Source organism: Pleurodeles waltl, chromosome 7 (assembly GCF_031143425.1).
Source record: "Pleurodeles waltl isolate 20211129_DDA chromosome 7, aPleWal1.hap1.20221129, whole genome shotgun sequence".
NCBI lineage: Eukaryota > Metazoa > Chordata > Amphibia > Caudata > Salamandridae > Pleurodeles > Pleurodeles waltl.
Window position 1 is genome coordinate 100,939,441 of NC_090446.1, and position 288,358 is coordinate 101,227,798.

The following is a 288,358-nucleotide window of genomic DNA, read 5'->3' on the forward strand; positions in this document are numbered from 1 at the left end:
AAAAACAATCGAAGATGGAGTCGACGCCCATGCGCAATGGAGACAAAAGGAGGAGTCACTCGGTCCCGTGACTCGAAAGACTTCTTCGAAGAAAAACAACTTGTAACACTCCGGCCCAACACCAGATGGCGAGCTATTGCAGAACATGCGTATCTACAGCGACAGATGCCATCGAACACCTATTTACTGCTCACATCTGGATTGTGTTGCTGTTTTAGATCTAGATACTTCTCAGAGTTTCTACAGTATGACTATAGTCTACCACATTTGTATTTTAATTTCACTTTGTTTTCCCCAAGGTGCATGAGTTTATATGTATCAAAGGTGAACCTCAGCCCCTTTACACCAAGAAAGCTTTAATCTCCTTAGATCTGTTTGCATTTCCCCTGCACTCTGAAAAGGTTTTCTTTATTTCTGTTTCTGTTCCATTCTCTAGATCATTAATAAATAAGTTAAATATTATCAGCTCCAGTATTGCCACCTGTGTCCCCCACCCACGATCTTCTTCCAGACTCAAAGTGCTCCATTTACTACCGGCTCGGACAATGGTCATTTAGTTAATTGTGAATGCATAACCACTTCCAGGGCAGTTTTTAGTAAATTCCTTCCTGTGTTTGACAATGCCCATTGTTTTGCTAAAGTCATATTACTCCAAGACAATAAAAACCTCCTTAATGAACATAATTTCACATGTCTGGAGCTTTCCGAGCTACGATGATGTGTCTAGCCAGTAGTGCATTTCACCCGAGGAGAAATATTGTCATAGGTTTATAGATCCTTTTTTGATTTCCCAGTAGGAAGCTACGTCATCAAACATGTCAAACATCAAATGAGGTCAAAGCATTACTTCCACCCTGATAGTCGCATTAAGCAGACTACCTGAATAACATTACAAACTTTGTGAATAATGGACTCTGGTTGCAACTACATATTGTCAATAAGATCCTCTATTCAATGTCCAACATGCGCCACTGATGTGGGGCATTATATTCACATACTGATGATGCAGAGGGTTTCAGAAGATAATATGTGGGTTTAAGTCGCTTGTGTCAGATTACACAATGGGCACTACATGTTTGCCTTAGTGGGTGAGATAGGCTTGTTTTTTACATAGATTAAATAAATGCTTGTCTTCTTCTTTTAAGCATGTGGATCAGTACATTTGTAATGAACTGGACTCCTTGTATAGTTCTCCAGCTGTCATGAAGGGTTGACTGAGGTGTCCGACTATGGCAGTATGAGAATTGAGTTAGTCAACTTGAGCCTTCTCGGGTCCCAAGCCATGTGTGTGACTCTTTGATTCCAGTCCTAGGAGTTGTGTCTCTCCCTGTTTAGCCTGCCTGGCATGGGCAAGTCGTGTTAGACTCCAATCACAAGTCACCCTGATGATGCGAAGTCTTTCACTGACCCAGTGGTTGTCATGTGACCATTGCAGGGTGGACAGCTATGTGCCTCCAAATACATCATTGCTAGAAGATGTGCTGTTGTCCATCTCCTCTGTTGCTGGCTGTGACTGTAAATCTTTGCCTTTCTTTCGTCCTTTCGTGAATCTCCGATGGGCTGATGAAAAAAAGAAATGAGGTTGCAAATTAGTGCTTGAGCATCCTGGCTCCTGTCACAGGGCAAAGCCTACAGATAAGTCAACAGATTTCCTGGTAGACCTGCATCTTAGCTGGTGAAAGAGCGTTTGCATGTAAAACCAGACACATGTACAAATATCGGTGAGAAAGAGAGGAGGGAGTATCACAAAAACAGACACTTCTGACCCAAAGCACACGGACACATTCTAAATATCGCCCTTTCAAACATTTCTTCTTTTAGTCCCTTTTCTGTATTGACAGCTGCTAGCAGCCCAGCTAGAGGCCTGTCAGTGACATTGTAGGGTTTTCATCAAAATTAGAAAAAAGCCGCTAGGAAGAAGGACATAGGTAACGGGCGCTCACAGTAAGTCCATGCAGTCGAGTTCACAGATTATTTATGTCATGGTGCTCATGACAGGAGGATCTTCCTAACTCCTCCAATGTTTCAAAGGAAACTGACAGTAACAACAAACAGCTGTCAGAGCACTCACAAGAGTAAAGTTTTAAGAGTATGGTGATGTAATAAATCCTCTGTGTGAAAGGCAATCACGCCAGGCTCTGGTTCAGGATAAATTTATTTCTTGAAGTAGTTCAATCATAATAGGGAAATGTCCTTGAAATCATGTACAATTAGCCTCCACAGCCAACACGTGTTTCGTCCAATGAGAGATCCCTCTCACGGACTTCATCAGGGCTGAAAGTTGACTCCTAGCCTGGGAGACAACAAGCCAAGCGGTGGAGGCTGAACTCAGCCCTGCACTTGTATACGGGGGAACACTGGTAGGCCTAGGCTCGAGCAGAGGGAATCCTGGTGATCTGGAACAGACCAGTGTTCCCCCGTATACAAGTGCAGGGCTGAGTTCAGCCTCCACCGCTCTCGCTAGGACGGCGCCCCTTCTGCTTCAGAGGCCGGCCCAGCGCCGACGTCGGGATCACAACCAGTGGGGCTGCCAACACAAAAGCTGCATCAAAACTTCCCTGACAGACTACGGCACCATACACCAAGGCATCAGACTTTTGTTTTCAGATAACTCTTACTTGGCTTGTTGTCTCCCAGGCTAGGAGTCAACTTTCAGCCCTGATGAAGTCCGTGAGAGGGATCTCTCATTGGACGAAACACGTGTTGGCTGTGGAGGCTAATTGTACATGATTTCAAGGACATTTCCCTATTATGATTGAACTACTTCAAGAAATAAATTTATCCTGAACCAGAGCCTGGCGTGATTGCCTTTCACACAGAGGATTTATTACATCACCATACTCTTAAAACTTTACTCTTGTGAGTGCTCTGACAGCTGTTTAGGGTTTTCATCAAAGACTGTGGCTGAATTATCAAAATGGTTGCAGTAATAAATAAAAATAGTACCATCTCCAGCACACCTCCTAACTCTCAGGGTTATCTTAGTATGTAAAGTTTCACATATGATGATCAATTATTATCTTAACATTTGAGGACTTTTTAATCAGAACCTCCATGCACTAGAATGGTTATGACCGCTTATTTTTATTACCTGGAGTCCATTACAATGTTATAACACAGATTAACAGAATTCTAATATTATATATTTATATATGTATCTATCTATCTATATATATATATATATATAAAACATATATATATATATATATATATATATATATATATATATATTTTTTTTTTTTTATTATTACAAATCAGTGTAAAATTATTTTTATTTAAAAAAAAAAAAATTCTTGTAAATATGCTTAAACAAAAAAATATGGAGGACTCTGAGTGCTTAAAAACATACTCTACTCTATATGCTTTACATGTGTATGGTGTATGTGTGTGGTTGGAGGTTTATTTTCTGCGTAATATCCAGTTTTTGCTATATCTAGCTCATTTAATTTCATCACACAAAGTCCCCCATTGTCTGGTTGATGTGTTTTGCCTGCAATGTTATTGAACTGGCACCTTCAGGGCAAGATAGACTTGAACAAATGTAATCCTCACTCGGTCATTGCTTTCAATGTCATCATTTCTCAGACTGTGCAAGTGCGTCGTCTCTTTTGACAGATGGATTGCTTTATTGTACAATATATTCTTGTCATGTTATTTGGCTTAAAGATGCTTAGGGCGAGTAAACTATCTCTTTGGCAGTAGAAGCCTTACCACCGCACTTACAGTTTCAATGGCTTATCTCTATTTTAATAAAGCAGTAACTAGGTGCCTTCCTGTTGAGATGTTTGCCTTTTCTTTATATAAATAACTCTGCACGTGTTTTTTTTGCTTGGCAATATGTGCATGGCACATTCCCGAACAGGTGAAGGAATGAGATTCCTATTTGTTTCAGCTGCTTACATTACTTATTTTTCAAAGTAATGTTTCCCTCCCTTCTTACTTGTGTATGGTCAAAAGTAGGTGTCAACCACATGAAAGTCAATTCACCAAAGTGCCAGGGGTAGCGGAAGTGACGTCACATACCTATTTTTACGTTCAATTCCAGTCACACACACACACACACACACACACGCTTACGCATACACACATTCACACTTAAACACACATTCGCTCATCTAAACAGACACACCCTCAAGCACGCACACAACATACATGTAAAATCTTTATTTTGTTTACCTCGGCTGTGAGGGAGGGTCTAACCCAGCTAACTGTGCTACATTTTGTAAATTACACTAATAGTGAATAATTTAATATTTTTCACAATTAGTGTAATAGAAAAAATGAGAGAAAACAAAGAGAAAGGAGCCCCAAATAACCTCCATAAGAAAGAGCAGCCACTGTGCTTCTAGCACTGCTTTTGCCACCGCTGATGCCTGGGGTCGCAAAGGCAGTGCCAGGGGTCGCAAGGGGCAAGCCAGGGGTCGCAGTTGCGACCCCTGGCGACCCCAAAATGATGCCCATAGTCAACCAGTGTTACAACTCTATGGCATAACTGTGCCGTGGATACCAGAGGATTAAAACAAGCAGCTGCAAGCATACTAGGAGAGAAACGTTGTGATGGACCCTATGATTGAAAATAATAATTAATCTCTGTTCAGGAATCTTTGAGCATCACTTATATGCTCTTTATTCCCCAAGGGCTACAGAGGCCCCCTACTCAAGAGAACTTTATAATTTACTACTTGCAGTTGTGTGATAAAAGTTGGTGCTCAGCTGCCAGGCTTTGCTACTTTGCAAGACACCCCATCCCTTCAATCTGCTTGCAGCCACCCTGATTGGGACCTTCAAGGTCCACGTAAGGGTCAATTGCGGAGACAGAGACATGCTCCACTTGCCAAACCCCACTGACCATGCGGTAGCATTTCTTGGTGTCAGTCAAGTTTGCACAGATGCTTCCCATGGCATATTTGCTCCTGATGTGAATGAAGTTTGAAATGTTGCTGCCCAATGTGTACCTGTTCTCTGTGTGAGGAGAGTTTGGTTTGCACTGTTATCTTTTCAGTACCTGTTCTGTATGTGATCCAGTCCTGCACTGTGCTGATCTCTGGGATATTTCTAACTGTGAGGAGCATAAAAACTCTTCAATAACCCGGTCAGCAGACGTTCTAACACCACATAGTTACCAGCAGGGTGTATGTTTGAAAAAGGAGGATGTTAATACAGCTTCTTCTTCCAATTACTGGACTCTAACTTTGACTAGGGCCATTGCCTTGTTTTACTAAATCTCATCTGGGCATATTTAATGTTCTATCTCCTATCGTAGACTCTTTGGGTGCCAGTTTGTGGCAATGGTGAGTTCTCCTGATGGTCTATGTTCAGATTTCAAACTTTTTTCAACTTTTATGCTTTCTTATGAAATGTTTTTGAACTAATGTTTTTTCTAAGCAAATGTTTCCAACTTTTATCCTACTACTGGTTGTGACATGGAGAAGAAGTCACAGGTGGTGTGTTTCACTGCCACTATACAATGGGAGCTGACACATCTTTCGCTCACAGGCACTGGGAAGGAATTAGCACCAGTAAATTGTAGGTGCCCTCCTGGCATTATCTTTCCACTCCATCCTTCTGCATGAATAACTGATTGTGAGGGAATTCCAGTGGTGGCAGAATGGTGTGTGATGAGGGACAGACAGTCGCTGTCTCCCCATGGTTGTTCTTTGAGGACCAAAGTCACTTACCCCTTGTCCAGGGGTCATGCCCTCTTTTCCTTTTCTTTGCGGTCCCTTGCGCCTTGTCCTTCACGCAGAAGTACTTCCCTTCTTCGACTTGGGTTTGACATTTTCTTTCGGTGTCATATTGAATGTTCATCTGTAAAGAAGATAAAGTCATCAGAAGCTCTCACAGGGTTAAAGAAAGTGTGATCAACACTGAGAGTCCTTTACTTTCAAAACAAAAACCTGATCTGATGTACAAGTTGCACACAACTCAGCTCACACATTGCGATTGTACACAACAATAGCACACTCTTCTAACTCGGCTAACTTGGTGCTGTAACTGCACACCAGCAATACGCAATGTGATAAGTGATAATTAGCAGATGAATAAGTATTACACTATGGAATGAGACAACATCCAACTTGTGCTATTTCTCCCCTGTTTCAAGTTGCACAAACAGAAATGTTTGCTATGCGCCCATATGAATCCTGCCAGGATTTAAATGTGGAAAATTGTGTGGCCCAAAACCTGTGGGTTGTAGAATTGGCACACAATTCACAATTTGGATTGAGAAGTAAATTGTTTGGAATTAGTGCCCAAGCTGGAATGAGGGAGCTGAGCAAATCAATCGAGGTAAACGGGCCTGTGGCACATATGGGATATACTGATAGGCTCTTGCAGCTGAAAGGCTGGTTGGGCTTGGAATGGTCAGTCACAGCTCATGAACTCTTGTGGCATTAACCGTGAAATTAGAGAACGGGACAATATGGAAAAAAGGGTCATTCACTCATAGTGGGTGTCCCATGAAGGCAAGGAAGTCTCCATCTCAAAGAAATACAGAGACCAAAGATGGCTGCCAACGAAGCATGCAAAAAAACCTTCTGGAGCATTGAAGCTCGAAGAGGGAACTCATGGTGTTTTCTGTGGAAGGAGATGGCTGTGAAACATCTGGTAACCTGATAAACACAGTGAAACCCAACCACTTTAGGCTATCACGTCTGCATCATATCCTCTCAAGGGAAGGCAGTATCCATGCTATGGAGCAAGAGGCTAAGAACAAAGGTACCTCTATAGGAAGCTTGGGCTCAACCTTCATGGAAGTGGTGGGGCTTGGATTGGGGCTCATATTTCCAACAAAGTGAAGAAAATATACAAGACCTCATTGTCGGAGGACTCTGACTCATCGGATTCCCCTTTTGGAAGCTCTGCATCTTCTTCATCTGGGAAGACAAAACCAGAACCTGCAATTACGGTATATTACCACTCAACAACACACATGGATGTGCTGGCAATAATGCGGGCGTATGTGCATGAATGTGCAAGTACATGCCAATATAGTGTGCATACATGTTAGTGTGTGAGCACTGCATGGCTGTGAGGTGGAAGATGTTGAAAGGAATACAAATAGTGTTGCCGATTTGGCGAGGCTGCTGCAAGTGACACCAGACCCATGGGTTTGTACAAAGATGGAGATATAGGCCCTGATTATAACTTTGGCGGAGGGGGTTAATCCGTCCCAAATGCGACAGATATCCCGCCCGCCATATTACGAGTCCATTATATTCTATGGAACTCGTAATACGGCGGGCGGGATATCCGTCACATTTGGGACGGATTAATCCCTTCCGCCAAAGTTGTAATCAGGCCCATAATCTCATGGTTTTAGGGAGTTGTTTGGGTACCTATGTTTGGCAACTCTGCAATCTGGCTGTTGAGACTAAACCAATGTGTGTCCCTCCCTTTATTGATGGTTAAAAATTCAGGATTGAGTATATGGATCTGTTGGTTGGCTGTGTTGGTTTAGCATTTCAATACTTACAGAGAGGTGGGTGTCTCCAATGAATAGTTGTTATCCTTATCTGTCATTTTAATGAGACTTGAAGGAGCATGTCTTTACCTGGTTCTAAGTCAGGGTTTTGTCTTCTCACTGAAAATGTCATCCTAATGCCTGAAGTCTCGTCTCGGGTACATGAGGCAACTTGTCTGGTGTCGTTTCCTTGCGGCAAAGATTTCCAGTCCTGTTGAATAGCATTCAAAAGAGGTGACACTTGTTTAATAAAGGGAGCTTGAGTCAGGGCAATCACAGAGTATCTCTTGGGTGTTATGTTTAAGTTTCTATGATCTATTTCAAGTTCCCAAAGGAACTCCACTATTCAATTTCAAATACCACAAATGACATCTTACAGCCACATTTCTCATAAATGTTCCTGTACTGGAGAATTACTTTTGTGATTTTTCAGATTTTCTTATGTGAAGTGTTGTGTGGCAGGGTGACAGTCTTTCTATTTGCAGAAATCAGGGCTTCAAGGTATCTGATTGGCTGGTTCAGAGAGTGCTTGTGATGTCATTCGATAGTTCAACCAATAGTGAGCTAATCCAATCAGGTATTAGTGATGTCATGTATGACACTAAACTCACATAGGATATTGCTGTCTGCAGATGCGTAAATTCTGAATTATTACTGTACACATGTAACAAAAATGAATGAATTTCACCTTTACTATTATTTGTCTACGTTATGCAGGTTTTGTCTATCAAATTATCTAGCTTATTTTTAAACTTCTTGGTAATTGCTTTTTTTTACAATGGTTGAACTCCATTTTGTAACCTGCCTTCAACTCCTAAAAGAGGAAATGTCACTACAACAAGACAGGTGCTCACTTGCTATTCATGAAAACAGCGTCTTTAAAGTAATACTTTAAATTTAAATATTGTAGAAAATCAAAGAAAACTCAACATTTTTACTTTTTGAACTTTTATTGTTGTATAAGATATGACACCACCCTGACTTGTCTCCTCTGATATAATTTCTTGTTTCATTGGATGAAGGCAATTCACAAAACCGAGGACAGCCTAAATAAGAAAATTGTTTACATAAAAAGATTGGCAAAGAGATACCTGTAAAGGTTATTGTTGTGTACATCTGACTAGTTTTGCAGTAATAATAGTAAGAAACAATGTTTTGTTTTTATTTCAAAAAAAGTATGGTCCTTATTTGCAGTTGCAATGATGCGAAAAAATTCCCAAAAGTGGTAGATATCCTGTTAACTGTCTTAAGAATGTATTCATATAAATGCCACTTTTTGGCAGGAGTCCTTCTCTGACAAACTCCAAATACGTACCTATCTCCCTTTAATTAAAAATTACAGTTAACAATTTTATTAGGGTAGGAGATTAAACAAGCATTGGGAAAGCCTAGTAAGAGCTATTGGCTGTGCCAATATACTATAACCATTGCAAAGCAGCATGACTGAAAGTTAGGAAAAAAGCACTATGACGTGGCCAGTACTGGTTGCATCGTATCACTTATTTCTGGTGGGATGGGAGGGGGCAGCAACAACATGGGAGGAAGCACGGAAAATGTGGGAGGGACTTTCAGGGGGTAAGCAATTAGGCGGGAGTAGGGTGGGAGGGACAGGACAAGCAACAACATGGGAGGTGCGCAGGAGAGACAGGAGCAAGCCACACTGCTCTGTTGCCAGAAGGTCGAGCAAGCAAAAACGTAAGAGGTGGGTGGGCAGGATGGGACAAACAGTAATGTGGGAGGGGCAGGAGGGATAGGGCAAGCAACAAAGTGGGAGGTAGTGGGAGGGACAGAGCAAGCAACAATCCAGGAGGGAGCAGGAGGGACAGGTCACGCAATAATTTGATAGAGTGGCAGGAGGGTCAGGCCAAGCAACATGGGAGCAGAATGGAAGGGATGGGGCCAGCAACAACACAGGAGTTGGTTGGTCAAGCAACAACGGGGCAAACAACAATGACAGGGCAAGCAACAATGACGAGGCAAGCAGTGACGATGGTGCAAGCAATGTAGAAAGGACAGGTGGATAGGGCGAGTAACAACATCAGAGCGGGCGGGACAGATGGGTAAGCAACAATGTGGAAGGAGGCGGGAGGGATGGGGCCCAACATAGCGGGAGGGGGATATGATGGAAGGCGCAAGCAACAACGCAGCAGAGGGCAGGCAATAAAGTGGAGTGGGATGGAAGAGGGAGACAGTATGCAAACACATCTACTCTTATAGAGTGCTGTAACTAAAAGAAAAAAGCAGCTCCAAAAGTGCAAGCAGTGGAAGGACAGCGAGCAAGGAAGCAGCAATACTTGGGTCAAGCTTCAGGAGAGGGACAAATACACAAAGAGGAAGTGAAGGCGACAAGCACTGACCAAACAAATTCAAGGAAAAGAGAGTGACGATAGAGCCAACCAATGGTAAGCAATGGGCAGACTCTAACCCCGCCTTAAGTAAACAAAATGTCTCATAAGTGACAGTGCATGGACTGTCCGAGGCAAAACCTTAGAAGAACGATTCTTAAGCAACAGTCCTTGAATTGAGACCATTCATGACCTTGATCAGGTCAAATAACAACATGCATACAGACTAGTGTGCACAATGTATAAGAATCAAGGGGTCAGCTTCTTACCAGAGAGGACTCACAGTCTCTGTCCTCTGCCATAACCTGGCTTGTATCATTTTCTCTTTGATAATGGTTATCGGACATCATGGAAAGGGGGATGCGAGAGCACTGGCTACCAACATTATTGTCCAGCTTGTTGAGGGGACTTGTCACAGTCTCCAGTGGAGAGGAACCCTCTTTGCATGCTGGGCTCTGGCGGCTTGGCTCTGGCTGGCACAGTTTGGGCCAGCTGTTCTCCGGTGACCCCTGGCTATCTCTACCTCTGCCATAATCAGACAGATCCAAGGGTTTGTCCGGCGGGGCACTGACTGATGCCCAAGTAGTCTCAGGCTTTTTAGAGTTTCTAAGATGCTGGTTCCTGTCCTGTTGGTCACAAGTGTCTGGAGATCTGAGCTCCTCATTCTTAGGGTCTCTGCATTGCACTCGTTCCGCTCCCATGACCTGCTGGTTGTGAGATGGCTGAGGTAATCCTGAATCCTTTGGGGACTCCATCCTGGCCCACTGGAGTTGTTGTTGCTTCCTGACCCGAAAGTACTGAAGACGCTCTTGCTGCTCAAGAATGGAAAGCCGCCCCTTTAAATCCTGTTCGCTGAGGTACACTACTCGTCCAACTACTGGGCTCCTTTCATCCCAATCATCCTGAGAATGCTTGCGGACTGGCTCTGCTTCTCTGGACTTTGGTACGTGGCTTGAGAGCCTGGCAATGCTGTCCATGGTTATAGCGTGGCTGCGCATAGCAGTCCGATGGCGGGCTAAGTGCTGGTTAAAGCGATAGAAATGATCATCACGGCTGCTCTGCTTCAGTGATTCATAGTGAGACCTTCTCTCCCAGGACTCTCGGCAATGTCTAGAGAAGATGAAGAGAGGACAGGGATGCATGTTAAGAAGTGATTTCAGAAGAATATCTTGCAATACAGAACTTTGAACTTCTACCTTGTGTTATTTTTCTCTGTGCATTTCAGCTTTTTTATTTTCTCTGCAAGAAGTACAGTTAGAAGAATTTTCAGTACTCAAAGTCAAACAGTATTTTTGAAAAGTTCCCTGCCCTGTAATACAACAAGCATTGATAAAGCCAAAAGGGTCTGGCATTGGCTGCCAGCATTTGTCTTCTGCAGTTCTTATTTTGATATCTCTTGGTGTTTGGAAAACTTTATTGTTGGAGAGCTGTCGTCAATTAACAAAAAAAAAAAAATTGGCTATGGCCAAAACTGTTTTTGTTCTACAAAAAAACACTCTACCACGAAAGTTGCTGGCACTGAAGGGAACTACTTTGTGTTTGGGTGTGATCTTTGTGAAAAGGTGGCATGCTATAACTCACAATAAAGTCAGCTGTTTGCTTAAGTGGCTGAGCAACTGCCCCATGAAGCAGTGGGTGGAGGAAATGTGAATTATACAACAACAGCCTAATGTATGAACTCCTGCTGAGAGCCCATATAACTATTTTTTACACATAGGCCCAGGTTTACTAAAATGTTGCTTATTGGTTGGGCTGGTGTTTTGGCAAAGAAGTGACTCAAAATGCTAGTCGTGATTTACAGAGCCATTCTAGGGTCGATTTGGATCGCATTGTGTGGCTTTTCTAGAAAAAAAGGAATACAACTGCTTGCAATGTGTTGCGTTACACTGCGTCTGGCAAGTGTTACATTGGTCGAGCATAGGCATTCCCTTGCATCCACCAATGTATTTTAATGCACACCCAGCTTTACTAAGGACAGTGAACCTAAGTTTGTGCCAAAATGGTGTGTCAAGGGAGGTGTAACAAGGAGAAAAATCTCCTTTTCTGTTTGTTACTTCCTATTTCCACGTGTGCGGCATTTTGCAGCAGACATGAAAAGAAGACTATGACTCTAAGCATTGTTTTGTGCAGGAAGGGTTCCTTTCCTCCATAAAAACAATCCTACCAAACCCCCAGCACCCTTTTGCAGTGGAGCAAAGGTGCTACGTTGGTGCTAGGCAGCCACAAGTGTGCCAGCGCAGGGAGAGAGTTGATTTTTGTAAATATAGTGCTGTTCAGCTCTCTCGCGCCTTCCTGCGCTGCATGAACATTTAGTAACTCTGCTGCATACATTTAGTAAAATATAAATGTCCTTGCTAAAACCAAACCTAAAAGAGCCAATCGGTTTGGCGTTGCTTGCCAAAGTCTTTCCTTTGCTAGTTTTTTGTAATGTTTTTGTAAATCTTCATTAAAAATAGATAGAGAAGGTTTTAAATATAGGAAGAGAGGCTTACAGAACCAGTTAGATAGAAATATTTGTAAAGACAGATAGATAGACAGATAGATAGGTAGATAGGTAGATAGATAGATAGATAGATTATTTTTGATTTTGGACTAGTAAATTACACCAAAAAAATTTTTTCTTTCAATTCATCCAAAGCCCCAAGCAAACTGCAATGTGCATGAAAAACAAACATTTTCCCAATGAGCAGGGATCACCCTCTTGGAACGAGCAGCAATCTTTCTGCGCTAAATTTTTTCTAAAATCTCGTAAATGGCAATTTAATAACTACAGTATCTTTATTCTGAGATTGTAGTAAACACTGGGATGCTACGTCGAACTGTCCTCAGTGACTCTGGGAAATGCAATCCTCTTTGGCCCGATCAGTTGAACTTATTTTTGTACATATACAAATCAACTAGGCGCTTCACCCGCTCCAGCATGCGCTAGGTTTCTGGATGCCAATCGAGCAGTCTGTAGCAGTCTGCTTTGAGTTGCCAGGCACTCTCATAAAAACAAAGAAATGTAAAAAACGTTAATGAAGAAAAGCTTTGCCCCTAAATAGGGGCACTACAGCTCATACCTAATGTATTGATAAACACATTGTGCACAGGAAAGATGGCTTCACTCACATCAGCGGGAGAAGGGTGGATTTGGAAGAAACAGCGGACAGATAGAAGATTGAGACTGTACAGTTCCCTGCACTCTTATAGAGTGCGTGGGAAAAACAATGTACCTGGAGCAGCGCACAGCCAGTGGAAGGGCACTGGTTGCAAACAGGAAGCTGTGATAGGTCCATGCCTTATGGCAGGACAGAAGCGCCAGGAAGAATTCAGGAGGAGGTGAGCAGCCATCAGAAAGCAGGAGACGTGACCAGTAAGCAGCAAGGAAATGAGAGTGATGCGGAAGCCAACCAATGGTTAGTATTGGTAAATAATGGGCAGGCTCTAAGCTGTTTTTAAAGCTTTTTTTAGAATAATTGCTTTCACAGGCTGCGCAGGTGCTCTGTAGGTGCAACCTAATCATGTGAATGACATTACAGCAGACCAATGACTGAAAGCCCCTTCTATGTATATATGTATATTATGGGATTTTTGGGGGGAAAAAATAAAAAGGTTTTAGCTAACGCCAGACCGAAAATGGAAAATGTGCCTCCTCTTTCTTTTAAACTGGCTTCATCTATTGGTATTGGCCAGTCACAGCTGCATAACCTCAGAGCAGGACTTTTTTTGTTCAATATGTAAATTAGGGGTGGGCAGAACCTGCATAATTTGCTGTAGCGTAAATACATGACATTAAAGCACAATTAACGGGATTGTGTGGAATTATGTGAAGAGCATAATCTTCTACTTACTAAAGGTATTCTTGTGTCCAAAATTAACCCGAGGATGCGTTCTGTGCTAAGAAATTAGCTGTCAAGGCAACAGACCAGGAAACCTACACCCAGTAGTCACTCTTGCTCTGTTCCCATCTTCCTGGTTAGGCATTTTTGCACAAATTACTCCAAATTACAATAACAGGCATAATTTTGTAATTTTCAGTAAAACGTATCATGCAATTACCGAAATTACTCCAGTGTAATTACAATTTCACCAAGGCCTAATATAAATGTGTTTATTAATTTTTTAGATATTTGCTTTACAAAGAGCAGTCAAATGGTTGTTCGAAGGGTGAAAACAATTATATTTCTTTATTGGCAATTCAAAAACCATACTTTGGAAAAAAAAGTAGCTCCGATGAACAAGGGATCATATTTTCCCATTGTCCAGTGGTTGATCCGAAGAGCTTCAGAGATTCTGCAAACCTGGATTCATTGAATGGCTGGCAGAAAATGAATTTATTTGTCATTGCGGCCATTAAAAGGGTCAGGGACGAAAGTCTGCGTCCTGGAAAAAGGTGTTGGCTGTATACATGGATAATGGGGCATCACTTAAACCACAGAGGATTTGAAGGAATCTCATAGGTGCAGTTGCTGCCCCTTAAAAGCCTCCCATTTCATTCAACATTTTTTTAAATATATAATTGTTATTTTTAATCTTGAAAAGACATGAAAAAAGGAAATTCACAGTGGCATGTGAGCAGTGAGCACTGTGACCTGGAGGCTGGATCAGAACCAGTCATCGGTCAGGATCATTGCCTAAAGCCTGCTGCACATGGCTAAATGTAATTTGACATCCATCTGGCAGCAAGAGAAGCTGGTGCAGCCCAGCTCCTGTGCATATAGAAAGCTATGCATGGCCAGAGGCCAGGAGTCGTTCTTTGGATGCCATAAATGCTTGGTATGGGCTGATACCCTAGGGTGGTATAATTGACAGTATAGATCAAAGAAAGTAGCCACCTTCTCAGATACTTCTGGAAAACGGGCTGTCTTACAAAAAAAGATTGCTTTATTTAAAAGCAATCAAAGACATGGTAGTCCACTGACCCCAGCAGGCCACCATCCCTGTGATTGTAGTCATTTACAGTGGGTCGCAAATATTGATGAGGCAGGTCCATTTGCGACCCACTGCAAATCACTAAGGCCATCATTTTAACATCGGCGGTAAAAACTACCTACCGCCGCGGTGACGTCTGCCAAAAGACCGTCGCCACGCCTACCACCCGTTCGCCATATTATGGCCACAGACGGATTTACGCCACAAGAAGGGTGGAAAACCATGCCGGAGGATGGCGGTAAGGTAGCACTGCTGCACCAGCAGCGCCACACCAGTAGACCGCCGCCTGCTGTATTATGACCAATAATACGGCTTGGCGGTATTCTGCTGGTGGGCGCTGCTGGGGGTAGCAGTGCCCTGTCCTGTGTCCTGCCGGAGGACCCCCTGGATCCAGGTAAGTCGGGTCTCCAACAGGGGATGGGGTGGGGGGTGTTGTGTGTGTGGGGGGGTGTATGAATGTATGTGTGTGCTTGAATGTGGGTGTGTGTTGTGTGTTGAATGCATGGCCATATCTCCAGCCCAGTGGCTGTTACCGTCATGGCGGTCGGATTGGTACATTGGCGGGTTGGCTTCAGCCAACCCGCCAATGTCATAATATGGCGGTATGTACTGCCACCCTGTTGGTGGTACTTACTGCCATGTTAACGACAACCGCCGGGTCGTAATGACCCCCTTAGTGTCAAACACACTGTCATACATCATAGTTTACGATTTCCTGATAGCGAATCACTAAGTTATTTCAAGGTAAAGAAAATATAGAAATTAGTAATAGATCAGGGCTGAAAGTTAAATCAACCGTTTCTCTTTCCCTCTCTAAAAAGTGGAACGTTTTGAGATGATGAAGGAAAGAGAGGTGTAGGAACTCTTTAAGAACCCACAGACAGTTTGGGTCATTAATGTATCTAAAAGACTGGCTCTGAAAAGTCATAGTGAAGATATGAATTTAACCATCAAGCCTGCTGATAAGGGAGGGGGAAATTGTAGTTATGGATTTAGCAGATTATGAGATACAGATATGGAAACTGATGAATGCAAATGAAGATTACTCAGCAGTGGGCTGGAGTGGACTGATCTGAAAAAAAATGGAATAATTCTGGATAAGGGGAAAGAAGATAATTGAATATGTGAAAAAGGAATATTCATTCCTTTTGAACCTGAATCCAAGTATACCAGCTATTTATGACCTGCTGTAGGTACATAACAATATGTTGCCCTGCCCCCCCCAAATGAGACCAATTGTGTCTAGCTTGAATTCCATTACAAAACCTCTGAGATAATATGTGGACCATTTTCCCAAAGGACTGGTGTACAAACAGAAATCTTGTGAGAAAAATACTACCAATATGATAGCAGAGGGAGACATTTCAGTTGTGACACTGCAGTAAATTATTGGTAACCTTAGAGACTGAAGCACAGTATACAAATATCCCTCTGAATGATACTGTTCAGGTGAGAGAGGGGGTCTCTCAGGAAGGCAATGTTGAGATACTGAATACGAGTTTTCTGTTTGATTGTACAGGGATCATCATTAAAATATATATTTTTTGTAAATTAAGGAAGGACTTTACATTCAATTAAAAGGGACCAGTATGGGAGACACATGTGGTCCGAGTCTGGCTTCTTTGTATTTTGGGAACTTTGAGGAGAAGCACATTTTTAATTAATTAGCCCTCTTTTATGAGAATATTAGGTGTTAGCTACAGTATATAGATAATGCTTTTTTCATTTGGGCTGGGACTGAGGGTTTACATGCTGAATTCCTAGAATGGTTAGGCTTAGGTGACCCTAATCTGAAATGTACTGGTTCCTGGGGTACAAATAAGTGTGTGTTCTTGGATCTAGTAATTACAGAAGGAAGAGGAGACCTAGAAGTGGAACTATATAGGAAACCCTCAGACGGGAATACCCTTTTAATTTATCAGAGTTACTACTGTAAGAACCAACAGGAGAACATCCCCTTTGGACAATTCCTGCAGAGAAATTGAGATGCAGGGTGGGTTTTGAGACCCGCGTTGAGATTCGTAGGCAGAAACTGATGAATAGAAGATACCCCTGAAGATTAATTAGGTGTGCATGTAAAAGAGCTAAAAATTATGACAGAAATAGTTTCTTTCAGGCCAAGGTAAGTTAGATAGGTTTGTATGTGTCACCAATTTGTCTAACATCAGTAACCAGTTAAATAACTTGACCAAAGGAAATTGGCAACTTTTAAATAGCGAGGGGAAAGAAATTATGCACAACCCTGTATTTGCTTTCAAGAGGAATAGGATTGTAAAAAATAGCTTAATATGTTTAGAGAAAGCAATAACAAGAAAGTCCGGTTAAGTGTGTCGGGTATGTCCAAAGTTGTTGCCAATTTCAAATGTGGAGCATGACGTGCCTTCAAGTTCAGTAATGGCGGCATATGTACTGAGTGTCATGGCAAGAAGCATTGCACTAAATTTGTGGCCAATTGTAGAAGTAAAAATGCCATCTGTTTATTGATTTGGCCCTGTGGGAAGGAGTATGTAAGTGAGACTGGCTGGGAATATAGAAATAGGTTTTGTGAATACACCATACACACTAGGACAAGGTTCTGCAAAGTCGGTCCTGGAGAGCTGGGTCCATGCCAGATTTTTAGCATATCCACATTTAGAAAAATGTAGATTCCTGAAACATCTTTTTTCTAAATGTGGATATGCTAAAAACCTGGCGTGGACCCGGCTCTCCAGGACCGACTTTGCAGAACCCTGCACTAGGAAATGGGGAGCCCCCTTAGTTGAGCGTTATGTAAGAATGAACCACAATGAGAAATAAATGAAGTTGTTCATTGGGAGGAAGTTATTGCTACCCCTGAAAGGGGGTTGACATGGTAGGGAAAAGAAAACTGAAGTAACAGTTCTTTATGACCTTTTTTATGACATATAAATTAGGGCTAAGCAATAAGGAAGAATGGGATGGCTATATGAGGTAACATCTGCAACAATGGCATTAATACCATCTTGAGAGCTTCAGCCTGTTTTCTGGTTTCTAATCCTCTTAAAAGTTCTTCTTTGTTCTCAGTTTTAATCAATTTAGATCTGTACATAAATATATTGATAGAGCCTAAGACATATTTGTAGAGACATATGTATTACGATGACAGAGGATCCCTGTGTTCATGCTTACCAAGTATTTTCAGACACTTCCAAGACGGCGGCCATTTTTTAGGAAAGTCTGGACATGCAAATCTTTGGTTGCACCGAGGGCCCTTGTTTTTTGCCCACTTTTTCACCCCCGGTTATTTCTGGGATTATTTATATTTACTGTATTTTGTATGGATCGACTGGCCTAATATTAGTGATCTATGTTATTCTTCTCAAATTTTTGATACGGCACAACTATTTAAAGATAGTGCTTGTGTAGACTGAGGAAAAATTATGAGAACACCCATTTTGTGGTCGCTCATTTTACGCAATGCCCATAAAGTTGGAGATCACCGCTGTTTTGGGTCAGGGACAGCTAAGCACTAAGAATTAGCAATGCAGAGTACTTGTATATATATGAGCTTCTCACACAAATGGTTTTCAACGTATTCTCCTGGTACTGAATGGTAGCACAGCAGCACATGGGCCTCTATCTGTGAGGTGCAAAGACTTTTTGATTGGGCTTAGGCGGTATTTCTCGAAATATACGATGGATGATCAGGACGACTAGAGGATGTTTACAGATGCGTCCTTTTGGTGTATTGTAGGTAATGCTATTCTAAATCGATCCATGTGACCCACATTTAGGTGAGCTGACAATTTGTATAATTTTGTAGGTGGATATGCCCTTGTGAGAATTTATATTTGTCCTATAGAGGACGTTATGAGCCTCCTTTCTGATATACACTGGCATTTGGAGGTCCTGAATAAGCAGGTACAATTATGCTCTGGTCCTTAGGACATGAATAATTAACCTACGGGTATTGGCCTGCCTAATGAGTTGACCAGGTGTCCTATGGCTATGAAAGGTGAGTTTTTTTGGATCATATTTTGGCACCGCCATGCTGATCATGACTTACCTTTCTGCCACCCTTTTCATGGCGGGACCTGCCCTGAAAAGGCCGGCGGAAAAGCAGAGATGGGGCCAGAAGTGGGCTCCTGCACCGCCCATGTCGTGGGCAGCGCAGAGGCCCTGCCGTCAGCACACTTGGAATGCCCACTGTCTGCCTTGGCAAACATGGGCATACCAAGTGTCCTGGTGGCACCGATAGTGTGGTGGCATTGGCCTCGGCTCTCCCTGAAAGCTGAAGCCAATGCCACTGCACTGTTTTTGCCATCCGGGCCGGCTGGAACTTCATAATACAGCAGTGGGGAGACCACAGCTTGTTGGTGTCCTCCCCACTGCTGTATTGGCGGCCGGACCATCTAAATCATAGCCATGCCCTAGGTCTTATTATTGGTAATATTTTTATGGTGAACATGGTGCTTTCTGTACAAAAATCATGTAATTTGTAAATGTTTTAATGTTTCAAAAATTATGTTGTGTAATGTGTATTTGTTTATTTGTTTCTAAGAGAATTTATGTTTTTACAACTCTATTGAATTTTTTATTCAAGATTAAAATACATATGTTAAGTGTTGTGAAAAATGTGGTTTCCATTAAAGTTAATCCATCAAAACAAGTCAAAAGGCATAACAAGGCTCATTTCTAGTCACAACTGGTTTTAGAGATCTTCCATGTATGGATTGAATATACAATCATGTTTGTAAGAAAGTGCCGATACATGTATTTTCATTACAAAGTATTTTTCTTGTATATCAATGGAGTCCCTTTGTTTGTGCTTCATATATATATATATATATGAAAGAAAAGATGTCCTGATCTGCGTGTTACGGCGCACTTAATTCTCCGGTGGTGCTGGTTTGAGGCAGGACAACCATATTTTCAAAGAACAAGATTCTCTTTCTGTTTTAGCAAGAGAAAACCGCACTCTGTCGTTGTGCCAAAAATACCTTAACTTTTAATACATTAGTGAGATCATAAACAAACAAACAGGAATCCCCTGACGCGTTTCGGTATCACCAGACCTTGTTCACAGGTGTTTCCTGTGTGCTAATTTCGGCGCTTAAAATAAAGTACTCCAAAGTAACAGAAAAAATACTCAAGTTACACCACTTATGAAGAGTTACTCCATAACATCACTAAATATATATACTTTAACAAAGAAAAATTAAACGTTTTTCTATATACATATTTACCAAATTGTAACAGTGTTTTGACTACAATCCAAGGTGTTTTTCACTGAGTTCCACATTGCATTCTGGTATATGTAGTTTATAGCATTTCATTAAATCAAATTATTTTTAAATATATGTCATAAAATCTTGTTTCAGCGACTAATGGAGACTTCAAAACAATTTCTGAGGTGTGTTAACAAAATATAGGGGCCCTCATTAGTTTTTAATTTATATTCACATTGGATTCATATTCATGTATTGCATGTTACCTACAATAGCACAATCCCCAAAGTTTCTTTTAAACAAGGCCCTCGCTAAATCCTGCACCTCTGATGGAAGAAAATTAATGTTACTTGAGTATTTTTTCTGTTACTTTGGAGTACTTTATTTTAAGCGCCGAAATTAGCACACAGGAAACACCTGTGAACAAGGTCTGGTGAGACCGAAACGCGTCAGGGGATTCCTGTTTGTTTGTTTATGATCTCACTAATGTATTAAAAGTTAAGGTATTTTTGGCACAACGACAGAGTGCGGTTTTCTCTTGCTAAAACAGAAAGAGAATCTTGTTCTTTGAATATATATATATATATATACATATATATATATATATATATATATGTGAAATATAATTTTGTATGTCTGTTGTTTGAGTGTTGTTTTGCACAGTCAGTAGTTTGTCCTGATTTTGTCATGGGGATCTTTATTACCTTTTATTGTCTAACTGTAGGTCAGGCAATGCTCACATAGTTTGATTGGGATGTCCACTTCTGTATGAAATGGGTTAGGTGGCATCAAACTGAAAGGACATATTCACAGCACGTTATATCAACATGGAATTTGGATGCAGCTTATCATACATACTTCAACATTTAAAAAAAAAAAAAATTGCTAAAAATAGGTTTAGTGAATGTTGCTTATAAGAGATCTGTGCTGACAGTGCCCACGTTCTGCTACCTACCTTGGGACTGTGAATTTGTGGGACAGGCAGGAGAAATCAGGTGAGACCATCAACTGCAATTCCAGTGCTCGGGTCCCTGGGGGTATTTGGAGGGGGGGGGCTTCCTCTTTCCAGTAGTGGACAAATGTCAGTCGCCTCATCAGTATGAAATGAGATATGAGTTTGCCAATCGGAGTTTATAGTGGGTAGATTTGGTCCTTGCCAAGGTCACCTGGAAGTACCAGCATACCTAACAGCAAATTTGCTTTTAAAAGGCTTAGGAATTCTGCATAGTAGGCTTTAACTCATAGGATATGACCACCAGATATGTAGCAGTGTTTCTCTCTGTGTTGGAATTCTGTCCAACATTGATCAGAACCCCAAAACATGGCCCCTAGCTGAACTGCAGTCAAAGAGCAACAGGTTAAAATTTTATAGGAGTTCGTTATATATTTGGAGCAGATTGAACATATTGATTTTACACATGTGTCAACAGTGAAATGGTACATACGTGTCAGCATCGGTGTGGTAGTTTGGTGTTGTTGCTTTGCACTGCATCTGTGTTAGACCCTCTGAGCTTCTTTCATTCTGGCAGGGCCTGGAACCAGGCCGCACAACTGCAATTGTTCCATGAAGTTGATTGGATATCCGCTGCGGGTTCTCGATATAGAGGGACAAAAGTTAGAAGTTGTGACCTTAAAAGATCTTGCCTTGACCCCTTGACCTGCTGTCTATCCTTTGATCCCAACTATTAGCTGATGTTACATTCAAAAGCTTCCCTGTGACCAGTTATCTGAGTGTATAGAAATGACGTATGACACTACTTTCAAATATTATTGTCCAGCTGACTTGTCCTACAGGATGACTGCCAAAATAGGTCAATTTCAAAGATTTTGGAGGCCGGGCCTCCTATGTGTCTGACTGCTTCCCACCCCCCAATAGTTATATATAAGGGGTCTGATATGTCAGAAAGCGTGGCAGGTCCCCTACAGGTTTAGCTGCACAAGTAGACAAGATGGTGGTAAGTTCCATTAACTTACCAGTTCATATAAACGTCTATCGGATGTCGCCATTACTGCAGGTGATGCTCTGGGTCCGGGAGAAAGTCTTGGCACTGATTTTTCTAAAATACAACCACAACCTATCATCGTATGGCCATTTTCCTTAATGAGAGGCTTACCTACAAAATATACTTGAATTCTTTAAAGGTGGGCTGGTGCTAAGGGGGGCTTTCAGGGGCAGCCTGATGTTGTTCAGCAACAAGTTCAGGTCACTTGGTTCCAACTATACCTAGTTCTGAACAAATAGACTGAAAAACAGTGAGAAAAGCAAAAGTTGGCGATAAGGTAAGCTCAAAGAAAGTTATACAGGGTTGATGATCTGGTAAGTGGTTATAGTTAGACTTTGGGAGAAAATCAAAGTTAGGTTTAGTAAGGGCTAGGACTAAGGTGACGGATAAGGTTGCAGTGTGAATATGGCTTAGAGTTAGTGATAGGTTGAGGGCAAAAGTCATTGCTAGGGGCAAGGATAGGTTTACAGGATAGGTTAGGGTTAAACTAGGGTTAGGGAGGCGAATGGAGTTAGGGTTAGAATTAGAATTGAAATTACGGTACGGGTATAGGTTTGTGTTAAAATTGGGTCTAAGGGTATGGGAAATAAAAAATTAAGACAAATGTAAATGCAAAGTCAATGATTCAAAGATGCCAATAGTAGCAGGAATATTTAAACCATTTGCAAAAGAACCCTTTGATTGGAACAAGATATGTTTTTTGTCTTGATTCTTTCAAAGTCTTCACAAAGAATAAATCTAAGAGCTGGGTGGCTCTTCCTCAGGTTCACCAGCCAGGTGGAGACAGTAGCCTTGGACGAGTCTACATGGTGTATAATCAGATGCCGGTTTCTCTCCTCTTTGGATTGTGCTGTAATCTGTGTTTACCTTTCACTCGCTGCCTCATATAGGTCCCTTCTCTGTGATTTAACCGGGCCAGGCTATTCAAGTGCTTGCTCAGAAGTGCTGGTCACTTTGTGCAGAATGGTCTAATACGGCTCTGGGTACTTGTGGGAGGATTAAACACAGAGTTCCTGGGCACTAGGAGAGACAGTATGTTTAGACCTCCTGGTAACTGATGGAGACCGCAAGTACTGAGTACACGGTCAATGGAACAAGCCTGTATGTTATCAGTCTGTAAGTACTGAGTTCATTGCTACTGGGATAGGCTGTAATTACAGAGTGCCTGGTCACCATGAGAGGAGTCAAAGGCAGAGCTTGTGGTCACTGGGAGAGGTAGTAAGTACATATGTCTTAATCAGTGGAGGAGTCTTGTCCACTGTGATTCAGACTCTAATTACTGACATCTTGGTTACTGGAAAATACCATATATGTACAAAGCTCCTGCTCACTGGGAGAGGCAGTGAGTACACACAGTTGGTCACTGGAAGAGGCTGTGTGCACGTAGCTCACTGTCAGTGGGGCAGACTGGGCCAGTGTGATTCAGGTTGTAAGTCTTGAGCTACTTGGCACTGGGAGAGACCTTATATATACAGAGCTCCTAGTCAACCGGAGAGAGAGTTACATCAGAGCTCTTGGTCAGTGGAAAAGGCTTTCTATATATAAAACTTCTGGTCACTAGAAGAGGCAGTGAGTACACACATTTGGCCGCTGAGAGAGACAGTAAGTACATATTTCATGATCAGTGAAAGAGTCTACTCCACTGTGATTCAGACTGTGAGTACTGAGCTCCTACTCACTGGAAGAGACCGTATAGGCACAGAGCTCCCGGTCACTGGGGATCTTGAAGGTATAGAGCTCCTGGTCACTGAGATAGTCTGTAAGTACAGAACTCGAGGTCTATGTGGCAATTTGGAAGTACAAAGTATTTGGTCCCTAAGAAAAGATGTAAGTTCATGGCTAACAGCAAGTTCAACAGGCTTGTCCAGTGCAATGTGGCGCAAAGGGTACAAAGTGGGGCGCAATGCATGCATTGTTCCACTTTGTAGATCTGGTGCGGCGATTTTGGCCTCATTGGGCCACATTAGCGTAAAAAAAATTATGCTAATGTGGAGCAAGGAGGGGCTAGGGGCCCTTAAATATGCCCCTATATGCACAGACCTGACGGTCAGTGGAGCAGCCATGTTCATTGTTAGCCAGTCTGTATGTATAGAAATTCTGTTCACAATCTGAGGGTAGATGTGCCATAGACAAGCAAATCCTAAGTGTGACCTGGCCCTTGGTGGTCCCTAAAGGACACCCGAGATGTGTGACAGCACAGGTAAAACCCACCTTCTGCCAGATTTGGACATGGTCCGTCCTCTCGCTCCTCGCATTCCTTGCTAGGGCTCTTCTCAAGGCTTTTCTTCAGGGTCCCTGGGGAAGCCAGAGGTAAGGGCGAGTTTGGAGTAGATGGAGTTTCAGGCAGGACAACTGGTTGGGTCTTTGTTCTGTCACTAGGAGATTGAAAATTACACCATGAATGATGAAATAACATTTACTAATGACTAAATCATTTCATTACATAGAACGCTAGATGCTTACAAACCCCATGTTCAAAACAACGAGACTGGGGACGCACACAGTGATGGCTCAGATGCTTTACAACATCTCTTAAAGGGTGAAGCAGTTTATTGTAGGAAGTGCAGAATGTTAGAATTGAGGAGCAAATGCAGACCTGACTATAGACATTGATACAGAATTAGTACTGTGGCAAGTCTTGATTTCTTCAAGGGTGAGACAGATGCCAACCAGGTAGAAAAAAGTATTTTCTTTTATTTTCATGCTATTCCTTTGGGTACAGGGTCAAGTATGGAGCTCTAGTCAGGGCTTCACAGCCTACCATCTGCAACTATCTCTAGGGATTCACTCCCACCAAACACAAAAACACACATCAAAATGCTATTAAAGCATCATTCACTCTCAGCATTCCAAACCCCTAAGCTCAGAAATACAAGAATTGGGCTCGCCACATACTACACACCTCCTTTTCTTAACAATAAACTGAAAACAGTCATTTAATTCTACATATATGGAGGGAACCGCCAGAAGACCGTACCGCGATCAAAAGACCGCGGCGGTCATTCTGGGTTTCCCACTGGGCTGGCGGGCGACCGCCAAAAGGCCGCCCGCCAGCCCAGTGGGAAACAGCCCTCCATGAGGATGCCGGCTCCGAATGGAGCCGGCGGAGTGGAGGATGTGCGACGGGTGCAGTGGCACCCGTCGCGTATTTCAGTGTCTGCAATGCAGACACTGAAATACAAAGTGGGGCCCTCTTACGGGGGCCCCTGCAGTGCCCATGCCATTGGCATGGGCACTGCAGGGGCCCCCAGGGGCCCCACGACACCCCTCACCGCCATCCTGTTCCTGGTGGGCGGAACCGGCAGGAACAGGATGGCGGTGAGGGGGTCGGAATCCCCCATGGCGGCGCAGCAAGCTGCGCCGCCATGGGGGATTCCCAGGGCAGCGGAAAACCGGCGGGAGACCGCCGGTTTTCCTGTTCTGACCGCGGCCGAACTTTTACACAGTCTCCATATGGACATTACATCTAACACCACCTTCACAAACTCGTGTAAATCTGGACAGACTACATCAGTCCCACTAGTTGGGATTCATGCACAAGTTACAAAATGTCCTTCCAACCTGCTATATACATCTGAATATGTGCAGATCTCATGGATGACATCAGAAAATTAACAAATGGGTCAGAACTTTTTCTCACAACAAAACATTCAGCAAAATAAACTATTTTCAAGTAAAACTGTGCAGCACACATCTAATCATTTTTCATTAAAAAAAGTGTCTCTTATAACCTGAGCACCAACAAAATTACAGACCCCCAATGCAGCTGCACCCCAAAAAGTAATCCACCCTTCTCTTTACATTGATAACTTACACCCTTCGGATCAAGCGTGCTTGTTTTCTTTAAAACGTACCACTGTTTATGGGACTACTACCCATTAGGCTGATAGAATAGCTTTGCATTTCATCTGCTGTGTAAATAGACAGCATCCAGTTTCAGGACCACACCGCCCTTTCTCTTTCATCAGCAGCAGAAGGTACAAAGATATGCTTACTAAAGTGCTTTTTACTTACAATTACTGGACTGTTTCAGTTCTACCTTACAAGTGGCTCCATTTTCCTCTTTCACTCACCAAAAGAGTCTCAAACTAGGAATTCCTCGGTTGTTGCAGATGAGTAGCCTAACATGTTGCACAGTCAGGACTGCCAAGTGCCAATACATTAATATAAGCTTCCAAATACTCTGATTGGTGGTGGCACACACCTCAGACCCTGGGAATGATCACTCTTGTCATCCTGCCCATGGCCACATGCAGTGCCTTGCACTCCAAACATCTGTGAGGCAGGTGGCAGCTTTGCTTTCATCAGAGGATGCAGATGGCTGTCCAAAACTAGCCAAAGACAAATAGTTGCTGCTCACTCAGCACTCTGTGCAAAGTTTTCAAAAGTCAGTTTTACCAGTAACTAGTAGTGATACTCGAAGACGTGCCTCAACTTAAAAAATGTGGAAAAGAGCCCACACCCACATCGCCTTAAGGAGAGGAGACTGACCAGATGCTACGGAGCAGTACATTCAACACCGTCAATCACTTATTCACTGGAAACATGAACAACATTAGACCTACATGGACAACACCAAACAGGCAACCACATTGTATCTAATCCCTCACTGCTCCATCTCCGGTTGAGTAGATTTAGACCTCTTCTTGCACACTGAACTCAGTGTCCCCAAGACCACCACCCTTGAAGATGACATTCTTCCATCCTCGATTGTGAGGTCCCCATAGGTAGACGCTCTCATTCCCCTGCTCAATAATGTCACATAATCCCAGTTGCTCCCAAATCAAGATAGATTCTCCACTAAGTCTACCTGGTCAGACACGAATAACTAACTACTTCCCCATGACCAACCTCAACAGAAATATTATTGAGGGAGCAGTTTCTGTGAACCACAAGACCTGATCAGTAACACTAACCCAGTACAGAGCTACTAATCTGATTTCAGACCATCTAGTAGCATATACTGCCAACGTCCAGAAGCTGAAAACACCCACCTCACACTGACAGCCTCCAATCACTAATGTGAACACTAGGAATATAGACTGACTCTAAGGCACAGTCCACCCACAGTTAATTCCTGTTTCACTCACTACCACCAACTAAACTAGATGGATGACTCATAACACCAGAAACATAATCTTCTGCTTGAAATCCCTGGAGCCCTAGTCACAACTAGCAGGTCCAAGTTCCATCAATATGCTGATGCCAAACACAGCTAGCTGAAATTCTAAATGGCTCATCACATTCAGCGACTTAAAACCTGCTTCAACCTTTTCCAGAACTAAATGTAAAATGTTCACCTTTGATTCAAACCAACCAAGACACAACTCCGCCTGCTTGTCAACAACTCCAAAACTACTGATTCAAGGCTCACTATTCAAAATAAACCTAGATTATTTAATTGCCAGCTAATAGCTAACGGCAAACCAGTTAGTTTCTCCCTCGACTCAGCCCTCTGCTTCAAATAATACATCGCGAAGAAAGCCAATATAGCATGGTTCCCAAATCTGTGCTGTAAAAAGTTTCCTACCAGAATAATAGCCTAAGCATTATTCTTCTCTCACCTGATGGAGGCAAACTTCACTCAATATGCTCTATGACACCGTAATGTCAAACTGGAAGGTATACTACATGTTGCAACTGGACTCATTAAAGGCATGAACAATTATGACTACATAATCCTTACATTTATGGAACAACATTGGCTCCCCTCCAACTCCTCATCACCTCCAGACCATCTGCTTCATCACTGAAACCATCTAAAACAAAACCCTTAGCTACTTCCTTGACAAATTAATCACCTCGGTTGGACAGCACCTCTCCAGAAGCCAGTATATTACCAGGTTAAAAGCAAAGAACTGCAAATAAAATAACAAGAAGGCTGGCCTTTTCCATAGGCACCCCAGAATCTAAAACCGTGTTCCATCAACATCAGGAGTGGTCATAGCCACCTGCAACACATAAAGAGCATAAAGTCACACTTCCTGAGAGTGAATACTACCTTCATGTACCATAAGAACTAACCCCTCAGCCAACCCCAAAATCTCCCTCATTGTAAATTCTCACAAATCCTGTCTCCAATCTTAAGCAATCTTTTCAATACTCACCTGCTCTCTAGCTTGGCCACACTCTACAAAAAGATTACATACATGTATGAAGCTTACTCTGGGTTCTTGAGCATATTCAGCTCTTCCATAAGGGTCTTGTTTTCTTCTTTGAGTCCATTAATTTCGTTTGCTAGAAAAAGGAACGAGAAAAGATATCATAATTGAGCAGTCATAGTGAGGTTCGCATATGCCACAGGTTTATGCAGATCTTGAGAATTTTAGTAGTTTCAACCCTTCCATCTCACCTGTAATGCCTTCTGCTCTGTGGTCCATCCTGTGCATTGTACTGTGTCTCACGCTCTCCACAAGTTTCCTGATAAGCTGTCCCACCCTCTCCTAGACAGTGGCTATCCTCACATTCTGCTTCCCACCACATGCCACAACTATGTCATACAGTTTGTTTAGCCCCAGCCAAACCTGAGAACTAACCATGTCATGGATCAGATTTCTAGAAATTCCACATCTTTCCCTGATTCCAAATGAGTGCTTGTGCAGGTAATGCAACTCAGTCTAATCATATCAACCTTGATTTGCAGCCTTTTTATTGGATGGGTAAGACTCACAGTTTTAGTGGATAGTATATTTTTGTTTCATAGTACGCTACATATCTCTTCCCGAGCCCACAGAGTTTACTGACAGTACATTGTTAACAGAAATATTGTGTGCGCAAAATATTGTGTCAAATAATACTGAGGACCAAAATATCGAGACGGTAAGCACACATAGGTAAGTTTCGATTTGCTATTCCTAACTCCACATCAACGTACCTAGAGGATATTTATATTGTCAAGATACATATATTTGGAGTTATACATATGTTAACACTTTGCTTACCCAAAGAAACTTGCATTCATGATATTTTTTTCCTCGATATTCTTGACACAATATTTTTTCCACTCAATACGTTTTCCGGTGTGTTGTCTAAACACAACCCATAGACGTCTCAACCTCTTCAGTTGCTAAGGCACCTTGTAATACTCTCCAGTTATTGGGAATATTGGCCCAAGAGTGAGGTTTTGCCAAAGCAGACCTGATAAATCCTCTTTATATTGCTTGAGTTGTCTTGGAAAACCCAGAAATCACTTTTGTCAAGGGACCTAATGAGAAAGATTTGTGTTATTAAACATGGAAAAGACTAGGCCTAGGCAAATTTTGTATTATGCTGGTGTTATTTGCATCATTTTGTGTTACTCTTGTTGCTTAAAATTCCTGAAATTATGCTGTAACACAAATGTGCAATTTGCTGTAAAGATTTACCCTTAGCATACAGGAACAATGTGAACAACAGAGTGTGACCGGCTGTTGTTTAAGGTGATTTGGTTGTTTTTGCACTTTTTTTTAACACAAAATGCAACCTCACATCCAAAGTGGAAGCGATGATGCATTTCCTGCTAAAATAAACACAAAATGCCAGTTTTGCCTTTTAAGTAATTACGTATCATTTTGAATAATTATGCTGAAGTCACACAGAATTATGTAAAAGCAATTTAAGGAAATGTTTAATGCGCTCCAGACCTCACAAATGGAAAAATCGAACTGCAGATTTTGTGTCTGAGATTTTGTCAGTCATCACCATGCTGTTCTGCTTCTTAGGGCAGATCCCTAGTTTTTTTTTACATCTAACCAAACTCTATACTATTACTGATGCAGAAAGAAAAAACAACTCCTTTGAGGCCAATACTGACCTAAATTCTCAGCAAAACACCAATGAAAATATCTTGTTGATACGTATACTGAAAATGGTGTTTGGACAAAATATTGAGTTATAAATTTGAAAATTGAGTTATAAAGAAACAGAAATATCAGAGAAAAAACATATCGTGATAGAAAAATATCATGATGCAAAAAAATCATAGTCAAGAATATCATTTTGTTAGGTAACTAATATAGTTTCAAGAATATTGTTGTTTTTGTTATTATTTTCATTAATATAGTTGTAAAAAATATTGTTTTTATAAATTAATTTTATGCTTTAGTTCATATATTAACATTATGTGTCACATTTTTTGTATAATTCTTATTACTTTTCATAAATGTAGTTTGTAATTTTAGGTACTTTAGTATTTCTATTTAATTGTTAATAGTAATTTATAGTGTCATAGCAGGTTGTTGGGTTTGTAGGGGGATAGAGTGGGAAGTTACTTAAGCAATAATTAATTATTCATCAATTAATAATTAGAATTATGGCATTGATATGCAAATTATGTAATACTTATATATTTTTGTTATATTTTATGTAAGCGTTGCTGGGTTAGTAGGGTATGGGGTAGGGAAGTAATTAAGATATAATTAACTACTTCCTATTTGATAACTAATTGTTAATTAATCATTACCTTTGTAAATTGTTGAATTGTTTTTTTTAATGTTTTAATACCATATGTATAGTTTTCATGTTAATAATGTTTATATTGAGTTTAATCTGTTTTCTAAATGTATAGGGTTATTCGAATGTTCAATCTGCTTGAAGTGAAGTACTTTCCCTACTGTTGCTTGAACTGGAGTGGGAATAGTAAATTTAACCTCTCCAAAGTACAGCGCTTTCCCTACTGTTGCTTAGACTCAATTGGAATAGTAAATTTAACCCTTTCGAAGTCCAAAGCTTTCCTTGCTGGACTGGAGTGAGAATAGTAGATATTATCACTCTGAAATCCAACACTTTCCTTACTGTTGCTCTGACTGGGATTAGAATAGTAAATGTAACCCCTCCAAAGTCCAACACTTTCCCTACTATTGAACTGTTTGCAGTAAGAATTGTAAATTTAGCCCCTCTCAAGTCCAACACTTTCTCTACTATTGCACTGTTGGGAGTGGGAATAGTTAATTTACCCTTCCAGTGTCCAACACTTTCCCCACTGTTGTGCTGTTTGGAATGGGAACAGTAAATGTAACCTCTCCAAAGCCCAACACTTTCCCTACCTTGAAGCTTACTGCAGTAGGAATAGTAGGACTGCAGTAGGAATAGTACTCTAAAGTCCAACCCTTTCTCTACTGTTAAGCAGACTGGAGTAGGAATAGTAAATCTAACTCCTCCAAAGTCCTACATTTTCCATACTGTTGCATTGAATGGAGTAGAAATATGAACTCTAAACCCTCTGAAGTCTAACACTTTCCCTACTGTTTTGTTGTTTGGGGTGGGAATGGTCAATTTAACCCTTCCGAAGTCCAATACTTTCCCTACTGATGCAGTGTTTGGAGTGGTAATAGTGTTTGGAGTGGGAATAGTAGATTTAGCCCCCTTGAAGTCATACACTGCCCCTACTATTGCATAAATTGGAATGGGAATAGTATATCTAATATTCGAAGACTTCAATACTCGTCCTAATATTGGACAAATATATTTTTATTATTCGTTCTTAAAATGTTTTTATTATTTATGTACATTTTTTGTGCTATAATATTTTTGTAAATGTGTTTTTGTTTTTTTTACATTTTCATATTTTATTTGGTTTTAATATTTTGTAATTGAATTGTTAATATTTGTTATGTTTTATTTGATTTTTATGTAGATAGATAAATAGATGAATAGATATATGTGTGTTTGTGTGTGTGTGAATATATATATGCTTTTGACCTTAGCAAATTTGAAAAATAAAAAAATAAATTTGTAATACAATACAATATGTATATATATTTTAATTGTGTTACACACTCTATCCCTCTCTCGCTCTCTCTCGCTCTCTCTCTCTCTATATATATGCATATATATCTCTATATATGTATATATAACATGCAAACACATACAAATATGTGAGTGTTCGTATATATGTGTGTGTACATAACTATATATATATATATATATATATATATATATATATATATATATATATATATATAGTTATGTACATACATACACATGGTATTACATATTCATGGAATTTATTTAATTTACATTATATTAATGTTCTACATTAAAATATTTACAATTTATTACTTGTAAACTATAAAAAAATTGCTATTTGTATCAAATAACATTGGTTACCTCAACATTGTGTCAATGATCCCTGAAAATAGTAAAATAGAAGACCGGAAAAGGACCAGGTAGGGATTCATGCCTAAGCTTTTGCCTTGGTGCAGGAATCACTGAGTTAAAAAATGACCTCATAGCCCAATAATATACATAGATATATATATAAATATATATATATATATATATATATATATATATATATATATCCCATGTAAGTAACAATGTAAATTGCCTGTATAGATAATATGTGTCTGGAATGTCTGTGCTCGTGTGTTATTTAATCGTATATCCTCCACTAAGCAAATCATCTTATATCACCATACTGTTACTATAAAGTAACCACCCTATCTAGAAAGGTTCTTGTTTATATATTTCTTATGCTTTAATTATTTATTTGTTTTTCATTGAAACATAGAAACAAAGCAAGGAAGGGAAAATACAAATAAAATGAAAAAGCATCATGAAAGAGTCCCAACTCTAGATGTCCACAGTGACAAGACCAATGGAATTTTACGTTAACCAAACCTAGTACAAAGCAGTCTGTAAAATGTTTTTGTTTATCTAATTGTTTGGTAAGGATCCAGTTGTTACATATTGCCTCTTTGACACACTGATTAAAATGATGAGACAGTTTTTGAGATAGTCAAGTACCTTCTTGGGTGAAGGGCTGTATCCGCAGTGGACCACAAATTTCATGATGAGTGTCCAACGCCGAGTCTTGATGAACATCTGAGTATTTTGACAGGGTAAGGGGCGATGACAGGGGTAGGCCACTAAAGCCCTTATTACAAATCACCCTTAGTGGTATCCCTTGAGGTATACTGCTCCAAGCAAATACACGTCTTCTTGTGTCTCTCAAATTATTAGATCTTCATACTTGACCCAATAATGCTGAAGAAACTTGACCTAGACACTTGTGAGGAGCTGCAGGAGCTACAGGCCGCTGTTGTGCCAGGCGCACCCTCATACTTCAGCATGGGTAGAGAAGAAAAAGATTCCTGCTCGTGTAAAATAAAAGAAACTCTGTCCTTTTGCCACTCCAGTCTCTTTCACAGCCAAAAGTGAAGATAAAAAGATCAAGAAACAATTGCCATCTACTCCAATCTGCTAGTAAATGTGTGCAGGTTTGGGCCAGTTAAATTACCCCAGAAGAGGGGAAAGGGAAAAAACATGCAAAATTTGACTGACTAAGCCCGGGGAAATATGGTATTCGCCAGTCTTTGAGGAATAACTTGTAATCTGATCCGAGAGATCTCATTTATCTTACTCCATCTCTGGTTGTAAGTGGGTGTATAGTTTGGAATTAATACTTTTTATGTATTTATGTCTGAGACCAACATGTGTTTTAAAAATGGTGCAGAGTAATTGGAAACCACTGGATGCCCTGTACACCACTTAGAATTGAAGGACTTCCAACTTACAATAAATACGAATACAACATCAAATGATCAATATAATAAAGTATGTATTGACTTCTTAATGTATCATTTCAATATCTCCACGAGGACCGTAGTTATAAATTCCCTTGAAGATGGCATGTCCAATCAGTTAAAAAATGAACCAGTATAACCCTTTTCAGGAAATGCTTTTTCCTTTAAGGTCATCTTTTTTATATTGTTAATTCAGGACTCTTTCTATCTTTTTTTGAGCTCATGAATGTGGATGGTAAAATTGTTTCCATAATTTATCTGTTATATGTGTTAAGGAGAGGGTGCTGAAAATAAGGTAATACAAATGTAAGATACTTGCTGACAGCATGGAACTGGTAGACTTGTTTTCAGCATCTACCATTGTGGTGGTTGCATCCTAGAACCAATAACCTTATTCTATTCTTTGATTCTAAGGGAGGCACGGGAGATGAGTACATTTAGAAGCTTACCCTAACATCTAGGGTCTAGGCAATAAACTGTGCAGAGTTCTACTACTGGCTGTCATCAGCTTTCCACCAATGTATTCCTAAAATCTCCCAGTATTCATGGCTAGATTTTATAATTCCATTGTATTTCCTTAATTTTGCTGACCTGGGATTGATATTAGGGATCTGTTACCTGCACCATTGCCCGTGATCTCTTGTTTCATCAGTGCTACCACTGCATCCTTAGAAGGATAAAAATTCAGCACTTCTTAGAAAAACTGGTTTCTCCAAATGCCTCTTGCTGCAAATATCTTGTATTGTCTACCCAGTCATTACCATCATTTCATTGGTCTATCTGGTTTGGACAAAGTACCTCTAATACACAGCTATAACAATTATTTATGGGATAATGCACCCCCCAAATGTATGTTTTAAGGATATTCCAAGTCATTGAGGAGTATTATGGCCTTTTAAAAGCATGATGTCACTGGCTGAGTGCCTTTATATGCTGCCATTTGGCTCGGCTGAACTGAAAAATATAATGGTAATGAAATCTCTTTACTACTGATTTATTTTTCATGCTTGCTACACTGTCAACGGGGTTGGGGGTGACGAACCTCCTCACTAACGGAGGAACTGCCGCTGCTCGGTACTCCAAGGTAAGTTGCAATACACTTTTACTTAGGGTTATACTTTTTAACATAGAATATTGACCCCCTATGGCGGATTGTGCTTATAGCAGACCTGGCAAAAGTATGGATGCTGTGTGTGACAATTTTAACCATTACTGGAGGTGTAGAGCAGTGGTTCCCAACCTGTGGTCCGGGGGTTTGCGAAGCCTCCTCAAGGGGTCCGTGACTGCTTAGAAAATTAAATAATATTAACAGATTATGTCCCCAGCTTTCAGGAATGATTCAGTGGGGGGACGCTGATTCCAATAACGATTCAGTGGGGGTCCCCGGGTTCCAGTAATGATAAAGTTGGGGTCCACAGAAGTCGAAAGGTTGGGAACCACTGGCCTAAAGTACATATCTTAAGCAGCAGAAAAATGGCTGCTACATAAATGCCTGATGCACACTGCCTGCTTTCTCACCAACCTACACAACTGTTTTATTGCGGCATGCCCCAAAATGGAGGTGAGTGGACAAGTATGGGTCTCATTTGCAGGTACTCATAAGGTATAATTTTGGTTGCTCCTGTGCTATAATTTTTACCCTGCAGGCAGAAGGAGGAGGGCACAAGCAATCTCATTATAATTCCTTGGAAAGGTAGGCAGGTAGACTGGTGCGGGCCTTTTTCTCTTGTTTCTGGCAGTCTCAGCCTAATCTGTACTGATTTCATCTCAGTAAGCAGGGAGAAAGAATAGTGTGTCAGGTCTGTCCACTGCTGTAGGTAGCCCCTCCTAGCTTCAGATATCTTCCCTATCTGTCAGCCTTCAGTCCTGTCAGTGCTGATACAGCAGCATCATTAGTCACTTGCACTAAGTTTGTCTTATCACATCCACATTCTGATATCGCAATGAGCCTGTAATTGGCATGTTTTATGTGGAGATTACTGTGTCCCTTAAATGTTAAAAGTATTACGGACCATCCAAAAATGATGGACTATGTATTTTCATTGTGATCAAAAATGTTCATTTCGAAATTATAGTCTGAATATCCTTGATTTGCTACAGCAACACCATCATTCATCCCCTCTAAACTTGATTATGCTAACAGGCTATACCCTGGCATTCCAGTCTCAACCACGAGAAAGCTTCAAAGAATCCAGAATTCAGTAAGACTACTACTAAATGTAAATGTATGAACCAACATCTCTTCAGCCCTGCAGGATTTACACTGGCTTCCAATTGCAAGAACATCCTCTTTCAGGCTAGTATGCACCACTCAAAGAGAAATAAAATGGAAAAGGACCAAACATTCCCAAGTGAGGAACTTACTCTCAAGGCTTTCACCATGTTTAATAATTTCTGCTTACAGGAAGAACACCATTGGTAGCACTATCATCACCATTCAAGCTGACAAACGATGGGATTCCTTATTGACAAACATTAGATTCACAGAGAATCACTTTCAGTCCAAAAGAATGGCCAAGACCTGGTTATTCCCAACAAGATACATCAGAGAAACTATATGATCCAGTGCTTAATCTGTGCTTGTGGTTTCCGGTGCTGAGCACCGGCACTTATTTTTGAGGGCCGGCGCTTAGCCTTCTGCCTCAAGCATTTGCTGCGGGCAAAAAACATGTTTGGGAGAGACAGAGGAAGAGAAAATTTAAAAAGCGTCACAATGAGAGAAAGCAGAAAGCTGCAGGTGTGAGCTGAAGGGGCAGGGAGTGGCTTTAAATGGATTGAAGAGGCCCGAGATGGTTTCAGGATTAGCTGCCTCAGTATTCAGTGCGCGAAGTTTGAATTGAAGCAGCCGCGTGTTTAAGAAGAGGGCTTTGGGCACAGGCACCTTTTTATTGACAAATTAAGCACTCATATGATCTCATTCACAAAAGCGAGTATTTTCACAAATTTGGTATCCCGCCTACAGACAGATCCCCGTGGAGAGTCCTATAAGATCAATGGATAACCAAACTTGCTCTATCCCTTACAAATTATGCAAATCCCAGAGTTGGTCCATTCTTCCAAATCTTACCTTTCAATCATAAAGAACCAGCTATGCTGACATACGACATAACACAGTACCTCATGTTAGAATGAGCCATTTACAAAGCTGAATTGAATCAAATTATTTCTCTCTTTTAATGTAACTCACCAAAGAACAAACTTTTCAACACCATCAACAGCCAAGTGGAACAACCAAATATGTGACAACATATAGCACCTGCCCACCAATACAGCCATCACCCCTTCTTTCTACACTTTCAGCATTCTCGCATTGTGTGACCTAAAAAAGCTGCCTGCCCCACCATATCCCTCAACTCTGCATGTATATTATCCATCCACTATTTATATTGATTATTTTCTCTCCTTCTTTTATAAATATATATATATATATATATATATATATATTTCAGTTTTATATAGAGCAAACTTGACCTGAAGGTATCAGAGTGCTTTGAGCATGAGCATCAGTTACATTACACAAGGACACATTTGTATTTTGTAGGCACGGGGCGATTAAGGGGGTCATTCTGACCCTGGCGGTCTTGGACCGCCAGGGCAAGAATGACGGAAGCACCGCCAACAGGCTGGCGGTGCTTCAACTCCCATTCTGACCGCGGCGGTAAAGCCGCGGTCGCACCGCCGGGGCCGGCGGTGCCCCGCCGATTTTCCCCCGGCGGTGATAATCCGCCAGGGCAGCGCTGCAAGCAGCGCTGCCCTGGGGATTATGACCCCCCTTACCGCCAGCCTATTTCTGGCGGTTTACACTGCCAGGAAGAGGCTGGCGGTAAGGGGTGTCCTGGGGCCCCTGGGGGCCCCTGCACTGCCCATGCCACTGGCATGGGCAGCGCAGGGGCCCCCTAACAGGGCCCCGGCCTGCTTTTCACTGTCTGCATGGCAGACAGTGAAAAGCGCGCCAGGTGCAACTGCACCCGTCGCACGTCCGCAACACCGCCGGCTCCATTTGGAGCCGGCTCCTGTGTTGCGGCCTCATTCCCGCTGGGCCTGCGGGCGCTAACATGGTTAGCGCCCGCCGGCCCAGCGGGAATGTTGGAATGTGGGCCGCGTTATTGTGGCCGCATGGCGGCCGCCTGGCGGGCAGCGGTAGCCGCCCGCCAAGGTCAGAATGACCGCCTAAGTAATTTGTCCAGAATTGCAGGATGTTGAGCCAAGGTCGAGACACAAACCTGGTTCCCCAGCTCCAAAGTCAGCAGCTCGGGTCATTACGGCACATCCTATCCCTATGAAATGATTCTCTGCTCCCCCCCCCATCTTCTGCATGACATATTGGGGGTTATTCTAACTTTGGAGGAGTGTTAATCCGTCCCAAAAGTGACGGTAAAGTGACGGATATACCACCAGCCGTATTACGAGTTCCATAGGATATAATGGACTCGTAATACGGCTGGTGGTAAATCCGTCACTTTTCCGTCACTTTTGGGACGGATTAACACCTCCTCCAAAGTTAGAATAACCCCCATTATCTTTGAGTGTATCTAACTGTTCTGCATACATGCCCACCTCACTCTCTACTGTATGTCTGCACACTGGCCATATCTCTCCCCATAAATCACAAACTCTTCTTATATGTTACCATTCGTTGCAATCTAACCATATCTAACCTTCTCTAGACTACCTATTCATCACACCTCCCACTTGCATGTTTTTGTAGCCAGTTTATAGCTCCTGGATACTATGTATAACAAAAGAAAGATGCTTGAACCACAGCATCAAGTTCTGGGATGTACTTTCTTAAAAACTCCAAGCACATACTAATGTTAATGCCCTACAATCAAAGCTTGCCCTACTGGATTATTGGACTAAACTTCAACCTCTTCTCTCTCCAGTTTCAACATCCTCATATTAGGCGCCTCAGGTAAGGCCGGCCTAACTTTTATGAATTTGCCCCTAAAGTGACGCAATAACATATTGCAGCTCCATAGTGCATATTTCCTACATTTTCTCTAAAATGATTTTATTCCAACACACATCTACTGTTACCTACCCTATTACTAAGCTTACCCCATAACACATGCAATTTCCAGATACACGTATTATAATCCTGCGTTGTACACTGACGATTTCTCAATGATATACCCCATCGCCACTTTACGTACTGAGTGAGGAGATGTGCTGGAGGCTCTGGAAGTGAGTACTCTCAAACTCATGCTGTTTTTTCTTGGCCATTTCTTGAGTAACTGTGCACCTGTCACATAGGCCAGCTCGCAACCTGGAGAAAAAAAAAGAAAGACAAAGGCTTTATTGAGCCTATGAGCCATTAGTTGCCATTAGTTGCAGTGAGTTTTGGGATGGGAGGAACCTGTAAGAAGATTCAAGCATTGGCAACCCTGTGTAGATCTGCTATACACAACTTGTTGTGATATGGAATGGTGCTATGAGTACCGTATTTGAGTTTTACCTGTGTATTTTATATTGTTTCACAACAAACTTACTCACTTCATGTGATATAAAACCTGTACATTTTTAATGTCATTCACATCCTTTATATTTTCATCTTGTATGCCTATTTCTTTTCTTTTCAACTATCTTGACCTAAAACTCTTTATATTGTTCACGCCAAATAACTTCTCTGTACAGTTTTATCCAGACTTCATCAGAGCCCTCCTCAAATGACTCCTCACGCAACTATTTTTTAATCAATTCACCTCTCCCATGCATATCACTCTTCCTATGGAATTCTGCATTCTTCATGGCTACTTCCCCATAGTATAGAAAATCTGGGTTATGTAGGATTGCTATAATGTAATCCAAATTACGTGGGAAGTTACACTGTGGGCTAGTGGAGATGGAGAATAAGAATTTCTATCACAAGAGTAGTACTGATCAATAACATTTGCAAAAGGAAGTATAATTCCAGAGGAAGAATGGGAATAATAAATATGGAAAACATACAATTTCCCTAAGGAAGTGAAGTTTTCTTTAGAAACATTTGTTAGCAGGAATTCGATAAGGAGATGGGCATAAGAGAGGTTAATTCTGAAAATAACTGAGTGGGACACTGATGAGCTCTGGATGATACTGCATTGAGGAGTTATTTGAAGGAGTAATATACAGACTTTTTAAGCAACATAATTTGAAAGGAATGGAATATGTTTATAAGATTAAATATGAAGGACTTGAACAAAAATTTTAAATAAACACGTTTATATAACAAGAAGTGATTAAGGGCCTCATTCTAAGTCTGGCGGGCGGTGGAGGCCGCCCGCCAGACTTCCTCCCTCCAGAATACCGCACCGCGGTCGGAAGACCGCTGCGGCTATTCTTAGTTTTACACTGGGCTGGCGGGCGACCGCCAAAAGGCCGCCCGCCAGCCCAGTATAAAACTCCCTTCCCACGAGGACGCCGGCTCAGAATTGAGCCGGCGGAGTGGGAAGGTGCGACGGGTGCAGTTGTACCCGTCGCAAATTTCACTGTATGCAATGCAGACAGTGAAATTCTTTGTGGGGCCCTCTTACGGGGGCCCCTGCAGTGCCCATGCCATTGCCATGGGCACTGCAGGGGCCCCCAGGGGCCCCACGACAACCCATACCGCCATCCTGTTCCTGGTGGGAGAACCGCCAGGAACAGGATGGCGGCATGGGTTGTCAGAATCCCCATGGCGGCGCAGCGAGCTGCGCCGCCATGGAGGATTCTGATGGGCAGCGGAAAACCGGCGGGAGACCGCCGGTTTTCCACTTCTGACCGCGGCAAAACCGCCGTGGTCAGAATGCCCTGCGGGGCACCGCCAGCCTGTTGGCGGTGCTCCCGCCGACCCTGGCCCCGGCGGTAAGGAACCGCCGAGGTCAGAATCAGGCCCAAAGTTTGCTTGTGAAATAATATAACATACACAGGCAAAACCCATCAAATACTGCGTTAACAAGATCCAAAGGATGAAAGGTGCTGGGTAATTGTCAACTGAAGAACTTTGTAAAAACAAAGAATATTTTAAGCACTCTTTTGGTGAAGTGGACAGCGCACCCTTCCGGGTACATCGTGTTCCTAAACTCTGTGTAAAAGAGCAAATCTCTAAATGAATGACTCAACGAGCAGACAAACAAATACAGACAAAAATAACTTGCTTTCTCAGAAGATGATTCTGGAGAAGTCAGTTTTCCAACTCCTGGTGGATATCCTTTGCCAAGAAAAATGATTCACATAACAAAAATGAGAAACAATTTCCAGGAATAACTAACCCACCTCTTATGATGTAAAGTTATGGTGCATCATGAAAAGGATCTTGGGTGTAACAGCTTGCATCATGAAGAGTCACTCAAGCATAATGTGTGGCTATGAACCTAACTTCTCTGATGCACGGGTGCTCCTTCTTTTTTTATGGAAGCTGTCAAGTCTCACTCTGCATTAGGAGTAAACTTGTAACTGTTGGATGGCAATACTTAGAAATTACTTGGGCTGTTCACACTCATTGTGGCACCTGTATGAGAAAAAGCTGCAAAGAAGCTGTCTGTGCATACTCTGGTATTAGGATTCAAAATTAACAAAAATAAATGGAGGTTTGTACTTGTTGTTTTACAGTATGCTAAAAATGCACATGGGTCTCATCCTACGCCAGGCAAACAGGAGCACAACGTCATCACACGTAAATGAACATACTGAAAAAAACAATTTTTCACAAACATTCATAATAAAGATGATATAGAGTGCGATACTTGAATGAAAGGGACTGGGGTGGGGCCATCAAGAAAGCGCATTTACAAAAACATATTTTTTCAAGAAACATTTCTTCATAATAGTTATTTAAATTGATGTGGAACACATCAAATGCCCCTCACAGTCTGCCAGAGGCAAATCAGATGGTCAGCTAGACAGAGGCGGCTCCTCCGCTACGGTGGAGGAGCGTCGCCGCACTGGATTGGGGGGAAATGAAAAATAAAATGATAATAACGCAATTTTATTATCATTTTATTTTTCCTGGGTGTTAAGGGGCGGGGCAGGACTGGGCTGGAGGGAAGGGGGCCGGAGGAAGGCTTTTGCTGCACAAAGTGCGCATGTCTGTTTGGCCGACCGTGTTGGGCTGGCCAAACAGACATATGCACTTTGCACAGCCGAGTGGAGAACATGCCCAGGTTCCCACTCCCAGTCAGAGCAGCGAAGCCGCCCACTCAGACCAATCACTACGCTGCTGTCATGCTGGTGACAGCAGCGTCGTGATTGGCTGGCAGCCTGTGTGAGCCAAGCGGAGGAAGAGGACGAGGACAGAGGGGAGACGAATGTGTTTCCCCCAAGGTAAGCCTTTTAAAAATGTTTTTATTCCCCCCTCCCCTGGCCCACCCTGCCACCCCCGTTTAGTGGCAGCCACCACTGCAACTAGAGCACCCAGTTGAGTGGGGCCAATGAAATGAGGAATAATATCATATGAAGGCAGCAATGGGCACCAATGGCTCGGCTCACGTAGATCCTCGCTTGCTGCTTAGATAATCTAGGGCTGTCCTTGAGTGTTCCACAGGGTAATTCTACACTGATAATTGCCTGCATGTATATTTTGCAGTTGTAGATTTGTGTTCACCAAACTCAGTACTCATAGAAACAGAAGAAAGATTCTGACCTAGTGCCGGCTTGGCAGAACATCCCAAAACCATTTAATCTTTCCCATTTTATATCAGTGCTTCATTAAAATTGTTTTACGAGCTATTGTTACCAATTATTTAAATGACCTATAAAGTGAACTTCGCCTTCCCAGATAAATATTTCTCTATCACGATATGCTTGATGTATCATTCCACCTTCTAGGGAGTGATTACATTGGAATGCATGGGGAACTGCTTTACATCTAAAAAGGACACATTCATCACATTGTTTGCCACATTCGGTTGTTTATCTACAATATGCTATTTATGCACAAAGCAATCCTTTTCCTACGTTTCTCCCAGTACAGGCCAAGCCAATACATCTGGCTTTATAATGCTAAATAGCATTTGTGCATGCAGTGCCTGGAACAGCACTTGTGCATGCCTGTTTTTGCATACATTATATCATGAAACCCAATGACAGTTTTTGAAAGTGGCAATGCATGCCCACTGGTAAGGGGAGAGGAATGGTATACTGAAGCTGGCACAAGAAGACCAGTACTAGGTGAGATGTCAATGCATGGAGCTTGGTTGTACGGTACTTGTATGGTACTGGTATGTGTGAGGTGTGGATGTGTGGATTTTGGTTGCCAGCTGCTTGTGCTAGGTGATGTGTGGATCCATGCAGGTTGGCGATGGAGGACTAGTACTGGGAGGGAAATCATTGATTTTGGTGTTGGGGGTCTGGATATTGGGGGAGCAGTGAAAGAGTGATTGTTGCTAGTGTGGACTTAAATGGGAGGTGAAGATGTACAGAGGATGGTAATAGAGGGCTGGCAGTTTGGATGTTAATGTATACATTGAGGCAGACAGAGGAGTATAACGACTGAGGGTTTGGAAAGGTGAGTGGATACAAATCAAATCAAATCATTAACATTTATAAAGCGCGCTACTCACCCGTGCGGGTCTCAAGGCGCTAGGGGAAAAAGGGGGGGGGTTATTGCTGTTCGAACAGCCAGGTCTTTAGGAGTCTCCGGAAAGCGGAGTGGTCCTGGGTGGTCCTGAGGCTGGTGGGGAGGGAGTTCCAGGTCTTGGCCGCCAGGAAGGAGAAAGATCTCCCACCCGCCGTGGAGCGGCGGATGCGAGGGACAGCAGCGAGTGCGAGGCCAGAGGAGCGGAGGAGGCGGGTGGGGACGTAGAAGCTGAGGCGTCTGTTGAGGTATTCCGGTCCCTTGTCGTAGAGGGCTTTGTGTGCGTGGGTGAGAAGTCGGAAGGTGATCCTTTTGCTGACAGGGAGCCAATGCAGGTGTCTCAGGTGTGCAGAGATGTGGCTGCTGCGGGGTATGTCGAGGATGAGGTGGGCCGAGGCGTTTTGAATGCGTTGCAGGCGATTTTGGAGTTTGGCTGTGGTCCCGGCGTAGAGGGTGTTGCCGTAGTCCAGGCGGCTCGTGACGAGGGCGTGGGTCACGGTTTTTCTGGTGTCGGCGGGGATCCAGCTGAAGATCTTGCGGAGCATGCGGAGGGTGAGGAAGCAGGCGGAGGACACGGCGTTGACTTGCTTGGTCATGGTGAGAAGAGGGTCCAAGATGAAGCCGAGGTTGCGGGCGTGGTCTGTGGGGGTCGGTGCGGTGCTGAGGGCCGTGGGCCACCAGGAGTCGCCCCAGGCGGACGGGGTGTTGCCGAGGATGAGGACTTCCGTTTTTTCAGAGTTCAGCTTTAGGCGGCTGAGCCTCATCCAATCTGCGACGTCCTTCATACCCTCTTGTTGGTCTTGGCGCTGGCGGGGTCCTTGGTGAGGGAGAGTATAAGTTGGGTGTCGTCGGCGTAGGAGGTGATGATGATGTCGTGCTTGCGTACGATGTTGGCGAGGGGGCTCATGTAGACATTGAAGAGTGTCGGGCTGAGTGATGAGCCTTGGGGTACGCCGCAGATGATCTCGGTGGGTTCTGAGCGAAACGGAGGGAGGTAAACTCTTTGGGAACGGTTTGAGAGGAAGGAGGCGATCCAGTCCAGGGCCTGGCCTTGGATCCCGGTGGAGCGGAGGCGGGTGATTAGGGTGCGGTGACAGACGGTGTCAAAGGCAGCCGAGAGGTCGAGCAGAATGAGGGCGACTGTTTCACCGTTGTCCATCAGGGTTCTGATGTCGTCAGTGACTGAGATGAGGGCGGTTTCAGTGCTGTGGTTGGTTCGGAATCCGGTTTGTGAGGGGTCGAGCAGGTTGTTGTCTTCCAGGAAGGTGGTCAGCTGTTTGTTGACGGTCTTCTCTATTACTTTGGCTGGGAAAGGCAGAAGAGAGATGGGGCGGAAGTTTTTTAGGTCGCTCGGGTCAGCCGTAGATTTCTTTAGTAGGGCGTTGACTTCGGCGTGTTTCCAGCATTCGGGGAAGGTAGCAGAACAAAAAGAAGAGTTGATGACGGTCTGGAGGTGCGGGGCGATGATGTCGTCGGCTTTGTTAAAGATGAAGTGCGGGCAGGGGTCCGAAGGGGCGCCGGAGTGGATAGAGTTCATGATGGATTTGGTTTCTTCCGTGTTGATGTGGGACCAGTTGTTGAGGGTGATGGCTGTGGATGCCGGTTCGGTGGTGTATGGTTGGGTCTGGTGTCCGAAGCTGTCGTGGAGGTCGCTAATCTTGCGATGGAAGAAAGTGGCGAGGGATTCGCACAGATCCTGTGAGGGCGTGACGGCGTTGGCGCTGGGGTTGGAGAACTCCTTGACGATGCTGAAGAGTTCTCTGCTGTTGTGTCTGTTTTTGTCCAGTCTGTCGGTGAAAAAGTTCCTTTTGGCAGCGCGGATCAGGTGGTGGTGTTCGCGGGTAGCGTTCTTGAGGGCGGTCATGTTGTCAGCGGTGCGGTCCTTGCGCCAGGCTTTCTCAAGGGCGCGACAAGTTTTCTTTGATTCTTTGAGGGTGTCAGAGAACCAGAGAGGTTTTTTGGTGTTGGTCTGTCGATGCGTGCGTTTGAGGGGAGCAAGGATGTCTGCGCAGTTGGAGATCCAGTTTGTGAGGTTGAGGGCTGCGTCGTTGGGGTCGGTGGTGAGGGTGGGTTGGTTGGAGGCGAGTGCGGAGAACAGTTGCTCTTCGGGGATCTTGTTCCACTGTCGACGAGGGATGGGTTGGGTGCGGAGGTGGCGGGTCTCGCGTCGGAATGTGAAGTGGATGCAGCTGTGGTCGGTCCAGTGTAGGGCGGAGGCGTGGCTGATGAAGACGTGTTTGCTGGCGGAGAAGATGGGGTCAAGCGTGTGTCCGGCGATGTGGGTGGCGGTGTTCACCAGTTGTTTTAGGCCGAGGTTGGCGAGGTTGTCAAGCAGGGTGGTGGTGTTGGGGTCGTTGTTTTGTCCCAGATGGAAGTTGAGGTCACCTAGGAGGGTGTAGTCCGGCGAGGCGAGGGCGTGCGGGGAGATGAAGTCGGCGATGGCGTCGCTGAAAGGGGCGCGTGGGCCGGGAGGACGGTAGACGAGGGATCCTCTGAGGGTGGTCCTCGGATCGGTGCGAATCTGAAAATGCAGGTGTTCAGCGGCGAGAGGGGTGTCTTCGGTGGAGGTGTTGATGCTGATGGAGTCTTTGAAGACGATGGCGATACCTCCTCCTACCTGGTTGGTGCGGTCTTTTCTGGAGATCTTGTAGCCTTCGGGGATGGCAGTGGCGATGTCAGGGGCCGAGGAGGCGTTCATCCAGGTCTCCGTGATGAAGGCGACGTCCGGTGCTATGGAGTCCAGGAGGTCCCAGAGTTCAATGGCGTGTTTGTGGACGGAGCGAGCGTTGACTAGGATGCACTTGAGGTGGTTGATGGCGCGTGGGCTTGTGGTCGTGGTTGTTGCGTGGTGGAAGGTGCGTTTGCAGGAGTTGCAGGCGCAGGGTCCATGGGTGCGTTTGGGGTGAGCTTGGAAGCAGGTGTTGGAGCGTCCTGGGTTGAGGGCGTGGAGGGTGGTGGGGTCGTAGCGGGTCAGCGGGGCTTTGGAGAGCTGGGGACCAGGGGTCGTGGCGCTGGGCGCGGGCCAGGCGCGGACGGGCGCAGACGGGCTTGCCTCCGGCGCGCCAGTGGCGCGCCCGCTGAGCGCGCCCGCTGCACACTCGCGCAGCGGCCGACATATGAGGTAGGGGGGGAGGGGTCAGGTGGGGGCGAATGGGAGCTGGGGGGCGGGGGCGTGCAGGAGGTCGCGGCGGGAAAGCGCGAGGGAGGGGGGGACAGGTAGAGTGAGAAGAGCTGGGGGAGGGGGGTTTAAGGGTGGAGGGGGGTGAGTGTTAGGAGGTTTAGGAGATAAGGGAGAAAGATAGGAGTAGGGTTGAGAAGATAGGGGAGGGGGGGTTGTAGAGGTGGGTGAGGGTGAGAGGTAGAGTGAGAGGATAGGAAGATAGGTAATAGAGGGGGTGAGGGAGGGGGGGAGAGATAGAGAAATAGATAGAGAAAATAGATAGGGAAATCGATAGATAGGGAAATAGATAGAGAGATAGGAAGATAGGAGGAGGTGGAGAGTGAGGGAGTTAGATAGTGGGATGAGAGATAGAGAGATAGGTAGATAGGAGGAGTGAGGGAGGTAGATAGTGAACGGGTTAGATAGGAGAGATAGAGAGGGGGATGCGAGTGGGGGAGGGGGATGAGGCAGGAGCAGGAGGGCAGGCGCGGGGAGAAGAGGACGGAGGAGGCAGAAGAGCCGAAGACAAGAAGAACAGAAGACAAGAAGAACAGAAGAACAGAAGAACAGAAGACCGGAAGGAGAGAAGAAAGGAAGGTCAGAAGACCGGAAGGAGAGAAGAAAGGAAGACCGGAAGAACACAGAAGAACATAGAAGAACACAGAAGAACACAGAAGAACACAGAAGAAGATACAGAAAAACGAAGAACAGAGGGCAGAAGACCACAGAAGAAGATGAGGAAGAAGAGAAGGAGAGTGAAGACGGGGGAAAGAAGAGTACAGAAGAAGATTACAGACGAGGAGCGAGGAGGAAGAACAGAAGAACAGAGAAGAAGAAAAGAAGAAAAGAAGCAGGAGCAGGAGAGAGGGTGAGTAGCGCGGGGCAGAGCGGGGGGCTGGGAGGGGGGGGTACTTACTGTGAGGTGGGTCTCAGGAACTCAGGAACCTGGAGGAGCTGCAGCGGCAGGGGGAGCGACCTACCCTTGGGTCAGGGGTCGCTACCACTGTCGCGCAGCGGCCGCCATATGAGGTAGGAGGGGGGGGGAGGGTCAGGTGGGGGCGAATGGGAGCTGGGGGGCAGGGCGTGCAGGAGGTCGCGGCGGGAAAGCGCGAGGGAGGGGGGACAGGTAGAGTGAGAAGAGCTGGGGGAGGGGGGTTTAAGGGTGGAGGGGGGTGAGTGTTAGGAGGTTTAGGAGATAAGGGAGAAAGATAGGAGTAGGGTTGAGAAGATAGGGGAGGGGGGGTTGTAGAGGTGGGTGAGGGTGAGAGGTAGAGTGAGAGGATAGGAAGATAGGTAATAGAGGGGGTGAGGGAGGGGGGGGGAGAGATAGAGAAATAGATAGAGAAAATAGATAGGGAAATCGATAGATAGGGAAATAGATAGAGAGATAGGAAGATAGGAGGAGGTGGAGAGTGAGGGAGTTAGATAGTGGGATAGAGAGATAGAGAGATAGGTAGATAGGAGGAGTGAGGGAGGTAGATAGTGAACGGGTTAGATAGGAGAGATAGAGAGGGGGATGCGAGTGGGGGAGGGGGATGAGGCAAGAGCAGGAGGGCAGGCGCGGGGAGAAGAGGACGGAGGAGGCAGAAGAGCCGAAGACAAGAAGAACAGAAGACAAGAAGAACAGAAGACCGGAAGGAGAGAAGAAAGGAAGATCAGAAGACCGGAAGTTGAGAAGAAAGGAAGACCGGAAGAACACAGAAGAACATAGAAGAACACAGAAGAACACAGAAGAAGATACAGAAAAACGAAGAACAGAGGGCAGAAGACCACAGAAGAAGATGAGGAAGAAGAGAAGAAGAGTGAAGACGGGGGAAAGAAGAGTACAGAAGAAGATTACAGACGAGGAGCGAGGAGGAAGAACAGAAGAACAGAGAAGAAGAAAAGAAGAAAAGAAGCAGGAGCAGGAGAGAGGGTGAGTAGCGCGGGGCAGAGCGGGGGGCTGGGAGGGGGGGGTACTTACTGTGAGGTGGGTCTCAGGAACTCAGGAACCTGGAGGAGCTGCAGCGGCAGGGGGAGCGACCTACCCTTGGGTCAGGGGTCGCTACCACTGTCGCGCAGCGGCCGCCATGTGAGGTAGGAGGGGGGGGAGGGGTCAGGTGGGGGCGAATGGGAGCTGGGGGGCGGGGGCGTGCAGGAGGTCGCGGCGGGAAAGAAGAACAGAAGACCGGAAGGAGAGAAGAAAGGAAGATCAGAAGACCAGAAGGAGAGAAGAAAGGAAGACCGGAAGAACACAGAAGAACATAGAAGAACACAGAAGAACACAGAAGAACACAGAAGAAGATACAGAAAAACGAAGAACAGAGGGCAGAAGACCACAGAAGAAGATGAGGAAGAAGAGAAGAAGAGTGAAGACGGGGGAAGAAGAGTACAGAAGAAGATTACAGACGAGGAGCGAGGAGGAAGAACAGAACAGAGAAGAAGAAAAGAAGAAAAGAAGCAGGAGCAGGAGAGAGGGTGAGTATCAGTACAATTGATCATACTTTGGTAGTAGGCACAGATTGGGTTTCCACCCGCCTGCATTGTGATGCCACTAGTGGTGGTGGGATGTAGATGGATGAAATCACTTCATTTCCCTCTCACAACATCCCTTATCCTCTGCCGCTCAACTCTGTTCCTCTTTTTCAATTTACCTTACCTGACAGCTTAGTTTTCCTATCCTTGTCCAAGATTTGAAGTTGCCCTATGTCAACTGCTGACCTGTGCATTTTAGGGCCATATTTAAAAGACCAATGGCACAGGGCCACACAGCCACTGCCTCGGTGCGCCACACTGCGCCATCGAGAAAGGGCACAAATGCCCGTATCTACAAGATGCAGTGCATTTCTGTCCTCTCCCCCTGCGCTGGGACACACATTGCTGCCATGCGCCAACGCAGGCACCCTTGCACTGTGGTGGGGGTGACTTTTTTATGCAGGAAGCAACACTTTACTTCACCAAAATAATCGATGGCAGCGATTTACTCCTTCTATGTGTGCTGCTGAATGCAACACACATAGAAAGAGGAAAAATGTGGAGAAATAAAGATATTTCTCCCTGCTGCATCACTCTTACGCCACTCCTGGGGTGGCGTAGGCTTTTGATGCATTCCCAGGTTTACAAAACCTTGTAAAACTGGGAAAGTGTCAAAATCCATGGATGTTGCGTGGGAACACCAACGCGACATCCGTAAAAACGCCTTCCTGGTGCAAAGTAAGGCAACACAGCGGCTTGCGCTGCATTGTTTACTCCATATCTTCAAGGCCATGTAAAGCCAAGCAAAGTGGCTTTGCTTGGCCTTGTAGATATGAGTGTGCATCCTGCCCCGCAGGTGCGTCACAAAAAGTGACGCATCGGCAGCACAGGCCGCTTGTAAATCTAGGCCTTAGTTCTTTCCTTCCCATCTTAGTGCTTGAATGCCTGTATCCTTTATGTTAATGCACATTTATGTATGCCAGAATGCAGGGAAAAAAACAAACAGGATTCACTCTTCACTTTTGACTTCAGGCAATTTACCTCTGTCTCCCTCCGTTCTTTCATCCCATCTACAGTAGTTTCCATCTTCCTCTTAGCCAGCCCTAGCATACCTCCCTCACTCCTCAGGTCTACCTCCTTTTCACTTACTCCATGTCCTCTCTCTTCCTGCATATTTCTTTTTCCCTGCTGTCTCCAAGACATCTGCTTCCAACCTCTTCTCCATCCCAAACTGCCTTCCATCCCGCTGCTACATTAGTCACTTTCCCTCTGTCTTCCCTCCAGACCGCCTACTGCCTTCCTCTTCTCACTCTCGGTTCACCCCCTCCTGACTTCTTTCTTCCATCAGAAATTTTAAGTGAGCCCATGTCATGCTCTCCCCTCCTGTTTTATTCTTGCATTTTGGCACTTGTCAGTTTTTTGCAGAGGACAAAGGAAAACCAGCCACTCTTCCACCTGACTTGGGATCATTTTATACCTCTTAATTTGTCATCCGGTCTCTCCCTCCACCTCGCTTTTTTCTAGTGGCACAGCTAAGGTGGCACACACCCTGACTCAAAGAAAATGCCCCAAAATGCTATCAGGGTAGCAAAGGGAGCCAGAATGGAGGGGGCGGTGCACGCCCCCACACCGCTCAGACCTGGTGGACTCCACGTGCTGCAATAATGAGAGCTCCCCCCAGTTTACCTTCTTTTTTCCTTAGTTCTCTTTGGCTTTTCCCTCTTGCTCCCTTCTGTTTTTTTCTCATGAAAACCACCTTTATCTGTCCCTCCAGTCATTTTCCATGTCTCCTGTTACCTACTTTTCTATCTCTGTCATTGCGCCAGGGGTGGAGACAGATTGTAAGGAAACTCCCTGGATGAGAGACTGGCTTGCTAAAACCTTCTGGGACCTTCTGCTCCAGCAGCCAGCACAGTGCATTTCATGGGCCCAAAGGGCGACGTGTGAAGGACCACTCTCCATGCGGGTTAACCCTGAAATGTGGTAAAGAAAAGTTGTACACCATAGATAGCGAAGTGGACAACTGCCACAATAGACAGCTAGAGGTCCTAGAGACATGCATCCGAGCAGGTACACACTGGAAAACCGGATTGAGAAATTATTGGTGACAGCAGCCTCAGGCTTCATGTCGGCTGCAGCTGAGCTCCAGCACAGTTAAACCGACCTAGCTCCTAGCACCATACCCACTGGTTTCTGTGAGGAATCCCGAGGTCACCTCCAGTGTCTTAGCACGAACAACAAGGCCTTCCTAGAGAATATACTTGACTAAACAACAGTATAAAAACAACTTTAAAGTTAAGAAATAAGCTAAAATTCCCCAAAGATTTAGCAAACAAAATGTAATGCGTATAAAGATTTCACAAAGACAACAACTGGTTAAGAGCGTAGGAGTTATGAAGTTTTAAAGACTTAGTGAAACAGTGAGAAGACCATGAATCAATGTTATTCTCTGGGCATCAGGTGGCAATGAGAAAGTGTACTCATCCTTTAATGTGCTTTACTCCTAATGCTCATTATAACTTGCTAATGTCGTTATACCCTCATATATATGAATATATTCGATGTCGAATTGCAATATCATTCTTATATTAGACTAAGGGCCCGATTTGGAGTTTGGCAAAATGTCTGCCAAACTGGCAGTGTGCCCACCTCATACAGAGTGGGCGGTCTTTGAGTGTACCTTGACTGACCCCCTGTTTGGTCCATCGACGGATTACCTCCTCCGACGGCCCAAAGGAGCAGGAGCCGTTGAAGACAGCACATAACACAGCCCGCCCCATTCGTGGTGGACAGCGGTATTTGTTTTTTCCTATTCCTTACCATCAAGTAAACCATTTACCTGGAGGTGAGGGACAGGAAAAAAAATAATGAATCTCACACCCTGGGAGAGCTCTCCCTTGGTGTGGGGGGGCGGGCATTACTTTTTATTTAAAAAAATATACTCTTGCTTTGGGATTTTGTTTTTGAAAAAATGAAAACTTTGGAAGGGTTTGATTGCTGGCATTAATGCCTGGCAGTCCCGTTTGTCAACCTGTTCCTATATTGAACAGAACCGCCATGATGGGATGCTTGTCAGGGTGGTGGAGTAAAGCACTCTGTCGCCCTGACAGACATTAAACCGCTCCCAAATTCTAAATCAGGCATTAAAATATATATTAGGCTTAACATGTCTACTAAGTTATGTGAAATTCTGAGGCCCTGCGGGCAATTTATTTGATGTTTTAACAGGTGGTGCCCTGTGCGACAGTCTTTTTTGGCACCCCCACCCCATGACCACCTCCTCGGATTCACCCACTACCACCTGACAAATGTGTCCCTCGTCTCTCCATAGTCCCCCTCTCACATACATTCATTTCTTTTAAAGCACTTGTAAAGGCTGGCTTTACTAATCCACTCAGCTAGCCACATAAAATATAGTTCTGTTCTTTGAAGCAGGAATATTAACCCTCTGTGCTACTTTATGTCGAGTCAAAGCTGCGCTAGACAAAACTCCCATCTCGCTCCCTAGCAGGAACATTAATCACAAGCGGTATCTTGACATTTTAATTGTTTCCTGAAGGCTGGACGCACAAGGAACTTTTCAGCAGGTGCTTTTAAATCGCAAGTTTCATAAGTTATTGCTAAACACAGCGCCCCCCTGAGGTCAGCGCCCCCCAAACCAGGTCAGCACCCGGTGCAGCAGCACCGCTCGACCACCCTAAAGCTGGCCCTGGTTGTACATGCATATTTTCTGCACTGTGCAGTAAGCGTAGCTTTCTTATGAGGATCGGCAACCAGAAGCGTGGTTTCCAGAAAGTAGTGAAATCATCCATTGTTAATGTAGTTTTATCTTCTTTTAAGGCCTTCTTTCTTGTTAGAAGATCCCGCCTCCTGCTCATTAGTTAGTTTTGTGGCAGTAACAGTTTCCATCACATGTCCATGCTTCCACTGACTTGTATTGAGTGAAAAATGTATAAACTGGTTCCATAAGAGAATAGATTTCAGTATTTAGATGCTTAAACCGGATTGGGCAGATGTTCTGGTCTTTCGGAACCACAATTATCGGTAATTGTTTCGCTGGCTTATTCCTATTTTAGCATTAAACACGTTAGATTTTTGCCTTCCCGAATAGTTGTGTTTATGTTACAATAATAATTAACGATGCAAAGGGAGCAGAGAAAGAAAGATAGATAATGTTGTTAATCTGACAAAACTGAAGGTCATAAAAAGAGTGTGAATAAAAAGATTAGAAAATCTAATGTAAGCTGTAAGCAATAATTTTGAGAAACCCTAAGAAGGTATGTGCTTCGTGTGATATACGAACAGTATTTTCAGTTTTCTCTGATGAGAGGTTTAATTCTTTCTAGTTGTTTTGCAGTTTCTGTTCTTATAATCGACCTCATTAGCACCGTATTTGCATCCCTCGTCTTTATTTTAAATGTACACCTCCGTGTTGCCCTGTGGATTGGCTTTTGCTATATAAATACCATTAAAAAATAAGAATTGAAAACAAGACACAGGATTAGATTTCATTGGGTTTCCTGTCACTCCTGCTGCACAGTAGGCTTTCCTATTAGGACTGAAGCATTGTTTTTCTGTATCAGAATCTACTTTAATATCCCACTTACATGTCTACAAACTATTTAGATTAATGTGCACAATATTCAATAGAGGGTCTTCTTAACTCTTCTACAGAGATACTATCCACCTGGACATCCAGGGAACCACCCACCTGACTGTGTGTCACAGAAAACCTAAGGCTAATTACTCCCCCCCCAGGGACTTGCTGTATATTCCCCATAAACCTCAAGAACACAACCAACACCATTGCCCACACACATGACCCACAAAAAAAACTAAAAGTGTGTCAAAAGAATGCAAGGTCTACTGTTTTATGGAGAAGTCCCTAAGTAAACCCACAAATAGTAGATGAGATCCATGAGAAGTGAGCATTGAGATGGACTTGGCAAAAGGCCAGAGACTCATAGACACCACGACTCTAAGTCAGTCATAGGTAAATCAAGACCCACAATGTGAGTGAACTGGTGGGCAAGGACACACACACACATCAGTTTGGTGAGATTTCAGAAGACCAAACCCTCATCAGGTACACCTTCTTCTGAGTGAAACAAACACAAGAAAGGGCCCTGCAGCAGGAGAACATGCCCCATAGTACTCCTCGGTCTGAAAATGCCTCGTAAGGTAGGATAATGGGAGTAATACAGGTGTATCACAAACCACAGCAATCAAACATGAGTATTTGTTGGCGCCAACCTACCTATTTTCCAGCACTTTCACGTTCTCGTTCAGGACCTTCTGCTGTTCTCTCAGGAGATGGTTTTTTGCAAACAGCTCTTCAATCCTTTGAGTGTCCCTGGAGTTGGAAAGAGGTTGATGTAGACTAGAGTTACTTTGCTGTCTACACTTCAGAGTAAAATAGTTTTTGTAAATCATGTACAATTTGTCCCGCTGCAGAAAACAAGTCAATGTGTATTGGCTGCTTGCAATAAAAGGTGTGCTTCTTTTATTCTGTGTAGCTCTGCTTTGTTTTATTTGAAACTTGTCTTGAGTTGGTTTTAATCTGTGTTTACCTGTCTACATCCTTAGGAAGCACCTATTTTCGATAAGCAAAAGCACTGCTAAACACTATTGTACACAACATACTTATTATGTAGGTGCTTCACTTCAAACTCAATATAGACTATCTTAATACTATTAGAATATTTAGGATTTTTCTAATTCTGCATGTGTTTTTGATGTGAATACTGCTCGTGGACACTGATGTAAACCTGGATTCACTTGAATAATGGAACAACACCTTTTAATGAGAAATAAGGGATTCTCCTTTCCACCCATCTTAAATTACATTTATATATGTAGTAGTAGTAATAGTGGTTTATTGTACAGATAATAAAATCCAATACAAATAAGCAGAGCAAAAAACAATCAAAAATAGTAAAATACTCTCAGAAACTGAGTTCAGACTAAAAGCACACCATAAATTACACATGCAACATATTAAAAAAGCATTTCTCCCAAAAACAACACACAAAAAAAGAATAGAAATATATATGTAGGGTTCATGTTTCCTATGCCAGACATAAGTCTTATTTGTAAGGGGTCAATTAGGGATATTAACACTATCAGAGGCCTTAATAATTCTATGTATAGGTACAGGATTAACTCAGGTACTCCTTGTACAACATTTTAGTAATGTTTGCTCTATCTAAGGTGGACATTTTTTTAAACCTGCAAATTATGCAGAAGATGGTGGCTCACGTGGCAAAATGCAGTGAATCCATAACATGTTGAAAACTCTGTTGTAGCTGAATTTGATTATTTTCAGTTTCTCTCAGACTCACCGACACTTCTCCATCGTCAGCTCTGCCAGCTTTGCTTGCAGCCCTGAAAAAATTAGGGACAATTAGAAACCTGGGGGAAGAAGTAAAACTGAACTTCTAGCACAAACATGATTGGGACCCAGGGAACGAGTGACGGGTAACCTGTGGGCTGTGCCCTGCACATTCATGATTGCCCTGGAATTAAATAAAGTCATCTGCAGCTGTGGACAATTTGGGAAAATAATGGAAATGGAAAAATACCACTGATTGGTCTGAAGGAAAGTTTCAAGTATGGAGGTTGGCAGAATCCTGCAGATTTAGGTAGATTTCGTTGAAGGCAGGCCATGGTGCAGGCAGATCATAGTCTATTTGGAGCTAAAAGAAAGACTGGTAGAACATGGGACAACATTGGCGAGTGGGAGAATTTTTTAGGTGGAGTGGCAATAGGGGTAATCTAATGCTTAAATGCAGGACCTGCAGAAAATTAACTCTAATATAGGAAATAAAAGAACAGATTTAGAAAATTTGTAGATAAATTCGGATTCCGATATGGTTTGAAGGAGATTAGGGAAAGTTCTGAAACATACAGATGTGTTTGAGGGGTGCTCAAGAACTAATATCATGGTTAAGGTTAGAAGGTGGGGAAGCTTAAACTTGAGGAATGAGCAGTTTGGTCCTTAAGAGCCTGCCATGGGAGTATTTTTTTAGTAAAAACTATTTTGAAGCACCTCCCAAATCTAAAGGCTTCATAGCTCTGTACAAAAGATACTTTTAAGAGTAGGCTGTTATTATCTATCAGTAATTTAGTTTGCACAAACTCTCACTACCTTCAGTATTTTTTTTCTCATGGCCCAGTTGTAGTGAAGCCTCAGAAATGAAGCCCAAACTAGTCAAAATAGAGCTGTCATAAATCAGATGGGTTATTGAGCTGAGAGATCAAAGTTGCCGATCCGTTTTCTTCGCCCCACCCAATTGACCCAAAGGGAAACATTTCAAACATTCTGCATTCTTGCTTGGTCATGAACAAGCTTGCCTGCAACGGTGTAACAAACCCAGGCTCAACTAAAGGTGGGCGAGCTTTTAAAAACTAGAGCCTGGCTTGAGCCAAATGTGCTCTCGGCTCTGGTCCTCATTGACCCTCGAGCCCAACGCCACCCGACCCCAGACCCTCCCCTGAGTCAAGCAACACAAAGACTGATGCATTGCATGTTGCCATCTTTTACCAATAGACAATGCACCGGTGTTAGTGTTTTTTAATTTGTAACAAAATGTTGGTAATCACAGGCTGTGAAAAGCTGCATTGGGCTAAAACCCTTAAAATAGCTACCACGAGAATGAAGGCCCTGCCTTGTAGCACATCCTCACAGACCCCCCCTCCGGGCCAATACCACAAGAGGAGGGCTGTGTGAATCGCTTTATAATCAGCCTGCCCTGCTCATTCTCCAGTTTTCACAGGGCTGGAAGCTGTAAGTTCCATTTTCATAGTTACCATGCAATTTTTATGGTCAAGCCTGTGAGTGCGTGCGCTTGTGCATGTGTCTTGTATGCGAGACTCTGTTGTGTCCAGTACAGGGCTTGGAGCCCGCCTGTTGCTCACCATTAGTTGGTTTGCGTGGCACTCTTCTTTACAACCTCGTAATTCGTCAAGGCACGCCTGGCATCACTCGCCTTTCTCTGTGTAGAGCAGGGATCAAGCACTAATTGATGCAACTTAATTAGTGCTCGTCCGCTGCTCCCGACGTGATCGAGGTACTATTTGTTGTTTTTAACTTTGAGTGCCCCTCAAACAGAAGGCTTGTGACTGGCAAAAACGTGCTTAGCGGCCGCAAAATTGCAAATTTGTATTTCTTAAAGCTAACTTTCTGTTATTTTGCCAAGTCGTCATTTCTCAGTTTCTTCTCATTTTTTCAACCCTTTCACTGCTCATAGGGGTGTAGGTTGAGTGTCATAATGTTCTCTTGAAGACTTCAACTATAAGTGATAGGTTCTCAATGCGCACTACAGAAAATTGTGAAAGTCAACTCAGAAAGCAATAGGAGTGACCTTAATGGCCCAGCACCCTCAATCCAACGTGAAATTCACTCACTAGTATCTCACTTGTACCTAGATGTGCATCGGTAAGCGCTATAAAAGTAACATTTCTAACATATGGGAGACCCTTATAGCACAGCTCCCTTGAATAATTCGGATTTGCTCATGTAGACACCGTCCGATCACCACGAGTGTCCTGCTTTTATGTGAAATATCACTGCCCTCAAGACATAGTACAAACCCACCCAAGAGTGAGCGGAACAGACCGAGGCAGGGTTATTGCACATCTTGTGGCACTTCCAAAAAACCTGGGGTGCAATACCCACAGGGAATCCTGCTGCATGTCCAAGTACCAGCTTCCTTCTCTAGTTAATGGAGGGTGCAGGTCTGGAGCAGGCAGAACTGGAGATTGCAGGACTGGGACAGTAAAACATCAGTAGGGCTGCAGTCGACACAGTCACATATCAGGCACAAAGACCTGGAGACTCTGCCTTTTCATTCTCAGACTTGCCTGCTGGCAATGTTCTGGCTTCCAGCGTGGCCCTTCAGTACTAATATGTGCTAATAATTGGACTTGGGCCATGTTTTGCCTCAGAAGTGGGCATTGCTTTCTTAAAACTTTAGAACTATTATGAAAGGAGCATGCACTTCTTCAACTCCAGAACGGAAGAGAGCAGAGTGGGTAAGAGCAGGCCAGAACTGCACCCACCCTTCCTGTTATACTATGAGAACAGGAAGTCCAGGGTCGGAAGGGGAGGGGTTTTGAAGCAGCCATGATGGACTGGTCTCAGTCCAACTCTCACGTTATAGGGAAGCTACCATGTTGAGAAACAATGCCAGTCGACAACAGATGGAAGAATGAAGGCCAAGAATGGTATCCCCCGTTTTGTGTGCTAATGCACCTCCTGCCAGAAATCCCACAACCACCATGAGGAAGAGGGACCAGCATGACTAACACCCTGTGGTAAGCAGGCAAGCGCTATGAGTAGGAGCGAGCAGGGATGTTTGGTTGGGCAGAGGTACGAAAGTGTGCCAAGCAAGCCACTGGTTGGGCAGAAGCATTAGTAAGCAGAGAGCGAGATCCTGGTTGCTTAGAGGTGTAACTATGTGCAGAACGAGTCCCTGGTTCTGCTGAAGCATAAATGAATGCAGAAGTGAGAGTCAATGCGGGGTGAGTTCTTGGTCTGATGAAGTGTGAATAAGAGCAGAACACGTTCTTGGTTGCGTTGATCAGTGAGTAAGCACAGAGCAAGTTCCTGGGCTTACCCTTCAAAAATGATTTGTTATCATTGGTAAATGCTTTACTTTTGCCCCTCCTGGGGGTGGTTTGGTTACCGCCTTAAACATCGTCCCTGGTACACAGTTAATTGCACTTTTGCCGGTACGTTTGACTGCAAGCGGACTTCTTTTTCCCTTTGTGTCTCTCCGTAGGGCTGATGCTCATGGTGGCCCTGGTGCTTTGAATCGGCTTGCTTATGTCAACTGTTCTACTTTTCATTTTCATGTAGCAAGAAAAGTCTGGTTAGAAGTTTACAACGCTAATAGATCTAACTAGAGCAAATGCGAGACCCATTGCATTGCAAATGCTTGTTTGTTTTACTGCTAACGTCACTTGTAAGTTCAAATAAAGAGAATGATGAAAGTGTGTAAATACAAAAATAAATTTAAATACATAGTGTCACTCCTCAAATACCTGCAGTTTTAAATAACATGAAATTGGCGCAGAGACATGGAAGTCCTTTACATGAACACCTGATAGCATTACAGAAGGTCAGAGTCAGTTTTTTTTGGCTCAAGTAGATTAATTGATTTACCCAGAATCACAGGATGTTGAGCTGATGCTGGGACTCAAATCCGGTTTCCCAGTTTCAAAGTGGGCCTAGGCCACACTCTCTCTCTCCTTGTTGGCTGCAGTAATTGATTTAGGGCAAGCAACGGAGAACTGCAGAGACTGAATTATCTCTGCTTGTTCCAATCAGGTAGGGGAGACAAAATTACTGAAGAGCCCCTTTACAGGCCTTCACCAAGCCCCGCACAACCTGCTCCAGTCCTCACCCCTGCCCCAACCCCCTGCAAACAAGTGCTAATGGCTTCCCATCAGCAGGTCCTTGAGGCCTCTGTCACACCCGGAAGGAGTCAGGATGCAGGGACACCTCATGCGGTGACAGCCGGAGCAGCCCATTGTCAAAATGTCATTTTGCCTCTGACAACGCGGCAGCCTGAACTTAACGTGCATCAGGTCAGGCTTATATGTATGCAAAGGCTTTAACTACAGCCTTTGATGTTGTGCCCTTGTGGTGGCAACTAAAACAGGCACAAAAAACCATCCCATCAATGGGCCTCAACCACAGACCATTGGCCTGTGGCCCATTGCCCGCCTTGCCAATCCGAAGTTTCACCCGACCTCAGGTCTGTAGAACCCAGGGAAACAACGACCATCTAGTGAAACAGATTCCACCACTCACTCCTGAGCTGCAGCAAAACAACATGACTTCCATATTGTGACTTCTACTCCAGGCACACCAAAACTCATAAGTGCAACATGACTTAAAAATGTACAGCTGGAGGATGTGAGTAATGGAGTTTTGTATTTGCAGGAAATAAGATGCCCAATTTTGCAAACTGCCTTTGCCAACCGAAAGCTAGTGCCTCAGGCACAGAAACCTGGCGCTGCCGTCTTTTTAAGAATTCCCCCAGGACTAGCAAATTGACATTTCGTTTTGTCTCTTCAAGCACCACAGCAGATTAGACACTAAAGCGGCCCACACTGTCCAGGTACTACAAACAGAGACACCTTACTTTGAGAAAAGCTGCTCTCGCACCAGCATGACAGGCCCTCAGTGGCTGAGTTAATGGGCTTAATGCAGGGCCTCAAAGGATGTTCTCTGGGGATGGCAGGTCGGTGTGCAGAAGTAAAGGAACACACCTTTTAGTAAACGACAAACATCAGGTTGAGGAAAGTATAGACCAGAAAAGTATCACAAATACAAATCAAGAAGGCACAATTTGTTATTTTTCACTTACAAGTTTGTGCAGCTTCAAAGGAAATCAGTGGTCAAATCAAAAGTGACCCTGAGTGTGTCTACATAGGAGTATCTTTTATAACTGGGGAGAAGCTGCAAGCTGTGGAGTTCCTTGTCAGGGGGCAGGCTGAGGATGTGATAATACCTCAATATCTTGTTTTTATGGAGCACTGACCAAGCACACCGTAGAGTTGTAAAGATACAGCTATGAGGCCCCGCCCCCTTGTACCATGCACCTGCAATATGACACGGCTGCAGCAGCCGCGTCACCTTGCTTAATTATTTGTATTTTATCATTCTGAGATGTTTCAATAGATTAGAAAAATATACGATTGTAACTTGAACACTTGGTCGGTGGGTGGTTAAAGCAGGGTACGGGGGAGAGAAGTACATAGATTAGACGAGGAATTCGGAGAGCTGCGGTAGGTGCTGGTAAGGACATAAAAGAAAGAGAGCAATATGGGTACTGATAAGGGAGACGGAAACACATGGGTGAAACTGTAAGTCAGAGCCGGGGTTAGAGAGCGGGTGTGCATATAGGCACATGGTGCTTGAGAGCAACATGGAGTGCGGGTGTGTGTGACGGAGGAGCATACAAGGGAGACAGCTGGAAAACACTTGCACGCACATGGAGCACTTCTCGAAAAAGAAAAAAGAGTTCCCAAAAAGAGAACATTCTTGGAAGAATAGAAAGAACAAGTCAAAGAGGCGGTAAAGAGGCTATGCCAGTGGTTCCCAACCTTTTGACTTCTGTGGACCCCCATTTTATCAATACTGGAGCCCGTGGACCCCCACTGACTCATTATTGGAATCCGGGGACCCCCACTGAGTCATTACTGATAGTTGGAACCTAATATTATTACATTTTCTAAGCAGTCCTGGACCCCCTGAGGAGTCTTCGCGGACCCCCAGGGGTCCCCGGCCCACAGGTTGGGAACCACTGGGCTATGCTCTTTGGGAGGGACAAAGGTACAATAGACGGGCTAAAACAAATAAGGCCAGCAAATAGAAAGCAAGCAAATGTGAGTGACAAAGCTAATGGCTATGGTCAGAATGCATTTCTAGTTAAGCTTTATGCCCCAATATTTTCAATCTGGTAGACTTCAACCTAAAAACTACTAGCTCCAGGGTTCGCTGAAGTATATTCTGCCTGCCTGCCGAGGCTCAGCCTGATAGCTCTTATGTTTTGACTTAGACTCTAAATCTACATGTGGACATACAAATGTCACACCAGCCGAATGGACCAATATCATGGAATAATTTGTTAGAAAGAGCAGAGGAAGGGGAGCCCAGGTCTTGGCCTGGCCTGACTCAAATCCACCAACGGGAAGAAAAGCAGTGGCTCTCCCGTTTTGAGGCACCGCAGAGTCTGAGGGACCCCCCCGTGTTTCTGGCGCCACTGCTCTATTGCGCATGGTTGACGTGCCATTGCATGTGCATGCCACTCACTATTAAAATGCTGCTGCGGTAGCCACAGTTTTGTATATCCGGACAACTCTTTGGCCGCTGCAGTCATTGTAATCCTGAATGAAAGCACCTGAGTGAACTCATAGCTCTCTAAACTGAGTTCCAGTGTTGAATCCTGCAAAATACACTCTCAAATTAAGCACCGTGCATGTCCACGGCAGTGATACTAGGTAGAGAGTGTGTATCTGCGATTTCTCAAAAAGCAATGTTGTGTACTCAGTTTAAAAGTATGATGTGTCCACGAGGGGACATGAAGAGCGGAGTGCAAGAGGAAGTTGTGAAGTGGTATTCTGAAAATTAGCCAACATAACAATGTTCTCAGTGCCACGGCTGTAAGAACCATGAAGCGTTTTTAATTGCAATGCATGTTGCAATACTTATCTGGTGAGATGATCACTTTACAATTTAAGTCCATTGAAGAGATTTTCAACAAACAGATATATAGTACTTTGCACCCGGAATCGATACCCATGATTGAGACAATCACAGAGCTCTTCCTTTTCTCCTAAGAGCTCTGACCTTGGACATCCATCTTGCCCTGTCATTCTTGTCTATCACACCAGTGAATTTCTAAAACACTCCCCTCAGCTAAGCCAATAGTATGATACCATGTGCGCATCCCATGTGATCAATCCACATGCAATATAAAGCACTCACACTCATAATTATATATATAACAAAATTGAATATATATAAATGTGTATGTGCATCTCTCTCTCTCTCTCTCTCTCTCTCTCTCTCTCTCTCTCTATATATATATATATATATATATATATATATATATATATACACATATATACATATATATATATATATATATATAACAATGAGGACCACATAGGATATTCCAAATACATCACAAGCACAATCTACGGTGCAACAGAGGTCCTTCCATGTTATTTTTGAACTTCATGGCTACGGAGTGACATAAAAAGTAGAGGTGCGTGTATTAAGAGATGAACTGTCTTGTGTCTGCAATATCTCTCTTGGTTCTTATTGTCATTTTTATACATATGTGTTCTTTATATTTATGCATAGGTGTCCTTTATATTTTGTGTGTTTTAATGACTGTTGTTGATGATATAATCAGAAGACAGCTATACATGCTTTGAAACGTGTTTGTGTTATACAGTTATGTTTATCTATGATGATGTGTGTGTGTCTATATTGACTGTGGATTGACCACAAGGGATGTGCGAATAGTATCATATCTTTGGTTTCACTGAGGGTTCAGACTTGCACCATGGCTGCTCTGCCATAAGGTAGACATCCTTGTGGCTCTGACAAAGAATTGCTCTCATGACATCACATATTGGCCACTCCACTACTCAGACATCGAGAGAGTTCACAGAGTGCAGCTCTCTGCTATCCTGCGCCGTGACCTGCTATCCAGGAACAGCTCTGGCAATGCCCCTGTGCTCTGGCCTGTCGTGCACTTTTTCCTAATACTCAGATAGTCACAGAGCTCCATGTAATGGATCAGACATCAAGGCCCTGATTTATACTTTTTTTGCGACACATTTGCATAGTTTCTTTGATGCAAAAGCCCCGCAAACTTACAAAATATAATTGTATTTTGTACGTTTGCGCCGCTTTTGCGTCAAAAAATGACGCAAATGCGGCGCAAAAAAAGTATGTCAGGGCCCAAGTTCTCATAATGCACCTCTTCCATGACCGCCCATTTGCATTGGTTCCCCAGCGCTTACACATCCATGGAGCTGTAGCAATCATGTGGCTGTTACCCCCACTAATTCCCCAGTATTGAGGCATTTCCAAAGCCTGAGATACCCCTTAGTTCTGAGCTGCACCTTGTGCAGATACCCCAGCACTGAGGTATTCACAGGTTCTCACAATGCACCACAATACTGCCATGCACCACACGCTACTATACTGCCACAGAAGCATCAAGAGAGCTTTCCAAGTACCTCTCTGACATGGATGTACCTTCCAGTGATACCCCAGTATTGAGACACTGACAGAGCTCTGACTTGCACCGTGAATTAAGTGCTGAGACATTATCAGAGGTCTAGAGAGAAAGCTCTGTCCCATACACTCATACTCGAGCCTTGAGGCTTTCTGAGTGCTCTGATGAAGCACCTCTATCCTGATGCTCCCCTTGTCCCACTGCCCCACTACAGGGACAGCAGCAGAGCTCTCTCAGTAGCTCTCTATTTCGCCTCATACAAAGCGGGCATCCAAAGTTTTGCAAAGCTCACGTTATGCACATCTATTATACCACGATGATATGGTTTTGCAGCCTAACTGGAATATATGGCACAATTTTAGGTATCCAAAACCCTCTGGGAGGTGTAGGCGCATCCATCCTTCAACCTGAGCCTGGAATTCTGACGGATGTAACCCACAAACCCCATATGCATTACTTGAGGATGCTCCTTCTAGGGCAAGTATCATCCCTGAGAGATAACAGGATTATTAATGAGTTTTGAAGCCTCTTTGTTAAACACACACAAGAAATTCACACTATATATTTTAAAAGGCTTTAATAAAAATCAACACCCAAATCTTGTGCAGAGTATGTGACCGGAAGTTACTAAAAATCAAACATAATGGAAGTCAACAGAAAGGCGATTAAGAGTATATTAAAAAGAATCACAACATATTTGATGGGTTTTAAAAGGCATTTGCCAAACCAAAGCAATAAATGATGGAAGCAGTGTTTAGTAACAATCCAACCCCCCTCCCCTTTCTACCTCCTAGCGAAATCTTATTACCGCCAAAGTGCCCGTCTGTGTTTCCCAGGTGACCTTCAACCTGCATACCTTTGCTGAATAACAGAGTAATTTCCAATCAGCTCTGGTACTTTAAGAAGGTCAAAGTCTACTTCTGTCATGCATTCCTGCCCTGAACAATATGCAGATAAAAACTGTATGAGACAGCATATGGCTTTCACAGAAGATGCTTGCAGTACACAACTCAAAAGAAGCTCTCAGGGAAAGCTGAAGAGTTTTCTCTCCAAAGATGTGTCTCTATCAGACTTAAACACAATGTTCTGATTATTATGAAAAAGCCAGACCTTGTGATGAATGATGCAAATTGTAAGAACTAGCATATAAATTCTGTTACACATTTACTAAAACATACTACACATTAATCATTATAAATCACATTAATAAATATAATGAGAGAAGTTAATGTGCTATCAATTTAATAATAAAGCACGTTATATGATAACCATGTGAAACTAACACTAAATGATCTACAAATTTAAAAGTGGGAAATGAACACTCAAATAATCAGTATATGAAATGTATTGGGAGCATGTTCGCAGAAAACAGAAAGCATGCCTCACAGCAGCACAAAAAGCCATTCCTGAGCATCACATGACTCAATGCACTTCAATCCTGACATGCTTCATGAACTAGTATACCAGAGCGGAGGTATATGCAAAGCTCCCACAGTACACCTCTCCTACATTGCATCCACGCCATACACAGGTTTCTCAATAATAATTTCATTTTAAGTGTTGCAGTGATATTATCAAAGATGTCATGGAAGTTATGAGGAGTGATGTAATATGTGGGGTAGTTAGCAGTGCATGGCAAGGGCGTGAGTTATAGTTACCTTAGGGCATAAGTTAGAGTTACTAGAGATTAACTATAATTGATTAATTTCAGTTTTTTTTTGTTGTTTAAAACATTACTTTGTCACATAAAGCCAATCCCTGATGCGCACACCCTACAGCCAGTGGCCAGGCCCTGCTTCCAACCCACACGGGCAGTGAGCCCCACATTGCACATTCCATTTGGGCATGCGCACTGTAGGGTTGGCCACAGGACCTGGCCACAACCCAACTCATTGGCACGTCCCCCTTCCCAAGCCACTTCAGTGCCTGGGGACCCCATCCCTGGGGTGTTTTTCCTTAGGGGAGGGAGGAACTTGTGGCTCCCTCTCAGAGTCACACAGGGCCCCAGGGACCTCAACTCTCAGGACCATTTCCTTTTATTAAGGGCAGAGGGGTGCACAGCCCCTCTCCCTGAGCCACTAAGTGCCAGGGGACCATAGCCCTGGAGCCTTTGTTTATTAAGAGGAGGGGTGTGCGTGGCACCTCTCCCTGAGCCACTAAGGGGCTGATGACTCCATTATCTGGGGCCCTTTTTATTTTTAAATTAAGGGGAAAGGGGCACACACCCACCCTCCCTGAGCCAATACCGGCTCCTGCGACCCCCATCCACTGGGGCCAGATTTATTTGTAAAGGGGAGGAGGCCACATGAGCCCCCTCCATGAGCCAAAATTGTCCCCTGGACCCCGTCCCCCAGGGTCTTTTAAGGGATGGAGGCAAATACCCCTCTGGCCATTATGTGCCCCAGGAAACCCACCTCCCGTGGCCTCCATGTCTTTTTATAAAGGGGAGGTGGGCGCATGACCCTTCTCCGAGCCCTAATAGTGCCGGGGGACCCCATCCCTTGTGGCCGAATTGCATACAAAAGGGGAGGGGGGCATTTGGCCCCCTCCCTGAGCCTTAAGAGGCCTTGGGGACCCCATCTTGCAGGGCTGCACTTAACTTGTAGGGGATTGGGGTGCTCAGCCCCCCTTTCACAGTCTTAATTGGCCCAGGGGTCCCATCCATTAGGGCCTGTGGACCTTAAGGGTAGGTGTTCTTGTGCCCACCTGGGTAAAACAAGATGATGGACGGAGTGCTGAAACTTTTCAAACGCTCAACCCCAATCATAGATCTGGGTTTAATAAATCGTTCTTTTGGTCACCATGACACCCCAGTTTGGACTCAGCCATATACAAATCAATCCTGACCTTGTTCCTCATGGGAACAGTCCAGCCCGAGCTGCCAGGCCGGGTCCTCCCTGGACCAGAAATAATCATCCTGGGACCAGTTTCAGAGTATCACCCTTCATGAGCCAGGCTAGCTTGAATCCAGTGACAGAGTGAGAACGGGACAAACGTTGGGGCATACCCTTCCCACTTAGGGTGACTTAAGCAACACAAAGGGATGATGGACGGAGTGTTGAAACTTTTAAAACACTCACCCCCAGTCATAGATCTGGATTTAATCCATCATTCTTTTGCTCACTATGCAACCCCAGTTTGCACCCAGCCATATGCAAATCAGTCTTGATGTTGTTCCCCATGGGAACAGTCCAGCCCAAACAGCCAGGGCGGGTCCTCGCTAGACCGGAAACAAGCATCCTGGGACCGGTTTCAGGATATCACCCCTCATCAGCCAGGCTAGCTTGAATCCAGTGGCACAGTGAGCACAGAGAGCACAGGAGCACCCACTAGCCAATACATTGGGCCCACATGGGGAGCCACAGGGTCTCCACCGCCCAGCCAGCTTCCTGCAGGCACACATAGTGGGTGCTGCAGGAGCCAGCATTGCTCCAATACAGCAGGAGCACATGTTGTATTTCCTCCAGCCAGCCAAAAGCACTGTGTGTTTCTCTGCCTGCAAGAGTGCAGACTGGGAAAGAAAAGTCTGTTCCCACCCAGCGTAAGCAATTTTAACGCTCCTGCCAAGTGCAAGCAGAGATGCGTTCCCTGCCCAGACTTTAAAAATGTTCCCGCCAGGTGGAAGCAGACATATGATTACCTGCCCAGCAGGGAAACTACACAGTAACTGAGCCGGCCCTGAGGGATGGAATCCCCAGGGCCTTTAAAGCTCACTGAGGAGAGGTGCACCCCTCCGCTTCTATATTATATTTTAGATTGACCTAGGGTATGGGGTTCCTAGGGCCCATTTTTGGCTCTGGGAGGGAGAGCTGTGCCACCTGCCATCCCCTAGTTAATTGTTTGGCCCCAGGGGGATAGAGTCACCGGGTTCTATCCAGGCTCGGGGAGGGGGGCACTCTCCCACCTCCATTTATAATCAAATTGGCCTTGGGATGGGTCCCCAGGGCGAATTAGTGCCTTTGCAGAGGTGCCACATACCACCCTACATTTTATTGAACATTTGGCCTCAGAGGATGGAATGGATCAGGGAGGGGGGCACACACACTCCCCCCTCCCCATAAATATAGCATTGTTGACCCCTGGCCCACCACAGGTGTCATATCTATTAAATAAAAAACAGCAGCAGCTGTTTTTTTTTTTTTTAAGTTGCACATTTTTTTGTAAACAAATTGGCCCAGCAGGGGACCCTCGGGACCCCCTTACCCTACAAGGGCTAGGGAAGCAGAGTATCCCTACCCTACCCCCTAATTTGTTTTCCCTCTAATCGCTTGCACATGCGTCTCGCATGCAAGACACTCTTGTGTCCCGTACAGGGCTTGGGGCCGGCCTGTCGCTCACTATTTGTTGGTTTGCGTGGCGCTCTTCCTTAAAGCCTCGTAATCCATCAAGGCGCGTCTGGCATCATTTCCGCTCATAAAGCACTAATGGATTTCAACTTAATTAGTGCCTGTATTCCGCTCCCGACGTGATCGAGGTACCGTTTGTTGTTTTTAACTTTGAGTGCTCCGCAAACAGAAGGCTTGTGACTGGCAAAAATGTGCCCAGCAGGACACAAAAAATTGCAAAGTTTTATTTTTTAAAGCTAACTTTATTTTATTTTGTTAAGTCGTCTTTTCTCCGTTTTTGATCACTTGTTGGACCTGGCTTTTTGACAGGGACATCCCCAAACTTTTTGCCTCCTTCCTCCTATTTTTTCTGACCTGTTGTTTTTGGCTTTTGACCTCTGAGCACTTTACCACTGCTAACCAGTGCTAAAGTGCATATGCTCTCTGTGTTAATTGTACTATTGATTGGTTTATCCATGATTGACTATTTAATTTACCTGTAAGTCCCTATTAGAGTGCACTACATGTGCCTAGGGCATGTAGATTAAATGCTACTAGTGGGCCTGCAGCACTGGTTGTGCCACCCACCTCAGTAGCCCCTTAACCTTGTCTCAGGCCTGCCATTGCCAGGCCTGTGTGTGCAGTTTCACTGCCACTTCGACTTGGCATTTAAAAGTACTTGCCAAGCCTAGAACTCCCCTTTTTCTACATATAAGTCATCCCTAATGTGTGCCCTAGGTAACCCCTAGAGCAGGGTGCTGTGTAAGTAAAAGGCAGGACATGTACCTGTGTAGTTATATGTCCTGGTAGTGTAAAACTCCTAAATTCGTTTTTACACTACTGTGAGGCCTGCTCCCTTCATAGGCTAACATTGGGGCTGCCCTCATACACTGTTGAAGTGGCAGCTGCTGATCTGAGAGGAGCAGGAAGGTCATATTTGGTATGGCCAGAATGGTAATATAAAATCCTGCTGACTGGTGAAGTCGGATTTAATATTACTATTCTAGAAATGCCACTTTTAGAAAGTGAGCATTTCTTTGCACTAAAAACTTGTTGTGCCCTTCAATCCACGTCTGGCTAGGTTTAGTTGACAGCTCCTTGTGCATTCACTCAGACACACCCCAAACACAGGGTACTCAGCCTCACTTGCATACATCTGCATTTTGAATGGGTCTTCCTGGGCTGGGAGGGTGGAGGGCCTGCCCTCACACAAAGGACTGCCACACCCCCTACTGAGACTCTGGCAGACAGGATTGAACTGAAAGGGAACTTGGTGCATTTCTTAGAGACTCTTTGAAGTCACCCCCACTTCAAAGGCACAACTTAGTATAAAACAGGGCCTCTGCCCTACCTCATCAGACACTTGCTGGAGAAGAAACCTGAACCAGAAACTACATCCTGCCAAGAAGAACTGCCTGGCTGCTCAAAGGACTCACCTGTCTGCTTTCTCCAAAGGACTGCTGTCTTGCTGTTGCCCTGCTGCCTTGCTGAACTCTTGTCTGGCTGTGAAAGTGCTCTCCAAGGGCTTGGATAGAGCTTGCCTCCTGTTCCTTGAAGTCTCAGGACCAAAAAGACTTCTTCCTTTCACGTGGACGCTCCGTGCGCCGAAAATTTCGACGCACAGCTTGTTTCGCGGCGAGAAAAACGCCGCACACCGACGCTGATCAACGCAACGCCCTCGGGACGATCGAGACTTCGACGCACAACCTCGCAAGGACAAAGCCGCCCGACTTCCAAGGAGAAATCGACGCGACGCCTACCGTGAGTGCGAAACTTTGACGCACGGCCTCGCAAGGACAACGCCGCCCGACTTCCAAGGAGAAATCGACGCGACGCCTGCCGTGAGACCAAAATTTCGACGCACGGCCTCGCAAGGTCAACGCCGCCCGACTTCCAAGGAGAAATCGACGCGACGCCTACCGTGAGATCGAAACTTCGACGCGCAGCCCCGCAGAACGACGCGCAGCCGGAAAATAAGCAGGAGAATCCACGCACAGACCCGGGACATCTGGTAATCCTCGCGATCCACAAAAAGAGACTGTCTGCGCGCCGGAAAACGACGCCCGACTTCCCCGCGTGGAAAAGAACGACGCAAGTCTGTGTGTGCTGAGCGGAAAACGACGCACCCACCCCTTTTTCCACGCATCTCTTCTCCTGTGGCCCTCTGAGGAGATTGCCCACCAGAAACCAGGTACCCTGTGCTTGAAAGACACTTTATTGCTTTTTAAAGACTTAAAGACTCTTAATATCACTTTTCAGTGATATCTTTACAAATTCGTATTGCAACTTTGATCGTTTTGACCTACAATTACCCAGATAAATATTCTATATTTTTCTAAACACTGTGTGGTGTATTTTTGTGGTGTTATACTATGGTGTTGTATGATTTATTGCACAAATGCTTTACACATTGCCTTCTAAGTTAAGCCTGACTGCTCGTGCCAAGCTACCGGAGGGTGAGCACAGGCTGATTTTGGATTGTGTGTGACTTACCCTGACTAGAGTGAGGGTTCTTGCTTGGACAGAGGGCAACCTGACTGCCAACCAAAAACCCCATTTCTAACATTGGTGATCAGCGGTGAGGATAGGACTTGTGTTTGTGCAGTGACATACAGTAGCTAAGTATTTCACTACCTACCCACAGTTGAAGGTCAACTTGATTTTTTATCTCTTTTTTGACTTTTGGTCTCTGATGTCCTCCTGGATATACTATTGATATTTTGGACTTTGGATTTTGGGTTTTGCTGGTAAGATCCTATCAGAATGGGATCGCTTACCTACTTATTCTTTTTGCCTACTGACCACCTCACTAAGGCTGACCTAAGGAAGCTTTGCAGAGAATGTGGCCTTCCTGTAGCAAAGAGATCTACTAAAGCAGAGATGCTACATGCCTACATAGTCTGGGAGGAAGACAGATGGGCAGAGAGAGAGGCAGCAAGAAACCAAATGACTAAGTACCCCTCAGAGGAGGAGGAGGACGACTCAGATGAGGAAAGAGACCCAGTGAAAAAAGAATGGCTCATGGCTCAAGCACGGTGGATGGAAGAGCTAGATGAGTTTATTGAAAGGGCTGAGGCAGCAAGTCTCTTAGCCCTGGAAGAAGAAAAGATTGCAGCTCAAGAGCTGAGCTGTAAAGAGCTGAAACTGGAGGCCGGAAGGGCTGAGTCCAGTTCAGATGGTGGCAGCAAAAATCTTGCATCTAGTACTGCTGAAGAAGGGCACAAGCCCAGAGATGTGGTGCCCAACTTGAAGAAGGGAGTTGACACACCCCAGGCAGTTCAAGGGTATGAAGTAGTTCCCGTTATGCACAGGGTCCCTGAGAAAAATTGGGGAACTGGCACAGGGAGTCATATTCCTACTGGGGGGAGGGACACTTTACTGACTCTAGCAGAGAGTGACAGAGAAAAGGGTTCCCCCCTGGTGGACGTCCTGGATATAGAGTGTAGAGACATCCCAGAAGAGTTTGGGTTGAGTGTCAGGGACAGACAGAAACTGTCTCACCAGTCTCAAGAGGGTGATGTAGAGTGCTTTTCCAAGGCTGAGTTACTAGGTGGTTGGGTGAAGGGTACTGTGGTTAATACATGTGAAGGGCAGAGTGATGTAATTGCTGGAGAGCCTATGTCTGGTCCTTATTTTCCAGAGCTACGCCAACACCAGGTGGAGTGTGAGTTCTCTGACCCCAGGGAACTTACAGTGGAGGCAGACTTTTGGGTGAGTACCAGAGAGTCTGAAGAGGCATTTGGGGGTGCTCCTGAAGGGAGTGGTCTAGGTGGTTCCCGACCAAGTGAGGTGGGAGAGGATTGTAGTGTCCCAGGTAGGTCTCAGAGCCTAACCTGTACCGTAGGACCACCTTTTGAGGGAAGCCCCGCAGTGTCAGAAGAACTTGGGGGGATGACTGTAGACAGCATCCCAACAGTTCTGGTGTCTGGCAGTACCACTCCTAGTGAGGGGGTGCAGAAGTCCAGACATAGGGTTGAGAGGGGGTGGCAGACCCCAGTGGAGGATCTTGAAAGTCAGGGGTCAGCTCTGAGAGCAGAGCCCCCCAGGAATGACCCAGGTGAGACCGTTTCTGGTTTGGGGGAAACCCAGACTCTGCCGGATGGGCAGAGGTCGGGAGACCTGCGCCAACCAGACTCTTGTGTGGCCCTTGGGGACGGCGTGTCCCTTGTGGGGGGTGAGAGTGCCCCCCAGGAAGTCCTGGCATGCCAGGCAAAGATTCAACCTCAGGGTGGTGACTCTGGGTTGGATAACCGGGTTCAGAGGTTAAACTTTGACCTGGTGGGGGGTAGATGTGCCCCCCAGAAAGTCCTGGAATGCCAGGCAATGGCTCAACCTCAGGGTGGTGACTCTGGGTTGGCTTACCAGGTGAAGAGGTCAAACTCTGACCTGGTGGGGGGTAGGTGTGCCCCCCAGAAAGTCCTGGCGTGCCAGGCAGTTGTCCAACCTCAGGGTGTCGACTCTGGGTTGGATGGCCAGGTTCAGAGGTTAAACTCTGACCTGGTGGGAGGTAGGTGTGCCTCCCAGAAAGTCCTGGGGTGCCAGGCAATTGCCCAACCTCAGGGTGGTGACCCTGGGTTGGAGAACCAGGCTCAGAGGTTAAACTCTGACCTGGTGGGAGGTAGGTGTGCCTCCCTGAAAGTCCTGGCCTGCCAGGCAATGGTTCAACCTCAGGGTGGTGACTCTGGGTTGGATATCCAGGTTCCGAGGTTAACCTCTGACCTGGTGGGGGGTAGGTGTGCCCCCCAGAAAGCCCTGGTGTACCAGGCAGTTGTCCAACCTCAGGATGGTGACCCTAGGTTGGAGAACCAGGTTCAGAGGTTAAACTCTGACCTGGTGGAGGGTCAGTGTGCCCTCCAGGAAGTCCTGGCGTGCCAGGCGATTGTTCTACTTCAGGGTGGTAACTCTGAGTTGAATGGCCCAGTTCAGAGGTTAAACTCTGACCTGGTGGAGGGTCAGTGTGCCCTCCAGAAAGGCCTGGCGTGCCAGGCAATTGTTCAACCTCAGAGTGCTGACTCTGGGTTGGATACCCAGGTTCAGAGGTTAAACTCTGACCTGGTGGGAGGTAGGTGTGCCTCCCAAGAAGCCCTGCTGTGCCAGGCAATTGTCCAACCTCAGGGTGTTGACACTGGGTTGGATGACCAGGTTCAGAGGTTAAACTCTGACCTGGTGGGGGGTAGGTGTGCCCCCCAGAAAGTCCTGGCGTGCCAGGCAATTGCCCAACCTCAGGGTGGTGACCCTGGGTTGGGGAACCAGGCTCAGAGGTTAAACTCTGACCTGGTGGGAGGTAGGTGTGCCTCCCAGAAAGTCCTGGTGCGCCAGGCAATTGTTCAACTTCAGGGGGGTGACTCTGAGTTGAATGGTCAGGTGCAGAGGTTAAACTCTGACCTGGTGGAGGGTCAGTGTGCCCTCCAGGAAGTCCTGGCGTGCCAGGCAATTGTTCAACTTCAGGGTGGTGACTCTGAGTTGAATGGGCAGGTGCAGAGGTTAAACTCTGACCTGGTGGGGGGTAGGTGTGCCTCCCAGGAAGTCCTGGTTTGCCAGGCGGTGATCCAGTCTGAGGGTACAGACCCTGGGCTGGAAGACCAGGTTCAGGGTGTCCCCCCGGACCTGGAGGGAGGGGCTACTGATAACAGTGCCCCTACCATGTTGTCTTCTGAGGAGGCCACTCCTAGTTGGAGGGTGCTGGACCCCAGAAGGGAGGGCAGGGGGAGGGAAGCCTCACCCCGGGCCCTAGTCCAACCTGAAGGTACAGACCCCAGGTTGGAGGGCCAGTGGCAGGTTAACAGCCCTGCACTGGTGGAGGAATGGTACAGGGCGACTTCTGTAAGCCCCCTGGCCATGTTGGACTCTGGGGGTACCGCTCCAGGAGGGAGGGTACAAAGCCCCAGAGGGGAGGACCAGGTTCAGGCTGTCATCCCTGACCTGGTGGAAGGGAGAGTGGTTAAAGGGTGCCCAGCACCTGGGGCTACCGCCCCCCACTCTCCACAGCCACAGTGGTTGGAGAGCTTTGAGAGGCCTGGGGCCTGGCTCTCATCCCTGGCAGCTGTCAGTAATCACTGTGGCTTGCTGTCCGGGTGGACAGAGTTATCCCTGGGGAGGGGACAAGTGTCCCACCCCGGGGATAGAATGGGCAACACCACTGTGTTGGTCCTGGTGGTACTATCCTGCTCCTGGGATACATCTGTGAGCAATATAAGGTTAGGTGCTGCACAGATGGGATCCGCAGGAAAGGAGAAAGGTTCCCCATGGATGGGCTTAGTGGGCCCTGAGAGTATGGACAGAGGGATCCAATTGGAGTCAGGAAGGCGAAGAACTGGAGCATGCCCCTGCTGTTGTGGGCCTGGGTACTTGTTCTGTCGCCTCAAACAGGGAAGTACATCAGGATAGTGATTGTTCTCCCCTGGCTTTAGGCTGGTGGGGGGTCATGTTGGACCTGGCTTTTTGACAGGGACATCCCCAAACTTTTTGCCTCCTTCCTCCTATTTTTTCTGACCTGTTGTTGTTGGCTTTTGACCTCTGAGCACTTTACCACTGCTAACCAGTGCTAAAGTGCATATGCTCTCTGTGTAAATTGTACTATTGATTGGTTTATCCATGATTGACTATTTAATTTACCTGTAAGTCCCTATTAGAGTGCACTACATGTGCCTAGGGCATGTAGATTAAATGCTACTAGTGGGCCTGCAGCACTGGTTGTGCCACCCACCTCAGTAGCCCCTTAACCTTGTCTCAGGCCTGCCATTGCCAGGCCTGTGTGTGCAGTTTCACTGCCACTTCGACTTGGCATTTAAAAGTACTTGCCAAGCCTAGAACTCCCCTTTTTCTACATATAAGTCATCCCTAATGTGTGCCCTAGGTAACCCCTAGAGCAGGGTGCTGTGTAGGTAAAAGGCAGGACATGTACCTGTGTAGTTATATGTCCTGGTAGTGTAAAACTCCTAAATTCGTTTTTACACTACTGTGAGGCCTGCTCCCTTCATAGGCTAACATTGGGGCTGCCCTCATACACTGTTGAAGTGGCAGCTGCTGATCTGAGAGGAGCAGGAAGGTCATATTTGGTATGGCCAGAATGGTAATATAAAATCCTGCTGACTGGTGAAGTCGGATTTAATATTACTATTCTAGAAATGCCACTTTTAGAAAGTGAGCATTTCTTTGCACTAAAAACTTGTTGTGCCCTTCAATCCACGTCTGGCTAGGTTTAGTTGACAGCTCCTTGTGCATTCACTCAGACACACCCCAAACACAGGGTACTCAGCCTCACTTGCATACATCTGCATTTTGAATGGGTCTTCCTGGGCTGGGAGGGTGGAGGGCCTGCCCTCACACAAAGGACTGCCACACCCCCTACTGAGACTCTGGCAGACAGGATTGAACTGAAAGGGAACTTGGTGCATTTCTTAGAGACTCTTTGAAGTCACCCCCACTTCAAAGGCACAACTTAGTATAAAACAAGGCCTCTGCCCTACCTCATCAGACACTTGCTGGAGAAGAAACCTGAACCAGAAACTACATCCTGCCAAGAAGAACTGCCTGGCTGCTCAAAGGACTCACCTGTCTGCTTTCTCCAAAGGACTGCTGTCTTGCTGTTGCCCTGCTGCCTTGCTGAACTCTTGTCTGGCTGTGAAAGTGCTCTCCAAGGGCTTGGATAGAGCTTGCCTCCTGTTCCTTGAAGTCTCAGGACCAAAAAGACTTCTTCCTTTCACGTGGACGCTCCGTGCGCCGAAAATTTCGATGCACAGCTTGTTTCGCGGCGAGAAAAACGCCGCACACCGACGCTGATCAACGCAACGCCCTCGGGACGATCGAGACTTCGACGCACAACCTCGCAAGGACAAAGCCGCCCGACTTCCAAGGAGAAATCGACGCGACGCCTACCGTGAGTGCGAAACTTTGACGCACGGCCTCGCAAGGACAACGCCGCCCGACTTCCAAGGAGAAATCGACGCGACGCCTGCCGTGAGACCAAAATTTCGACGCACGGCCTCGCAAGGTCAACGCCGCCCGACTTCCAAGGAGAAATCGACGCGACGCCTACCGTGAGATCGAAACTTCGACGCGCAGCCCCGCAGAACGACGCGCAGCCGGAAAATAAGCAGGAGAATCCACGCACAGACCCGGGACATCTGGTAATCCTCGCGATCCACAAAAAGAGACTGTCTGCGCGCCGGAAAATGACGCCCGACTTCCCCGCGTGGAAAAGAACGACGCAAGTCTGTGTGTGCTGAGCGGAAAACGACGCACCCACCCCTTTTTCCACGCATCTCTTCTCCTGTGGCCCTCTGAGGAGATTGCCCACCAGAAACCAGGTACCCTGTGCTTGAAAGACACTTTATTGCTTTTTAAAGACTTAAAGACTCTTAATATCACTTTTCAGTGATATCTTTACAAATTCGTATTGCAACTTTGATCGTTTTGACCTACAATTACCCAGATAAATATTCTATATTTTTCTAAACACTGTGTGGTGTATTTTTGTGGTGTTATACTATGGTGTTGTATGATTTATTGCACAAATGCTTTACACATTGCCTTCTAAGTTAAGCCTGACTGCTCGTGCCAAGCTACCGGAGGGTGAGCACAGGCTGATTTTGGATTGTGTGTGACTTACCCTGACTAGAGTGAGGGTTCTTGCTTGGACAGAGGGCAACCTGACTGCCAACCAAAAACCCCATTTCTAACATCACTTTTTTTTTTTTTTTTTTGCTCGTGGGCGCTGTTGTCAAAAGATGACAATTAAATTGTTTGAAATATGCGAGACCTATTCCATTGCAAATGCTTGTTTTTTTTAAGGTAGCATGAAGATTCGTCAAAAGGTGCCAAAGTTATAACCAAACCAAACAGCGCTCTTTCTGTGGAAATGCAGACCTAACTGTAACTACCAGTTGGCAACAGCACTGAGTTACTGGGAGTACTTCAGAACTCATAGCTGCATCTGGTGAATGAGAGTCAACCAACGTTCTCATCGCAGGTAGAAATGGAGCATTTTAAAGCACAATCTCAAGGTGGATCGAGGTAAATAATACATTTTAATGGAGTTTGAGTGTAAACACCAGGATGTTAATGGGGGAAATGTCTACAGAGACCATGGCTTCCATACACACAAACAGGACTTCCTTTACAAAGAGTTTCTGAAAATATTTTGAAAATGTGCAATTCGACCTTGACGTTTTTGTAGTCATTTGTAAAAAAAAAATCATTATATACAAGAGTTATATTTCTTTTATGAAACCGTCAGAAAAAAAATAATTGTGTGTCGGGAGCGTTGCTCGAATTTTCTCCACAACGCTTTACAAAATGCTCGGTTTCTCTAATAACGTACTTCGAGTGGTCTGCGGGACGAACATAACAGATCTTCGGGAAAAACAGGGTCACAGCGACACCTAACGGAATATTTTTGGTTGGTGATAATATCAATATTTTGAAACATATTTATAAGAATAACGAGTTTTGATGCAACACGGAGCTGCGCTAACGTTTTCCAAGCTGCAGCTGATAACTAAATGGTTTTATCGACCTCAAAAGAATGAAATGCGTAGTTCCTCCCGCGGGGGTTTACCACCTGTTTTATACATGCCTGAGGATAAGGAGCTGTTTTGTCGGAACAGAGAGGCAACAACACATCGTTTTCCTTCGAGCACGTAAACCACATGGCACACCTTTAACCACAGACCGCACAGCTCCCGACCCACAGGCTGACTCTCTTATCAAACAGCTTCACCTATCCGAGACAGCCCTCCCGCCAGAGACAGTCCCCTGGCATAGATTACAGGCACCAAAATAACCCGAATACCATCCCAAGAGCCACCCCGGACCCGGTAAACAAAAGGGCTGACTCACGAAACATCCCCCGTAACATACACCACCAATATCAAAGCGGCACAATGAAAATTACAAACCCACTCTACAACAGAGGCCAGAACAGTCACTGCAGACCACACCCCATCCCACAGACCACACGTAAAACAATGAACCATAACCACTACCATAACAGAGGCCAGAACAGTCACTGCAGACCTCACCCCACCCCACAGACCACACGTAAAACAATGAACCATAACCACTACCATAACAGAGGCCAGAACAGTCACTGCAGACCACACCCCACCCCACAGACCACACGTAAAACAATGAACCATAACCACTACCATAACAGAGGCCAGAACAGTCACTGCAGACCTCATCCCACCCCACAGACCACACGTAAAGCAAAGAACCAGAGCCCTACCATATACCACCTCACCTGAAGCATCAGACCGGAATCCATAAACCAACATATCACAAAGGCCAGAAATGTTACTGCAGAGCAGAGCACATCCCATCCGGTAGACCACATGTAAAACAATGAACCATAACCACTACCATAACAGAGGCCAGAACAGTCACTGCAGACCTCACCCCATCCCACAGACCACACGCAAAACAAAGAACCAGAGCCCTACCATATACCACCTGATCGGAAGCATCAGGCCGGAATCCATAAACCAACATATCACAAAGGCCAGACATGTTACTGCAGAGCAGACCACATCCCATCCGGTAGACCACATGTAAAAAAAAGAACCATAACCACTACTATATACCATCTAATTCAAAGCATCACACCAAACGCCATAAACCCACAGTAAAAGGCCAGAAAGGTTACTATAGACAACATCCCAATCCCATAGACCACACATGAAACAATGAACCATAACTCACAACATGTATCCCCTAATCCTAAAAATCACACCGAAAACCTTAATCCTATGGCCTAATAAAGACTAGAACTGCTGCTATAGATTGCACCTCATCCTATAGACTACACGTAAAACAATGCAAAATATCTCCTAACACACACCACCTAATCTGAAGCATCAGAAGAAAAGGCAGATTAGCCACAAAAATAAAACACACCCACTGCCACTCCCATTTCTCCTTTCCATCTATTTCTTTTCCTTCTGTGTAGTCTCCTTCGTTCTGCTTTGCTCTCATTCTATTTACATCCCTTCTTTTTATTTGCCATTTATATATTTTTTTGTCGAACCATGTTTACATCCTTTGGCACCTCTTGGCCCCGCCCACCAGCTGTATCATAATATCTTCTTTCATTTCTCTGCCTGTGGTGTGACCAGTGAGTCGCATTTCAAAGCACAGACTTGCCATTAAGATCTATTTAATCCGCCCACTCGCATCTCCTCGTGGTAGCTACTACAGGGGGTGCTTGCTATGCCCTTCTCTATAAACCAACCCTTTACCGAAGGCCAAGCTTTCTGCTGTTGATCGCATCTCATTCTGTAGACAGCATCTCCTCCTCCTACAGGCCATACCTTTCTCCCTAGACCATTCTTTTACCAGCCACCAGACGTCATCCTATAGACAAGATGTCAAACCATAAACCACGCTTGCTTAGATAGGCAGACCAGACGCCATACACTACCAGGGTTACTGGAATTATGCAATTCTGCGGCTGTGGCTTTTTTCCCCATAATTAAGGGTTTGCTGCGTTTGCAACATGAACCATCATCTGCTGCATAATCTGCAGATTTTAGCAGAGGAAAATTCGTTTTTAGCGCAAACAGATCAAAAATGCGGCGATGTGTTTGCACAATTAACTGGTCACCTTCATTTGCCTATTTCCATATATTGTTGTTAAACTGACATTAATGAGGTGAAATCTTTGACCACACAGTATTACCATGAGTGAAAATGACAAAATAATGAATTTGTACTATCAAAAAATGTGTCACATTATGCCACATAATTTGCCTTTTCTTGCTGCATAATTTAGTCCACCCTACTGTATAATTTAGTGTTCCCCTGCTGCTTAATTCCAGTGGTCCTGTACTCTATACGTTTCTATTCTGACCAACCTATTGCTGAAGACCACACCTGGTCTCATGGACTACACTCTATCACAAGGACCACACCTTACATAATAGATCATACCTCCAGTGTCAGACCACTCAAGCTACATAGATCACACCTCCTAGTGCAGTTCTAACTTCTCTCATAGTCTACACTTCCTACTATAGATCACCTCATGTAATAGACCATACACAGTGCTTAATTTGTGCCGGTGTTTGCATGTGGTGGGCACCAGCACTCATGTTTGGGAACCCAGACTAATTTTTCATCCTCTGACATTGATCCAAAGTTAGAGAAATAACAGTAGAAAAAGGTAAAAGAAGGATGACGTAAAAGATAGGAAAACAGTGACAAATAGAGGAAGCAGGGATGAAAAGGTGCCTGCAAGAGTGAGACAGAGGTAGAATGTGTAAGGTGATGGAAGAAAGAGGCATGGGATGGAATCAAAGATAGGCATTTGGCAGTACTGGCAAGGGGATGCCAAGCAGTGCCATCACCACAGGGCGCAGGAAGGACCAGAACCCTTGTAATAAGGTACAATGCACTGTGAAACATTTATTTAATTTTGAAATGATCAGTGAAACTCTGTTCTTGCATGATCATTTATAAAAGTTAACATGAAATGAGGGATAGTCATACCACTTTCTGAGCCAATGTAATGTATGCACTAGTGACATGCACGCTTTACTTGTCAATTCACCTTTTTTGAAGTGGGTCTCTCTCTCTCTAACAAAACCTTATTTCAACACTCTTATTTAACTTTTCCTTCCTAAAATGCTCATCATGTCTGATCCAGTTTTAGATCATCACATTTCTCGTCCATTTTTACCTTTGGAACTCTTCTATCCCCTTGGTGCTTTGAAATGGAATTAAGACAGTCTACATAGTTCATAAGCAGATGAATGATATCCTGTGGGATACTCAGGATAGTAAAGAGATGTGGAGAGAGCCACAATGGCACAAAGAACCAACAACTAAAAAGGAACACACTGTTCCTGGAGCCCCAACAGCGACATGGGGACATTGAAATGTGTATCAGTGACCAAGAAGCCCTGACACAAGGATGCTAACAAGCGGAGCATGACAAAGGGGAACTTGTGAATGGACATTGTCACCACAACACTGACACAGGTAAACCCACCCGGAAGCTAGGACACTGGCATCAGGGCACTGACATTCAGCCCTGTTAGTGATGCAGGAACAGTGGTGTTGGTACTCCACATTTGGCACTAACACCTATGCTGGACAGAGGTGGCTCCTCCACTAGGGCAGAGGAGCGACCCCCCCGCCAGCAGCAGAAGCTGCAAAACCTTTAACAAACGATAATAAACCATGTTTATCATCGTTTCGTTTGTTAAAGAGGTGGGGCCATGGGGGTGAGGGGAGTGCACTGTGCCCTGACCTCAGTGCGCATGTGCATTTGGGGAGCATGTGCCTGCAGCCTGGAGCGACGACAAGGGAAAGAGGAGCGGCGCGGCGGCAACGGAGGAGATAAATATATATTTATTTTTTTCTATTAAGTTTTACCCCTTTACTCCCCCACCTACTGTAGATGATAACTCCAGCAACAAACCACACAGCCTGCTGAAGACAGCCCCACCTACCGTATAACAGTCAACCTACCTTATTAAACACCTCTTCCCTTAAGCCAGACCTCAACCCACAGGCAAAACCTCATATCTTGAAAAACACTTCTGTCATAGAGCACACCTTGTACCACATACCCGGCTTCTTACCATATACAACACTGCCTATCATGGATTAGGTAGTTTCCACCAGACAAGACCAACTACCAGATTTAACACCTCATGTTTTTGCACCACAATTTCTCCCTTAGACCACACATACCACAGATCACCCCCTACCACATGCCACACCAAATGTCATAAACCACATATCCTGCCACAGACCATATTTCCTAGCATAGGATCAGTGTTAAGAGGTTTAGGGTTAAGGGGACGATTGGGTTTGAGGGTTGTGTTAAAGATGGCAAGGACGAGTCAGATTGGAACTAGAGGGGGGTTTATCGTTAAACGTACAGTATGCTGTTGAGAACTCACTATAAACCAATTCCTACTCTGGATTGGTTGCTTCTTTAAGGACGGATTTCTCCCATAAAAGGAAGGCACTCGGAGGTTCCAGGTGTTTCTTCAAACAATTGGGCTTCATACTGCAGGTTCGTGACGGGAGATGGTCATGTAGCGTGAGGAGTCTGTTGTTGTAGGGTAATCTGCTGAAGTTCAAGGGTGGGAGAGGAGATGCTCTGCAAGTTGTCTCGGTTACTGGTCTGTGGGAAGAAGGAGGTTTGGGGGATTTCAGGAAATTAATGTAGCTGGCTTGGATTCTGATACGGTAAAGAAGATTTTCCCAGACACTGGGTGCATGTTCGATGATGGGATCAATGCGGAATGGTAGACTGGCTGAGCAGAACGACCTGTTTGGAAGCTAGGGTAGGGTTATGGTGAAGGTGGGTTAAACTTTGTGAGGCATTTGAAGTTAAGACAGAGGATTTTGATCGGATGATGGGCTGTTTGGTGGCACGTGGACTTTGTGAAGGATGAGGAGAATGTACCCCATCCTTCTTTTACTTCGACCACCATTAAGTCTGATGGTTTCTCTTTCAACCTTCTGATGGTTATTCATCTGACAGGCTGTAGGTTGACCTAGAGGCCAGGTATGTCATTAGTTTTGGTGTTGAGGGTGAGGTTCCCACCCACAGGATTTTGGGTTTGAGATGAGGCTGGAGTAAGTGCTAGGGACTTGGTACTAAAAGGGAGTTTCAGTCTGGGATAGCAGCAAAAGGACACCCCTGAAATGACAAAGCCAACAACCAGTCTTTGCCTCTGCTTGCCCCCCTGGCTCAGTTCAACTTCTGCCTTTGTGCTAGGAATGCGCATGTACATTTGTGACTCTCACCTATGACTTCTTTCTCGTGGAGATCCTTGAGTTTATTCCAGGCTTCTGAGAAGGTCTCCATGACCACCTCGCTGTGTCCTGGCCAGAGGCGCTCCCCCTCGGGCCACTGTGGCTAGTGCTTCAACCATTCGTTTCCTCTGCCAAACCTAAGGGTATAAAAAGGAACTTTTTATGGGTAGCAATTTGAAGCATTCTGAGCATTGCTCAATCAATCAAACAGAACTTGTATTTCACTGACATAGCGCTCCTAATCACCCGATAGGGTATCCAGGCACTTGCTGGACCTATTTGTACTGCCTTTTCAGAAAACAGAGTAGAAAGACATATGCAACATCATAATTTGAATCTGGTGTTTACTTATGTCACAGTCTGCAACATGAACTGTGTCTTCACAGGTTTGCATTATCTTTCGGCATTGACATTCATGGACTACATAGATTGCACAGACGGAATTTCGCAATGCCATTTGGAATGACGTATTGGTGCAAATTATAGTTTTTGCAATGATTTTCTTGGTACAAATGCTGATTTCCACTTGTCAGATGGTGCAATTGTTGGATGTTTGGTGAAGCATTGGTGCGCTCTATGTAATCCAAAAATGTCAGTGCAAAGTCACACCAGCACTAAAGCAATGTATTTCATCTGGGCCTTCGTCAACTCGAAAGGCGGTGGAGCACTGGGCAGTGTCGTAAAATCGTTCCACTTCCTCATATATGGGAAGCTGGCGCTGCCTGGCTCACGAGGAGATTTCAGAACTGGTTCCACAAATTGCTCTGTGAGTTGACTATTTGGCCTTAATTAAGGATGGCTCAAAAAATCCAACTTTCACAGAGGAGTGTCTTTAACTCTTTACTTTGGTGTTTCATTTAGGATCCGGAGACCGCCAGACAGCCCCCACCCCCCACCAGCTATACGCAGACCCCATGTTGGGGGGTGCTTTACCCATAGTGATGCTATAATGCAGTTTTAGAGCAGTTGTGGTATACACTACTTGCCTGAAAAAAAGTTGCACAAGTGCCAACACAAAGAACTGAACAAGGAAGTACTTGCGCTTAGGAAGTCCCTGAGGAACAGGGTGAAAGCAACAAACACTTTTATTGCCGTTACTTATTTTGTAGCACTTCTGGACTGCAGTAGTTAGTCAGAAATACTACTCTTGGAATTCAGGAGTAAGCCAGGAGTACTGTAAGATTGAGTCACACTTACTTATAACAGAGTATTTGTGGATTAGACCCCCTGTTTTCAAAAGAGAAAAATTAAAAATTAAAATGGGACAGATAGGAAAGCTTTTCATACAGGACCAGGTTTATGGTGGTGGTAGTTATGGATTCACAGTCGCACATGCATAACAGGCGACCAGCGGATACAAGAAGAAAATACATTTGAATATTTAACCAATTACATTTGCTAAAAGTAAAGAAGGAGTTATCAAGCAATTAGAACATCTGGCTACCCAAGGATGTAACAAGAAAGAATTAAAACTCAATCACTCATGGTATGGAACAAATCAATGGGCGCATATACGTATTTCAAACGAAGCCAATTGTGCGTAGATTATCCATAGAATTCTGTAATATGTTATCAGTACTTTTATTTTGATGACTTGCTGAATCAAAGTGCACCAAGAAGAACAATATGGTCAACACGTTTCGTCCACAAGACATCTTCAAGGACTATTGGGTGATCGTATGAATGAATGTAAACTGAAATGTAGTTATGCATGAGGTTGCTGTAAGCCATAAACCACCCTCAATAGCTACAGAAAGATTGAATAAATCTGGCCACTGAGTACTGACCACTAGTATATATGTTATTTGTGGATGTTGATATTAATGTTGCTCTAAAACCATATTTTGGACTAGGCTTCAAAGGAGATATCCGGTCTGTGATATACCGGTGGGAAAATTACTTCCCTTATGTTATATCCAGGATGACGCAATAAAGTGCATCCACTTTGTCACGTCAAGCAGCATATAACATAAGGGACCTATTTCTCCCTCTATCTTCTCAGGCACTGCTTGTGATAATTCACTTCTACTTTGGTTTTCTACCTTCTGGCCGTTTACCTTGTGGTGCAGCACATTACCAATCAATGTTAAAAATGTGGTAACTCCATTCTTTTCAATGTTCGTATTGATCCTTTACGTCCAATTAAAGTTATATTTTGTGCTTTTTTCAGGTACGTGAATTTGTACATTTTTCTTTCACTTTATGCAACTCCTATTCTTCAGATCCCTATTTTTCAACTGTGACCATATCACAAAAACGTGGAGCTGGTGCAAAGGACGGGACAGACCCATTTTGCACTATTGTGCTGTGTGTGTAATGTGGAAAGGGCAATTACTCTTTACTGCGGTGCATGCAATAGGAAGGTTTTTACACCAGCACAAAAATTAGTAAATTGATTGGGGAACCCCTGCCTAACAAATATAACGCATAACAGTAGCTTAGAAAACATTAAGTTATCTCTAAGATTTAAGAAACTAATATGAAACATAGTGAATGAAGAGTCCTTTTGTTAAAAAACGGAGCAAACTGATGATGCACAGTTTTTGCTTTTTGTGTAACTAAAAGTGATTTTACCACAGTCTTATCTCTCACATTTGAAATATATAAATTTTATTTCTCCATTTTTTATAGTGTAAACTCAAGTAAAACAATGATAACCAAGTCAGTGCCATGTCTCTTCTTGCAAAGATATAGTTTCCTCCATGTTCAATTGCACAAACAAAAAATATGGGGGGTTATTCTAACTTTGGAGGAGTGTTAATCCGTCCCAAAAGTGACGGTAAAGTGACGGATATACCACCAGCTGTATTACGAGTTCCATAGGATATAATGGACTCGTAATACGGCTGGTGGTAAATCCGTCACTTTACCGTCACTTTTGGGACGGATTAACACCTCCTCCAAAGTTAGAATAACCCCAATGGTCTAAATAGATTCCCTGCGGTGTTTGCAATGGAACAAAGTTTCAGTAATACAGCTCGTGCTGATCCCTCACGTGTTGTTGTAGCTTCGGGGCTCGTGTACGAGTGATTGAGATCTGTGCAGCATTGTTCTACATGCATGGCTAGGGTCTGCAAGAAGAGATGTCTGCGTCATTGGCAGCGAGATGCTGTGTAGGGTTCAGATCTTTGGCATTCTGGGCTAGTGACTAAGATGCTGACCACAAAACCTCAAAACACTCTCAGCAACGTTGTCCCATTATGGTCCTGATGCAAGTGTACGGTGGTGCTGCAACCATCACATTAGAGGTCTCAGCAGGACGGACCCCAAGCTCTTCGTTGAAACCCTAGGGCCCAGGCTTTCCTGATAAGACTTCTAAGGGCCACCCCCTCTGATCCAGGACAAACATGAGCAGGTTAGAAGCAGCATTTTGTCCTGCCATGTGCTTGATAACCCTACAAGGGCCTTCCATTAGGCTTTCTGCTCTGTGAGTGGCAAGATCCTCCCATTTCTCATAGATACTCCTGCTTAACAAACTTACATATTATTAAAACTGGTTGGACGCCATCTTAAATTTCAGTAAATGACTTCACCTACCTACGTTGGCCAGGGATGCTGTGGACATCTACCCATGAAGTTGTTTTCCCCAATGTTTGTGTATAATACTTCTTCTGAGATTCTTTTCCTGGGGTGTCAGTCTTGCTATGGCAGAGCACAGACTGAGCTCTGAGATGCGCGCTGCTCTACACATCAGGAGAGAGATTACAGAAAGTGCCCTGGAGTGCAACTGGCAAGTGAGCCCACTTTGTGATCCCCGGGGACCCTTGTATTACAGACGGGGCCGCAAACACCTGTGTGGCCCCTTCTGTACTACAAGGAGCGCTGGTGCACATGTTGTGCCAGCGCTACCTCAAGAGGGCATTCCCTCATTTGCTTGGCGGCATGACTATGAAAATGAGGGGATGTCTTTATCTCTGCACCCACACCATATTATAGATGTGGGCAAAGGTAAAGAAACTGTCAGTAGGTGCAATGAACGAGTGCCACAAAAAGGTGGCACACTGTCAGTGCGCCCCCTGGAGGCAGCAAACGGGGTCTCGTGGACCTCCCAGCTATCCCCTTGCAGGCGGTGCAGTCACTCACTGAATCTGCCTGCAGAAGGATCTCTGACCCCTCTTTTTGGTGCAGGTGGCTGCCGCCTGCACAGGGAAAAAGCGCAGTGGTTTGAAGCAGTTGCTCCGTATTTCACTTGAATGTGCTACCCTTGGGGCAGCATGAATTTGAAGCTTCCATTGAGGCAGCGGCCTCACTGTACTAGAGTGCACTTTCCTGTTTGCATCACGGCACACCTTTAAAAAGTGCACCCTGTGTGCGATTGGGCCCCAGAAGCGTGTATTGATGGGTCTGAGTACATAGTAAAGAACTGATTCGGACCTTAACTACCCCACTACTCAGAGGATGGCATGCTGTGTTGATGGTGTATTAGATGCCCAGCTGCACCCAGTGCAGGCGGCAGCAGTGTGGGTGTCCCACTGAACCATGAGGGGCATGCAGCGGGAGGTATGTGCTGTCAGTGTACGGCGAGCTGAAGACGCATTTTTTCCTTTCCACGGTGAAGGCATTGGAGAGGATGCTCGTTGTTCATGTTTATATCACATCCCCATTTCTCAAAGAGTCAGAAATTTCAAAAAGTGTCCTCAGAGAGAAAAAGGAAGGAATTCCAAGAGGAAATTCAGACTTTAGAAAAATTCTAAAAGTTTCACTTTTTTAATAATCCAATGTCTTGAATCCTAAACTGTCTCACAGAGAGATTTGACCAGGTAAGGGCTACTTTTTAATGAGTGCTGCTTTGTATAGGTTTTACACAAACCCAGCCTTGAGCAGAGGAAGGACAGGGTACTTTAGATGGCATTTTTGTGCTTTTATGCAAGAAAATCAATAATTGTAGGTGAACAATAGCTTGAATAAGATCTGCTGAATGTGGATTCTATTATTCCTTGAGAAACCTGCACGCTTTCAGAACATTTGAATCTCTTTTGTGTCAATTCGGGCTAGAATGCGAAATTGGCTAGATAATAATGCCACCGAATTTATCGTTAATCAGATAATTTAGAGCATAATTTATATTTTTTATTTGAGATATAGTTAAGTTACCATGCACCTTATTTTTTTATTGCATAATTTATCAGCTAAGGCGCTACAAGGAAATGCGACCGCTCAGCATTGCTCCTCTAGGTGGGTGTGTTTTGTTACAGGTGCCTAAAAACGGACTGAGCCACCGGCCTCCTCGCACACTCGCGCTGATATACCACATGGTGTAGGGGGTGGCCAGGAAAGGGCAGCAATACGAACTCAATAGCATGGATGTCCTGCATCGGTGTGACGTCGCCATTTTTGGGTTGAACAGTAGTGTGTGGAGCTGGCACCAGGGGCTTAACAAAGGCCCCCGCAGCCACTGCTGTGCGGGGAGGGGTGGGGCTCTCGGGGTCCCCCTCAGCACAGCACCTGGCCTGTGTGAGTCCAGGGGGGGGGGGGGGCCTCCGTGTTCTGTGCATTGGGCCCCCCCTTCCAGTTTCGTTACGCCACTGGCTGGCACATCAACACACATGTTTGCCTCATGGGTGTTAGCACACGACCTACTGGTGCATTGCCCCAGCAACACATGGTATCACGGTCGATGTGAATTCGTGTAATAATACTGAAACGCCTTAAATAATAATAATGGTGTGATAATACTAGAATGCCTTAAAGTCATGAAATCATCTGACCGACCTGACTGTCCATTTGTGCCCAGTGGTCCCCAAGCAGTGTGGACATGATATAGCCCGTGGGTGCTATTAGTGCAGCAGGTGCAGTTGCACCGGGGCCCGGGGCCGCGAGTGGCTCATCGTACCAGCTGCTTCGGTTATGGATGGAATCTGAACTCTCGACTTTTGTGCCAACTGGGGAGAAGGAGCCCCATTTTCTAGCTACCTTTAACCACCGTGGAAACATTCCTTCGCCGCGCGCCACTGCTTACACTGACTCCAAGTGATAGGTTTATGAATAATTTTCACAGAGAACCAAGCCTTTGGGTGATGAGGGGCTACGACTGACACAGCAGGTTCAGTGGCACCTGGGCCAGAAGCCTTAAGAGTGCACTGAACCCTGTTTATTGTTGGATTTTGCTAGCCGTCCGGCAGTATGGGCGGCATTTGCCGTCCTTGCACCTGTGTCTGTGGCACTCATGGTACGCCGCCTGGCCTGCCTCACAGTACCGGGGCCAGAGCTCTATCAGGAGGCGTCTCTCCCACCGGCCCCAGGGTCCTCTGCCACTTCAGCCGCATCCCTCACTCTTCGGTCCCTCTTCAAGCCAAGATCCTTTCAGGACGTGCAGGCTGGTGTCTGAGGACGTGCTCGCTACTGCCCCTGTACACCCGCCCTCTCGGGGGCCTGTCCACAGGGTGCAGCCCCCTGTACACCCGCCCACCCAGGGACAGGGTGCAGCCCCCTGTACACCCGCCCTCTCGGGGGCCTCTCCACAGGGTGCAGCCCCCCTGTACACCCGTCCTCTCGGGGGCCTCTCCACAGGGTGCAGCCCCCTGTACACCCGTCCTCTCGGGGGCCTCTCCACAGGGTGCAGCCCCCTGTACACCCGCCCTCTCGGGGGCCTCTCCACAGGGTGCAGCCCCCTGTACACCCGCCCACCCAGGGACAGGGTGCAGCCCCCTGTACACCCGCCCTCTCAGGGACCTCTCCACAGGGTGCAGCCCCCTGTACACCCGCCCTCTCAGGGACCTCTCCACGGGGTGCAGCCCTCTGTACACCAGCCCACCCAGGGACAGGGTGCAGCCCCCTGTACACCCGCCCTCTCAGGGACCTCTCCACAGGGTGCAGCCCCCTGTACACCGCCCACCCAGGGACAGGGTGCAGCCCCCTGTACACCCGCCCTCTCAGGGACCTCTCCACAGGGTGCAGCTCCCCTGTACACCTGCCCTCTCAGGGACATCTTCACAGCCCCCCTGTACACCGCCCTCTCAGGGGCCTCTCTACAGCGGTGCAACTCCCCTGTACACCTGCCCTCTCCGGGACCTCTCCACGGGGTGCAGCCCCCCTGTACACCCGCCCACTCGGGGGCCTCTCCACAGGGTGCAGCCCTCTGTACACCCGCCCACCCAGGGACAGGGTGCAGCCCCCTGTACACCCGTCCTCTCAGGGGCCTGTCCACAGGGTGCAGCCCCCTGTACACCCGCCCACCCAGGGACAGGGTGCAGCCCCCTGTACACCCGCCCTCTCAGGGACCTCTCCACAGGGTGCAGCTCCCCTGTACACCTGCCCTCTCAGGGACATCTTCACAGCCCCCCTGTACACCGCCCTCTCAGGGGCCTCTCTACAGCGGTGCAACTCCCCTGTACACCTGCCCTCTCCGGGACCTCTCCACGGGGTGCAGCCCCCCTGTACACCCGCCCACTCGGGGGCCTCTCCACAGGGTGCAGCCCTCTGTACACCCGCCCACCCAGGGACAGGGTGCAGCCCCCTGTACACCCGCCCTCTCAGGGACCTCTCCACAGGGTGCAACTCCCCTGTACACCGCCCTCTCAGGGACATCTTCACAGCCCCCCTGTACACCGCCCTCTCAGGGGCCTCTCTACAGCGGTGCAACTCCCCTGTACACCGCCCTCTCAGGGACATCTTCACAGCCCCCCTGTACACCGCCCTCTCAGGGGCCTCTCTACAGCGGTGCAACTCCCCTGTACACCCGCCCTGTCAGGGACCTCTCCACAGGGTGCAGCCCTCCTGTACACCCGCCCTCTCAGGGACCTCTCCACAGGGTGCAGCCCCCTGTACACCGCCCTCTCAGGGACATCTTCACAGCCCCCCGTACACCGCCCTCTCGGGGGCCTCTCTACAGCGGTGCAACTCCCCTGTACACCTGCCCTCTCCGGGACCTCTCCATGGTGTGCAGACCCCCTGTACACCGCCCTCTCAGGGACCTCTCCACAGGGTGCAGCCCCCTGTACACCCGCCCTCTCAGGGACCCCTCCATGGTGTGCAGACCCCCTGTACACCGCCCTCTCAGGGACCTCTACATAGGGTGCAGCCCCCTGTACACCCGCCCTCTCAGGGACTTCTCCACAGGGTGCAGCCCCCTGTACACCGCCCTCTCAGGGACCCCTCCATGGTGTGCAGACCCCCTGTACACCGCCCTCTCAGGGACCTCTCCACAGGGTGCAGCCCCCTGTACACCCGCCCTCTCAGGGACCCCTCCATGGTGTGCAGACCCCCTGTACACCGCCCTCTCAGGGACCTCTACATAGGGTGCAGCCCCCTGTACACCCGCCCTCTCAGGGACCCCTCCACGGGGTGCAGACCCCCTGTACACCGCCCTCTCAGGGACCTCTCCATGGGGTGCAGACCCCCTGTACACCCGCCCTCTCAGGGACCTCTCCACAGGGTGCAGCCCCCTGTACACCGCCCTCTCGGAGACCTCTCCACACCGACCTCTCCACACCTGCTGTTGCAGGCAGACCCCCCCTCGTCGTGCAGGTAATTATTAGCGAAAGGTGTGATGGAGCCGCGCTCCCCGAAGAACCCGCCAGACCGGTTCACGGCGCCCGGAGGAGTAAACCGCGCAAACAACCGAGGCCGCGTGTGCAAGGAACCCGAGCTCCCACGGTCACCACCGGCTTCAGGCGACGAACACGGATTATAAAATGCTGCTTCGTGTGAGAATAGTGGCCATTGCCTTACAACCGAGATGAATATAGCACATACAACAAACACTGGCAAAGCCAATAGGTCTTGCCTGTGCAAGAGCTACTGGCTTTGGAAAGTTTTAGCCATTTTCTTCACTAGTGTGGCTACTGTTCGGCATGCGTAAAAGTTAGTGGGGTAAAGGAGAGTTAGTGGAGTGTGGTAAAGTGGGGTAGAGTGGATTGTTGTGGAGCTGCGCGGAGTGCCATAAAGTTGAGTGGAGTGTTTGGAGTGGCGTGGAATGTGGTGGAAAGAGAAGAGAGGCCTAGAGTGGAAGGGCATATAGTGAAGTTGAGTAGAGTTGAGTCGAGTAGCACAGAGTGTTGTAGAATGGTGTAGAACATAGTGGACTGGCCTAGAGGGTCTTGTGTAGAGTGTAGTAGTGTTGTAGAGTGGTGTAGAGCAGTGTAGATTGCTATAAAGTGGAGTGGCATAGAGTGGAGAAGAGTGTTGTAGAGTGGAGTAGAGTGGCGTAGGGTGGAATATGGTGTATAGTGGTGCAGTGTGTCGTACTATAGATTAGAGTAAATTTGCATGGAGTGCTAGTTGCGTAGCGCATCTTAGAGTAGTGTTGTAGAGTGGAGTAGAGTGGCGTAGGGTGGAATGTGGTGTATAGTGGTGCAGTGTGTCGTACTATAGATTAGAGTAAATTGGCATGGAGTGCTAGTTGCGTAGCGCATCTTAGAGTAGTGTTGTAGAGTGGAGTAGAGTGGCGTAGGGTGGAATATGGTGTATAGTGGTGCAGTGTGTCGCACTATAGATTAGAGTAAATTGGCATGGAGTGCTAGTTGCGTAGCGCATCTTAGAGTAGTGTTGTAGAGTGGAGTGGCAGAGAATGGAGTAGGCTGTCATAGAGTGGAGTAGACTTTAATAGAGTAGAACATCATAAAGTGTAGTGTCATAGAGTGGAGTAGAGTGGCCTAGAGTGAAAAGGCATAAAGTACAGTGGTGCAGAGTAGATTGGTGTAGAGTGCAGTGGCGTAAAGTGTATTGGATTTGAGTAAAGTGATGTAGAGTGCACTGGAGAAAAGTGCAAGGACGTGACGTAGAGTAGAGTGGTGTAGAGTGCAGTGGTGTAAAGTAAAGTGGTGCAGAGTAGATTGTAGCGGCAGGGAGTGCAGTGGCATGGAGTAGATTGTTTCAGTGTAGAGTGAAGTGGCGTAGAGTGGAGTGCCACAGATCAGGGTGGTGGAGGGTGGGGTGCAGATGTGTAGGGGAGAGTAGCTAAGAGTGCTGGAGCATAGAGTAGAGTGGTTTAGAGTGCAATGATGTAGAAGAGATTAGAGTGGAGTGGAGTGGTGTAGAGTACATTGGTACAGAGTGCAGTAAAATGGCATAGAGCTGAGTGGTGAAAAGTGGAGCACGGTGGCATTGAGTCCAGTGGTGCATGGTAGAGTAGCGCAGAGTAGAGTGATGCAGGGAGCAATGACATGCAGTATAGTGGGGCAGAGTAGAACAGAATGGTGTTGAATGCACAAAATAGGGTGCAATGGTGTATAGTGGCGTAGAGTGCAGTGGGGCAGAGTAGAGTGGTGTGGAGTCCATTGTCAGAGAGTGCAGTCTTCTAGAGTAGAGTGGCAGAGAGTGGAGTGGCATAGAGTAAAGTGATGCAGAGTAGAGCGCTGCCAAGAGCAGTGGACTAGACTACAGTGGTGCAGAGTAGAATCAAGTGGCTTGGAGTGCAGTGGTGTAGAGCACAATGCTGTAGAGTGGGGTAACATGCAGTGGTGTAGAGTGAAGTGGCATAGAGCATTGGAGAGTAGATTATGGTGGTGTAGAGTGCAGTGACATAGAGTCCATTGGTTTTGAGTAAAGTGGTTTTGAGTGCATTGGCGTAGAGTGCAGTGGTTTAGAGGAGAGTGGCATTTAGAAGAGTGGTGCAGAGCAGTGGCATAGAGTGCAATGGCATGAAGTGGCATAGAATGGAGTGCCATGGAGTGGCGCAGAGTGCAGTAGAGCGGCATAGAGTGCAGTGGCATAGAGTGGATTGTTTCAGAGTTGTAAAGTAGGGTAGAGGAGAGTGGTGCAAGGTACAGTGGAGTGGTGCAGGTTATAGTGAAATGGCATATAGTAGCGGCATAGAGTGCAGTGGTATGTCCACTCCACACCACTACAGTCTACTGTGCAGCACTCCACACTATGCCAATCCACGTCACTCCACAATGCATCACTGCACTCTACTCTGCACCACTCAACTCTATGCCACTTCACTTTGCACCTCTCTACACCACTCTTTGTCAGTGCACTCTGCACCACACTTCTCTACTATGCACCAATCCACTCTTCACCAGTGGTATGTAGTGCAGTGTTACAGGGTAGAGTGGCATAAAGTGGAGTGGCATAGAGTGGAGAAGAGTGGAGGGGCCTAGACTGAAGTGGTGTAGAGTGCAGTAGCAAAGACTGCAGTGGTGCATAGTAGAGTGAGGTAGAGTGCAGTGCATAGAGTAGAGTGGTGCAGAGTAGAGTGAAGTGACCTAGATTGCAGCAGTGCACAGTAGAGTGTAGTGGTGCAGAGCGTAGTGGCACAGAGTGCATTGATGTAGAGTGCATTGGCATAGCATGCATTGATGTAGAGTGCAGTAGAGTGGCAAAGAGTAGAGTCATACAGAGTAGAGTGCAGTGGCATAGAGCACAGTGGCGCAGAGTAGAATGGTGCAGAGTAGAGCGGCATAAAGTTCAGTACAGAGAGTGAAGTGCTACAGAGTAGGGTGTTGTAGAGTTCAGCGGTGTAGAGTAGAGTGGTGTTGGTGTAGAGTGCAATAGTGTATAGTGATGCAGAGTAGAGTGCCATAGAGAGCAATGGTGTAGAGTACAGTGGTGCAAAGTAGAACAGAGTGGTGTAGAGTGCATTGATGTAGAGTACTATCGCAGAGTTCAGTGGTGTATAGTGCAGTGGCGTTAAGTACTGTATAGTGGCGTAGAGTGCACTTATGGAGAGTAGACTGGCATAGAGTGCATTGGTTTTGATTAAAGTGGAATAGAGTGCATTGGCATAGAGTGCAGTGATGCAGAATAGAGTGCAGTGGCGCCAAGTGCAGTGGCAAAGAGTAGATTGTTTCAGAATAGAGTGAAGTGGTGCACAGTAGAGTACAGTTGTGTAGAGTAGAGTGGCATAGAGTGCAGAGTAGATTGGAGTGACAGAGTGCACTGGTGTGGAAAGGAGTGGCAAAGAATAGAGTGCACTGGCATAGAGTGCAGGGTTGCAGAGTAGAGTGGCATAGAATGGAGTGGCACAAACTGAAGTGGTGCAGAGTGCAGTGGTGAAGAGTGGAGTGGTGCATAGTAGAGAAGTGTGGGGCAGAGTGCACTGACAAAGAGTGGTGTAGAGAGGTGCAAAGTGAAGTGGCATAGAGTTGAGTGGTGCAGAGTAGAGTGCAGTGATGCATTGTGGAGTGACGTGGAGTGGCATAGTGTGGAGTGCTGCACAGTAGACTGTAGTGGTGTGGAGTGGCGCAGAGTAGAGTGAATTGGGGTAAAGTGAAGTACTGATGGTGTTGTAGTTCACTGCCATTACAGACAACACATCTTTAGTTGAAATGACCGCTACATTTGCACAGACATACAGTTTTATTGATAAAAGTACAGAGCGCACTAACGATAATGTGCGGAAATGTCATCACCTAGTATATTGATTTGCTTTGATCGTAATAAAATATTTATTTTCACAAACTAAAGCTGGACATATAAAACAAATAGGACCAGTAAATAGAAAGCAAGGAAACGTGGGTTACAAACAACAAATCCATTGGAGAAGCAATGGGCGGAATGGATTTCCAGGGAAGCTTTCCGAATGTCCCCAAGATGTCTTTAGCAAACCAGACAGCTGAGCTGTCTAGTAGGCTTTGACCTAAAAAGGGCTGCTCGTGAGAATGGTACAGTGCCCCACAGCCTTCTAGCAGGAGTGAACACTGCGCACGCTAACACAGCTACTCATGAGATTCATCCAGTGTCCCATGGTCATGCAATAATAGTAGTGAACAAGGCTTGAACTAACATGGCCAGTTAAGAGAACAGTTCTCTGTCCCAGCCTGCTAGGAGGGGTGAACATGGCTTGCACAAACACAGCTACTCATGACACTAGCCAATTGTCCCATGACCTGATAGAAGGAGTGAACACAGCCTACACCAACAAAGGTTCTCATGAGAATAGTGAACTGTCCCATGGCCTGACAGGAGTGAACATGGCTTACACAATTGCAGTCAGTCATGAAAACAGTCTGGTTGCCCCTGGTCCTGACCTTCCAAATGGAGTGAACACATTTTACAGCAGCACAGCTACTCCTGAGAATACTAGAGTGTTCCATCTTCTTGGCCAGCAAGATGGGATGAATTTGACTTGCACAAACACAGCTACACACGAGAACAGTCTGGTGGCCACTAGTCATGGCCTGCTGGAAGGAATGAACAGGGCTTACGTAAACATACCTACGCATGAGAGTAGTCCAGTGTGCCATGGTCATGGTATACCAGTAGGAGTGAACACGTCTCGGACTTACACGGGTACTTATGAGAACAGTCAAGTGTCCCAGACCTGCATAAAGGAGCCAACACGTCTACTCATCAGAGTAGTAGAGCGGCCCACGGCTGCAAGAAGGAGTGAACACGCCTTAGACAAACATGACCACTCATAAGGACAGTCCAGTTTCCAACGACCTGCTACGAGGAGTGAACACGCCCTCCACAAACATAGATACTCTTGAGATTAATCCAGTGTCCCAGGGCCTGCCTAACGGAGTGAACACAGCTCACACTAACACAGCTACTAATGAGAGCAGTACAGTGTCCCACATCCTGCAAGAAGGAGTGAACACACCATAAACATGACCACTCATAAGGACAGTCCAGTTTCCCACGGCCTGCTGGGAGGAGCGAACACAACTCACACAAACGGGAAACAGCCTTAACAACGCAGCTCGAGTCACGTTGTGCCTTTACAACGCAGCCTGAACCACGAATGAGTCTTTATAACGCATTCCTTTACCACTCAAGTAATTACAGCATCTTACCTTAGGGAAAGTGTTGTTGGACTGATGGTGGACTTTAAGTCCAACACTTTCCCTACTGTGGCGGTGACTGGAGTTGGAATAGTAAACTATACTATTCCAAAGTCCAGCGCTTTCCCCAAGGCAAGTTGTTGTAATGACTTACGTGGTAAAAGAATGCGTTGCAGAGATGCATTCGTGGTTTCGCCTGCGTTCTTAAGGCAGGCGTGCTAAAGACCTGCGTTGTTCCGACACACAACCCAAACAAACACGCCTACTCATGAGACTGATACAGTGCCTCAGGTCATGCATAGTAGGAGTGAGCAAGTCTTCAGATAAGAATCCTAAGGCCTGCCAAAAGGAGTGAGCACAGCCAGCACTAACCATGCTGCCCTCAATAATAGTCCAGTGTCCACGGTCAAATGGTGCAGTGTATCATGGTCAACACCCACCAGAAGGAGCGAAGACGACTTATGCTGACATGGCCAAGCGTCAGAATAGACCAGTGTCACATGGTCATTGCCAAACCACGCGGGTTGCACAAACCCGGCTACTTGTGATAATAGTGGAAAGTACCATGGTCATGACCTACCAGAAGGAGCGAAGATGACTTACGCAGACATGGCTAGGGTTCAGAATAGTCCAGTGTCCCGTAGGCAGGACCCAACAGAAGGAGTGATCATAGCACGTAAAACATGCTTCTCATCAGAATAGATCAGTGCCTGTGGTCCTGACCAACAGAATGAGCAAACATGGATCACAAAAGAGGGCTCCTTGCACGACCAATCAAGGGTCCCACACCTGGCCTGCCGGAAAAAAATGACTACGACCCACATAAACACTGCTCCTTGTCACAAAATGTATGATCTCACGATCACAACCTGCTAGAGGTTTTGAACATTGGTTACACAAGTGTGCTTCTTGTGGGAATTGACCAATGTCTGATGGTCATGGCCGCCAGGAGCATTGATGGCTTGCAGCAACCCTGCTCCTGGCACAAGAATCAGGTGTCTCACATCTGGCCTGCCTGAAGGAATGAGCACAATTTAACCAAGCACGGTTTCTCTTGGGTTCAAAGGTCATGATATGGCCGTAGGAATGAACAGAGGTTACACAAACATGACCCCTTTGTTCAAGGAATTATTAGTGCCATGTCAAGACCTCTCTAGATGAATGAACAGTGCTTACAAAAACACATCAGTTTGGGTGAGGAATCAGGTGTCCTTGTTATAGCCGGCTTAGAAGAATGAGCATGAATTACACAAACAAGACCTCTTGTAAGAAGTGTTGTTGTCCCCTAGTCATTGTCCGCCGAGGACATGAACACAGCTTACACGGAGCAGGCTCTTTGGCAGAGGAATCGAGTGTCCAAGGTCACACCCTAGTGCAGGGGATGGAGGTATTTTCCAAAACATGGCTCCTGGTGTGAGGCACTGAATGTGAATAGTGGTCCGAGCGCACTGCAGTGAACAGGAACAGTTTGCACAAATATTGCTCTCGGTGAGAGGCATAACGTGTGCATCGTCGGGACTGCAAGGCCTGGACAAGGCTTACACTGACTTACACCTGGCTGCTTGTGCAAATAATCGAGTGCCACGTGATCATGGGCTTCTGGGAGAAACGAACACAACTTGCACAGCTGATGTTTTTATTCTTCGTTAAGTTCAGACAAAATTAGTTTCCAAAGTGAATTTTAAGGTTTTTTTGAACTTCTAATTTTCTGTCCTCAGTTACTATCTGTGAATCGCACATAGTTCCTCGTTTTCTGCCTCATTTTGAGCTGGGGTGTGTGGAATTCAGGTAATTTGCTTTTAACTAATTATCTTAACTTTTGGCAATTAAATTACCCATAAATACAAGTAATGCAAAACCAGGATTAAGGGCCATGTGTACAAACACATTTTCCCATTGACACAGAATGGGAAAAACCCTTTGCTACATCTGGCCCTTAGTGTTATTTTTTCAGCGCAAAATGGATCCTCGCAATGATTTTGGACTCAATGGCGAATTTTGTGCTAATGGAAGCAGAAAAAACACAAGCGCTGCAAACAGCAGCCAATCACACTCAGCTCGTTTGTGTTGTTCCTGTGCACTTACGCTACATTTTTGCTGCACGTGGTGCATAATTACCTGATGTTATGTAATTGTGTAATTTTGTGAATTTCGTAACGCAAGTGTAACACAAAATTCACAAAATTATGCAGTATTACGCAGGATGTATGGAAATTTCTCCCAGGCCTAATTTATGAGGTTAATTCTGCATCCCTGGAATTATCAAAACAGTTGGTCCTGATAACATCTGGTTGGGGAATTAACTGGATTCTGGACTGAATATCAAAAATCTCCTGGGAAATGAGGAATTACCAACAGAATTAATAATCCCATGTTCAGTTCCTGCTGTAATTCCTCATTTCCCTTGCACTTTCCCCCAGTGATTTAATCTGCTGAAATGGCCGAGGTTAACATGTAAGGTCTATGATATTTCTGCAGACCTCATAATTTCTGATAAGGGCAGTAATAACAGACAGGACAGACAAGAAAACTAAGAATCTCAAACACTTTACTCCTCATCCCGCCTAAAGCCCAAAAAGGAAAAACTCGGACATGCTCCTTTACAAGCAATGCCCCTAAAATCTGGAACTCCATCCCAGTACACATCAGATGAAACCACTCCTACCAGATCTTCAAGAAGCAGCTGAAGGAACTCCCCCTCAACCAACATCTTAGCTAGCGAGTCATCCATCACCCCAAGACCTATTCCCCTCCACCGGGATCTCTCCACCTAACTCCAGTTAACACTCCAATATGTGCGATTATGGGAAGCTATACTTTTATATAATTGATTTGTTTGATAACATGTACTATTGTAAAGCTCTCTGCTACCCTTGGGTCATGCCAGCACTATAAAAAACTCTCTAGATAAAAAATAAAATGATTAAAATAATAGACTGGTCACACTGATCATTACGTGCCTCTCATAGTTGTTATTACTATGTTATGTGATGTCGTTCAGATTTAGAGGGACGCTTTCACCTGAAGGTCTCATGGCACTGAAGCTCGCATATTATTGTTAATAGAAACTCTTACACATTACCATTAAGTGGGAAAAAGTATAGTATTTAGACTTTTCCTAAGCATTGTGAGTGAAGGAATTAATCTAAGGCAGTGGTTCTCAATCTTTTGAGTTCTGTGGACCCCCACTTTATCAATACTGGAACCTGGAGACCCACACTGAGTCATTAGTGGAATCCGGGGACCCCACACTGAGTCACTACTGGAAGCCGAGGACCCCACACTGAGTCACTACTGGAAGCCGAGGACCCGGGCCTAAACAGTGACAGTGATTTAAACCGCAAAATAGTACAAAAAATCCTAAAGAAACAAGCATTCATCAACACATACACAAATGATAATCCATTATATTTAATTTGTAAAGTAATATAAATAAAAAAAATACAATTGATAATTTTAATAGGAGGGTTGAAGCCATACATTGTCCATACTATATTCTGTTTACTGCGCCTGCACTTCTCCCATAATCTGAGGATACTAATTTAATTTTAGCCTCCAATTTCAAAAACCTTGATATCAACAGTACGTTTTACATTTTCAGTTGTAAATTTTGCCACTTTATTTAGATTCACTTTATTAATTTGTTAATATCATTTATTTTTCTAAACAATCGCAGACCCCCCTGAGGAGGCTTTGCAGACCCCCAGGGATCTCTGGGCCACATGTGGGGAAAGATTGATGTAAGGGAAGGTGTAGGCTAATTCTGTTTCTTAGCAGCAAGCACAGAAAAGCATCTCCCACCTAGTCTAGTTCTTTTAAAACGAGGAATAGTAAAGTCTCTGCTTTTTGTCTCCCCTCACAGCTCATTGGTGGTAAATCAAGGACATGCTTCTTGGTATCATGGACATGAAAATACATGGATCTGTTGTTTATTTTGGAAGCACCTTAGAATCTCAGTCGGGCGCTTTAGTAATACTGGATGAAGTCTGGGTACTGCTGAGTGGAAATACAATCCATGTCTACAGACTCTGTGTACAAGCACAATATGATTGGTTTAATATTGACCTCCATTTTTCTACATTTTTAATTATTGCTCATTCTTTGAAAAAGATGAGTGGAAGAAAATATTTATATTTTGCATTCTTAGCCCACTAACCCTAGACACCCACATATCAATAAGCAATGAGGAAGAGGTTAAAAAATAAAAAAATTCTGCATTTGATGGGCTTTCTTTATCCTTTTGTAATTCATAACGTTTCATTGCTATTGTATGACCCAATACATTGCATGTGTTATACGGCATGACGGTAATATTGTATCCACTACATCAATCTAATCACCACATCAAACGGTAAGTGTAGGTAAATTGATTAGGTGTTAATAATAGGAATTACATACCTACCATGACGATGTAGTGGTAGGCTAAATAGTGACTAGAATATTATTTTATGGTAATATTATCCACCTCTATTTATAGCCATACAACCATGAGTAGATTTACCACCGATCACCTACGCTTCCTGTAAATCAATAAGAAGGCATCCCTCCAGCGCCTATTAGTTAAATTATGATCCTCGCTTTTTTCCATTTCCCTGTGGATCTAAATATTTTTGGATCTTCTTGGTTTGGAAGTGCATAAAACCTCAGTTACATAAGAGAAAGTCCTAGGAAAAGAACAGGACATTTTTGGGGAGCTTTAAACCTACATTGGGCCTTTCTAGATTAGGTGACTTTCGGATGCTGGAAGAGCCTTCTAGTATCTTAAAGCTGGAAGCACAAAACCAGGGCTTCTGCTGAAGAATTAGTTAAACTTCAGATAAAAGGAGCTCAAGACCTCCTGCTCACAGAGTTGTTCAACAATGTTCTTAGGAGGAAGCAGATAACTGTTAAAATCTTTTTATCAGTATTAACATACATCTGAAGGTGATGGATGTAAAAGCAACAGGTATTCTTTTGTCAAATATACTTTATTAATTAAAGTTTATTCAAGCTTTTGAAAAAAATCAGTATAAACTAAATAATATTCAATTTATATTATTAAAAAATATTGTAGAAAAGTCCTAAATGAATTAAGAACTATGGGCCAGATGTAGGAAACTCCCAAATTGCGACTTGCAATTTGCGAGTCCCTGCAACTCGCAAATTGCAAGTCGCAATTTGGGATGCAGAAAGGTGTCTCAGACACCTTCTGCGAGTCGCTATGGGGTCGCAAAGACCCACCTCATTAATATTAATGAGGTGGGTCGCAATTTGCGACCCCATAGCGACTCAGGGCACTCACGGGGATGGAGGCCTGCTGGGAACAGCAGACCTCCATGTCCGTGACTGCTTTTAAATAAAGCAGTTTTCTTTCCTTCAAAGTGCAGCCCGTTTTCCTTAAAGGAAAACCAGCTACACTTTGAAAAATAAACCGAAACCTTTTGTTTCGGTATTTTTCAGGGCAGGTAGTGGTCCATTGGACCACTGCCTGCTCTGAAAAATTATTATTAGGTCCAGTCACAAAGGGGAAGGGGTCCCATGGGGACCCCTTCCCGTTTGCGACTGGGTTACCATCCACTTCAAGTGGATGGTAACTGCGAGTCCATTTGCAACCGCTTTTGCGGTCGCAAATGGAATTGCATACCACTGCGACTCGCAAATAGGAAGGGAACACCCCTTCCTATTTGCGACTCGGAAATGCCTTTTGCGAGTCGGTTCCGACTCGCAAAATGCATTTCTACATACCAGATGGGGTTTAGCGACTCGCAAACTGCGTTTTTCGCCGTTTGCGAGTCGCTAAACCTTTCCTACATCTGGCCCTATGTGATTCTTTGAGTTCATAAATAACCCCAACATAGTAGCATTGTTGCATCAAAATGAAAACTACTTGGCAAGTATTAAAGCTAACACATTTCCCAAAAGGTAAGATGGACGGACTTCAGATCAGGTCAACTGATCCCTGTAGCATATGCAATAGCCCAGTATCAAAATTAGAGAGCGGTGATCAGGACGTTGCATTTGAGAGGTCAGCTAGTGGTAGGGAGTGTCAGAGACAAGTCAAACTATGGTCTTCTGTCGTGTTCGCTGGTGGAAAACAACAAGAGAGCACGCAGGCCCAGATGACAGTAAGAAAGGTATGCGCACCGCTTGGTGCTCAAGCTTAAGCCATACTGACTGGAACAACTGGTTTTACCTCATCACGAGATGAAGTGGCTTAGCAAGTGTTCAGTATTTTTCCACTCTGTCGATGCTCTGAGCCCTTGGCAATCCTTGCAGTGAGGCTAAGCCCAAGTGGTGCCACCTAGAGAAGAGCTGGTCATATTCTATCCATAGGGGATGGGATGTCAGGTGATACTAGGGCTAGGGACAGAAACTTTTTCAGAAGGATGCCAGAGACCAAAAATTTAAAGAAAAAAAAAAATCAGTAAGACAGGGAGAGGATGGAGAAAACTATGCAGAATGCCATAATTCACTGAAAACACTAATTCCATCTGCACCAATGGACTGAGGAAGTAATGCACCTCAACTATTTGTTACATAATACACATTTCCATAATCTAACTTCACTATAACATTTTTTTACCATCCATGTGGTCCCTGCTTGCCTGACGTGATTACTGAGTCACATGATATCATTCACGTGTTAAGAGAGCGCTCCCCGGCAACAGCGTTTGGGAATTTCCAGGCATTCCATTGCTAGGCCAACTAGTTGAATATAATTGCACTGTTGCTAGTTTTCTGGCACACCTGTGTCTGAGCCACACATTCCCAAGCACAGTGTGAAGGCCTGTGGTTCACACTGATTCAAACCTTTCCATTTAGCACTTTTGTGCTGTCTAAGTGTAGTCCCTTGCCTCACACAGCAGCCGAATCAGCGCTTAGTCAGTGGCGGCTGCCACTCAACGGGGGTGGCAGGGTCGATTGTGTGGAGGGGATAACATTTTTCTTTAAAAAGATTACCTTCGGGGGAAACACGTTTGTCTCCCCTTCATCCTCATCCTTTTCCTGGCACACACAAGCTCACAGCCAATGACGACGCTGCTGTCACGAGCATGACAGCAGCGTCGTGATTGGTCTGAACGGCCTGCTTCCCCGCTCAGACTGGGAGGGGGAGCCTGGGTATGTTCTCCACTCAGCTGTGCAATACAGCAGGGTAGAGAACATGCAAAGTGCGCATGTCTATTTGGTTGGCCCACCCCAGCCGGCCAAAAAGATATACACGCATTGTGCAGCAAAAGCCCTCCTCTGGCCCCCTCGCTCCAGCCAAGTCCTACCCCGCCCCTTACTCCCAGGAAAAATAAAATGATAATAACATCATGTTATTATCATTTTAATTGTCCTTTCCCCACAAACCAGTGGGATGACGCTCCTCCCACTTAGCGCAGGAGCCGCCCCTGCACTTAGTAAAACGTGTCTCTTCTTTTTCAAAATTCACAATGGGGATTTGAGAAGAACTACCATTTTATTGCCCATTTATTCAGTGATAAAACTACATATCATAATACTGGCATCAAGACCTTGCCACTTGTGACTAACTAGGGCCCACCACAGTTATCTTTTTCTTCCTATGCAATTTTGTTTATGTTGACACCTATAATAGTGGCTACCATGATATACTGTTGACAGCTCCTTAAAGTCCCGTATTCTCTTGACTCTGCTCCCTCGTTGAAGAATGGTTGTCCTTCCTGTCCTTGTACCCCACAGCTCTACTGTGACCAGTTCCTGTTCTGTGTCTGGATACTGGATGGGAACACATTAGTTGGCACTTGGAGTCAGATGTAGCAATAATGTGGTTGCAAAAAGTGGTCACATATTGTGCATGCACTTCTTGAGATCAGTTTTTAATTTTGTGATGCAGCCTATGTGCTAATAGGTTTAAGTTCCAGGGGCTCAAAGAACAACCTTCCAAGTGATTATTAATCAGGCAAGTCGCTATTTAAAACCTTCTGTGATTGGCTGCAAATGCAGGGATGGTTGTCTGCAAGGAACAACAGATTGCTTTCCCAAACAGAAAACTTGTTTTTTAAAGCAACCCATGTTCCTTAAAAGAAAGGAAAAAAATGCTTTTTGGGGAAAACATCAGGGGCAGCAGGACCAGAGCAGGGTCACAAACCATTCATACGTGTCATAGGAACTTGCAATAAGAATGGCTAAAGGCTTTAACGCCCCCTCTAATTTGAAATGCCCATTTTTATGAGTTTGAAAGGCTTTTCCTACTTGCAAAATTGGTTTCGTACAATATTGCGATTCACCGGGTTTAAGACAGCAAAACTGCTTTGTACGCCTGGCACCGAAACGTTTTGTCGATTAGACAATGTGAGTCTCCTTATCCACTATTCGAACGATTCCCTCTTTAATTTCCCTCTCATGCGGCTCTGTTCTCCCTTTCATCTTGGCCAACATCTTCTAGGTTCACCAAAGCTGGGCTCTCCACCTTCACCATACTCTTCCGAATGCTACCAATAACCATCTGTAAATGTTGCCCTCCTCTGCCTCTGCTCTGCCCAGATTCTGGTTAACCCTGACATCCTCAGCCAGGTAGGCAGCTTCAGGCCCCAGCCATAGTTCTCTATCCACATGCACAGTGGTGCATGGCTGGGTTGAGCCCCCCACAGCTCCGAGCCCACCTGCTCACACTCACTTCTTCTCTGTTGTTTCCTTATTGACAAGCTAGTCCTGTTCCAAGTGCTCTCTGCGTCACTCGCATGACACAAGATATATGTAACTTCAGAAGTTCACTAAACTTCGATTGTGCTTGTTTGGCTTTAGCTTGGCACTGCCTCGCTTTATAAAGTGTAGCTAGAATGGGAGCTTGGATAAGCAATACCTTGCAGCCAAGGTCATCCCATGTCCTTGTAGTCTCTAAATGAATGGCTTGATGAATGGATGAATGGGTTGATGAATGGATGGATGAATGAATAGGTGGATGAATGAATGAGTCCCCAATGGTGCAAGTTCTTCCTCAAGCTGCAAGAAATCAAACACTTGCACTCTCGCCTGTTCTACCATTTTGACTCCATTCCTTGGGCCATCCTGCATCAAGGGCAGACCAATGCCATTGTTCTCTAGTACTCTTATGTCAGTATGATCTCTGAAGGCCTCTTGGTGTCACTGTCTCAGACGGACGCGAGCCGGAGTTCACCTCAGGAAACCCTGAGGAATTTGTCAGGTACTTGTTCGGTTTGTTTGCTCATTTGCACACCAGCATGCTTCCTTTTAAGACAATGAGTGAATTATTTATTCCTGCTCTGCTCCTTCGGCAGCAGGATGTGTCTTGAGCAATCCTACAGGTAGGCGTTGCCATAGAGTTTGTCCTACAGTCGCCAGACTGTGTCGCCTGATCTACGGGTAAACTGACTGGTAGCATGAGGCATGACTTGCCACCAAACATATGTCCTGGCGTGAAACCCTGTAAATGCAGTGAGGGGGCCCACCAGCTGCACTCTAAGGCAAACTGCTGAGTGGTCCTTCTGGCCACTCAAGTAAATATTAACTTTTACTCAAGTAATTTTAAAAATGAAAACTGCCAGCTGTGGGCATATGTATGAGGGGAGTTGCGTTGGACGTGCATCACGCAACATGGTGCATGTGTGATGCAAGCCCAAAATGTGACTTATGAAGCCACCTAAGGCCGCCCTGAGTGGCTTCGTAAATCTGGATTAAAGCATTGCAGTGCAAATCACTGCGTTGCGTTACTTTGCCCCGGGGAGGTGTCCCCACCCAACATCCACGGATTTTGAAGAATTCCAGGATTTATCAAAAGTGGTGGACCTGGGAATGCACCAAAATGCTACTCCTTCCCAGGTGAGGTGTAATGAGGAGAAATATCTTTATTTTTCTTTGTTACTACCTTTTTCTATGTGCGCTGCAGACTATAGTGCGGGAGAGGATGTATTGCAGCGGTCAGAACGACCTCCTCGGGAGCTAGAGATCGGGGTTCGATCCTCCGCGACGGAGCTACATTCTGTGATTCTGGGCAAATCACCTAATCTCCCTGTGCCAATGGACAGCGCCTTGAGACCCTCACGGGTGATACGCCGCGCTTTATCAATCTACATTTACATTTATAGTGCACATAAAAAAAAAGGAAAATGCCTCAGGGGATTGTTTTGTGCAGGAAGGTGTCCTTTCCTGCACAAAAACAATCCTTCTTACAATGCAGGCACCCTTGGACCATGCTGAAAGGATGCCTGCGTTGACGGTAGGCAGCCAAAATGGCACCAGCACAGGGTCAAAGACAGGAATGTGGTGTATTCTTTTAAATATGGGGTATTCCTCTCCTCTCCCTTCGACGCAGCGCAGCAAAGTGGATTCCTGCAGTTCTTACCTTTTTATAGGTATGCCCCTGTCTTCTGGGCTAGTTGAGTTTTCTAGAGTGCCCAACCCGGGGTTGAATATATTGACAAAAAATGGAGGCGAAGGTGGGGGAGGACTGTTGATGTGTAGGAGGGGTGATGATGCACAGGGTATCGAACGGGTAAATGGAAAGAATGATTGATTCACCGTGTGGGAACAGTTCTGGCATAAGCTGAAGACGTAGCCTACCACATATATGGGGCCGAAAACTATATTTCTATAAATACTTGGAGTACTGTTGAGAATTCCCTAAATCTGTGAGAACTACAACATGTGCCATGAGGTCCTCACTGTGTTGGTCTATGTGCTACATGTCATTCACACAGTCTCCTCACACTGTTCTTGTGGGTCATGTGACACTAACTCATCTCATAGTCTGTGGGTTACATGCTACTCACTAGCTTTGCATACACTTTAAGCTACTCTCACTGCTCAAGTGCCGCAAGGTCCTCATACCCCAGCCACACGAAAAAGCACTTTACTCTTGTCTCAAAAATCACATTTTTTTAAACAAACTTGTGTTTCCTTACTAAAAGCCAGCCACTTGTAAATCCTTGTTTTAACATACATTTTCCCCCTGTTTTTGTCATTTTCCAAGCCTCTGAGTGCTTCAAGCATTCCCCTGGGTGGTGGTGGTAGTGTGGAGGGGGAAGTGACGTTGTGTGTTTGATGGGTTCTACACCTTCAATAATGCCACCCCCCATATTGCTATGGAAATGCTTTCATCACAGCATGAAGATCGTGATGTTGTTTATTCACGCTTTGCAGGGAAGAAAATGTACCCTCTTCATCAACCAATCACATTTGTCCAACAATTCAAACATGAATTACAGAAGTCATCATTTTCAAAATCGTGATTTTAATCAGCCAAAAATTGCAAAATATTTGACACATAAATCCACTAGCAAAACACATCTTTTTAGGGTCGAGCGCAAAGTGCTCTGTCGCTGGTGTAATCTCTCTGTGGGCTTTTAACCACACCCATGTGAAGTCCATCTGTTTTGTTGGTTTGTGGGCTTGCCTTTTAAAATTAGCTTGATTTAATTAGTGAAAGGCATGCATATGACATGCCTTTTTCGGTGTTTAGCCTGCCTTGAGTGCACCAGCCAACTACTGAAAACATATGAGGCTCCATGTTTTCCATATGGTTTTGGGACTACTTTTTCTCTTTAATTTGCAGGCAGCGCAATCTCGCTGGGCAGTAGTCAAACGCTTTGCATAACATTGAACCTGTTACATGGATATTTGCACTTTTGCTGGTTATATGGATAATTGCACTTTTGCTGGTTATACGGATAATTGCACTTTTGCCAATACGTTTCACTGCGAGCTAACTCCTGTTTCCTTTTGTGTGTTTGCTTTGCGCTCATGGCGGACGTTGGCTCGCTTATGTGAAACTGCTTTACTTTTCATTGTCAGTTTATGTGGCAAGAAAAGTCTGGTTAGGAGTTTACAATGCTAATAGCTTCAACTCGATCAAACGGGAGACCCATTGCATTACAAATGCTTGTTTACCCTTCCTGTTGCCTTTTCTAACCAATGCAGACAACTGCACAAAAATTGCCATGCTAAAGGGCATTATTGCCATAAACAGATTCCAGTGTACACAAAGGGAGAGATTCTCAGAAAAAATAGCAAATCTGTACTCGGGTTCCAACCTGCACAGGTGTGGGTTTAGCCATGTTTGGAATTTGCGACAATTATCCAGGTTACGGTTAGAAAACTTTTTTCAGCTCCAAGTACTTGTGCATATTTCAGATTTCCCAGTTCTAATCCACCACTAATCCTTTAGGGCTCCAGAGTAGTGTGCTACTCACTGAAAAGCGCTTCAGCATCTCGTCAGGGGTCTATATAAATAGAATAACAATTATAATATTTTCTCATGTGAAATTTTACTGCTAAAAATATATTTTTTTCTTTAACACATGATTTCCCCTGTGAATAAACCCCATTCCCTAAGTCCCACTGTTTTTGGGTGAGGGGAAAGGGGGGGGGGGGCTTGGGAATGTCCTTTCTTTTCCCTAAGTTAGAAAGGGGTTTACTCTTGCGTAGAAAGAAGTACACTTTTTTCAGGGTGGGAAGGGATCACTGCTAAATTTATGAATACAAAAAAATATTGGTTTGTGGTTGTTTGCAAAACACACTTCTCTGTCCTAATCCTGTGTGTAGATTTATACAAAAATCTTTATGTGAGTGCATCCCACCACGAGCAACAAAATCACGTTATTGAACGCCAAAGTTGTTTTTCACTTGTTAAAAAGACAAGACCTTTCATGGCTGTCTTTGATTTTCATGGGCCCAGCTGCCTGTTCTATTTGGGCAGGGAAAGACTTGAAGAGGTGCTATTTTCAGCTGCAGTGCTTAATTTGAGCCGGTGGTTGCCGATGCTGGGCACCAGTACTTATTTTTGGCGTCCGGCACTTATTTCTGCCCATCGTAGGAAAACACAAACAAAAGGATAAAACGGAGGAAGAGAAATACAGAAAATGCATCACCAAGGGAGAAGTCAGACACCTGTAAGAGTGAGATAATGGAGCATGGAGTGGCTGCAGTGAATTGAAGAGGCCTGAAGTGGATTCAGGACTGCGCACCCTTGCTATTTGCGCTCTGACATTTTATAGCGCCAGTAGCGGGCGCCTGAGCAGTGCTTTGAGTACAGGCACTTATAATTTTACAAATAAAGCATTGTTCAGCTGATCAATGCGTAGCAAGGGCTTTGAGTGTACAGGGCCCCCCCCAGGCATCAGACCCAGCAGTTATTATAAACAGACCCTGAAATGGGTCCCATTCAGGCCCTCGTGTCCTTAACTGATAAAAGCAATAATAGCATTTCTGAACAATTAATGTAAAGTATGTTAAATTAATCCATGTCTGTGGTTTACTTTCTGAATATGGGTCACATCTTTTCATTTAATCTTGCATTCCCTAAGAGTGTTAGATATTTCCAATATCTTCTGTTTCTGTATTTCTTTATGTGCAGCCTATTACAATTTTATAGTGAGTGAGTTGTTTATCACAGGTCACCACTCAGAGCTCTGGAGTTGAGTTTCTCACAGTGGCAGTCAGTGAGCCAGAAAGGTGTTTCAGAACATATGGACATCCATTTCCTGGCCTCTCTGCAGAGCGCACACAGCAACGGTGACATATTCAAATTGTGATTCTGTGCATGTGATGGATGTACACAGATGTCAACATATGAATAAGGACAAAGTGAAACAAAATGCAGTCCTTGCAGGTAGGTGGGTGCTTTGTGTGTTGAGGGGTGAGGAGAAGGAGATTCAAGGAAGTGCATTCAAGAGGGAGTGAAAAGGGGGTGCCGAAGAGGAAAGAAATGATGTCTGAGATATGAAAATAGAGGAGATGTGGATAAAAAAAGAGCACACGTCTAACAAAGTAAACGTAAAGGGAACGATTGACACTGAAGCCCGCAACCCCGTCCTCAGTCACGTTTAACTCAGTCTCAAAATTTCAGTAAAACATTTTCAAGATTATTTATTTACAACACAATTCATTGCTGTTACTCATTTTTCTCAATCAACTAATAAACACTGAGAAAGCCAATAGTCCGGGCAGTTTGTAGGTGTATCTCCTTTGTCGTGTTATATATCTGGATGCAATAACATGAAAGCTCGACGAGGAACAAAAATTCCGATCAAAAATCACATAAATGCAGCTTAAGTGAACCACGTGCCCTTTAGAGATCCCTGCTTTCCATCCCACTCAAAGCCCTGCTTACGGCGCTCAGCATCGCCATTAGGCTCCTTCTCAGTTCACAGACGAGGCACCGCGAAGCCTGGTCAGGCAGGCGCTAGAGGGTGCGTGACGTGGCAGTAAAGGAGCCTGGCACATAAATACACTCACACACCTGCTGCCCTCCCCGCCCTGCGCCGGCTCCACACGGCTATCCTTGGGCAAGGATAACGCGCCGTAGGGCGGGCACCGCTCTTCTGAGAATTAACAGCGGAGAACAATGCACTGCGGCTTTAGACTTCTCGGAAAACAAAACTGGGAAAATCCATTTCTGTCTGAAAGCAGGGGGTGAGTGCGGAACGATGGAAAACAGCCTCTCGAGCTCTGAAAACGAGCCTTGCTCGCCGTCCCCGCCGGGAGCTCACATGTTCTCAAAATATGTCCATGGTCATATCATGTTGGCTCTAAGAACGTTTTAAGGCGCTACACAACGAAAGTAAGGACACGTGATGACGACGTGGCATACAGGTTTTAATATGTTAGTATAAATTATGGTATTAGGGCTGCGAGGCTATTATAAATGCAGAACGTGCAGCGCCTCAGAAAATAAAATAGAACATTCTGTAATGCTAGGTCCTGGTATTTAGGCTAAATTCTATTGTTTGATTCGTAGGTCTCCAGGGCAGCCTGTTTATAGGCCCGAGCCTTCAATTTGACAACACAATGTATTCTGGGACTTGTAGTCTTGGTTTGCTTCCATTGACGCAATTGGATTACTCACATATCAGCAGTCATTTGTAAGCGAAAAGCCCAGGCCTGAAACTCGCTGGTGTGTGTACAGATGGGCCAGGTGCCACTTTCAGGTGGATCAGGGTGAATATTGTTTTCACCTGCAAATATGTGTAATTCCCATGGGCAGCTGCCTGAAAATTGCACATGGGGTATGACCTTAAATGCAAAAAGGATGCGAGATATTAGCTCAGTGTATTGTCCTTACCGTAAAGTCACGTGCTGTAAGTTGGAAAGCTACCCAGAGTGATTGTCAGTGGTTAGACTTTTTGCAAGTAAACCTCCCATCTCCTTTTGTATAATTGATAAACCTTAGAGTAGGCTTCTCCAACGAGTGGATCGTGAGCTACTGGTTGCACTCCAGTTACCTGTAAGTAGCTCTCCTGGGTGCAAGTGAGACTACTAAATTAGGTGGTTTTGCATGGTTGTATACTAAAATTGAGTGTATTGAAGAATAAAACGTGTGTATTTTCAGAACTTACAAGTGATGCCTGTAAAAAAACAGGTAGATTTCAAAATATATTAAAAGCTGATATTTGAGTAATAAATCATGTGGCATGAGGAGATTTATAGCTAATTCATTAACGTGTTGCCTGGGGCCTTACATGTTTGGCTGCTATGTATTAACCAGCTAAAGGCATTCAAAACTGGCAAAGCCTTTTGTATACTACTGCTGACAACCCTACATGTGCACCAAGATGATTACTGCTGGTAATCTTGTATATGGTGACCAATAATGTAGTCTTGCATGACGGCACTTTTGAAACACCAAAATGTTGAAACATTTGGGTTGAAACACCAAAATGTGAGTAGATCGGGATGATTTTCCTTGAACCTAAGTAGCTCCTATTACTAAAAAGGTTGGAGACCCGTACCTCAGAGATTACAGCACACAAACGTCTGTCTGCCTTATGGAAACACACCAGTGCTTAATTTGTAAATAAAAAGGTGCTGGTGCTCAAAGCTCTCCTCTTAAACACGCGGCTGCTACACTTGAAAGTGAGAGCAGATAATACTGAGGCAGCTAATCCTGAAGCCACCTCGGGCCTCTTCAGTCCATTTACGGCCACTCCTTACCCCTTCAGCTCACTCTTGCAGCTTCCTGCTTTTGCCCTTTCTGACGCTTTTTCGTTTTTCTCTTCCTCCGTCTTTCCCAAGTGTCTTTTGCTCGCAGTAGATGCTTGAGACAGAAAACTAAGTGCCGGCCCTCAGAAATAAGTGCCGGTGCTCTGCACCGGACACAACAAGCACAAATTAAGCACTGAAACACACCAATTCTGCTGCTGCAAAGAAAAGGGACACCTTGCGTGTTTCATGGATATGTCTAAGCATTTCTTGCTTTCTTACAGCCCAGTTCATCTCACTAATTAACAATTCCTTACTGGCCACTCCTACGAACTTTTTTCTTTTGTGTGCCTCCTATTTGCAGCTGAGCGGCTCTAGAAGGGCAAATAGTGAAAATTCGAGAAAGTAAACAGAGCTCCAAATTTCCTTTTTAATTTCTTTGCCAGTTGGTGACTTTGTGATGACCATTGAGATCAGGGGTTGCAAGGGTAGTACAGGGGTCTCAAGGGGCAAGCCAGGGGCAGCAGTGCTAGCCCATTCTATCCCCAATTTACTTCCTGATGAGATAGCCTTCTCTGGGCGAAGTCTTCGTGGTGGTCGCTACCACAAATATTCAGACCTGTGCAAGGTGTGATCCTCTACAGATTCTAAGTGCTGGAGTCCCCTTTGTGCTGGAGAGCCATTTAAAATGTGATGTTTCATTCTTTGTTGTGTTATTCTCTGGTAACGCACACACTACAGACTGAATCATCTCTGGGTGGGGCCCTGAGCAGGAAACCAAATTGGGGATTTGGTGCATTCCGAAGTGGATGGCCTTGAGCTGCTGGTGACACAAAAAAGGGTTGACCTGAGACTTGTTCAACTATAATCAAGACAGATTCACAAAACAAATGTGTCTGTGAATCAAGTTGAACAGTCAATGGGGTTTTTGCACAGAGAGGGGCTCTATCTAGAGCCCAGCTGATTGTTTAAACAGATTTGTGGACTGTTTTCATGCTTGAAGGAAATGTATTCTCTAGCCAGAGTCAATGTACATAAAAGTGTTTTTAATTATTGTAAATGTCCCTGTCTCATTATGCTGCATGTCCCCAACAAAAAGGGAGAATTCACTATGTTCTCATCAGAGTTCTACTGGCACATAGGGTAACCTGGTAGTGCCAGAAGGGCTGGTCTGACAGGTCACTGTGTGGGCCTGATTTTAGGTTATTTTGGGGCCTGTTTGATAATCTAGTGGGGGCATTTTTACTGTTGAATTCCCTGATGTTTCCACAATCATTACCTGTAGCCAGCTCAAATGTACACAGCTTTCCATACCTTGCACAACACCTATACAGAGCCTCTTTACAAGTTGAAAATTGCCCTGGTTTGCAGATTTGGGTCACTTTTTTAACTATGTGATCCAGTAATCAGGGACTTTATTTTGGTGCCTAGGTCTCTTTTCTCTCCCAGTCCGACCCTGGCTCTCACTGCAACTCAAGTTATGAGGTTATTAGTTTGTGAGTATTGCTCTTGGTGTCGAACAAGGAACATGCACTGTAAATACGTACATTTTGTATTGCCATGACTGTGTTAAACAACCACGTCCCGCCAATTCTGTTACGTCTTCTATATGTTCCTGTCCTTGCGGATTGTTGCCTATGTACCTTGCAGTTGCTACAATGGCAGCATATCTTGTCAACATACTTTTTGCTGCAACTTTAATAGATGAACAAATACATCTGTGTAAATCAAGAAAAACAGTAAGACGCACCCACATAGGGTGGAGAAGAGGCTGAGTGGTTCAGTTGCTATCTATGGTAGAGCTAGAAGACCTGACCTCGCTGTCGGATCTTGGATCAGACTTTTCATCTCTGCCAGGACCCGTAAATGGCTCGGGGAGGGAGGCCACAACCCACTCCCCAAAATAAGTAAACTGGCCTCAGGGATGGGGTCCCTGAGGCCTGGAAATGCCACGGCAAGGAGGGAAGTGCAGAACCACCTCCATAATATTAACCAGTGTGCGGTCCCCTCGGACCCTGGCTCTCACTGGAGTGCTTCAAATTAAAAAAAGTGGGAGACTGGCCTCTTTAAGATTCTGGCCCTGGGCGGCCTCTTGAGTGGTTGCTTTCAGACTACTCCACCATGCCTCGAGAGTCAGGATATCCCTACCCTGCCCACCTACATTTTTTAACCTTGTGCAGGACAGGGGATTGAGTTTCCACACCCTAAAATGGTTGCTGCTACATCTTTGTTGATTTGGTGGCATCCAATCAGGTCTTATCTTTAGAACTGTCAGATCTGCAGATCCTCCACAATGTGATATATAAAAATAATTTGAACCTTAATTTCTCAAAAACTACTGAATGGATTTACACCAAATCACAAAAAGTGATCTGGATCAAGATCTAGCTTTCTGCCAAATCTGGTGCGATTCTGCTCAGCCATTTTTGCGGTTTCACTGTTCAGTTTTCCCATGGAAAATAGCATGGAGAAAACAGGCTTTGGAACCCCCACTTTATCCTGACCCTCGCGAGATGGATCACTTTCCCAGAAGAAGGCGAGATGGATGAGACTTCTTTTGGAAAGTTTCCTGAAGATTCGTCAAACGGCGCCAAAGTTATTTGCAAGCCAAAAATTAAATTTCTAATGAAACGGGGTCCTAACTATAACTACTAATTGGCGACTGCCACTGGGTAATATACATATATATTTTGAATTTCATCTTTTTAATGAAAAATTCTGAATTTCCAATGTTCAGTATTTAATTTGTGCCAGTGGTTATATATGGCATGCACCAGTGCTCATTTTTGGGTACTGAGATTTATTTTTCATCATCAGATTTTTACCCAGAGCAAGGGAGCGTAAGGCAGAAGAGGGAGTTAGAAGGAGGAACTGAATGATAGGCAGAGAGTGGGAGGAAGCAGGGATGAGAAAGAGCCAGAAAGAGTGAGATAAAAAGAGGGGAAGTGTAGGGCGGTGAAATCAAAACTAGGCAGCATTAAAAAAAAAAAAAATTAAATAGCACTTGGCAGTGCTGCTAAAGGGATCATAAGAAATATTTGGGCCCTGACACTCACTTTTTTATTTATTAATTTGTTTTTCACAAATTAAGCACTGGCAGTAATATTCTGTCTGCTGTGGCCCAAGGCCTGATGAAGATGTGACTCACATTTAATAACATCTGCAGAAGAGGGGGTGGATACCTGGCACCAAATCCTGTGTCCTTTCCTAGACATCCCTCTGAGACTCCTTATGACTACAAATCCTGTGCATTCCCAGTCCTGACGTCACGTCCGCCTAGGTACTTTAAAACTACTGGTTTCTGTGCTCATCAGTTGATGCTCATACTCCGAAAATGTTACTGCTATGTTAACATAAATTCACAAATCACACTTTGAGTGTCTCAGCTCTAGGTAGAGAAAGGGTCCCATAAGCACCGGCACAGAACACATTAACTGGGATATTTCTTAAAATACTATTATTTTCTGTTTCTTGGGGAACAGAGAGAGATTAGAAGCTGATCTTAGATGAGAAGGAAGGAAATTCAGAATGGTAGAAACGTCGACCCCCAACCCCGCCTGTTTTTATTCGGGAACGAAGAGTTGTTTGTCATCCCCGAACGGAGGTCTACTTGTCTCATGTACACATTAAAGACTGCTAAATGTTTACCGTTATCTTTCTTTAGAAAATTATAGGGGGATCTTAGTAGAAATTAAAAACCTCATTACCCAAACTTTTTAACAACAAATCTTTTCCACATTTTTCATTATATTTATTACGTTTGTTTCTTTTATTTCTATAGAATCCCCTTCCCCTGAGGGTTTCCTATCCCTACACTATCATATTCCAACTTTACTATATATTTTTTCACTTTCTGCAGGGTTGGGCCCTTTGTATTAATTTTTCTAGAATTGTTCTAATAGCTGGACAATGTTGGTACAGAATATGTCACATAATATGTCTTTAATCACACAACACGCTGCAGACGTTGCTTTTTTCATGCCACGTAATTTGTCTTTGCATTCCCACATAATTTCGCAAGTCATGCCACATAATTTAGTCCTCCAGTACGCATACTTGCAATGGGCCAGGCTACATCCAGTAATGCTGCTATGCTAATGTTATGCAAGTCTACAGATGGTAAAGGAGCAACTTGCAGCGCATTAAGAAACAGAACTCACTCTCATGTTCCAATTTGCTTAAATTGCTCACTTTTGCTTGGGAGAGAAATTCTATTTGATGTCAAGGCACAAGGCATGTTCACCCCTTTGGAGGACGATGCATTTAGACTGCACTCATCCCCCAATTGCCTTTACCACATTCGATAGACGACAACAACAGAACCTGCTCATTCTTTGGAGCATCCCTCATTGGCACTGCCAGTCACAGACCAAATGTTCTCAGTAACACAGGAGAGGCTGCTAAACCTGATGGCCTCACAGTCTCCTCTCCATTGGGCAACCCCACAATCTAAACTGAGCCAGATTAATCATGATGTTGCACACACTACTACATATTATGGGGGTGGGCAATGTGTATAATTTGCTTTTGTGTAAATATTCCAAATTTAGGGCATATTATGAGAAATTTCGTATAATTACACAAATACAAAACTGGTATTGGGCACTACTGTATATTTTAGCATGAAATGCATCCTCGTGTGCACTTTGGATGTGAAGGTGCATTTCCCACTAAACAAATAGTGCAAGAATCACAAGCACAGCAACACGTCACAGCCACCCGCGCTCCAGTAGTTTGCGTTGTTCCTGTGCGCGCGCACTAAATTTTTGCAGCGAACATCCACGGCCTGCCAATTCCTTTACCTTTTCTATATGTTCCTATCCTAACTGGCGACTGGTGTGTAATTATATGATATGGCTTAACAGTATAATTTCAGGAATTTCATGTAACAAATGTAAAAATAACTAATTGAAATTAAGTGAGATTAAGCAGGCATAACAGAAATTGCACAACTAAATGTTGCAGTGTGTTCCATGCAATCAGTAAGTTCATAGGACATTCAGCACAATCAGAGCGAATGGAACGTTCTGTCACCAGTTAAAAAAATCCAGAAAGCCAGCAAGAGAGAACTAAAACATTACACAAAGCAATTACACAAAGATTGCATAGAAATCCACCTGTTCAACTTCAAGACGGGACATTTTGCTCAGCTATGTTTGAAAATGTATTTACACCTATGTTCACTAGGTGGACGCGCAGTACACCCATGTTGAATGTTTGGCTCAATGGCTGTTGAGCGCACTGGGGCACTATTATAGGGGCATAAACACTATCTGAGTTCACAATATAAGACATGTATGATGTACATTCTCCTAGTTTGGTAGTTCTACTCCTTGCATCGGAGTTATTATTTAAATACGTGACCACATCCATCAGTCATTACGAACACTGTTTCCAGTCCTGGCATTTTGTGTGATAGCCTAAGGCATTCTGTGCATTGTAGTTTTATTTTCACCATTGAACTAATGAGACTAACACACTTAAATCAATGATTTGTAGGTGAAAAGTTCAGGAATGAAGACAGTGTCCAGTATGACCTGTGGTGAGATGGTCGCCCGGTCCATATGGCATGTAAGTTATAATTCCTTTCCACTGGTTGTGGCTTGTCATTTCGAGCATGCTACTGTTTTGGCATTTCCAAGCATAAGCTAAGCCAAGTTTTCAGGGTAACCACTATTTAAATAATTGTCGCTTCATTTTGTTCTACCTAAATGTGTCTCTTGTGGATATTCTATAAAGCTGGTCTGGCTGCTGCCCTCTGTCAAGGTTTGGATGCTAAGGAGGTCTGTTGAGTCCCCTTCCTGATTACTCAAGGAAAGGGCGACTCCTCTCTTTAGCAACATCAACACCCTGAACTGAACAGCACCTGTGAAAGGTGCCAAATGATGCCTTACCAGTGTCCAATCGTGGAAAAATGCACAAAAGGACAAAAAAAACTTATTGGCAATCTTGAGGCTCTTGCTTGAAGATACAGATAAATACTGAAATTATTAACTAGGCACCAAACTCTTCCTGACATCACGCAAGAAGAACAGAAGGGCAAAAGTGTCCGAAGTAAATCTAGTAGAACTTCCAACCACTAGAAGAACAAATCAGGGACAAAAAATAAAAGGAGCAACAAGTAATAAGGAAACAAATGATACTTGACGCATCCATCATTTGGAATATGACTTCAAACAGTAATTTACATGGCAGGAAATGACTCTACCTCTTCATCTTGTATTGGGAAACTCAGATATTATTCTATGGATAAACCACTATCTTGGAAAGGGCGGTTTATATTGCTTGGCTTTGCCCCTCTCCTGAGACTCATGGAAACACTTGGGCACATGAAGAAGAGGCCCAAACTTGACATCCTTTGCTTAGGATTGAATTCCTCAGTCCCACCCCACCCTCCACGCTGATGCTCTATGTGGGGGGTAGAACACACCTCTAGGTGACTGCGAGTGTGAGACATCAGTGTGGTCTAGCTGGTGAAAATTCTTATCTACGTGCTAACTGCAGTGTCAAGCAACATGCTTACAGAGATTGTGAAGCGAGTCCTTTTTTTCCCACATTTGTTTACACTCTGGTAATCCCTTGGCAGAGCTCCTACTACCAGCACAGTTTTCAGCACAGATGGAACCAGTGGTGGAACCCCCTGATTTAAAATATATCAACTTGCCAAAAAGGTTCTGGGAACACTGTTAATGGAGCCTGCTAGGTCTCAGGCCTTGTCAGCAGTTGAGAAGTTCTTGTCAGCACTAATATTGATTTCGGATTGTGAAGCCTGGATCTGGCAGCAAACTAGGATGTAAAAATATGTATGGAAGCAGGAGGTGACCATACGTACCATTCATGCGCCACTAACTACATGCATGCTTGTACATCAGCTGCCACTAGATGGATAAGGAAGGTTTATAATGTATTTGACTACTACATTGACTCCACTGCCCCTAGCCTACCATGACATCAACTTTTAAAAATTACATTTATTTTAAGTGAGTGAGATTAAATTAATAATGCAAACTTTAACCCTCGCCCTTAATTGTTAAAATGTATTTTATGTTTTAAAAATAATTAACCTTATACGTTTTTTTAAATTAAGTGACCATTACCAGAGTCCATAAATATTTAAATAATTAGTTTCATTAAAAAAAAACCTTAAGCCTTAGTTTTAATTAAATAATTAAATGAAAGCAAAATAAAAAATTATCCCTAATTTAACCCTAATAGTAGTATCTATTTCCCTAATGTAATTTTATTTTACTTAAATTTACCTTATGTAAGGTAACCTTAATTTAACCGAATGACTTCCTTAACTTTAATTTTGTATTAATTCTGATTTTAATCCTAATCATTGATGTATTTAAATTATATATAATAAAAACAAAATTGTTATATTAATCTAACCCTTATGCCAACTGTACTGTACTAAATTTGGCAAATATATATATCTTCATTAAAGTTAATTCATGTGTTTTGGTAGAGTAGCTTTCAATATTGTAGTCACAACAATTGAGTACCATCAGTAAAGGTATTGACGAAGAGGGGCAGCACTATTATAATGTCCCCATGTGCCCCGAGCAAAACTAATGGTTAGATACAGAAGTACTCCTGAGAGAGACAATCAGTAATTATTAGCCTATTTGACAGCTGTCTCAGATTGTGTCTAAATTCTGTGCCACATACAATAGGACATATACTAATAAGATCTTCTAAAAAGGGGAGTTCCAACTCTTTGTGACAAACATAGGCGGAGACACTGTGCAGACCTTCAAGAAACTTCCTTAAACAGGCGTTTCTGCAAGCTGTAATTTCTCTATGTTGGCATAGCCCCAAACACTAGCCTTATACTGAGCCAGAGAGGTACATTTGCATATCTCTTTTGTATATACTATGCAGCTCTTTAGGCGGCCTCCTCCCCAGCCTGGCTGAAAAATCAGTTATGCACAGCAATGGGTGTATTCATCTGCAAGGCTCTGGTTGTAACCAGCTGCATCCAAGAACCCTGAGCATCAAACAGTAGTCCAAGGTAGGAGAAAATGGAAGATAGTGCAAATCAGTATCTCCTACCATGAATCAGTAAAATCTGGTATCCTTTGAACAACATGTCATAATGAATATTTTGACAAATCAATTCTTAAATCTAAATGGGCCATGTATTCCACAAAATGATCTATCAAGGTTCGCAAACCTTTTAGGGGTACGGGCCATAAGTTTTGCGTCTTATGTCTACAATAATATCAGTAAGGGTCTATGTTCAACCTGTAGAATGACATAGCTTTCTTCTTCTAGAATTCTACTCAAGTTGTTAGTAGACACTGTAAGTAGAAATGCCACCAAGATACAGTCCTTCTGTACTGCGCGTATAATATTCAGTTCCTGTACATTCCCCATTAATTCCTAACCTGATTCTGGCCTTGGCATCCAAGTCGATGTTCCTAATAAAATTCACTAAGTTAAGATTGATACCCATCTTAATCATCAGACGACATAACTTGTAATGATATGCACAGTCAAAAGTGCTGGGGCGATCTATAAATGCCAAATAGATATGCCCACTCCTAGCTAATGTGTATTTACCAATAAATAAATTTAAATTGTGAAACTGCTTTATGGTTCCCATCCCCTTTCTGAAGCAGTACTGAGTATCTGCCAAAACTGTATTTTCCTTGGCCCAATTCTCCAGTTTAGAAAGTATTATTCTCCCGGTCACCACCAAAAGTAAATGTAAAAGGGAGATTGGCCGATAACAATTTAGGTCTGGCTTTTCCCCCTTCTAGAACATTGGCACTATCAAAGAGATATACCAATATTTAAACGGGCCAACTCTACAGATCACCCTCAAAATATTAGTGAGTAATGATCACCATACCTTCAGATTGTTTTTTTAAAAGGAAAGTAGGCACCCCATCAGGTTCCCACTACTAGAAAGACTAATAGCATTGAGAACTTCTTCTAATGAAAAAAGTAACAGGAAAATAAGTGTTGTTAACAAGTTTCCAAAAAACACAGCTATCTTTTACCTGCTGGCATTAGTTAATGCTGTCCATGCCTGGGTTTAATTTCCTACTGGCCAATGAAGCCTTATAGGCCTGCCTGCATTTGGCCACTTCATTATTTACCCTGGGTGATCTGTTCAATGCCACCTTCAGTGAGTCTAAGGCTTTCGTATAGCTGGAGTAAAAATGATTCTGATTCCTTCTAGTCTACAGGGTAGTGTGGATAAAACTCGCCTTTTATCTAGCGATCCCTCAGAGGCGTTCTTGATGTACTCATTCTTGGCACTTTCATCATATTGACTAAGGAGTGGTTTTCTTGCAAGTGATTTGAAGGAAAGACTTAAAAAATATATCTACTTCATTTATACAAATACTATTTGAAGTAGCCACTTTTAACTCATCAATGCATTCTGTTCCGCTAGCCTTCAACTCATTATATGGGCATATCATTTTGACACTCTGGCCATTAGGATCACTTAACCATTTAAATGCATCCTAAAATTTATAATTGATAACTTCAATACACTGGTGACTAAAATTAAGTTGATTGTTGATCCGTAATCTCTGCTCATAATAGTGTACTCGAAAAAGGCTTGCGGTACATAGACCTCATTGGCAAAAGGCAGGTCAAAATTAAAAAGTAAATTATTTCGTTTTTCACCATACACATCTTGGTCAAAATGAGATATGCCTTGGTCAGTATGGTCCACATATCCACATACTTCTGGCCAGGCTCATAGGCGAGTGTTAAAGTCTCCTCTCCCCACCACGTAATTATTCACACCTTTCGCAGATCAGAACTCTTCTAAATCCTTTACAATACTGTCAACCACAACAGCTTTCTCTGAGGTAAAGATATTGTATAATAATAAAAACACATAAATGCATGTTTCAGAAATGTTAAAGCCAATCACCTGATAGTACGGGGAATCAATTTTTTTGCTAAACATTTTCCCTGAGATCAAAGTGGAATCATAAGTGACAAGGATCCCCTCTGCACAACCTGCAATGTAAGGCATCACCTGGATATACAATGAGGTATAACCAATTAATATGGGAACTGTCAGTGTCCCATGACTCCTGAAAACACATGATCAGAAACTGTTTTACAAAGGAGAACCAATCTGAGTACTACGTCTTATTCCTAATACAAGATACATTCCAATAAAGGAGATTAGTCGTGCCTACATGATTAGAAATTTCTTTGGGATTATTTTAATCTGACTGGTTTATATTGTATGACCCAGGGGTGGCAGAGACCAAATAGATACTTCTGTGATCCTATGGAACTTTCTATGTTTGGGTTGGAGCTAAAAGACCCAAGATTATTAGTCGCTGAGCTTGTCTTTTCTTCATCCCTAGGGGACGAGGCAGAAAAGCCAATGCCAGTGCACTGATCCATGTCAATCTTTTGCATTCAAATCCCTTAATGTAGCAAAACGAATCATGGTAGGAATATTAAATACATAATCACCACGCTTCCTTTCCTGATCAGACACATACATGTATGTCATTAAGACCTCTTAAATCAGAGGGTGTATAAAAAAGCCCAATGGTTTGGCACTAATCTTTGTATTTAGCATCCATTCCTCTCCCAGGTGATAAACAACCTTCCCAACCAAATTTGGGGATCTAAAATGTATTACCGCACATGCCCCTGCCAGAATCTCTCTTTGGACTCCCACCCACCTCCTTACCCTACAAACCATATTAACCTCATTAAAGTATTGACTGGTAAATCCTGTTCTCCGTCCCATCTAATTGATGAACCCAGGTCTCTGATTGCTTGTGGTCAAGTGGCAGAACGTTCTTAAAAAATAATGACATATTGCGTAGCCTTTGGTGATAGGTCTAATTTGACTTGTTGGGTGGAAAAATGCTGAGTGGCTATAGGAGCAATCAATGGCAATCAATGAAGGTAGTCTTAAGTGGCTCGCTCATATCAGGCCCCCTATAGCTATTATCCTCTGAAAGAAGGCCCCCACCAACAACCAACACTCCTTCCCGTACTTTGAGATTCTCCTCTGCAGTTATTGCACTACATCTGGCTGATTCGTCATTAAGGGTTGTTTTGGTTGTAACAACCTGGCAATCCAACACAGTTTTATCTTCCTGTATCACAGTAAGACATTTACTACCAATGTTTTCGACCTCCTGTAATCTGGAAAGTATTGAACCCAATGAGTTTTTGACCATCTCCTCCAGACCATTTATGGACATCATAAAATTAGTTATATCTCCACTAGAGGTTTTGTGGGCCAGTTGAAGTTTTGTCCTATTCTTATGACTGCTCGCACTTCCGTCCTGCTGCGTATTCCCAACTACTCCAGGCATATTGGACTCTGCTTCATAGCTATTTTCCTCTTCCTCATTGTCGTAGGGGTAGTGTCAGACACAGTTCTAGTAGCTCTATCAATTGTTAGGGCTTCACAGGACAAACAGGGATGTTTTTTAGGTCTTCTCAGTCATCCCCTTCTCACTGCCGGGCCTCTCAAGGCCTCCGCCTCTCACCGTAGGGAGCTGTGGGCGATGATGTCCAGCCTCCAATGAGGCTCTAGGAAATGTTTGTCCCACGCTGCGGGAGCTCCCAGCTGTTTTCATGTGCCTGCTAGGCTCGCTCCAAAGGCCTTCGCCCCCTCAATGTATGGAGTTGTGGATGTTGAAGTTCAGCCTCTAATGAGGCTCAAGGGAATGCGCCTCCCATGCTGTGGGAGCTCCCAGCAGCATCCATTACTCCACCTCTTGGTTCTCTTTGCATATCCCACCACATGTTACTTTTAAGGAGATCCCTCAAGGAGCTACTAAACTTAAGCAAAAAACTCCACCAGAGGTGGAGTAATTTATACTGCTGGATGTTTCACTCAAAATTGGTGCTACCTTGTTTTTGGTCCTGATATTGAACTGGTTTCAAAGTCATTTTTATTGGGGCAAAAACATTGACAAGTATGCTACAGGATTGATTTTAATCAGGATCTTTCACACCATACTCTGATTCTGAGTTGGGTCATTGAATTGTACATTCATGTCAGCCACTAGCTCTGTATACAGGGAGTGCAGAATTATTAGGCAAGTTGTATTTTTGAGGATTAATTTTATTATTGAACAACAACCATGTTCTCAATGAACCCAAAAAACTCATTAATATCAAAGCTGAATATTTTTGGAAGTAGTTTTTAGTTTGTTTTTAGTTTTAGCTATGTTAGGGGGATATCTGTGTGTGCAGGTGATTATTACTGTGCATAATTATTAGGCAACTTAACAAAAAACAAATATATACCCATTTCAATTATTTATTATTACCAGTGAAACCAATATAACATCTCAACATTCACAAATATACATTTCTGACATTCAAAAACAAAACAAAAACAAATCAGTGACCAATATAGCCACCTTTCTTTGCAAGGACACTCAAAAGCCTGCCATCCATGGATTCTGTCAGTGTTTTGATCTGTTCACCATCAACATTGCGTGCAGCAGCAACCACAGCCTCCCAGACACTGTTCAGAGAGGTGTACTGTTTTCCCTCCTTGTAAATCTCACATTTGATGATGGACCACAGGTTCTCAATGGGGTTCAGATCAGGTGAACAAGGAGGCCATGTCATCAGATTTCCTTCTTTTATACCCTTTCTTGCCAGCCACGCTGTGGAGTACTTGGACGCGTGTGATGGAGCATTGTCCTGCATGAAAATCATGTTTTTCTTGAAGGATACAGACTTCTTCCTGTACCACTGCTTGAAGAAGGTGTCTTCCAGGAACTGGCAGTAGGACTGGGAGTTGAGCTTGACTCCATCCTCAACCCGAAAAGGCCCCACAAGCTCATCTTTGATGATACCAGCCCAAACCAGTACTCCACCTCCACCTTGCTGGCGTCTGAGTCGGACTGTAGCTCTCTGCCCTTTACCAATCCAGCCACGGGCCCATCCATCTGGCCCATCAAGACTCACTCTCATTTCATCAGTCCATAAAACCTTAGAAAAATCAGTCTTGAGATATTTCTTGGCCCAGTCTTGACGTTTCAGCTTGTGTGTCTTGTTCAGTGGTGGTCGTCTTTCAGCCTTTCTTACCTTGGCCATGTCTCTGAGTATTGCACACCTTGTGCTTTTGGGCACTCCAGTGATGTTGCAGCTCTGAAATATGGCCAAACTGGTGGCAAGTGGCATCGTGGCAGCTGCACGCTTGACTTTTCTCAGTTCATGGGCAGTTATTTTGCGCCTTGGTTTTTCCACACGCTTCTTGCGACCCTGTTGACTATTTTGAATGAAACGCTTGATTGTTCGATGATCATGCTTCAGAAGCTTTGCAATTTTAAGAGTGCTGCATCCCTCTGCAAGATATCTCACTATTTTTGACTTTTCTGAGCCTGTCAAGTCCTTCTTTTGACCCATTTTGCCAAAGGAAAGGAAGTTGCCTAATAATTATGCACACCTGATATAGGGTGTTGATGTCATTAGACCACACCCCTTCTCATTACAGAGATGCACATCACCTAATATGCTTAATTGGTAGTAGGCTTTCGAGCCTATACAGCTTGGAGTAAGACAATATGCATAAAGAGGATGATGTGGTCAAAATACTCATTTGCCTAATAATTCTGCACTCCCTGTATATGCATTGTATATAGCACTTGTGCACTTTATTTCGCGTATTCACTTTCACTGCATCATTTCTTGGAACAACTTTTTTTATACAATCTTTCTATATATGTCTTTGTATATATTTTACAAAGAACCTCATTGTTGATCATAATAAACTGAATTGATTGATGTCTCCATGACAGGCAATCAGTTGATAGCCTTTTAAAAATTGCCAAGAAAGTAAGGCTTATGCTTCCCCTAATGGGACCATTGTTTTGTTGAATTATTGTCCTGCACAGGTTCTCAGGGTTATAGAGCTGTTATCTTGCATAGTTTATCTAATGAGGGCAGAGGGATTTTGGTAATCAACAGGATTGATAGAGGCCAGTGGTATGAGGAGGTACATAATTGGAATATGCCATATGGTATCCTAGCTCAGTGTCAAAATCAATATCTGTCTGCACATATATCAGATTCTCAATATTGGCGACCAACATACCTTGAAGGAACGTAGGTGTGCATTAAGAACAGTATATCTGTTCGTACTGGCAATAAGAAAGTGTACTATTGACTTTGTATTTTTGAAACTTGAAAAAAACTAATACATTAAAAAGAAAAGGATATCTATTTTTTAATTATAAATAATGAAAAACATATAGCACAGGAAATGTAAAGTACTGGCCCATCAGCCCTGGAACTGAAGGCAGAAATCTGTCATGGTGCAACCGAACCAATGGCTGCAATGGACTGAGCCACTGCCCGATGCTAAGTGGGCGGAGGCAAAATGTGAAAAACAGCTGAACCGACCAATCAGCGGAGAAGGCAGACTTGAAGCCCTGCTAAGTTTGTGTATATGCATTTTTATTTATGCTTTGTATGGATGACAAAACGCTGATGAGACGGCTAAATCTATCTTTACGGCAGGCTTAAAAAAAAAGCTCAGTTTAAGGTGCCAAATTCACATTTTAATGTGGCCACAAGGCTGCATCATAATGGTCCACACAACAGCAACATTGAAAGCAGCATAAATACAACCACAACTGCATCTTAATAATGTATTGTGTCGTGGAAAGTGCTCTGATTTTATTAATGGCCTTCTGTGAATTTAATCCAAGGACAAAAAACTGTTATTGTGCCATTTTCCTTGAAATACTGTTTAAATATTCAGACAGCACAAGAGCCGCCTCGTGCAAAGCACAGCCACTTGGGATGCAGGGGCACCGCACAGCATCACAGCTCGTGCAACCTTACAAAGTGTTTCTGTTTATTATAGCTTTTGATGCACAAGCCAGTCTGTGTCAGCCTCCCTCCCAGGAAGAGCTCCTGGCTAGGTTGTGTTCAGAAATGTTTTGGTTGGGCAGTTGCAGTGCCTTTTACCTACATGCATTTTAAAGAAGTCCTACTTTGGGTGGTGGGGGTGATATTCCTCCGCCATTGCTGCCATCACACATCACTGTAGATCAGAGGTCTCCAAACTATTTAATGCCGCGCCCCCCCAGTTGAAAAATAAAAATCATTGGGCCCCCCTCAGAATTTTTCACAATTATTTTATAAACATGGCAATGTTTAAATATGTCTAAACCTATTTAAACATTGCAGTTAGGTACTGTTACCTTTTTAAAACTGCAATAACATCCTCCTGCTTAAAATAAAGGCCTGTTATCTGTATAATATTTATTTTGGCCAGAATCTGGGGCCCCCCTGGGATCACTTCAGGCCCCCCTAGGGGGGCCCGCCCCCCAGTTTGAAGACCTCTGCTGTAGATCAGCACACTTCGTAAGGCGTGACAGAACGCGAAATATAGAATTTAGAAAAGTAGACGCTTGCCAGATTCGTAATTATACCTGGAGGTGTTAATATCCATCCGTTGAAGCCTGAAAGTGGCCCACACTCCACGCAAAGACTTGCTGCTGCAGACATTCGCGACCTTTTCTCTCTCCCCTCATCTGCACCCTGCTTGGCTATCACTCATTTCCATTTTATAAATTGTCTGTTTTTTTTATTTTAAACATCTTTTTATTTCAAGATGTGCTCAGGATACAAACTTTGCCACAAGCTTTGACCACATAGAAAGCGTATGGTCTAAAATAGCATCATAGAGTTAGAATGCGTTAAGTAGCCCCATTACCATCAAAATCTCATGGGTATATCCCTCTGAGTCAGTATGTACTACCTCCTCCACGCCCCCCTGTAGGACTCTTCCCTCCTTCCCTGACTTATCCCCCCCATGTCTCGATATGCAACCCACTTCGCCCATATTTTCTCAAATTTCTTCTGACATCCCCTGCTTTTATAGATCACCTGCTCAGCCCGCTGGCACGAGTCCAGGTCATGCTCCCAGTCTGCCATCCCGGGGGACCGCCCGCTCCCCACCCCCTTGCTATATTTCACTTGGCGACCCCGGCTGCCAACTGGAACCAAATCTTTGCATATTTGGGACACACCTCTTCTCCCGTAATACACAAGAGAATCTTAAATGTTGTCAACCTCTCCATAGGCTGAGAGAGTTGTAATATGTAAGAATATAATCTACAGAAATATAGCCTGACATAAATATTGTGTCCTAAATATTATTTACATCTATAATTATAGAAGTATAACACTAAATTACATGGATGTTTTGACCGAGGGGTTCTGAGTGACATTAAACAGACAACAAGAGCGTGACTTGTCTATGATGTCACTCAGAACCTTGAGTTGAAAAACATCCCTGTAATTCACTTTTTACCTATCTATAATTTTATGTTCTGTATGGCCCCAAAATCATCTGCCCCTGCTTTGAACTGCTATGCAGGGAGCCATACATACCATGGCCTCTGTTATGTATCCCTGTCCCAAAATTTTAAAAATACTTACCTGCCATCCATGACCATCCCCCACGACCTTTCTTCTCCCTCCTGCAGCTGTGCTTCCTGCGTTCAGTCAAGGCAGGCATGCAGGACTGCGCAGACAGGCTCTCACACAGACCTGCCAGCCTGGCCTGGAAGGCCTTAATGACATCACAACAGTGGGCAACGAGTTTTGATAGTAGCTCTCTTTGAGGGCCATACACAACAAAGATATTGTTCCACTAGGTGTAGATTTTCTATTATTAACTCAAATAGGGCGATATGTTTTGTAAACTTTATTTAGGACACAATATTTATGTCAGACAATATTCTGCCCACTATATTCTGGTATTATACCAAGGAACCATTGTAATCATAGTTGATTACAAAAAGAATAATGACAACAAACCAAAAACAATAGATTTGGGACCAAAATTGCTCAAGCTAACAGGTCTTCATATGTTTCCTAAAATCTGAAAGTGCTGGTGCAAGTCTAAGAGTCTGTGAAAGGGAAATCCAAAGCCTTCGTGGCCAGAATGATGCTCAAACAGGCAGCAGGTTTGCTGAAGGTGTTATAGAGTCATCCAGAGATCTTCAGGTTGGATGCGAGGGAGGAGAGTAGATGTAGGATAAATAAGTTTTTGTTTGTCTTATTATATTAGTAAGACAGGCCAACCGCTGTCAAGGTGTGCTGTTCTACTAATACCTGCAGGGCAGGGGACAGGAGCAATGGTCGACGATGGTAATCGGGTAACAAAGATTTAACATTGCAGAACTATCAAAGCAGAGAACGGAGTAGATACCACAGACAAGGAGTAAGTTGACCTGAACATTTCAAAGGAATCCCTATCTTTTTTGTTTCTTGATTTTTTTCATATATTGTAACACTAAGGATCTCAGTTTGGCGGAAAAGGATGCCCGCCAAACTCCTGCAGGTCATGAGACCACCAGTGTGGTCTCCTTCCCGCTGGCTCTATTATGTGTTTCCTGCTGGGCTAGTGGGCGGAAAAACAGTTTCTGTCTGCTGGCCCAGCGGGAAACACACAACAACATTGACGCCAGCTCATAATAGAGCCGGAGGCAATGCGGTTGTGCATCGGGTGCACCAGCACCTGTCGTGCAAATCACTGTCTGCAAAGCAGACAGTGATTTGCGCGATGGGGCTGGCCAGGGGGGCCCCCGCACTGCTGATGCCAAGTGCATGGCCAGTGCAGGGCCCCCCGTCCCTGCCAGCATTTACATGGCGGAGAGAGGGGTCGAAATCCCCTGGGCAGCGCTGCCCTGGCGGATTCAGACCGCCGGCACCGCCAGGCCGTCTGGCGCCCAAAAACTGGCGGTGTCAGTGGTCCGACCGTGATGCATTTGCCACGGTCATAATGTTGCGGTCAGCCCGCTGCTTTGGCGGCGGTCCGACAGTGACCCTGTCATAATGACGCCCTAAATTTCCAATAAAATTCAAGTTCCACAAAAAGTGATTGAATATTATGATGCTAGACTAAGCGGCTGAGTAATGCCAAACACAACTCTTGGAACTAAGTAATAAAGTACTTTAGTTCACAAAACTGCATTAAACTTTGAATGTTTATTTATTTATTTGTTGAAATACGGTACAGAATGAGAGTTGTACAAAGAAAAGACAGGACATTTTGTCAATGAGTGACACATAGATGTGCAAAAGTGAGAGGACTGCTGGTGTTCCCACCATTTACAGTTAGTGTCACAATTTCTCAGAATCAATGTGGTTTCTGGGCAGCCACCCGTAACAGTAGGAATCATGGGAGAGACACAGCAGGAATACCCAAAGGGGGAGAACAAGTATAGAGGAGGAGATCACAGATCTTACGGTGATCCACCGGACAGGTACATGGACAGAGTAGATGATCTTGGAAGCGGTTGCCTGGATGGAAATTGGCAGCCTTCCTGGGCCTTATTTTCACTCTTAGCAGAAATTAGGTCATATATATTGGGAAGACTGGATGGGTCTAGTGATCTTAGTCTGCAGAAACTAAGTTCAGTAGATGGACAGAGGGACCATTATATGCACGGTGATATAAAGGCTGTTTGGGGTGTGGTCCTTACCTACATTAAAATGTGGGCGTAGCCGTCTCATGGGTCTAGGTCCATATAATCAGCTACATGCCAAAATATAGAGGTTAATAATGTCAACTTGTGCATATATATTTCCCCAAATATTGACTAACAACAATTTTGTCAAGGTAACTATACATGGGGAAGTTTAGATTGTTTATTCTGACTCTTCATCTGCTTACTTCATAATATGTTCTTAGCCAATATTATGGAGTCACTGTAAAAGCAGGTGAATATTTAAAGCTCAATGGGGCATATTTATGAGCCCCTAGCCCCATCTTGCGCCACATTTTCGGCATTTATTTCAACGCAAATGTGGCTTTAAAGTGGCATTTCCCACGCCCCATATTTACAAAGTGGTGCAATGCTTGCATTGTGCCACTTTGTAAACCCTTGTGCCACATTATGTCTGCGCCAGGCATAATGTATGCAAGGGGGGCGTTCCCCCATTAGGAGGGCGCCATTTATTTTGGCACTTTTAACGCCTGCTCAGAGCAGTTAAAAGGGAGCTTCCATTATTCAGAATGGGCCCCTATGTACTCTGCAGGAGTAGTGCCAACATTTTGGGGCTACTCCTGCAGAGTACATCAATAGCGGCACATAGAATGATCCCCCCTACCCAGCGCCATGGTATGCCATATTTTAAATACGGCGCACGCTTGGCGGCAGTAGGGGGTGCTAAAGCTGCCCCAATATTTGGTAGAACACAGTAAAAGCAGGTAGAGGGGCAGACAGGCTGAATCTAGGTCCGTATCTGCTTAGCGTTGCACAGATTGAATAATGTTTGTGCAAGGCCGGCTGGACATAGAGGTCTGTACCTTCAGAGGATGGCAGACCAGGTGAGTCTTTGTCCACAAGTGCAGGTGGATGGACAGACTGGACAACACTGTGTCCATATCTGCTGGGACACAGGCAGACTGGCAAAATCTGTGTTTAACCTTTAAGGGGAAGGGCAGGCTAGTTTGGGCCACTGGAGTCCATGCCTGCCATCAATGCATGCGGCTGCTTTCACCGTAGTTCTCCACATTTGGGTTTTCCAATTCCCCCCATGAAGGGAGAACGGGTCTGTCTGGCGCCAAAAGACGATGCATCTTTTTGCTTTGTGCTCATTTGATTTTTATATCTGAAACCCTTATAGTCCCCTTGGAAAAACACACATAGCACGGTCTTTGAGTCGCTATGGTGCAGCTAACCCTTCAGACTGAAACAGAAGAAAACCTGCTGATGACAACACACATGGTTTTACCAGCTTGCACCTCTGAGTAGTTAAATAGATTAGCACAGCATTTCATTCATGTACATAACAACACCCCAAGTATTACATCCTGGCCTGGAGTCCCAGGCACGATGCAGTGAGCTGCAGAGGGTGTGAATGAGTGATCTGTGCCCAGCAGATGTGGGCAGCTGATATTTCTGGGGAGGCAGCCTATTAACTACTTATGGGGTGCATTCATATTAACTTGTATGTTACTTGCAAGTGTAATAAAGATAATTTAAAAAACAAACTACCTGCTGGTGATCATTACATTGGTGGTAAGAAGATCGTATTCAGGTGCGAGTCTAATCGCCCATCAAAGGACTTTTGAGAGGGGCAAGAGGAAGACCAGCCATGGAGCCATCTTGGAGGTATCAAAGTGTGAACCGTAGGGGGGGTGTCCCAATGAAAAGAAGACCACTGTGGTTAATAAAACGTTGAAATGTGTGACAAGACAGTGCTTACTTTGTGCCCGTGGTTGCTGGTGGTGGGCACTGGCACTCATTTGTGGGAACCAGGGCATATCTTTCATCAGTAGAGCTTGACCCAAATCAGAAGAAAGAATTGGGAAGGGAAAAAAGGAAGTGGGAATGATAAGAAACAGTGTAAAAAGAATGAACCAGGAATAAAAAGGGGCCTGCAAGAGTGGGATACATATAGGAAGCGCATGGGGATGGAAGGAATAGATATGACGTGGAATTAAGCCGAGGCAGCCCTGGTATTCAGGAGCCCCAGTATTCGGCCATTACCTGTGTCAGACTAGAAAGGGAAACTTTCAATGCATGCACTTATATTTTTCCCAAATAAAACACTGGACAAGGTGCTGGGTGGGGTGTGTGTTTTAACAGCGCCCTGTTTATGTCACTGTGTGTTTTGTTATGAGCCCTACTGATGTATGGACTTGATGTGTGAAGTAGTTGTGTCAATTTGTGGCTGTGCAATCTATACTTGTGTGGTTCTATCTATGAGCAGCTTTAGGTCTGGATTGACAGAACTTGGTGTATCATTCCGCCATCTAAAGAGTGCATGTCTTGCAATGCATGAGAGAAGAGTTTACATATTTAAAGTGCACTCAGTCATCACATATTAAAACCATTATCTCACAGATGCATTAAATATAAAGAAAAAACAAACCTTTTTTTTTTTACCTTTTCTGACTGCAGCATGCTTTTTTAATGGATTAGCCAGAACTCAAAATGCGAGTCAGACACAATGGTTTTGCCAGTGCTTGTTATTTAAGATGTGATGTGCTGTATTTTGTGTATTGGTGGTGTAGCTCCTCTAATGTAGTTGTGACTGCCAGGAAGGATGTTTTATGCCACAGTTTATATTGCCAGTGAATGATGATGGCATGACATACAATGTGCTGGGACTGAATGCTCTGTGTATCCTGCAGATGCATTTGGGTGGCAGGTGTTTCAGCAGTAAGGTTGTGTTAGCTCCTCCTGGTCTTTGTGATCACTTATGGATCTGTAACCTGTAACTATGATAGAGAAGTTCCTTTCATATTATTGCCTGCGAGAGCTCTCTTTGTTACACTGCCACCAACCCTAAGGGTGTACAACACACAGCAGTAGCCTCTTAACAATCACAAACCCCTACTGTCAGCCCTCAGCAGCCTTCTGTCAAGCAAAGCACCTGCACCATCCTCTTAGGGTACAACAACACAACATCAAGCGTAAAGCAGAGGTGTGTTAACATGTTTAATATCTCCAGGTTCCACGGTCAACAACTTCACGCAGAGACCGCATGCCAGTCTCGTCAGCATAATCCCTAGATCAGTGGTTCCCAACCTTTTGACTTCTGTGGACCCCCACTTTATAATTGCTGGAACCTGGGGACCCCCGCTGAATCATTATTAGAATCTGGGGACCCCCCACTGAGTCATTATTGAAAGCTGGGGACCTAATATGTTAGATATTATTTAATTTTCTGAGCAGTCGCGGACCCCCTGAGGAGGCTTTGCGGACCCCCAGGGGTCCCTGGCCCACAGGTTGGGAACCACTGCCCTAGATCACACCTCAAGTTCACCACTAGAAAATATCTCCCTGCACTTCTGCCTAACCACAAGATCATAACAGCCTAAGCATGGGACACAACTCAGCTTAACCTCTGGGCTACATCTCATCCCAGTCTATGCCACTAATCAATTTTTCCAATAAAGGACATAACACCATTGAGAATACAACTAAATTGAACCACTCCACCACAGCTCAACCTAACTATTGGACCACATCTCAACTTAATCACTAGTTCACAATCTACCTTAACCATCAAACCACACCTTAATTTAGTCACTGGACAACACCTTAGTTTAACCACTAAACCCCACTTCAGTTTAACCACCAAACCACACCTTAATTTAACAAATGGACCACAGCTCAAATTAATTGCAGAGCAAACTAAATGTAATAGTGGAACACAACTAAGCATCCTCTCGAACAGGGTTGAGCTTCATCACAAAAACCAGATATCAACTTTATTACTGCAACACAGCTTAACTAAAGCTCTACAGTACATTGGAATTTGTATTGAGATTTCAATTTCAATTTCAATAAAGCCTTGAAGATCATCTATGAGAGATCAGGGAAATAGCATTGTTACGAAAAAACACATCAGTGCATTGGTTTGCAGTAGCTATTTTTCTCTTTGTAAGAAGGAGCTCCACTGGCTGAGTATGCGTGTGGAGGCTGCATGCTATGGTGACTCTGTACGCACAAGTGGCCTCTCACATTATCCGGGCATTATCTCTGCATTAATGAACAGTTCGCTGGTACTCACCTCTGAAGTCTGCCTTCTCCCCTTCACGTCCAGTCTTCAAGGTTAACCCCGGGTGGCCGGAGGAAGCCCTCAACGCGCACTTAGGAACAGAATGAGTGAGCGACGAGTGAACTTGTGCGGGCACTGAGCAATATCTGAATATTTTTTTCTCTTTTTCTTCACCCAACCGGCCATTCCAGTTTCTTTTCCTCCAGCCCAGAAGCAGAAACAAGGTGAACCATATTACGAGTTGTCAAACCGGTTGCACCAAGCTGCTCAGAGTGGTGGAACAGGTATGGTTCAAGCACAGGGAGAGGCCCATGCTTGGCAATAGGCCCTTGTTCCTCTGTACCCAGACACAGATGCAGAGGAAGGAAGGGTTCGACCTCAGTGACCTGGGCAGATCAGGAGCCCACACCAAAGAATGAGATATATTTTATCTTCTGCCCTTGCAACCACAACGCAGGTTGGATAAGGCCGCCCTAAGGGCTCAGAAGGTTGACTTTGGAAGTCGACCTGCACCTTGAGCAGTGCATATGGAAGACTGCCTACAAAGGGCAGCATTGCACCGTGGAGACAACCCCTGCATCCTACGCCTCTAGGCGCACACTACCTCGCCTGTGTTTACTCATGCTTTGTATTTCTCTTGCATAGTACTACCTGTGACTGAAAGCAACTACAAAGCGCTTGAGTGCGTAACAGTGCACACAAAGAACATACATAGAGGAGTCTATGTACAGTACCTATTGTAGGATTCAACACGTTTACAGTCTGGTTGGGACGTTTGTGGAGGACAGAGGGACAAGGTTAACTTCAGGTGTGTTTTTTTCTGTAGCTGAAGTTTGAGGGAAGGGGTATTTGTGGCCTGTAGGTCCAGCAAGCATTCTCCAGTAATGCACCCCACTGCAGTGTTCATTCTCCTTCCCTGCACCTCAACTGCTGGTAAGCGGGGGGTTGGGCAGGGCCTGCTCTGGTTGCATTGCTGGCTGGTGCAGTGATTGAAGGAGTGTTGTGTGCGTTCCTTAACCCAGCTCCCACTGTGCCGCCTGAGAAAGCTAACTTTTAGCTCTCCCGGAAGCCAGTGGGCGGTGGCTTCCGGTGCGGTGCTTGTTTGTAGGTCGAAGAATTGTTACTGTACATTAATACAAGTGGGTTCTCCAAAAGTCGCCGAAATGGTCTTGTTTATACATTCGACCTTTAGCCCAAGCTGCGAGGTAGCAGCAACTTGCAAGTGTTGAATAGTAAGGCACTCTTGTTACAGCCACTAAGGGAGAAACATGCTTTAACAGGCAAGAAACCAGACATGACAGGAGCAAAGCCTCCGCTCTGACGGTTCAAACATGAAAGCGGAGGCACCGGCCCCGGGGCATAAAGAACTGGGAGGCCCACGAGCAGAGGGTGATGACGCAGAAATGAAGGTTTTACATTTATTAGCGCATAAAACGTAGTGCTGCAATAATCAAGTGTGACTTTAACCGAACTAATAAAGATTGTACGGGGACAAATGTGCCCTCAGAGTAGCTCGCCAACATTTATAAGCGTGCTTTATATAACGTGATGTATTAGAATTGTACTAATCTGACATAACCGTAAACGTGTGCTATGATTTGCTTGTTTGAAATGTTTTAACTTAGCATAACTTTAGTGGAGGCTTCGGCCTAGTTGCCTTGTCTCACGGTTTAGATGCTCGTGTTTTTCTAATGTGCTAATAAAACGTGTATTCTTGCTTGAAGCTGTACTTTTCCAGTGAGATCGGTTCACATGCTTATCTTTAAGGTTTCGTGCCAGCCTGGCATCTTCTTCTTTGCTCCAAGGTCAATCTGCAGGTGCAGACAATGGAAGCTCTGAAAGTGAGTTAATTGGTAAAATATGTTGCAACTTACGTTCCCGACTCCAAGGATAATGTATGCCTAGGTAGAAGCTTGTGAATTGTTGTTTTTGATTGGACAATTTGAAGCCAACCTATGAACCCTCCAATGGAAGACCCTACTGGATTTGAACTGTTGTTTATTTAAACCTGGTGCACGAGAAGAAAGCAGCCATTAGCCATTAGCCATTAGCCATTACCCATTGCACCCATTGAGGACATTATTGCCCATTGCAGCCATTATGGCCCATCTTGCCGACCTCGTCATTTTGCCATCTTCTACGATGCCAATTGATGTTCGACGCCATTTTGAATGAGACTTTGATGCTTTCTCTAATCGAGAGAAAGAGACTTTAAGTAATTCTCGCCCTAGAGACTTTAACTTTGATTTGCCCCTTTGCATAAAGTAGTAGTTTTGTCCTTTGATCTTGCCGCTGTGAGGCAATTGCCCCGTCCACCCTGCCCCTTTGCCCCCGTCCCATGCTGATCGAAACCGGTACCTGTGAGACGAAGACTTCCTTGAATGCTGATTGAATTTGGTAAATATGAAAGGAAAATGTACAATTGCATTGTGTTTCTTTTTAGGTAACCAACTGCTGATTTTTGATAAGAGCCCTAGTTAGGAGTTTTCCAAATCAATGTTGCTAAATTGTTTTTGCATGAAGTCCCACATGCAGATGCTAATTTGAGGTTAGATGAGGATTCATTTGGTGCACGATGCAATTTGAGACCTTGTTATGCTGACTAATGTATGCAATTAGCCCATTACAGATTATAGTTTTAGTGGTTTGCGTTGCTATCATCGAATGCATTGTTATTCAAATGCTGCATAGATTGCATCTTTTTCGCCGTTATGGACAGCTATTAATGTTCATTTACATATATCATTTGGTGTTGAGACACATTTATATCGTGCTAGCTTTGTTAATATAGGGAAATAAATTCATTAACTTTGAATGAACTGGTGTGGTTATTCATGGCCGAAAGGTCATGGTTTGCCGAAATGTTTTCTGGATTAATTGTGAAGTGTTATGTTGATCAGGGCATTGCTTATGTTCGTTATTGATTATTGATTTGATTAAATTGACTAATCTCGGGTGAAGAGAGCCCCACTTGGTCAAAAGATTCATCGACCCAAGAGCGTCCAAATACAGGTAATTTATTAGGACGGAACGCTCTATCAAGGGCGGCCCTGATCCGCTCCTGGCTTTAAAGGTACCGAAGAGTGACATCAGAGCTGGGGATCTGTCTGCAGCGGTTAGAAGCAGAGGCACAAATCCACCATCAAAGAGCCGATCCTAAACCGTAACATCACCATGCAAATCCAATTTCTGTCCAAAGCCAGGAAAACATTTCCAACAAACAACTGCTCAGACGGTGTTATCGATCCTTCCCCAGGCACGGGCGTCTCGGGACATGTTGGCGCCCTAGGCAGGGCTCATTATTCACAGAGCCCAAGCGGGGAGCTTTAGACACCCGCGAGGCCATGTCCACGTTCAGCAGACTCAAGAGCTGCGCCCCTAGAAGGGGCTGCGATACTTAACAGGCCTGCCTTCCACGAAAGCCAATTCACGAAAATGCCAGGGGTAGCGGAAGTGACTTCACACACCCTTTGACCTTCAGTTTTCTTCACACACACATGCTTACACATATTCACACTTACAGACCCTCTCTCTCCTATTTAAACACACACATATCCGCAAGCATGCACGCAACATATGTGTAATGACATTGTTTTACTTTCCTTAGCTGCAAGGGAAGGAGGTCATATTCATCCCAATTGTACTCCATTTTTTATTACACTAATGCAGGGCCACTGGAATTATGTGGCAGAAAAGGGCCAAATTATGAGGCAGGGTTGAGCAAATTATGCTGCAAGAAAGCCAATTTATACGGCACAATGCAGCACAATTTGTAGCAGTATTACTTCATTAGTTTGTCATTTTTAAACACTGTAACACTGTCTGGGCATTGGTTGCACCTCATTAGTACCAATTTAGCCACATGTAAAAATAAACAACAGGAAAGTGACCAATCCAGCTTTGCAAAGGGCCTTCCACCACGCGAAAACACGTGTCGCTACATTTTTTTGTAACTTTTGAACCGTTTGAGCTATAAATAATTTTTTTTGTAAATATCTGCAGCAGATGACGGATTATGTAGCAAATGCAGCAAATTTCTACTTTTGCGACAATCATCGTGGCCACATAATCGCATAATTCCAGTGGCCCTAATAATGAATAATTAGGCATTTTTTCACTTTTAGTGTAATAAAAAAAAAAAGAGAAAACAAAGAGTGTGGATCCCCAGGCAGACTGAGCTACCACTGTGTTTCTGACACTTATTCTGCCACCTTTGAGGTCAGGGGTCACAAAGGCAGTGCCAGGGGTCACACGGGCAAGCCAGGGGTCTTAGCTGCGACCCCTAAATGTCCACGCTGCTTTCACGATCACCTTGAATGCTTTAAATCAGGAACTCTTATAGGACTCTGGGCCTTCTTCTACCTCCCTGGTCACTACAGTAAGCTATGACCCATGACCACAGATTAAGGAGTCCCCTGCCCATCCCCCCACGCATGCGTACACGGCCTAGGACACTTGTCCCTCCTGTCTCCAGTGCTTAATTTGAGCCGGTGGTTGCCGGTGCAGTGCACCGGCACTTATTTTTGAGGGCACACTTAGTTCATCAAGCATTTACTGCGAGCATAATACACCCGTGGGAAAGAGGGAGGAAGGGAAAAACGAAAAAGCGTCACAAAGGAAGAAAGCGGAAAGCTGCACGAGTGAGCTGAAGGGCAGGGAGGGGCTATAAATGGATCAAAGACGCCCGAGATGGCTTCAGGATTATGCTGCCTCAGTATTCAGTGCTCACACATTTAAATGTCACGTTTCCATTTATAAATTAAGCCCTGCCTGTCTCCCTGAATCTTTCCAACAGTAACGACCCTCTACAGTGCACTGATGTGTTGCCTGTACACCCGCCACTCCACTCCCTCTCAAACTAGCCTGGCACTTCGTAAATGCCCTAACAGTTAAATTAAACAGAAGCCCGGGCTATTAAAGACGACAATTACTAGCAAAGTAGCGCGACCACGTTCAGATATGACCTGTCCGGGAAGATAACACAAAGCCCAGACGTCTTTCTTTGTGTGTGTGCTTTGTAGTTTTAAATAGCCCAAGCGTGGCCAGAGGGCACTGGGGCAGTCTACGAGAGAAGCAGATTAGGTTACAGTTTAGTATGAGTAGATTATAGGTGCACAGAATCACACGATGTTGGAGCGGAGGGCTGGGATTCGAACCTGGCTTCATCCTTTTAAAGGCCGACAAGTTTCTAGTTTCATTGAGACCAGCTCCCAGCACCTGCCTTCTGCATTTGTGTGTGTTGGGTGAGGGGGGGGGGGGAGGGGTCTTGGCTTTTGTACAGTGAAAAGATTTCACAACTGCACTGCACGGGGACAGCTTGGGCATCAGCAGTGCTAGATTTCCTAATACCGAAACAGATATAGGTCACGTGGCAGAAGGAACAGGACAAGGCAACAGGGTAACATACCGAAATATACACGTGCAACATGCACGGATGGATGTTTACATACAACATGGGGGAATGTAATAATTACAGGCATGGTCAGGGTATATCAACACTGGAGGAATACAATAACACAGGCACAGTGGAGCACCCTACATCAGGCAAAACACTAATTCTTATGTATAATGTTGTCCAGTTGAACTTTGTCACCTGACCACAGCCTAACCTAAATATTAATCATCTAAACGTAACCACTAGGTCAGGTGAAGTTGGCGTAGAAAGGAAAACGTCATTATTTTCTCAAGGTCACGAGTCAATGGGTCATAATTCGGGGGGATTGTACTTCCGGGTGGTGGAACAGGACGAGAAGGTTTATTTCCCTTTCTTTGCTCTATTTGTCTTCTGGTTCTCCAATGCCCTCACGTGCGTGCTGCGGTGCGATCTGGGCAGCCAGAGTGGACTCATTTATAGGTCTCCCCCGCAGGCAGCGCGCATTCATTGTCTCCTGGCGATGATCTATTGTTTATATAAAATAAAAGCACTAAAAAGGGGCTTTTAGCTCACCATCCGTTGACATCATTCTCACTCTTGTTTTCTGCGTGTCCCAGGCGTTCCTGCGTCACTTCCTTTTCTTTCTGTGGAGCATGGACCAAGTACAGATTGATTCCCATTAAATAGTCTCTATCCGCTGCTTGCGCTGTGATTCAGGTTCTGTTTCTTTCACTGCCGCCACCTGCCTCCATCTCCTTTATCCTTAACCCGTGCAATATGTGTTGCATGTTATGTGCTAGTTTCATGTGTTATAGTGCTTTGGTAACATGTCAATACTTTTCAACAAACATATTTTTATTGGCTTGTTATTTCAAGTTTGCAGATGCAGAAACACTTTTTAAATGGGATGATTACTGCCTAGTTTCATGTATTTCAAACCCGCTTTACATGAGCACCAGTTACATTACACAAGGTCACTTCACATTAGGATGACCAGACGTCCGGGATTTGCCCAGACATTCCCGGTTTTTCAAGGATCTTCCCTGCATCCAATGCTTTATTGTAGGACAAAACTGTGTCGCGGTTTTTCAGAGGGTTGGGTGGTCAGCACATTATCACAGTGTGGTCCAGGCTCACATCTCCTCTGACATAAGTTGAGCTGTTTAAAAGGCCTCGTGCTTTGTTGCCTCACCTTTGTCAGACAGCACAGCAAGATGTAATGAGGGGCCAATCAGAGTCTCATCACCCCAAGATGATGGGGATGCTCCCGGGTCTAATCACACAAGAGTGAGAGTTAGAGAGAGAATGTGCATCACTTTTTGTGACTGTGATCCGGACCGACCAAAACATAGTCCAATTTCTATCTCACTTTTTCATTACGAAAATCTGGTCGCCATACTTCCCGGTATTTTTTATTTCAGGAACAATGAGATTCATTGATTTGCCCAGAATCACAGAATGTTGAGTGGACGCTGAGACTCGATCCTGGTTCTCCGCTTCCGTAGTCGGTAACATACCAGAGAACACACCCTGATGCGTTGGGGCTTGCGCCGGGATTAGTTTATGTACCAGAATTTGCGACGACACAGCCACCTTTAAAATAATTAATGCACCTTATCAACCTGGTTCCCCAGTGACAAAGGGGCTCTGGCCTTAACCCCGCGCCCTCTCCCCATTAGCTGGAGTCTCAGAGAGAAGCGTTTACTCGCTGAGCCATGCTCTCAGCTGTAACTCACCCGCTTTCCCATCCAGTGCAGAGATTTTGAGTCGCCCTCATACTTTAATAATATATATTTTTAAAATATCTGATTCTTTAATAAAAAATTTTAGCACAGGCAAAACTGACTGTCACGTTATGGTGACTATTTCGTGGTACCCAGCAGTACTAGAGAACGGTAATAAATCAGTCGGATTTTAAAATTAAACTTGCTTGCCCTCGCTGCATTATTCAATGCATTTTAGCTTCGCGCGCTATGTTTTTTGGGGTTCTTCGTCATTGTTGTGTCGGGCGCTTCACATACCAGAGGTCACATCGTGATGCGCGTCAGCTTGTGCAGCGGCTGGTTTTGCCCCCCTTCGTTTGCAGAGGAACAGCCAGGTTGTACATTATCCGTGGGTTTTATCACCAGTTGGGGCGTGCTCTCTGTTGGGACCAGTGCGGATTACATCCTTCCTCAGTTAGTGCGCATTTTATGACGCTGTCATGAACTTAGAACACGGTAAAAAGGAGCCAGACGTTTTTTACATGTTCTCAGTTAGCAAAAAGTTCATAAAATATTCACTAACTGATGGAAAAATGTAATATGCAAATCAGCTCCAATCGCGACAAATGGCAAATCCCGAACAGAAACGCAGAACGGATCAGTGTCCTCCTTTTTTTTATTTTACCAAAATTGTATGTAGCGCTTACTACCCCTGACGAGGTGTTGAAGCACTTTAAGGCAAACACCCCACTCCACTCCACTTCACTCCACTCCACTCCAATCCAGTCCACTCCACTCCACTCCAATCGTCTCCACTCCACGCCGCACAAGGCCACTTCACTCAATGCCACACCACTGCACACCGCACGCTGTCACTCCACTCCACTCCACGCCTCACAGTGGCACTCTACTACACACAATGACACTCCACTTCGTGCTACGCAATGCCAGTGCAAGCCACACAATGGCACTCCATGCCACACAATGAGACTTCATTCAATTCCATTTCACTCCACTCCACTCCACGCTACTCCACTACATATAGTGCCACTCCACGCCACACAAGGCCACTTCACTCGATGCCACACAACATCAGTCTACTCCACTGCATACAATGGCACTCCACTGCACACCGCACGCTGTCACTCCACTCCACGCCTCACAGTGGCACTCCACTACACACAATGGCATTCCACTTCGTGCTACGCAATGCCAGTGCAAGCCACACAATGCAACTCCATGACACACAATGCCACTTCATTCAATTCCATTCCACTCCACGCTACTCCACTCCACATAGTGCCACTTCACGTCGCACAAGGCCACTTCACTCGATGCCACACAGCATCAGTCTACTCCACTGCATACAATGCCACTCCACTGCACACCGCACGCTGTCACTCCACTCCACGCCTCACAGTGGCACTCCACTACACACAATGGCATTCCACTTCATGCCACGTAATGCCAGGGCAAGCCAGACAGTCCACTCCGTGCCACACAATGCCACTTCATTCAATTCCATTCCGCTCCACTCCACTGAATGCTACTCTACTCCATATAGTGCCACTCCACGCCGCACAAGGCCACTTCACTCAATGCCACACCACTGCACACCGCACGCTGTCACTCCACTCCACTCCACGCCTCACAGTGGCACTCCACTACACACAATGACACTCCACTTCGTGCTACGCAATGCCAGTGCAAGCCACACAGTGGCGCTCCATGCCACACAATGCCACTTCATTCAATTCCATTCCACTCCACGCTACTCCACTCCACATAGTGCCACTCCACGCCGCACATGGCCACTTCACTCAATGCCACACAGCATCAGTCTACTCCACTGCATACAATGCCACTCCACTGCACACCGCATGCTGTCCCTCCACTCCACTACACACAATGGCATTCCACTTCATGCCACATAATGCCAGGGCAAGCCACACAGTGCCACTCCATGACACAGTACGCCACTTCACTTCACGTCAATAAAGCCAATAGATCTCACATGGGCAAGACCTATTGGCTTGCCAATGCTTGTTCAGCAAGGTGTTCAGGCTGTTTATTGTGGAAGGCCTTGTAAGTGGTACATAGTGATTTAAATGCCATTTGCAGTGGGAGTGTGAGCATCTCTGGTCCCTTGCGTGTGAAGCTGATGTGGTCACACTTTCCTAGCTGGTGATCGGGTGGTTTGATGCAAGGAAGCCGCATGTGTGCATATTTGTGAATTATATAATACAATCCTAATTACAAAACAACAGAGAACGAGGGTGAGTCCGAGAGGCTGTTGAGCATGGTGTTGGTCCTGTCACTGTGTCTTTCAAATTCATTCATTGATTCATTCACTCATTGTCATTGAAGTTCATTCAACATTCTTTCCAATACCTTGATGCCACAGCTGGGTATTATAATAATAATAATAATAATAATAATAATAATAACAATAATAATACTGATTTTTATATTGTATTTAATACTGAACATATGTTGTTTTATAAGTGCTGTAAGTAATATGTGATACTATTAGTCCATTCAATGGTACTGAATTTTCCCACCTCACAAGGATGAGTTTAACTTGCAGGAGTGAAACTTGTGACCCACGTGTAGTAGCCGGGACTGCACTTAACTCACTGAGAAGTCTTGGTGATCCAGGTAGCGATCCACTGGCAGAAAGAGAGTGAAACCTCCAGGACTTCCACATGTCCTTCTCTGAAGTCCAGGAGCCACCTTCCAACCCTTCGGGCAGCCTGGTTTCCAGTTGACTTTAGGTCGCACTTCTAGAGTTAGTGGATGTTGAGGGTTTTGCTTTGTTTAGAAGTGAGAGAGACCAGCAATTCCCTCACACCATGGCTTCATTCTGTTTCCCTGGGCAAGTGCACCAAGGGTAGGAATGAATAGATGGTGGAATGAACCCTACTTAGATGTGAGTTTATAGGGAAATGAGATTCCTGTATAACTTGCTCCTGGTCTGGAGGGTCCAGGTAGACTTAGCCCACCATACAAAGATCCCTGTTACATAGAAGAAATTGCCCTTATCTGTTTGCCTTGTGATGAGCTGGGTTTTTAATGGACAAGTATGAGTTACTTGGCTCTCCTACACAGTTGCAGTTTTAGTGCTGGTGGCACCTTATGCGACAATCTTTTTTGGTGCCCTCCCATGACCCCCTTCTTAGATTCGATCACTACCACCCGGCAAAAGTGCCACTCATCTCCCCATAGCCCCTCTCTCACATATATTTAACTTGTTTTAAAGCGCTGGAAAAGGTTGGCTTTGCTAATCCACTCAGCTATCCACATAAAATACAGATCTGTTCTTTGCAGCAGGCACTTTAACCCTCGGTGCTACTTTATGGCAGTCACAACTGCCAGTAGACAAAACTCAATTTCTCCCTCTAGTAGGAACATTAATCACAGGTTATCTTGACAAGTTTATTGCTGCCTGAAAGCTGGATGCACAGGAAAATCTGCAGCAGGTGCTTTTAAATAGTAAGTTATTACTAAACACAGCACCCCACCCCATCCCCTGAGGTCAATGGCCCCCCCTCCAGGTAAGTGCCTGATTAGGAGGAGGTGTCACCATTGTACACAAAAATTCAATCCGCCTCACGTCCAGCGTGGATGTACAGACCCCTGTCACCAAACACCTGCACTTTCAGATCCAGACAAATCCAAACAGCACCCTCCGTGGCACCCTTTTCTACAGACCCCCCAGGCCCTGCTCACCCTTCAGCGAAGCCCTGTTCAATCGCTCCCCATGCCCTCACCTCAACAGACAATATACTCCTCGGTGACCTCAACAACCACAGCGACCCAAACGCCTCAACCCTCATGGACAACCTCACCCCCCTCGGACTCAAACAACTGGTCAACCTCCCCACGTACTCAGCAGGACACACCCTTGACTACGTCTTCTCTGCCGGAAACCACATCGCTTTCTCACACACCTCCGAACTCCACTGGACCAATCACCACTTTGCCTTCACCAAGGCAGTTGAACGGCACCACGCACACCGCCCCCCCTCGCAAGAACTAGATCAAGGTCACCAAAACCCAGCTCACCACTGCTCCCAGCCACTCTCCACCATCAGACACCATAGACATCAACTCCTCGCCCCACAACCTCCACCAATGGATCACCGACTGTGCCAACACCCTAGCCCCCCTAAGAAAACCCACCTGCAATCAACACCACAAGGGGCCCAGCTGGTTTTCCCCCGACCTCCGAGAATCCAAGAGTGCATGCAGACAACTTGAGAGGAGATGGAGAAGCAGTAAAAGCCCATCAGACCACAAAGTCTTTAAAGACGCCGACACATCACACCACCAGCTCATTAGAGCAGCTAGAAAATTGGCCATTCAGGACTGAATCAACACCAACGCACACAAGGAACTTTTCACCATAGTCAAGGAATTGACAAAACCCGGCACGGACACCACTGACATCCCGTCCTCCCAAGATCTCTGCAATAACCTTGCCACCTTCTTCCACTGAAAAATACAGAACATCTACGATGGATTCATAAGCAATGGCCCACCCCCCTGCCCACCAACACCACCACGGAATCCAGCCACCAACCAATCGTGGACCACTGGACCCCCATAGACCCAGAAGACACCCTGAAGCTCATGAATACCATCCACTCTCGGGCACCCTCGGACCCATGCCCTCACCAAATCTTTAATCAAGACAGCACCACTATCGCAGCCGAACTATGCTGTACCATCAACTGCTCCACTGAGACCGCTACCTTGCCAGATACCTGGAAACACTCAGAGATAAACCCCATACTGAAGTAGCCCTCCACAGACCCAAGGGAACTAAAAAACTACAGGCTGATCTCACTGCTTCCTTTTCCAGCCAAGGGAATTGAAAAAACGATCAATGCACAGCTCTCCGACGTCATTGAGACAAACCACATCCGACCCCTCCCAATCCAGATTCAGGAGCAACCACAGCACCAAAACTGCACTCCTTGCAGCCATCAATGACATCCGCTTTCTACTGGGCCATGGGGAAACAGCAGCCCACATCCTTCTCTTCAAGTTCAGGCATTTCTCAACCTCTCCACCATCTTCAACACCGTCTCCCACACCACCTTGTGCTCCAGACTACACAACGCCAGCATCCGTGGCAAAGTCCTGGAGTGGATCCCTCCTTCCTCACCCGCTGAATCCAGTGAGTCAGGCTCCTACCTTTCACCTCAAAGCCAACAGAAACCAGATGCAGAGTTCCCCAGAGCTCCTCCCTGATCCCTACACTCCTCAATCTCTACATGACCCCCCTCGCCAAGATTGTCAGACATCACGGGCTCAACATCGTCTCATACGCCAATGACACCCAGCTCATTCTCATCCTCACAGATGATCTATCAACAGACAAAGAGAACTTTCAAATAAGAATGAAGGTAGTCGCCGACTGGATGAGAGACAGCTGCCTCAAGCTCAACTCGGACAAGATGGAGATCCTCATCTTGTGCTCCTCCACTACTGCATGGGACGACATCTGGTGGCCATTGCCCTCGGAACTGCCCCTTCTTCTACTGACTACGCATGCAACCATGGGATCATCATCGACTCGTCAATATCCATGACCAGGCAAGTCAACACCGTCTCATCCTCATGCTTCCACACTCTCCGCCTACTCCAGAAAATCTTCAAGTGGATACCCATCGATGCAAGAAGGACAGTCACTCACACTCATCAGCAGTAAACTCGACTACGGCAACGCACACTATGCCGGAATCAACAAGAAACTCCAAACTAGACTTCAGAGAATACAGATCGCCGCAACCAGACTGATTCTGGACATCCACCACCACAGCCACATCTCCGCCAACCTCAGAGACCGACACTGGCTCGCCATCAACAAATGCATCACTTTCAAGCTCCTGGCACACTCATACAAGGCCTTCCCAACATCGCACCTGCATACCTCAACCACCGCCTCTCTTTCTACACACCCCTCCAGGCAACTCCGCTCTGCTCAACTGGCCCTCGCCAGCATCCTCAGGATCCGGAAGAACACGGCTGGAGGAAGATCCTTCTCCTATCTCGCTGCGCAGACGTGAAACACAATGCTGCTCTACCTCAGGCAGTCCCCCACGCTGGCTCAGTTCAAGAAGGACCTCAAGACCTGGCTCTTTGACTGACCCACATCCCCCAGCTAGCACCTTGAGACGATAAGACGTGCTTCATAACTGCTGATTAATTGATTGATTGATTGCAGCCGCACCAGTTGCACCGCCCTAAATCCGGCTCTGCTCTTACAAAGTGGAGGCCCAGACTTAAGGCCTGATTTAGATGTTGGTGGTAATGGTCCTGCTGTTGGCTTTTTCACTGGAAACCCGCCTGCCGTCGTGACAGTCCACCCGCCATATTTAAATGTTGGCGGTCCCATATACCAAAGCTCGCATTCGAACCACCATCGCCGCCAAGAAACACCACCCACATGGACAATGGGAGAAGGAAAAGTGACTGCCAGTGGGACCTCAGCCCCACTATCCACTGTGCAAATTAGGATGTGCCTTACTGCCAAGAAAAAAGTGGCAGTCCGACCTTCACTACTGAGTTGGCGATTGGCGGGGGCAAAGGTGAAAAATCACCTTTTTCTCCATTCCACCCCACTCTTTGACTGCACATGACTGGACAACTCCTGCCGCCACTGCTTCCACCAACCCAAAATACAATGTCCCGTCGCTGGAGTCAAAGGTAGGGACACAGCATTGCCAGGGTATGTTGGGTGGGCGCAGCACAGGAGGTCAGGACAACTTCAGGCATTTACATGTCACAGTAATTTATTAAAATCACTGTGACATGCATATGTGGGGGACACAAGTGGTTCAGACACAGATGGGGTTACACTGGTGCACAACACATATCCCACACATACTCAACTGTCCTTATGGTGCCAATATTCATTGGCAAATGAATTCTTGCACGACACTGACAGTACATTCACACCGGTCAACTGTGTCCATGTGTACACAGTGCCAGTGGACTTGTACCTGTCATGTTGTTCTGCGTGTTGTGTGTGTGAGTCATTACGTGTATGTGTGTATGTGATTCAATTGGCTGGGTGAGGGGGAAATTGGAGTGGGTGTTGTGGTTGTGTCAGCATGTGTGCTACCTGCATATGGCTATGATGTTGTTGTGTATGTTGTGTAGTGTGTTATTTTGCTGCGTGCAGCCTTCGGGTGAGTGGTTGTTGTGAATTTGTTGTGCGTGGGTGCAGTGTCAAAGACTGAATGTATGTTTTGTTGTGGATGTCCATCAATGTTCATTTGATGCATGTATGTGTTGTATGGTATGGCAATGGATACTGGTTTGTGGCTAAGGTACAGAGTGTGTGTGCGTGAGGCTTACCTCTATTCCATAGCCCTTGCCATTGTAGGATGTCCATTGGGTTCCTACAATGTCCTCCATCTGTCAGCGAACCGCCACCTGTCCACCGCCTGCAGAGCTGTAACATCTAAATACGGCAGGCGGAACACTGTCGACTTGATGGTCTTCTCGACTTGGTGGTCTGAACCTGGCAAGGAGGGTTGTTGATGGATACCCCTGCTCCGAAGTCGCTAATTGTGTGGGACGCCAGGTTCTGTACAGACATCTTGGCCTACTGTCAGGAGGGCTCTGTCCAACTTTATGATAAAGGTAACTACAGGGGTTGTGCACTGCAATAGTCACCTCTCAGATCAATTCCAGGAAGTGTTGCATCTTTTCCTTATTCCTTCAAACTGACCTAGTCCACGTTTTTTTAACAAGGTATGAGCAGGAAGCAGGGTTGGAATTGGGAATTTCCTATCAGGAGTGACCTAAAACAAGGGAATAAAAGGTTGCCTGTGTGACGTACCTACCTTTTAAACTGTGGGGTTGTTGCCCTTGTGATGAACAATGGGTCAAGAGTGAGCTGGGCAAACTCCCTAAAAAGGGGTCCTATGTTCCTTATCTTCCACAGGCAAATATCTGACCGTCTACAAACCATCCGTAGGATGTCCTGGAGGAGCCTGGAAATTCCCATCTGCTATCTGAGATCTCTCCAGTCCTGCAGCTTAGGTATCACTAGACTGCATCAAGTATCAAAATGGGATGAACTATGCTATGATCACCTATGTTACACATGCTCCATACATGCATTCTCAATACACCCAGACAAGTACACACGTGAAATTCACGTTCTACATGAAAAAACGAAAGTCCTGGTGGCTGGAGGGTGGCAGACTAAATTCATGAATGAGGCTTCTGGGCATCTCTCCTGACCAGAATCAGGTAAAACAAGCATTTGCAATGCACTTGGCCTTGCACTTAATCCCGGCTTCAACCTGTTAGCATAAACATTGTGGTTTTGAACAAATTGGGTATCACCCGGTGCCTGAAACTGTGAGTGAGTGCAATGCAAAAAATTTGAAATATGTAAATGATCTAAACAGTACGTTGGGTAGTAGTCATGACCACTGGAATTAAGCAATTGTGTAGCACTGCATTTTTACGCATTTTTGTAGATTTGTTGCTGTGCAGTGCAACGCCATTTGCAAAGGATGACTGGTCATCTTTATGTTGTTTATTGCTTTATTTGGTTGTGAAACTGGTATTCATGAGGTGCGACCATTTCCCAGACAGTCTTAACAAGTGTAAAAATATCAAAATAATCAAGTAATACAACCAAAAAATGTGCTGCATTATGCCACACAATTTACATAATCTGGCCAAACCCTGCTGCATAATTCTAGTGGCACTGCTATTATTATTATAATTAGATGTTGCTAACAAGCCTCACGCTTCTCACCTATCAATTTCTATGGGGGTTGAGTGTGTAAAAAAAAATGCCTTTGTACTAGCTGGCTCTGGGCTGACTTGGCTCCCCCGAACTAACTCCCTCACCCCCATCCTACCTATGTAACCTGTGAGCTTCCGGAGTGATTCTGTTCCCATTTCTAGCTCAGGATTTGAGGGAGTGGAGAAGTCATTGAACAACTTCAGACTGGCATGCTGTCTCCTGTGAAAAGAGTAAGGGGGTCTAGGGCCTGCCGATGCCGATGAAAGAGGCGCAGTTTGTGATGCGATACATCGGCTGAGCTGCCATCTGTCAGGTGTGAGGGTCAAACTGTAGTGAATCCTAGTTTGTTTTAATGGGATACAGGAGTTAGCTTAGCCTTTGGCTTGCAGACTCGTGCCCCCGTCACCTAGTGACTTTTACCCTACTGAACTTGCTCTGTTTTAGCGCATGTATTTAATTAAGTCTTTTAAGATGGCTGCCTTGTTTTTAGTTAGGCCCGTGTTTTAGTTTGCGTTATCAGTGCGACCGCGCTAAGGCGTCAATATCAAGCGACAAAGATAAACAGACTGTAGATGATCACATTAGGTATTTTCCCTCTTCACGCTTTTGAGGGCATTGTTTATATAAATTCCCAAGCATGTCTTGTTATCTATTGTTTGGGAACAGACCTACGTCAGGGGTCCAAGCAGATCTGTATAAATACTCCTCACTTAAACAGATAGCGGGATTCCGACCAGATGCCATCGCTGCTATCAATGCTGCATGTTGCCTTGATGCTGACCCAGTCTTCGTGTCCCTACGGAGTCTGAGCTAGAGACCTCATTCAAAGGTAAAGTGGGTTGGGGGCTCTTCTCATGGACATGCCATTGGCAGATTAGGTTTAACATAACTAGCTCTCTTTTAGAATAGAGGTTAGGCTCATTATGCTAGGGTATTAGGACATATCTCATACTTTATGTCATTACATGTTATTGCAAGATGGTGGTGGTCTTTGTATTAATGACGCTTGTCTTTACCATTCTGTTTCTTGCATTAATCATTATTCTAATCATTGCAGCCCATGCAACTTATCGCAGGTTGCAGTTTTGTTAAATAAAACCTATTGAAACCTTACTGCATCTTCGTCATTGCCTGTGTTTGATTGAGACATGTTGTTCATGTGAAAAAGGGGTAATCTCCGTTTAACCACGACACTCCCTGAGATATCAGCCCAAGGCATACAGTTGTGATTCATGCGCGTCCTCAATTGAAAGTGCCCCCCACAGCTTGCATCTGTGTTCTTGCTGCGGCTACTGTGAAGTGAACGCGATCTCTCTGGTGAACTCGCTCTCTAGTGAATGTGCTCTCTCTGCTCCCTGACTTTACATGTGCTCTGCATCAGGAGGAGCGATTGAGACCTCTGGCAGCTGTCATCCTCTCGCTAACACACCGTCGAGATAGGAGGTCAGCGTGGATGTTGGCAAGTCTCCCAACGTTTCTCAAATGAAAAATATTTAGTAAAGAAAGAAAAACACATCACGCGCCCAGACAAGGGAGAGAAGGAGGGATGAAAGAGGTGGTCAACACGGACAATGGGAAGGGGATGGAAGCAGGGAATTTACAACACAGACAGCATGAGGAAGGGAGGGTGGGGCTAAAGGCAACACAGACATCGGGCAAATGAAAAGCGGGTTGTGGAGCGGCACTCGAATCTACAGAGCAGAGCTCCGAACACGAGCAGGAAACGAACAAAAGAAGCCAAGACAAAAGAAAAAAGTAGTGCGCTGACAGTTACATATATGATCAATCGTGCAATAATCCATGTAACAGGGTCAGTCTCCAGGGTGAGAACAAAACAGCCAAAATGGGGGACAAACATAAAGCATTTACCAAAGAAACCAAAGGAATTTTGAAAGGCAGGCAGAGGAATGAATGAAAGTGATGGGCGTGTGATGGGCGTGGTGAAAGCCCACAAAAATAGATACAGCATGTCAAGAGACACTGCATGCGTGCTGCTTAGGGTCAACCTAAAAAGGCTTGTCTTACCACTACAGTCTTCTTGTATTCATCATTGTCTGTCCTTTACATACTGGCGAGCTGACGGACGTATGCTTGGTAATGATAATGGACACTGTGTGCCACTCTTAACCACACAATTCCTCTCTAAGTCTCAATCAATGTCATTAATGTATCTAGCTCACAGGCTTGATACCCGTCTGTGCTGATGTGTGGGGGCAAAAATGTAGAGTTTGCTATGATGAACTCAATGTGAGGGGCAAGGTCTTCTGAGCCATGGAGCAGGCTTTTTCTGTTTCAGGACAAACATGCTGTCCCCTGGTTTCTGTTAACACTCCATAGTTCTTGGATGCATAATTCACACCTATCTGCATGCATATTTATTTGATGTCCCTTAATGTACCTTTCACTTGGTCTGAGGTCTGTTTCCCTGGGCCCTGCGTGCATACTTGCCTTTGTTTTTAGGTCAAGCCTGCCAGACATCACAAGCTGTCTGTTTGCAAAAGCTGTATTGTAGGCTTACCAAAAACTTGCAGGGATTGCAGCCCGTCCATTGTTTACAATTGGTTGGATTTACAGTCACTCTCATTTGCTTGCTTCTTACTTGTATTTCAGCTTCTCAGTCTTGTATTTATCCCTCCCATACAGCATAGCCTCTATGTCATCTCTTTGCTTGGCTGGCTCCAATGCTTACACTGCTTGCTTTTAGGAAACTGCAGTTTTCTTGTTGTTTAAGCACTCCATGAGAGTAGATGTGTGTTTCTAGCTATCTCCATGTGTGCTTTTCTCCCTCTTTCGTGCTTCTCTCGCCACCCGCACATGTGTTGCTCTCCCTCTCCTCTGTGTGCTTCGCCCCCTCAGGCTGACAATGTTACTCTCTTTTGCTTGTGCTGCTTCTCTCCACACCTGCTGTGTTGCTTCTCCCCCATCCACTCCTCCAGCCCGCCACCTGGTCATCCATTTTAATTAATTTTTTTAAGCGCATTCACACTGTATTTTAAAACAATGCTTTGTGTTATTTTTTTATGTAGAAGCCTACCAAACAATGCAGCTCTCTGGTTTGCAAAGGCATCTTGGGGACATTCTGAAAGATTTCCAGGGAATGCATTCCACTTTTTGCTTACCCTTGGCATTGTGGTTTGTCACTCACACCAGCTTGCTTTCTATTTGCTGACTTTAGTGTTTTAGGCTGTCCAGCAGTCTTGGTCCCACCTGTGGGGCAGTTTGTTCACGATCACTCCTTGCATTCCCCCACAGGTATGCAACCGTACAACATTCTACTCCGCTGTACAACACTCCAGTCTATAATTCTCCACTCTACAACACTCCATGACACTCTACTCCATGCCACTCCATTCAATAATACTCCACTCTATGATACACTACACCACTCCATACAACTTTATGCCACTCCACTCTGTGACACTCCATGATACTCTACAACACTCAGCTCTATGCCACTCTACGCCATTCCAAACTACTCCACTTTGTGACACTCTACACCACTCCACACTACTCTACGCCACTACATGCCATTCTACTCTATAACACTCTATTCCACTCTATGCCACTCCACTGTATGCCACTCCACAACATATCATGACACTCTACCCCATTCTACTCTATGCCACTCCACTCTACTACTTCTCCTCTTTAACACTCTACGCCACTACACACCACTTTACGCCACTCTAGGTCATTCCACTCTACAACACTCCTCCCTTTGACACTTCACTCTATGACACTCTATGCCACTCCACTCTATGCCACTCCACATCATTCCACGCCACTCCACCCTACAAGACTCTATTGCACTCTATGACACTCAACTCCACTTGATTCAGGAACCACTCCACTTCCCTCTATGCCACACTACTCCACTAAACAGCCCTTAAACGCCACTCCACTGGACTTCATTCCACTCTTTGCCACTCTACTCAACAATACTCCGCTCTACAAGAATCTACTCCACTTCACTCTATTCTACTCCACTCTATGTCAATCCACTCTGCTCCAATCCTTCTACTCCACTGTATTCTATGACTCTGCACTCCAATCTGTCACTCTAGTCCACTCTACTCCACTTTACTTCACTATACACCACTCTGCTCCACTCTATACCATTCCAGTCCACTCCATGACCCTTCACTCTAAGACTTTCCACTCTTTGACCTTCCACAGCACTCCACTCTACGGCACTCCACTCTACTGCACTCCTCTCCACTTTGATGCACTCCTCACTACTCTAAGTCATTTTACTCCTCAACCACACTTTGCTCCACTCTACACCCCTCCACTTTATGACCTTCCGATCTATGTCACTCCATTCTATGACACACTTCTCCAATCTACGCAAATCTACTCCATACTACACCATTGTACTCCACTCAGAGGTAAGTCATTTATTATGTGTGATTAAATAAAGTATTACTTAAAATGCACTGTAAAACAGTCGCTCTTTCATTTAAGTAATAAGCATAGGGAAAATAAAGATAAAATATTGATTTTAAAATCTCTAAAGTTCTAATGTGGTAACCCAGTTGCCCCATAATGCCAAGTCCTAGATAAAATTTAGCAAAAACAAGAAGCATATTTCATTATATGCAGGAATGACAGAGAGTATAGCTCTACGCAATGGAAGGCAAAAAATATGTGGGTCATGAGTTTGAGGAGTGCTCATCTGGCATCAGGAACAGCCTGATTGCTGCTTTTAATTATCATGGCCTTGCATTTTTAACTAGGGAGCAATACACTAAAAGGTTTGCCTTGCAGGCAAGATCTTGCATAGTAGGTCAAATTCTAATCAAATTAGTGTGTGAGCACAGCACCGCGGTAGGTGAAACAGCCTATCAAAAGTATTGCACTGCTTCAAATTGCATCAAAACTAACATGGGGAAAAACTGCCTGGGAAGGCATGGTGGCCATAGATCAAGGAATCAATCAATCAATCAATCAATCAAGAAATTTGTATAGCGCGCTACTCACCCGGAGGGTCTCAAGGCGCTGGGGAAGGGGGGACCGCTACTGCTCGAACAGCCAGGTCTTGAGTTGCTTCCTGAAGGAGAGGTGGTCTTGGGTCAGACGGAAGTGGATGGGGAGGGAGTTCCAAGTCTTGGCTGCCAGGTAGGAGAAGGATCTTCCTCCCATGGTGGCTTTTCTAATGCGTGGCACGGCGGCGAGGGTGTGGCTGGTTGATCGTAGCTGGCGGGTGGGAGTGTAGAAGGTCAGGCGGTTGTTGAGGTACCTGGGGCCCAGGTCGTGGAGGGCCTTGTGTGCGTGGGTGAGGAGGCGGAACGTGATTCTCTTGCTGACGGGGAGCCAGTGCAAGTCTCTCAGGTGTCCGGAGATGTGGCTGTGTCGGGGGATGTCAAGGATGAGGCGTGCGGAGGCGTTCTGGATGCGTTGGAGTCTTTTCTGTAGTTTGGCCGTGGTTCCGGTGTAGAGGGTGTTACCGTAGTCCAGTCGGCTGGTGACGAGTGCCTGGGTGACCGTCTTCCTGGTTTCGGTGGGGATCCATCGGAAGATCTTTCGGAGCATGCGTAGGATGCTGAAGCATGATGATGAGACGGCGTTGACTTGTCTGGTCATCGAGAGGGAGGAGTCCAGGATGAAGCCCAGGTTGCGTGCGTGGTCCGTTGGTTTGGGTGCGCTGCCCAGGGCAGGGGGCCACCAGGAGTCATCCCAGGCAGAGGGTGATGATCCAAGGATGAGGACTTCCGTCTTGTCTGAGTTCAGTTTCAGGCGGCTGTTCATCATCCACTCGGCTACGTCTTTCATCCCTTCGTGCAGGTTGGTTCTGGCGGTGGCTGGGTCGTTGGTGAGGGAGAGGATCAGCTGGGTGTCGTCGGCGTAGGAGATGATGTTGAGGTTGTGATGGCGTGCGATGGCTGCGAGGGGGCTCATGTAGACGTTGAAGAGGGTGGGGCTGAGTGATGATCCTTGTGGTACGCCGCAGATGACTTCGATGGCCTCGGATCTGAACGGGGGAGGCGGACTCTCTGGGTTCTTCCGGCGAGGAACGAGATGATCCACTCTAGTGCCTTCTCTTGGATTCCGATGTTGCTGAGGCGCTGCACTAGGGTGCGGTGGCAGACAGTGTCGAACGCTGCGGAGAGGTCCAGGAGGATGAGGGCCGCTGTTTCCCCGTTGTCGAGCAGGGCTCGGATGTCGTCAGTGGCTGCGATGAGGGCGGTCTCGGTGCTGTGGTTGGCTCGGAAGCCGGACTGCGAGTGGTCGAGGGATCCATTAGTCTCGAGGAAGGCGGCTAGCTGTCTGTTGACGGTCTTCTCTATGACTTTGGCAGGAAACGGGAGGAGCGAGATAGGGCGGTAGTTCTTGAGGTCGGTAGGGTCTGCTGATGGTTTCTTCAGGAGGGCGCTGAGTTCGGCATGCTTCCAGCTCTCCGGGAAGGTAGCGGTGTTGAAGGAGCAATTGATGATGTCCCGGAGATGGGGTGCGATGACGGAGTCGGCCTTGTTGAAGACGTGGTGGGGGCATGGGTCGGTTGGTGATCCGGAATGGATGGTGTTCATCGTATGGATGGTGTCTTCGGTGCTGACTGGGGTCCAGGCGCGGAGGGTGGTGTTGGGGGGCGTCGGTGTGGTGGTTGGGTGCGTGGTCTGTGCGCCGAAGCTGTTGTGTATGTCGGCGATCTTGCGGTGAAAGAACGAGGCGAGTGAGTCGCAGAGGTCTTGTGAGGGGGTGATGTCGTTGTTTCCGGCGCTGGGGTTGGAGAGCTCTTTGACGATGCTGAAGAGTTCCTTGCTGTTGTGTGCGTTGTTTTCTAGTCGTTCTTTGAATGCTGTCTTCTTGGTGGTGTGGATCAGCTGGTGGTGTTTGCGGGAGGCGTGCTTGAGGGCGGTCATGTTGTCTGTAGTCAGGTTTTTTCGCCAGGCTTTTTCGAGGGTGCGACAGTTCTTCTTGGAGTTCTTGAGGTCGTTGTTGAATTAAAGGAATTAATTTTGCTCTGTCCACAAGTAGGATTGAGGTGGCCAATTAAAGTGACCAGATTTTGAGAAGTAAAATCTGGGCAGGTCACACATAAAAGTAAGTAAAGATTTTCATGTTACTTTTATGTCTGACCTGACCCAGTTTTTGCATAGCCATGTAAATGTAAATCTTGTTCTACCAGAGGAAGGTGGAAGCCGAAATGGTGTAGTGGAAATATATTTTTGTTCTTTGGTGAATCCATCTGTATGAGCCACTTCTTTCTTGGATATTTAATCAAATCTCTTTGTGACTCATTGCATCCTTTAGGATTTGGAATTTTGTCCTGGCTGGCTGTTGTTTTCTTGTGATCCTTCATCTTTTAGTGTACTGTGTTTGGATTAGAAATCTGTATCCTCCTTAGATCTGACGCTCAAGCCAGAAACAACCACCATGTCAAGAACAAATGTACATCCTAGATATGCACTGTTCATCCTGGAGAAAATCAGTAAGTGCCAATTTACAATAGCACATTTGCACATCTATTAAAAAATTAACATCCGTCCTGTGAGTTGGAGATTATGTCTAAACTACCTTTTAAACTAACTAACTCTGGATGGTCTGCTTCATGGACTATTTTACTGCATAACTCATCAATGACCGTACTATTAGCATATTTTAAAGAAACCATTCAAAAAATGCAGATGCTAAAAACCAATCTACAAACAGAACTGGAGCTTTTAAAGAGAACAAAAAGTGACTTGGAAGTGGCACACAAACTGTAGAGGATTGCAGATGTAAAAAAGATGACACCCAGGAACGCTTTAAAAATGTAAAATCTGCAAAACTAAAAAGAAAAATGTGAAGATTTCATATACTTTCTCTTCCAACTCACTACTTTATAAATCATTCTATTCTTGTAGATTCCTCCGTCAGTGTACACCCTGTGAGTGAACAGCATAAAAAGAAGAGAATCCTTATAAGACAAAAATACTGCATAGCATCAGCCAGCTATAATCCTTCCAGATGTCAGACACAGTTATTGAATTAACTGGAGGGCTCCTATCACCAGGCTCTTGAGCATAGGCCTCTACTTCTGTCCTGTACCCAAGGAGGACCATAATACGGTCAACATGATGAGAGACCTAAAAACCTTCGAGAGAAGGTGCAGACTTGCAGAATACTTTAACAATAACTCTAATGTTGCTCTGCCAAGCACCCTTCCAGATCCATTTAATAAGTACCTCCCTTCCAAATGAGGGACTTCCCAATGTGATAGATACATTTTATCCAACAACAAACTCATCAAGGAGTCAACACCAAAAATGATTTTTGATAATATTACCAGAGAAGAAAGAAAAACTCTCTACCACCTTCAACAAAAAAGGGATGTAATTGTAAAACTGTCAGACAAAGATGGTGCAGTGGTTGCTATGAAAGTAAGTGATTATATTGAGGAGGGAATGAGAAAACTAATGGATACCAGCACTTACAAATCTTTAGAAACTGACCGCACAGAAGACTTGAACAAAGAAATTAAGGACATGGTTGTAAAATACAAGAACTTAAATCTCATTGATGGAAAAATAGCAGAAATACTTGTTCATCCCAAACCCAGATGAAAAAGTGTTCCCACAGTGGACATTACAAAGTGTTACATAAAAAGCACTGAAAATGTATTGAGCTATTATTCTGTTCCAGAGATGTTTGAAGAATGATTCCCTGAGTTCCATTGTGAGGGGAAGTCACCTTGGTAAGCTTCTATACTGTCGATAAAGGATCCACTGTGAGAGGTTGAAGAAGAGCGAAAGTTGGGAGTAGAGTGTTAGAGGATGAGAAGAAGAGAGAGATAGAGGGAAAAGAAGAGGGAGGGGAATGGGTATCCAAAGATGATGAGAAGAAGAGGCGGGTGAAAAGACCTGGGAGATTTTATATGCTTCCCAGAAGATTCACAAAATGAACGCCCATCCCATCATCTCTGCCAATGATACAGCCACCAAGAGACTATCTTTATTTGTCAACCTGCACCTTCAGCCCATTATCCAGGAACTTCCATCATTTGTTAAGGATACCCGTCACTTCCTTTAGCTTGATGATGGCACTCTTCTGGCTTCATTTGATGTTACGCCTTTATGCACCAATGTTCCACATGAGGATGGGCTTATGACATTATCTGAAGCTCGCAATAAAAGAAGTGTGAAAAAAAACATCAACAAATGTGCTTATCAATTTTGCAAGAGTCACCCTTAAATCCAACAATTTTACCATCAATGGTAAACACTATCTGAAGATACACAGGACTTTCATGGACACTTGGATGGCTCCATCCTTGCAGATATCTTCATGGGAAAACTAGAGAACTAAATACTTGCTACTTCTAGCTTCAAACAACTGATATGGCTACAATGCATTGAAGTCATATTTATGATATGAAATGCAGGAAGTAGAATTGTGGAAGAATTTATAACTAAAATCAACAGTATTCATTCTAAAATCAAATTCACCAGCAGTAATACTAAATAGAAGCATCATCTGCCTTTTCTGGATGTGCTACTCATCATTTATGAACACAAAATATAACTGAACTGTACCACAAGCCTTCAGATTCACATTTGTATCTAAACTGGACTTCATATCACCCACACCACACTAAACTGGGCGTCATCAACAGCCAAGCACTCAGAATAAGACGCTTCTGCAGCAATGAGGACACCTGTAAAGGCCAGCTACAGGAACTTGCTGCATTGCTTTAAAAGCAAAGCTATCCTCTGCATATCATACAGCAACAAATTGATAAGTCTTTGCAGTTATGCAGGGAAGCACTTATTTGGAATACCAACAGCAGAAATAAAGGTGACAGAATCCCATTTGTGGTTGTCCATCATCCGTCAGCTCCCAACTGCAGAAATATAATGCAAAAACATTTCCTTTACTATCCACTTGTCAAACATTGCATAAGGTTTTTCCAAAACCACCAGTCATTGCTTACAGCAGAGTACAATTTGCGATCTCTTATTGTGAGAGCTGAACTCAAGCAAGCTGTAACAAGTGCAGGGGTTCATTGCTGTGACTCTAAAAGGTGCATCACACACAAATACCTTTTACAAATATCATCAGTAACTAGTTTTGTTTCGAGAAGGACCTATGGAATAAGACAGCAGCTTACATGTCACTCAACATACATTATTTACGTGATTCAGTTGCAAAGGAAAAGCTGTAAAAAACAATATGTAGGCTAAACAGTGAATCCATACCCAATTCTGGAACCACAAATCAGCAATAATTAAAATGAATCTTGACCAGCCTGTAGCCAACCATTTTAACCTCGTTGGCGATTTAGTAACAGTTTTGAAGATTTGCCCTATGGAACGTCTTAAGGGAAGAACTACTGGACTCCAGAGAAAACTTCTGGATGTACCGTTTAAAATCACTGCATCCAGATGGACGGATCATCACTGACAGTACCACCTGATTACTGCATATCTCAAGATATCTCAGGACTTCATTGGTTCCACATTCCAATGGATTCTTCACTCATGCTGGTTTTTGAAAATCCAGCAGTGTCATCTGTGCAGCCACAGGGCAAACCATCCTCTACTACCTGAGGAAGGCAGAAGCCGAAATGTTGTAGTGGAAATATATTTTTGTTCTGTGTGGAGTTCGTGTGTTTGAGTCACTTCTTTTTTGGATTGTTATTGTGACTCACTGTATCGTTGTATCCTTTGGGATCTAGACTTTTGCCCTGACTGGCTGTTGTTTTCTTTTGATCCCTCATCTTTGAGATATATATATATATATATATATATATACTGTATATATATGTGTTGGTTATCTCAAGTAACTATAACGCGTGTCAAAGGTGTTACTATAACTATTTAGTTATTCTTATGTCAAGAACTATAACTCATTTACTTTACTTACTTTAGGGCATGAGTTATAGTTTCTTCAGATAAGTATAACTATAACTGCTTAATTTCTACGGTTTTGTATGTAAAATCTGAACCTATCTATAACGTCCCTGTAATCTTTGTTTTTAAGTGGATTTCAGTTTTTTTTAATTCTATATCCTAAATATAATGTCCCTGTAACCCTGGTTTTTTTTCAATGATTTTCTATGTTTTTTTTAATTGTAAAGCAATATTTAATTATAATACGTTACAATGCACAGCTTTTAACTGTGCGCGGCGGGCAGTTGGCTGTGCATGGTCTTTGGTCGTGCACAGTTTGGATTTGGTGAGGGAGTGTGTGAGTAGTTGTATATTTTTTCATTGGGGTCAGGATCTGCAGGTCCATCATGGCTTTAAACTGGGAGGCTGCGCTGAGCACCGCTGTGGAACCGCGGACCCTCATGTGCTCAAAAAAAGTTTTTTAACAATTTCCTGCCCATGCGGGTCCCCTCAGAGGCCCCTCTATCAGTCCTATGGGGTCAGCATACCTCTATCCTGACTTCTTATATCACTTTTCATTTTTATTTTTCCCCCAGGACAGGGCTGATAAACAAAATGGCAACCACAACTTTTCCACCAGATTGCAGCCAGCCAATCAGAGCCCTGGTTCTAGCTCATGGATCCGTGTCCCTAGATACACATAAATATTTGTTTCTTTAATAACTCCAAATCTACTGAACAGATCTGCACAAAATTACAAAAAGCACTCTTTCTGGACCAAGACCTAGCTTTCTGCCAATTTAGTGTATTTCCTTTAAGCAGTTCATGCTGTAGTCATGTCTAAAATCCCTATGGGAAATTGTGTGGGGAAAACACTTTTTGAGACACCCCCTTTTTCTCAGCTCCTGCTTGATGAATCACTCTGACACATTCTAGACAGCAGTTGAAGTGAGTGGCAAACCAGTTTTGAAGAATTTGTAAAGATATGTCAAACAGCACCAATGTTATAGGCAAAAAAAATCCTATGGAAAATAGGTCCTAACTATGAATACCTACTGGCCATCGCCAGTAAGTAATATCTATCTATCTATCTATCTATCTATCTATCTATCTATCTATCTATCTATCTATCTATCTATCTATCTATCTCATCAATAATTTCATTGCAAATGTTACAGTGATATAATCAATGATGTGATAGAAGATGTCATTAGTGATGTAATATCTGTGGTACTTAGCATTGCATGGCTAGGGTTGAGTTATAGTTAGCTTAGGACATGAGTTATAGTTACTTGCGATAACTATAACTTAAAAGGCTAGTTTATATAACATTAGCTGTGGCAGGACCGACACCCTGAGCCTGCTGCCCTCCTCCCCACACTGTCTCTCCACTGCTGGCAGTAAGCATCCCACTGCCAACTATGGTGCCTGAAAGAAACAGATAGTAAATTAAATCACTTTAGTGGAATCTCTTGAAAGTAGAGAATTATTTCATTTCTGCTTTGCAAAATGACTTTGAGCCTGATTCAGAGTTTGGCGGAGGGGGTTACTCTGTGACAAATGTGACGGATATCCCAGCTGCCATATTACGACCCCATAATAGCCTGTGGAGATCATAATACGGCGGACAGGATATCTGTCACATTTGTGATGGAGTAACCCGTCCCCGAAACTCCAAATCATGCCCTTTGTCCCACAAACCATGACATTTATTGAAATTTCAGTAAAAGCGTTAGGATGCCGGAACAGTCCTCCGAAAACTGGGACTGTCCAGTGAAATCCAGGATGTACGATCAGCCAAAGGCCTTGGGAGTTTGTTGTTAAGCTTACAAAAGAGCATATACCACCGAAGCTCTTTTGTGCCTTAACGTCTCCAGGCAATGTCTTGGTGATCTTTTCTCAGTCGGCTAAATGTGCAGATATTTAGAATATGCTGGATACTTTAATTGGCATGGGCCAGATAGCCATGTTTTCTTGGCTTTCTTCAAGATCTTCCCAAAGATCATGGCACTAGACTCAGATGGATATACCTCAAACTTATTTTCACAGTTATATGTAAATAGTTCATTTAGTGCCCTTTGCAGCCCTATGTATGTATGATCAAGAATGACAATGTCATCTGCATACTGTGTTCATGACCTCCGGAGGAGACCATCTTGCCTTGCCGTGAGCTGGCCCAATGTCTCCAGTATAAAGGCTCTATAATTGGGTTGCAAGGACACAGCACTGCTTCAGAACACTATTATTAAAGATCTTTTTGAGACAGTGTTCCCTTTTCCAACCTTGACCTGAACCTTGGTATAGGAGGATAAGCAGATTATCACTTGAGTCAAGGCCGATGAGATGCCCCAGGCTGCCGGCTTCCTCCAGAATCACTCTGATCGACCTTGTTGAAGGCAGCTGTGTAATCAATAAGACAGGCATATGAAGGGGGTCGTTGGGGGCCAGTGGGTGGATGGACTGGATAAGAAAGTAATACAAAATTATCTGTGGTGCTACAATTTTATCTGAACCCAGTTTGAAAAGGAATGATGTTCTTGCTACTTGATCAAGCATCAAGTTCTTGCAATCAGACCTTTGCGCAGGCTTTACCTTTGACAACCAGTATTGCAATTTGACGACAGTTAGATGGATCTGTTCTGCATCCCGTGTTCTTGTGGAGTGTGTGTAGCATTGACCCCCGCCATGAGTCCACAACTACCTATGCCATAAATGTTGCCCTAAACATGGGAGTCAGCCACGATTCTCCAAAATCGTTATCAAATTTAAACACAGATGATGGTTTGTCATTTACACCCTGGGCTCTTCTCAACCTTTGTTCACTTGAAACTTTAATAATTATTTTTGAGTTCTTTAGTGTTCTTTTATTGAATTGGGGCAAGGCATCAATCTCCATAAGGGGTTGATCGTCATGATACATTGACAAAAACATTTTTCCCAGATATAAAAGATTATTTCATGTTATTGTGGCAGTAGCTCCTTATTGTCTAGATCATTGACACATTTCCAAAAACAACTGTGATCTTTGTGATTTAAATAAGTAAAGTTCATGAGCCATTGGCTTTCAATACTTTTAATCTTTTCTTCCTACAGATTCCTTCAATTGTCATTTTGAGCATCTGTAATTGTTCTAAGAGGGAAGGGTCAAATGTCCCTTTCCTTATGATTGTTTGTAATCCCTGTAGCTGTGCCTCCTGTGGCCTGGGTATGCCATTTATTTTTATTTATTTTTGTGACTGTGGCGGGCTTGCTTTACAGTTAATGTTCCGGATCGATTGAACAATAAGGTGGAAATACTGGGCTCTAAGAGTGCCTTGTTGAGCAATTCAATCAGTTTTGGACAGATCAGTATTATGTTGCTTGGAGATATAGCCCCCCACAGATTTACTCTCTGTAGTATGACATTGGAGTATTTTTTAACTGAGCAATTCCTTCTCAGAATCAAGTCTAACTAGATTATTGTTGATCTGACAGTGGCCAAGATGAAAAGGGTTAAAGGCTCCTAGAGGAGCATGGTTCAAAGTTATGAATGTGGGACTGCAATCGCTTTCAGGGCGCTGTAGAAATGAAAAGTCCTGGCTGCAGGAGAAAATTGATGGAGATCTATATGTACAGCCAGTGATAGATTCTCCGCCCAGAGTATGGTGAGTCCTTCTGCTGGCTGCAGGAAATGTGTTACATGATGTCAAGGGGACCAATGAAAGACAGGAAAGTTGATCATCAATTTCTTTTCCCAAAGAGTCTTGCTTACGTCAGTTAGTTGTAGCGATGTCCAATGGGCTTGTGATTGTCGCAAGGCTGGCTATATCTAACAGCATTACATTAAAATTGCCCACAATTATCACATCAGAGTTAGGAAAAGCACTCTATAGCACTCTACTTCACTCTATTCCACTCTATACCGCTTCGCTCTAGCCATGCCACTCTACGGCACTCTACAACACTCTATGACACTCCAATATATCCCCTCCACTCTATGCCACTCCACTCTACATACCTCCACTATACACCCCTCCACTCTATGACAAAACACTCTACTCCTCTCCACTCTACAATACTCTGAACCCCTCTACAACACTCTACTCCACTCTATGCCACTCTACTCCACCCTACGCCATCACGGACATATTTAGGGGTAGCCCAGGGTTACAGTTGTGACCCCTGGCTCGTCTTTTGTGACCCCTGACATTATCTTCGCAAACTCTTACCTCAGTGGTGGCAAAATCAGTGCCTGGAACACAAGGGCAGCTCGCCTTTAGGGACGTCTGTTGGGGCTCCACTCTGTTTTCTTTCAACGTTTTTATTACACTAACAGTGAATAATGTTTAATTATCCACTGTTAGTGTAATAAAAAATTGACTACAGTTAGCTGGAATGTAGCCTTTTCTGGCAGCCGAAGTAAGTAAAAAAAGTGATTTTAAATATATGCAGTGTGCATGCTTTCAGGTGAGTGTTTATTTAAGAGAGAGTACAAGTGTAAATGTGTGCATGGGTAAGAATGCGTGTGAGTGTGAAACTGAAGGTCAAAGGGAGAGTGATGTCACTTCTGCTACCCCTAGCATTTTGGTGAATTGACATTCATGTATGCCACTCCACTCCATGACACTGTATGATCCTCCACTCTATGACACTACTCTACGACCCTCCATTCTATGCAACTCCACTCTACGATCCTCTACGCTACTCTAAAACCTCCACTCTATGACACTCTACTCCACTCTACAACACCCTACTTCCTCCGCTCTACGCAGCCCACAATACACCCCTCCACTCTATGACACTCTACTCCACTCTACAACACTCTACTTCCTCTGCTCTACGCAGCCCACCCTACACCCCTCCACTCTATGCCACTCTACATCACACCACAACACTCCACTACAATCACCGCTACTCTACGCCACTCTACTCTATGTCACCACACCACTCCCCTCCATGTCACTCTCCTCTACCCCACAAACTTCTAGCCATGCTGAACAGCAGCTATGCTGATGTACAACATGATAAAAGACATAGGCAAAGCCAATACCTCTAGAATAAGTGAGACCTTTTGGGGTTTGCCAATGCTTGTCTATTTACCGATCCATCTCGGATTAGTAAATTATAAGAAAATAAAACAGCAGCCATGTCATTTTGTGGGTACGCACATGCGTTCCGCCTACAAAATAAAGGTGCCTGTGTCATTGTGCTTTTTTTTTAAGGAAAAAAAAGAGCCATGCTGCAACGCACACGCGTGATTCAGCATAGCATCGAAAAAAAAGATTGGCAAAGCCAATAGGTCTGTTTGTTTGCAGATGTCGTCTCCAAACTTGACCTTCCGCTGCTCTGTTCCTGCTCTGTGAGGCCACTACACACATCCTTCGCCTGCAGACCTAATGCACCCTCTTTGTGAACACAAACACACACCTTGGCAGACTGCATGGACCACATTCCAAGGGCAGTCACCTGGCTGAATCACGAGGGAGCCGGGAGTGAGGCTTGCATTGTGCACACTGTAGAATGAGCGCGCGTCTGTGCTGGACCGGAGAGAGGCTGGGCGCAAAGGAGAGTTAGTCCCGGCCTGTGCCGAATGGGGCAGATGCCGGTACTTCTGTGCACAAAGGGAGAGACCGGTGTCGGGCTCTAAGTGTGTGGAGACCGGATTTGCACTTAAAGGGAGGGTGGGGTGGCAGTAAGGCCCGGCACAAAGGGGGAATTAGGCCAGCCCTGCGCTCAAATAAAGCAAGTCTGGGTGTTTGCCCTAAGGTTACTGCGGCAGAGATTGTGTTTACACCGGTCCTGACTCGTAGGTTACTGAGTCGGGGCCGTGATTTCATGCTACTGAGGTCGGCTCACAAACAGTGAAATTTAAGCCCCCCCCCCCCCGCGAAGTCTCTGGAGCGGTCCACCCTCCCCCTTGAACCCAGCCAGGGGCCTGCCGCCCTTGCACAGTGTACTGCGCTGAGGTGACCCTGGAGCTCCGGGCGCCCACGGCCCGCGGGGGCCTTTATTAATCCACTGCTCACAAGCTACTAAGGCTGGTTCTCTGATTGCGCACTGTGCAGCGAGATTATTTTGCCCACAAATTGGTGAGGGCAGCTGAGCTGTCTGTTCACTAGTGAATGATGCCATTGTGTGTTCATATGGCGTGAGACCCGTTTGTTGCTGCCTGGGAGGGTGGGTCTGGTTTTGTGTTCAGTCAGACTGTCAGTGATTCCTTCCCAGTTTAACGAGGATGGTTGTGTACCCTCTGAATGGCGAGGCCGGGGATGTATCTGTTATTAGTAAGGCCTGTGTGCACTTGGGCTAGTTAGGTTAGTTGTGTGCTGTGAGAATAGTGAACTCATTTGTGTGCTCTGAGTTTAGAGAGGCCTGATGTATACTCTCCGGTTAATGAGGCCAGTTGTGTGTTCCCAGGATGGTGGGGGTGGTCTATATTCGCATCTACCGGGGCTTGCATTGTGCCCTCAGGGTGGTGAGACAGTCGTGTGCCATCAGCTTGGTGAGATATGCACTCTTATTTTAGTGAATTCGGTCGTGCGCTTTCTGGTTAGTGAGGCTGTTGTGTGCTCCCTGGTAAGTGAGGCCAGTTGTGTGCTCTCGGGTAATTAAGGTCAGTGGGGGTCCTCTCAGGTTAGTGAAGCAAGTTTTCTGCTCTCAGGCAAGTGAGGCCGTTTGTGTGCTTTCAGGTAAGTGCGGTCAGTTGTGTGCTCTCAGGTTAGTGAGGCCAGCTGTGCGCTCTCAGGTAAGTGAGGCCAGCTGTGCGCTCTCAGGTAAGTGAGGTCAGTTGTGTGCTTTCAGGTAAGTGCGGTCAGTTGTGTGCTCTCAGGTTAGTGAGGCCAGCTGTGCGCTCTCAGGTAAGTGAGGCCAGCTGTGTGCTCTCAGGTTAGTGAGGTCAGTTGTGTGCTCTCAGGTTAGTGAGGCCAGCTGTGCGCTCTCAGGTTAGTGAGGTCAGTTGTGTGCTCTCTGCTTAGTGAAGTAAGTTGTGTGATCTCAAGTAAGTGAGGCCAGTTCTGTGCTTTCAGGTAAGTGACCCCAGTTGTGTGGCCTCTGGATAAGGAGCAGGCCCGGTTCTAGCGGGTGGTCAGGTGGGCCAGGCCCACCCAAACATGACCTTTGGCCCTCCCGGTAACAGAAAAAGAGGCCACAGAAAATGCACCTGTTAAGTTCTTCCTCCATGTTGGCAAATATGTTTTTTACTATGGTTTACTTTATTAATCCGTCAGGGGTCAATGAGAAACCCCTAGAATACATTTTATAGTGCATTGTTTTATTAATGCTTGTTTTACTTGTGGACTGATAGGGAGAAAAATACCACCTTTAGATGATTTTCCCTATTTTTCTACTGTCTGAGACAAAACTCTGGGCATGCCCAGGAAAAGAAAACAGCCCGGTGGGGACCTTAGCTCATGTCTGAGGCAAGCTGCAGTGCAGAGGTGTGTGTTGGGGAAGATGAGACAGGGGTTTACCTGCCAGTGGCACCATTGCCCAGGTTTTAGGCTACCTTCAGTACTGTCAAAAAGTGGGCACACATTGGCCCACCCAAATGCACCCTTGGGACATCCAGATTTAAATTCCTGGAACTGGACCTGATAGTGAGGCAAGTTGTGTGTTCTCAGGTATGTGTGCTCAGTTGTGTGCTCTCAGGTTAGTGAGGCTGCTGTATGCTCTTAGGTAAGTGAGGTCAGTTGTGTCCTCTCAAGTTAGTGAGGCTGTTGTATGCTCTTAGGTAAGTGAGGCCAGTTGTGTCCTCTCAGGTTAGTGAGGCTGTTGTATGCTCTCAGGTAAGTGAGGCCAGTTGTGTGCTCTCAGGTAAGTGAAGTCAGTTGTGTCCTCTCAGGTTAGTGAGGCCATTTGTTGTGTCCTCTCAGGTTATTAAGGCCAGTTGTATGCCCTCAGGTAAGTGAGGCCAATTGTGTGCTCTCAGGTAAGTGAGGTCAGTTGTGTCGTCTCAGGTTAGTGAAGCAAGTTGTGTGCTCTCAGGTACGTGAGGCCAGTTGTGTGCTCCCTGGTTAGTGAGGCCTGACGTCTGCAATCAGGTTGGTGAGCCCAGCTGTGTGTTCTCAGGTTAGTGAGGCCAGTTGTGTGCTCTCAGGTTAGGGAGACTATTCTGTATTCAGGTACCTTTGGGACTGATTCTGGGCTCTCAGGTTAGTGAGTTAATTTAGGTGCTCCTCGGTTACAAAGGGGGCTCTGTATTCACAATCCAGTTTGACTTGTTCTGTGCTCTCAGGTCAGTAAAGTCAGACATGCCCTCTAAGGTTAGTGAGGTCATTTATTTGCTCTCAGCATATACGTGCCTGTTGTGTTTTCTAATGGTAGTGATTAGATTAAGTTTTTTTGCATAGTTACATTAATTAAAATAAAATTACATTAGAGAAAGCGATAGGGCTAAGCTAAGGTAGGGCTACTGGTAAAGTTAGGTCACTGACATTTATTTATTTGATTTCATTTAATTATGTAATTAAAATGAGGAGTCAAATGGTAACGTAATGAAATATAATTTACTTATGGATTATGGTCACGTTTACTTAATTAAAAAACAAGATTCGGAGTTAACCATTCTTAAAGCATAAAATACCTTTTAATCATTAAGGGTAAGAGTTAATGTTGATGTTATTAATTCAACTGAATTCACTTCAAATAATTTGGATGGCATTTACTGATGTAATTGTAGGTTTGGGACAATGGAGTCAATGCAGCAGTCAGACACATTATAAACTCACCTTATCCGTTTAGTGGCAGCTGATGCATGCATGTAGTTCGTGGCGCATTAATGGTACTTAGGGTCACCCCTTCTTTACAGACATCTTTTTACATCCTAGTGTGATGCCAAGACTAGGCTTCCCCATCCAACATCAAAGATAGTGCTGGCAAGAACTTCTCACCTGCTGACAAGGCCTGTGACCGAGCAGGCTCCAGTCACTCTGTTTTTCACACTTGTGTGGTAAACTGATAGATTGTAAAACATGGGGGACCATCATTGGTCCAGGATAGTGTGATATCTGCACCAAGAACAGTGCAGGAGCTGAGAGCTGTGCCAGGAGTTTCCAGAAGTTCTTCGAGTCAGGGAGAAAAAGGAATACTCCTGAAGCTCTCAGCCAGCAGATTGCTGGACACACCGCTTAGCACGTGGTAAAGTTTGTGCCGCCTACACCGCAGTGAAATCACCACTGGAGGAGTGTTCCATGACCTGCATGATGGGCCAGGCATGAAGGAGGTGGGGGGCAGCGGAATTCAGAACTAAGCAAACAGTGTCAATCTTGGGCTTCTTCTTGTACCTAAGACATCATGAGGTCAAAAGAGCGGCTTGTCCAGGCCTATAATCTGCTCTGTCCAAGATGGTGGTGGGTACCTAGCATGCTAGCAGAGGTTCCCGAGTTGATTTCACAAAAGGACATTCATCAGCTGATATAGAAGAGGATAATAATGGCCAACATGTTGGTTCGCGGTGCCCGAATCACATCTGCTTCAGGGCTGTATTAATAAATTCACAAGGAAAGAATATTTTTAAAAAATGGAGAAAAACTAAAATTTGCACATCAGCAAACTGTATATCAAGTGGGTGCTGTGAAACACATATAAATATATATACACACATATATATAACTATATACATCTATATGTATCTATATATACACACACAGTCATGTATATGTATATATATATATATATATATATATATATATATATATATATATATATGTATATATATATACATATATATATATATATATATACTCCACCTCTCCTCTTCATAGTAGGAAAAACGCCGTTTGTCCAACTGCAGTGGCCACTTCTCAGTGATTTATTTAATTACAAAATCGTGGTACTCCGCCACGGACTGACACGTTTCGACTCATCCAAACCATGCCTTGCTCACAGAAAATGCATTGGCATTCCTTTGCCTGGGAATCCTACTTATAACTACAGAGGGCCTGATTCCAAAAGTTAAACTTACACTTTTGGTGTAAGTTTACTATTTTTGGCAAGTCGCACACTAAGGCCCATATTTATGGAAACTTTCCACTGCCTTAGCGTCAATTTTTTGACGCTAAAGCAGCGCTAGCTTAACTCCATATTTATATTTTGACGCTAGACCCGTCTAGCGTCAAAATATAGGAGTTAGCACCATTTTTAGGACGCGCCAATCCACCTTGCGTCTCATTGTGACAATGAGATGCAAGGTGGGCGTTCCCTTCCTAAAAATGATGCTAGCCCCCCCCAGGGTCATATTTAACTCCCGACGCTGAAAAGACTCGCACCTAGGAGGCGGACCTACGGAATGGCACTAAGCCCGATTAGTGTCAAAATTTAACACCTGGTAAGACCAGGCATTAAAAGGGCTGGTAGGCCCTTTCCCCTGGGGAAACATCATGGAATGGGTACATAGATGCCGACCCCAACCCCCAGCATCACCACCACCCACACCACAGGGACACTACTGGAGGAGGCAGCTCATCCCAGGTAAGTTTAAGTGTATGTGTGTCGTGTGCCACTGGGGTCTCCTTACATGGGGCACCCCGGCTGGCAATGGGTATGATTGGGTTGTCCTGGGGACACTGGTCCTCTGTGGTGGGCATTGGGGTTGTGGTAATGACTTCTGTCTATACATAGAGAGGAGTCATTTTTTGGCTGCTTGTGCGTCAAAAAATGACGCTAGGCTGACTAGAGGCAGATATTTTGCCACTAATCAGCCTACCGTCATTTTTGAGCCACTAGCGCATTTCCCCTAACGCCATCCATCACTGGATAGTGTCTGTTTTGAGACACTAATCATTCTTTAGCGCCATTGTGCGTCTTTTTTAAATATGGTACTAGGGAATGGCATTAAGTCGCATTAAAAAAAATGGATCTAGCTGAGAATTGTTTAAAAAAGTGTGGTCTCCCATGCTTGTAATTCATTTTACCGGCCTGGTGGCCATGTCCGGGGTGGCATTTACATTGTAATAAGAAAGGACGGGGGCGCACGAGGCCCCCCTTCTAGGGCTCACAGGGAGCACCACCTCCCCAGGGCAATTCTAATAAATAATACATGGGGAGTAGTGGAGACCCTCTGGCCCAGGACACCACGACCTCCCCAGGGTAACCCGGAGATGCTCATACAGAACAAGATACATTAACAATAAATTACTATGTGAATGAATGGGTCTCAGTGAACAAGCTGAAGACCATGCAAATGTTGCAAGTTACAGCCATGGGCGTTAATTCACCAAAATTCCAGGGGTAGCGGAAATGGCTTCCCATGCCTTTTGATCTTAATGACATCAAAGGAAGTCACGTTTTAGGACCTTTGACTTTGATTTTTCAAGGAAGCCATGTCACATCATCTCACTCATGATAACATCACAGAAATATATATCACTATAGTTCCATAATAACTGCATGGTTAATATAACAAAACACCACAGACAATCATCTATTTTAGATACCATCAATATGATGGCGCTGGCTTGATCTTTGACATTTCTGGTACTTAATACTTGCCCTTTGTTATAGTGAGCAAGCAAAGGGAAAGAGCTAGGCTTCTATTAGAGTCCCCACCAAGAAAATGTTGAAAAGAATGTGGTCTTGTAATGCATTTTAAAGTACAGCTTTCACATACATTTTCTAAAGCGTCATAGGCTCTGAAATAGCACACCGTTAATTTTTCAAATCCTTTCAGGTTGTGCCAACCCAAAGAAACCTAGCGCTCCCTAGAATTTACCCAGTTTTTTAAAACATGTGCTACGGATACCACATATCAAATATTAGCTCCAATGTGCCAGGGATAGCATGTTGTCATGTATATACTATATGCCATGGGAGGCCTCAATATACATGTGGCACAATTTGTACATTTATGGCAACCATATTTCATAAGAGACCCTTGTCAAAATTCCTCATTATGTCAGGACCAGCACTGTGTCATGGTTGCCCCCCTTCCATATGTCAGGTTGTATTCCTCTGCACCAAGAAGTACCTCCAAATGCTAATACCAGCATCTTTTCAATGTGCAACATAGGTCAAGAATTACCTCTAGTATGCCATTACCTCTATTTTATCACGGATGCCCATTATGCCAAGAATTACTGCGAGTGTACCAGTGCTGTAATTTGCCTCAGGTGTATGTCATACTAGGACCTGCCTCACATTAGCCAGCACCAATATTGTACCACAGGTGTCTCTCTGTAAGAAAACAATTACCTTCAGTATTTCAGGACCAAAGACAGATTTGCAACCATAACACTGAGTTCTCAAACTCACATACACTCACTCATGCATGCTGTATATCACATAAATACACCCACAAGCACGCACACAACATATATATAAATGCATTTTTACATACTTAAGCTTACATCAAAAGTCCATTCCAGGCTAATTGTGCTGCATTTTTTTAATGACACCAATAATGAATAACAGGATACTACTCACTATTGGTGTAACAAAAATTGACAGAAAATAAGGAGTCCTGAGTCACCGCTGTGTTCTTGGCAGTGATTTTTCCAACTCTGAGGCCAGTGGTTGCAAAGGCAGTGCCAGGAGTGGCAAGGGGAAGCAGGAGTCGCAGCTGCGACCCCTGGCGACCCCTAAATAAACTCACCGGTTACAGCTGAACTGGGGAAAGTTCAGCATGAGCAGAACCATAATTACAGTGGAAATAACCCATCGGTTTTTAGCTTCACTGTGTGTTTCGGAGCTTGTGAGGAGAGGATGTATGCAGGGCGTGGAGAAGACATAGGATGAGTGACAAAGATGACTCCCATCTTGGCCAAGATGGCGTTTTGCACTAAAGTATGGCCTAACTAACATACATTAGAAAATCACACTTCCACGCATCATAGAAAACTTGTTTCAAAAGCAATCAGACGACAGTCTGAAGAGGCGCTTCCCTTTCAGATAATAATAATAAATGTAATAATGATCCTGGGAACATAAATATGGTGCAGCTGTGTATAAAGATGATAATATTTCTCCTTCTAATAACAAGAGTGATACTAATGGTAGGCAAAATAAGAATCACGTAGAGAACTATTTTATTTTCATAAAAATGCCAGTAGCATTGCAATTTCTTACAGTACTCCTACAGATAATAAAGATACGGATTGTGACAAAGATAAAGGCCACCCGGTCACATCTTCCTCACTGTGAATCTTTTGGTCTCTTTCCTTCTTTCTCTACATCAGTTCTTTCCATCTTGTTCCAACTCTGGTCTTCACTAGTCTGTTCAAGGCTTGTCCAAGAGGTTATATTTCTATCAAACTGTTCTCAACCCTGAAGAAAAGGACATTATGGGCCTCATTATGACATTGGCGGCAAATGCTGCCTACCGCCACGGCGACGGCCGCCAACATACCGTCGCCGTGGCTACTGACCGTCCATGGAATTATGACTGTAGCCGGAATTCTGCCAGAAGGCTGGTGGAATTCTGGCGACGGTCATGTCGCCGGAGGGCAGTAAGGTGGCACTGCTGCCAGCAGCAGCGCCACACCAGCAAAACATTGCCTACCGTGTCATGTTCCATGATACGGCCTGGCGGTGTTTTGCTGGTGGCCGCTGCTGCTGGCAGCAGCGTTGCGTTCCGTCTCCTGCCAGAGGACCCCCTGCAAGCAGGTAAGTCGGGTTCTCCGAAAGGAGAGGGGGGTGTTGTGTGCGTGAGTGGGGGTGTGTGTGACTGTGTGAGAATGCGTGCATGCGTGTGTAATGCGTGTGTGCATGAGTGGGTGTGTGTGTATGTTGTGTTGTGTGATTGCGTGTGTGCCTGGATGTATGTTCGTGAGTGTTGCTGTGAGTGTGTATGAATGTATGCATGCATGGGTGAATGTGTGTATGCATGTGTGTATGGGTGTTTATGTATGTGCGTGTATGTGTATATGTGGAGGTAGGAGGGGGAGACCCCTATCAGTGCCAGGAAAGGAATTCCCTGGCACTGATAGTGCCTACCGCCATGGTTTCCGTGTCGGTACAAAAACCACAGAAACCATGGCGGTGGGTGGGGTCAAAATGCCATGGGCGGCCTAGTGACGGCCGCCGGGCTAGAGACTGTAGTCTCCAGCCCGGCGGTCGTTACGGCCATGGCGGTCGGTGTGCTAACTTGGCAGTTTGGCTTTAGCCAAACTGCCAATGTCATAAAAGTGGAGGTATGTGCTGCCAGCCTGTTGGCGGTAATACCTCCACTATTACACTGACCGCCAGGGTCGTAATGACCCCCTATGTGCCATGGAATGTTTTTGTGGTAAAAATGCTCTAGATGTGAAAGCACTGGAAACAAAACCACCAGAGCTCCTAGTGCACCCTGAGAACCACTCAGTATAAACACATGCCATGCCTGTGGTCCTCAAACTTACATTAGAATCGTAGCTGACCGAGTGGCACAAAACCAGACGTGTGCTGACAGTTCCAGCAAATGGCACCAATAGTTCACAGAACAAGATGTTGATGCATTACCAAGACATGAAGATCAGTGGATTTGGGGGCTAATTCACAAAATAATTTGTTACTAAGGAAGTAGCACCACTGGAGTATTATTTTACGCACTCCTACATGTCTTTGTGAATCAGCAGCAAAACACCCAAGTCCCTATTAGTAAAAGACGCCGCAGCCCTTTCTATATTTAGTATTTGGATATAAATATTTTCTGAATATTTATTTTTTAGATATTTTGGGGCAAATTAAAAAATCATATAAAGTATGTAAAAGAGTACCATAGGAGTACTATTTTATATACTCCGAAATGCCTTTGTGAAAAGGCCTCAAATTTGTCTTTTCGGAGTCATTACCTAATTCTGTGCTGTCCCACTCAGATTCAGAAACATCACCAGCATCAAAGAAAATAAAAACCACTGGTGTCATCTGAGGAAACACAGTTAGACCTAATAATCCTCTCGAAAAATGCCAGTTCAATTCATAATCTCTTTGAAACGTATTTATTGTACTACCAAAGCATTGTAGTGGGTTACATTCACCTTAGAATCACAGGAGCTGGCAGTAGGGGTGCACGGGGAGCTGCACCACTCCCAGACTAAACATGCTTCAGCTCAGAATGTGAATGAGCAACAAAAATACATTTAAATGATGTTTTTTGTTATGTCACAGTTGCAATGAGTTCAAAGTCAGATATCAAATGGCAGGCTATGCGTTGTGACAAAATGCTGTATATTCCTTTAACATGTAGATTGATGTTTACTTTTCTTTCTCTGTGAAGGTAGAGGGTTTTGCAAAGTGAACTATCTGAAAATCATGAAGTGGTACAGGGAGTGTGAAAGAAAAGGTTGAAGGCCGTCAGTTTTTTCCCTAGCATACAACATTTAAATACCTGCAAATAAACAGTATAAATATATCTCAATGTATATCAGTGGTTACTAAAGCACAAATTAATCACTTTTTTTTTATAATTCTGAACTGTTATGGAAAGGTAGAATTTTCTAGGATTGAAACAAAATAAGACACTTTATAGTTTATGCCTCGCCGATTTTATCAGAAAAAATCTGCATGTCAGTGCAAATGTTGTTGTCATTGCAAAGAAAATGAGATATCTGTAAATAATTGTGCGGTACCACAGCGTGCGTTAATATATTTGCAACAGTCTGCTCAATGCGCGTGGCTCATTTGCTACACTTGTTTATTGTGAAACTCTTGGATTTTTTTTTTTTTTACAAACCATATGACTTCAGTGACATAACAATGAAGCCCCAACCCCCCACTCAGAAAATTGTTCTAGCACCACTGCTTAGAAACAAAACAGAAAACATAGTTTGGCTCGAGATGGAATGTTGAAGTGTGTTTTACAAAATTGCAAGATTTGTCATTAACTCGATACTTGCACAAATGTTTTTTTTTTTTTAACCTTCCATTCGTGTACTGTGTATTAATCAACATGCCCCCACAGGTGGATGGTCAGTAAAGGCTTCCTTACAATTCACCATTCTGCCCCCCAGAGGGCGCCAACACACCTTCATTGTAACTTGTGCAACAACTGACACCCGTTCTAGGCACGAACCGCACGCACCATTGTCATTTGCAAAGGTGCAGTGAGCACGTGAGCTTACTACCGAAACAGAACACGCCAATCATGCAGTGGTCATTCATAGTTAAATCGAGCAAATTACACAGACAGACACCGCCCGGCCGCCACTGTTCCAAATTGGAGCAGGGAAAAAGAGAAACAGATGCATGCAATAACAGAACAGTGTTCTATCGCTATTCTTACAAATACAAATAATATAATTAAATAAATTGATAGCGCACCCTGTAAATGTATTTACACGTTCCCACAGGTGATGAATTTTTCTGTTAACGAATCGTCTGACTGCAGCTGGGTCGGCCATTTAAGTGAGTTTACCAGCTGGTAACACCTGCTTGTCTGCAGAGTGAGCGTTTCAGAGGGAGGGATAGAAAGAGATGCTTTGTGCGGACACGCGGGTCTCCTACTCACATAGCCTCTACACATTGTGTACACGAGCCCCCAAGCCCCCGCTGGGCCCCTACACAATGAGTGCACACAGGTCCCAAGCCCCGGTGCTTCTGTGCAGTGTGAAGTCACTGGTTTGTACTTCCCGGGGTCCTCACACCACCAATACCCACGGACCCCTAGGCTCTGATGTCTCCGCACAGTGTGTACACACGGGGCTGGATCCTCTGACGCCCCACATAAGGACACAAGGTCACCAAGCCAGTGCCCCTCACCAGTGTGGACATGCGGGTCCCTTACCCACATAGCCTCTACACAATGGGAACACGAGTCTCTAAGCACTGCTGTGTCTGCACAGTGGGTACACATGGGTCGCTACCCCGTGGTGCCAGAACACAATTAGTAGAAAGCAACCCCTGACCCCTGGAGTCTCTGAGCTTTGTAAATACGCAGGGCCCTAACAATTGGAGCTTTTGCACTTTATATACATACGAGTCCCGAAACCCTGGGGCCTCTGCACTTTGTATACTAGCGGTTCCCTTATCCCTGGGTGCATCTGCACTTTGTATACACGGGGTTCCCTATCCCTGGGCGCATCTGCACTTTGTATACTCGTGGTTGCCTATCCCTGGGCGCATCTGCACTTTGTATACACGCGGTTCCCTATCCCTGGGTGCATCTGCACTTTGTATACACGGGGTTCCCTATCCCTGGGCGCATCTGCACTTTGTATACACGCGGTTCCCTATCCCTGGGTGCATCTGCACTTTGTATACACGCGGTTCCCTATCCCTGGGTGCATCTGCACTTTGTATACACGCGGTTCCCTATCCCTGGGTGCATCTGCACTTTGTATACACGCGGTTCCCTATCCCTGGGTGCATCTGCACTTTGTATACTCGCGGTTCCCTATCCCTGGGTGCATCTGCACTTTGTATACTAGCGGTTCCCTATCCCTGGGTGCATCTGCACTTTGTATACACGGGGTTCCCTATCCCTGGGCGCATCTGCATTTTGTATACACGCGGTTCCCTATCCCTGGGTGCATCTGCACTTTGTATACTAGCGGTCCCTGATCCCTGGGTGCCTGTGCACTTTGTATACTCGCGGTTCCCTATCCCTGGGTGCATCTGCACTTTGTATACACGCGGTTCCCTATCCCTGGGTGCATCTGCACTTTGTATACTCGTGGTTCTCTAACCCTTGGAGCCTCTGCACTTTGCATACACGCAGGTCCTGATTCATGGTGCCGCTTCACTATGTATACACCCTGGCCCCTAGCCCCTGAAGCCTCTGCACTTCGTATACGCACAGGTCCTATTCCCTAACCCTTGGTGCCTCTGCACAGTGAGTATGCACGGGTCATTTACTCTTGAAGCCTCTGCACAGCGAGTACATGGGTATCTGTGCTTTGGCACCTCTGTACAGTGCATGCACACGGGTTGAGCCTATAGACAGTGTGTACACACGGGTCGCTAACTCCTGGTGTATGTGCACAGTGTGTACACACCGGTCCCTAACTCCTGGTGTCTGTGCACAGTGAGTACACACGGATCCCTAACTCATGGTGTCTCTGCACAGTGTGTACAAGCGGGTCCCTAACTCCTGGTGTCTGTGCACAGTGTGTACACACCGGTCCCTAACTCCTGGTGTCTGTGCACAGTGAGTACACGCGGGTCCCTAACTCCTGGTGTCTGTGCACAGTGTGTACACACAGATCCCTAACTCCTGGTGTCTGTGCACTGTGTGTACACACGGTTACCTAACTCCTGGTGTATGTGCACAGTGTGTACACGCGGGTCCCTAACTCCTGGTGTCTGTGCACAGTGTGTACCCACGGGTACCTAACTCCTGGTGTCTGTGCACAGTGTGTACACATGGGTACCTAAGCCCAGGTGCCTTTACACAGTGTGTACACACGGGTACCTAAGCCCTGGTGTCTGTGCACAGTGTGTACACACGGGTACCTAACTCCTGGTGTATGTGCACAGTGAATACACGCGGGTCCCTAACACCTGGTGTCTGTGCACAGTATGTACCCACGGGTACCTAACTCCTGGTGTCTGTGCACAGTGTGTACACGTGGGTACCTAAGCACAGGTGCCTTTACACAGTGTGTACACACGGGTACCTAAGCCCTGGTGTCTGTGCACAGTGTGAACACACGGGTACCTAAGCCCTGGTGCCTGTACACCTAAAGTACACCTGGGTCCCTATCCCCTAGTGCCCTGCACCGTGGGTACACGCAGGTCCCTATCCACTGGTGCCTGTACAAAATGGGTTCCAGCCGGTCCCTAAGCCATGGTGTCTGTGCAAAGTGCGTTCACCCGTGTCCCCAACTCCTAGTACCTGTACACAGTGTACTCACGTGTACCTACGCCCAGGTGCTTCTACACAGTATGTAAACAAGGGTTCCTAACTACTGGTGCCTGTAATCAGTGTGCACACGCGGATCCCTAACTCCTGGTGTGTGTGCACAGTGTGTATTCACTGGTCCCTAATCCCTGGTGCCTGTGCACAGTGTGTACAAACACGCCCCTAACCTCTAGTGCCTGTGCACAGTGTGTGCACACGGGTCTCAAACTCTTGGAGCCTCTGCTTAGTGGGTACAAGCGGGTCCCTATCCACTGGTGCCAGGGCATGGTGGATACATGAGGGTTTCTAAGCCCTGGTGCATGCTCACAGTGTACACACACAGGTTCCCACGCACTGGTGCCTGTGCACAGTGCATTCACATGCGTCTCTTCGCCCCGGTGATTGGCACAGTGTATGCAGACGGGTCCCTAACCCCTAGTGCCTGTACACAGTGCGTGCACACGGGTCCTTATTCCCTGGTGTCTGTGCACAGTGTGTACACACTGGTCCCTATCTCCTGTTGTATGTGCACATTATGTGCACACAGGTCCCTATCCCCTACTGTCTCTGCAAAGTGGGTGCACAGGTCTTTAACTCCTGGTGTCTGTGCACAGTGGGTTCAGCGTGTCCCTAAGCCCTGGTGTCCCATCACAGTGTGTCCACACGAGTCCCTAACCCCTGGGCCTCTACACAGTGTGTACACACAGGTCCATTTCCATTCAGGCTTCTGTACAGTGTGTACACACGGGTTTCTATCGCCTGGTGCCCCAGCACAGTGGGTGCACATGGGTTGCTATCCTCAGGAGCCTCGGCACAGTTTTCACATGTGGGTTTCTATCGTCTAGTGCTTCTGCACAGTGGGTACACACCTCTCCCTATACCCTTGGGCCTGTGCACCATTTGTGCACATGCGTTCCTATCCCCAGGACAGGACCTGCACGGTGCCTACATGTTCTTAGTGCCTCTGCACAGTGTGCACACACAAGTCACTACCCCCTGGTGTCTGTGCACAGTGGGTACAGCCAGGTCCCTAAATCCTGGTGCCTGTGCACAGTGTGAACACTCTAGTCCCTAATCCATGGTGCATGTGCACAGTGTGCACACACGTGCCCCTAACTCCTGGTGTCTGTACACACTGTGCACACACAGATCTCTAACTCCTGTTGTCTCTGTACAGTGTGTACACACAGGTGCCTAACTCCTGGTGTCTGTGCACAATGTGTGCACACAGGTCCCTAACTCCTGGTGTCTGACCTCCTGGTCAGCGTCTGAGCGCTCTCCTCTGCGCAGCTCCACCTGTTGCTACTGCTGTTGCCTCTGTTGCATTCGAACTGAGAGCCTGCAAAGACTCTCAGATTGGGGCCCACCTCCACCCACAGGCTCCCGCCTGCGTCTCATCCCTGGTGGCCTAGTGGCCATTAGTGTATAAGTACCTTGCTGTCACCTTCACTTTCGCTTATTTTCTGGCATCTTTATTTTTATTTTTTCTATCATTTTTAGGTCGAGTGCGCAAGCGCTTTGACCTGTTGTAAGAATTGTGGGCTTTTAACCACACCCACCGCACACCCATCACTTTCACTAGTTGGTGGGCTTTGTTATCATTGGTAAATGCTTTACCTTTGTCCCTTGTTGGGGCGGTTTTGTTACAGCCTTGTACACCGACCCTGTTACAGGGATAATTGCGCGTTTGCTGATTCATATGACTGCGATCGAACTTCTTTTTCCTTTTGTGTCTCTCTTTCGTGCTCATGGCCGCCGTGGCGCTTTGAATCGGCTCGCTTATGTTAACTGTTTTACTTTTCATTTTTAACTTATGTGGCAAGAAAAGTCCACTTAAGAATTTACAACGGCAATAGCTCTAACTCGAGCAAACACAAGACCCATTGCATTTCAAATGCTTGTTCTTTTTCTTTCTTGTCTCTATCGCTCTCCTTTCAGCCTTTCACTCTCCCTGCGCTCTGTTTCTCTGCCGCCCCTGCGGCCCCACCCTCCTCCCTGCAAAGCGCTTTCCCGCCCTCCTGGCTGTCTGGACCCTCCCTCCCCCTTCCGCTTCTTAATGGCGGGCGTGCAGTGGGCACGCCAAAGGTGTGCCAAGAGCAAGCCCATCTGCGCCGCCTGTGCCCGTCCGCACCTGGACCGTGCCCAGCGCCACGAATCCTGGTCCTCTGACCTTCCATCACTACAATGCAGAGACCCTTCACATGCTGAACACAGGACGTTCCATCGCCTGCCATTTCGCATCTCCCAGAGTCACCCATGGAGCGTTCTCCTGCCTCTACTGCCACCACACCCTCACCCTACACTAAGCACCAGATCCTCCTGCCACTGAGCCATCGAACACCAACCCGGAGCGCCTCAGCTGCATCCTTCTCATCATTCGCTCCCCCCACAAACACCCCATAGAACTTTGGGACCTACTAGACTCCACCCACCTGGACATTGCTTTTCGCACTGAAACATTGACAAACCCAGCATCAGCACCGGACATCGCCACTGCCATCCCCAGCGACGACAAACAGCTCCACAAAGACCGGTCTTCTCGCATAGGCGGTGGCCAGGCCATTGAAAAGAAATCCACCCTCCGCCTGACAACCAACGCAGAAGAACACTTCCCGCTCATGGAGCACCTCCATTTCCAGATCCACGCCTCCCCCAAGTCTGCCTTTGGTGGCACCCTTATCCACCGGCCATCTGGATCGCTTAGCCTTCAGCAACTCCATCGTCGTCATCATTTCTCTCTACACACTCGCCTCCACGAACTACTTCCTGCTCGGCGACCTCAACTACCACATCGACAATTGCAAAGACATCAACACTGCTTCCCTGCTCCAGAACCTCAGGGCAATAGGACTAAATCAACTGGTCACCTCGCCAACGCACATCGCTAAACACACACTCAATGCCATCTTTTCCACCAGCAACAACATCACCGTCGACAACTGCTCCACGCTTCATTGGACTGACCACCACTGCATTCATTTCACCATCGCCACAGCAGCCATCTACCTCCGCACATTCTGAACCCCAAACAGAAAATGGAACCAGACCCAGAGGAGCAGCTCACCAATACCCTCAGCAAGTCTCCCCCACCCCTCACCACATATGCTTACATCTCAGCACGGAACTTCCCCAATGGATCTTTGAATGCGTCAACACCCTAGCACCTCTCTGGAAGACCTCAGCTAAACACCACCTCAAGAAGGCCAGCTGGTTCTCCCCCGCATTCCAGGACTCCAGGCGCACCTGCAGATGGCTAGAAAAAGATGGAGAAACAGAAAGTCCCCAGAAGACTTAAAGGCCTGCAAGGCTGCCATCAAATCCCACTATCACCTCATCAGAGCCACCAGGAAAGCCGCCCTGCAGGACCGGATTAGCGCCACTGCACACAGCACCAAAGAGCTCTTCACCCTGGTCAAAGAGTTCGCCAAACCCCAATTGAAAATGGCAAACATCCCTCCATCCCAAGACCTATGAGACAGACTAGCCAACTTCTTTCACCGCAAAAACAAAGACATATACAACAGCTTTGGACCCAAAGACCCTTTGAACCCTCCAACAACCCCCCAGCTCTGACCCTCTGAACCGTCACAGATCCTGCACCACTGGACCACCCTCACCACGGACGAAACCTGCTCCATCATGAGCAGCATCCACTCTGGAGCCCCTACGGACATCTGTCCTCACCACATTTTCAACAAAGCCAACACCTCCATCACACCCGAGCTCCGCCACACCCTCAACTGTTTCATAGATACAGCTACCTTCCCCAAGGACTGGAAGCACGCTGAGATTTGCCTGTTCCTGATGAAACCCACGGCCGACCCTCTGGACCTCAAGAACTACCGCCCCATCTCTCAGCAGCCTTTCCCAAGTAAGGTCATCGAAAAGGCCATCAACACACAGCTCCGTAAGCACATCGAGGACAACAACATCCTGGACTTCTCCCAATCAGGTTTCAGGAGCAACCACAGAATGGAGACCGCCCTCCTCGCCGCCACAGATGACATCAGCTCGCTCCTCCACTGCGGCCATACAGGGGCCCTCATCCTACTGGACCTATTGGCCGCATTCAACATGGTTACACACCCTCTGCTCCAGACTCTATGTAGCTGACATCTGCGTAAAGGCCCTACAATGGATATACTCCTTCCTGTCTAGCAGAACACAGAGAGTCAGACTTCCGCCTTTCCTGTCAGAACCCATTGAGATCAGCTGTGGAGTTCCACAGGGCTCCTCCCTGAGCCCTGCACACTTTAACATCTACATGCCCCACTCACATCCATCGTCAGGAACCTTTGGCTGAAAATCGTCTCCTATGCCAGCGACACCCAGCAGATCATCTTACTGACCAAAAAATCCACAACTGCCAAGAAGAATTTTCACAACGGGATGGAAGCCTTTGCTGCCTGAATAGAGGACAGCTGCCTCAAGCTTAACCCTGACAAGACCGAGAACTTCATCCTGGGACCCTCCACATCAGCTTGGGATGACTCCAGGTGGCCAGCCACCCTCGGCACCCCGTCACTCCAACAAACTATGCACGCATCCTGGATTCATCGCTCACCATGACCTGCCAAGTCAACTCAGTTGCATCCTCCTGTTTTCACACACACCAACTTCTCCGGAAGATCTACAAATTAATCCCAAAGGACTGTCGCAGAACTGTAACCCATGCCCTGGTTACCAGCAGACTCCACTCTGGCAAAGCCCTCGATCCCTGCCCCAACCAGAAGAACCTGAAGAAACTACAGCACATCCAAAACTGCTCAGTCAGACTCCTCCTGGACGTTCCCCGTCACAAACACATCACCAGTCACCAAAGAGACCTCCACTGGCTTCCTGTCGAGAAAAGAATCAACTTCAAACTCCTTGTCTACGCATACAAGGCCCTCCACAAACTAGGGCCCAGTTACCTCAACCACTGCATTACCTTCTACTTCCCTATGAGACCTCTCCGCTCGGTTCAACAGGCACTAGCCACCGTACCCAGCAGATGGAAAACCTCGGCTGGAGGAATATCCTTCGCCTACCTTGCGGCAAAGAGCTGGAACACCCTGCCCCTGCACCTCAGGCAGTTACTATCACTGCACCAATTCAGGAAGGACCTTAACACCTGGCTCTTCAACTAAAGCACAGAGGGAAAAAACCCTCAGCGTCTTGAGACCCTTATAGGTGAGTAATTGCGCTCTCTAAATCGGGATTTGATTTGATTTGATTTGAATGTGTACACACAGGTCCGTATCCCCTACTAACTCTGCACAGTAGGTAGAGCCGGGTCCCTAAGCCCTGGTGCCTGAGCACAATGTATACACACAGGTCCCTAACCCCATTTGCCTCTGCACAGTGTGTGCACACGGATCGCTATCCCCTTGTGCCTCTGCACAGTGTTTACACACAGGTTCCTAACCCCTACTGCCCCTACATAGTGTGTACACACGGGTTCTCATCCCCTGGTACCTCTGCACAGTGCATACACAGGGGTTCCTATGCCCAGGATTATCTGCACAGTGTTTACATGTGGGTTCTTATCTTCTAGTATTTCTGCACAGTAGGTACCCGCAGGTCTCAATTCCCTTGTGTCTGTGCACAGTGGATACACGCGGGCCACTATCCCCTTGTGCCGGTGCACAGTGGGTACGCAGGGGTCACTGTCACCTTGTGCCTGTGCATGGTGGGTACACGTGGGTCCCTATTCCCTGGTGCTTGTGCACAGTGAGTACACACGAATCCCTATCGCCTTGTGCCTGTGCACAGTGGGTACACAAGGGTCCCTATTCCCTTGTGCCTGTGCACAGTGCGTGCACAGGGGTCCCCTATCCCCTTGTGCATGTGCACATTTGGTGCATGCCGGTCCTCTCCCCTTGTGCCTATGCGTGCACGCGGGTCCCTATCCTCTTGTGCCTGTGCGCAGTGCGTGCACTCGGATCCCTATCGCCTTATGCCTGTGCACAGTGGGTACACACGGTCCCTATCCCCTTGTGCCTGTGCACGGTGTGTGCAACCGGGTCCCATATCCCCTTGTGCCTGTGCACATGTGGTGCATGCGGGTCCTTATCCCCTTGCGTCTACGCATGCTTGCGGGTTCTTATTCCCTTGTGCTTGTGCACAGTGGGTACACACGGTTCCCTATCCCCTGGTGCCTGTGCACAGTGCGTGCAAGCGGGTCCCCTATACTCTTGTCCCTGTGCACATTTGGTGCATGCGGGTCCTTATCCCCTTCTGCCTATGCGTGCACGCGCGTCCCTATCATCTTGTGCCTGTGCACAGTGTGTGCACTCGGGTCCCTATCTCCTTCTGCCTGTGCACAGTGGGTACTCGCAGGTCCCCATGCCCTTGTGCCTTTGCACAGCAGGTACACACAGTTCCCTACCCCTTTGTGCCTGTGCACAGTGGGTACACGTGGGTCCTTAAGCCCTGTTGTCTGAGCACAATGTATACACACGGGCCCCTAACTCCATGAGCCTTTTCACAGTGGGTACACGCAGGTCCATATCCACTTGTGCCTGTGCAAAGTGGGTACACACAGTTCCCTATCCCATTGTGCCTGTGCATACTGGGTACACGTGGGTCCCTATCCCCTTGTGCCTGTGCACAGTGGGTGCTCGCGGGCCACTATCCCCTTGTGCCTATCCACAGTGGATACACACGGGTCCCTATCCCCTTGTGCCTGTGCACAGTGGGTGCTCGCAGGTCCCCATCCCCTTGTGCCTGTCCACAGTGGGTACACGCGTGTCCCTATCCTCTTGTGCCTGTGCACAGTGCGTGCACGTGGGTCCCTATCCCCTTGCGCCTGTTCACAGTGAGTACACGTGGACCCTACTCCCTTGTGCCTGTGCACAGTGAGTAAATGCGGGTCCCTATCTCCTTTTGCCTGTCAACAGTGGGTACACCGGGTCCCTATCCCCTTGTACCTATGCAGTGGGTGCACGCGGGTCCCTATCCCCTTGTGCCTGTGCATAGTGGGTACACCCGGGTCCCTATCCCCTTGTGCCTGTGCACAGTGAGTACATGCGGGTCCCTATCTCCTTTTGCCTGTCAACAGTGGGTACACCGGGTCCCTATCCCCTTGTACCTATGCAGTGGGTGCACGCGGGTCCCTATCCCCTTGTGCCTGTGCATAGTGGGTACACCCGGGTCCCTATCCCCTTGTGCCTATGCAGTGGGTGCACGCGGGTCCCTATCCCCTTGTCCCTGTGCATAGTGGGTACACACGGGTCCCTATCCCCTTGTGCCTATGCACAGCGGGTGATCGCGGTTCTCTATTCCCTTCTGCCTGTCCACAGTGGGTACACGCAGGTCCATATCCCCTTCTGCCTGTCCACAGTGGGTACACGCAAGTCCCTATTCCCTTGTGCATGTGCACAGTGCGTACACGCGGGTCCCTATCCCCTTGTGCCTGTCCACAGTGGGTACACGCGGGTCCCTATTCCTTTGTGCCTGTGCACAGTGGGTGCACCCGGGTTCCCATCCCCTTCTGTCTGTGCACAGTTCAGGTACGTGGGTTCCTACTTCCTTGTGCATGTGCACAGTGGGTACACACGGTTCCCATCTCCTTGTGCCTGTGCATAGTGGGTGCACGTGGGTCCCTATCCCCTTCTGACTGTGCAAAGTGGGTGCACGCGGGTCCCCATCTCCTTGTGCCTGTGCAGAGTGGGTGCACGCGGCTCCCTATCCCCTTGTGCCTTTGCACAGTGGGTGCACGCGGCTCCCTATCCCCTTGTGCCTGTGCACAGTGGGTTCTCGCGGCTCCCTATCCCCTTGTGCCTGTGCACAGTGGGTTCTCGCGGTTCCCTATCCCCTTGTGCCTGTGCACAGTGGGTACACACGGTTCCCCATCTCCTTTTGTCTGTGCACAGTGGGTACACACGGCTCCCCATCCCCTTGTGCCTGTGCACGGTGGGTGCACGCGGCTCCCTATCCCCTTGTGCCTGTGCACAATGGGTTCTTGCGGTTCCCTATCCCCTTGTGCCTGTGCACGGTGGGCACACACGGTTCCATATCCTCTTGTGCCTGTGCACGGTGCGTACACACGGCTCCCTATCCCCTTGTGCCTGTGCACGGTGGGTGCACGCGGCTCCCTATCCCCTTGTGCCTTTGCACAGTGGGTGCACGCGGCTCCCTATCCCCTTGTGTCTGTGCACAGTGGGTGCACGCGGCTCCCTATCCCCTTGTGTCTGTGCACAGTGGGTGCACGCGGCTCCCTATCCCCTTGTGCCTGTGCACAGTGGGTTCTCGCGGTTCCCTATCCCCTTGTGCCTGTGCACAGTGGGTACACACGGTTCCCCATCTCCTTTTGTCTGTGCACAGTGGGTACACACGGTTCCCTATCACTTTGTGCCTGCGCAGGCCTCTACCCCCGGTGAACTCTCGGATCCCAACATCCCAGCGCGCTGTTTGCGGTAGGGAACTTGCTCCGCTCTGATCCTCTAATCGCCGGGCGGGATTCACTAACGCCTTGGCAGGGAGCGGCCATTCCTGCTCTTAAATAAACAGAGATTACCGGCCCAGACTCCCGTTGCCTGGATTTTGCTCTCAGTTGGACAAAGTGTCTGATGCGCGGCTCCGCTGTCCCAGCTCCGACCCTGCTTTATCCCTCTTGGCCTCTCCTCATCGACCGTCTCCCAGGCGTGGCTTTCACTGGGGTATTGCTTAATTTGAGCCGGGGCTCACCCAAAACCAATCATCAGACTTTGACCCAGAAAAAGAGAAAGAAGAAGGCAGAATAGAGGGAAAGAAGGAGGTAGCGAAATATGAAAAAACTGTGAGAAAGGAAGAAAGCAGGGAAGAAAAAAACTACGAGAGTGCGATGAATGGGCAGGGAGAGTAGGGTGGTCAATGAAAGAGGTGTGCGATGGAACTGCACCCTGGTTATCCGGTAACCCCAACATTGAGCAGCATTGGCCGTGGGTTTCTTAGAGAAACGTAGTGGACTGGCACTTAAAAAGCACTGCACTGGGGGCGGTTCTCGCGTTGGGGGGTGGGGTGGGGGGCGGTGGTGGCCATTACTATCTCCACAGCCTCTTGGTCTTCCTGTACAACTCGTGGTAAAGAGACACTTGAGTTGGTGGTCAAAACCAGGCACTCCCCCCCCCCCCATCCCCCCCCCCCCCACCACGCCAGCAGCTGCAAACCTTTTACTATAAAACTATGTTTATTATTTTTTAATAGTAAAGGGGCGGGCCACGGGCTATGACAAGGATGGAGGGAGAGTTCACAGCACTCCCACTCTGTGCGCTTGTATGTTCGGCTGGCCGTCGCGGGCCGGCCAAACATGCATGGACACTGGGCTCTCTCCAACCCGGCACTGTGTTGGGGGTCTGTAGAGAGCAGGCAGAGACTCACACTCTGCCTCGGAGCACCCCGGCTGGGCACTTGGGCCATTCCGAACGCTGCTGTCATGTTCCCAGCAGCATGACAGCAGCGTTCCGATTGGCCACAGGGCAGGTTGGGAGCCTGTGCATGCAACGGCATCAGAGGAGCCACGCGGTTGGGGCGGGCCAAGAAAGGTAACTGTTTAAAAAAAAAAAAAAATCCTACCCATCCACTGCACATGCCGTCCTGCCCCTTCAAAGTGCCGCAAGTCGCTTCTGGTCAAAACCCTAAGTATTTGGGTGGACAACGCTTTAACTTTTGAAGCACTGGCAAAATCAGTGGCAGGCATGTGTTTTGGACTTATGGAGGCCTTAAACCCATTTTTGGTGTTTTTTTACCCTTCCATCCGTTAAGTAATCATTCAGGCAGCCATCCTTTCCTGGCTGGATTATTGGAACATCCTCTACCTGAGAACCAACAAGGCTGTGATTCGTAGATTCCAGCTGGGTCAAAATGCCGCAGCCGGGCTGCTGTTTTCTCTTCCAAAGCATTGCCCTGTCTCTGGTCTTATTTGTAAATTGCACTGGCTCCCTGTGGAGAAGCGTGTGCACTTTAAGACCTTGTGCACCACTCATAAAATCTTCTGTTTGCAGGGGGCCCACATCTTGTCCAATCTGGGGTCCTCATAACTACCCTCGCGGCCACTGAGTTCAGCCAATCAGAATCGGGTTTGTATTCCCTCTGTATAAAGAGCCAGAGATGGAGGCCGTTCCTTCCATGCTGAGGCCCCTGCTCTTTGGAACGCACTCCCTCCGTCTGGTAGGAGTGTCCAGAACCTCTGGTCCTTCAGGAAAAATTCTGAAGGCATGGTTGTTCTTCCGCTAGTTATTAGGATCCGGAGACCGCCAGGCAGCCCACACTCCCCCCACCAGCTATACGCAGACCGACAATCTTACTTGTCGGAAGAAGTTTTTATTAGCACAACTTTTGTATTCTCCTAGCATAAAGTCATAAATCACTTTTATAAAAACATTACACAAATATTTACAAATCATGAGATACAAAATTAGTCACCATAAATCTTTTTCTAACAGGATCCCTTCCTGTCCTGAACCACCATTGGACCACACAAGTGACCCATACCTCACCATTATCCTTAGGAGGGGCGGTTACCCTGACTACACCGTTCCTTGTCCTCACGCTCAGGGTCCGCCCCCCCTCCAAACACCAATCAGTCTCGGGTGTAACGGGGCGGCCAAGCTCCAGCCGCTGCGTCCGAAAGAAGAAGGACAAGCCGTCTTGGGGGGGCTCTTAAATAGCCCCCCACTGGCACGAGGCGGCTGAAACTAGCTAGCGGCCAACGCAGCCGCCACGATCCCTCTAACTAATTTCCGTCCTCACGCCTCGCGAGGCGCGAGGGCGAAGTCTCTGGCCAGCCCCTCGCACCACTAGTGCATAGGGGAGCGTTGGGCCTCGGCGGCCCCATCCCCTAACAGGCCGCGCTCCCCCATGTTGGGGGACGCTTTACCCTCCTGCAGTATTCTGCGATAGGTCGCTTCTGGCAGTTCACTCTCTTTTTTTTTAGGATTACTGCTGGGACGTCCCCGCTGGGGCAGCTATGCACTCTACAAATTGTTTAACATAACATAACTTGAACAGACCACTGGGTCCAGTCATTAGGGGCACTTTAAAGTTTTTTTCTAACCTGTTGAGGGTAAGAGAGATAATTGCCCACATTTAAGGTCTCTGCGTACGGTCTGGAGCAATGGACATCATTATCTTTCTATTACATGAAATGCATGAATATTTAATCTCAGGTCTGTCAGTCAGCCCTGTGTCTGTGAGCAAAATTGTGTCAGGGGTATTTGTTTGGTCATCAGGCATGGAGAGGAGTTTACTCTTAATTAAATTCTGTTTAAATTCCAGCACTGAGACAAACCGGGCAAAGGGTGTCGAGAATGAAGTGTGTCCCTGCTGTAGTGATCCTCAGGTACAACAGGATGACCTCTGTCAACAGCGAGGTGTGTTGGCACCTTTATTAAAGGGACTGAATCTGATTGCCTTTGTGGTTCTGTGGCCTGGGCACAATGAAAGTTTTAGGGACCACCTTGTCTCATGTCCTGCTCCAGCCTTACACAACAGGATTAAAATATGTTTAATCTGTTCTTTGAAGTAGAGCCACGGCCAGTGGTGTATCAAGTGCACCATGGGCACTAATGCAACAAAGGATTCCCCCACCCGCTCCCACACCCTCTCGCTCACCCCAGGTTAGGCAACAAAACTTACTATAAATGGAGTGCTTTTGGCCTCTGAAACTCTTGGACTCAAGAGTAATAATGATAGCCACGCCCATGTATGTAAATTTGAATGAGGTTTCTATTCTACATTGCTTTGATGCAAGCCATATAATGTGGTCAAAAGCATTTTTCATGTTGGGCTCCATCACTTCATCCTCATCCTGACTATTGTCATAAAATGTTCAGGCTGTTAATCACCTCTTGACTTTGTCCCACCTCTTCTGGCCTTTTATAAACTCTGTTTGTTTCTAATGAGTAGATGGGACATGCATATACATATCCTGTTTGATATCTATCTTGTCTAAATTGTTTGGGCAATGTTATTTAAACTTAATGGGGCAGTCCGAGAATACTGTTTGAGGGTCTTTTTTCCTGTGTTTTGGAGCAATAAATCATTGTGACCTTCAACCAGATCCTTGGGAGAAGGGCATCCATCACAAATATTTCATTCTGGGAAGCCAAAACTGCATGTAGTTCTTGTACAAATCTGCTGTGTAGGCATCTGGGCCTTAGTGGGCAGGTGGGCTTTTCGTAACCCCCATCATTGGTGCAGTGCTGATGGCATCAGCCCTTGCTCGGGGTACAGACGGTTATCTGGTCTAGGTAGGGTCCCCTTAGCTTATTTCCAGAGCCTCCATATCTGATTAATTTGGACTTGAGAAGAAACAGCTAAACACTGCTATTTCCCTGGAGGTCTGACCTGGTGTAATTGCGTAGCCTGGTTTTTATATTGGTGATGCTTATTATCATTCTTTGGTCCTTGTTTGGGGAGTGACAGTTGATTCCCCATAGCTTTGGCATGAATCCAGGAGCACCTTATCCCATATTGGTCTGCTATGCGACAGAAGGCCAGCAGAACACAGGCATCAACAGGAACTGTATAACCTCCTTCTGTGCTCCCTTTTTCATGTGCAGGCTCCTCAACAGCGTTGTGGCGTCTATCTATTAATTCGAAGCCTACTGTACCTACTATGCAGTGCGTTCACTGTCTGTTGCAAAACATATTGTGGCTCATCAAAAATACAAAGGGGCTTGGAGCCCGCCCATAACTTACTATTTGTTAGCCTTCCTTGTCACTCTTATTTGCCTGCTTCTCATTCGTGTCCAAGCATGTCTATCTGGTATCTGTCCCTGCCATGAATCATTGACTCTTTACATGTCTTTTGATTGGTTGCCTTCTCTGTTTCCACTGCTATTTTTTCAAGAACTACTTTTTTCATTTGTGCTGAGCACTCCACAAGTGGGTATGTGTTTTTGAGTTGTATCCTTTGTGTAGTTCTCTTCCCCTGCACTCCGTGTTGCTCAGTCACACGTCTGCATCTCCCAGACCCTCTACGATGCAGTCGCCCATGTGCTTAAGCCCATTGCTTTCCCCACCCCCACCCTCTGTGTTGCTTTCCCCTACCCTCCTTCTCTCTTTACTGTTGCTAATGTGAAAATACAGCCAGGTGTGGCAGTACTGGAGGCAAGCACTTGAAGTACCCCGGCGTGTGAACATTATAACCAAGTTTAACTATTTTGGAAATGTTAGCACATTTCATTTGCCCATTGTGTTGAGCAGTTTCTCTGAGATTGTGTGTTTTTATCTTCACTGCTTCACGGTCGGGAAAACCAATATATAGCCACATTTGGTCATCTTTAATCTCCCCGCTGTGTGTCATCAAGTGACCACATGACTCTCCTTCCTGGGCCTAGGACCGGTGCTGTTGTTAGGGTGGACTCTTCTACTCCTTGTTGAGTGTTGGGTTTGTGTGGGCCAGCCGAGCATCAGACAGAAGACCCACAATCACCTCAGAGGCAGTGCTGGGACCTGCCCAGGGTAGGGCGGCATTAGTATGGTCCACGATGCCCCCAGCAGCACTCAGTACTTTAAGGAAGGCTTGATACCTCCAGCCATGTCTGCTCCCTACCAGCATGATGCTGCCCACTCAGGGATCATGGAGTGCACACATGCGCATTACAGCAGGACCCATGGTGGGAATTCATAGAGTTGTTGCAGCTCGCAAGCTCCTGTACATTAAACAGGGCCAAACACCAGAGGCAACGTTTTTGAATTGTGTAAAGCTTCTGGAAAATACAGACGGCAACATTTTTGAATTGTGTGGACCCTGTGCCAAACAAATCAGGAAGGACTGATTTTTAAATTCTGTAAAACCTTGAACAAAATACAGTGGGCAGGTTTTTAACTGTATAAATCTGTGCAAAACACAGGAGGGTTTCTATGTCCAAGTCTACTTAACAATTGCAAGACATTTTATAAAGAACATGCCGGAGGCTGGAGCAGTTCAAAGCTTACTATTGGTTGGTTTTCCTTGTCACTCTTATTTGTCTGCTTCTCATTCGTGACCCAGCTTGCCAATCATGTGTTTGACAATGCCATGGAGCATTGCCTCTTTCTATCTCTTTTGATTGGTTGCATTTGCTGTTTCCACCGCTTGCATCTCAAGAACTTCTTTTTTCTTTTAAGGTAAGCGCTCGTGCTTTTCCCCACTGCTTCCCCCATCCGCACATTCCGTGTTCATTGCTACGGCCTCGAGTTGCTTCACCTTCCTCCTGCCCTCTCTGCGTTCCTTTCATGCCCCGTCCTCCCATGTGATGCTTCCACATGCCCTTCCCACCCTCCCCATGTTGCTTCCACCCCGTTGCTGCCTCCACCCCGTTGCTGCCTCTCTGACCCATCCACCTAAAAAAACATACTGCTGCATGTTCCAATTTCTTTTTAATTACTGATCCGACAGTAACGAAAAAGAAAAGTGGCCGCTTTAAAGGCTTTTCAATTTCTTTTAGCCATGCTGCACAGCATCAGAGATGATGTGAAACATGGCTACAAGCAATTGGCAAAGCCAATAGATTTCAAAGGCAAGACCTACGGGCTTTGGCAATGCTTGTTTCATCTCTTGGTGGAAGACTGAAAATACTCAGCATCCAACCAGTTGCAAGGACCGTGGGACACTGGGAAGCGCTCTCCAGAAGTGATTACATCACAGAGTTGCATGCTATGAAACATCCAGTCCTGACCTGCTAAGCCAGTTAATCCTGATTCCCACAGAAAGTTCTGGGAGAAATCGTTAGAATCAGAACTTTCTCATGGTAATTCACGAAGAGCACTTGACACCTGTCGCAGCCTATTTGAGTTTTGAATGACGCCGCGAGTTCCGCCCACCCCTACTAAAAAAAGAGGGTTTATCAAATACTGAACAGAATACCCACATTTTCCTGTTACACAACCATTTTTAAACAAGTGTGGAGATAAGGATCTCAGTCTTTATGCAGGTTCTTCTTCAAAAAGGTGCACCACCATGAGTCATGGGAAATCGAGTTCAACTATAGCTCAATCATCAATCAATCAATCAACAATTTATATAGCGCGCTACTCACCCGCAAGGGTCTCAAGGACCATTACTGCGTGGGGGTCCATTACTGCTCGAAAAGCCAGGTCTTGAGTTGCTTCCTGAAGGAGAGATGGTCCTGGGTCTGCCGTAGGTGGATGGGGAAGGAGTTCCATGTCTTGGCCGCCAGGTAGGAGAAGGATCTTCCTCCGGCGGTGGTTCTGCGAATGCGTGGTACGGCGGCGAGGGCGAGGCTGGTCGATTGCAGCTGGCGGGTGGGCGTGTAGAAGGTGAGGCGGTTGTTGAGGTACTTGGGGCCCAGGTCGTGGAGAGCCTTGTGTGCGTGGGTGAGGAGTCTGAACGTGATTCTCTTGTTGACGGGGAGCCAGTGCAGGTCTCTCAGGTGGGCGGAGATGTGGGCGTGGCGGGGGATGTCCAAGACGAGTCGTGCGGAGGCATTCTGTATGCGCTGGAGTCCTTTCTGAAGCTTGGCTGTGGTTTCTGCGTAGAGGGCGTTCCCGTAGTCCAGTCGGCTGGTGATGAGCGCCTGGGTGACCATTTTCCGGGTTTCGGTGGGGATCCAACGAAAGATCTTTCGGAGCATGCGCAGGGTGTTGAAACAGGATGACGAGACGGCATTGACTTGTTTGGTCATCGAGAGGGAGGAGTCCAGGATGAAGCCCAGGTTTCGTGCGTGGTCCGTTGGCTTGGGGGTGGTGCCCTGGGCAGGGGGCCACCAGGAGTCATCCCAGGCGGAGGGAGATGATCCCAGGATGAGGACTTCTGTCTTGTCTGAGTTCAGTTTCAGACGGCTGTTCTTCATCCACTCGGCGACGTCTTTCATTCCTTCGTGTAGGCTGGCTCTGGCGGTGGCGGGGTCGTTGGTGAGGGAGAGGATCAGCTGGGTGTCGTCGGCATAGGAAATGATGTTGAGGTTGTGTTGGCATGCGATGGCAGTGAGGGGGTTCATGTAGACGTTGAAGAGGGTGGGGCTGAGCGAGGATCCTTGAGGTACGCCGCAGATGACTTCGGTGGCTGCGGACCGGAACGGGGGGAGGTGGACTCTCTGGGTTCTTCCGTCGAGGAACGAGATGATCCGTTCCAATGCCTTTTCTTGGATTCCGGTGTTGCTGAGGCGCTGTATCAGTGTGCGGTGGCAGACTGTGTCGAACGCTTCAGAGAGGTCCAGGAGGATGGGGGCAGCTGTTTCCCCGTTGTCGAGCAGGGATCTGATGTCGTCGGTGGCTGCGATGAGGGCGGTCTCGGTGCTGTGGTTGGCTCGGAAACCGGACTGTGAGGGGTCGGGGGATCCGTTGGTCTCGAGGAAGGCGGCAAGCTGTTTGTTGATGGTCTTCTCGAGGACTTTGGCAGGAAAAGGGAGGAGCGAGATGGGGCGGAAGTTCTTGAGGTCGGTGGGGTCCGCTGTCGGTTTCTTCAGGAGGGCGTTGAGCTCGGCGTGCTTCCAGCTCTCCGGGAAGGTGGCGGTGGTGAAGGAGATGTTGATGATGTCTCGGAGTTGGGGTGCGATGATGGAGTCGGCCTTGTTGAAGACGTGGTGGGGGCAGGGGTCGGCAGGGGATCCGGAGTGGATGGTGTTCATCGTGCGGGTGGTGTCTTCGGTGCTGACCGGGGTCCAGTTGCAGAGGGTGGTGGTGGGGGGCGTTGGTTCGGTGGTTGGGTGCGCGGTCTGTGCGCCGAAGCTGTTGTGTATGTCAGCGATCTTGCGGTGGAAGAATGAGGCGAGTGAATCGCAGAGGTCTTGCGAGGGTGTGATGTCGTTGTTTCCGGCGCTGGGGTTGGAGAGCTCTTTGACGATGCTGAAGAGTTCCTTGCTGTTGTGGGTGTTGTTGTCCAGTCGTTCTTTGAATGTTGTTCTTTTGGTGGTGCGGATCAGCTGGTGGTGTATGCGGGTGGCGTTCTTGAGGGCTGTCATGTTTTCTGTAGTCTGGTCGTGGTGCCAGGCTTTCTCGAGGGTGTGGCAGTTTTTCTTGGATGTTTTGAGTTCGTTGGTGAACCACGAGGCTTTCTTGCTGCCGGGTCTGCTGGGTGGGTTCTTCAGAGGTGCGAGATCGTCGGCGCAGTTGGTGAGCCACTTTGTGAAGTTGCGGGCTGCTTCGCTGGGGTCTGTTGCGGTGGTGGGAGGGTTTTGGCTGAGGGAGGTGGTGAGCTGGTCGGCAGTGATCTTGCTCTAGCTCCTGCGGGGAGCCTGTTGCGGGTGGTGGTGGGTCGTGGTTCTCCTGAAGTTGAAGTGGACGCAGCTGTGATCAGTCCAATGAAGTCCGGTGGAGTGGCTGAAGGAGATGTGCTTGCTGGAGGAGAAGACGGGGTCAAGCGTATGGCCGGCGTAGTGGGTGGGGGTGTTCACCAGTTGCTTGAGTCCGAGGTTGGTGAGGTTGTCCAGCAGGGTGGTGGTGTTGCTGTCAGTGTTGTTCTCCAGGTGGAAGTTGAGGTCCCCTAGGAGGATGTAGTCAGAGGAGGTGAGGACGTGAGGGCTGATGAAGTCTGCGATGGCTTCGCTGAATTGTGTGCGTGGTCCCGGGGGTCTGTAGATGAGAGTGCCTCTGAGGGTGGTCTTGGAGTCGGTGTGTATCTGGAAGTGAAGGTGCTCGGCGGCGGTGAGGGTGTCGTCGGAGTTGGTCGTGATGCGGATGGTGTTCCTGTGGACGATGGCAATGCCTCCTCCGGTCTTGTTGACGCGGTCCCTCCGGGTGATCTTGTATCCATCCGGGATGGCTATGGCGATGTCGGGGGCTGAGGAGGTGTTCATCCAGGTTTCCGTGAGGAAGGCGACGTCTGGTGATGTTGTGTCGAGCAAATTCCAGAGTTCGACGGCGTGTCTGTGGACGGAGCGGGTGTTGAGCAGGATGCACTTGAGGTGGTTGTTGCTGGTGCTTGGCCTTTCAGGTGCGGTGCAGGTCCAGAGGCAGGTGAAATTGCAGGCTTGGCAGGTGAAGGGTCCGTGGGTGCGCCTCGGGGTGGCTTGGTAGCAGGCGGGGTTCACGTCGGGTTTGAGTGCGTTGAGGGTGGCGTCGTCGTAAGTCCGTCGTGTGGGCTGGCAACGTCGGGGGCCAGAGGTCCTGGCGCTGGGCGCGGTCCAGGCACGGACGGGCGCAGACAGGCTTGCCTCCGGCGCGCCTCTGGCGTGCCTGCTGCGCGCGGCCGCACTGCGGCCTGCATTAAGAAGGGTGGAGGGAGGGAGGAGCAGCAGCTGGGAGGCGGGTGGCGAATGGGAGAGGATAGGGGCGGGGCCGCAGGGGAGGCAGCGGCGGGAAAGGAGAGCGGGGGGGGTGGGCGGGGGGAGAAGGGCACTGAAAGAAACCAACAGCGAGAGCAAAACGGGCAAGCTAGAGGCAGAAAGCTAAAGGCAGGAAGAGATTAAAACGAGCAGAGGCTAAAGGCAAGAAACAATGAATACAATAAGAGCAAAACAGGCAGGCTAAGGGCAGAGAGAGAAACGAGCAGAGGCTAAAGGCAGAGTACAATTAAGGGCAGCAGACAAGCAGGAGGAGGGAAATCGGGAGAGAGAAAGACGGACAGAGGAAGAGGTCAGATTTGATACTTACCGCCCACCACTGGGCCACCAGGGATGAGGCGCAGGCGGGAGCCTGCGGGTGGAGGAGGGCCTCGAACTTCGATCAGCAACAGCGGCGAGCAGGCAGCAGGCAGAGCACTAGCAGGGAACGCTAGCGCGGTGGGGGAGCGGACCTGGCCTGAGGACTCATAGTGTGGTTAATGCAGATAACACGAAACAAGTAGATATTGACCATGGGCATGGCTAGTAATAGGCGGTTGAATGGATGGATAGATGGATAATGGAGCAATCGACTGACGGGTGGACAGAGGGGTGGCGGGTGAGCAGACGGGATGCTAGGTTAATGGATGGATTGGTAGGTGGATGGGAGGATGGATTGCTGGACAGCTGAACCAACAGATGGGTGAACAAAAAAGATGCTAGGTTAAGCAGATGAGTGGATGGGTGGCGGGATAGATGGCATAAGAGGCGATAGAGAATAAGAGGTAGATGGATGGACATGTGAATAGATGGATGAAGAGGTAGTTACATTGAACTTGTAGCAGTTGGCCAGGACTTTTCAAATCCTTGCATCTGTCTCCATGATATAGAAAGTGTTCGAGGTTACGAGGATTGAATGCTGGGACTAGACTACAAAATTTCAACCCTTCTTCAAATTTCTACAGAGATGAACCTAACACTTTCAAGAATTAACCATCTACCCTGCTACAGGTCCCCGCCTGATGACCAGCTCCTGGAGGTTGTGCCCACATCAATGCTCTTTATAAATGTCCTTATCCTTTGATATGTGGACGGTAAGTCCAGTGAAGGGACAGAGAGCGATACTTGAAAGGCTATTAGACAGGAAAGTTGTACATTCAACAGAAGCATGCCTTGTTGGACAATTTACAGGACTGAGACTCAAGAAAACAACAGATTTATTCACCTAGTCCTTGTACTGGCAAAATATTTATTGCAATTCATTGGGAGGCGGCAGTCCCTACAGAAGAATGGTGAAAGGACGTGACTGGTAGACCAAAAGTGACTTACATCTCGCCACACATGATGAAGAAAAGAGAGGGTTTGCAAAAACCTTATAGCCCACCTCTGGGGTAAAACCTCCTGACCCCTAGGTAACCTGGTGCTGCTGCCTAGACGTATCCCACCGTGGTTATTTTTCAATTATTTCATGCAGGGGCCCACTCCGAAATTCACCCCTGGAGAGCTGCTATCATTGTTCAGCCTATGTACTTTTGGAAAATTTAGATTTGATGCAAAAGAACGCTGTTAATTTATTGAGTTCTGTTGATAAAAGTCTGTGTCAATACCACCCATGTTCGCCAACACGGAGAGTATGTTTAAATAGCAACTGCATCAGTTTACACCAAAGTAATATGATTGTATTGCTCAGAAAGCGTAAAATTTGGGATTGAGTACAGCCCTATATTGTGCGTTGGGTGTATCAGAACTCAATTAAAGAGATATACAAAGAAAAGAAGGGACAAATAGAACTCTTTGCACTGGAGCTGGCTTACGCCAACGGTTGGGGTGACTGACAGCTATGCCGCTAGCACCGAAGGTTGCTCCATTTGTATTTTTATTTATAGAATTTTACTCTTTTATCTTGATGATTTTTGCATTAGAACTTATGCCATTTTTAGGTCTCGCCTACAAAGGGCATGAGCTGTGCTACAAGATGTATTGTTTACAATTCAGTGAGCTTCCAACTCATCCACAGCATCACAACTCTTTTCATTTTCACTCTAATTTGCAATATTTTGATTGTTTAGCCCCCATATGCTTCCTCTCCTTTCTTGCCTTAGGCCTCACTGGAGCATGGACCAAGTACATGTGTTCTTCCTTATCTTTTTGCAACACACTATTTTTCTAATCTTATAGGTGTTTCCATATAATTCCTGGGCATGCAATGTGCTTTCCGACTCTTAACAAAGGTTTACAACTTCTTATTTATGTTGCTTTCACCCTCACTGTCGTCTCCATTGACACTTTAGATACCTACACCCATAACTGTACTACTCTACTCTACACAACTGTGTGCTACTCCACTCTACATCACTCCACTCTGCCACTCTACTCTATGCCACTCTCCTCTAAGCCACTCCAATTATGCTACTCCATTCTATGCCACTCCACTCCACTCTATGCCACTCTACTTTATGCCAATCTACTGTAAGCCACTCCACTCTACTCCACTATACATCACTTCACGCCACTCCACTGTACACTACTCTATTCTGTGCCACTTTATGCCTCTGACGTCTATGTCACTCCACTCTACCCTGCGTCACTCCACACTACTCTTTTTCACTCTACTAAGTGCCACTCTATGCTATGCCACTCCACTCTATTTTATAGCACTCCACTCTATGTCACTCCACTCTACTCTACACTACTCTGCTCTACCCCACTGCCCTCTACTCTAGACCACTACACTCCAAACAATGTCACTCTGTCACTCTACTTTCTACCACTCCACAAAACTCTACACTTCTCTACTCTACATAACTCTATGCCACTCCACTCAATGCTACTTTACTCCAAACCACACCACTCTACTCTACTCTACTCTATTCCATCCCACTCTTTCACTCAGCTATACATCATGTTACTCTACTCCACTGTATGGCACTCCACTCTACACTAGTCTACTCTATCACAATATCTTCCACTCTACACCACTCTACTTAACTCTATGCCACTCTACTTTGTCACTCTATGCCACTGTACTCAACTCTACACCACATGGCTCTACTTTATGTCAATCCATTGTACCCTAGCCACTCTACTCTGGGCTACTCCACTCCACACCATGCCACTCTGCTGTACGCCACTCCACTCCGTTCCACTCCATAGCATTTTACGCTATGCCACTCCACTCTACACCAATCCATTTCACACAAAGCCACTCTATAGCACTGTATGCCCCTCCATGCTACTCCATTCTATGCCACTCTACTCTATGCCACTCTATGCCATACCACTATACTTTGCCCAACTCTATTCTATACCACTCTACTCCATGCCACTCCTCTCTACACCACTCTACTCGATGGCACTCTGTGTCACTCCACTCTACTCTATGCCACTCCACTAAATGCCACTCCATGCTACCCTACGCCATACCATGCCACTCTACAGCACTCTACTCTATGTCACTGTATGCCACTCCACCCTACTCTATAATACTCTACTCCATGCCAGTCTACATCACCCCACCCCACTCTATGCCACTCTACTCTGCTACTCAAAGCCACTCTACTCTACGCCACTCCACTCTACACCACTCCACTCTACTCTACACTACTCTGCTCTAGGCCACTCTACACAACTTCACTGTAGTCTACGCCACTCTACTCAATGCCACTACACTCTACGCCACTCCACGCTATGCAACTCAATGGCACTCTGCTGTATGCTACTCTACTCTATACCACTCCATGCCACTCCACACCATGGCACTCTGCTTCAGAGTGCGCCTCTCTGCTCTATTCCAATGTACTACATGGCTTTCTACTCCACTCTACCTTATTCGACTCTACTAAACTCTATGACACTCCACTCCACCCCACTCCATTCAACTTCACTCTTCTCCACTCTACCCCACTGTTTGTCACCCCAAGTTAAGACACTCTACTCTACGCCACTCCACTCTACATCACTCCACTTTGGGCCACTCCATGCCGCTCAACTCTAAACCACTCCACACCACTGTTTGTCACTCTACTCTGCTTTATGCCAGTTTACTCTACTTTACACCACTCTACACCACTCGACTCAACTCCACACCACTCCACTTTAGGCCACTTCACACCACTCCACACAATGCCACTCTACGCCACTCCACTCTACGCCACTCTAGTCTATGCCATTTTACTCTACTCTTTGCTATGCTTTTTTACACCACTCCACTTTGTTATTCCAACCTACACTGCATCCCTCCACTGTCACCACTCCACTCTATGCCACTCCACACTAAGCCACTCTACTCTACACCACTCCAGTCCAATCTATGTTACTCTGTGCCACTCTACTCCATGCTACTCTACACCCCCTCACTCTGTGTCACTCTATCCCAGTAATCACTCTCATCCATGCCACTGTACTCTATGACATGCCACTACTTTTTAGCCATGCTGAACAGTAGCAACGTTCGAAATATTAACCTACACTTATGTTGAGACTATAATATTGACTCCAAAGATATCATCACAGCAGAAAAAGTATTAGTAGAACATGTACACTAACCTTGACAAACAAGGTGACACTCCCAATCAATTCATGCATGTAAACACACAACTCATTACCTTTCTGGAAGCAGACAGTAAAGCAAGAAATACAGGCCCCATCAGGGACAAAGCAGGCTTGGTACCAAACCCCAAATTTGCAGAAGAGAAGAGGAGGGCCTCAACCCACTTCTCTCAATTTATGTAATGGACCAGATGCATAGGATTCACACTGTCCAATCAGTACATCACATGCCAGTGGAATTATGCTATGGGATGGCATGTTTTCATAATTACAAATGTACCAAACTTGCCACATAATCCATAACCTGCAATTGCAGATTTCAACTGCTTAAACTGATTAAAAATTAGTAAAAGAAACATGGTAGCAAAGACTTTGCAAACAGGTTCCACAGAGATGAAATTATTACCTAGTAGGCATCAATCTCCTTAATTTATTGACTGAGGAATGACTTTGGTCAGGAAAACAAAAATGTTTTCATATTTAAATACAATTCAAACAGGGTGGAACTAATAATATTTTTGACATGTAGACTGCAGCAGCCCTTAAGAGCAGAGGGCCACCCCCACCTTTTGGCACACATGAAGTGTGTCAGGCTGAGCAAAGGTCAGCCTGAGAGACACTCTTTATGTTCATGTCAGGCAGCCAGGCACTAGACATGTGCTAAATGTGCAGCTGCCGTGCTGTCTGATCTTGCTGGGCTGAAGATGTCACAGCACTGTGGGCGGTTGGAAGACCTCCACCTCGTCACAAGGGGGAGCGTCACCAATAGCCTCGTACCTGGAAGCTTCTGTTTTAAGCTATAAGGTGCCCAGGGCAAGTGTCTATCATTGACTTCTCGTCACACAGTGGGTGGGGTCAGCAAGTCTCACTGACCCTGTCCTAGTCTGCGAGAAGGTTGGGACTCCTGCCTCCTCTCACTTACGGTCAGCCAATGAGAGGAGAAGGCAGTCCTAATCCAGCAGGAACTTTGAAGCCAAGATCTCTGCTGCAGCCGGTGACTTCTTTTTATTCTAATATTCGATGTGTGCATGCACGTGTGTATGTATGAAGGAATGTGTATTTGTGAATGTGTGCTGTGCATGGGTGTCCGTGCGTGTGTGCCTGTGAATGGTGGGTGTATGTGTGCACTCCTGTGAATGCATGGGCGTGTGACCTTGCATGTAGGTGTGTGAGTGTTTGTGTGTTGCTCACCCACTCCCTCCTGCTTGAATAACTGCCCGCCACTGCATGCAAATGGCTTGTTTCATTATTTTATCAAATTTGTGTTGCGCAACATGCACTGTTCTCAAGGCTTCAGTTATCTGAAGAGGCCACTCTGAACATAGAAATATCCCAAACATTTCACTTCTCTTTTTAAGGCCTGATATCTTGAACTCTATGGTGTATACTATATTGACACTTAAATAATGCATATATGATGTTCAATATTGCAGGGCCGTACCTTAATGGAATGATGTGCTACCAGAAGCTTGTTGAGTGGACACAGAGTAAACCTATAAACTAACTTCAATATATGCATTCAAATATATTTGAGATATAAAGAATACAAGATATTCACCTTTTATGGAAGAAGTGTGTACATGTGAGCTTGTTTTCTGCTCAGTACCAATGTATGTTTTACACAAACTTTGTTTACGTAGCGAGCTAGAAGGCGCAGTGTTAATAAAATACTGCACTGACGTCACCAAGCAAGATAAAATTAATATTTTTGGACTGCGATTATTTCCAGAAAAATTTGCTGAATGTGTGCAGGTTTCTCTCTTAGGAAACGTATATATTTTTCCATGGTGCTGAGATTCCTTCTGTATAAAACTATGTTTAAGTACCAACATAGGTTGTGCTGCATTATGCGACATAATATGTGCTTCCTTACTGCATAGTTTGACAACCGTGCTTAATAATGTATTATCTATTACCACATAATTCCAGTGACCTTGAGCATTATATATTACTCTGTAGTTTTTATTATTTCTTACAAATAAGACATTACTACCAGTCACAACTTACCTGAACAAGGGAGAATGTGAAAGCCACAAAAAGGTCCGGCTCTTGTCACTATCAGATCAATCGCAAAAGGGTAACATCACCAGACAACAAGTCCCTGATTAGGAATGCCCTGGAGGGGTGAAGCTAATGATCACACTCACTCAAATCAAAACCCTGGCTATCAGATTGTGTTGATTGCAATAAGTATAGCTTACTACAAGTTAAGCTTTTCAAAATAGGACATAATGCTTTCCACTCCAAAATGTGCAAGTGCTTATTATGTAGACCAGGCATTTTCCACCAGCACATAACGCCATTAAAAGTGTAAACACTGCTTTTCGGTGATAATGACACCTGCCTTTCATAAATCGTGCTTTTTATAGCTCGAAGCCGCCATTTGCCAGATTCCTTCAATTTATCCTGTTTTAAAAAGTGGGAGGAGTCAGGTGATTAACATAACTAATGATCTGTGAATCGGCGATGAGGACGGGATGGGCATCATCACAGGCAGCGAGCAGATAGGGAGGTCCTCCTATGTGTAGTTCCTCCATCATGGATTGGGCTGGGGTCGTCTTAGCAGATGGCGGGATGCCGCGTTTTGTCATTTAAGGGGGACATCTGGACAATGATGTCCCGGCGGATCTCAGAACCCCCAGTTGACATCATTGAAGCAACATTAAAGACTGCATAATGTTGATAGTTAGAGATGCAGGACTAGTTATGAGAAGTTTCCTCTACACTGGATGGTCCAATCTGCTTGCTTGAAGTGAGTGTCTTAGAGGACTGTAATAGGCATTACAGGTGGGGCATTAAAAGAAAATAAGTAAAAGAGGGTTTCCTTACAACAGACCAGTGACTAGAGCTGTGCAAATAATCTTTCTAAGGGGCAGCTAAATGTATAATAAAAAAAATAATTGTCTAAATTAATGGGAGGGAGGCAGGGAAACAGTAAAAGAAACAGACAAACCTACACCTTCCACCTCCCTCTTCTTCCTTCTGTTTCTGCTTCTTCATCTTCACCCTATGTATCATCAGTGGTAGAGGAGGGAGTAAACTGGACCCTGATCCCAAGGGAAATAAAAAAGGTGATCTTCAGCCGGTCTTCAGATGCCTCTTATACAACCCAGAATTGTCAGCAGTGGAGTCTCATCAGCAGGCACCTCTCCCACCAATTGGACCAGCCTTTCACTTCCAATCTGTCTATATATCCAGTGGTGAGGTACCTCAGCCTGTAGTCTACCAGAATATCAGGTTTTGGATATCATCCTACAATAATATCATAGCCAGAATATCGGCTACCACAATATCACACATGTATGTGTATAATGGGGGCGCTTAGATGCACTATTCTTAGTTCCACATACTACATTTATGAATCTAGATGACCTACATGACTCTGAGGAATGTAGCTGTGGACTCAAGAACAGTAAATATAAACTCACTGTATGTACTTATCGTCATGATATTGTGGCAGTCCATCTTCTGGTTACTGACTTGAAACTCTTCATCTGACCAAGAACACAAGTCACTGGCATATCCCATGGTGGTTCACTTAGGCAAAGACTGAGCTTACTCAGGTGGCACAATTAGAGTGAAGGGCTGTTTCTTTTTGGATACAGACTTTTATGGCTTCAAGCTGAAGACTGGAATAGTTTGGAAGGTGGAAGCAAACCAAAAGGACATCACTATCGAGATCCTCTTCCGATATATGATGCTCTTTGGGCAGTCGTTGAATGAAATGATGCATTGAACCTTCAGGTTGGAAACCACTTGCTTCCTGTTTGAGGTGCAGAACAGGTCCCACTCTTTTCCTCTGCATTAGGGTTTCTACATTAAACCAATCTGAGCCATAATGTTCAGGTTCTAGTGCTTTCCTTCAGGTTGAAGCCATCTCTGAAATTGTCCTGGATAAAATTCTCCAAGACAAGGGCATCTCATTGCACCTTTTTCAAAGAAATCTAATTTGTAACCAATCTCATTTCAATATACCATCGAAGTTATAGTAGTGGTGTGAAGTGTGCTAAGGAGCCAGTGCTTCCTGAGAAACATAAGGAGATGTCACCCTATATGCTGGATCTCCAGTTTGTTGGAGTCAGGTTTAGGTGGGATCCGATCTTCCAGCAGTCACTCTATCCAAACTGGGGATGGACCCATGCCACTTCTACAGAGGTATTATGCTCTTGCTCGGGTATGCCACCAGAATATAGAATCCTGATTATTGTGTTATAAAAATATCGTAGCCAAAATAGCAACTTCAGAAATGCCATGAAGATAATTATAGATGGATAATTATAGATTTACTATACTGAACGCCACAGATGTGTACATTGACAACATATATATCTTCCTGGTACGTACAAGTGGTGTAAAGAACAGTTAATGTGCTGTTGTTCCCTTGTGCACGCCATAAATGTTTTGCGGTGAATGGCACGTAATTACACAACATGGCCTAGTGGTGTAATTTCAGGAATATTGTGCAGCACATGTAATCCAAAATTCCTGAAATTACGTGAATTACACATGTGTAATTTAAATTTCGCCAAAGCCTAGAAGAAAGCAAAAGAAACAATATTTGAAAATGCTGGAGGAAAAGCAAGCACATATCTTAAGGTATCTCAAAACTGAACATTGAATTCAATACTTTGAAAACTTACTGATGGAATAGTACATTTATCAACTTTTGTACAGGAAACTCCAAATAAAGAAAACTGTTGCATGGGATCTAGTTTAAAAATACCTTGCAGGGCTGGTTGCAGATACTTTAAAAGAACAGACCAGCTGTCTGAGAAAGTGTCCACATTTAAAAGAAGGGCTTATTATTTACTTTCCAAACAAATTGGATCTGGACTAAATGCTCTGACCTTTTGGTGCTTTGCAGCAGCATTGGGGGCAGATTAATAGGCCACCAGCAGAAGGTACATCAGCTTTCTTGCACCCCTAAGTAAACCTTTGACTTTAAATGCCAGCTGAATGGGTGCAGAGGCCTGCCTCCTGTGCTCTGAATGATGCCTTTGTGTGCCAAAGCCTGGGCTTTGAGGCAACATGGGTAAGCAGGAGATAAAAGAACGTCAACCAAATAATGTCTACTGTTTCCTCAGACCTAGCAAAAATGTACCTGTTACTGTGCTTTTATGCATGTGTTGGAAGGGGAGCAAGATAGGAAGTATTTGCTGTAGGGATGTGAGGGGAAGCAGCACATGGGGGAGAAATAGTTCCCTGGTGAGAGCCATGGAAGGTTACCAGACATCGAATCAAAGCAAGGTAAAAAAGCTATGCTCCAGGAGAGGGACAGACACAAGATCAAGAAGGAATAGAAAAGAAGAAGGGAAATGTGATTAACAAGAAAGCTGACAAATGATAAACAACGGGCTGACCCAAAGCCCACTTTAAGTATTGGTATTGAACACAATAGGCATTCAAAAAGAGCCAGCTAAAACAAGCCCTGTCAACACCAATAGGTTTGGCATAGAAGTCAATTGCTTTTGCACTGATTGTGTGTGTAGTTGTGTGGATCCGAGTTTTATAAAAAAGATCGAGACATATAGACAAAGCCAATAGGTTTGGCTATTCCATAAATGAAAATGTTTTTGAACATGTACGACTGCAACTGTATTATTAGCAGTGCTTGATGCTGTGGTCTCTGCATTGATAGCAGCTGTTATTTTTCACGTGATCCCTTTTCTGGTGAAAGCTGTTGTCTCTGCTTCTATCCCTGATGCGATGGCAGCTGTGGTCGCTGCTGTGGAGACAGCTGTGGTCACTGTTGCTTTCTCCATTGTGGTTACTCCTGTGGTCGCTATTTTGGTCGTTGCTGCAGTGGCAGCTGTTGCTACTGCTCTGTTCCCTGTCGTGCTTCCAGCTGTTGTAGCTGTTGTTGCTGGTGTGGTTATAGCAGATGTCATTAAACTGTTGTGGCTCCTTTTATTTTTGAGGTAGTCCCAGCAGTGGCAGATATCATCACACCTCCTGTTGTTTCTGCTGAGGCAGCAAATATGGTTGATGTTTTTGTTCCTTCCAAGGTCACACCTGTGGACCATGCCATGGTGGCAGTGGGGGTCACTGTTAATGGTCTGCTGTGGTTGGGACTGTGGTCACTACGGTGGTCCCTGCTGGGCTGGTAGTTGTATCTGCTGTTTTTTTTTGCAGTTTAGCTGTAGTGACTATAGTGGTAATTTCTATATCTGTATGTGTTTTTGACACTGTTCTATTGGCTGTTGTGGTTGGCTGTTATGGTTTCTTTGGTTGCCGATCTTTTTTATATTATGGTCCCTGCTGTGGATCCAGCTGGGCTCTCTGCTGCAGTTCCTCCTGATACTGTTGTCTCTGCCATAGTGGCACCTATGGTTGTTGCTCTGTTTCCTGCTATGGACACGTCTGTTATAGTAGCTGTAGTTACTGCTATTGTGACATCAGTTTTTGCTGCTGTGGTCTTTGCTGTGATGAAAGATGTATTTACCACTGGGGGGTCCTTGTATTTGCACAGACTGGATTCCTGTTGTTGTGACAATTGTGGTCGCTAATGTAATCTTTACAGTGGTAGTAGACATAAAGCTCTCGTTACAGACAGGGTCTCTTCTATTATTGCAACTTTTGTTGTATAGATGTTGTTGCTGTGGTGTGGGCTATGGTCACAACTTTTGTAGTTACTGTTGTGGCTCATGTTTCCGTGACTGTGGTCCCTTCTGTAGTGGAACATACTATTGCAGATGTTATTGCCTTCATAGTGGCATCTGTATTTAATGCTGTTGTTCTTGCTTAGGTTGCAGCTGTGGTCTCTGCCTTGGTCCCTACTGCACTGCCATCTATCATGATTTCTGTGTATAAAATTGATGATTTTGTCACTGCTATATTGTGACTGCTATCATTGGTGCTGTTGTGCGTGCTATCATGACTATCTGTGGTAATTACTGTGGTCTCTGCCTTGCTATCAGCTGTTGTTGCTGCTGTTCTTTCTGATATGGTGGCAGCTACAACTGCTGGCGTGAGTAGATTTGTGGTTGCTGCCACTATACAAATGGTGGTTTGCTTCATTTGTTTTGACTGTGTCAGCTGTGGTCTAGCTGTGGTACCAACTCTTACCTGTGCTGTAGTCCCTAAGGTGGCAAATGTTGATGCTAGTGTAGTTCCTTTTGTGGCAGCTGCAGCAGTTGGCGTTGTGGCTGTAGCTGCTGTGGCCACTCTATTCCCTTAATATGATGGTAGCAGTTGTTGCTGCTGCAATCTCTGCTACTGTGATGGCAGGTGAGATTACTGCTGTCATCACAGCTGCTGTTTTTATCATTGTCACTGTTGTGGTGGCATCTGCTGTTGTGATTGTGACCATGGTCACTACAATGCTCCTTGTGTTGTGAAAGTTCTGGTCACTGCTATTGTCCCTGCAATAGTGGCAGTTTTTGTCAATGCAGACGTTGATGTGGCCAGAGCTTTTGTGGTGACATAAATTAATGCTGTCATGCAAGCTGGTGTTTCTGTTGTGGCCCCTGTTGTTGTGGTTTAAATGACAGAAGCTGTGGTAGCAGTTGTTGCTGTTCTTCGTACAGCTGTTTGGATAGCCGGTGCTACTGCATGATCTCTGGGGCAGTTGCTGATTTTGTCCCTGCTGTATTAGCAGCTGTGACCACTGCTGGGGTGGGCATGCATGTGATGACACTGGGGGTCCCACAATCTTGCTTCTTGTCTTGTGATAGATGTTTTTAGGAGTCCCAGGCTAAGGGGAGTTGTAGACAACATTTGCGATCAATTAGCAGTGTAACCTATTTGGTCACACATTAAATCCAGGAGGCGGAAGATAAAGTTCACAGGATTATTATAAATTAAGAGTCTAACTGATATAAATCAATCTCAACAACATGCTGTATAAGTACAGAATCACCGCAGGTGAGGTAATGTGTCTGACAAAATTAAATCTTATAAGCATAAGACATACAAGGATTTTTTCCCCTCAATGCAAAGCAATGTAAAAGATGAGAAATAGAATTTGGTGATCCTCTTATTTAATCATTGAAAACCTACTTTATCCTTATGCCCAAGACTTAGCTATAGGAAATCCTAATTGATTCTCCGGTAATATAAGATTTATGGATCAAATCTGTTTATTATTTTATAAACACAAAAACATATACATATACATACAAAATATGAAATGCAAATTCAGTACAACACAGTGCTATTTATAGTCAATATCAACGTTAGAAGCTCCAAGCTCACTGTCCAGAATCTTCTAGGCCATCTCTAAGTTTGGCCAAAAGATGCCTCAAAACTAACCACCCCTTGGTAAAACAAGTAGCACACGGAGCGCATCTGATATCTTCAAAACTGCGAGTCCCGCCTAGGAAGACCAATCCAACATACACATAAACAAAACACATTAACAATGCTCCCCCATCTCAGCCAAATAACCTTCCTATCTTGTCATCAGTCCAACCCCCCTCCCGCCGCCTCACCGCTCTCAGACGCTTCTAAATCAAGCATTCTAGTCATGGTTCAAGTCAGCCTTAGGACTCTCAAGTAGACTGGGCAGGTCAACTCAGCGAATTCTGCCAATAAGATCTGCAGAAATGGCTTCCATAATTCACTAAATTCCCCCGTCCGCTGTTGCGAGGCCAATGTGAGTTTCTACATGGCAAGAACAAACCAGAGTTTCTGCAGCCACGCGTTACGCGTCGGGACTCTATCCGTGCCCCACATGGTTAGGATCAGTTATCGGGCTGCGTTAAGTGCTAGAGCCATCTGTCTCCCTCTCAGCGACTTCAAGAGAAAGGTAAGGGGATTAGGAAACCCCAACAAAATGTATGATGGAAATCTGGGGATCTTAGTGTGAAACGCTATGTCTATCTCGTCTATTATGCCCTCCCAGTAGCGGTGAAGTTTGGGGCAGTGCCAAAGCAAATGGACAAGTGTACCTGTACCTCCGCATCTCCTCCAACATAGGTCCGGTTTAGCAGGATCCCATGTGTGTATACGCGCCGGGGTGTAATACCAGTAAGAGGCCACCTTATATGATGTCTCCGTCCCCGCTGCATTGTAGGCTGTGTGATGTATTCTAAAGAAGATACCATCCCATTCCTCATCCGAAAGCTCCCTCTCCAACTCCCTCTCCCATCGCAGCTGCCCTTTAGTCTTAGGTGGACGCTGGCCCCCCTGTAAAAGCCGATAAAGTTCTGCGATGACTCTCCTATCGTCTTTTTTTAACAGAAGCCATTTCTCAAAGGGCGTAAGGGGTCTATCTATCAACGCTCTGTTTGACGGCTGCAATGCCCAGTGCCGTATCTGGTAGTACATCAATCTATCAGCCTCCGTCAAGCCATACGCTTCCCTCATCTGTGCAAAGGACAAAACCCCCTGTTCATCAAAAAAACACCCCACCCTTTTACAACCCCCCTCATGCCAGCGTCTCAAGGCTTCTAGCCGGACCCCGGGCTCAAAATCTGGATTTGCGCCTATGGGAGTCATCGGGGATGGGAAAGTCGTCAGGCCGGAACGAGTGGCCACGGCATCCCATGTGCGTAATGTGACCCCCGTTATTGGAGAGGAATAAAGTCCAGCCGCTCTATGTCGGCGTCGAAGCCATGGCTCCTTCCATATATGCGAGCCCGCTACGGCCTGATCCATAAAGCACCAATGTTTCTCAGTGAGCGGGCGAATCCACTCCAGAAAGAAACGGAGCTGTGCCACCTGAAAATAGCGCTGGAGGCAAGGGATCGCCAAACCTCCCTCACTCTTAGACCAGTATAACACCCTTCGCGATAACCTCGCCAGTCGACCCTCCCATATGAACCTCAGAATCGCCGATTGAAGGGTCGCTATTGTTCTCGGCGGAGGGCTTAGCGGAAGCACCTGAAATACATAGAGAATGAGCGGCAAGATAGTCATCTTCACCGCCGCCACCCTTCCGAGCCAAGACAACTTGTGCCTCCCCCATGAGTCGGGATCTCTCTGGACCTCACGAACCAGCGTCGCATAGTTCCGACTCGCTGTCTTAGCGACCGAGGTCGCTAACTCAACTGCTAAATAAGGAAGACTCAGAGGCGACCAGAGAAAGGGGTATCTAGCTCTCAAGTCAGCCTCATGATCCGGTCTCACCGCCAAACTAAGAACCTGGGATTTCTGCATATTAACTTGAAATCCCGATGCCTGACCAAACTCAACTATTATCTCCATGAGTGCTGGCAGTGAGATCAGAGGCTCCGCCAGGGTAAGGATCACATCACCTGCATAGAGGGTGATGAGATGGTGGTCTCCGCCAAACCTCACCCCAGAAACCAAGCGACTATCCCGCAATTTCTGCGCTAGAGGCTCCATATATAGTGCAAATAAAAGAGGAGACAGCGGGCATCCCTGTCTAGTCCAGCGTCCAATCGGAAACGGCAAAGAGAGCTCCCCATTAACTCGAACTGCCGCCCTGGGCGACCGATAAACGCAACTAATCCAGGACCTGAAAACGGGTCCCAGCCCAAATCTCTCCAGAATTTTAAAAAGATAGGGCCAATGCACCCTATCAAATGCTTTTTCAGCGTCTATAGAGAGGAAGAGCGCCTCCCTACGGGAGCGATCCATTTTATCCAGCAGGTGCAAGAGCCTTTTCGTATTGTCCCCGCATTGTCGGTTTGGTATAAAACCCGACTGATCCGGGTCAATGAGTCCCAGCAAGTAAAAATGTAGGTGAGCAGCAAGGATGCCAGTAAACAACTTAGCATCGATATTCAGGAGCGAAATCGGTCTGTATGAAGCGCAGTCTTCCGGGTCCTTACCCGGTTTATGTATGACAAGGATAGTAGCATCCAACATACTAGGCGACAGCGCACCTGACGTCCGAAAGGATTTAAAGAGGCGCACCAACAGCGGAGCAAGTTCAGCGCAAAAGGTCTTATAAAATAGGGCCGAAAACCCATCCGGGCTGGGGGACTTCCCAACTTTTAGTCGAAATAACCTCTTCCAGCCTTATCGGCTGGTCTAACTGCAACGCTTCCTTCTCCCCCGGAGTCGTGATTGCTATGCCCTCCAAAAATGAATCCAAAGCCTCGGGATCTCCCTCCCCTGCCGCGTAAAGGCCTCGGTAAAACTCTGCAAAAGCCTCAGCAATCTGGTCACTCGTGCCCGCCGCCATACCAGAGGGAGAGCGGATCGACTTTATCGCCGGCGCTGCACGCTGTGCCCGTAATCGATGTGCCAATAACTTCCCGCACTTATTACTCCCAACAAAAAAATTGTGGTGGAGTCTCGCTATCGCATACTCCGCTCTATCCCAGTCGAGCCTCTTCAGCTGTTGCCTCACTCTCTCCAACTCCCGCCAAGTTCGAGGCGCACCAGTAGCCTTGTGAGCGCGCTCCAAAACAGCCACCATCTGCTCCAGCTCCTCTCTTACCTCCCTCCTTGCCTTATTGCCCCTTACCGACAGCGCCATCACCTCACCCCGCACCACTGCCTTCATAGCCTCCCATAATATCACTGTTGAGGTGCCCGCAACATCATTGAATCTAAGATAGTCCGCGATCACACGATGAAGTGACTCTACTGTTGACTCACTCTGGAGCAGGGAATCCCTAAGGCACCAACTCGGAGTGCCCACCGGTCCTACCCCCACTGTGGCCTCCAAGATAATTGGGGCATGATCAGCCAGAGCTCTGGGTTCATTCGTGGCCTCCCTAACCCTGGGGACAAGTTCCTGCGAGACTAGGAAAAAACCAAGCCGAGCATACGTCTTAGTTGCCGCCGAGTAAAAGGAATAATCTCGGAGCGTAGGGTTCAGTTTTCTCCAAATATCTTCCAACCCACAATCAGCCAACCACTGCTGCCCCGCTTCCGATAAAGCCCCAGTTTGGCCAAAGCGTTGGCCAGAGCGATCAAGCTCATTATCCATTACGAAATTAAAATCGCCCCCCACTAAAATGGCCCTATCTGGTGAACCAAGAGTTAGGGAGATCACCTGTCTCAAGAATGCCTCTTGTTGGGCGTTCGGAGCGTGAAGAGAGGCGACAGTGAAAGAGAAGGCCCCGAGTTTTATTCTAATGGCCAGGAATCTGCCCTGCACTTCATGTATCCTCCCCACTATCTCCCCAGAGAAGGTCCTGGAAAGCAGTATCGCTATGCCTGCATGCTTTGTAGTAGCTGAAGACCAAATCTGCCTAGGAAACCATCTTGAGCGCATGCGATATGTATCTTTCTGCAACAAATGTGTCTCCTGGAGCAAGCATATGTGTCACCCAGATTTCTCTAGACTTGACAAAATCGCTAGTCGCTTAGTCGGATTGTTCAGCCCCCGGACATTTAAGCTAAGACATCTAACCGACATACAGCACAGAGAAGCAGCCATTCAGATAGGAGGGAGGTCTACGGAGTATCCCAGACCCATACCCAGACCCCCAGCACTCCAGCCCACACGGCCAGACCTCCGCTGGCATGCCTAAACAAGCTTGCAGGGAAGCATACAAACAAATAATCAAAATGCACAACAGGTGCCTATACCAACAAAGTCCTCTCTCCCACTTCCAAAGAGGTAAAAGTCTCAGCTGGGCTGTAGAACCACACATGTTCCTCCTCCAAGTTCACCGGCTCCGCCGCCCAGGCTGCTCACTCAATCTCGGGGCCGCGGCCAGTGGGTCCGAGCCAACCAGAAGGGCCACTGCGCACTCTGTTCAAGCACTAGTCCCGGCTGCTATGCTGCTCACTGCTGACTGGCGCTCCGAAATCTGCTCCAACACGGTAGGGCATTGCTGATTCTTTCTCCTTTCTTTCTTCCGCCAGCGTGGACGGTCGCCTCCAGCCGAACCCAGCCCGGAACCCGAAGCAGAGGCCCCCTCCTCCAAGCCCAGGATGTGGTTATCCTCCGACACTGACCTCACTTGACGCAGTTGATCCTCCCATCGAAAGACAAGACGGAACAGGTGGCCCCACGAATAGGACACCGCCCGCTCGTGCAAGTGCTCTGTAATGGACTTAAACTCATGCAGTCTTTGCAAGGTCCGAACCAAAAGGTCCTGGAAAAGCTGAAGCTGATACCCTCTAAAAGGGACCTGCGGGAGATTGCGCGCCTTTTGCAGTATACTTTCTTTCAGACCAAAGTTATGCACGCATGCTAAGATATCTGGTGGGCGATCTCCAGCTCCTCCAGGTCGGCCCACGCGGTGGACTCTATCAAGGGTGATCTCCCGGCTTTCCTCGAGTTCTAAAATCGAGCGAAACAGCGCCACCACGAAGGCACCAATGTCATCCTTCTCCGCCCCGCACGGCACTCCTCTGATGCGAATGTTATGTCTGTGCGAGCGGTTCTCCAGGTCCTCCACCGTCAACTGTAGGAGATCTTGCTGTTCTCGGAGGCGCAGAACCTCCTGCTGCAAGTCTGCCACCTCCTCGCCACGGGTAAGTTCACCCTCCTCGACCTGCGTCAGCCGCTCACCCAGGGAGGAAAGCTCCACTCTCAGCTCCTTGACCTCATGGCATATATCTTTACAAAGTGCGTGGAGGTCACTCCTAAGCGACTCAAACAGGGAGGTAAGAAAGCCCTTGGTGACTGGAGCTGTCTCGTCCTCCATCGCCTCCCTGACCGTCTCTAGGGTCCTCGTATTCGGCATGTCCTCCAGCGCCTCTCCCGTCATCTGGCGCCCGCTGGTCAACATGTCACGGACCGTCCGGTCCCTCTTGGGCTTAGAGGTCGCCATCGCCACCGCCCACAACCTGCACGGAAACCAGATTCTGACCGTCCACTGCCCAGAGTCACTACAGGCAACCTCTTCTAGTCCTCAATCCTCAGGGAGATCAACTCACCAGCTGCCAACAATCAATGGACCCCCTTGTGGCCCCGCTCCTCACTGCTCCCAATATGGCCCTCCTGTGTCGTCCGCTCAACTGGACCGCAGCCCTGGTCCACTCAGCTCTCAGGGAGCACCACCTAAGGTCCAGACACGAAGTGGGCCCACCGGTTTGCCCACTGCTTCCACCGCAGGTCACCCGGGCGTGGCCCAAAATAAACGGCCCGGCCACCACCAGGGCCCAGCTTCAGGCCCCAACCAGGCCTCGCTCGCCAGTCGCTCTTCGCCGCGGGGGCGTGGCACCCTCCTGGGCGTCACCGCACCCCCACTCTCCTGCAGCAGTCCTTCGGGTCCGGGATCGCGGCAGGGAGTAACCCGCGATCCCCCAGGCCACACAGCCTCCGCCTGCAATCCGGCACTCCCGGATCCGCGCTATTCGGGGGCTGCAACCCCGCAACTCAAGAGGCCGCCACGGACCCCCCGCACCCCCAGGGTGCCAGGCCTCTCATCGGGACACCCCCGGCCGGTCTGCCCCTCCTTCAGGCAGTAAATTCCAGGCCTAGGCGGCGGAGCACGGACCGATGCGTCCGCTCACGCCGCCATCTTGGCCACGCCCCCAAAATATAAGATTTAATGAGAATATCGGAAAGTGTTAGCATGCCAGAAACCTCTGTAGAAGTTCTGATAGAAAGGTGATGTAGAGTATGAAGCCAGACAAAGGAATCAGAATAGAGCAGTATTTACCCCTCCAAGTCTCTAAGAGATCAGCTTTCGCCAAAGGCCCAAAGGAAATCTGCTCTCGTCTAACTAGGTGTATTCCAATTAAACCCACAGAACCTTCAAGAAATCTAAGTCAGCCAAACCAGTAGTTTTCCGTCGTCTTTGCACAGTTTAATCTGGCAGCTCCCAGCGAACCTCTCATCTCATGATTTAGACATAAGGATGGACTTGAATGTCTATTTGTGCTGGGTGACAAACACAAGTTCTTTCTTCTCAGTTTGTTAGTGCTCCATTCATCCTTGTGAAAGTATCCTACCATCCCCCACTATCTTTCACACACAACATGTCTTTCATTAACTGTAGACTCACACAAAAAATAATGTTACAATGCAAGCAAAACACCATATTGAAGGTTAAAACTAGAACATTTCAGGCCTTCAGTCATTCTGATTTAACATGACATTAATGCACATTTTTAATACCTGATTATAAGTGCATCTTGCAATTGTAACAAATATATAACGTATAAATGAAACAGTTTATATGTGGTTACATCGTGATACCATTGTAAAACTACATGAATACAAATGTGCATTCGTATTATACTGCAGCATGTTAAAATCACTCATAAGAACACACATGGAAAAAAATGTTTAATACCCTACAGTGAATATACCTTCAATAATACAATTTAGGTACTTCGCTAGATTAGTAACATTAAACACACAATATATGTATTATCAATTACTTTATCAAGTCACTTCTGTGATGTATAATGGTACCACCATATTTCTGCATTACCACATGGAAGAGAACCAGCACAGGGGAGTACCAAGCACACAACCTGCAGCTAGGCTTTTTCCAATTGTGGTTGCTGCTGTTGGTACCACCATGGTGGCAGTTGCTGTCCATGCTGTAGTTGCAGCTGTGGTCTTGCTGTGGTCTCTGCTGTTATGGTAGCTGTGCTGACAGCTGTTGTGGTAGCCCTGCAGATGTAATCCCAGCTGTGGTTTCACCTATGATCATTGATGGGGTCCCACCATATCTGAGGTCCATCATTGCTGTGCTTGCTGCAGAGGTTCCTGCTGGTGTAGCAGATGTTGTTGTTGTCCCCTCTGTGGTCCTACTTGTAGCCAGTACTGTGGTTACTGCTGTGCTGATGACTGTTGATACTTCCATTGTCCCTACCACAGTTCCAGCTGTGGTCATAATGTTGTTACAGATGTGATTGTTTCTGTTCTACCATCTGGGATGCAGTTGTTGCTGCTTCTGCAGTCGCAGCAGTGCTGTTGTTAGAACTGCTGCTGCCTTCCTAGCAGTGGTTGCGCTATAATCATTGCTGTGATCCTTCCTGTCATTAAAACTGTGCTCGCTGCTGTGGGTCCTGATGTTGTGGTAGGCGTTGTTGTTGTGTCTGTTCTCGCTGGTCCTTGTGGTCCATGCTGGGATGGATGTTGTGGTTGCTGTTGTGGATCTGGTGGCGGTTACCGCAGCAGCTAATGTTATGGTTGCATCTATAGTTTCAGATGTTGTCATTGTCACACACTATAACAGATCAGACCACGTTGCATCACATCAGGCCATCTTGCATCACCCTTCCCACATTACATTAAGTCATCAACCACATCACACCATGCTACACCATTTCACACCCAACCGCACTTCATTCTCCAGTGACACATCTTATACAAAATCCACCACTTCATACCACAAAAAACAATAACCCATGGTACACCACTGAATCTAGGGCACAGGACATTTGTCCTTTCGAAATGACATTTTCTAAATTAAAACTCCAATAAAACATGAGAAAAACACCATAAACAAGGCATGATGTAACACTATCCAGCATTTGACCACACCCACCACTGAACAAAACCATTGAGTACACTGTATACCCCCACTGCACAACAACAAAATCTGGTATGGGTCTGGCCCTCCTGGGCATGTATAGGTCACGCCAGGCAGAGTGTATACAAAAGCTGTGTAGACAGGGAGCGTTTAGAGCACATCTGTCTGTGTGTCTTAATGAGTTTAGCTATGCTTTGGAAATGGAGTGTGAAGTCTGCATGCTTGGGTTATGCCTTGGGAATGTATTTATGTGATTTCATATAGCGCGGACATAGCCTAAAGGCATCAGAGCACTTCAGAATGAAGTCAGAACATACCAGTAACAAAGAGACAATATACAAGTGCATTAAAGCTGGAGCAGCTTGCGGTTCATTGTAGGGGCGTGGCGGGGGGGATTAATTAAAAAAAATAAGAAACACCAGCATCGTCGCTGCTGCCGCCACCACTGCCTGCTCCTCTGGGGCAGGCACAAGCTCCCAGCCTGTCCTGCGGCCAATCCTGACGCTGCTCAGAGCTGGCACTCCCAGAGGATTGGCTGGGAGTGCCCAGTCAGGGCGCTCCCAGGCAGACTGACAGGCCGTGCCTGCTCTATCCAGCCCGGCAACACAGTGCCAGGCTGGAGAGAGCACAGTGCGTATGTGTGTTTGGCCGGCTCGAGACGGTCGGCCAAACATACATGCGCACTGAGGGGGAGTGCCGTGCACGACCCCTCAGTGCTCGTTACAGCCCGTGGCCCGACCCTTTTACCACAAACAATAATAAACATGGCTTATTATTGTTTTGTAGTTAAAGGTTTGCAGTTGCTGGGGGGGGGGGGGGTGACGCTCCTCTACCCTAGCGGAGGAACCACGCCTGCATTAAAGGGTGCAGTAAACATCAGGGTAGTCTCTCCCAATAGATGGAGCGCTTCACACATATTCATAGCAAAGCGTGGCAATGAAAAGCATCTGGAACAACTCGTGAGGCTCAAGCGCACACCTGTAGAAAACGTGGCCACATGGTATTTAGAATTCCCCTGTTATGAAGGTGGTTCGTTCCTTACTGTACTTGGCTCTGAAGGACCTAATCTGAATTTAGAAAATAAAATATCCCCTGACTTAGCTAAGCACTGAGGTGAGCCAAAGGTCTAGATATTTTATGGAGGGGGTGTTGTGGAGGGAGTTACAACAGACATAAAGATGTTTCCTGTTCATCTCAGTAGTTCTTGCACTGAGGCCAGGACGAGATTTGCAATGACACTTTTGTGAATTGTTCCAACAGATATGTGATGTTCTACAGGCAAGAAAGGGGGGAAACCTACAGAAATGTAGAATGCGTCTATTATACTTGTCGGTTGCCAGGTTGTCTTATCTGCAACAAACCGTTTGCTGACAAACTCGTCATCTTGCGAATGCTAGTCGCTGACCTCAGGGGTTGTACTTAAAATGTTTGAACATGTCTGCTTCCTTCATGTTAACTGACTATCAGCCCCAAATCGTCAATTCTGAGACCCAGGTCTTAGCGCATGAAAGGCTGTTGCAGCCTGTGCCCTGGGGTGAAATGCAGTAGACTAGGATGAAATGCCTGCCTGGATTGTCCTCATGTGGCCTGGTCGAGTAACTGTGCTACCCTATAAACACGTAAACTCATCCATCTCTGGTGATTGACAGGTCGGCACACGAGGAAGCAGTGTCCGCCTCCCATACAGTGGAGGGGGCTGAGCGGGAAGTGGAGTGTGATTGGTTGAGATGGGCGTGCTTTGCTGGCCCTCATTTAAATATCCCATCTATAATTTTACTGCTATGCCTTTCTGTATTATCCCTTGCTGCTGGCACTGAGTACTGGCTGCCAGAGTCCGTCCAAGTAGAGGTAGGAAGACAGCCTTTTTGGAAGGTACGTCACTAACTGGATGAAGGTGACGCTGCTCTATTGATGTTGCTGGACTGATCAACTGCTTTTGACACACTTGATCATTTTCTCTTTCTGGCTAGGACTGAGTGCTTAGGGAATAAAGCAAATATGTTGTTTAGCTCCTTCCTCAGTGCTAGCAGCTGAGGATGAAATGGACCAATGGTCCTTCAACACCACGTAAGGTTAATTGATCTGCTGCAGGGTTCCTGCTTCTCGCCACCCGTGTGTCATATTACCCAGAACTCGTGCTTAGGCAATGTAGGAAAACAAGCTTTTTGCAGGTTCCCATCCACCACTATTTGCCCCATTTAGACTACTACTGGTGTTTTTTTACTCCCACAGTGCACTGAAGCCTACTTATCAGGCCCCAGTGCCAGTACTCAATCCCTAAAACTGACATGTATGAATTGGTACCCCAATTAGTAAAGACTTTAACCCCATTATAAGTCCTTAGTAAATGGTACCAGTGGTGCCCAAGGCATGGGAGTTAAAGGGGTCACCAGGGCCAGAAGCACTATTTGTGCCACCCTGAGTGACTCTAGAAAACTTATGACAGCAGACCTGCCTTTGCAGAATGCAGGAACAGTGCAAACTGCTCCAATGTGACTTTGCCCTCACCATGTGTGGCAAGGTCAAAGCACTACTTTTAATATATGTCACTCACCCCTAAGGTAGGCCTGTGCTCAGGAAGCAGGGTGAATTATATTAAAGTATTGAAATATATGTGCAAGCGTATATGTCCCCATAGTGGCCTTTTCCATTAAAGGCTAATATAATTGATCAGCAGGCAATAGGCTAACATGGGATGGCACCTGGGCATCCCGAGATCGTCAACTCCATTATTGCCCACTGAAGTATGTCATGTTTGGTATCAAACAACTTGTCTCATTAAACCTGACTTGAATCCAAAGTCAGGTTTAATGTGGCATGAACCCAGGTGGCTACCTTAGAGGTTGCTCACCTGGTTGCCCCACCATGTCCTGTGCCCCAGCTGAGGAGCCAGCAGCAGCTGCCACAAAGATAGGATTCTGACCCCCCTTAAGGAAGTGTGAACACTCCTAGGCGTCAGAAACAAAGGCTTGCCTGGGCAGGAGGTGTCACCTCCCTTTGTGACAGGATGGCTAGAGACAAGTGGTACATCAGGGCAATAAGCTTCAAATGGCACTCCACCTCTGATATGCAAGTAGAGTTTCCCCCAGAGGAGGGCAAAGCCGTCCCTCTGCCTCCAGGCAAATTTGCAGCTAGGCAGGGGCAGAAATTAGGTGGTTTGGAGGCGTACACCTACACCCCCAGAAGGCTAGACACAACTCTAGGGTGAGCTACCTGGTCTGTACAGCCAAGGATGATTTCTGCCATTTTGAAAAGTGACAAAATAGAGGGTTCTGATCAGAAAAGGTGACAGACACCCCCAGATGTGGTCACTTCGGGGGCAGATTAGCCGCTGGGGCTAGTAGCCCACTGGCAACTTATCTCCACACCCATAACACCCCTAAATCTAGGATTTAAGGGGCACCCTGGGACCTGAGCCTCAGATCTGATTCAACTTGCACCCAAGGACAAAGAAGAGACCTGAGTCTGCGACTTCAGGACCTGCACAAAGAAAAGGCGTAAAACTCGGCATGTGTGGCAACCACCCTGAAACTGCACAACTGCGACTCGTTCTGGACCACAGACTGGTTCCGAAGTCAAGAGGAACTTCTCCGAGCACCAAAGTCAACTCCAGAAATCCCTAGGACTAGAGATACTAGTCCCCTGCAGCCCGCAGGAACCAGCACGCTCCCAGAACCAAAGAATCACTGGCCATCGGGCCCACCTAAAAGTAAATGGTCTAGTGCATCGTGGTAAATGGAGACCTGACCTCCAGCAAGTTTTACCCTGGACTCCAGGATGTCGAAGTGTCCAATGCTGTGTTTGCTGCTGCTAAGGCTTATTGGTGGCCAGCCTGGCTATCACCACCTTTGCTCAACACTGCACCTTGAGGGAACCCTACACCACCTTCAACTACCCACCTCAGTGGCTTTGTTGTTGAGCTTTTGCATCTGGTTCCTCTCCAGCACTGTTTAAGCGGTAAATTCAGCACCCACAGCTCTTGCCCTTACCAGCGTTCAGCACCAAGGACAGCCAGGACCAATCTGCACCTGGCCGTATGAGCCAGGTAAAATTGTACTGCCTTGTGAGCCTTGGTCCAGGAACCCACACCAGCTTAACCTCCAGTGGGTTCCCCTGAACTTCACCTGCAGGGGACCGAATGCCACAAGTGTGTTTTTCAGCAACCACGGCTCCTGTTTTCAGCACCAATGATGGACAGGACATCTGTGTACCTGAGCCATACGAGCCAGGTAAAATTGTCCTAACTGCTGAACCCTGGTACAGGGACCCACATCCTGTTAACCCCAGTGGTTTCCACTGGATTCAATCTACAAGTGCCTATTTATCAGTACCTGTTTTCTCCATTAACCGCAATGTTAATGTTTGACAGTAGTGAACTGGGCTGATTTATTTTTCACTCTAAAGTCCATTACTATCTGATTGTGTTCATTTTGGTGTCTAAATTTATGTTAAAAGTTGCTCTATTTTTAGACATTGTTGTCAGATCTCTTTCGACGTACTTATCGTCCATGTTGGTACTCTGAAATACTTAACACGGTCCTCAAGTGAAGCCAGACTGCTCTGTGCCACACTACCAGGACTGAGCGAGGGATTTATTATTGTGAATCCGAAGGACACCATTTGGGGAATTGTGAGAGTATTGCATAGTGAGACCTAACCAGCTTCCCTGCATAATACTCCACTTTCCTGCAGGCAACATCTGGCACTTCTTATGCCATGCACTCACAATATTATTGCCTTATTGTTGCCTTGCTCCTCAATCAGTCGCCTTTCTGTTTCATACGACACTTAAATCACTAAGGGTCTGATTTAAAGTTTGGCGGAAGGGTTACTCCATCACAAACATGACGAACAACCCGTCTGATGTATTACAATTTCCACAGGATATAATGGAATCGTAATATGGTGGACGGGATATCTGTCACGTTTGTGACGGAGTAACCTCATCCGCCACACTCTAAATTAGGCCCCAAGTCAGGCACTGGTTTGCTTATTCATTCTCCGATGGAGTCCCTTACTCACTCTGGGATCGCATCAATCAGGCGTTGCTAACCAACAACACTACTGGCATGACTAGAGATCAATTTGGGAGTAGTAAATGAGACTACTTTGCCTAAGGATTTTTTACTCTGCATTGGCAGTGTGGATATTCTTCTGTACAGAGTCTCTTGTGTGAAGCCACATTCTTGACCACAGACCCTCCTGTGTGAAGCAGCTTTCTTGAGTACAGAGCCACCATCAGTAGACTTTAACTCTATATTTAACAAGCATTGCCAAAGTCAATAGATCAGACTTGCCCAAATATTTTTAATAACCTGCTGCAGTGAAAAAAGGCAAAACAAAAAATTTATTAATTTGTATTTACAATGCATTTATGAGATAAATAACTTAATATTTGCTGATTCAGTGTACTTTTGAGATGCGTCATAGAGCTCATGCATTGCAGTGCAGGCACTCCATAGGAGGCAGAATGATACAGTAAACAGGCAATAGCATGAGGTGAGTGGTACGACTATCCTGCATGATGCACCCAAAGCCATGCTACGTATGTATGTTAAAGAATTAGTAACAAAAAGTGTTTTGCAGACAACAGACCTTTCAAGTCAAAATCAATACTCAAGGAAAGGATACTAAATATTTAGCAGATTTAAAGATTTCCATTGTTCTAGACTGCGCCTTCAGCGCACCAAAAATATGCAGTAACTTGTGTCCTTGGGCCCACTTCGCAAACCCAAAATACAGTGCTTAATTTGAGTCTGTGGTTGCTGGTGTTTTCCAAGTCACTTGACTGTCAGCACCAGCTCTAGTGACTGTCTACCACATGGTGGCGCTGCCCACCTAATGTTCAGATGAGCAACACAACAGTGTTTAATAAGTCAATATATATTACAAAAAGAATAATACTTGCAGCTCAAGCCACTATTGTAGCTTAGGATGGCCTGGAATATTTTGAGGGGGTTCACACTTGAAGAAGTGTGATGGTCACTAGTTGTGTTGGTACTATCATTGGCATCGCTGGCAGGGGCAGTGGGTGGTGCAGCCTGCAGTGGTCCCCTGAGAGGGGCCCTAGCACTTACTTTTTCACCCTCAAATTAAGCACTGCCAACATGCCCAATGTAGCTGAATCATTATGACCCTTTGACTCCCTGATGACATTACGGGTTTGCAGAGCTTAATTTGTGCGTGTTGTTTCCGGTGGGGAGCACCGGTACTTATTTTTGAGGGCCAGCACTTATTTTTTTGCCTCAAGCATTTACTGCGAGCAAAAGACGCATATGGGAAAGACGGAGGAAAAGAAAAACGAAAAAGCGTCACAAAGGGAGAAAGCAGAAAACTGCAAGAGTGAGGTGAAGGGACAGGGAGTAGCTTTCAATGGATTTAAGAGGCCCCAGATGGTTTTAGGATTACGCTGCCTCAGTATTCCGTGTTCACACATTTAATTGCAGCAGCCGCGTGTTTAGGAGGCGGGCACTGGCACGTTTTTATTTACAAATTAAGCACTGCAGGTTTGACATCTTGATCCTGGGCCACTACATAGCCTCTTACATACTGTTTGAGCCCAAGAAAATGAAAAGATGTGCAAACTACAGAAAGTAAACCGCGCTCTCAGAACCTTGTTTTCTATATATTCCTGCCGCAGCATTCAGGATCCCGAAACCAGGGGTTGCAAGAGTCTGGGGTGCCTAAATGGAAGTCAGGAAGAGCATCTACTATCACTGGCGACCCCCAGTTGACGCCCACGCCCCTCTGATCGCCTCACTCCCTGGATTCATGTCCCCTGGTATGCTACTTGCTTTTGGGAGGTTCTGTTTTGAGCCCATGGAGACCGCTCCAGCGATACACAAATAATCCCTGCATTAAAATTCCCCTTCCTGAGCATAAAACCGCAAATTGTGGAGATAAATCCTGCTCAAGTGAGGCCCTCTGGACCGGCGGGTGTCGGGGCGTGGCCAGGCCGCCTTCTCATCTAGTACAAATGAAGTGCTGTTGGAGCAGGGCCTGTCAGGCTACCCGCACATCTACAGGGAGCGCCAGAAATTCAGATTTATTTAAGGGTTTTGTTAAGAATACAGCACAAGAACTTTAGTGTGTGAGACCGGCAGGATTTGGCAAACGAAGAAGAAAGATAATGGGCTCTCCCTATTCATACTCCAAAAGCATCCTTGGCAGGAGATGGGATCAAGTGGCTATGATGGAAAGTGTGTGGGGGTCCTGGGTTCGAGTCCTTACCTCGGCACTTCAATGAGAAGTGCGTGATTCTGCCGGTCACTTAATTTCAATGCACTTAAATTATAAGTGAGTAATTGAATTGCTCATTTCATATACCCGAAATAGTTTCATTTTCTCTCATGAGCCCCATTAATGTTTGTTTCTCTGGCGCTTGCCACTTAGGTTTGAGCCTTATAAATATGCCAAATGCGACCTCCCCAAACATTAGCATCCCGCTGTCACATCTTTATTTTTAACCCCGGGAACAATCTAGAATCCATCCTGCGCTTTAAAGGGCCGAGCTTGTCACGCGTTTTACATTTGCCCTTTGGCATTTCTGACATCATCACAGGAATTCATCGTTCTAATTCTGGAATCCTCCCATTGGGCGATGCTTCATAAGGAATTGAAAACTTAAATTCCTAATGCGCATTGTTTACTAAACTGTCTCTTTGAGGCAAGTTGCGGATTAAAAAGATGGTTTTCAAGCCCACAATTCCCCTCAAAACAGTGCTTAATTTGTGCTTGTTGTTACCAGTGCTGAGCACCGGCAATTATTTTTGAGGGCCGGAGCTTATTCTTCTGCCTCAAGCACTTGCTGCAAGGAAAAGACACATATGGGAAAGACGGATGAAGGGGAAAAAAAGCGCCACAATGGGAGAAAGCTACAAGAGTGAGCTGAAGGGGCAGGGGGTGGCTTTATATGGATTGAAGAGGCCCTGAGATGGCTTCGGGATTACGCCACCTCAGTATTCCGTGTTCACACATTTAATTACAGCAGCCGCATGTTTAGGAGGAGGGCTTTGGGCACCGGCACCTTTTTATTTACAAATTAAGCACTGCCTCTAAACCTTGTATTTGAAGTGCAATTTGTGTAATGCTTTAGGCCCGTGAGGATAAGCTGAAGTGCTTCGCAGGATGGGTAGCGTGCTGCACCCTGAGGGATGAGGTGCAGTGAGCTCTACGTGGGAAGGATTGGGGGTGGCGTGTGAATGATCAGAGTGGTGGTTTCATCCTTGCTCGGGTGTAGCACTTACTGTTGTGTTAGTGGGGAGAAGGGTGACAGATAAAAGGCGTGCAGCTCACATCAATTGGGTGCCATGAGTTACTCTGCTGTCCCTTAAGGAATTCTTGAAAGATTGCCAAACTTTCAACCCAAATCCATTGGCTACAGCCAGGGTCAGTCTGGGGCAGAAAATAGACCAGACACGAAAGTAAAAGTGACCCCCATTAGTGAATTAGATAGTGGAAAAAGTGTCTCCCGTTAGTGAAAAGTGGCCCCCATTAGTGAATTAAAAAGAGGGAAAAGTGGACCATGTTTCGAAAATTAGGGCAGCTTTTAACCTGTAAAGACACTCTGTATAAGTGTTTTGCAAGGTATGGAAGACTGCATGGGTTTGAACTTGATGTAGGCAATGCTTGTTTAGATATCCAGGAAGTCAACAGTAAAAACGAACCCAGCAGACAATAAAATGGACCCACCAACAGCCCAAAAAAGGGTCCACATTCGGATCGGTCAGACCAGCCTGTAGGGAACCTACAGGCCAGTGCAAGCTTGAATACACCTGTCAAGACAGAGCTGTGTGTTCCTATCAGGGGCGACTCCTCCATTAGGGTGGAGGAGTGTTCTTGTAAAGGTTTTGCATCAGCAGCTGCAAAACCTTTACAAGAAAACAATAATTTTTTTAGTTTATTATCGTTTTCTTGTAAAGGGGCGGGGCATTGGAGGTGACAAGCACTCAGGGGAGTGCACAGAGCACTCCACTCAGTGTGCATGTATGTTTGGCCTGCTGCCTCAGGCCGGCCAACCACACATGCGCAGTAGGCTACTCCAGGCCAATACTGTTTTGCTGGGCTGGAGACAGCCTGCACAGGCTCCCAGTCTACCTGTGAGTGCCCTGGCTGGGCTCTCCCACCCAATCCTAACGCTGCTTTGAGCAGCATCAGGATTGGCCGAAAGGCAGGCTGGGAGCCTGTGCCTGCAGCCTGGAGCGACAACGAGGGAAAGAGTAGAGGCACTGAAGCAAAGGAGGAGGTAAGTTTAAAAAAAATTATATGTTCGCCCTCTCCCCTGCGCATAGCAGCCCACCCCTGTAGAGGTCACCGAGCTGTGACTGATTCCTACAGCAGACCCATGTGGGCAAGACCAGAGATTCACAGCTATGTAGTCTTTTCTCAAGTTCCCCCTGAATCAAGCCCTATTTTTGATGGAAGAGTCTATAACACTGCCAATGTGTCCAGTTAAGTTGCTGTTGAGAGGCAAGACCATAACCTGCATGAATGAACTATTTTAGAGTCATTCAACGTACAGATCATTACTGTTTAGCAAGAGTTTATAAAGCTTTAGAGTTTTCAGCTGTACTGATGGATTGTTAACCTCATGTGCTTTGGCTGCAGCCCTCTCGGTTCAGGACAGTTGTTATGTCTTGTTTGCAGTGCCTGGGATTTAAAAGTGTAAGCAAGTGTACACTGGATGAATGGAAACCTGGAATTATGTGACACACAAGTCCAGCTGCAGCTCGCTGAAACTTACGTGTTTGATAGGTGCTGGCTCTCAAGCACAAAGTCAGCCACAATTATGTGCAATTACCAGTGCTTAATTTGAACCAGCGGTTTCCGGTGCGGGGCACCGGCACCTATTTTTATGAGCCAGCACTTATTTTTCTGCTTCAAACAATTACTGCGAGCAAAAGACACACGGGAAATATGGAGGAAGAGAAAAACAAAAAAGCGTCATAAAAAGACAAAGCAGAAAGCTGCAGGACTGAGTTGAATGGACAGGTGTGGCTGTAAATGGATTAAAGAGGCCTGAGATGGCTTTAGGATTACGCTGCCTCAGTATCCCCTGCTCACACATTTAAATGCAGCAGCCGCGTGTTTCTAAGGAAAGCTTTGGGCACTGGCAAATTTTTATTTACAAATTAAGCACTGCCAATTATTGTGCCACCTTCATGTCCAAATCAGTGCGCATGCTCAGATGCTTTATTTATTCATTTACGTCTCTAAATATACAATTTATTTTGCCTCCCAGGAAAGTAATTTGTCCAGTCTGATTACTAATCATTTTAGTGGGTGATGTCCCTTGAAGGCACATCTGATCTGAGTGTGGCATGCTTCAGACTTGTAGCAAAGGGATGCGTTTCCCTGAGGCCATCCTTAAATTACAGTCCAAAGTTACCGGTTTGAGGACTTCCCTCTGCAAAGAGAAAGAATGTGGTTTAATGATAAACATGCAGAAAGGAAGACAGAGACTCCTTGTGCAAGTTGCATGTCTGCGTGGAGTCCACTTAAAGAAATGGATCCCCTTTTTGTGCTTCAGGAAAGCCATTTGTCTTGCAGTTTCTTTGCCATAGTCAATCATCAACTATGCTTTCTAACCATCAATACATTACGGCCCAGAATGTATCGCTGCCAGGGGGCAACTCATATATGCTCTGAGAGAAAGTAAGCCATCATGTCTCACTCATGCCACAGTGCCTTTCCTCTCACAATCCCTAGAGGGAGTTAGAGATGTGAATAAAATGCACTCTTCTGATTGGAGCTTATGATTGTGTGATGATGCAGCCTTACGCGGTTATTGTAATGGGTTGGGTTAGTACTTCAGAGATGTTTTTTAGCAGGGGTGACTTCTCTGCTATGGTGGAGGAGCGTTGTCCCCCTCCCCTGCCAGCAGCAGCAGCATAATTTTTACAGTAAAAACATATTAAACTCTATTTATTTTATTTTTACTATAAAAGGGGCGGGTCCACATGCATGACTGGGACAAAGAGGGAGTGCAGAGAACTCCAGTCATTGCGCATGTATGTTTGGATGGCCATGTCGGATTGGAGAGGAGGCAGAGGCTCCTTCTCTGTCTCAGAGTGCCCTGGCTGGGCGCTCTGTCCAATCGTGTTGCTGCTTTCATGCTGCGGGCAGCACAAAAGCAGCTGTAGGACTGGAAGCAGGGCAGGCTGGGAGCCTGTTCCTGCAATACAAGACGGAGCAGGGCAGAGTGGATGGGAGAGGCGAGGCGCAGGAAAAAGGTATGTTTTTTAAAATTATTATATTTCCCCTTTTCCCTCTCGTGTCTGGTTTTTAGCCTCTTTAGAGGTTCCATTAAAGGCTCTTAAGTTTGACATTGTGTGAGGCAACGCATTTTGCATAGGAAAGGTAGTCGGGTCGGATCTCCAGATTTTTGTACTTTGTTCTATTCAGATTTATAGAGCACATAACTTCCCCATTGGGGCTTCCCAGCGCTAGCGTAGCCAGAAGGAGAAACACGGTAGAGGGACTAGAAAGAACAGGACTGCAACAGCTTTCTAAATCTCTCAATGGGCGAAGTTTTGATTGGAGGGAGTTTAATAATTTTGGTCCAAGAAAGGTGAAAGAGCCCCCCCCCCCCCGGCACTCCCGGCCATTGCTACTTTGGAAATGACTGCAAGATTGTGCTTGCTGTAGTGGAGTTGTCACCCAAGAGAGTAAGGGTGGACCAGCGACCGTAAATATAGTGGGCCCATGTGGTACACAGCTCTGTGCATATAGCATAGCGCCTTGAAAAGAATACCCATGGCTCGCAGAAGCCAGTGCAGTTGTCTGAGATGAAGAGAAATCGATGTAGATTTGGGAACATGGCATAAGCGGCGAGCTGCCGCGTTCAGGACAATCTGGAACTGCTCTATCTGAGAATTGGTAGCGTCCAGATACAGAACATTGCCATAGTCCTATCTGGATGTGTCCAAAGGCTGCACAATCATTCACTAGGTGGGGTAAGGTAAAAGACTTAGGGCCAGATTTACAAGCCTCTAGCGCCACCTTGCGCCACATTCGCGTAATTTGTTTATGCTAATGTGGCTCAACGACGCAATTTCCTATGCGCCAGATTTACAAAGTGCTGCAATGCATGTATTGCGCTACTTTGCCCCCTGCACCTCATTATGCTTGCACCAGGCATAATGTATGCAAGAGGGGCGTTCTAGCGTTAGGAGGCCCGCAAAAATGGCACAGTGAAATCTAGAAGATTTCACTGCACCATTTTTTGCATCATTTTTAACACCTGCTCAAAGCAGATAATAAATGGACGCACCCATTAAACTCAGTGTGCCTCCTTGCACTTTGCTGCACTAGCTTGAAAATGTTTGACGCTAGTGCAGCAAAGTGCCACAATAGCGTTAAAAACTTTTGACCCTATTGTTCTAACATGCACCACATTGCGCCGTATTGTAAATATGGCGCACCATGGCACACGTTAGGACAATAGCGTATTGTAAATAAGGCACACCCATGGTGTCGTTAGGTGCCCGTAGGGAGGTGCAAGAAAAGTGACGCATCAATGCTGACGTACCACTTTCTTTGCCACCACTATGTTGAGCAGTGTGGGGCTTTAAGAGGAACCGTGGGGAACTCCATAATGTAGCATGTGAATCAACGATTTGTAAAGTTTCACAGTCACTTAAAAGGGGCGATCTTCCAGAAGAGATTGGAACCACAAGAGGGCAAGCCCTTGAACACCAAAGTCGGATAGTCGCTGGAGCGCACAAGTCCACAAGAATGAGAGTAGCAGTTCCTTCTCTGTCCAGAAAGCAGTTCCTCCTCTGCCTCAAACATATTTAGAACTGTAAGACTCTAGGGCCCATTTTTATGGGAAAATGACAGAGCACAATGCTGTGCCAAAATTGGCAGCGCCATGCTCCATCATTTTCACAACACAGGGATGCGCTGTATTTAAGTGACCACAGCGCACCCCTGTGTTGTTCCCTGTGCTGGCACTAAATTTAGCTGCCAACGCAGGTGTCCCTTTCTACACATAAACAATCACAGAAGCAGACAGTGAAAAGCATGCTGGGGCCCTGTAGGGGCCCCCAGGGGCCCCAGGACACACGTTCCCGCCATCCTCTTCCTGGCGGTGAAAACCGCCAGAAACAGGCTGGCGGGAAGGGGGTCGGAATCCCCATGGCGGCGCTGCTTGCAGCGCCACCATGGAGGATTAGCCCAGCCGGGGGAAATCCATCGGGAAACCGCCGGACCCGGTTTTCCGACCGCGGCTTTACCGCTGCGGTCGGAATGGGCTTTGAAGCACCGCCAGCCTGTTGGCGGTGCTTCAGTCATCCGCGACCCTGGCGGTCATGGACCGCCAGGGTCAGAATGACCCCCTATGTGTTTTAATTATATTTGCATCCACATTGGTCTTTTTGTTAGTGATATTGTGCTAATCTTGGTCTTTATCATTTTCATATTTCTGCAGATCTCAATCATTTGCAAAATCTTCCTTTGGTCTAAATATTGGTCTTCTAATTGGTCTTAGTTTTCCAAATTCTTCTCTGTGGCAATCCACTGTGATTGTCTTCTTAATCTACCTTACAGTTATTGCTCTTTCCCTCATGGTCTTGGTCTTGAATTTGGGTTTCTCAAATTCATTGCCCTCTTCTTGGACATGATTCCAAATATTAATCATAGCACTAATTCATACCTTTTCTTCACGGCTACAACTGTCAGTATAACATTTAATACTGTACATCTTATTTCTTGTGTCCCAAAATGTTGTAAATATATTATATCATGCTTATAACATCTAATAGTGGGAGCGCAAAGGATTGGGACTAAAAATTGTTTCCATAAAGTGATATATAAAGTGCAGTGTAATGTACTGTGAGTGTTACTTTTCTGAGATGAGTTGCCAAAGGGACATTTTGACAGGCCTGCAAGCCAGCCCTCCTGACAGGGGAAGGCCACCAAGAAGTGCAGAGTGCAGAGGAGAAAGTGGGTCAAATAAAGGTTGTATTGTGAATTACTTGCGGTAGCCAAGAAGGGTTCTATACAAGGGTAAATTATAAGGAAAGTACACGAGGCTGCACTCTGCATGCACTGAGATTATTCTGCCTTCTCCTTTGAAGACTGGTTTACGAACAAACTTCTTATCCTTAATTTGCTATTTTAATCACTCAACTCAGGATTAGAGAAATATTCTGGGCATCCAAGCTCTGACTCAGACTGTTTGATAGAAGCAAGCCAAGGGATTGTTTGTGAGTTATTCAAGGCAATCTCTTAATGCTAGTCTTGAAAATGTTGCCCCTGGTGAAAGCCACATTTTAATTCATAATAATAGAAGGCCTAAACGTATGATGTTTGATATGTAGTTTACCCCTAATTCAGTGTGACCAATGTAGGTAGCAGTGCTCGTGGGTACAGAGAGGAGTGTACTTAAAAAACATGTTCTGCTCTTTGGAAAGCACCAGAATGAACCTGACCCCATACATCTCCCCCCATGCAGAGAGCTACTGGAAGGCATTTACTTCTATACAACTGTAGTATCATCCTTGGGCGGTCTGAGTCCGAGCTTGTTGCCAAATCAAAAAATTTATTATATTAATGTAATATTATATTTATCAGATAACCCCCACTGCAACTAAGTGTCAAACATCACTCCCAAATATTTAAATGTAGCAACCTTACGAACTTCTGACACCCAAATAAAATATGACTTGCATTGCTCATATCTCGGTCCATTCGTTATCGTAAAAGATTTGCTAAAATGCACATTTAAATGAAGATTACTCACAAAAGTCGTAAAAGCATCTAATAAAATCTGGAGGGCATTTGCAGTTTTAGCCAAAAGTATTGAATCATTAGCATATAGAAAGGTTGGAATCGGACATTTCGCAACCTGGTGCCAATTGGCACCATGTTGAACAAGAAATGATTCCAAACAGTTAATGTACAATAAAAACAGGATTGGAGCTAGGACACAGCCTTGGCACATGCCATGCTCTGAACTCAGTTGGGTGTACACTCGCCATTTGGACCATGTCTAATTCTAACTACAGTATCTGTATGTCATTCCTTCAATAGGATAATGAAGGCCTCTTCTACTCCCATGGACACTATCAGTTTGGAGTGATTTACATTATCAAAGGCACAAGAGAAGTCCATAAATGCCATGTCTAATGATCCTCATACTTTTCTATTATCAAGGAGAGTTTCAGGGATGCTCGATTGTACCGGTACCTCGACCAAAAACTGTATTGAACCTCTGATAGAACCAAATTTCTATTGGCCCAATTCTCCAGTCTTCTAAATAAAACTTGTCCCAAGATCCTAGAGGCTGAATCAAGAAGGAAGTTCGGTTGGTAACAACTAGAACTATTTCAAACCCCTTTTTTAAAAATGGCACTATGACTGCTTCTCTCCATGATGCTATTGAGGCGTCTTGAATTTCTGCATGCAGGACATTCGTGATAATTGGAGTCCAAAGGGTCACGTTAGACTTAAAAATATCCACTGGCACTCCATCAGGAGCTGGCGCTTTCCCTGAAGAAGATATCTTAATTGCATGGGTAATCCATGGGCTTTAATACTACTAAGATGAAGAAGCACCACAAAGTTTACATTTAGGGTTTCAAACTTTTCAACTAGATTACCATCTTTTAGCTCAGATGTAATTCTCGATTTTAGAGGTGGAGTTATCAGACAGATAGAGGTAATTTATATTATCCCCAAATCTCTTTGTATCTCTATTTGATGACGGTGCTTCAAGATCATCCCATGATACCTTTCTAATCTTATCTTCATGGGTAACTAAGGCTTTTCTATAAATTAAATGTGCTTGGCATACCCTGATGTCACTTAGGGTCTGTTTGAGAGCCCCTTACAGTTGTCTATGAGCTTCGGAACATGCTGAATCAAACTATCTCTGTAATATTGTATTCTTGATGCGAAATTTGATGGTAAGCAGGCGCAAAATCTCTTGACTAATAAATTAATGGTTATTTACAATAAGGTTAGGGCCAGCTTCCAGTGTCAGGCAGGTAATGATAGAGATGAATTTGTTGGTAACAAGTACTTTCAGAAACTTGGGGACATAACTTTTGTCCCACTTGATTCTCACACCCTTGTTTTCATTATACATCTACTTTTTGGAAAAAACCTCATTGACTGGGGCATGCCCAAGCAGCTGTTGGTGGAAATAACAGCTCTGTACTGTGATCCTTTGGTACGGATCAAGATAACAAAAACGCATGCTATGGGGAAAATCTACAGCAACTGAGGACACAATCAGGGCTGTGTTATCGCCCCCACCTTGTTCAACCTATATACAGCAGACCAGGGTGTGGTATTGCTTAAAGGGAATACATTGCTTCCCAAATTGGGTCAGATAAGACTTCCTATCATTCAGTTTGCGGACAATATAGTATTCTGCGCTCAAACCAGGATTGGGATGAAGAGGGCCTTGTATATACTCCTCTCGTATAATACAAAGAACGCCCTGTTGGCAAAATGCCACTGAAACAAAGGTTCTGATTTTTGTTCACAAAACAAAAAAACATCAATTGGAATGGAACCTAGGCCCATTACAGATAGTGACATCATGTAAATCTAATTACCTTGGTGCTTGGGGTTCAGATACTGGCAAATCCTTGCACCAGACCACCGGATTGGCAGAGAAAGCAGACAAAACCTCCAAATTATACCATAGGCTACATTATCCCTTGGCGGAGGCGATCCAGAGAGTTATCAAGGCAAAATTACTACCAACAACAAGCTATGGCCACCTTGCATACCCCGGTACACTCACTGCACCACTTGAGCGCTGTCACCTAGCCTCTTACAAGAAAATATTTCAGATCACCAGGCATACTCGGCTCACAGTGATTCACCTGGAGTTTGGTCAGATAAAGATGGACATAGAATGTAAAAAAGACATAATCAAATTTCATTATCAAGTGATCAGGGCTGATCCAAAGTCTCTGTGTGGAGTTCTGAAAGCAGTTTTTTTGGGCCATAACAGTAATTGCTCAAAATACCTGAGGAGCGCCCATGCTACCTTAAACTTGGCCCCAACGTACTCACAAGATCCTCTTATCACTGTGGTCCATCTAAAGAAAACCTTAAAAGAACAAGGGATGAGGGTCTCAAGAGAATCCAATCTTGAAATCATTAGGAAACGCAGAGGAGCGAAGGGCCTTGCGGCATCACATGAGGCCACACATTGCCAACCGTATTTAAAAGCTGCTCATGGTCAACGTGCGTTAGAAGTATATTGTTGACTCAGTATTTAACCCGTCTCATATGGAAATACAGATCCTGTTGGAAGAACTTGGTTATCGATCAGAGACAATGCAGGCTGTTTCTTGGACTTTTATAACATAGGTACATGTATCTGTCACGATTCACCCTGGGCTTACCGTCTGTACTGGAGAGGGATGGTGAGCGGCCCCGGTTCCTGCAAGTCCTGCTCTGACCGAGGTAGGGGCGACCCCTTCCGGTAGCCACAGTGCTGCTGACAATAGTACGCCACCACAGTCTGTGCCCTCCAGAAGGAGTCCCAGAGGAAAACCCCAAGGGGAAAAAACCTCCTACAGGAACTCCCTGGAACAGAAGGAGGACACAAGGAATTAGAACTCAGGATCCTGGAAATACTGGAAGGCTGAAGACAGAACAGGGCAACAACAGCAACACCTGGTCTCCTACATTGAACTGTCTCAGTGTCGCTTGTTTGTCATAATGTGCCTTCTGGGTGTGCTGGCCCTCATCCAGATTTTGTTGAGCTATTTCTCGTATTTGGCTCAAACGGGTTTTCAATTCAGCTAGATACTCAAGCAAGGGCTTAGAGCCATCTTGTTCTTGTTCACATGACTCTTATGTCATGTCCAATAAAGTATGTGGTTTGTGCCCAAAAAAAACACTCAAGCGTGGAATACCCCGTACTCCTTTGCTATTTGCTTCTGATGGCAAAGAGGGCCAGGGGGAGCATCTGGTCCCAGTTACTTGTTTCCAAGTCCAATAACTTTTTTAAAGTGGCCTTTTAGCACTCCACAAGGCCGTCTGTTGGGGGATGGTAAGTGGCTATACGGCTTTTCTTAATATCCAACTGCTTACAAATTTGTTTCATGAGTTTGGACGTGAAAGGTGTGCCTTGGTCAGTCAAGATCTCTCGAGGAAAACCTACTTGAGACAAAATGTTGATCATGGCCTTGGATATGAGGGTTGTGGTAGGTCTACGCAAGAGGACTGCCTCAGGATATCTGGTGATGTAGTCAACAACCACCAACACATAAAGGTGTCCGCTTTTGGATGGGAGAAGGGGAACTATGATATCCATACCTATTCTAAAAAAATGGTTTGTCAGTAATAGGTAAGGGTTTAAGGGGGGCTTTCTTTGGAGATGTAGGCTGTTCTTCTGGCAGATCGGACATTCCCTACAGTATTTTTTTGCTTGAATGTATATACCTGGCTAGTAGAACCATTCACAAATGTATTTTCTGGTCTTTTCGGGACCAAAATGCCTCCCTCCCTCACCTACCAGAAGGTGACTACGCGTCAGGTAGAGTACTTTCTCCCGAAAGGGGGCCGAAACAAATAGTTGTTTTGGACTATTGGTGCCTCCCTTTCGGTACAACAACCCTTGTTGACATAGAAAATAGGGGCCTACCACCTCTCCTGGGGATCTTCTTCTTCCTTAGCATTTTTCCAGGCCTCTTGGAACTCAGGTTCTTCCTTTTGGGCTGTTTGAAAGCTTGTATCAGATTTCTAGCTAGACATAATTGACCCCTTGGACAGGTAGGGCTTGCGTTATCTTTTGTTTTTTCTTTTCGTCTTTGGCTTTTACTTTTTCGCATCTTTGAGGGAGGCCACTCAACCACTTCTTGGGAAAAGGGTCTGGTTCTAACCAGGCCCTATTTTCTCCCCGAAACTCCTGGACCATTTTCTCTAAGTCTGGGTGGTCTGTACCCACAATCAAGGATTCTGGGAGTTGGGGTATGTCTCCCCACACGCAGAGAAACAATAGGTCGATCTCCTTGCTGCAGGTTCACCTCTGCTAGGGGGAATGTCTTCTTATCCCCGTGAATGCACTGTATGATTGTCTGATCCTCTGCTGGTGAGATTTCATTGGGAGTCTCTTGGGGTCTTAGTACACTTTGGTGACATCCAGTGTCTAAGAGGGCAGGAACGCCGTTACCATTAACCTTCATGAGACAGTGAAAGGGCTTTTTTGTACCAGTAGCGGTGTAATATGAGGGTTTAACAATCTCTATTTCCATGGGCTCTTCCCTCTGCCGACAGAACCTCGCTATATGTCCTATTTATCCACATTAGAAACAGGTCAGACTACTAGGTGGGCTCCTGGTGCCAAGGCTTATTGGAATAGACACCATCTCCATTTTATTAGGGTTGGGCGGCTTCGGGCTCTTCCCGGATTGGGGAACTTTACCTTTCCATCCTGTTTCCTCTTTGCCTTTATAAGAGTCCTGGGCCCTACTATAGGTGCTTGCTATCTCCACTGCAGAATCCAAAGTTAACTAACTATGTTGATGAACCCATCGCTGAATAGGTGGGTGTAAGGAGTCAGATATTGTTCCAGATATATTTTCCCCATGATTTCTTCTTTGGTAGCTGTTTTGGGGATAAGCCATCTGTCCGCCATGCCCCTAAATCTATAATAGAGTGCTCTTGAAGTTTCTTGGGGGCCTTCTTTGATCTGTCTTAATCTCAGCCGATAGGTTTCACTGTCTACACCCAGCCGTTCCAAAACACTTTTCTTGATGTCGCCATAGGGTGTTCTGCGGGGTTAACAGCTTGATAGGCCCCCTGTATTTCCCCAGGAAGGAGGGTACCTAGGTACTGTCCCCACCCCTCAACAGGTCACGCGGCTTCTTGGGCCATACATTCGAAATTGTTGGAAAAAAATCAGGGTCCTCTCCTTCTGAACACTTCTGTAACACTACTGAGAGTAAAGCCGTGTAGCTGCACTGTTGCCACAACAGATCAGCCAGTTTCCCGATAGCAGTGTCTTGGGACTGTGCCACTTTATCCCATTTCTCGGCCTGCCATGTTATGGCCTTTTGCATTGTTTCACGATCTTAAGCAGCTGCAGACAGGAACCGTTCCATTAATCTTTCCTGCTTTTGTTGTCCCTCCGCCATCTTGTTCAGCAGAGCCTCCATTTCCTCAGATCCCACTTCTGACACCATCTTTTGGAGGTTGAAGCCGTGTCCCAAGATGGCTGCCAACACTTCTTTGTAGAAGTATTGGCAGCCAATCACATATCAGCACGGAGGACAGTCAGAGCAGCAGATGATCCACATCCCTATATATAAAGATATATATATAAAAAAAATTGCCTTAAATTTCGACAACACTACTGAATGGATTTTCACCAAAACAGTGTGATCTGTGCAACAGGATCTAGCTTCCTGCCACATTTGGTGTAAATCTGTTCAGTGGTTTAGGCTGTAGACGTGTCTAAATGTCCTATGGAAAAATTAATGGGAAAATGCGTTTTGGGACGCCCTCTTTTTCTCAGCCCCCACTTGACAGATCCCCCCAAAACTTTCAATACAGCAGATGCTCTGACCAAAGTGTAAGTTTAGAAAATTTTGTGAAGATTACTCAAGCAGCACCAAAGTTATAGGCAAAACCATAAACACTCTGCCTAGGGAAACTAGGGGGGTCATTACAACATTGGCGGTAAAAGCCGCTTACCGCCGTGCAGAAGACCGCCAACACACCGCCGCGGCCACGGAATTCCGCCACAGCTATTATGACTATCGGAATCCGACAAAATTCAGACACCCACACAAGTCTGCCACACCAAAGGTCAGTGATAAACTGGCAAAAACAAATCCTCCACCGTCACGCCAACAGAAACACGCCCACACTATCACGACACACGAATCCACGCGGCAGTCTTTCAACCGCGGTATCCTATTGGCGGTACACACCGCCGCACTCAAAATACACACACTTCTACAAAACACAGCCACATTGGACAATTCGAAATACACACACCTGATACACATACACACACCACTCCCACACACCCAATACAATATAAAACACACACCCACATCACCCACAAACCCCTATGACCACAATTACAGAGAGAAGGCCAGAGAGAGACACTACAAACTACTACCAAGCATCCACAGGCACACCAGACCATCACCCACACTACTTCCACGCACAAAACACCACACACCACTACATATCACCACACTTATCACCACATACACCACCCCACACATCACCTACACCACCCCATGGCACGGCAAAGACACCCCAGGTACTCGGAGGAGGAGCTCAGGGTCATGGTGGAGGAAATCGTCCAGGTAGAGCCACAGCTATTTGGAGCACAGGTGCAGCACACCTCAATTGCAAGGAAGATGGAGCTATGGCGAAGAATAGTCGACAGGGTGAACGCAGTGGGACAACACCCAAGAAATCGGGATGACATCAGGAAGAGGTGGAACGACCTACGGGGGAAGGCGCGTTCCGTGGTCTCAAGACACCACATCGCGGTACAGCGGACTGGCGGCGGACCCCCACCTCCTCCCCCACAACTAACAACATGGGAGGAGCAGGTCTTGGAGATTCTGCATCCTGAGGGCCTCGCAGGAGTAGGTGGAGGAATGGACTCTGGTAAGTCAAACCTTTAACTACTTCATCCCCACCCTACCTGCATGCTATCAGAGACCCCCACCCTCACCCCCTCCCCTATCACTCCAACTCCTCACTAATGTACTAATAACACAAACCACACATCCCAACTCCAAGACCTGCATGCAACACCAAAGCATGGACACCCATCACAAAAGCATGCCCACTGCACATACACATAACACCCCCCTCATCCATCATCACACAAGCCCCCACACAGGAATGCTAGCACTGGGGTACAGGGTCACCCACCCATTGCACACCATGACACACACAGATGCAATAATCATGCTCTTACACCCCTGCAGGACCACTACCCAACGTCACCAGACAGGAGGGTCCAGACATCTCCACCCCACCCACAGAAGAGGCCCACAGTGATGACAGCAGCTCTGTCCAACTGGATCCAGATGACAAGCCAGGACCATTGTGGGCCTCGGGACAGTCGGTTTCCCACACCCAGTCACAGGCCACCACAGAGCTTCCACCCTCTGGTAACACCAGCACAGCACACACCCAGCGGGCCCATACCTCCGTCCCCAGGACACGTCAATCAGCTGTGTGTCCGCCACTACAGGGAACACAGGATAACCCACCACCCCAACAACAACAGGGACCTGGGGGCAGTGGTAGTGGGCACACGGTCCAGGGGACAGAGGCCCAGGAACACAGGGGAACTGGGAGGGCTGCTGTGCGACAGGGGGCGGACAGGCCAAGGGAACCCACTCTCCACGAGGCCCTCTCCTCCATCATGGGAGCATACCACTACTCCCAGGAGACGATGGCAACGGTCCTGGCCAAGTTTCAGGAGACCCAGCGCATGGAGGAGGAACAGTATTTGGGGTTCAGGGAGGAACTCAGAACCATCAGCTCCGCCCTGGGCACCATCGTAGGGGTGCTGAAGGAAATACTGAACACCAGGAGGGACACTGTGGCACTCCAAGGGGCCCCTGACACTAGCAAGGACGATGAACTGCCCACCACCTCCGCCGGCGCTAGTGGACAGGAAGCACCGCCACAGGACCACCACACCAGCACTCCACCCCCTGCAGACGGAGAACCACCCCGCAAGCGGTCCCTGAGATCCAGGAACAAGACAGAGCACGATGCCAAGACCCCCGCCAAGAAATGAGACCACCCTGATTGTCATCCCACTGTCCCACTTTGTAACCCTGTCCATATTTAAACTGCCCCAGCTCCACTTCCTATGACCATATGGGCAATCCACCTGTGAGACTAATATACTGGACTCTGCCATGGACATTCCTCCATCATCACCCCTCACCATGTTACAACCCCCCTCCAATATTTAGCACTTAAATAAACACCCTTGAAGCACAACACAATCTGGAGTCAGTCTGTGATTTAGAAAATGTGTTTTAGCAATGACAGTGACAAAATGCGTTTTCAAATGTAATGTCAACATACCTATGTCACACATCTCAAGTCCATGAGGAATCTAAGCAGATGACACACGTTGTAAACCACACCTGTGAAACCGTAAGGGAAATGTACAACTCAGTTACCATATACTGGTTGAAATCGACAGACAGGATAGAGGTAGAAGTGTGAAAGTACTTGTAGTAGGCAGGAATGTGTTCTCACCTGTGTGTCACTGGAAATATTGCTGGATAACTGAGTCCCTGTTGTCATTGTCTTCTTCCTCTGCTTCCTCCTCATCACTGTCCACAGGTTCCACAGCTGCCACAACACCGTCATCTGGACCATCCTCCTGCAGAAAAGGCACCTGTCGTCGCAAAGCCAAGTTGTGAAGCATACAGCAGGCCACGATGATCTGGCACACATTCTTTGGTGAGTAGAATAGGGATCCACCTGTCATATGCATGCACCTGAACCTGGCCTTCAGGAGGCCGAAGGTGCGTTCGATCCCCCTCCTATTCTGCCCATGTGCCTCATTGTAGCATTCCTCTGCCCTGGTCCTGGGATTCCTCACTGGGGTCAGTAGCCATGACAGGTTGGGGTAACCAGAGTCCCCTAATAGCCACACCCGGTGCCTCTGGAGTTGACCCATCACATAAGGGATGCTGCTATTCCGCAGGATGTAGGCGTCATGCACAGAGCCAGGGAACATAGCATTTACCTGGGAGATGTACTGGTCTGCCAAACATACCATCTTTACATTCATCGAATTTATTTTATTTATTTTATTTTATTTTATGCGTTTTTATATAGCGCGGACTTTACCCGAAGGTGTCAGAGCGCTTCACAATAGGCAAAGTAAAGATACAAGAGGAGAAGAATTACAAGTGAGCCTGTTACAAAAGCAAACGTTACATTACATGAGGCAATAGTGATAATTGTGCAAGTATCAAAAAATACACGAGGTAGCAAACGATACGTTACGAAAGGAAAAAGTGACGTGTGCAGGTTACAAGAGCAAATAAAGTACGAGTAGAGGAAAAAATAAAAAAAATAAAAATAAAAATAAATAAATAAATAAAGTGGTAGACACTCAAAACACTAAAACAATAGTTACGTTACATGCGGCAGTGGTGGCCGTTGTGCATGTATCAAAAGCAAACAAGATATAAGAGGTAGCCGTTGTGCATGTATCAAAAGCAAACAAGATATAAGAGGTAGCAAATGATACGTTGTAAAAGGAAAGGTGCTGTGTGCATGATACAAAAGAGTACAAAATACAGGTAGAGGTATAATACTGCACTAAATGGCAGACACTCAAAACACAAAAACACCCTGGGAAGGCACTTCTATAGGCATGGAGAACAGAATTTCCTATAATGGAAGGACTTCCTTCAGAAAACAGAGGGCTTGAATTAAATTTGGAAGTGTCTTTGAAGGAGGAGAGCTTTGAGGTCAGTTTTGAAGGCCTGGGAAGAGGTGGTGGTCCGAAGCTGAGGCGGAAGTGAGTTCCAGATTCTCACTGCGTTGCCTGAAAAGGATTGGGCCATCGATCTTTCCTTCTTGAAAATGGGGGGTTCAAGCAATAACTTTTCTGCATTACGTGATGGTCTGGAGCCCCCAGAGAGTTTCAGTTTATTCACCAGGTAGCGAGGGGAGGAGGAGTGCAAGGCTTTGTGGGTGATACAAGCAGTTTTGTAGATAGATCTTGCCTCTATGGGAAGCCAACGGAGGGTGGATAAAATGGGTGTAATGTGGTCGCTTCTTTTGGCCCTATATATGAAACGAGCTGCTGAATGGAGAATAGACTTCAGGGGGGAAAGGTGGGACTTGGGAAGGCCAGTAAGAAGAGAGTTGCAGTAGTCCAATCTGGAGAGAACCAGCGATTGGACCAGGGTTTTAAGGTCGTGCTCCGGGAAGAAGCGACGAATCCCCCAAAGAAGGCGCAGTTGGTGTCGAGCAGACTTTGCAATGGAGTCGATGTGGGAGAGTAGATTGAGTTTTTTGTCGAGTATGACACCAAGGGATTTTGCGCTCTCGACAATGATGGGCTTATTGTTCATTAGATTGATCTGATCCATCCATGATTGCACTGGGGGATGAGAAAGTGAGGAGGAGAGGAGGAGGAATTCTGTTTTGGAGGGATTCAGGATCAGTTGATGAGTTAACATCCAGTTTTGAATGGAGTCGAGAGTAGAGCTAAGGAAGGAGAGATCGTGATTGGAGGCCACCTTAAGGTAAATCTGAGTGTCATCCGCATATAGATGATAGTGGATCCCGGATTTACTCAGGAGATTTCCCAACGGTTCTAAATAGAGATTGAACAGTGTGGGTGCAAGTATGGAGCCTTGAGGAACACCTTGACTGACCGCTAAAGGAGCTGAAAGACTGTTCGCTATTTTGATCATTTGGGATCTATCAGAGAGGAAGGAGGCAAACCATTTGAGCACAGTGCCCTGCATGCCCGTTCTGTGTTGAAGAGTGTTAAGGAGAGTGTTGTGATTGACAGTGTCAAAGGCTGCAGAAAGGTCAAGAAGAATTAGAAGAAAAGACTCCCCTGAATCGATTATCCGCAGCGCGTCATCAATCACTAGCAGCAGGGCTGTTTCAGTGCTGCAGTTTTGAATGAAGCCGGACTCGAAATTGTCAAGAAGATCATTTTCCTTGATATGGCGAGAGAGTTGTTTCGCTACACATTTTTCTGTGATTTTCGCAAGAAAGGGTAGGTTAGTGATGGGACGGTAGTTGTTGAGGTCGTTTGCATCAGCGGTGGGTTTTTTAAGCAGAGGGGTGACCTGCCCAGTTTTGAAGGAAACAGGAAGGGAGCCTTGACTGAGGGAGAGGTTGACCAGAGTGGTCCAATAGGAAAGAGAGTTAGTATAGAAGTCAATGGCAATGGCACTAGGGATGGGGTCAAGAGAATGGTTAGAGGGCTTTGTATCAAGGAGGCATTTAAGGAGAGCATCGTCAGAGATGGGGTCAAAGTTTTGCCAAATGGTTAAGGATTTGCGCTCCTCTGTAGGGGTAGGATGAATGACCTGATCTACAAGTGATTTTACCTTTTTGTCAAAGAATACAGCGAATTCCGCTGCTTTCTTTGTGGAATCTTCCAATTTGGAGGTTGGGGGAGAGCTGTTTGGGTTCTTGATGAGATCGAATAGTTTTTTGGGTCTATTTTTGGCTGAGTCAAGGAGGGATTTGTAGTGTGATGCTTTTCCAAGGAAGATGAGCTTGTGGTACTTGGATCTTGCTGAACGAAGCGTGGCCAAATTTTCAGTGGAGGGCGCTTGTCTCCATTGTTTCTCAAGGGCTCTTAGGAACTTCCTTTCTTCATAGAGGGATTTGTTGAACCAAGGTGCTGAGGGAGTGGGCCTTTTCTTTTTGCTTTGGAGAGGAGCGACATTATTGATTTCGACTGCAAGGACTGTGAGGCATTGGGAGGTGAGTTCGTTAACATCTAGGTCCGGGTCTAGCCTTGGAAGTGATAGCAAAGCAGAATCACAGAGGGTACTGAGGTCAATATTTTTAGTGTCATGGAACCAGGAAGTAGCCCTCTTAGGCTGGCCAAGAGTTATAGAGTGTGATAGGTGAAGAGAGAATGGGATGAGGAGGTGGTCCGACCAGTCTACATGAATAGGGGTAGCGATAGTCAGCAAGCCTGCTTTAGAAATAACAAGGTCCAGGATTGAGCCTTTAGAGTGTGTTGTTTCTGTGCAGTGTTGGATAAGATCGTTTGCAGAGAGGAAGGTGGCCAGCAAATTCGCATAGGTGTCTTGAGGCGAGCCCCAGTGGACATTGAAGTCACCCACGAAGATCTGATTGTCACTTTGCGTGTATTGGTCGCTGATGCAGTCCGTGAGTTCCTCCATAAACGAAGGGCTGCTACCGGGCGGGTGGTAAATAGCATGGAATCTGAGAGGTGAGCGGTGGTGCAATTGAAGCTCAAGAGATAGGCATTCAAAAGTGTGGAAGGAGCTGTTAGGAAGAGCCTTAAGTTGAAGGGAGTTTCTAAAGATGACTGCAACACCTCCCCCAACTTTGTCAATTCTGTCATTTCTAAGTATAGAATAGCCTGTGGGTACAAGGAGATCAAACATAGAGTGAGAGGTATCGTTGAACCAGGTCTCTGTGAGGAAGAGCATGTCAATGTTGTGCAAGTTGATGGTATCAGAGATTTCAAGTTTGTGTTTTATTGCAGATCTGCAGTTGTGGAGCAAACAGCGCAGCTCTGACGCAACTGTTTTGGTGACGGGGGCACTTGGGCTATGAGGGGTGATAGGGATATTGTACTTATATGAGGGCGCTCGGGAGGGTTTAGGTGGGCGAGTGGTTCTGACAGAGGAGATGGTCGGAATAGTGTAGATAACAGGGTTACTGGGAAGTGGAAGTGAAGGAAGGGTGGCGTTCAAGTGCTTGTGTGGAATTGCAGACGACAGGCTATACTTAGCTATACTGGGGTGTGGGGGTGAGGTGCATCTCGTGGAAGGGTGAGTGTTTGCCAAAGGAACTGAGGTGTGTGGAAAAGTCGAGATCTTGGAGCTTAAAACTAAAATGGTAGCTTCAAGTTGGGAGATGGCGGAGATTAGAGAGCCTAACTTATTTTCCAGAGAGAGTAAGGAAGAGCACAGCATGTTGGGTGGCTTGATGGAAACAGGAGGGGGTGCACTAGGCAGTGTACGGCAGGGAGAGGTGGGGGAACGGGAGGGGAGTAGGGGTATAGGGTTCAGAGGTGGGGAAAGGTTTTGGATGAGAGCAGGAGATGGTGCGCCAGGGGTGAGAGGAGAGTTGTCGTTGTTGGCGTTGCAAGAAGGATAGGAATTAAGGGCAAAATTAGGGGGCGATAGGAGAGGAGTGGGGCGGTGGGGCGGTAGAAGAGAGGAGGAGAGTGAGGAGTCATAGGGATTAGGGAGGTTTGGAAGGAAGGGAGGGGAGGGGGTTGGATAGGTCCTGGTAGCTAAGTGAGGTGGCTGTGAGGGAGCGGGTATCAGGCAGAGTGGGGGGGATTGGGAGAAAGGGAAGTTGAAGAAAGGAAGTGATTCTGCTCGGTCCGAGGGAGGGAAGGGGTTACCAGGGGAGGAAAGGGGGTAGCACAGCATAGCTGGAGGAGAGTGGGGAGGGAGAGAGATGGAATGTATTTGTGGGGAAATCGGGGTACATAGTGAGGGGAGGAGTGGGCGGAAAAGCAGAGAGGAGGAGGGAACAAGGGGAACGTAGGGAACATAGACAGGGGGAGAGGGCTGGAGGAGAGGTGGTCTAAGGAGGGGGGTGGCCGGAAGGGATAGGGGGGAGGAGATGAGAATGGAGTGCCGGGACGGTGCAGAATGGACGAGGAGCGTGTTAGCTAGAGGTAAGGCTGAAGTGAAGAGGGGAGGGGCTTACTGTGAGGGGGAAAGAATGGGAGGGGAGGTCCTAGGGGAGAGAAGAGGGTCGACCTGTGCCTCCCCATGGTGCAGCCTATTGGAGAGTGGGGGGGTCAAGGGAGGAGAAAGGGAGTAATTGGTGGAGCTAGGTGGAGAGTCAAGGGATAGCCCGGTCGCAGGGGAGGGGAGTAGGGAAGGGAAGAGGTGGTCAAAGAGAGAGAGACAGGTGTCTTTGGCTTGGATCATAACAGTACCGTTGTTATAGAGTGAGATAGTGAGGGAGCCGTTAAAACCCGCAGAGGGGGAAATTTTTAGCTGTTTCCCATGAGGGATAGAGGAGGAGGAGGTGACGTTAAAGGAATTGTAAAAGCTGGTAGACCAAGAGGGTATGTCGTGCGTGAAAAAAATTAGATCATTTTTGAGCCCCCCATACCGACCATTGTAAAACTGATCGACAAAAAGGGAATCGGGGAAACATTCAATGGTGTTATGCTTGAAACGTTTTGCTGCAGCTTTAGTCAGGTAAAAGGGTAGATGATTTTGTAGCAATTAATTCCAGACTTATTTCGAGCGGTGGCCATGTTGGGAAATTGTGGAGGAGGAGGGTGGTGGGGATAAGGGAAGGGTGTTACTAGGACGGTGGTGGTGGGGAGAAGTATGAGGGCAAGAAGGGGGCACGTAATCCAGACGTCGGGTGAAGGAACCTGGGTTATTGTGGAGACAGGAAAGTGAGGCGATTAGGGATAGGTTATTACTTCAGAACAGGGCTGATTCAACAAGATAGGACTGAAGATGGAGTGGTGTAAGAGGAAAATCACTGTACTTATCATCCTGAGATATAAACTATATAAAGCACAGCATCACAATAGGTATCAAACGCATTGTACGCCCAAAATCTCAACAGTCTAATATTAGACACTTACCTCCTAAGAATCACCAACATTATGGGCAAAAAGCACAGGGTGGAACATAATTTCACTAGCATAACCCAAAGTATGCAAGACAACCTCAAAATCATAAAACACAATTTAGAGGTAGCCAGAACAGGGTCTGAAAATCAAACTACAAGAAATACATTTCCTAGCACCACAAATACACAATGGGGCCTGGCGCCCTACAAACCACCAGGACCCCCTGGTCAACTGGCCAACTCAAAGGGGCTCAAATGCCCTGTTTCCAGAATGTCGGGGCTGCTGCCAATGCAGCGAAAGACCAGCGTGCGTACTTGCGCAAACCTAAACGTTGCAACTGGCACTAAGTGCTGCACAGCTGTGAAGAAATGGTGCAAGGAGTGCATCTCACTCCTAACTCAGACAGAACTACCTCCAAATGCCCTAAGAGTCTAGAGGAGGATAACTTTCGTCAGTTCACCCGTTGGGAGAGGATTTATCTGCTCTTATTGTGCCGCTGTTCCCACCATTGTCTCCAGCTTAAATTATGTAAAGAGCAGCGGACTAGAACAAAAAGAACTTATTCAGTCTTTTAACATTTCTTATAGACCTTTATCTTCAATTTCTACTGGTGTTGCATAAAAAGCAAACAGCGTGGTCCGTGCAGTACCGTATATAGTCCAGACAACTTCTTCAGGGAAATATAGAAGAATGTTGTGACCTTGATGTCTCAGGCAAGAGAAAAATAATTGATGACTTTAGTCCCTCAAAATAGAAGTCATTTCCGGTATTGGAAATATAAATGATGTCGAGGCTGAGTACTTTGCTGTATGAATTATTCCTTTTGTGCATTACATTCAGAGGGATATGTCTGCCTCAGTCAAGTGATGTAACTCGAGTCTTTGAAGTGCACACAACCCACTGAATAAATGTTCGAAAAACGTGACTCTAAAAGGTAATATTAAGTTTCCAGTCCTGGGCTTTAAATCACCTGCAAGGAGAGACAGGCAGCCTCTGTTTTCAGCGCGTCTCTATGCTGAAAGGAAGAAACTGTTACCCAAGGATCAGAGGGTCTGACAAAGCTAAAATTAAAAGACAGGCAGCCTCATATATATTGTGATAGCACAATCGCGCATATCTCGAAGCGTCCGTGCAGCAAAGTAGGCATCTGCGGCCTGCGCAACTCCTGGCTCCAATATCCAGCACGATATCCCCGCTCGCACCATCAACCCACATTCACGCTGATCCGTACACCACCTACACTGTCGGCGTGTTCAGGAGCCCCCAGCCCGGAGTCCGTCGCCGTCGATCCGCCGCCATTTTGGGGTCAGGCACCATGGTCCCCGTGTTGTGTTCACTCAGTAACATAGTAACGTGAATGATTGTGCATCTGTTTGGCGGCATGAAACGGTGTTTGGTACGTGTCTGGCGCACGAGCTCGGCTGACGGTAGACGGTTGAAATAGACCGACATGGAAGTGTTAAAACCCTCGATGCACTTCGTTTCTTCGTTTTTGTTCACTGTCCTTTCCCCCCTCTGACCTGCGACTTTCTCCGCTACCCCAAGACAAGACCTCCAGAACCACATGTACCATGACCCCCATCCTCTACGGTGCCTGTGTAGCCTTTCAGTGGTTCTTACTTGTCCTTCTCGGTACCGAAGATGGATGCAAGATACTCCGCCATCTTCCAGTTGGGGGGGGGGGCAGGAGGGCGCGAGACTCAACCCGGGAGGCGCGCGCTCACACACCAAGGGCAGGCCCGGCGGCGGGGGACCCCCTCAGCCCCAGCCCGGGGTCCCTCTACCTGTGCGTCTGAAGCATCCGGTGCCGCCGCTGGAGGCCGCCTCTGCCCTCGCCGGTCACTGCCGCCTCTCGCCGCCGGCCGCCATCTTAGCACTCTAGATCTGTAGCGCTCCCATCACCCGGGATCATCCCGTGCTAAGCATGTGTGAGTGTAACTAGTCCTCAGTGCGGGGCAGAAGGGTAAACAAGTCCTGTGCCCTCAGTCTCGTCTTCTCAGTGTGGCACCTCCGTGCTGCACTTCTCTTCACCTCCACCGGTGCCCGTCGGTCCGCGCAAGGGGATCTCATCCCCCAGTGCAATCGTGGATGGATCAGATCAATCTAATGAACAATAAGCCCATCATTGTCGAGAGCGTAAAATCCCTTGGTGTCATACTCGACAAAAAACTCAATCTACTCTCCCACATCGACTCCATTGCAAAGTCTGCTCGACACCAACTGCGCCTTCTTTGGGGAATTCGTCGCTTCTTCCCGGAGCACGACCTTAAAACCCTGGTCCAATCGCTGGTTCTCTCCAGATTGGACTACTGCAACTCTCTTCTTACTGGCCTTCCCAAATCCCACCTTTCCCCCCTGAAGTCTATTCTCCATTCAGCAGCTCGTTTCATATATGGGGCCAAAAGAAGCGACCACATTACACCCATTTTATCCACCCTCCGTTGGCTTCCCATAGAGGCAAGATCTATCTACAAAACTGCATGTATCACCCACAAAGCCTTGCACTCCTCCTCCCCTCGCTACCTGGTGAATAAACTGAAACTCTCTGGGGGCTCCAGACCATCACGTAATGCAGAAAAGTTATTGCTTGAACCTCCCATTTTCAAGAAGGAAAGATCGATGGCCCAATCCTTTTCAGGCAACGCGGTGAGAATCTGGAACTCACCTCCGCCTCAGCTTCGGACCACCACCTCTTCCCAGGCCTTCAAAACTGACCTCAAAGCTCTCCTCCTTCAAAGACACTTCCAAATTTAATTCAAGCCCTCTATTTTCTGAAGGAATTCCTTCCATTATAGGAAATTCTGTTCTCCATGCCTATAGAAGTGCCTTCCCAGGGTGTTTTTGTGTTTTGAGTGTCTGCCATTTAGTGCAGTTTTATACCTCTACCTGTATTTTGTACTCTTTTGTATCATGCACACGGCACCTTTCCTTTTACAACGTATCATTTGCTACCTCTTTTATCTTGTTTGCTTTTGATACATGCACAACGGCCACCACTGCCTCATGTAACGTAACTATTGTTTTAGTGTTTTGAGTGTCTACCATTTATTGCTATTTTTTATTTTTTTTCCTCTACTCGTACTTTATTTGCTCTTGTAACCTGCACACGTCACTTTCTCCTTTCGTATTGCCTCATGTAATGTAACGTTTGCGTTTGTATCAGGCTCACTTGTAATTCCTCTCCTCTTGTATCTTTACTTTGCCTATTGTGAAGCGCTCTGACACCTTCGGGTAAAGTCCGCGCTATATAAAAACGCATGATCAAATGATAACTCTTCCGGTTCCTGTACACCTGTTCACTCCTGTGCGGGGGACCAGAGCTACATGGGTCCCATCAATGGCACATATGATGTTAGGGATATGTCCAAGGGCATAGAAGTCACCTTTAACTGTAAGCAAATCCTCCACCTGAGGGAAAACGATGTAGCTCCGCATGTGTTTCAGCAGGGCAGACAACACTTTGGACAACACGTTGGAAAACATAGGCTGGGACATCCCTGAAGCCATGGCCACTGTTGTTTGAAATGACCCACTTGCTAGGAAATGGATCACTGATAGCACCTGCACTTGAGGGGGGATCCCTGAGGGATGGCGGATTGCTGACATCAGGTCTGGCTACAACTGGGTACACAGTTCCTGGATTGTGGCACGGTCAAACCTGTAGGTGATGATCAAATGTCTTTCCTCCATTGTCGACAGGTCCACCAGCGGTCGGTACACCGGAGGATTCCGCCATCTCCTCACATGTCCCAGCAGACGGTGCCTAGGAATGACAACAGCGACCACAGAGTCAAACAACTCAGAGGTATGTACCCACAGTCTACACAGAACACCATTCATACACAAAATGTGGCCTGTATTTGTGTTGTGTGACAAGGCCTAGGTCTGTGTGACGCAGTTGGTAATTAGGGCATGTGGGCCCCTGAAATGGCGGCTGCCTGACCTCTAAACTGGGACAATGGGATGTGAGGTAACTGCGCTGGTGTTGTACACCGTCGCGGTAGGCGGTCGAAGACCGCGGCGCAATGCTGCATTGGTTAACATTGGACCATATGGGTCCCAGGAGCCAATGACGATGTACCCCGCCGGTGATGGTACGCACCGCCGTGGACGTGACCGCCATTTTCTATCTGTTCAATCACTCGATAACTGATCTTTGACAGGAGAGGACCTACACTGCAAGTGCTGCTGTGACCTCGGTCTGGAAGAGACAATGGCTCGTGCGTCTGGGGAAAGGGCCCCTGCCTTCACTGCAGAGGAGTTGGAGAAGCTCGTGGACGGGGTCCTCCCCCAGTACACGCTACTCTACGGTCCTCCAGACCAACAGGTAAGTACACAGGGAGCATGTTGTATGGGCTATGCCTGTGTGGAGAGGGCTGGTTGTAAGAAGGAAGGGGGCACAGTTCTGCGTGCATGAAGGACTGTGAATGCATGTGCCACATGGCAAGGGTAGGGATGGGGGCCAATCACTTAGACGGTGCAGTTGTTAATGACTTCTCTTCTTCCCCTGTACATGTCATGTAGGTCAGTGCCCACCAGAAGAAGGATATTTGGCATGCCATCGCCAAGGACGTCCGGACCCTGGGGGTCCACCACAGACGGAGCACCCACTGCCGGAAAAGATGGGAGGACATTCGCCGCTGGAGCAAGAAGACGGCGGAGGCTCAGCTGGGGATGGCCTCCCAACGTTGGAGGGGTGCCTGTCGAACCCTGACCCCCCTGATGTTCCGGATCCTGGCGGTGGCCTACCCTGAGTTGGATGGGCGCTTGAGGGCATCACAGCAGACACAAAGGGGTGAGCACACTATCATTCAGCGGACTTTGCGCGCAGTGAAGGTGTCTGGGTGGGGGAGGAGGGCTGTGGGTTTCCCTAGGTCAGGGCGAGTTCCGTAGGCTAGGCCCCTCTGTAATGCAGGCCATGTGGCACCCCAGCCCTCCTCTGTAGAGTGCCAAGTTACAGGTATTCATGCCCCTGTGTCATCTATGTGTGCAGATGTCGACCATAGCCATGTAGGCCATATCCCAGGAATTGCATCTGTAGAGCCCAACAGCGCGACGTAGTGCAGGGGGCTGCTGTGTCTGTATTGTCCGCCAACGGTAGCGGTAAGCCATGCACACACCCTGTCTTCTTCTGTCGCCCCCCCCCCCCCTTTTTGTGGTCTCCCTGTTCTTGTGTGCATCAGCATCATCAGGCGGAGGTACAGTGGCACCGGAGCACGAGAGAGCTGAATCCCACATGGCCATGGAGGCCCACACCACAGACTCAGAATACACCAGTGGGACGGAGGGCGAGGGGAGCACCACGGCGGTCACAGGATCTGCAACCAGTGACACGGATTCGTCCTCCGATGGGAGCTCCCTTGTGGTGGCGGCAAAATCTGTGCCCCCCACTTCTACAGGTACAGCCGCCACCCCCCCCCCACCAGCACCGCCCTCCCAGCAGCCCCTCAGCCTTCGCCCCGTGCCCGCTCACCCAGGAGGGTGGGCATCACCTTCGCCCCAGGCACCTCAGCCCCTGCCCCAGTCACTTCTGCTGCCCTCAGTGAGGAGGCCATTGACCTCCTCAGGTCCCTCACTGTTGGGCAGTCTACCATTTTGAATGCCATCCAGGGTGTAGAAAGGGAATTGCAACACACAAATGCATTCCTGGAGGGCATTCATTCTGGTCAGGCTGCCCTTCATCGAACCCTGCAAACTCTGGCCTCAGCACTGATGGCAGCCATTGTCCCTGTCTCTAGCCTCCCCCCTCCAACTTCCTCCACCCGACCCAATCCCCTCTACCTCAGCCTATCCCAAGCACACCTACAGACCAGCATGCACACACGTCAACACACAAGGGAAGCTCAGGCAAACATAAGCACCACACATCCCACAGGCACTCACGCAAGCATCACACACATACAGACACACCAACATCCACTGCCTCCACTGTGTCCCCCTCCTCCTCGTCTCCCTCCTCCCTCCCAGTCTCATCTACACCCACACCTGCATGCACTACCACTACAGCTAATATGTCCCGCACCAGCACACCCACCACCACACCCCGCTCACGTGCAGTCACCACCCCCACTCCCATTTACACGTCCCCTGTGTCCTCTCCCAGTGTGTCTGTGATGCCCCCTCCCAAGATACACAAACGCAGGCACACACCCACCCAACAGCCATCCACCTCACGACAGCCTCCAGCCCATGCACCTGCACCCAAATCCACAAAACTTACACCTCCTACAACCACCACCTCTTCCTCCACTCCCAAACCCCCTCCATCTACCCGTCCCAGAGTCTCCCAAAAACTTTTCCTGGCCCCCCTTAACCTATTTCCGCCCCCCCCCCATCCAACTCATAGGTCCCATACTAGCACCTCAGCCAAAAAATCTCCGGGACCAGTGGTGCAGGTATGTGGAGTGCACCGGCCACCAGGACAGCCAGTGTGGCACGGAGCCACAGCACAGCCAGTCCCCCCCCTGTGAAGCACCAGAAGTTGGCCAGTGCCCGGCGGGAGAGGGGGAAGACTCCAGCCAGCAAAGCCGCTCACAAGGGTCCCGGGGGGAGTGTCGACTCAGCTGTGACTCCTCCCAAGGTGGGGAAGGGGCAGAAGAAATCTCCAAAGTCTGGGAGGAGCAGCACGGCCGAGAGGACTGCCATCATCCCCGCTGCCCAGGAGGCCACCGGCAGCCCCATCGTCACTGGCCAGGAGGCCACCGCCAGAGTCACTGCCCAGGAGGCCAGCCCCATCGTCACTGGCCAGGAGGCCACCGCCAGAGTCACTGCCCAGGAGGCCAGTCCCATCGTCACTGGCCAGGAGACCACCGCCAGAGTCACTGCCCAGGAGGCCAGCCCCATCGTCACTGGCCCGGAGGCCACCGCCAGCCCCAGAGTTACTGCCCAGGAGGCCAGCCCCATCGTCACTGGCCAGGAGGCCACCGCCAGAGTCACTGCCCAGGAGGCCAGCCCCATCGTCACTGCCCAGGAGGCCACCGCCAGCCCCAGAGTCACTGCCCAGGAGGCCAGCCCCATCGTCACTGGCCAGGAGGCCACCGCCAGAGTCACTGCCCAGGAGGCCAGCCCCATTGTCACTGGCCAGGAGGCCACCGCCAGCCCCAGAGTCACTGCCCATGAGGCCAGCCCCATCGTCACTGGCCAGGAGGCCACCGCCAGAGTCACTGCCCAGGAGGCCAGCCCCATCGTCACTGGCCAGGAGGCCACCGCCAGCCCCATCGTCACTGGCCAGGAGGCCACCGCCAGCCACAGCCCAGCTGGCCAGGAGGGCCCCGCAAGCCACAGCCCAGCTGACCCATGAAGGCCCGCCAGCCACAGCCCTGCTGGGCAATGAAGGACCACCTTGGCAAGCACAGCTGAACAGGGCAGGGACCGCTGAACAGGGCAAAGACCGCCATGGAATGCACTGCTGAACAGGTCTGACACTGGCAACGCAAGCACCGCTGAACAGGCCAGGGACCGCTGAACAGGGCAAAGACCGCCATGGAATGCACCACTGAACAGGTCTGACACTGGCAACGCAAGCACCGCTGAACAGGCCAGGGACCGCTGAACAGGGCAGGGACCACTGAACAGGGCAAAGACCGCCATGGAATGCACCGCTAGCCCATTTGCGGCAGGGGCAGTGACGCAACTTGGACCGTCACGGGGTGTGTACTGCACTCTGGGCACAATGCCCCCTCCAGAACCAGTGGAGACTGTTATCCACTTCTGGCTTTGCACTCCCCAGGATACAGCAGTGGGCAACCCAACCACTGTAGAGACTTGTGAGACTGTGGCTTTGCACTCCCCAGGATGGTACAGTGGGCAGCCCACCCACTGCAGAGACTTGAGAGACTGTGGCTTTGCACTCCCCAGGAGACATCAATGGGCATGGAGCCCCCTCGTGGATCTGGCGTGGTGCACTCATCCGGCTGAGGTGCCCCCCCTTCCCTTCCCCCTGAGGTGCCTGTTGTATTTCTATCTGATGCCCCAGCAGTGTTCTCTCCGTTGTGATCAGGTATCTTGTGTGGGCCTCGCCCATGCATTTTGGGCCCAGTGGTCCACGGACAATGAATGGTGCATTACCTGCACTACTAATCGTGGTGTATATTTTGTTGATAGTGTATATATTTGCTTCCTGTATTTTGATATATTACAATGGTTCAACTCATTTCCTTTTGTGTTTGCATTCTTCCGGCGGGGTTGGGGGTGTTACTGTAATGTATAGATATGCATTGGTGTGTGTGTTGTAGTGGGTGAGGGTCGGGGTGGGGGTTGGGATGTTGGTTGTGTGTGTCCCTGTTTTTTGCCTTCCCCCTCCCCTATGTCGTAGGTGCAGTACTCACCGTGCTCTTCGCCGCCGGCGTTGATGATCCTCGTATACGAGCAGGAAGACTATCGCTTGCAGAAAATGGAGTTCCGGCTCCATGGTGACCCTCTTCCTCGTAGAGTGTGTAGAGGTGAGCGTTTCCCCTTTGAAATGGCTGTTTCTGCCGTGTTTTTATCCGCGGTGAATCCGCCCCGGAAAAGGTGGCGGATTGGTAGGTTGTGATACTGTGGGCGGTACATTGTCTCCTGCCTGTCTGTTGGTGGTGACCGCCGCGCTGTTTGTCTGTACCGCCGTGGCGGTCGGAGTGTTAAAGTAGCTGTCTTTGTTGGCGGTTCCCGCCACGGTCATAATTCCTATTTTTTTACCGCCGGCCTGTTGGCGGTTTTACCGCCGCTTTAACACCGCCCGCCAGGGTTGTAATGACCCCCTAGGTCCTAACTATAACTACCTAGTGGCGACGGACATAAGGTAAGATATCTATCTATCTATCTATCTATCTAACTCTCTATCTATCTCTCTCTCTCTCTCTCTCTCTCTATATATATATATATATATCAAACAACATTTCCTGACTTCTTCGCTCCTTCTTATCGGCAAAACCAGGCACAAACCACAGTTGTTCCAAAAGGAGTTTTATTGTGCTTTGTCCACCATAACGTTTTTCTGCCACACCTGGTGGCCTTGCTCACATACCGCTTGCTCACATACTGCTCTGGGATACCTCCCTCAAGAATACACCACGTGATAATGCAACCAAACATGAAAAACAGAATCAGAATCTTTAAAATTAAAAACAACAGCTAGCTGGGATACCACCTGATATCAATACACCAAATCCAATTTTCACGTTGAGGTTAATAACACCTTTCTTTGCAAACAGGTGTATATATCACATGAATTGGAGTATCTATTAATATTTTTATAATTTTGTATATAAATATAATTTATCCTCTATGATATAATTAAGGGACTATTCTTTACTGCTTTCCAGAATCATAGTCTCTGCATGTAAATTCTCCATAATTTACATCTCTATCAGAGATTTGTTTAGACAAACATGTATATCCCAAGTCGGTTTGTTCAATTCAAATATGAAGAGGTTAAATGCTTCTAATATTATCAAACAATATTTTGTGAGCTCGCATAGTCAGTTATGATCCATATATATTTTTACACATACATCAAATAGTATTAAACCTACCACTTTCCTAGATATCTCATTTGACTATGTTATTAGATTTGTCCCATTCCTTTACTAAACATTGCATGTCTAATGATATGCACACATTATATTCCTTCACCCACTAATAAAGATTCTATTCTCCAATTATCACCCACATATTGTAAAAAAAACTAATGTGGCTAGTGTTATTTCACTATTCTTCTAGCATTCAAACCATCATGTAATGTTTCTCAAATCTGCATCTTATCTTTTACGATACCATTGCTTGTATCCTGCTGCATATGCATCATTCACAGTCATTTTTCAGTTTATGGAAATTCACAGAAATACATTCAGTTCCTCTTCCATATTTAACCCATTAGTTATATTGCTATCCAACCTCCTAATGTATTTGCTTTCTCTCTGCCTCAGTTTTCGTAACCCTATCTCCTCCTTTTGGATGTGGGGGTTCTGCATCTATCACAAAGTATCTTAAATGTTCTGGGTTACTATTGTGTTTATCATAAAAATGATGGGCTAACAGATATATCCAATCCTTATTGATAACAGCCCTTAAATGTTGCAATGCTCTTTTATGAACCTGCAGTTTTGTGCTGCCTACATACCTTAGATTGCAGGTGAACTCTAATATGTATCCTGCAAATTCTGTCCTGCAAGTGTATGATCTCAATCTGTTAATCGGTTTGTTGGAAAACAGACAACTTACACTCTCTGTATTCTGCCCATATTTGCATGCTTTACCTTTATGACATCTGGAAAAGCCTCTCCTAAATAGCCAAGTTGTTCATTTTCTGTTTTCAGTACTGCTGTCCACTAAGGAGTCTCTCATTGCCTGAGCTCCTTTGAATGTAATCTGGGGAGCTTTGGGCAATATTGACCCCTCTGTGTGATCCATTTTTAATAAGGGCCCATATTTTTTTAAAAGATAGCTGTTAATTCATTATGTTGTGTATTGAACTTAGTGATCATCCTGATCTCAGCAGTATCTTTTGTCTTTTCTTATTTCCTAAAGAACATAATTGATTCCCTGGTCCTCTTCTACTTTGGTCAATGCTGTGTTTAGTGTTTTACAAAGATATCCCCTCTCTGCAAATAGCGTTACTGCGTCCTCCTTACTGGATTTCCATTCCCCCTCTAAACTGGTGTGCCTTTTCATTCTGAGCAGTTCTCCCTAAGGTATGTTGTGTATTGTACGCCAAGGATGGACACTCAATGCATGTTAAAGGGCATTCCCCACTGTTAGTTTCCTAAATACTCTACTTTCCAGTTTTCCATTACCCACAAACATTTGTAAATCTAAAAAGTCCATCTGTTTTGTACTTATGTATTCAGTGAAATGCAGATTCAAGTAATTCTGATTAATTTTCAAGACAAACTCCTGTGCTGACCCTACTGTACCATGCCAGACCACAAATATGCCATCTATGAAACATAGCTAGCATACAATGTTTTATCCAAATAGTGACTCCAGATCGCTTCCAAACACCTGCTCCTCCTTTAAATTAACTATAACTCATGCCGTAAGGTAACTGTAACTCGAGCCACGCCATGCACATTTTTTTCCTCAATAGTTTCACTGCGAATATAACATTCATATTATCAATGTTGTTATCAAAGATGTCATGAGTATTGCAATATGACTGGAAATTAGCAGAGCATGTCGAGTGCATGAATTATAGTTACTGTATGGTACATGTTATAGTATTTGAAATAACTCTAACTATAGCAGCTGAATTTCTATGGTTTGTACATTTAAAATGTGATCCTAACTATAATGTCCCTGTAACCTTTGTTTTTTAAATGAATATATATATATATATATATATATATATATATATATATATATATATATATATATATATAGATAGATATATATATATATATATACACACCCACACAAGCACACACACACACAAATACATATTTATAGGAATTTCACTTACCTGATACTTACTTACCATTTTGTTCTAAAGGCATGAGTGTAAAGGCATATGCGTAGTAAAGACTTGCGTGGTAAGGGCAATGCATGGTAAAGGATGCACGGTAAAGGATGCACGGTAAAGGCATGCATGGTAAAGGCATGTGTTGCATAATCCTTCATAACCCAACCAAAGTAGGCTGTTAGAGGTCATCTGCAATACCGAGTTGGGAAGGAACAATTCCCAAACCAGGTTGATTGCTCCCCTCTCCGAGCTCACTTCCGTCAAGTTGTGCCCAGCTCGCCCTTGATCTGGCCATTGGCGCTATGCCACTAAATAATAGTGCTCAAAAACCGAAGCACCAAGCCCCCGTTCCCCATCAGACAGAGCCACCCTGCAGTGTCCCTATTCCACATCAGCCCACTCAACATTGCACTCTGTGTCTGGAATGTGCTGTAGGAGATACGGATAGACGGATTTGTGAAGAAGTATAGGAGCTGTGGTAGCATCACCATTTTGGAGAGGGCCACCTAGCCCTGCACTGTAAGGGGGACAGAACATCAGAAGGCAACCTGGGGTTGAAGAGAAGAGATCGCCTGTGTTAGGTTTCCGTCAATTAAATCTCGAGTCATATGGTAAATAGTTATGCCTAAATACTGAAAGAAGTGAGGGTCCCACCTTATGATATGAGTGCCTATCGCAATGTGATGTGAGGGATAGTCTGGATGCAAGTGGAACAGGAAAGTCTTAGCCCAGTTGACCTCCAGGCCTGAGGTGACTTTTAACTCATCCAGAATGCAGGTGATCTCTCCCACACTGTCTCAAACTTCCTTTATTTACACAAGGACGTCATTGGCATCCCGGGAGATGGTGTGGATCTCACCATCAACCGGTACACCCCAGTCAATGCCAGACTGCAGAAGGCACTGTTCGAAGGGCTCCATCGACAAGGTGAAAATCAAAGGAAAGAGGGGACAGCCATGGTGCATTCCGCTACTAATTGGGAAGGGGCTGGAAATTCTACAGCCAATTTTTACCTTGCTGATGGTTCAGCCGAAAGAAGTTTGTTTAACCAGAAAAGCCTATCCCTCATGCCCACTTTCTGCAATATTGCAAACATATAGGGGGTCATTCTGACCCTGGCGGTAAAATCCGCCAGGGCCAACGACCGCGGGAGCACCGCCAACAGGTGTACCGCCGGTTTCCCGCTGCCCTGGGGAATCCTCCATGGCAGCGCAGCCAATGGCATGGGCACTGCAGGGGCCCCCGTAACAGGGCCCCACAAAGATTTTCAGTGTCTGCCATGCAGACACTGAAAATCGCAACGGGTGCAACTGCACCCGTCGCACCCCTTCCACTCCGCCGGCTCCATTCGGAGCCGGCATCCTCATGGAAGGGTGTTTCCCGCTGGGCTGGCGGGCGGCCTTCTGGCGGTCGCCCGCCAGCCCAGCGGGAAACCCAGAATACCCGCGGCGGTCTTTTGACCGCGCAGCGGTATTCTGGCGGTCCCAGCCAGGCCGCCGGCTTCCGCCGCCGGCCGGGGTCAGAATGACCCCCATAGTCCCATTCCAGGGTTTCAAATGCTTTTTCGAGGTCCAGGACCAGGCAAGTTGAGTATGGACAGTGCACTGGGGCCTCCTCTAATATTCCATGTAGTCGACGGATATTCAGGGTCGTAGACCTGCCGGATATAAATCCATTCTGGTCAGGGTGAACCAACACTGCCAAGTGCTGCAGTACTAGTACTGCCCTGCACCTGACTCAGAATTTCATAATCACTACCCATCATGGACTTTGGTCTGTAGGAAGAAACGTCTATCAGGTCCCATCCTGGTTTGAGAGGGACACCAGCAGGGCCTTCTGTGTGAACGGAGGGAGTTGACCAGTGAAAAGGACAGCGGCATACAGGTCAGCCAATTTAGGGGCCAGCAGGTTATCAAATGTTTTATAGAATTCTATAGGCAACATATCCAAGCCTGGGGTTTTGCAGGTGGGGGAGTCTTGCACGGCATCCCTAATTTCCTGCTCCGATACCGGGCCATTCAGGGCTTCTCTCTGGTCCACATGCACTGCCGGCATCAGGATAGTCAGGAGGTAGTCCTGGACACCGAGCAGTTGGAGATAGAGTGTAGAGTTGTAGAGAGCTTGGTAGTGTACACAGATGGCTCTGTGTATCACTTCCACTGTGGTGGCAACCGTGTCAAGGGAATCGTCGAGAGCAGTCACTTGCACCATGTCCGATGCTCTCCCTAGTAACCACATCCTGGCCTGTTCCCTTCCGCATGCATTTTGACTTGAAAAAGCCTTGTATTCAAGGTATCCACTTGAGTAAGTTCTCAATTGAGTGTGCCCCTCACCCCTATTAGTGTATGTATACAGTGTCCTCGGAGCACTGTTTTTAATGTGTCCCACTCCACCATGCGAGTGGAGGCGGTGTTGCTGTTTTCTGCTATATAATCAGTTAGTGTTTCCCAGACCGAATCCCAGAACAGTGGGTCCTTGAGAGCCGTGGGTTGTAAGTTCCAGGTGGGCACTGATGGGATGGGGTCCCTCCACTCAACTTGAAACAACAGCAGGCTATGATCAGACAGGGTCTTCCCCAAGTACTTCGCCTCCACCACCTTGAGATGGGTGGCATGGTGACAGAGGAAGAGATCTAATCAAACATGAAGGTCGTGCGGCTGGGAATAAAAGGAGTGCTACCTGGCGGCTGGGTGCAGGGCTCACCAGCTATCCACTAAGGACCAGCGTATAAGCCATTGTGACAAGTATGATGCAGCGTGCATGGTAGTGGAGTAGCAAAGAGGAGGATGAGCCTTATACAGTGGCGGCTCGCAGGAGTGAAAAGGGGCAGGGCGTGGCGGGGAGGGTGGCTGGGGGACCCCCCAAAAAAAAGTACCTTTTTCCCGTGCCGCTCAATCCGCTGCTCTGTTGTTGCAGGCACAGGGTCCCAGCCTGCCCTGCGGACAATCCTGACACTGCTTAAAGCAGTGATAGGATTGGCTGGGAGCGCCCAACCAATCCTGGGATTCTGAATGGGAGTCTGTGCATGCTTTCTCCAGCCCAACAACACAGTGTCGGGCTGGAGAGACTACAGTGCACATGTATGTTTGGCCAGCCTGACACGGCTGGCCAAACATACTTGTGCACTGAGGGGGATTGCTGTGCTATAAACTAAGTTTATTATGTTTTGACTATAAACGTTTTGCAGCTCCAGCTGTTGCAGAGGGAGTGACGCTCCTCCGCCCTAGTGGAGGAGCCCCCCTTGGTCCAGTACACCATTAAATTGCCCCCAAGAAAACAGGGCAACTGAGCGCATCGAGTCCAAAGTAAGGATTTTTGTGCAAGAAACCTCATTCAGCAAATATAGACCTCCCCCGATAACACTTACACCCTGTCCATCTTCCCTCTCCACAAACACGTAACACCCCACCAGGTCCGTCTCGATCCCAGTGCTCTTAAATGGCACTGACGGCTGCACCCATATGAGCACCCCCTAGCGCAGCCCAAATACACTGTGCAAAAAATTTCCCTCTGCAGTGTTTTTGCATTTTTAGGTCCTCCCCAGGTGAGTTTCTCGCAAGAAGGCCACATATGTCCCTCACCTTCCGAGGTATTAATGAATTTAGTGAACCTTCCAGCTGTTCCTAATCATCAGACATTCCAGGTGACAAATGTTATTTTTGCCTGCCGCAGGCAAGAATAGGGAGAAAATGGAGGCGGTAGGTCGCCTCCGTCGGGGTACCTCCAGGCATGCTGCAAGAAAGTTAAGATGAGAAGCTAAAATACAACAACAAAACGGATTCCCAGATTCCCAACCCTAGGGCAGCAGAGCAACACCTGGCTGCCCAAACAGGTAACGTAATTTTGTAAGCTTTCAGTCTTTGTAATGCGATAGTCCAAAAGTTGCAGGGTTCCTGATGTGGGGGGTGGGAGTGAGTATACCCAGCATGGACTGAGCGGTGTTTGCCATGTTGTATCCAGGCAGTGATAGTGGGGGCCAACTTCACTTACATGGTCCAGTGTCACCTTGGACCTATAAGTGAAGGGTGGGATTTGGTATATATGCCTGGACGACTGGGCGATCAGCAAATGGCACGGGCCAGTGCGGCAGGTAGCTATAGCAATTCATCTGTCATTTGTGGAGTGACAGAGGTGAGAATTACAGATGAGGCACTCCTTGGGAAGGTGCAGATTCTCCACCAGAAGAGGCTTCTTCTGACCACTCTGTGACACCGGCTGAGGAAGGGGCACGAAGATGTACCACCAGAACATCCTCATGCCTGAGTGTGTGAGGGCGCCCTGAAGACACTGGCAGTAGTTGCTTGGGCTGATTTGCCCTGTCACCGCCTCTGTTCTGGCTCGGCGGACTCTAGAGAGATGTGCGAAGTGCAGGATTGCTGTTCTCTGACCCAGGCCCATGCATCCCCCGGCTTCGTGAAGAAGTATGTTTTTCCATTCTACATCACTTTAAGCCTCGCGGGCACCAGGATAGAGTACATCAGCCCTCCTCTCACAACTTGTGTTTGACGCCCATAAAGGGTACTCTGTCACTCCCCTGGCACAGTGTAACCCGGGAGAAGAAGGATCTGCACATTGTTGTAAGTGACGGAGCGGAGTCCAGTCATTGGATGACCTCCAGTACTGTGTCCCAGCTTCTTCACGGATGATCTCTGCGGGGGAGCAGTGACCATGTTCAGGAACCACTCAGGCAAGGCAGGAATATTCTGTGGTGCAGAGCAGTCACTTTGACTTGTCTGCATTCAGTTGGGAAAGGGAGGAAAAAGGGAGGACAAAGTCCAGGGAATGGTAGCAGAGCCCTTTTGACAAGGTGGGCTCCAACCCAGGCGTCACCTCCTTTTCGGTGGGAACCTCTGACACTCCTGTCTTCGCTGCCCCACTCCCATCCGGGTTCATTCTCTCTTCTGCTCCCCTAGGCTGCATCACTTCTGCAGGAGAGGCAAGCCCCGAGCTCGCTGTGGCGGCCATATGTTCCCTTGTGAGGCCTCCTTCCACTCCGACACAGGGGCGGCTCCTTTGCAATGGCGAAGAAGCGTTGCACCCCTGGCCAAGAGCCAGCAGCTGAAAAAGAAAAAAAAAATTGTGTTTATTTTATTTTTCAGCCAGCAGGGCGGGGTGGAGCTGGTCCATGGGAGGTGGAGGAGGGGAAGTGGAGTCAGTGCACTAAGTGCGCATGTCAGTTTGGCCGGCCGTCTCAGGCCGGCCAAACTGATGTGCGCCCTTAAGTTTCTCCAACCCAGCTGTGTTGCACAGCTGGGTTGGAGAAACTGCCAAGACTCCCGCTCAGTGTCTGAGCGACAGAAGAAGCCTCTCAGACCAATCCTGGTGCTGCTCTCATGCTAGTTATAGCATGAGAGTAGCTCCAGGATTGCGAGCTGAGCTTATGCTGGTGTCCCAGGGACTGCTGGGACCCCAACACCATCAGAAGAGGAGCGAGGCGGACGGGGACAGCAGGACAAGTTAAGCTTATTTATGTTTTTTTATTTTTTTTATTTCCTTCGTTCCCCTCTCCATCTCCCTGCCCCTCCCCTTGAGATTTGCGGCTGCTGTCACTGCTCCGATAAGCTCAGAGGCCTCAGTGCTGGCACAGCACCACTGCGGCATATAGGACCGCTATAAATTTGGTAATGAGAGCCCCCGGGCCCCTCTTAGACAGTACAGATCCTCAAGGGCACTCCCATTGTCACTGTTGATGATCTTCCTCTAGCCTCTTCTCCAGCCAATAATGGCGTATTAAGGGCCCTCATTCCGGATATGTAAGGACACGCATCCACCCATCTTGAGGTGCTCAGCCATGCCCTCACAATTACAATAACATCATGCCCATTCTGGCAACACCATTTCATTCTCTGTCACTTATCTTTTAATCAGTGCTTACAATGGAAAAATAGAAGTGCAAGTACTCCTTACCCGAGTACCTGCTTGTTTCCGAGAAGTGTTGGTACTCTCCAATTAAAAGTATTACATTTTTCTAGAGATGTGCAGGAACTCTCCCTCTCAAAATAAAACAGTGCTAGTACTGGCCCATTTAAAGCACTGCTTTTACTGCCAACTTGTTAGACCTTCTAAACATCGGAGAGTGCATTTTGGGACACAGTCACTGACACAATGCTTTACGTAGTGCAAAAGGCCATTTACTTAGGACAGTATTGCATCATATACATAAACATTGTATATACTCATCTTCAAACTTTAACTTTAAAACCCCAACCTTGGAAACTTCTCCCCAGTCCTCCTTTTCACTCATTCCCTCACTTTGCCTCCGGTCACCCATCTTCCACTTCAGTTCACCCACACATCCCCCCTCTTCCTTTCATCCTCTGCCTGCTTCGAGCATCCCCCACACTATCATTCTTAACCTGCTTCTTTCTCCCCCCCTGGAAGGGTGGCCAGGCCCACATCTGACTCTCCACCATTCCCCATCTACTGCCACACAGCACAAACCAGTTAGGCATTTTGTTGCCCCACCAGGGAGCCCACTGCAACATTGCAACCCTACACCTTTTCCTTGAGCCACATCTTTTCCCCACACAAATCACTCACCATCAATCACAGCTCCATCAGGTAATATGCATTGCCCAGTTCTGAGAGGTGCACGCCATCAGCCCTAAACAGCACTGCGTCTTCCTCCGGAATGTCCTTGTGCTTCAACACCTTAAAACCCAGTGCCCAGCTGAAAACCCTCATTGCCCTGTTGATCTTCCTCCGAGCCTTCTCCATAGCCCCATGCTTCATCGCCCCTCTCCACTTCCTTCTGAGTACAAACACAGTCCAGACTAAGCAGGTACCGTACATCTTCTGACAAAGCAACTCCAATTCCCGTTACATATGTTGCAGTAAGGTGAGCCCCGAAAATTTCACCAGGTCATTTTCCCCCAGGTGCAATAGCAGAAGATTCGGGCAACCTCATTTTGGCATCATTAATGTTAAAAAAGGAAGCAGGTTACCCCACCTCATTCTGCTCTTGCCCCGCCACAAGACTTCATGACGGCTACTCAGCAGTCCCAACGAGCGTCCATAGATCTCCTGCTCAGCATATTTCGCCGCCCAATGTATGAACGAATGACCAACCATCCAAGTGATCATCTTCCCGCTCCTGGGGCCCGTTACACAACCTGCAAAAAGAACAAATTTTAATTAAAAACGTCTACCAAATACCCCTGCTACTTATACAACAGCCCTCTCCCTTTTTTATGCAGCACCCTCCCCCCATTAGTCAAGGCCTCACATAGCGCTCGCAGCATCTAGACCTCCACCTACCAATCCGCCTAATCTGGGCCCAGTCCCATCCTAGCTGTGCTGCCGCAGTAGCTGCCCCTATTCTGAATGAATGAGTCCCATAGCCCTGGGCCCTTCTCCTGATTCGTTGCAGCGCCATCCGCAAAACAGCCAACAACTGAAAAGATGTGACCTTCTTGCCACTCGAATGGCTAAAAACATCAGCCTCACCTGTACCCACGTGTGACTGAATACTGCACCACTCAACCACTGGACAAGCAGCTGTATTCCCCCCTTTCTCCAACCAGACCCACTTCCCCATCCCAACTGATCTGTCTCAGACTTTCTAAGCCATATGCCCAAGCGCCCCCCCTCAGGCATACATCAACCGCTCTCACACCTACAGACCTTCCTACACCCAAAAGTTCAGACATAGGAAAAACCCTGAAAAACATCCACACCATGCACAGTCGAAACAACGCCAGCTCACGAGCATCTGTACAACAAACCGGCAGCACATGCAACAACTCCAACAACAATTCAAATGTAATGGGTTCCTGTAACTCCTTGCCCGGCCCGCCCTAGTTCTACCCCACCCTTTCAATATTCTGCCCAGAATATCATCCCTAGCCTGGTCCCAACCAAAAACAATTTCCCATAGAAAGACACACTAGCCAACTTGCCCCAATCGTAGTGGGCGATAAACCTTTTGTTATCAAAAACAATACAAAACGCAAAGTACGAGACTGTAGCATGTCCTCCCTCTGCACTCAAAAATCCCCTTCAAAACATTTGAAACTCTGAAATTCCAACCATGCCAGGCGATAACTCCTCTGAGTGTATTCCGCTAGTGATATCTCCACCAGGCCAATGATCATCAGGCCCTCACTCCCAAATGTTTGGCGGGATTGCTATCTTGTGTCGCTCTGCTCCTGGTGCCAAGCTGCGAAAATGGTGCCACTGTGAATGAGACAGGGAATCTGCAATAACTTTGTTCACCCAATAAAATGTGTACTGTTTAAAAAATAACATTCAACGATAAACATCTGGGCATTAAACATCTCAATAAACGCAAAACCCTCAAATCTTTAGCCCTCTGTCTGTTCACCAGTTCTACAACCGTCATGTTGTCCACGTGAAAAACTACCGTCCTGTTGACAAATTTGTTCCCCCAAACAGTTAAGGCCACCAACAAAGGAAAGAATTCCAGAAAGGCAATACTCCTGCCCTGTGTCAACCAACATGCCGGCCACCCTTTCCGCACACCACCTCCCATCCCAATAAAGACCAAAACCTGAAGCCCAGGCTGCATCGGAAAAGATTTGCACCTGCCATATCGTGTCCTCCTCCCAAAAGATCATGGAAACTCCATTGAACTATGTTAAGAAATTCTCCCACACTCTGACGTCTTCTCGCATCCCCACCGACACTCGAATCCTGTGATGCGGGAGGGAGGCGCCCGACATGGCCAAACCCAAATGCCTGCAAAAGTCCTGCCCCCACCAACCACCCTGCATGCAAAGTTAAGAAAACCCAAAAGCTGCTGTGCCATGCACAAATCAATCTTATGCAAGGACCGAACCTGCTTCAAAAACGCCAAGATCTAGCCCACATTTCCAATCGGCAGTCGAGCCACCAATTCTTCCGTGTCCAGTTCAATTCCCAAAAAGGTCAGCATGCAACTGGGGCCCTCAGTCTTCTCAGGAGCCAACAGAACCCCCATCTCCCTGGCCAGCCTCTCTAACCTGCCAATCCCTTACCACAAGAGTCGGAGCCAGCCTTAACCACAAACAGGAAATCGTCCAAGTAATGTGTCACCTCACGATGTCCACACACTGTCACAAAAACTCACTGGATGAAAGTACTAAAGGCCTCAAAAAGTGCGCACGAGATGGCGCAGCCCATCTAGAGTACTCTGTCCACAGAAATTACCCCATCTAGCTGCATGCCCAACAACACAAAGCCCTCAGGATGGATAGGCAGGAGCTGAAAAGCTGCCTTAATGTTGCATTTTGCTAGTAGAGACCCCCTGCCACACCCACAAATGAGCCGAATGGCATCGTCTACGGAAGCATAAACCACCTTTGTGTCTTCAGGCGCGATGAAGTCGTTCACCGAAGCACCTTCCGGCCACGACAAATGACGGATGAGACAAAACTCACGCTTGGTCTTTTTGGGAACCACACCCAGTGGTGAAATCATCAGGTTTTCCATGGGCCAATCGAAAAATGGACTCCCAATTCTGCCCTCCGCAACTTCCCTTTGCCAGTTTATCCGCTACTACCTGGGGCATGTCTTTGGCAGGCAGCAAATTGTCTGCCCATCTCTTCTGTCTCGGCCCATGATAACCTATTCAAAACCCTTCCTTGAAACCCCACTCCAACTTGTTTGCTATGTCACCGTCCGGGTACATGCACAACCAGGGCAGCAATACCTCCAGCTTAATTGGCGTAGGCGCCCTACGGCGCAGGAGCGCCTTTCATTCCTCTACCCCTAGCTGCTCTCCACTGCTCTGCTGGACTATTGAGCGAGAAGCCCTGCATGACCGGGTGCCTTCCCCCACATTTGGAGCACTCATTCTTGAACTTACAAGGATGTCTGGAGCAGAAACCCTTATTGAAGTTCCAACATGCCCCTGAGGTAGGTATCTGGGGTCGCTGTGCAATACCTGCCCCTGCTTGGGCGGGACGGGACTGAAAAGGCTTGTACACCACGGGTAGGTCGCTAGCAGTATGCATCGATGCTGCGGAGTGCAATGACGCCATCCACTGCATCCAGAGCTCTGAGTCTATGAGTCTGCATCTCCCCAGGGCTTGTCAGGATTCACACTCACCCAAGCCCGAAACTCCTCTTCATAACTGAGCCAGGCGAACACCCCAAAGTGCATTCGGGCCTTCCTTATGATATCCATTTACTTGAAAAGCGCAATGGCCCCGTCGGGAAACTTCTCGCAATAGATACTGGCATATATCAAGAAAGCTGATGTCCAATTATCCATAGTCATCGGCACCCTGGGCCGCCTAGCTAACTCCCACTCCTCCTCCTCTTTAGAGCCCCCCTTCGGCTGTAGATCCCTATGGAGCAATTTGAAAATGTCTACATACTCATGTCGCCAGATCCGTGCTTTCGTCTTGTCAGCCAAATGCGAACCCAAAGGCATCACCAGGCCCATGTACGGAGGTGCTTCTTGTGCCCTTTCCCTACCTTGTCATCCCCCTCCTTGCCTACTGTATCAACACCCCCAGCGTCATCAGTTATAGTCGAATCCTGCACTGTCGTCAGCTTACCATCCCCAACCTGTGCCGCACTAGTGCCAGGTGCATCGTGTATTGAGTAATCAACCACTCCTATAGACTTGTGCATTTTTGTCACAGCCGGACCTTGCTCCCCCACCGCTTTCATACCACCATTCCCCCTTACCTTGAACACGGGGCCCCGTCCCCTTTGATGCCATCGTAACTTGCGGATCACGCTCCTCCTTGCGTGCCGCTACCTAAGACATCCCACTATCCGCCATCTCCCGCAAGACAGAAATTGAAGAGGAGGTTGCGCCGCTCTTGAGCCCTTTCCCCCTCCCTTTGACCCTGCTCACCTCGCCTTCACAAATTTCTCCGTCTTCCCGTTCGTCCGACTCATCCTCGTAATCCAATTCCACCACTACCTCTGAGTCCATCTCACACTCTTTGTCCTCACTTCTAGCGTCCATCATGTCACTCCACTCGTCCTGAGCCCTTCCCCCATGGCGTCTGCCATACTTGCGACTGGCACGTTCCTGCGCTGTAGAGAAGGCCGCCGAAGACCCCTCTAGTGCTTCAGACCAATGTCCCGTGGCCATGTTGCGCCCCGTTTGCGTCACCTTTTTTGCTACCAGTCTCCTTTACTGGCATGTACTCTCCCCGCCTCCCATTGCCGTGTGTGCCACTCGTTCCCATCACGCAGCCAGACCCCGCGGCTGCAGAAGCCTCTTGACTACAATCCTGTTCATTTGGAACCCATACCCAACTACCTTGACCTTCTCCAGGGGGTGGAATTCCTCCGGGCCCGTGTCTACCCACCTTCCTCTTTAGCTGCCGCCCTCTCTCTAAGGCCTCCTCCCTGTCCCTGCATAGCTGTGACCACCTCTCTTCTGTCTCTGCAACTGCCCTCCTCTGTTCTTTAATCCTGGCCTCTACGTCCACAGAGGACCAGTCCTGTGCCATGTCCCGCCCTGCCGAGACACCAGGAGGTGCCACTCTTGGGCGCCCTGAGGGGGCCTTCAGGTGCCCGGGCTGTCCCGTACCCCCCACCCTGGCCTCTCCCTCCAAAGCCTTCCCTTGGTCCACCCTTAAAGCTAGAGTGCCCAGGCCTTTCGCCTTCTTTTTCCCAGGGGCCCCGCCTGTCACCCCATGCATGTGGTCACCTGGCTGCAGGGTGGGGTCCAAAAGGGGGCTGCCCATATCACAGGGTCCATCTCCCCTGCCCTGGCTCCCCAGTGTGTCCTGATCATGCCCCTGCACAATAGGCACCAACAGGGGCCAAAACGATCTTGCTTCCATGGGGCCCGCCCCCCTCCACATTATCCTCAGCATGCCCCACGGAAAGGTGGCCTGATTTCATGTCCAGGGGGGTCCTCTCCCCCCGGCCGATTTCCTCCTCTTTGGCCGTTCGGGTGAATTGCAGGCTGTATTGCAGCCGCAACACCGCTAGAGGCCTCGCGCACTGTGCGCAACATGCCGAACCAGGCCTGGTCGAGCAGGCCCGGCCTGAGTAATTCGGCACAGCAGGCTTCGCCTATAATGCGAAGTGCAGCCTGCACCGCTGCGCCGTCATGGCCTTGAGCCATGGCGGCAATAAATTGAAATTAACCCTGCCTACCTACACTACCGAAAAAACGGACCGGCAAACTTCCTACCATGCAATGAGCTGGCGCGGAAGAGGCCGTGTCCTCCCTTCACCTCACTATATAAGGGCTCCCCCTTATCCCACCCCCTCGCACCATCCACCAAACCTGTCCTTTTGCGCCACTTCCTCCCTCCTGAAAGCTCCCGTGCAGAGACTAGACTACGTCTGCTCTCCACGGGACCCCCCATTCTCAGGTAATTGCCATTTTGTAATGTACTTGGTTTTCCCAAAGGCTGGCCCGCCCATGGGTGGTTTTGAGGGCAGCTTGGCCTCCTGCCAGAATTTCGGAAGGCTTTAATAAAACCTGCTTTAATGCTTTCGCTATGGTGGCATCTATGAAGAACCATTATGGGGGCACAGAGAGAGCGAGTGAGCGGGAGACAGCACTAACCTGGCCGCCATCCAAGAACTATCAGCGGTGTCAGATCGTATACGGGGACGCTTCCTCTACAATAATAGGATTTTTAAATTGCCCTTAGGCAGGGTAACTTGAATTGGATTTTCAGGGTTGGTGGGATTGGCTGACGAAGTAACTGGCAATAATGCATCATGGGAGATAAAGGGAAACAAAAACTCACCTCCATAGATTTTGGATAATGCTAAGTGGATAGTTGTCTATTATGGTTTCACAGATAATTTAAAAAAAAGCATAATTGAATTCCACTTGAATGGGGACGGTGCCAAAACAATGATATTTTAATAGACGAGGCTGGGAGCAGTGCGCATATTCAAGTCACAATCCATGCACCAGGGATCATTTACACGTTGTAAAGACGCAGTAATGGCGCGTTCCTGAAAAAGAAACACTCATATTCAGCTTTTACAAGCGAGGACAGGGCTTAAGTATATTCATAATGGCAATGTTATGATTTCAGAAAAATGTGAGAGTGCTGTAGGTGGGGAAGCGTCGCGCGACAAGACAGCGCGCGCAGCCCATAGAAGGGCGCGGAAGGAGTCCCTCCGGTGACCTCAGGGGGTTCGAGCCCGGGTCTGGGCGTTTAAGCTCTCGAAGGTTTAGACAGGCACCGTCGCAGAGTAAATCTGCTGCTAATAGTCTGGCTGCTGCAGGATATTAAGCAGCCGTTTAAACACACAAATATCCGTAGAGAATTAAAACTGTTTAATGTTTGCAGAGACGAGCCAAACTCTGGGGAGGGACGGGATAACAAGCTCTAGGGGCCCGATTCCAGCATTTTAAACGTAGGAAGAGGGAGATTTTGAAAAAAAATCCGAGTAATGTATTTTTCCCATTGACTTACATTGAAGAGGAGGCGATTTTAGGCTGGAGGCTCCCAAAATAAAGCCATATTGGGCTTAGAACATCGGGAATCTCTCACTTTATTCGACTCTGTTGGCACGTGTGCTGATTTACAAGTATAACTTACACCTTTTAATACTTTACTACTTTTTGGCCATTCGTATTCACACAATTTCAGTGTAAATGAACTCCAAGTGTGAACTTATATATTCCACCAAAATTAAGTGCCTGGGTGGTATTCAAAAATATTCCAGACAACGCCAAATCGCTCTATTTTATTTGATCTGGGTTTTCATACTGTTCTCAAACTGCTACTTACAATTTACGTAGGGTATCAGGGGCTCCTCATTACACACTGTCCTGTTTCATTTCAGCGCTCGCGGCATCGCTTGGCACAAAAAATTATTTTGCACATGAAAGTCGATTCACAATTTGTTTTCCCTGCTTTGCGTGGCGTAGCACGCCATCCCATCATGTGACCCGCCACACTCAAGTTTAGAGAGTTTAGGCCCAAATTCTTCCACAGGACATATATGTAATTAGTGTGCAGTGTGGCAGGAAGCTTGTTCTCTCGCATGTGGACAATGCTGAATGATGCCCTTTAAAAGTTTTGAAGTGTTTGTGTTGTCAATGACATCAGTGCTATATAAAGTAGATTACACCATACTTTCACAGAAAAAAAGCAGTTTTGAGGTCTCTATTTCCGTCAGAAAGGAAAAACTGTGACAATTTCCCGTAACATTGAATTGGTCTTTTCACGTTATTTTGTCAGATGTGGGTAAGATGACTCAGAATGGATATAAGCAAAGGGGGAATAGGGGAACACAGGGACAGTGTAGCAGGCCTTTTCCAGCTATGTCTGTTTGCTGCTGGAACAACATCCACATATCCATCAGAACTGCCCCAACCATGCTCTTCTAGTTTAAGAAAGATGTTAAGGCTTACCTCCTCAAATGACACTACACCAGCGTGCATTAAAGGCCACACCCCAGCTACCTCTCCTATCACTCGTTGACTTTGTGCTTGTCTTTGACCCAATATTTAGACAGAATATCGGGAACACAAATATCGTGGGACAGAATTTTGTGTCAAAAACAGTGAAGACAAAAATATCAGAAAGGTATTTTTCTATAAGTAAATAAAATGTTACTATATATAACTCCACATATATGTACCTAGATCTTCAAGGTATGTAGATGTAGAGTTAAGAATAGTTAATTTAATCTTAACTATTTGCACTTCTTCTTGATGTTTTGGTCCTCGTTCAATATTGTTGACACAATATTCTGTCCACACAATATGTGTTTATGATATTCTGTCAGTGATCCCTTTGAACTTTTACAGAGCTCTTCTGCCTTTTGGCTCGGTTTGTGCTGTACAGACCCCCACATACAAAGAAACGCAAAGTTATGGACGAGACCGCTAGTGTGCTTTTCCATTTATACTTTTTGGGGGGATTTATTTTGTACTTGGCCACCAGGAACTGCTAAACATCATTGTACCACACCTGGAAGGCAGCAATGTTGTTTCCCTTTAGTGCTTTTGTATAAATGGTGAAAATCTGTCCTGTGGTTTTAAAAACATTCAGCATACATGAAAGCATAAATCACATATGACAGAAAGTAGTTAGAGGCTTGCACTAATGATTGTAACCAAAATACAACAGCAATGTGGTTTGAAAGAAAACAAAAGTAAATGATTGCAAAATTCTTGAAACACAGGTGTTAAAATTACAATGCTTTCTTGGTGCACAATGCCCTAGCGAAACCAATGAAAAGTCCTTCCCAGTCTCCTTGTTCACCAAGAGACCAGTGTTGCACAAGTGTATTGTGAAGCTCATCTGGTTGACCAAAAAATATCTGAGACTCCTCAGCTTTTAGCTCCTTTGAATATAGAATATAGATCTTTAAGAGACTGGCTGTGTTTAGAATGGTGAATCCAGGCGACCAGGCCATTTGTTTTGGTTTTAAGAGCTCACCATCAAATTGTATGACTTGAGGGACAATCAATAATAACTTTTGTCAGAGTTGTGTCCTGGAATAAGTGCCAGAAGTCTGACACAGTAGTACACTCTCACACCTTTTTCCCAGACTCAGCAGACCATCAAAGGAACAGGAATGAACTCTGCCATCAATTTGTCCAAGAGATCAACAAGAATAAAAAAAATAAACTTTTCATCCGTTCTGAAAATGCCAAATAATTTAATAAAAATGTGTGCAATGGCATGAGAAGAATGAGATAAAGAAACACTTACTAACTGTCTGAATAGTACTCATTTATTCAGGCTCAGAAAAATGGAAGTTTGAGTTAGCCTTGAAATCTTAAACTTGAATCGCGCTGGTAACATTCTGATTTTTGTGTTCTAGCTCAAGTCCTTGATCATAGAGACAGATTGTTTTTTGGGCCCTGGCCCTAGTTTTGATATGTCGTTTTCCTGATCACATGTGCACAGCCATCATGAAGGAAGTGTCAGTAGTCCTGGGCCAGGACTTTACGGAGGCAATGTATTTTTTTCTTTTCCTTGTTTTTTTCTTTTTTTTTCAGTCTCATCCTTATGTATTTAAACTGCATCTTCAGTTTACTGCTATTCAAAGCCAGTAGTAAATTTCCCTTATGAATCATATTTTCCTATGATGTGCATTAAAATTAAAAATGGTTTATATGCCTGTTCTTAGCACACCTGTCAGCCAGGAAGCACTCAAACAGTTCAATTAAAATTACATTCAATGGTTATTTACATTTTTTAAAGGAAGCATATCTATCTATCTAGATTGCACCACGGCATTTTATTATTGTGACATACCCGTGCAATAAAACATGTTAATGAAATAGCCATTGCACCGGCTTTCCAAGGCCATAGCAATTAGCTTGACCAATGCCTGTATTTCCTGCAGGGCTGTAGATAATAGCACCGTTTCTGGATAACCTCTATCGCTCGTTCTGTGACAACCGGCTGATTGGACAAAGCTTGCATTTCTTCGACCAGTGGGGTGGGATTTTCATCTCTGTAGCTTTGTGCGACAGGCTTTGTGAGGCAAACAAACCTGAGCTCTGTGTGGTCTCTGATATTTTCTGCTGCCCTTCCAAGTATGAGCTGTAGAACAAACTGCGATAACACTTCATAAACAGTTTTCTAAAGCAGAACCGAATCAGAGCTATTTAATAAGGAATAAACAATTGCATACATGCCAACATTTTACAACTAGAAAGTGGGAGGTTTTGAAAACAAGCATTAGCAAAGCCAATAGGTTGCACCTATGCAAAATCGATTGACTTGGTCAATGATTTTTTACATGCTACACAGCAGTTGAGCTGCTGTGCAACATGGCTTAAAATAAAAAAGGTGCTATGATGCAGCCAACATTATCCGTGTCATAACACTTTTTAATACTTCAAGTTATATTATACAGCAGCTCAACAGTAAAAAAAATTGACAAACTCAATAGAATTCACATATTTGCCAATGTTTGTTTAAATAGGAATAGCAACTGTGAAACATTAAACTCTTTTTCCTTTACAGTTTGTGTTTGCATTGTTAAAAGGCACCACATAGTTTTGGTGTTTAACTGGAAGTTCTAACTTAATGTATACATAAAGAATACTCATTTTAAGTTTGAAATAAGATATTTGTTTTTTTAGGTGACATGGAAATTGAAAGTACTCACAGGCCAGAGGGTGGCAGTCTATTAAACTGTGTAAACTTTAAAACAATAACATGTTTGCTGAATGTGGTGTCATATCCAAGGAGAGTAGAAAACGATGGGATAGCTTTAATGCGGGAAACTACTTTTGCTTTGCACTGGCTGCATAACTGTATAGCATGAAGCAGAAATGACTTATGTTGAGGTTGTAAAATTAAATTTGCACAGCACACCTAGAGGAACAGCGAGGAAGAATTGCTGACTGGAAATCTACGTGAACACAGTTATAAAAAAATGTGCACCAAAATTAACCTGGTAACAATGATAAGAGCTTGTCTCTGTTTTAGTGAGCATCACAGCAGCCAAAAGTCATGCTATGGCACACTTATGATGTTGTGGTAAGCACACAATGCTTATTTCTAACATCATAAACTGCACACTTGTGACAGAAATATTCTTATCTGCACTTTTATAACGCCCATAGTAATCTAAATTTAGGCGCTACATTAGACAATCCAATTGTCCTCATGCTAATAACTTCTAAAAAAAAAAGTAACCATTGAATGGGTGCTGATATGAATAGAACCGTTGTTTCACAGGAGAAGTGCAGAACTGACAACAATGCCCACAGACAACTGCTTAGAACTGCAAATCAGTGTCCCTGAAACAGAGCCTTTTCAACAAGCTTCTTCAAGCTGCAACAACAATGTCCGGCAGCTGGAATTTTATCTGTCACTGCTCTTGAAACTATGCAGCTTCCTTTCCCAGCCAGCAGAAGGTAAGGACCATGATCACAGAACTCAAAGACTACTTTTAACATAGGCACATGACCATGTTTACAATCCAAGGCTCTGCAACAGTTGTTGGTTAAATTTTCCCTTCAGAGCCCCACACAACATGCTCTTGTAATGCACTGCAACATCTTTGGTCGTGTTTGCATTTCATAATGCGCCGACAACAAACATATGCTCTCGTATGGAGTGCTTGTTCTGTATTGATAAAAAAAAGTGCCTAGTGAGAGAGTAGACAGCGGAAGGAAACTGACCAGTAGCCAATGACCAAAAATCAGAGGGTGTACTGGGTCCAAGCTCCTCTCAATTGCAAAAGCAGAGCAGAAGAACAGGAAGTGAAAGCAGATGATGCGCTGGCAATAAGAAGCAAGTAAATTCGAGCAATGTATATAAGGAGGGACGTAATAAGAAGCAAGTAAATTCAAGCGACGATTTAAAAAACAAATGGTAAGTTAAGGTAAGTAAGAGGTGGGTTCTAAGTCCCTTTTAAGAATTTATTTTAAAATAATTCACAAGCACAGTGCAAGGTCTGTGCAGGCAAAACCTAAAAATGGGGTATCAAATTTTCCCCATTTACATCATTAGAAGCAGAGGCACTATTAGTGAGAGACAAGCAAAATAAAGCCATTTTTTGCTTTACAAATCAGGAGTTTCCTGCCTGAATCTGGTCTATTGAATTGTATGAATTGTCCGTAGGAGGTATGGAAAAAAGAGGCACAGAGTCAAAAACCTTAGTGAATAGTGGCATTAAAAGAAATACATATATATATATATATATTTATATATGTAAATATATATATATATATATATATATATATATATATATATATATATATGTATATATATATATATATATATATATATATATATATATATATATATATATATATATATATATATATATATATATACATATATATTAATTCCCAAAATGACGGAGATCTGTCATATGCTAGCTTTATAGCCATGAATCAGTAAGGTCAGCATTGGCAAGTAACAAAGTTCTATTTTCAATTGACATGTTAATGATGGTATTGCAATTCAGGGTCGGACTGGCCTATAGGGCAACATGGTAGTGCCCGTGGGGTGAGGGGTCTTCTGCATTGAATAATAATATGCTGTAGTAGCAGATTTATTGTAATACCCTGCATTCTTTTGTTTATGTCAATTTTGTTTTCTTCTACATATGTCTTTAGTCACTTTCTTTCTTTTGGTTTGTGTGATTACAGGAAAGACAAAGGCCCTCATTATGACACTGGCGGTAATGACCGCATACCACTTCGGCGACGGCAGCCAAAACACCGCCGCTGCAGCTAACTACCATCTGCCATATTATGACTGTAGCCGGAATACCACCAGAAGGGTGGTGGAAATCCAGCTACGGTCATGGCGCTGCTGTCAGCAGCAGCGGCACGCCAGTTTACCACTGCAGACCGTATCATGACACATGATACGGCCTGGTGGTGTTCTGCTGGCGGATGCTGCTGCTGGGAGCAGCACCGCGTCCCGTCTCCTGCCAGAGGACCCCCTGTAAGCAGGTAAGTCGGGTGCTCCGACAGGGGAGGGGGTGTTGTGTGTGTGTGGTAGTGTGGGGGTGTGTGTGATTGTGTGCATGCATGCAGGTGTGTGGTGTGTGGTGTGTGGAATGCATGTGTGCATGAATAGGTGTGAGTGTGCCTGTATGTTGTGTGGCGTGAATGTGTGTGTGCTAGAATGTATGTCAGTGTCTGTTTATGTGTGTGTGAATGAATGTGTGCAAGCGTGGGGGATGTGGGAATGAGTGTTGAATGTATGTATGCATGTGTATGTTGGTGCGTGAATGTGTGTGTATGTGGGGGGGTCGGGAGGGGGAGGGTGGGGGAGGGTGGGTGAGGACTCTGGGGGAGGGAGGGGCAGAGACCCCTATCAGTGTCAGGGAAGGAATTCCCTGGCACTGGTAGTGCCTTCCGCCATGGTTATCGTGGCGGTAAGATTGCCACAAAAACCATGGCGGTAGGCGGGGTCATAATCCTGCGGGTGGGACAGTGACTGCCGCCTGGCTGGAGACAGAAGTCTCCAGCCCGGCGGCTGTTAACGCCCTGGCAGATGGAGTGGTACATTGGAGGTTTGGCTTGAGCCAAACCACCAAGGTCATATTTTGGGGAAAGGTACCGCCAGCCTGTTGGCAGTAGCTTTCTCCAAAATACCGCCATCCGCCAGGGACATAATGAGGGCCTAAGTATTTGTCTGTTATTTTATTTGCATAATGTTAAAACAACTTTGCAAACACAACTATTAAGGTTTATTGAAATCATTGGATTATTGTCAGGATAGTAGTGTTTTCAATAGCCATATTTTCCAACTTAAAACAATGCATTTTGCAATGCCTTCAAATGTTAATGGATATTGAAATAATTCCCTAATGACTCATTGCTCTGTAGAATACTGGACAAGTCTAACAGTGACAAAGAGTTAACACCTGGAAACAAATAGGAAACAGTGGGTAGAGTGAGCTCGCCATAGTTGCTAGAAGGCTGTTGAGAATGTGGAGGTTCACCCCTCGAATAATGAAAATAGTTTGTAGCGCCTAAAATTACTTAAAACCAATGGGCTCTGAAGGGTCGCCCATGATATACTTTAGTACCTTCATTGAATGCCAAGAAAGTTTGAACTTCACTACGGGTTTTTGTAGTTTACCGTCCATAAGAAATCTTTGAAAATCTGTAGGACAACTGTGCATCTTTCTAAGAAAGGCATGGCTCTAAAAAAGAGTCAAAGGTGCAGTTAATAGATCTGGATGGTCGCACTCACATGACCTAATAATTTCTAAACTCTAAATAGCATCTTCTTTTGCTTCTCAATTCCACGTCTTCTCATTTTTCCTTCCTCAATCTTCTCAGTCATACATTTTAATGACAATTTACTTGGAGGGGATAGGGTAGAAAAAGTAAAAGTGACACAGCTCAAAGGTAATTCCCGGTCTCCACCGGTGTAGGAACTCCAGATTGGATTGATGAGAATCCATGGCACCACTACTGAGGGTTTCAGCCCCTTCTGCTTACATGGGCCACAGACAGAGATTGTGGATTCCAGTGGTCCAGCTCTCGATTGGCTTCAGGCAGATATGGGTTTTTACATATTCCTCTAAGACTGGTGCAACCACAGCTTTTGTCTGATACTGTCAACAGGACAGAGGGATAGGCAGATAACTCTCTAGCAGGGGAGCCCAAAACAGAGGGCCAAAAGAGATGCGACCACATTTAGCAATCATTCAACATGTTGGGGGTAGAACCCCTCATGGAATAATGGAGCAGGAATAGGGCAAAGGTAGTTCTTGCTGTCACTGTCTCACTGAGACTGGTCTCCTATTCTCCACACCCTCATTTCTAGTTCACAACAAAGTAATTCAGGAATGCTTTGGATAAACCCTGGAACCTGCTGTGCTCTCTTGAAGGTTCTTTACACCTCTCATTCTGTATGAATCTAAACATGGATTCCTGGTTTCCACAGTTACACACAGCACAAACACTCCAGGCTTACCCTGCCAAACACGTACATATTCAACAATCATTTGACATTCCTATCCCATATGAAATAAAAAAGGGCCCAATTCCACTGGATTGATGGTCCAATTTAAACAAGAAAAGTCTTTAGTCTACACTCCCAGTGCGGGTAATAGGCAAAAGACCCATCCTGGTGCTAAGATCAATATGTTCCCATCACTTTCAGTCCATCTTAGTCCGGTGAACTGATGGTAGTCATGCTAAGTAAAGGAGGGTACACATGATGCCCACCTCTGGACCACAAGCCACACCTCTGGGTTTCAATCCAAGTCTCTAAGGGCCTTTAGCGTACACTCCTGATTTGTGTGTGGTCTATGGGCTATAAATAAAATAAGTAAATAAAAAACATCTAGAAATTATTTGAGGGAACTTAGGTCAGGTATGCATGCTCTTCTAAGCCATTCAAGGATCATTTTTATTCCAACAAATAACAAAGGTGACCCTGCATCTGTTGCCTAGTCAGCAGGATAGAAGATTCTGAATCTGAGATGACAAGCTGGGCCTCATAAGTGTTGTGTAAATACTCTTTGCACCCTTACAGGATCAATGAAAGAAACACACAATACACAGCAGTTGCCCAGAAACAAACTGAAATGTATTTGTATGTACCATAGCATGCTTGCTGGCCAGCAAGGAAAAAGAGCAAACATGAAAACCGTGTGCGTAATACAAACAGGCTTCTTCTTCCCTGAGTGACTGTTTTTTTGGGCCTTATATGCAGTACAGAAATGCAACATAAGAACACCCAAAAGGTCACAGTGGCAAACATGGGCAAGCATAGAAATGCAACATAGGCACAATGCTAAATATACTGAAATACAGTGTAGGCATAAATGAACAAGCTGATGAGCAAAACTAACGTGGAAGTCAGGAAAAGCAAAGTGACCTCTAAGTGGGCTCAGAACAGCTGTTGAAGCTTGTCCAGGCATGGTCAGATTTGGAAGCCTCTGCAGCTCCGGGCAGCTTGTTACAGTGAGAAGTGTGGTAGTTTAGGTGAGAACTATAAGTATGATATATACTTATGGATATATATTTTTCTCCAACAATCCTCTCTTTATACATTTTTTATCCTACATTCTTAAATTAGTGTAAAAACAAAGATATATATATATATATATATATATATATATATATATATATATGAAAGAACATAGGCCCTCATTATAAAATTGGCGGTATAAACCGCCTACCACTGCGGCGATGGCTGCCAAAAGACCATCGCCGTGGCTACCAGCCGTCAGCCGGATTATTACCATAGCTGGATTTCCACCAGAAGGATGGCAGAAATCCGGCTGTGGTCATGCCGGCGGACGGCGGTATGGTGGCGCTGCTGCCAGCAGCAGCGCCATGCCAGTAGACCGCTGCAGACTGTATCATGACCCATGATACGGCCTGGCAGTGTTCTGCTGGCGGACGCTGCTGCTGGTAGCAGTGCCCCATTCCGTCTCCTGCCGGAGGACCCCCTCACAAAAGGTAAGTCGGGTGCTCCAACAGGGGAGGGGTGTGTTGGGTATTGGGTGTGTGTGTGGGTGTGTGTGTATGTCTGTGCATGTGTGTATGCGGGTGTGTTATGCGTGTTGTCTGTGTATGCGTGCATGGATGTGTGAGTGCGTGTATGTTGTGTTGTGTGCATGCGTGTGTGCATATATGTATGTCAGTGTGTGTGGATGTGTGTGTGAATGGATGTATGCATGCATGGATTAATGTGGGTATGGGTGTGTGTATGCGTGTGTACGTTGGTGAGTGAAGGTGCATGTATGTTGTGGTGGGTCTGGAGAGGGAGAGGGGTTGGGGGGAAACCAGGGGAGGGGTAGGAGGGCAGGGAAGACTCCTATCAGTGACAGGGAAGGAGTTCCCTGTCACTGATAGTGCCTACTGCCATGGTTTTCGTGGCGGTAAGGTTGCCACAAAAACCATGGCAGTAGGCAGGGTCATAATCCAGCAGGCGGCCTAGTGATGGCCGCGTGGCTGGAGACTGAAGTTTACAGCCCGGCGGTCGTTACCGCCGTGGCGGACGGCGTGGTACATTGGCGGTTTGGCTTAAGCCAAACTGCCAATGTCATGATATGGGGAAAAGTACCGCAAGCCTGTTGGCAGTACTTTTCTCCATTTTACCGCCATCCTCCGGGGTCATAATGACCCCCATAGTTACATATATTTGCATGGCATTACACAGTGCTTAGATGAGATGCATATATTGTTTCATAGATACACGGATGAGATAATCATTATTGAAACAGGCAAAATGATATTGGGAGCAGAATTGTGCAGTGAAAGCTGTTATCCCCGTTGCCAACCCACTCCAGTCTAATTAGCGCATTCATCCCCCTTTGTGCCATATGTGCGGGTCCATGCGCAAGCCTTGTAATGGTATGGAACATACTGCATCGGGCCACAGGCCTTCCATCATGGTAAACCCAAAATCCCTCTTCATTTTGCTCACATCCAGCATCAATTAACACTCTTTCCTCATCTGCTGCTGCAGACTATTGTGCTTCCTTCACATCAGCTAACAACATTTGTCTCTGAATGAACTGTATTTTCGGTGTACCTTTGGCCATTGAAGGCTCTATCTGGACTGGCTGTAACATACCCTTTCTTACTGCTGTGTCAGCCATGGTATTACCTCTGGCTATGTTGGTATTAGCACCTGTATGTGCCCCACATTTTATTACCGCTATCCTCAGGGGTAGTGGTAATGCTTTTAATAAGTTCTTTTACTAAAACAGACTACTTTGAATAGGTCGCCCTGCCGCTGTTATGAAACCCTGATACTGCCCCTGCTGGCCAAAATCACGGGTCAGCTCCAAAGGCTTAACATGAGTCAGAGTAAATGCTAATTGTTGTCCCCTTAGCTAGGATGCATGCTCTTGTTACAGCATACACCTCAGCTTGCTGGGCCGACATGCCAGGTGGCAGAGCTGCACCTTCAACTACGGTGTCAACTTTTATAATAGCGTACCCTGCTCTGTATTTTGTGTCTGTCGTTCTGCTGGAGGAACCATCAGTGTACAACTCATAGTCTGCCTTTTCTAACGGTGTCTGCTGTAAATCTGGTCTTGGTGTGGTGCAATTTCCTACAGTGTCAACATAGTCATGCTTAGGGGTCTCAACATAATAAGCCATTGCAGGTAATACTATTGCCAAATTAACAGGTGAGCATCTTTTAATTATGATATTACAGTTAGACAACAAGGTGACCTCATAATCTGTGCCTGGCAGCCGAAAAATGTTGTGTGGCTGCAGATTCAAGAACAACTGTATCGAATGTGGCACCTAAACAATACACATATAGTCCAACACAATGGGAGCCGTCTTCTCTACCATCACGCCTGCGGACAGCCAGTCACTGCTGAAGGCAGCCACATAGTAGTATGCCGCAGGTCTTTTCCAGCTGTGTCAGGGCACCATTTGCAACAGCGCACCATTTGCAATGCCATTTTGCTCTGACACATAGAGATGAAGGGGAAGTTTGTAGTCAGGCAGCCCCCATGCTGGCACAGTACACAATGTCTCTTTTGGTTTCTTGAAATAGTCTGCAAGTTAATTAGTCTAGACAATGTTGTTCGGTGCATCTTATGCATACATGGTCTCAAGATGGCATCATCTAATTGATACTCAGGGATCCATTGGCGGCAGTAGTTCATCATTCCCAGGAAGGACATTGTTCCTTTCTTGGTGGACAGGGGCTGCATGGCCTGAATCAATTTTATTCTGTCAGGTGATATGCAGAGGGTGCTCTTGGATACCACATAACCCAGGTGAGTCACCACTTTTTGGCAGCACTATAATGTTGACAATGAGGGGCAGATTTACAAGCTCCTAGTGCCACCCTAACGTCAACTTAGCACCATTTGTATTACGCCAAGGCGGTGTTAAGGTGGCCATTCCCCTGCGTCATATTTACAAAGTGGCGCAATGCATGCATTGAGCCACTTTGCAACCCATTACAGAACTTTATGCCTGCGTCAGGCACAATGAATGCAAGAGGGGAGTTCCCACATAGGGAGGCCCGAAAAATGGCACAGTGAAATTTATAGGATTTGATTGTGCCATTTTTCTGTCATTTTTTAATGCATTAAAGTGACACACCCATAGTAATCTATGGGCCTCCCTGTGCTTTGCTGCTCTAGTGTAAAAAATATTGACGCTAGTGTAGCAAAGCGCCACAACAGCATCAAAAATGTTGACGCTGGTGTGATAACAACTGCCATGGTGTGCCCTATTGTAAATATGGCGCAACCATGGTGTCATTAGGGGGAGCATGGGCGGCGCTAGAAAAGTAGCGCATTAGGACAGATGGACCACTTTCTTGTAAATCTGCCCCTGAGTCTTTTGTGTCCTCTCTCATCGAGATTGTTCAGGAGAGCTAATGTGTCTTTTTCACAGACCTCAAGTGATGGAGATGCCACAAGTAGGTCATCAGCGTACTGCAAGATGGTGCTACCACCTTCCAGGAGTAGGCTGTTGAAGTCTCTGTTTCCTGCCTGTGCATAGACTGTGTGACTTTCGGTGAAGGAAGTGTACTGTGTATCTTTTAGGGTGAAGGCAAAAAGGACCTAATTCTCTGGATGGATTTTTAATGATGAAAAACGCTGAGGAGAGACAAATACTCTGCCTCTTCAGGAATAAAATATATTGGTGTCAGGCACAACAGGCACTAAGGGAACCCTGTTTTTGTTTATCTAGCTTAAATCTTGTATGCCCTGTATTGCCTTTTGGGCAGTAGAATAATAGGAGAATACAGTTCTTTTTTGTGATACCCTGGTGTAAGAGACTAAATCAACTGTTTTATTCCCTCCTCTGCCTGAGATGACAGTTCACTACGTGCATAAAGCAATTCCATCAATCCTATCTTTTTTTCCAAGTATCCCTTGAAGAGCATTTTTTTAATAATCCTGCCTCATTTTTTTCCAAACCTTACAGTTCACTAGCTGTAGAGCCTTGTTTTTAGTCATCTGTAAAGCCATATTCTATTCAAGTTTATAAAACTGCAGTCCAACACCATCATTCATCATCTCTTAACACAGACACAAGTCCCAATGGAAATATAATATCTTTAGTTCTTTGTTAGTACTGAATGTGTTTGACTATGGAGCCCAAATCTTTCAGGTAATAACTTGGTACTTCAGCTATAGATAGGTGCTGTTCTGAAGTTGGCCCTAAAAGCATCTCTCTTCCTGTGGAACTGGTTTAAAGCTCACTGCTGCAGTTAGCACTCTGTTAGTCAATTCTAACCTGCGCTCCGGTACTTGTAAGTAAATCCCATTTATTGAAGCATATTCTGTTTCAGATTTGTACTGCTACAAGCATACTTTATTAGCCCATCTATAGAAACAGTCATGCAGGTGAAAACGTATGGAAGCTTCTCTTGCAGTTAACTTTCCATACCCCAACCAGAAATCAAAATGCGAAAGGAGGCACTAGGGATGGGCAGGCCCCCATTCTTTCTGTGAACAGTAACACATCCTTCATGTTACTTAGACACACACACACACACACACACACACACACATATAAACACATACCAGACTTTTGTGAGGGCTAAGTCACATAATAAGAAAATATCTCCATGGTACTGGAGTGTTTCAAGACTTTACAAGGGCTGCACCCTCAAAAAATTGAAACACTGCTACAAGCCAGCACCTGACACTATAGGGGTAGAGCCAATGGCGTACGGAACGTGAGCGCCCCCACCCCCAAAAAATGCATGAAGGGGGGTCCCACGCTCTGGACCCAGGATTTCTTAGTCCAGGGGCCTGCCACCTGTGCACAGAGCAGGAGGGGGCCCCCAGGAACTCATGCGCCTCCCTCCACCACAGAAGCTGCAGGGGCTCTTGTTACACCTCTGGGTTGAGTGGGTACTCCATGGAGAGTAGATAGTATGACAATCCTTTAGAACTGCCTTCAGGCAACTTTGCTCAGCCTCTCTTTCTGTTTTTAAGCCTTTTATTATCATTTATCAACAATTATGGTACAAAGTGAAAGTTCACCATTTTATAGTACGCAAAGGTGTACCAAATAGTTACATTCACTCTATACTACATAGTAATCTATGACCATTTTCAGCTTCCAGTCTTTTTCCCATAGCCCACTACCCCCTCATATTGGTCAGTGTGGAAACTATGGGCCTCATTTACTACAAACTGGTGCATCACTCAAGATGCACCAATATGCTTGCCCGCAATGCGCCTGAATTTACAATTACAGAACATCACAGCGTTTGATAACTCAGCTGTGTCATAATTTCTGACGCAGTTATGGTGCTTTGCTGGACTAGCATAAAAAATGTTGACGCTAGTCCAGCGAAGCACAGGGAGACCCACAGAACAAAGCACAGCTTCACTTTAACGCCTACCCTGAGCAGGTGTTAAAAAATAATGCTAGAATGACGCAGTGAAATCTTATAGATTTCACTGCTCCATTCCTAAAGGCCTCCTTGCAGGGGAAAACCTCCCTTGCATACATTATACCTGGTGCAGGTATAATGTGGCGCAATGGTACCATTGCGCCAGTTTGTAAACAGGGCGCAGGGTGGGGGACTGTTCCATACCACTGAAGCGTCAGAAAAATTATGCTATGGAGGCAAAAAGGTCTTGTAAATGAGCCCCTATATGCGCACACGCTCAGTAAATAGCATCTTGACTAGACATTATTACCAGTGTTACCATTATTGGTCCTAGGTCTGTTTGTTACTGGTCTACTTCATATGTTATCATCATACAGAAAGAGTAAAAATTGAAGATGGTCCCCATTACGTCCCACTCAACAATAATTTCTAAATCTCATGTATGTCTTCTGTTCCACAGAGGAAGTGAATTGAGGTGATTTCAGTGGGAGAGGATGTGGTGTCACGGCCATAGCTGCCAACTTTTAACTGGGGAGCCAAGTTCAAGTCTCAACGTCAGCTCAACTTTCTATGATTCTTGGTAAATAACGTCCCGTGTCTAAAAATAAAATAAAAATGATATTTTGTAATGCAACTGGTGCTCATGCAAAGAGCTCCAATGCCTTCTTGGGCCATGCTTGTGTTTTATAAAACTACAAAATTAAAAAAATATATTGGTTAATGTTCACAGAATTATTTCAAGTTGCTCCTACTGGTACAAAGTGTTATCATATATCAATAATTGGTCAGTTAGTTTGTTAATCAACATTTCATGGCTACCAGGTATCTGAACCAGTCATTAAAGCCTAGTGGTGTGACAGATTTCGATCCCCACAGTAAGAACAGGTTGGCTACTGCAGGCGCGGTTGCAAACCATCAACGCATGTGTCATGTTAAGCCCATGATATTAATTAATCTAGGCATTTATTTATTTTTCATCTCGACTCTGCCAGTTCTGATGCTACTATTGACCTCAATGTTAACTTGGTTGCTTTTAAATTTATTTGTGATCTTAACCCTAATTCTTACACACTAATTATAATCATAAAGTT

At 46.1% G+C, this 288,358-nt stretch overlaps 1 protein-coding gene across 2 annotated transcripts; it reads right to left on the reverse strand.

Moving 5' to 3' along the window:
- Positions 1-929: 929 nt before the first annotated feature.
- Positions 930-134,608, reverse strand: RBBP8NL (RBBP8 N-terminal like). 2 transcript variants are annotated; one of them, XM_069243158.1, is made up of 14 exons: positions 134,484-134,608; positions 82,414-82,559; positions 54,902-54,944; positions 53,818-53,913; positions 38,568-38,680; positions 28,075-28,147; positions 24,122-24,285; positions 21,882-21,964; positions 21,353-21,492; positions 10,077-10,917; positions 7,553-7,673; positions 6,814-6,875; positions 5,679-5,808; positions 930-1,560 (listed from the first exon to the last, which is right to left on the reverse strand). In XM_069243158.1, exons 2-14 carry the CDS (start codon positions 82,472-82,474, stop codon positions 1,445-1,447), a joined length of 2,043 nt encoding a protein of 680 aa, XP_069099259.1. In that variant the 5' UTR covers positions 82,475-82,559; positions 134,484-134,608; the 3' UTR covers positions 930-1,444. The 2 variants fall into 2 exon arrangements, with proteins under 2 accessions (XP_069099259.1, XP_069099258.1); XM_069243157.1 differs by having other exon boundaries at positions 21,353-21,501.
- Positions 134,609-288,358: the final 153,750 nt, after the last annotated feature.

Excerpts from the sequence above, each read along its gene's own strand:
- RBBP8NL (XM_069243157.1), bottom strand. The coding sequence starts at position 82,474 with ATGGAGACCTTCTCAGAAGCCTGGAATAAACTCAAGGATCTCCACGAG. Across the intron at positions 38,681-53,817 it reads GTGAAAGTGCTGGAAAATAG|GTTGCGAGCTGGCCTATGTG; the intron begins GTAGGTTGGCGC and ends TTTTTTCTCCAG. Across the intron at positions 6,876-7,552 it reads AAACCCTGACTTAGAACCAG|ATGAAGAAGATGCAGAGCTT; the intron begins GTAAAGACATGC and ends TTGTCTTCCCAG.